Source organism: Dermacentor variabilis, chromosome 1, assembly GCF_050947875.1.
Source record: "Dermacentor variabilis isolate Ectoservices chromosome 1, ASM5094787v1, whole genome shotgun sequence".
Lineage (NCBI taxonomy): Eukaryota > Metazoa > Arthropoda > Arachnida > Ixodida > Ixodidae > Dermacentor > Dermacentor variabilis.
In genome coordinates this window covers 276026681-276315038 of record NC_134568.1, presented here as the reverse complement: position 1 = coordinate 276315038, position 288358 = coordinate 276026681, and the positions used below count along the sequence as shown (strand labels likewise).

Below are 288358 nucleotides of genomic sequence, written 5' to 3'. Positions count from 1 at the left end.
ACGCAAAGTCAAGTGTCGCTTGCAGAAGCTGCTAGGAAACAAATGAGAAGACTCGTACGCTATTAAACGCCCGAAGGCGCTCACGTAGTTATATAAGAGATAAATCTGCATGCACGACGCGCGGTACATGGGGAACAGTAATTGTACAGGTTGTTTTCGCCCCCTTCCATCTAGCCGCCTATCTGCTAAACGATGCTAGTTTCCAGAACTGTACTAAGGCCACCAATTATAGTATTGAACCAAGCACCATATATACCGCTTATGTTTTAAGATTCCACTCAATCGTTGCAACCTTTTACACGAATGTTGAGCTCATCATACGGATTTTTTTCTCATTCTTTTTTTACACGCTTTTATTCTGCCCTCTTGGCAGCCGGGTAGCTGTGATATTTGTGCTGTATGTTGCTAAATACACCAGCTTTAGCAATAAGCCGTGGTGCTTAGGAGTGTTCTGGAAATGAGCTACGAGTCTTTCGTCAACCACAATCATTTGTTTTAGTTATCAGCCACACGTATGCAAAAGTCGAGGTTTGCGCATTCGATGTTTTCAATTTTTTTTTTTAAACACAACTTGGGCATCTTTGAGTATGCGAAATGTGCACACATAGCTGTGTACGTCGCTGTACCCTTTAATGAAGTAGTGCAATTGAACTATGCCGAAGTGTTCCGTTTTGGCGATCTCACACACTGCTTGCGTTAGTCTATACAGAATGTTTCAATGCAGCTGCTTTTTTTTCCCCTTCATCCGGAAAAAAAGGAAGTAAAGCAAAAAAAGAAAGCAGGGGCGCTATGCTGGAAGGCGTATCTCCGGATCTCTGGAGCTTTGACAACGCTCTTAGATGAACGAATGAACTGATAGTATGAACCCGACTCCCAGCGCGGCTTTAGTTTCATTGGCTAAACACCGATAGCACGTCACCTCGTGGGCGGTCGACAGAATCGAACCCATATCGTTCACGAGTCACCATTGAGAAGGGTGGGGCGGTGGGGTGGGGGTGAATTGCGGTGCGCGCGTAACAGGTAATCTGAACGACACTGGCAGCGCCGAATCCTTCGTGATGTGCTAGTTTACTATATTCATGACTGTTTGCCCCGCCTTCAGTGGGCAGGGAACGTTGTGGTTTAGTGCCGCGCTACCATTTTAAGGGTAGGGCTGGTTTCTTGTTGTCCGCACTATTTTCGCGAACGACAGTTATGCGAACTCAGGAGTGGACCAGTCTTGGGCCTTCCTGCATAGCGCCCCTATAGTTATTTTGGATATACTTATAAAATGCATGTGTCCTTTTATTTCTTTCTTTCTTAAAAGGAGGCAGTAAGTAAATATAGTAAAGTGTCTACAAAATAGTTTCCCTCTTGAAGGAAAATATTTTCTTCCATTTACATTGAAACAGCCTGTATACAAGCGGTACAGTGTCATTTTTTCTATCACTGGTGTTCATTTTATTTTGTCCGCGAGATTGAAAAGCGTGAAATATCACTGTATATATATACACACATATTCATATGCTGTACATAGACTCTTGTCTGGTGTTTACGCCTCTATTGTGTTATTTTCTTTACACATACCACACACGCAGCGATTGTTTCTGCCACTTTTTTTTCTTCTGTATTTCTTTCTCTCTTGAGTCTATACTTGTACAGGCACTGTATGCATTTGCCATGCACTACTTACGTTTCTCAATGTTGCAAAGAGTATATACGTGATCTGCGGTGTGAGTGATGTATGGCTGCTCGATTGTATTTTTTTAATTACCTGCAGCTTACAAAATAAACAGCTTTTCACGAATACGCGGAGATTCGCAAATCTCCAGTCTGGTACATTTTTATCGCGTCGCGCGCCGTCCGTGGCGCCGTATAGGCCGGCCTGCCACAACGGCTTCAAGCCGATAACGACCGGCTGACGGTGCATGCCCGATTCCGGTGCGACGCACTTGAACGACAGTAGAGTTCGGTCCTAATTACCATTTCCATTGTAGGTCAGGAAGGTCATTGCACCGACAGGTCATGCGCTCACCTCCGTAATGGACGAGCGCTGCTTGCTCGGGCGGGCCACGGCGATGCACTGGGTCTTGTCGCCTGAATGGCGACAGGAAACACCATAGTGCCGCGGCAGCAAAAAGCACGATGGGATGGGAAAAGAGAACATGATGAAAGAGGCCGATCCAAAATGATCTCCTCGAAATTAGCATCGCAGTATGGGGAGTGCCGATATTATGTTACTGATACCCTCCAATAAAACTTTCTATAGGATCCGGGAAAAGAAAAGGCGTAACGGGAGAGAGAAAGGCACTGGGCAGCGTGCGCGCGCGGCTGGCCCGTGTGAAAGCGCGAGGCGCACCCGAACTGGGTCCATAAGGAAGCGGCGAAGGGGTTCGCCAGGTCCCCGCGCCCTTTAAACGTTGCGCAAGGACCCGCTATTCAGGTGCATTGTGCGCGCCATCGCTGTGCCCGGCGGGCTTTCGCAAGCGGGCCCCGAGAGAGGAGCCCCGCTGCTGCCTGTACATCACTAATCCTGTCCGGCGTAGCCGGAAATAAGTGGACGGACGAGTTTCGCCCGGAGACAGCGGCGCGCCGGTGCCCGAGGAGCTGGGAACGGGGGTCGCCCCCCGCCTGCCGAGGTCAGCGGCGTCGCCGCCGCGACGGGCCGCGCACGGCACTCTTGACGACGCATGTGCGGCAGGCGTCGCGGCGCTGCGCTTGCGCAACCACTCGCGAGCGCGCCTCGCTGGTTGCGGGAACGCCCGGACGCACCGGCTCCTCGGTGGGCAGACACGATGCTTTCGTTGTGCACTGTCTGTGAAGGAGGAAAGTTTGTCAACAATTAGGAGGTACACTCGTGCGCTCTGCAATCAATCTCTCGGTCAAGTCCAGGCTGCTTACCGAAGTTGTCGGGGGATACACCAGCCCCTCCGCCAATTGTATTAACGATGCTGATTGCGTAGTTAACTGGTCTCGGCTTCGCAAAACCGTTCGTCCGCAAGAACTGTTCCAAGAGCCAGTCAACTCCAGAAGACGAACTAAATGTCGGCGAGAGCTGCAGCAGCGGCAAGGATTGCTTGATTGCGGCTAAAATTTGTTAATGCCGCGCCTGAGATAAATTTTCCATCATTTAGGGGCTCTGCCATTACATAAGTATCAGGGGACGAATTCACTCAGCGTTTCGTTCACAAGTGCTGTTTGCCATCGGCCAACCGCCAATATCCCGATTGGCTGGCGCTTGATCTTAAGAACAGTTCTAAGGCAAGAACATTTTGTGAATATGAGCCCAGGTCAGTAAGAAGGAAGCATAAAAAATAAAGAAATTGTCACTTGATAAATCAATAATAATGTCATAATATTTTCACGAGAAAAAGCCACACACGACCACAAATTATGTTATAAACATAATATAGGACCGCATTACGAGGAATAGCTGCAAATCACGATAAAGGAGAATAGAAAAATGCAATTATACATTTGTACTGGAGACCATGGCGCGCAATTAACGCGTTTGTGAATGAAAATGTGCCATTGTGAGTTGTGATAGTGAGAGACGCCATAATGCTACTAATGCTGGATTTGCTGTCAAACTGGATGTGTTGAGTCGGGAAGCCCGAATTTTGGGCAGTCAAACATTTGATTAAGTAATTCTTGAGAGGGTACGAAATTGACGCGCAAGTTCAGTGCGAACGAAGGTTACGTTTTCCGGAATTAAAGGGGAGACAAGCATAAAGTTCTCATGATGTAATCGGCTTTCTTCGAGGTATCTAGCGCAATTTCTATAGTATACCATATGTTCGGAGGCAAATCGGACTGCTAGAAATCAGGATGGCGAGATAACGGTATTTGTCAACATATGTTAAATCCGCCTAGTTGTAGTGATAGGTAGAGTTAGTGCACCTGCGAGACATAACTTGGCATTTCGTAACATTTTTTCTCCACCACACTGCGCGAGCACCAATTAAAAAGCGGACACTCTTCAGTATTTCATGGTCGTCATTGTAAGAAATTCTTTGTTAGAGGATGCCGCTGGGGAGGTCAGTGACAGACAAGCGGATGGTAATATCCCGGATGACAGGTCATCTATGAAAATTAGGACTAGAGGGCCGAGCATCCGCCCCTGAGTGACGACGGACGTAACCTTAGTTATAACGGAATAATTATCCCCGCTATCAGTTAAGTGGGTCAGCTCGTCAAACTCATTTTAAATTTATTTGAAGAGCCGCTGGAAATCTAACAGATATTTTCGAGTTTTCTGCTTTCAGGTCGTTTTTTTATTCGTTTTTTTCTCTCGCTATTATTTATTCTTCGTCTTCGCTGTCACGTATACCCTCATGCCCATCACTCACTGATCATCCGTTCCCGATGTCCATCTTCATTGTTCACACAAGTCCTTCTCAAATGACATGTAGCGGCTGGCTAACAGACATTTATACTTACAGATTTTTCACCTCCCTGCTAAGGGATATCACCATCTCCATGTGTTATCAAATCGGGTTCAAACCCGAACATGTCTGAACAGACAGACAGACAATGAACTTTTATTCAGGTCCTGAGGGACTAGCCGGTGGAGACCCGTTGGGGCCCCCGGCTCGCCGCTGGCTGCTCCCATGTCGGAATGGGGAGGCCAAGCCTCTCCGCTCTTTCACGGGCCCTCTGGACGGCCATGGACTGGAGCTTAAGTTGCGTGCTAGATATGGCCTCGTCCCAGTCCCGTTCGCTGGTGAGGGACGTATCCCGTAAGGCAGGACACTGTCAGAGCATATGAGGTAGAGTGCTAACCTCCCCACAATCCGGTCACTGTCGGTCAATTTCTGGATAAATCCTGCTTAAGAAACTTCGCGAGGGATATGACCTCGTCTGAAGCATCCTAAGCGTGATCGATTGTGATCTGCATAGATTTGGATGCGGAGGCGGGAAGCGCCTGCGTTCCTCTTTATAATGGGAGACGATCTCGTGAAATTTTAATAACGGGTCGCTGTGGCCGAGCTCCTCCGGATCCAATGTAGCCCCATCGCCGTCGCGGCGCGTTAATTCTCGCGCACGGCGGTGAGCAATTTCATTGGGGTTCGGGTGGCCCGGCAGCACGTTGTCGCCCATGTCAGCTGGGAACCATATAATATAATGCACGGGGTCACAATTAGTTCTGGACTTGTTTTTCAGAATCACCTCCACCTGTTTCGCAACCATTCCCGTAGCGAATGCCCTGACGGCCGCGCGTGAGTCAGTGTAGATATACGGCCTTTTTGAAACCTGCATCGCCAGCGCCACCGCCACCTGTTCTGCCACGTCGGCCGTCACAGCGCCTACCGAGGCCGCAGATAGGAGCTCGCCCTTTTCGCTTACCGCCGTGACCGTGAATTTACCGGAGCGCCCATATTGAGCTGCGTCCACGAAGGCTTCCATGCCGACCGTTTTCTTCAATATCGCCCTGGCACGAGCTGCTCGCCTGCCCGCATTATGTTGCGGGTGAACGTTTCTAGGGAAGGGACTGACGACGTAGGTCCCTCTGGAGTTCTCGTTCAGCTGAACCGCCTCGCTGTGACTGAAACGCGGCTGCAAGCCCGCAGCCTCCAAGAGGCGCCTACCGGCGCTGGAGCCCGAAAGCCTCGTGATCTGCGCCGCTCGTTGCGCCTCTATGAGTTCGAGGGCCGTGTTATGAACGCCGAGCTGCATTAGCCTGTCCGTGCTCGCCGTGATCGGAATACCCAGTACCTTCTTGACGCTTTTCCGCATCAACGTGTCAAGCTTGTCCCTTTCAGTCTTTGTCCACTGCAGGGCCGAGACCACATAGTTGATGTGGCTCATAAGAAAAGCGTGATGCACCCTAAGTAGGTTGTCCTCGCCTAGGCCCCCCTTCTTATTGGAGACTCTCATGATTAATCTGAGAATTTTCTCGGTTTTGGCGGTCAGATGCGCAATGGTTTTGGCATTACAGCCCCTGGCATCGAGCAACAATCCTAGAACTCTAATCGAATTCACCCTGGGGATCTTCTGGCCGTCCCGCGTGTATACATCTATGGGGATTTGCTCGAGCGGCACGAGCCCCCGAACCCCCTGCCTTGCCGGTCTGTATAACATGAGCTCTGACTTGGTCGGGGAGAGTTGGAGACCCGTGCCCTCCAGGAAGGACTCGGTCACGTCCAAGGCCTCCTGGAGTGCCTGTTCCACGGCCGCCTCCGAGCCTCCCGGACACCAGATCGTAATGTCATCGGCGTACAGCGCATGTCCCACGTTTGGCACGGCGGCCAGCCGCTTCGAGAGTCCGTGCATTGCAATGTTAAATAGGAGGGGGGAGATCACCGCCCCTTGTGGCGTGCCTCTGTTTCCTAGCGGGAATGGTTCTGATTTGGTCTGCCCCACCTTGACGACCGCCGTCCTGCCCCTCAGGAAGGACTCCACAAACGCGAAAAATCTACCTCCTAAGTTCAATGCCGAAATCTCATTTAATATGAAGTTGTGCGACACGGTGTCGAAGGCTTTGGACAAGTCTAGTGTAAGAATGCCCCTGACGTCTCTAGTCCTGTTGTCAATAACCTGTCTTTTTAGTAGTAGCATGACGTCCTGCGTGGAAAGAGATGGAGCTGACACGGATTTATTCACTAGAATGTAGTTAAGGGTCCGTAGAACCTTGAGCGAAAGGACATGAAAACAAGGACGTTCATGTAATTCTGCGTCAGACGTGTGCTAGTTTACCGTTTCCTGTTTGGGGTTTGTTTAAGCTGACGATGCATACGCCTGTAGTATAACAAGAATACAGAGCAATGTACAGACGGCCATAAAGGGTTACGGGACACAGGATTTCCGAAAGAAACTGAATTCCCTCGAATCCTGGACACATAGGATCGAATTAAAAGTTATGTAGAAGTTTTTGTGATGTATGCGGTAATTTACTAAATTAGGAACGCCATGCCTTAACAGAGCATAACATCATATTCGTTGTGGGAGGTGTGTCTCGTGAACTCTTCTGGGGGACTGTATAAGACGAGGGATGCTTCTAGACCGTTTAGCGAGGCTCCAGTGATACTCTGGGCGCTTCAACACTCTGGAGGCTGAGTATACCTGTGCACTAGCTGACCACGAATTGACTGTCGTCATAGGAGGCGAGGTCTGTATACGTGAAATTTCATGATAAAACTTGTAGTGTTTCCGGAGCAAGTTACAAACAAGAGAAAAATTCACCGGAAGATGGAGCCTGGAAATGAACAACAGGGGCGAAACAAAAGATTTTGCTGGAGCCACCGTTTCGACAAGGAGACCTACGTGTCTTTGTCGGGCCAACAACTGCTTTCCTTGCTAGCGTTTATATAGCCCCTCTACTCCATTCCCACGGGCGGAAAAGAATAAGGGGACGCGTAGAGAAGGGTGGGAAGATCGAAGCGTAAACAAACAAACAAACAAATAATGTTTTGGTCATTTAGTCGGGAACCGGGGGCGGGGAGGGGGGGGGGGCGTCAGGTATGCTGCTGGTTCTTGCAAAAAGTAGGAGTGAAAAAAATACTAATTGGGCTGGGGAATTTGGTTAGCTCTGTCCTGACCTGACGAACGATCGCAAAAGCGCTGGTATTTATATTCTTGCGAGAGCTCCCTCTGAAACATCGAAGACCCTCGGTTGCAGCGTGTTGAATTTGTGGATAATTTCTTTCTCTTCCTGAGAGAACAAATGTTTTACTGCAGACTAGCTATAACTATAAACGTTGTCAAGAAAAGCAGTCGTTGCCTTGACGAAGACAAGTCTCCTTGTCGAAACGTTGGCTGCAGCGTCGCTCCCTTGTTCGACCACTGTTGATCGTTTTGGAGTAAGTTATACAGTAACTGCGGTTAGGAAGGCAGATAGGGGGCACGTGCTACGCTGCTGCGGTTGCGCTGCAGTCGAAATGGATGCTCGATGCCCGTCGTATGGATGGTGTGACCTTTTCCCGACAGGCGCATCGTGTTTCTGCACAGTCAAGGTAAGAAGACGCGCGCAGTGTTGCGCGGTCCGCGTGATCTGGTGCCATGACCTTCCCCTTTAGTAAACACATGTATGTAAGGCCGGTAATCAGAAAATTGTAATGGTAGGTAAGCGCATTCTGTAACTGAAAGGAATAGGATAGCAGCGCCAAGAAATATTTACCTTATTCCAATGCATTTCTGAATTCGCACGCGGGATAGAGAGAGAGAATAATCAAAAAAAAAAATAAGGAAAGTTGTAGGCAAGTCAACCAGACGAACGTCCGGTGTATATTCTTGTCACTAGAATGCCGAATAGATTCGAGAGCCCCCGTTGAAACATTTACGTTTGTTGCAGTCACTGAGTGCTAAGGGAATAAAAGGAGGAAAATACGGAGAGAGTGAACACTGCGCTGACAGAAGGATGCATAACTATTTTGAGTGACGCCTGCCTGAGTGACGGTCACTCAGGTAGGTGCACATGAAAAGCTGCAGTAGCGCGCGCATTAGTGCGTATTTTTTCTTTTTTTTTTGCGCCAGCGATTGGATGTGGACAAGGTTCCGAATCTTCGCCTCTTGAAACGTTTTGGAGTCCAGCAGGTTTAAGGCTGTCTGTAGAGAGAAGCGTTGGGCGTCATGGGACAGATGCACAGCAAGGTGCTTGATGGTCTCCTGGGGACGTGTTTCGTAGCGGATTATTTTCATATTCAATTGGTTCGTACCATAGGCGCCGACTACGGGGGCCACTCCGGGGCTCGAGCCCCCTCTGGACTTTTCCGGGGGCGGGGGGGGGGGGCTGAGCCCCCTCCAGCGATGCCGAAGCCTAACCCCCTCCCCTATACCTAACGTGTCATTGCCACAGTTCTGTCAACACATCATGTGAGGTTTCCTTTTTACTTGCCTCGACCTTTTCACTTAAAAGTTTATTGTGGCTAATAATACCTTAACGCATCGTTGTTGGCGCGGACGTACACGGATTTTAATTCATACTTTGCTTTATTTCTGCAAATCTTGAAAATACGAGAACAAGCGCATTAGTACTAGCGGCGGCTGCCTCGTCCTTATTTTCTCACTTCAACAGTGTTTTAAATTTCCACTGTAAACACCATGCACATATACAATATATTTAAATATGTACACAGGAAAACGTATATTTTTGAAGAGAAGGAGGTAGCGAATTAACAATTATTTCTAAAGGTATGGATAGGTTATGCCTAAAGAATGAATATGTTGCTGCATGTTCACCTCGCTTCAAAATGCTTTGCGTGCTTTTTTTACTCTGAAAAAAAAAAACCCTGTAGACTTTAGTGACCCCTTCGGTAGAATGTTTTATCAACGGCGTGTGAAATGCACAGGAATGATATGTGTCCCAGTCTCGCTTCTCCTTCCAGTAAGCAAAGCTAACGAATCATTACAAAAAAACACTTCTAACAATTTACAACGTTTATTAGGGATGGAAACATCGTCACTTGCATGCAGAGCTCAAATATATACAGGGTGTTCCAAGTAACTATCATGCACCAAGATTAAAAAAAACCAATGCGTTACTCGAAGAAAACCAAGTCCATGTTGTTTCCAGTACACTGGAGTAGCTGCCAGTAATTTTTTCGTTGCTGAAGTTTAATTAGGTAAATGTAATTAATTATCTAAGTCGAGACGTACTATCATAATTATCAAAGTGCCAATGAGGCATTTGTAGGCATAGCCAAGGGACATCTAACTGCGATATATCCAGCGACATACTGATTGCGTACTATTTTTTTTTTGCTGATAAACCCTACGAAACATGGCGAATACCACGTGACTGCGCTACAACCCGCATCAAAAGCAGCGCCCTCGAACAAGCGCTTTCTGAGTTAGGTAGAACGAAATGAAGGAAATAACGAAAAAAATCACCGCCCAAGCACTCCGTACAGATGGTTAACCAGCGAAGCTGAAACGTGCGGCCCCGGTGTTTATCACTGGGTTATTCCCGACGGTTCATTAAGCGACGGCTTGGTAGGCGGCCGGATCCTCAGTAGGCAGTTGCTGCTTGCGATCGGCTGCACGAGCCTGTTCTTGTGCCTGGCTGCAGCATCGGGACGGCGTAGATGAGTTATAGTTCTGGTATAGTTATCTGGTTCTGCTCTTGGCGTTGCTGATCGATAGCTGCCTGCTCCTCAGTGAAGTAATGGACGCAGGAACAGGAATGAACGTGCGTTTATTGAGTTAGTCGTTTAAGTAGCCAAACTCTGGCGTGACGTCATGTCACTCAGGCATTGACGCATGCGCTCTTGGCGTGCGTGAATCGCTGACATCACATCAATTCCTTCCCCTTAGGGGGAGCTCTAGAAACGGCCTGGCGCCTTGCGACGCCGGTTTGATCGGCGAATTGGAACTGCCAGGGGTCCAGCATTGGCAGTACCCGTGTCGTGCTCTGCCGGAACTACAGTGTTGGCAGCTCCCGTTTCGTGCTCTTCGTTAGCCGAGGAATTGGGGCTGGTAACCGAAAAGCCCGCCAGAGGGTCTGCATCTTCGTTTGGTGGGGCTAACCCTCCGTTTCTTTCAGTGCCTTCCTCGTCCAACGATGTTGGTTGTTGAGCCTCCGCGCGGTGTCGTCGCTGATCTTCATGACGCTCACATAGTTCCTCATCCTCCGTCTTGACCGTGCTCAGGCGTGCGCCCCAGGTATTCTGTATCACTCTCCGGGTCTCCAGCTGGCACCTGCCCTACAATCCTTGCACCCTGCAGCAGAAAAAGGTCGTGACACCACATTATCCAACAAAGTACATGGTTCGAAACCAAGAAGCAAGAAACCAGGTGTCTTTCCGTTTTGGAGTGGGGTGCGCCGATAACGCAGTAGCCATCGGGCCAGGCGCCTTTCAAGGGTACCATGCACGTTTATGCGCAGACCTTTAACAGTGCGTACTGCCCTTTCTGCCAGCCCGTTGGATTGCGGATGATATGGAGGAGATAGTAGGTGTACTATGCCATTCTCTTCCACGAATTGGCGGAACTGTCTACTTGTAAACTGGGCCCCGTTGTCGGAGACAACTGTTTGTGGCAATCCAAATCTGCTGAAAATGCCCCGCAACGCTTCAACAGTGTTATCTGCGCTGGTTACTTTAAGCGGAACAACATCGATCCATTTGGTATGCGAATCCACTACGATCATCAACATTCGTCCTTCGACTGGTCCTGCGAAATCAACGTGGATTCTAGACCATCGCTCAAATGTGTCCGGCCACGGAACCGGCTCTTGCGCGCGTGGCATGCTGCAGTTTTGCTGGCACACTGCACATGCGTGTACAATATTCTGGATATCCTTGTCAATTCCGGGATACCAGAAAAGTACTCGTGCCAGATTTTTCATCGCCGACATGCCTTGATGGGTATCGTGCAGCAGCTGCAGCACTGATTCCCGACCTGATGCGGGTATCACGGCGCGATGGCCCTAATAAACAATACCATGGCTGCATGTCAGCTCGTCTTTCTTTTGGAACATAGGTCGTAATGCTTCTTGCGTTGCCGGCAATTTCCTTGGCCAGCCTTCCCGAACGTAACGCATAACTGCGATGAGCGTGCCATCACGTGCCGTCATTTCGGCCGAATTGTGCGACGACACCACCCCTGTGGTCAGTTGGTCTGTTCCCTTACAGAAATTTTTGTATAATGTCTACAGACAGTCTATAGACCGTCTATAGACTTTCTACAAAAATTTTTGTAAGGGTTAGCAGCACGTACTCCCGTTAATCTTTCAACATTGACTTCACTGTCTTGTCATCACGTGGCGCTTGCACGGGAAGATGGCTCAATGCGTCGGCCACAATTATGTCCTTTCCCGGTTTGTACTCAATGGAATACTTGTAACCACCGAGTAAAAGTGCCCAACGCTGTATCCTTGCTGCTGCCAAGGGTGGTATTGGTTTATAGGGACTAAAAAGACGCATCAGCGACTTATGATCTGTGACCAATGTAAATTGGTTTCCCAGCAAATATTCGCGAAACTTCGTCACGCCGAATACCACCGCTAAGGCTTCGCGCTCAATCTGAGCATAATTTTGCTCGGCTGAAGAGAGTGTGCGAGATCGAAACCCGATTGGTTGGTTTACGCCGTCCACTCTGTGGTACAAGACGGCCCCGATACCGCATGAGGATGCGTCCGTTTCCAAGATGAGTGGTTTTGTTGGGTCATAGTGGGCCAAAATCTGCACCTCCCTTATCAACCGCTTCACTGCCTCGTATGCATTTTCTTGCTTAGCTTCCCATTGCCAAGGCCTGCTCTTTCTTAACTCTTATAACGGCGCAAGCACTGTAGCCAAGTTCCCCAATAATGCGTTGTAATACTTAACGAGACCTAGTAGCGCGCGAAGTTCCGTTACACACGTAGGTTGAGGCATTCGTGAGAGCGCGTCGATGTACTCCGTCTTCGGTCTCAGGCCTTTTGCGCTAATGCGGGGACCAACGAATTCCACTTCCGACTGACGGAATCTGCATTTGAGCGGGTGAAGTTTAACACCGGCTTCCCTCAACCGCTGGAATACCTTGCGCAACGTGTCACAATTTCCTCTTTTCTCGGCGACCACCACATCGTCTAAGTACACTTGTACACCCAGTAGAACTTGCAACAGTGCTTCCGTTCGCTTCTGAAAAACCGCCGGTGCTGACGCCACCCCAAACGGTAGCCGGTTGAAGCTACACAACCCTTTTGGCGTGTTTACCACCAGCAGCTTCTTTGTCGCGTCATCTATTGGTAGCTGGTTGTACGCATCCTTCATATCTATTGTACTGAATATTTCCCCTCCGCTGAGCTTCGCAAATATGTTCCTTATCTTTGGCGGCGGATATTGTTCCGTGTGGCATGCTGTGTTGACTGTCGTTCTAAAATCGCCACACAAGCGGATGGAGCCGTCCTTCTTGACGACGGGAACGAGTGGCGCCGCCCACTCGGCGCTGGCGACATGCGTCAGTATGTCCGTGTCAGCCAACCTTTGGATTTCTGCATTTACAGGCTCTTGTAGCGCGTACGGTATAGAACGGGCCTTACAGAATCGCGGTACGGTCCCTTCGCGTAACTGTAGATGAACCGAAGGCCCCTTGATTAATCCTAGCCCTGGCGAAAACAGATCGGCATATTCCGCCCTTAGCGTAGCAGCAATGGCAATTTGGTCAGCAGCTGGTGGCTTACCGTCGTTGACGTCCACGTTGAGCACTGAGCCTCCAGTCAACTGGAATGCTTGAATTATGTCTCGCCCACACAGGTTTGGGCCTGAACAGCCGAGCACCACTAGCGTCGCGTTGGCGGTTTTCCCATCGTAGGTGACAGGAACTGTCAGCTGTCCTTTCACCGGTAGTCTCCCTAGGAAGCAACTGAGTTGAAGCGACGACTTGTCGAGCCTGGGCCAGCGGTGGTGATGCTGGGCATGAGTTGGCCATGTCACTATTGACACTGGTGACCCTGTGTCCACTTGTATCTTCACAGGCAACCCTTTCCACCGTAACGTTCGCCATATCGACCGAACCAGTCCTCTCGACGACTCACGGAGGTGTAACAGGAAATGTCCGTAGTCCTCGCTGTCCGAGGAAGGTTCCTCACATGTGAGCTGCGTTTTCTTGGCGTGGAATTGCACTTTGAAGCCAGGTGTCCCCTCTTCCGACAAGAGAAACACTCAACGCGGCCGAACCTGCATTTGGCGGTCTTGTGGGTGTCGCTTCCGCAGCAAAGGCAGCCGGTCTGTACTTCATTGTTCGATTTTGCCATCCTGTCTGGCTGTGGTCTTCTGAAGAACTTCTGCCGCTCTTGCTTCGTTCGCAAAGCGTGGACGCCCTCTCCGATTTGTCCATCTCCCATCTGTTGTACGTTGCGTGCCGCCATCTCAGCGGCTAGCGCCACATCCTCTGTTTCCTGCAGCGTGAGCGTGTGCCTTGCTAGCAGATTACGACGCACTCCAGCATCCCGTAGACCGCAGACAAGCCTGTCGCGCAGCATTCTCTCTAGCGCCTGGCCGAAATTGCAGCTATTAGCCATTTTCCGTAGCTCGACAATGAAGTCGCTTATCGACTCGTCAGCCTGCTGATTCCCTGTGAAAAACTGATAAGACTCCGCTATCTCGTTGCCTTTCGGTGCAAAGTATTCGGCCAGTCTTTGAACTGCTGCTTCGTACGTCAGATCCTGAATCTTGCCAGGCGCACAATGGCCTGCCAGGAGATCTACCGCCTTAGTACTAAGGGTGGCAACAAGGCCCGACGCTTCTTCGGATCGACAATCTCGTGGACTTCGAAAAAAGCTTCTAATCGCACCTGATATGCGTCCTACTTGTCGTCCCCTTCGTCAAAAATAGGCGGCCTGGCTTGCGTCGCCATGCTTTACCCTAGCCGTGGGGGTTAATCCTCGTCGCCACTGAAGTAATGGACGCAGGAACAGGAATGAACGTACGTTTATTGAGTTAGTCGTTTAAGTAGCCAAACTCTGGCGTGACGTCATGTCACTCAGGCATTGACGCATGCGCTCTTGGCGTGCGTGAATTGCTGACATCACATCACTCAGGAGTACGTATGACGCGTCGCCGACCCGTGTCGGAGCCGGAGAGAAACTCTCGGCTGCCACGGAGAGCAACGACGCCACTCTGGCGCAATCAATTGCGTGTCTCTCTTTCGCTTTTTTTTTTTCGTGCATCCTAATGGGGTTGCACCGGAAGAGTTTTCGGCGTACAGGCGACAGACGGACGGATAGACGAATCGGCTAGCCATGTAGAGCTTAGCTGTAAAACATCGTGATCGAGCCTCGTGACATCGTGAACATATCTGCCGCGCCTCGTCCGAAGTAACACGTCGCGTTGGCTGTTAGTTGGAAGCAAGCTGTAGTATCTGTTGTCTTAGCGTAGATAAAGTGCGCGGATGGTTCTTTTCTTTTTTTTTTTTTGCCACAAAACCTATCACCAGAAAGCGAATTCACAACGTCAGTGCAAATGTTCAAAGGTGCGTTTTGTTTCGACCCAGTCGCCATATCTTTCTTTAAACTTACGCCGGTGCTATGATCGGTCCCGTCTTCGATCACACACTGACCGGACAGCATTGGATGGACGAAATACTTCGAGTGGTGGATGAGTTTCTTAGCGAAGTCCCACTATCACGCCTTCCACTTCCGTGGCATCAGCAAGGTGGGGCACCAGCACACAGCAGCACCTGAGCACGAAACTGGCACGATGCGACTTTTCATGCGCAACAGGTCGGAAGGCATGAGCCTGTAATTTGGCTGGCCAGGTACCCTGACCTCTCTCCATTCGATTTCTTTCTTTGATGTTATGTGAAAGATCAAGGAACAGGTCGTGAACGCTCCGAGCACACACGTGCGCGCCCTCCTCGGGCTAGACCTCAAGAGCGCCTTCGACACTGTGAAGCACATGGCCATACTGGACAAGATCAGCCGACTTGATCTCGGGGCGAGGTTCCACCGATATGTCAGCAGCTTCCTGAATGGGCGCGAGGCGACAGTCAAGATCGACGGGGCCCCACCACGAACGGTCCGCATGGGTGGTGCGGGAACGCCGCAGGGCTCCGTACTCTCCTCCATGCTTTTCAACCTCGTCATGATCGGCCTGCCGGAGCGTCTTGACGCGATAGAGGGCATCAATCATACGATATACGGAGATGACGTGACGGTGTGGACCACGGAGAACACGAGCGTCGGCGAAATGGAAGACCGACTGCAGCGGGCTGTCCGGGAGGTGGAGCGGCACCTCGAAGACACGGGACTCGTCTGCTCACCCGACAAGTCGGAGATCCTGCTCCACAGGCCGCGCAAGAAAGGGCCCCTTCCGCAGGCCGTGCTGGACGCTCGTCGTTTGGGCGTCCGCGTCACGACGAGAGAGGGGACCCGAATACCGACGGTGTCCAAGTTGCGAGTGCTCGGCCTGTGGCTGGAAGAGAACGGTGCCAACCGCGAGCTGGTTGCCCGACTGCAGAAGAAAGTGGCCGCCGCCACACACCTCGTGCGGCGGGTCGCGAACAAGAGGAAAGGAATGAAGGAACACAACGTTACGAGGCTGATACAGGCGTACGCGCTGATCTACATATCGTACGTCGCCGCATACGCCGACTGGAACAGGAGCGAAACCGACAAGCTGAACGTGGCGATCCACAGGGCGTTCAAGACCGCCCTGGGATCGCCCCAGTACACGCCAACCCACAGGCTCCTCGAGTTGGGCGTACACAACACGCTCGAGGAGATCGCCGAGGCGCAGAGAATCGCGCAGCTGGAGAGGCTGTCGAGCACTGTAACGGGAAGACGAATACTAGACTTGCTCGGGATTCGATATCACGAGGCGCGTGGACTGAAAGAATCACTGCTACCGGAAGTTAGGGACGCCATACAGACGGAAAACATGCCGAAGAATATGCACCCGCTGCATGACGTGCAAAGACGTATACGCAGGGCGGTAGCAATCCTCGAGAAGCATGGAAGACAAGAAGGCGTTCTCTTCGTCGATGCAGCCAGGTACCCGCGGCCAGTCGGTGACTCTGATGGCGACGAGGAACGTCGACCACCACCGCCGCAACAAGGGAATGTGCGAGACGAACCGCAGTTACCAGCACCACCACCACAACTGCTACTACGACAAAAACAGCAGCAGCAACAACGGCAACATCGACACGGCCGGCCGACGGCGGCGACGCCCGCCTTCTCCATGGCAGTCGTAGATACAAAGGGAACGATCCGAGTCACGGCATCAGCGAGGCTGCCGTCGGCCGAAGCAGCGGAAGAGATGGCCATAGCCCTCGCGGTACTCCACGGAGGTGCGGAGGATAACCTGATCATCAGCGACTCCAAATCAGCGATTCGGAATTACACCAAAGGTTGGGTGTCCGCGAATGTGGCACGCATGCTCAACGCCCGGGCCGGAGACTTCCGATCCGGCACGATTACAAACAAGTCCCTCAAGTGGTTCCCCGCGCACGTCGGGGAGCTTGGCAGTACCAACAACAGCCACGACAATAATGACACCAACAATGCTAACGGCCGAAGACGCAACGACACTCCACCCAACCACAACGAGCGCGCCCACCTCGTCGCGAGGCAGCTTACCCGCCGCGACGCGGTCACCCAGAGGGCAGCCGCTGCCGTTGTTGTGCGGGACCCCAGTGGAGGAGTGACGGCGACGGCGGCTGCCACCCCGTCTGGCGCGGCCGCTGTTGTTACCAATACAACACAAATCGCGGCGGACGGAGCTGGGGATCACGAGGACGCCGACTGCGCTGTCAAGGAGTTTCCGGCAACGCACCGGGAGGTGCTTGGTCACTATAGGAAAGAACGTAGAAAATATCCACAACCCCACGGGCGCCTAGACAGGTCCCAGGCGGTCGACCTGAGACGGTTGCAGACGGGCACTTTCACCAACCCCTACCACCTGCACCGCCTGTGGCCCGCGCTGCACCCGTCGCCCTGCTGCCCGTGGTGCGAGCACGAACGGGCCGATATGGCCCATGTGCTTTGGGAATGCCGATGCCACGTGGAACAAGGACAAAGAGGAAGGGTGAATACAACAGCAGAACCCTCTGAAGCGGGGCGCCTCGCTGAGAGATGGCAAGCCGCCCTCCTCAGCGAGGCACCCGAAGACCAGGAGTGGGCCGTCCAGCGGGCCAGGGCCGTTGCCGAGGATCTCGAAAGATTTTCCTCGGGCGATGGAACCCTGGCAGCCTAGCCCCGGGCACCAACATCAACAACCGTTGGACAAATAAAGTTTATTCCTATCCTATCCTATGTGAAAGATCGTGCTCACATGATCGTGACGTACGTCAGATTAGTTCAAGGCAAGGATAACGGATGTCTGCCGTTGGATTCCAACGTCGGTCATCAAGAAAGCCACTGAAGACGTGATAAAGTGAACTCAGTACTGCGTAGCTGTAAAATGAGACCTATCCTAACATGTCCTCTAGGCAGCAGCTGGTGTTCAACAGCACTTACGTATTTATAGATAATAAGGGCACCCTGAAGTCTGATGTATTTTTGTTTGATTTTGTGCAGGTGTTCCTATTGCCAATTCGGCTCATTAAGAAATGCTTTAGTTACTTTCTTGAACGCGTCGATTTTGCCTTTTCCGTACACGTGGGTCGCTCCCCTAGTGTGTTTATTTCGCTTTCATTTTTTCCCACGACCCTGTTTTTGAAACACGTATACTCTCATGAAAAATAAAACCATAACTTTAATTTGGCCTTGGTCCGAAGCAAATTTCTGGCGCGAAATATAACTGCTCGCGCACTCTGTCGATGCGGTGTGAGAAAATCCAGGATTTTGAAACATGCTATGCCTGCTTCATTGCTTTTCGCGTTTCCCGCTTGGTCAGAGTGGCGCTTCGACCGCGTTATCCATAGGCTTTTGTTGTCAATGGCATCAGTCGGCTTTGAGAGACGGATAACAAGTGTGACGTAGAGAGGAAGGAATAGCTGCAAAGCCGCGAAACCTGCTGGCGGTGCTCCTTCCGTGCCATTATTAAAGTGATGTGCTGTCTCTTCGGGTTTGCGACAGGCAGTGCAGTTGCTTTCAATAAGCGTATTTTAGGGTGCTGCTTTATGATGCGGGTGAGAGCGTAGCCACGTGGTATTTTTCATATTTCGTGACGTTTGTTTGCCAGTGGGAAAAAAATGCGTGCGATTAGTACGTCGCTGAAAACACAGCAGTTAGATGTCATTCGGGAGTGCCTGGGAGTGGGGGGGGGGGGGGGGATACAAATGCCTCATCGGCACTTTGATAGGTAGGACAATACGCATTGAATTAGATAAATAATTTCAGTTGTCGAATTAAACTTGAAGAACGAAATAATCACTGGCGGCTACTCCACTGTACTGGAAACAATGTGCACTAGGTTTTCTTCGAGTACGCAACTGCTCTTAATTTTTGTCTTGGTGCATGATAGTTGGGGCGCCCTGTATAATTCCCTCAGTAACCGAAATGAGGCCTAGCCGGATTCACTCGAAATCCGAATAAACATCAGTCATGCGCAGGAGCGCTTGTACTCGGACTCAGGAAAAAAAAATACAGAAGACACAGTGAGGCTATAGTTTCGCCGGAAACGCGAAGCAGTATTAGTAATAGCGAAGTATGCGACAGTTACACGAAGGAAGGTTACACCACCGAGAGACGCCAGATTCTTGGTGTTGGAGAGAGGACTCAGGCTGTGAAGTTGAAGTCTCCTACTATAAGGTCTTGTAAATTCTCATATAAGGCCGTCACTTCACTGAACAATTACACGAAGTTTCTTACAGTGCAAGATATATATATATACACACACCTGGTTGCCCCTCACCCCCCCCCCCCCTGAAAAAGTGAAAACTTTCAGCCTATGGTTCCCACGAAACCGCGACCTGCTAGCGCCGCTATCGGCAACTCTGTGGGACGAATGATATGAAATGAATAAAATCAGAGGAAAATAATTCTTCCAAAATACGCCCCTCGGCATCCACAACTAGGCTTTCGGAACGAAATGTTTTTACTTCTAGCTTTCGTTTGGTTCCACTGAAAGACGTTCCGTTCCGGTTCTGCTCCTGGAAAAAAAATCGTAATGGTTCATAACGGTTTTGGTTCTCAAGCCAAACTTTTTTTGAAGCAATGTAACGATATAAACATAGTATTTATTTTTCTCAGTAAGTTAATTACGAATTCTGAGATCAATCCTCAGAGCCTTGGCTCAAGGCACTGAGTATGATCTCTGAAGCACCACGTCATCGAGTGTACTCGCCGAAATGCGAGACCGCTGTTCCGATAAAACGAACTTAAACGAACATAAACGAACGATAAAACTTCGGTAACAAAGCGTTGTACCCGTAGAAAACGAAACGATAAGCTCGTAAGTGCGCAAGCCCTGAGCTGTGCTACGATGCCGATCTGCTAGTGCACCGAGTGACAGGGTCAGATTAGTGGAGCGCTCGACCGGCCATCGCTCGCACTATCCCTCGGATATACGCGCTAATTTTGACGTTGCCCGGAGTCGGTTGTGTCAGACTGCCAACTTTCCCCTTGAACCGAAAACCGACCGAAAATATTTCGGTTTCACCGCGAAACAAAGTTTCGGTTATCTTTTCGTTCCGGGCAAAAATATCGGTTTTCTTTTCGTTTTGGTTTTCATTCCGTTTAGACGCACTGCCCACAACAGTACTGGTCCAGCGGTCATTGCGATACCGAAGGAATGAAGAAACCTTTGTCTTATCATGGTTACGTATTTGTACATCGCCCAGAACAGCCACGAATCCAAACTTAAGAGAGTTGCAAAGCAGAAATGGAGATAGAAAAGAGAGAAGGTAGGAAAACATGGAATTGCACTCGATACAATAAAATTGGCCGTTATGATGCGCTGGAAAAGCTTCCGACATATTATAACCAATGTCCCATCACTTCAAGTGTACCAGATACTTGGAAGAATCGAAACATAATGTTAATCTGTAAAGAAAGGAGGCGCCAAATAAATCAGGAATTATATGCTCATTAAGAAGCTTTAGGTATTGTATAAACTATTCACCAAGATCATTTCGAATAGAATCACGGCAACACTTCGATCATCGTAGAACAGGCCAGCTTTAGAAACGGATATACAACAATGGATCACATCCATGGCATCAATCAGGTAATTGAGAAACCTGCGGAATGTAACGAACATCTACATAGGGCCTATACATTATGAAAATGAGTTCGATCCAATAGAGATAACATCAGTCATGGAGGCATTGAGTAGTCAAGGAGCAGGTGAAGCTCACGTGAATATTTTAGCAAATATCTACCGAGATTCCACAGCTACCGTAATTTTTCCCAAGATAAGCAAGGAAATACATATTAAGAAGGATATCACAAGAAGCCAATGGAAATGAAAAAAATGGACGAAAAAACTTGCCGCAGGTGGTGAACGATCCCAGGTCTTCGTATTACGCGTGCGATGCTCTTACGAATTGAGCCACCGCAGCGCCGTTTCCCTATCCGCTTTCTGGGGTATTTCTGTTTTTACTACTACAACTAACCCTGGGAGTGTTAGCCAGCGCTACCACTCACAAACCTAGGCGGCGGATGTGGAACATCAACCCTCACAGGGTTAGTTCTAGTAGTAAAAACAGACAGAGAGAGAAGTCATAAGCGAAAGGCAGGGAGATTAACCAGGCTGAGCCCGGTAGGCTACCCTGCACTCGGGAAGGGGGAAAGGGGATTGAAAGAGGAGAAGAAGGAAAGAAGCTTACAGTTGGCACTGTTACACACCCAACCGTTCATCGCTGAGTCAGTCATGCACAGGTGGTCATACAGGCTGGTGCATTTCAAGAAGCGCGCCAACGCCTTCTCGCGTTCTCCAGGGTAGCGTACCCCACCTCTGCCGACAGTTTTTGCGACGCCTTGTTCTTCAAACTCGACCGGCGTTACTATTGGGTAGCGTGGTGTTGTCGGCGGGCTGCAGGCGTCCGGTAGACCATGGCGACCAGGCAAGGACGAGACGATTTCTAATGCGTAACTTGCACTGTTTATTCAATGATTGATAAAGGATGTAAAAGAAGAGAATGAAGTGTAAAGTACATTGCGGAGCTCCTTTAAATAGGCTAACTAAAATTGTGGGCGGGATCTCGCTCACGTCAACGGCACGTGACAGGCACTGAGTCTGGTTCGTGGATGGGCGTCTCCCACTTTCGGTTAGCCGGCACGGGCCCGCCTCCGCCGTTGGCACCCAGCAGGTGACGTTGTAAGTCCTCGTCGTGGCTTTGCAGCTGCTCCCACTTTCGTTGAGCCTTTCTTCTAGGCGACGTCGGTTCGCGGAAAGTGTTGACAGTTCGTGGAAAGGGTGTCTGGTTGTGGATGGGCGATTGATCCATTCTCCCACGTGACGTTGTAAGCCCTCGTCGTGGCTTTGCAGCTGCTCTCACTTTCGGTGAGCCTGTAGGTCCGGGAGGGGCGGCTTGATCCTTTCTTCTAGGCGACGTTGGTTCGCGGAAGTTCTCCTGTAGAACTTGACAGTTCGTGGAAAGAGTCCTTCTAAAGTCGCACACACACAAAGGGGCCTGTAAGCACTGCGGGGCGCCAGCCAGACCGGCAACCCCTCGAGACAACCACAACGAATTGGGAATTCACCCTTCGTTTCGATGAGGCATGGTGGTCGAGCCTCCTTTTTGCCCGAGGTGCTACACGCCGACCGTAACACCTTGCACATAGCAGACGCACGAGTCCACGGGCCCAAGGTCTCCTTCGCACAGGGCACGCTTGATCGTTTCTTCGTCACCACATGTGCTGCAATAGAGACTGTCACCCATTCCAGTTAGGAATGAGGAGGCGTTTGTGAGAAAACTTCTACTCGCAGGCGGCACAGTAACGTTTCTTCCCGTCGGTTATAACCAAGTAAAAGTAATCACATGCGTAATCTCATAAGTAATCTCATATGCACGTCCATGGCATATAGGCGCCGGTTGGTGAGCTCCGGTGTGTTACTTTTCCTTAGAGTAATAATATGGGCACGACTGCTTAGGTGCCGTGCTGCACCCGTTCTCGACAATGATATCGAGGTGCTTTCACATTCATCATAAGCCTCACGGGCAGCTTTGACGGCAGTAATGTTGCAGTGCCCAGGTAGCCACTGAAATACAATGTCGTGGCCTCTGTCCGTCGCTTGATGGTAGCGTAATCGTATCTCTGCTACCAATTGTTCATGTGGGCAGCGGCGCAGAGCTGATAACAGTGATTACAGGGCTGCCTTTGAGTCATAGAATATAGCCCAGTGATTTGGTGACTGTTGCTTATAGCCCAGTGATTTGGTGACAAAAAACACTGCGCTACGGAGGGCGTAAAGTTCGAACCCTTTCGATGTTGTGACGTGGCTGATCTTGAACTTCTTGCAGATTGTCATCGACGGATGGACAACTGCACCAATAGAGCCGGTTAGACTCGTAGAGCCATCTGTATAAATGTGAACTCGATTGGAGTATGAATCCTGCAGTAGATGTAGAACGGGTTGATTCAGGGCACAAGTTGACAATCGGACTTCTTTCCAACATCTGGAATGGAAAGCCACACTCGTAGCTGCCGGAGACACCACAAAGGACAAAGTGATCTTGCTGCAGACGTGAAATCGCATGGAAGAGAGGATCAGTACGAGGCTACGATGCCCGAAAAAGTTGCCTCTGGTGTACTTTCCGAGAGAGAAGCAAGGCGTTGAGACTGAAGTTGGGAAAGGTGACGAAGGTTATTTCTAAGGGTGTATGTGGCGATATAGGTACTGATGGGATGTTCCCTGGCGATGGCAATTGTTGCGGCTGTTGAAGCGCATTGCGGTACACTCAGAGTGGTTCTAAGCGCTTGAGCTTGCATGATCTCAAGCACTCTTGAGATTTGTTTTCCGAGTGCTTGACAGCACTGGAGTGCCGTAACGCAAGAAACCCATGAAGAGCGCTTTGTACAGTTGAAGCATAGAACGCACCGACGGTCCCCATGCTTTCCCAAAGATATATGGATTTGAAAAGGTGACTTATAGAGTGGAGTTTCTTCCATAGGTAGGATACATGGGGGCTCCAGGAGAGATCGCGGTCGACTATGATTCCTAAAAATCGTTGTACAAGATAGGCTGGCCAATAATAGACACCGGGTATCCATTCATCGATTTTCGCGTGTAGACAACTAATGCGCATTCTTCTGTTGAAACTCCGAGGCCTTGTCTCTGAAGATAAGTACACGTCATTGTTGCAGCCTTTTGTAACCTTGCGCGAACCTGCGGGCGAGTTACTCCTGAATCCCGGATACAGATGTCATCTGCGTAAATTAACATACTGACCGACTGTGGCAGCAATTTCTCCAGCCCAGTCAGAGCCAGGTTGAACAAAACCGGGCTCAAAACGCTACCTTGTGGAACTTCGCGGCTGGCGTTGTGGTCGGTAGTTTGACCATCCTCGTCGAATACAAAGCTCCTTTGGGTCAGGTAGCTGCGAATCCACCGAAAAGTGCGGCCGCCGACTGAAGCAGCCACGAGCGTGTCAAGAATGGCTTAGTGGGAAACATTATCGTAAGCATCCCTCACATCTAAAAATAGCGCTAGAGAGAGACGTTTGGATGATTTTTATTGTTGAATCGAAGACACAAGATCAATGACGTTGTCGGCAGACGAACGGCCACGTCGAAAACCTGTCGCCGCGTTTGGATGAAGATTGTGATGTTCAAGAAACCACTCGAGGCGCGTGAGGATCATCCTTTCCATCAACTTGCTAACACAGCTGGCCAGAGCAATAGGTCGATATGATGTCAGTTCAAGCGGAGACTTTCCTTGCTTTAAGATTGGGACAAGACGGCTACGTTTCCACTCAGTGGGAACAACACCGCCACTCCATGAGACGTTGGTGACGCAGCACGATCTCTCGTGCTTCATGGTCAAGGTGGCGGAGAGCAGCATGCGTGATGTAGTCGTGTCCGGGCGAAGAGGAACGCCTCCAAATGTCTAGAGCAGCCTCCAGTGGTTCCAGGCAGAAAGGTTCGTCCATTACCGAATCTTGCATAAAGGGAACTTCGTACAATTCAAAATCCTTCAGTAGCACTCTTTCACCTGCAATTGCTTTACGTGGGTACAACGAGTCACAGAATGATTGCCGTCGTTCGTTGTCTAATTTGTCCATGCGACGGCATAGTTTCTTCTGCGTGCGCCTGGCCTCCCTAAGATCTAGAAACGACTTTGTGCGTCCATATCTCTTCTCGGCGCGCCGCCGTACTGCCACGATGCCTTTCTAATCCAATGTCAAAGTCCGTGCGAGTAGCTTACCAAGAGAAGCAGCGCGTTGCGGCATGCATCGCATCCTTAATCACAAGCTCTATGCTACGTGCAAGGCCGCCCGTGCATTCGGCGTTCACAGAGGCTTGAAGTGCGGGCCAATGAATTGTTTGAGATACAATAGGGGAAGACATACTGCTAAGACCTTTGATGGCAACGTAAGTAGGAATATGGTCACTTCCACGTGTGTTTAAGTCAGTAAACAAGTAGACGCTCGAAGTAAGGCATCGTGACACCAAAGTCAGATCTAGGCAGCTACTGTACGACGACCCTTTTAAGAATGTTGGGCTGCCGTCGTTCAAAAGGCAGAGGCCATGGCCCGAAGCAAAAGATACGAGAGTCCTGCCTCTTAAATTGGTTCTTGTACTTCCCCAAAGTTGGTGATGATCATTAAAATCTCCTGTGATTATCCAAGGACTGTAGGTCGTCGTGAAAACATTTTCAAGCCTTTTGCAGTCTAAACGACTTGATGGGGAAATGCAAAACGAGAGCATCCAGTTCTTGTAAAGCGCATCGAGCAGTCGAAGTTTGTGCATTTCCCGAAAGTGTGCGAATCGCAGCCATTAGCGACTTCAGCAATATAATCATTTGCACATCCTGTTCAGGCAACTTGTCGAAAGCAAGAAATACGTTCGATGAAGGCTATGTACGCCGCTCAAGCTCAGCAGCTAGGCGTGCATTTGGCAGTGCAGGCCAGGCAACGTCATAAGCACTTTTCTGGGCTTCTTTGTCATTCATAACGTTGCGTCCGGTCTCGCGCAAGGACTGCTCTTCCACAGTTCGAGGTGATGACGCCGCTGGACTATGTCGGGGGGGGGGGGGGGGCTTTCGCGTTTTTTGGGGAACACGAGAGTTGCAATGTGGGCTTGTTGGTAATGCATCTTCAAGGGGTGCAGGCAAGTGCAGCAATCTGGACTTCTGAACGTGCGAAAGGAAATATTAACCGTGAGAAAAAAAGACCAACAAACAGCGATACCTTTTATCCACCGGTTGTCGCACAACCTAAAGAAAATTGCCCGCCGAGGTAACACTGGTGTGGTTTCTTTCTGCACCTAACGAATTAATCAGCTTGTGCAGGAAAACCAGACCAGAAAAGAAAGAAAGTGCTCCTAGCTGCCAAGTTAAACACAGGAAGAAGTTTAGAGATTGTGAGACATCAATTATATATCGTATACCCTTATCGTGTGGAAAGTGTTACGTCGGACAGTAGGGCAGATGCAATAATGATGGACTGCGCGAACACAAAAATAAAGTCGACAAAGTTGCATCAGATGGGTTTCTCTCCCTTCATTGTAAGCAACATAAGTGCTCCCCTCTCTTCGAATCAACAACCATTACTGGTAGAAATAAGTGCGAACTGACTAGGCTTATAATAGAAGCCGAGCGGATTGATGCCCTAGGAGATTCCTATATCAGCAAACCGTCATTGGCTCTCTCTGAAAAAGAACTGAAATTTCTGCGCATGGCTTAACATATCACTTATGAAACTGTTTCGCTCTGAATGTTTATCTATTCACGTGGCTGTGACTCATGTTGGCTGAGTGTATAAGTACGACCTGATTTTCGATAATAAACATTGTTGGAAGTTAGCGCTGTGTGTGTCCCTGTGTGTCTTCTTTTGTCCCGCCTTTTAATCGCGCTACCGTACAACCCATTGGGGAACCTCGGCGGTGGCGGCAGGAGCATCGTTTTTTCACAGAACCGGCTCCTTCCCGGTGCGCAGAACATCTCCTTGCCATCTCCTTAAGTATACTCCACTTCTTCTTGATTCGGGAAGCAATTTCTAAACGTGGCTTCATGCGATCCTTTGCAGTTTCTGCACTCAAATGCAGTTGCTTGGGCAGGATTCCGTGGTGTGGGACTTAGCGCAGTGTGCTCATACTGCCGCGTTATTACAAACACCTCTGACATGACCCAACCGAAGGCACTTGTAGCACCTCAGATGTTTCGGAATGAACGGTTTTACGGGGTAGCGAAAATGGCCCACTTTGTCATTAGATGGTATGGTGTCGCCCTTGAAGACTATCTTGACACACCGTGAATTGCCAATCCGAATTACCACCGTGATACGCACTCCGGGACGCGTTGGATGGCATTACCACTGATGGACACACATACAGAACGCACTACAGGCAGACATGTTTTTTTTTTCTACTAGGTCCAAAATCGCCCCCCCCCCCCCCCCCAAGTGTATCGAGGCCAGTCACATCCATGACTTCGTTGGATAGAGGGCGCTAACTGCTGCTGTATATAACCTGTATATAACACGGGATTGCAATATCTACGTCATAGATGACGCCTGTTGCTGTATCCTTGTCGACTGGAATGTGGGAGCGCACTCTGATCCCGTTCAAAACGGTTACAGTACGCAAGATGTCAAAAGCGGTTGAACGCACGACATACACGGCAAGGATGTTCTTGCAAATGTTCTTATGTCGGTTAACTCATTTGGCAATAATCTTTCATAGAAGGTGGAGGCAGCTTGCCCATTCAGATGCCGTAGATTGTCCGAGGGAACCACCGGCATGAAGAGTATGGCGGGGGCTCGAGGATGGCTCGTGTTCTGTACTGTAGACGTACTTGAAGGCGAAGGTGTCCTGAGGCTCCTACGCTTCGCCTTGCGGCTTCGCACGGATTCGAAGCCGTCTTCGGAGCCTTCTCCGCTGGCCGAGCAGAGTTCCATGCTGTCGCTCACGGTATCGTTCAGTTCACTGTTACGCTTCCGCGATGGCACCGCGGAACGCGAAGCCAGGTCCGGAGAAAGCCGGGCAGTATCCACTTCCATCACAGCCGGCGGGGGACCGATGTCCCGCAGATAAACGTCCGAAAAATCGAAAATCAGCAGGAGACGGGAAAGCACCGGTCAACTAGAGACACACATCGTCGTCTTCCCGACATAAATACCCCAGAAAGTGGATGTGAAAAGAGCGTCGCGGTAGATGTAGATGTAGATCCTTGTGATCTACTGACACGTACCCAATCTGGGGGTTTGGCCCAGAATCCGATTCTTGGCCGCAGTAGCTCGATTGATAAGAGCATCGCACGCGTAATGCGAAGACATGGGATGGTTCCCCACCTGCGGCAAGTTGTTTTTACAGCGAAGCTGTATATGGCTAGGGTTCCGTGCGTTTTTGTTCTCCGTGAACAAAAGCTATCATCATCAATGGCATATACCCCCGTAAGCAAGCAAAAAATGCAATGGCTCATAGCGCCGTAAGGCAGAGGCTACAAGCACTCAGCAAAGTGAAGCGAACAGTACTTAAATTCTTTCTAACCACGCATATAACATACAGAACAGCATGTCGAAAATTATCATCAATGGTTCATACCCCCGTAAGCAAGGAAAAAATGCAATGACTCATAGTCCGGTAAGGTTATCATGGCTACTAACTTTGCGTGAATTAGCTGCGATGACACTACCCCTTTTTGTTGTGGGTGATTTCAATGTGTATGTGTCGATATCGAAAAGGGAGCTGTTTACGCGTTCCGTGTTGCAGACATATCCTTTGCGATGCCGCACCAATCCGGCGTGGCACCACCCAACGTGGTACGTGCATCAATTTGACAATATTGTTACGTAGGAAGACGCAGACGAAAAGCTATGTACAAGTATATTTACAAGAAAATTGTTGTGGGTGATTTCAATGTGGATGTGTCGATATCGAAAAGGGAGCGGTTTACGCGTTCCGTGTTGCAGACATATCCTTTGCGATGCCGCACCAATCCGGCGTGGCACCACCCAACGTGGTACGTGCATCAATTTGACAATATTGTTACGTAGGAAGACGCAGACGAAAAGCTATGTACAAGTATATTTACAAGAAAATACGCTGCGCTTGGCCAAGAGGCAACAGCCCGCGTTAGCTTCTAATCGTCGTCGTCGTCGTCTTCTTACTGCTCGGCTCTTCGTCATTGGAAATACAATCCCGTAGCACTACCCCCGGCGGCAAAAGCGCCGACCTGGAGCGACTAAAGGCCGGAGTCTGAAGCAGTGTAGTAGGTATTGAGCCTACTGACGTGCACGACATCACTAGATGCCAGAGTAGATGACGAGATTGCGTTCACAGGAGCAATTTCGTACGTCACAGGCGTCACCTGGCGCAGCGCGCGGTAGGGCCCTGTGTATCGCGAAAGGAGCTTTTCTGAAAGTCCGACGTGACGAGAGGGCGACCACAGGAGCACGAGTGCACCAGGCGAAAACTGTACGTCACGGTGGCGGGCGTTGTACTGACGCTGCTGCGTGGTTTGCGAGTCCGTTAGTCGAGCACGGGCAAGCTGGCGTGCATGGTCGGCGAGGGCGATGGCGTCTCCGCAAACAAGGAGCTTGCAGAGAAGAAAACATTCGTACGTGATACACAGGAGAGTGCGTGTGCGTGGCACAACGACAAGAAATATTTTACTAGATTTTACGGAACAATATGAGTAGCTAACCTAGATTACAAAAGGAAGGCGATCGGTCAGCGTTGATGTCGATTTCATTTCACCATGCCCACTGAGGTGGGAGCGTTGAAGCTATGGCTATATAGCTTCGGGAGGTTGTGACGTCTCAGATCACTGCGCCACGCTGATACGGACGGGCAGATGAACAGAAGAACCAGCAAAACGGGCCGGGAAAGGATATCATGACGAGGCGGGATCCAGGCATAGAAGGGGCTGCGGTAGGCCATTATAACTCGCAAACGCTCCGCCAAGTAGAAATGCCCGGATTACAAAAGGAAGACGAACGGTCAGCGTTGATTACGACATCATTTCACCATGTCCACTCAGGAGGTTTAAGATTTAAGAACATAGAACGAATCGATGAAGTCTGCTATTTTTCTTCCGAGCAAAATGACTGGCTAAAATCAGATGTACTGCGTACCCATGTGGCATTAACTGCTCCAGGAATGTTTGAAAACTATGATATTTTTGTTAAAAAACAGCACAAAAGAAAACCCCAGTGGGTTTAAGATTAAGCGAGACAAGTGACAGTAGTGTGACCAGATGAATTCGGGTGCACCTAGTCGGATAGCTTCCTGAAAACGAGTCCCAATAAGTGGCACGGGTTGTTCTAATATAGCCGAAAGCAAGCGGAGTATTCTGAAAAAGAACTATATCGTAAATATGTTGTTCCTATAAAAAATGCACTTTGTAATAGGTTACGTTTCCCACACTTCATGGAAACTAGCTGAAATTGGCTAAAACATAGAAGGCAAAGGGTGAAAGGCCGGTTGTTGACATTGATTGCAACGTTACCTTTCGCTAACCAAGTGGTGTAACGACTTTTGGGCTGCACTTGGTTGCACGTATACGCCTCGTTTCCGATGGCTGCTCTATGCAGCTATACGCCGCACGGAAATTTGGCCACGCGGAATGGCTCGTACACGCTGCACGAATATTTTTTTTTTTCGGGTTCGGTTTGTATTCAGAGCTTCTGCTCTAGAGAAAAAAAACCATGACAGTTCGAACCATTTCTGAGCTTTGGGAGCCGGTTCACACGGATGCAAGCAGGTGCGAAAAAAAAAAAAAAGATGAAGGAAAGAAAAACATTCGCATGCCTCCGGTTTCTGGGAAAATGCGATGTATAGTCAACCGCAAAAGTTTACAGGACGCAGAATCTGCCAAGAAGCTGAATTCTCGCGAAGCGTGGTCACACAGCCTGGAATTAAATGTTCCAGCATGTAGTAGCCTTCGCCACCTACACAGTGATTCATTAAATACGAAGTGCCATGCCTTAACAGTGCAGGAATTCACATTTGAAGGGGAAACCGCATCCCGTAAACTTTTGTTGTTGACTGTACATACACTAGTTCGCTTGGGCCTTGTAGGAGTACTGCGAACTGTTTTCTTTTGCCCGGGCATTAACTTGAAGCACACATACAAACATACAAACTGGGCTATAGCGGCGTCCTGCGCGGCTATCAACCGTGTTAACCCACTCTCGACCTAAAAAAAAGGAAACTAAAAATAAAGAAATATATCCGCTCTTGCATTCTTAGCCGCTCGCTTGTTGTGAATACAGTAGGAAGTAAGACATTTCATCTAGCGCTAAACTACCCCCATGTACTATGTGTTCACATTTGCAAAAATGGAAGAAGGCACCTGGTTTTAAGGGAACATGTAATATTTTGCAAAAGTCAGTGGTCGCAATCAGCACAACTGCACGAACAGCCACTGTATCTTGTTGAATCCACGAATCTACAGGGTGTCTCAGCTAACGTTAGCGAAAACAAAGTACAATATACGGTTATGTGACTTAGGTGTTCGGTCATCAGTCCTCTTCCGTCACCGGGATAACTTTAGTGTACTAATTACCTGGCTAATAAGAGCAGATTCATTAAACAAGTTTTTGATTTTTGAACAACGAGCGCGACTTCCGATGGAAAAGCTCATTTTTTTGCCGCATGGCTACGCGCCGACGCGTCGCGACACCAGCGATGCAGAACGCGATTTGAAACTATCTCCGCTCACTGCCCGACTCGGAAACCTCCTGGAAGTGGTAAGCTGTCGGTCGACGAGGTGGAAGGTTTAGCTTGTTGGTGGTTCACGACTATAGGCACAGTGCGAGGAAGACAAGACGGACAGTAGCAGACAGCACACAACGCCGACTTTCAGCAGGCTAATAAATAACGCAGTGAAAGCTCCACTCGCTACGGTAGCTTAGTGGCTTATGCTGCTGAGCACGAGGTCGTGGGTTCGATCCCGGCCGCAGCGGCCGCATTCCGATGGGGAGAAATGCGAAAACGCACGTTCACCGTGCGCCTCTCCCAGCGATCTCATTTGACCCAGTCTTACGCTAGGTGACCGATCTTATGCCCTGAAAGTTTCCTCATTTCACCCCACAGGCTAATTATATGCCGCTATCGACTGTGCTTCCCTTCTCTTGGCACCCATTCTGTATCTCTGATAGACCACCATTTATATGGCTTAATTAGCATCACATGGCCTGCCCAACTCCATCTCTTCCTCTTGTCAACTAGACTATATCCCCTAACTCCGTTCGCTCTCAAATCCACATAACTGTCTCTTAAAGTTCTCTTAAAGTTCCGCCTATCCTTTTTCGTTCCCTAGCTTATTCCGCGGTCCTTAGCTTCTTGTCAAGCTTTTAGTTAACCTCCAAGTTTCCGTATCATATGCTGGCAACAATAGAATACAATGATTGTACACTCTTCTTCTAAAGGATAGCGGTAAACTGCCAGTCATTGCAGGGTAATGCCTGCCGTATACTCTCGAACTTATTTTTTTCTTTCTTTTGTAAATTCCCTTCTCATAATTAATGTCCCTTACGAGCAATTGGCCTAGAGAAACATATTGTTGCACCGATTCTAGAGGCTGACTGCCAATCAAGAAAACTCATTCTCCTTCTAGACTATTCAACATTACCTTAGTCTACCGCATAATAATATTCAGACCTACTCTTACACTTCGCCAACTAAAGTCCTCAATCAATCATTTGTTGCAAGTCACAACAAGTGTTACGGAATAAGACAAAGTCATCTGCAAACCGCAGTTGCTCAAATGTTCAATGTCAATCCTCACTCCTATTTCTTCCCAGTCTAACAGCTTGAATACTTCTTCTAAGAATGCAGTGAATAGCATTGAATGCAAATTTGGGATTATTTTACATTGCGACAGTAATTATACGGACACTCAAGGCGAATTTCCGCCGTTGACGTCTCCGTGACGTCCTGCTTAAAGTGCAAGTGTGATAACATCGCAGCCGCGCCGTATGCTGCAGGTGGCTTGATTCGGAGACGTCTTCCCAGCCCTGCCTCAACAATTCGGCCTTTGCCGGGCTGTCTGGCTGACATGACACCCGCGCACTGGGCTTGCCATCCCGGTCGGTCCCACTGGGCTCCTGCCTGCCGGTTTGCTTCATCCCTGCCATGGTGACACCTTCACCTTCTCCTCTTCTATCTCTTACAACCCCCCCCCCCCCCTCCCGTTGGTGCTGAGCCGTGCTTCCTCCAGGGCTGCAGAAAATAGTGCCAACCTTTCCATTTCCTCAAACATAACCACTTCTCTCTCTCGCGTGCGCGCTCAAGGCAGGAAGGTGGGGAGGGCGCACGCCGTCTTTTCATGCAGGTAAAGGGGGGGAGCAGGCAGATTTCTGCGCCCTAGGAGGGGGGGGGGGGAGAAGGGGGCAGGTTAGTGCGCATCTCCTCTTAGCCGAACGCGTTCTATATTAGAGACAATATGCGGTGGGTTTGAAGTCAAGGCGACCTGAGATAGCTTATGGCTTCGTGTGCGCTGTGTTCTCGTGCGCATGGTTCGCATAAGAGCGAGAAGGAGCATTAAGGTGAATTCGCTCGCCGCTGCTGCCGCTCTTCATTATGCCAGCGTTCTGACAGCGAGTTTCCGCGATCATCGAGCGAGACGTGTTCGTGTTTGCCTATGCGCGCGTTTTAGTTAATAAGTTTAGTTAATAAGTTAATAAATTAATAATTTAGTTAATAAGCGAATGTTTATAGCAGCTTATGCAGCTGATAAAATCACCAACTTTACTTTGTATAGCTGCCTTATAATTTGCTATCACAATCAATGGTACTGACTTAGTGTGAAACTGCGACTTCTATTTAAAACGCTTCGACTACGAGGCATCCAAATCATGTCTCATTATCCGCGGACTGTATTGGAGACAAATAGAACATCCGCCGGACGTCCAAGCATGTCCGAGGGATATGACATATGAACCTTTTTTTGGCCCACATATGAATTGCCCTCCTAGATGCTTTGTATTTCGCTTTCCTCGTGACATGAATAATGTTTTATGATATGTTCAAAATATCATCCTAAGCTGTCATACCTGCAGCTCATACGTACAACGTAATAAGCGAATTTTCTGACGCAGTTTGCTTTGAAGACGTGAGCTAGATCAATATGCCGACTGTTCTTAACGGAAGGGCTAGAAGAATGAGTTCACTGCACTTCTGCGGCGGGAATGTGCGCTCATATGGGTAATTCCACACCAAACGTGCTCGACCCACTCCTATTACTTTAAAAAAAATTGTGGGCATTTATGAGGTCTAACGAAATACAGTTCCAAAATATTTTGTGCGAAAAACTATTTTGTCTGCCTGAGCGCCATATCAATTCCACCCTTATATGTAAAACATGATGTACAAGAAAAATATCACGAAAAAATGAATCGTACTTTAGAAAAAGCGGAATTTCATCGTAATACTCTTAAGCGACTGTGATTTTCTATGCTAGCTCCTTTATATGCCCCAACTTTAACATATATACAATGCAGTCAAAAAGGCCAATTTAGGCATTTCTGAGTTCTTTTAAAAACTTTTGAATTAACCGCATTTGTTTTGGCAACTATTCCTGACAGTATTGTGCACAAATAATTGGCTGAAATATTTTGGCTTTTTGACGTTTTCAGCTGTGAAGTCCGCATTGAGGTGGCCCACCTAAATATGTGAAAGGCTGCGTACTTCACAGAAGGACAATTAACAATTTGTTTCATAAAGTTTATTCGTAATAATTATTTTTTAGGCGAGAAAACATTTTTTTAAATTTAATCACTACTTCATACGGCGCCGTTGACTTCAAGTGCATCTTCGCTGCAGTACACGCCTCGGGGCGACTGGAAACTTCAGTACTAACCACCGTTTTTGTCAGGAGGGCAGTGTACATGTACTTGATACTTCCCATGTCTCCGATTATTTAGCCACCTTCAACTCCCGTGTCGATGAATAGCAGTTCAGTCAGTCAGCACATGAGAGATCATCGTTTCATAAACAAACAGCAAACAAAATAAATTGCAGGAGCTGAAATTTATTATCAAGGAGAAGCCACTGTCATTGTGGAAAAAGAGGCACGCCGTAGTGGAGGACTCCGGAAATTTCGACCACCTGGGGTTCTTTCACGTGCACCTAAATCTAAGCACACTGGTGTTTTCGCATTTCGCCCCCAACGAAATGCGGCCGCTGTGGCCGGGATTTGAACCCGCGACCTCGTGATCAGCAGCCCAACACCATAACCACTGAGCAACCACTGCGGGTAAACGTCATTGTGGATATTGCAGAAAACCACCAGTTGAATGAACTGGTGGTTCCTGAACATACAGGAATGTTCGAACCGGGACTGAACCGAAAACCGGAAGAAACCGTAATTTTTGCTCGAACTGGAACTGAACTAGAACGTTATGATTTTTTTTTTCACTTCGGGGCAAAACCGAAAAGAAGTACTAACGGTTTTCGGTTCAGGTTGGCAAACCTTTCTGCAACTTTTCATGCATACAGTGCCTGTACTTTTGGTGTGTAAATCCAAACCACACGTTTCCCTGATTTTACAAGTAGCAGCACCATTACTGCTACTTATATATGTATATATATATATATATATATATATATATATATATATATATATATATATATATATATATATATATATATATTTGCGGATTGTCGTGGCATTAAGAGATGCTGAAAAATGCCTCAGTGAGAGTTATCGTTTTCATTGAAAGACCTCATTGTCAATCACACATAATCAGCCATTAAAATCCAGGGCTTCAAAAATGTTTTGAAACGTGTCACTGAAATTACATAAAAAAGTACCTAAGGTTCCCATTAAACTGCCATCTCACTTCTCACTAAACTGCCAAGTGAATGGTTTCAGGAAGTAGCAGATTACTTGTACAAAAGCTAAATTTTAGACGTTTTCGTTTCAGAGTAATAAAAAATGCATAATCGAAATTAACTTCCATTCGCAAGAATTTACACAAAACAGTAATGTTCTGGAAGTCCTCATTCAGCTTGTGTCGGCCAGAAGCACTTTGGAACTGCGAGTAAATAACGCAATCATTAGCGTAAAATATAATTTTCCCTGAAACATATGTTACTATGTTATTAATGAATATGAGAAGTAATATCAGCCCTAGCACCGATGCTTTGGGATGCCAGAGTCTATACTGAAAGACGTTTTGAAGAGCGGCCTTTGTAAACAACATATTGCTGTCAATTTCCTAGGCTGACAATTATGTGTTTCCGTGTCCTTCATTTAATTTATAAAGTAACTTTTTGTACGGTGCTTTGTCAAACGCTTTGTTAAAATCTATAAAAATTGCGTAAGTTTGGTTACCCTATGCTACAGCAAAATCATGAACGGTTTCAATTAGCCGAGTAGACGCAGAATAACCTTTCCGAGATCGGCCCGCATATGGAGAGTGCTTACCACCAGCTTCACCTCCACCGCGGGTCGACCCAGCTTAACACGATCCTCGGGATCGGTCCACGTATGGGGAGTGCTTAACGCCTGCTTGACCTCCGCCGCGGGTCGGTCCGGTGCCCTATCTCGGGGATCGGCCCACGTATGAGAAGTGATTAACACCTGCTCCGCCGCTGGTCGGCCCAGCATTGCACTATCTTGTAGTTCGGCCCGCGTATGGGGAGTGCTTAACATCTGCTTCACCTCCACCGCGGGTCGGCCCAGCATTGCACAACCTTCTAGATCGGCCCACGTATGGGGAGTGCTTAACACCTGCTTCACCTCCGCCGGCGGTCAGTATGGTATTGCTCTATCTTTGGGATCAGCCCACGTATGGGGAGTGCTTAACACCTGCTTCGCCTCCGCAGCAAGTCGGTCCAATAGTGCACTACCTTCGGGATCGGCCCACGTATGCGAAGTGCTTAACACCTGCTTCGCCCCGCCGCGGGTCGGCCCAGCATTGCACTATCTTAGGGATCAGCCCACGTATAAGGAGTGCTTAACGGCTGCTTCACCGCCGCCGCGGGTCGGCCCAGCATTGCCCTATTTTAGGGATCGGCCCACGTATGAGGTGTGCTTAACACCTGCTTCACCTCCGTCGCTGGTCGGCCCAGCAATGCACTATCCTAGGGATCGGCCCTCGTATCGGGAGTGTTTAATGCCTGCTTCGCCTCCGCCGCTGGTCGGCCCAGCATTGCACAATCTTGGGGATCGGCCCACGTATGGGGAGTACTTAACGCCTGCTTCAGCCCCGCCGAGGGTCGGCTCAGCATTGCACTAGCTTCGGTATCGGCCCACGTATGAAGATTGCTTAAAGGGACACTAAAGCGAAATAATAAATCAGTTTAGACTAATGAAGCATTGTTTGAGAACCCTGCAGGCAGTCATTTAAAGAATAGTTTCATTATTAGATGAGAAAAAGACGGTCCAAGTTTCAGTATTTGAATTTCGCGCCGAAACCCCAGCGCCGGTACGCCAGAGTGACGTCAGGGACACAAAAGTATGTTTTCGCATTTGGGCCGCGTAGGCTGAATAAAGGTTCCCAAAATTTGCCACGTTCAATATTTCGTTCCTTTAGAACACATTGTAGTCAATCTGTACCGCAATATATAATTAGCAGGCTCTAGAAGATGCCATCAAAATCCAAGACGTCACAGCCTCCAGGTGCGGGAACACAAGTAGGCGTCGCCACCGGTATTTCGTTCTTGCGCTTTTTCTGGCTTACGAAACGTCTTACGTTGTAAGAGTGGTGTTTTTGGTGTTGTAGAACGGTAATTTACTGATGCAGAAGAAATCATTTTTCACTTTAGTGTACCTTTACCACTTGCTTCACCTCCGCCGCGGGTCGGCGCAGCATTGCACTATCTTCGTGATCAGCCCACGCATGGGGAGTGCTTAACGCCTGCTTCACCTCCGCCGCGGGTCGGCCCAGCATAGCAGGAGCTTCGAGGTCGGTTTAATGCACGCTTCACTTCCGCCGCAAGTCGGCTCACTTTGCACTATCTTCGGGATCGGCCCACGTAGAGGAGTGCTTAACACCTGCTTCACCTCCGCCACGTGTCGGCCCATCATAGCACAATCTTCGAAATCGGCCCACGTATGGGGAGTGCTTAACGCCTGCTTCACCTCCGCCGCGGGTCGGCTCAGCATTGCTCTACCTTTGGGATCGGCCCACATATGGGGAGTGCCTAACGCCTGCTTCACCTCCGCCGCGAGTCGGCCCAATGTTGTACTATCTTGGCGATCGGCCTACATATGGGGAGTGCTTAACGCCTGCTTCATCTCCGCCGCGGGTCGGTCCGGTATCGCTCTATCTTTGGGATCGGCCCACCTAGGGGAGTGATTGACACCTGCTTCACCTACGCCGCGGGTCGGCCCAGCATAGCATGATCTTCGGGATCGGTCCACATCTGGGGAGTGCTTAACGCCTGCTTCACCTCCGCCGCGGGTTGGCCTAGCATTGCACTATCTTCGTGATCAGGCCACGCATGGGGAGTGCTTAACGCCTGCTTCACGTCCACCGCGGGTCCGCCCAGCATTGCCATATCTTCGGGATCGGCCCACATATTGCAATGCTTAACACCTGCTTCAGCTCCGCCACGGGTCGGCCCATCATAGCAAAATCTTCGGGATCGGTCCACGTATGGGGAGTGCTTAACGCCTGTGTCACCACCGCGGGTCTGCCCAGCATTGCACTATCTGCGTAATCGGCCCACGTATTGGGAGTGCGTAACACCTGCTTCACCTCCGCCGCAGGTCGGCCCAGCATTGCGCCATCTTGGGGATCGGCCCACGCATGGGAAGTACTTAACGCCTGCTTCACCTCCACCGCGGGTCGGCCCAGCATAGCACTGTCTTCAGGATCGCCCGACGTATGGGGAGTGCTTAACACCTGCTTCACCTCCGCCGCGGGTATCAGCAGCATTGCACTATCTTAGGTATCGGCCCACACATAGGGAGTGCTTAACACCTGCTTCACCTCCACCGCGGGTCGGCCCAGCATTGCGATATAATCGAGATCGGCCCACGTATGGGCAGTGCTTAACACCTGCTTCGCCTCTGCCGCGGGTCGCCCCCGCACTGCACTATCTTTGAGATCGGCGCAGATATGGGGAGTGTTTAACGCCTGCTTTACTTCCGCCGCTGGTCGGCCCAGCATTGCACTATGTTGAGGATCACCCACATATGGGGAGTACTTAACGCCTCCTTTCCCTACGCCGCAGGTCGGCCCAGCATAGCACGATCTTCGTGATCGGTCCACGTATCAGCATCATCATCATCAGCCTGGTTGCGCCCACTGCAGGGCAAAGGCCTCTTCCATACTTCTCCAACTGCCCCGGTCATGTACTAATTGTGGCCATGTTGTCCCTGCAAACTTCTTGATCTCATCCGCTCACCTAACTTTCTGCAGCCCCCTGCTACGCTTTCCTTCCCTTGGAATGCAGTCCATAACCCTTAGTGACCATCGGTTATCTTCCCTCCTCATTACATGTCCTGCCCATGCCCATTTGTTTTTCATGATTTCAACTAAGATATCATTCATCACGTTTGTTCCCTCACCCAATCTGCTCTTTTCTTATCCCTTAACGTTACACCTATCATTCTTTGCATAGCTCGTTGCGTCGTTCTCAATTTCAGTAGAACCCTTTTCGTAAGCCTCCAGGTTTCTGCCCCGTACGTGAGTACTAGTAAGACACAGCTGTTATATACTTTTCTCTTGAGGGATAATGGCAACCTGCTGTTCATGATGTGAGAATGCCGGCCAAACGCACCCCAGCCCATTCTTATTCTTCCGATTATTTCAGTCTCGTGATCCGGATCCGCAGTCACTACCTGCCCTAAGTAGATGTATTCCCTTACCACTTCTAGGGCCTCGCTACCTATAGTAAACTGCTGTCCTCTTCCGAGACTGTTAAACATTACTTTAGTTTTCTGCAGATTAGTTTTTAGACCCACCCTTCGGCTTTGCCTCTCCAGGTCAGTGAGCATGCATTGCAGTTGGTCCCCTGAGTTACTAAGCAAGGCTATATTATCAGCGAATCGCAAGTTACTAAGGTATTCTCCATTAACTCTTATCCCCAATTCTTCCCAATCCAGGTCTCTGAATACCTCCTGCAAACACGCTGTGAATAGCATTGGAGAGATCGTATCTCCCTGCCTGACGCCTTTCTTCATTGGGAGCTTGTTGCTTTCTTTATGGAGGACTACGGTGGCTGTGGAGCCGCTATAGGTATATCTTCCAGTATTTTTACATACGGCTCGTCTACACCCCGATTCCGCAATGCCTCCATGACTGCTGAGGTTTCGACTGAATCAAACGCTTTCTCGTAATCAATTAAAGCTGTATATAAGGATTGGTTATATTCCGCACATTTCTCTATCACCTGATTGATAGCGTGAATATGGTATATTGTTGAGTAGCCTTTACGGAATCCTGCCTGGTCCTTTGGTTGACGGAAGTCTAAGGTGTTCCTGATTCTATTTGCGTTTACCTTAGTAAATACTTTGTAGGCAACGGACAGTAAGCTGATCAGTCTATAATTTTTCAAGTCTCTGGCGTCCCCTTTCTTATGGATTAGGATTATGTTAGCGTTTTTCCAAGATTCCGGTACGCTCGAAGTCATGAGGCATTGCGTATACAGAGTGGCCAGTTTTTCTAGAACAATCTGCCCGTCATCCTTCAACAAATCTGCTGTTACCTGATCCTCCCCAGCTGCCTTCCACCTTTGCATAGCTCCCAAGGCTTTCTTTACTTCTTCCGGCGTTATTTGTGGGATTTCAAATTCCTCTAGACTATTCTCTCTCACGTTATCGTCGTGGGTGCTACTGGTACTGTATAAATCTCTATAGAACTCTTCAGCCACTTCAACCATCTCATCCATATTAGTAACGATATTGCCGGCTTTGTCTCTTAACGCACACATCTGATTCTTGCCTATTCCTAGTTTCTTCTTCACTGCTTTTAGGCTTCCTCCATTCCTGAGAGCGCGTTCAATTCTATCCATATTATACTTCCTTATGTCAGCTGTCTTACGCTTGTTGATTAACTTGGAAAGTTCTGCCAGTTCTATTCTAGCTGTAGGGTTAGAGGCTTTCATACATTGGCGTTTCTTGATCAGATCTTTCGTCTCCTGCGATAGCTTACTGGTTTCCCGTCTAACGGCGTTACCACCGACTTCTATTGCGCACTCCTTAATGATGCCCATGAGATAGTCGTTCATTGCTTCAACACTAAGGTCCTCTTCCTGAGTTAACGCCGAATACCTGTTCTGTAGCTTGATCCGGAATTCCTCTAGTTTCCCTCTTACCGCTAACTCATTGATTGGCTTCTTGTGTACCAGTTTCTTCCGTTCCCTCCTCAAGTCTAGGCTAATTCGAGTTCTTACCATCCTATGGTCACTGCAGCGTACCTTGCCGAGCACGTCTACATCTTGTATGATGCCAGGGTTCGCGCAGAGTATGAAGTCGATTTCATTTCTAGTCTCGCCATTCGGGCTCCTCCACGTCCACTTTCAGCTATCCCGCTTGCGGAAGAAGGTATTCATTATCCGCATATTATTCTGCTCTGTAAAGTCTACTAATAACTCTCCCCTGCTATTCCTAGTGCCTACGCCATACTGCCCCACTGCCTTGTCTCCAGCCTGCTTCTTGCCTACCTTGGCATTGAAGTCGCCCATCAGTACAGTGTATTTTGTTTTGACCTTACCCATCGCCGATTCCACGTCTTCATAGAACCTTCAGACTTCCTGGTCATCATGACCGGATGTAGGGGCGTACACCTGTACGACCTTCAATTTGTACCTCTTATTAACGTTCACAACAAGACCTGCCACCCTTTCGTTAATGCTATAGAATTCCTGTACGTTACCAACTATATTCTTATTAATCAGGAATCCGACTCCTAGTTCTCGCCTCTCCGCTAAGCCCCGGTAGCACAGGACGTGCCCGCTTTTTAGCACTGTATATGCTTCATTTGTCCTCCTAACTTCACTGAGCCCTATATCCCATTTACTGCCCTATAATTCCTCCAATAGCACTGCTAGACTCGCCTCACTAGATAACGTTCTAGCGTTAAACGTTGCCAGGTTCAGATTCCAATGGCGGCCTGTCCAGATCCAGGGATTCTTAGCACCCTCTGCTGCGTCGCAGGTCTGACCGCCGCCGTGGTCAGTTGCTTCGCAGCTGCTGGGGACTGAGGGCCGGGGTTTGATTGTTGTGTTCATATGGGAGCTTGTGGCCAAGTACTGCACCAGGGTGGCCAATCCTGCTCTGGTGAGGGAGTGCGTTACCGGTTCTGGTCACCGGGATCAGGCCGCACTCCAGGCCTGTTTGTGCAATTTTATCAACACGCGGACTTTTTTTTTTTTTAGTCCGGTGGAAAATTGCGCGGCACCGGGACCGTCCACGTATGGGGAGTGCTTAACGCCTGCTTCACCTCCGCCGCGTGTCGGCCCAGCAATGCGCTAACTTCTGGATCGGCTCACGTATGAGGAGTGCGTAACACCTGCTTCATCTCCGCCGCTGGTCGGCCCAGCATTGCACATCTGGGTATCGTCCCACATATGGGGAGTGCTTAACGCCTGCTTCACCTTCGCCGCGGGTCGGTCCGGTATTTGTCTATTTTTGGGATCGGCCCACGTAGGGGAGTGCTTAACACCTGCTTCGCCTCCGCCGCGGTTCGATCTGGCATTACTCCAGCTTCGGGATCGGGCCACGTCTGGGGAGTACTTAACGCCTGCTTCACCTCCGCCGCGGGTCGGCTCGGTTTTACACTATTAGGGATCGGGCCACGTATGAGTCCCAAGCAGGCGTTAAGCATGCTTGAGAGCACTGCAATACGATAGCGTACGAGCGCAGTCAAGTGGTTTTATATCATATTTTGCGGGCTTTCCTTAAACGCCGAAAAAAAAAAAAATCACCACGCAGCATGTACGTCGCCACACACACAAAAAAAAAAATTGGATCGGTCGTTTCTGAATCCCTTCTACAACGTAAAGAAACGTACTTTGGCCCAAGTGAATATTAAAAATTTTGCATAATTGATCTTCGTAAACTATTCAAGCGGAATGCAAAAGTAAGGAGCGTCGCATGACGGCAAACCACATGGCGTGGTTTTTGCATTCAACTGAGGTTAATCACTCTTTTTAAATCCGTGGTACAAGTTACGGGAAACAGCCTGTATAGTCGCATCCTATTGGCTTTCTTATCATAATTCCTAATACCCCTCTTTCTCTTCCCTCTGCAGAGAATAGTAGGAGGCTAGAGGACCTCTCTGTGTTTCAACAAATTCTCCCTCTCACTGAAACCTTGCTTCACATAGATTCGAAGCATTAGTGTTGGATCTGCTTAATTCTTTAAAGTAGTAATTACGTGTGGCCTGAAGAACAACACGCATAAGTTTTCATGCAGCTTAGCAGCAGGGTCGAGCTTTTTAAAAAAATGATAATTTGTGCTGTTTTCCTTTATTATTTGGTTATGCAAATCAATTTGAACCAGTTTGGACCATTATTTTTACGCTCTTGAGCTGAACCGGAACTGAACCGTTTTTTGCAGAACCGGAAAGAAAAAACATTTCAGTTAGACATTCCGGTTCAGGATGCTCCTGTCTTTTCATTGGATGACCCCCGACAACTCCACCGTTATATACGGTAGTCACTTACTACAGTAGGGATGAAAGCGGTGCTGACATCCCTGTTAAATAATCTGCGATCATCACAGACTGCATAGAATGCATCACAGAATCTGTGTCAGCATTCTAAGCTGGATTTCTAAAGATTTTCAACACAGTTTTTTGGAATTCAAAAACTACGCTACCTAGTTTAGTCCGAATAAAAGAATTGGAAGAATTATCTAAACCTCTGCTACCACAAGCACGACTACAACCTCTTTGCGAAATTGAATGTTTTACCACTTCGCATAGTGAAAGCGCTTGTGGTGGCGTTGGCAGCACTGCTAAATGTTTAGCACGAGAGCAATTAAGCCTTCTACTCTAAGGCATTACAGGGATCACATGACGACCCTGCATACCAACTCTTCAAGCGGTTGAAAGAAAAAGTGAAAGGAATACAGTCTTGAGTGCACCAAGAAATGTTGTATAAAAGAAAAAGAAAAATCAAACTAGCACCCCGCTTTCAGAGAGCTGTATCCCCCAATCACAGGTACACGACAATTCCACCACTTCTATCCATCATTACTACCGTGATCTTCGCAAGCATGACTTCCTGTTCATCGACACAGGAGTGTGATGTGAATAAGTAAATGGAGGCACGCACGGCAGTCTCAAGCACTTTGGCAATAGCCTTCCAGAGAAAATCCCGGTCAGCACAAACTTTTCCCCGCCACCCCAAGGCATGTATTTCAGTGAAGATGCACCGCTGGTCAACGGCGCTGTATGCAGTAGGGTCGAAGGTTCGAAAAAAATCAAAATATTTCTTACCTAAACAAAATTAATGCAATTAAACATCCCGCAACAAATTTTTAGCGGCCTTCTATGAAATACACCTTTCATATTTTTAAGTGGACCACCTCAATGCACAATTTACAGTTGAAAACATGATGAAAATGCAATTTTTGCAACCTTGGGATCACTTTTCTTCAATATTTCGAGGTTGCGGCATGTCAAAATATTTTAGCCAATTATCTGGACACAAGAACGCCAGGAATAGTAAACAAGACAACTGCAGAAAACCCAGTTTTTATAGAAAATCTCGTCTCAAATTGGCCTTCTTGCTCGCATTATAAATATATCAGAAATAATATCGGGGCCTGCAGAGTTGATCCTTTGTAAGGTACTTGAGATGAAATTTTGCTTTCTATGAATTAGGACAAATTTTTTTTATGATTTTTTTCGTTTACATTATGTTTTGCTTTTAAGAGAATTCAAATGGCATTCAGCAGCCAAAAAAATTCTTTTACACAAAATATCTTGGAAATTCATTTTTTTCAGACCTAATAAATGCCCACAATTTTTAAAAGAGGAATCAGAGAGGGTTGAGTTTACGGCTGGTGCATTTGGCATGGAAGACACATGTGTGCAGCCGATGTATCGGATCCTGCTGTCTCGGCGTTTTGCCCATGTTAAAATGTGCACAGCTGCTGTGAAGTTAATATTCATTATAGTGATAAAACATTGTGCAAAAGGCCCTTGACATGTCCATGCACTTAACGCAACATGTCCCCATGATGTTCCTCACACACATGCAAGGGATGTCTGCAGTGCGCGGAAAGCGTGATCAAATGATCATGAAAGGGGTGACTGCTGGACAAATTTGGCACATTTCAGGAATACCCAGATCCTCACAGTGGATGCCAAAAGGATATCCACTGGGTTGGTGCTTGACATTCGAGTCTACACACTTCAAATAAAGACAGGACGGGAATGTTTCAGCATGCAAACATTACTTTTTATTTGACGCCGGTGCCGTGCTTTTACACAACATTAGTGAGGCGCAGAGAGGCAATAAATGGCATCCAAAAATATGGCTACTCACATTGGCTCAAAACTAAGACCAGATATTCATCAAAGGCAGCTAACTTTCCTTCAGGAACAATAACTAAAAATATCACAATCTATACACAAAAATATATTTATGCTATGTTTAAGTAAACATCACTAAACAACATAGCGCTGTCATAAATCACAATGATTAAAAGATCTTAAACTAAAGTAAAAATAAATGTCATTTAAGAATGGGCAGTTGTGGTTGTAAAGCTTGTAAATATATTGTAGCACTGGCATGCCTGAGCAGACAAAAGCACTTTTATATATTTTCTAAATATTTCTCATGTCTCTGTTAAATTATGTTAGCCTGAGAACCAGTTTCCAGCAAAATAGAGCTATGAGAATAAGCTGTACGACTCCAACAGTGGACACATTCTATATGCACACCCGCTATGAATAAAAAACAAGATCAACAATACTCACCGCGCCTATTCATGAACACGTTTGTTCTGAGCAAGTCTAACATTTCAGCATGTGAAAGGCATGGCATACGTCTGAATATATGCAGTACACATGCGGTCCATCAAAACGAGACTTAGCTGACATGCAGACAGAGAGAGACGTCTTACAAGAAACTTGAAACAGTGAGACACTACTAGTGTGAATGCAGTACAATGGAAAAAAAATATATGTTGGGCCACTGTCCTCAGCACATATATACTATATATATATACAACTGGTCGTATATCTATTACCCATGACTAGAGGGAGGATTGCTTACACAGAGTTAAACTGCAGTCATGTGGAGTATACATAACTTGAATAGGCCCTGATCGCATAAATCTTGGGGAGATGCCGGCTTCAATAGCATCACAAGTGTATCGATTGCAAACATCAGATACACTGCTTCAGATTCATTGCCAAGAAAATATGTACAACTGTGAACAAAAGTTTACAAACCATGACGTATTGTGAAAATTCCTTCGCAGTTTAAGAGTGACGCCTTGAATTAATAAGTGCTGTTGTATTCAATTGCATTTGGGATCACAAGTATTTACAGTTGAGTTCTGGGCTATGTGCATAATTTGCGTAATGTGCATAACTTGCGTAAGCATTTTTTAAAAATCCCATGGTCTGCCAACTTTTTTCTGTTCAAACATTCTACAAGAACAATGAACTCAGCATTTCACATATAATTTAGAACCAGAACCAGGAGCTGATATTTACTATGCAAGCTCAACTTTCTAAAATGAACAGACCAACCAATTCAGCACTTTTAAACAAACATCAGAAGGAAGATGTAAAACTGAACCGTAACTGAAAAAATGATCTACAGTGAAATAACCCTTTCATTATGGGAAATCACAATTTGCACAGCCACGGGACTTCAAAGAATATACAGACAGCTGGTAGACTTTAGCTAAAATTTAACTATATAAAGGTAACTGCTTAATATTTGACTAAACAAAATATTGTAGCTTCTTTATTGAAAAAAAAATCAAACATTGTTAAAATTTGAATTAACTCCTGGGGTTTTACATGCCAAAATCACAATCTAATTATGAGGCACACCATAGTGGGGGACTTCGTATTAATTTTGACCACTTGGGGTTCTTTAACACACACCTAAATCTAAATACACAAGTGTTTCTGCATTTCACCCCCATCAGAATGCGGCCGTCGCAGCCGGGATTGAACCGGCGACCTTGAGCACAGCAGCCCAATGCCATAGCAACTGCACTACCATGGCGGGTATGAAACATTGTTACTGTACTCTCCATTTACAGCTTCAATAGCTCAGATCACAAATGCTATCTGGCTTTTAGAGCATTTTTCTTTAACGCAAGCATAAAATGTGTGCAATACAACTTTTATGCAGCACTTCTTAAGTTAAACAATTCTCACACACTACAAAACATGTGGAATAAGTTAAAATGATGGAAGATATATGTCGCTTACTACAACTTCTACTTACCTGTAGTGATGCTGGCACAAAATGTATGGTGAACATGAGCAGAGAGGTTGATATGCACAGTAAAAAATATAAATCCATAGCACAGGTTAAAAGGTGAATGTTTCCCTAACAGCACACCAAGTACAACTTGCCTGAGAGAGTTACTATGCAAAACAGCATGTAGTGATTGACCAAAAAAAAAAGGACATAAGAAAATTGCAAGTCCATTGTGTCAAAACTAGTTCCTCTATTATGTCACTACTTGAGGGCACATAGTATAAAATTCATTTTTATGCATTGTGCCCTACCTTTGACACATGTACAATAATGTGTATGGTTTATAAAAACACACACATATCAATAAAGTAATATATTCAACAAGTTTTACAGTAAAATATGTTCCTTTGAACCACAGTTGGGCATGTTGTTCCTTTATAGTTAAATATTTCAGAAGGCTCATCTGCAGCTGCACCTTTTGGACTTGAGCCCACATTAACCTTACAGATCGCTGCTCTATAATACTAATTGTACTTAATCCCCTGAAACTTCACTTAACAGGCTTCACAAATCTGCAAACTTCAACTGTCTAAACATACAAGGTATGCAGTAAGAAAATTTATTTCAGTGAAAGTAAGCTACATCATTAAACACAACATCAACCATGTCACTTAACCTTATAAATGTGAACAGAACAGAATCCTTTTGAGGTAACACAATTATGGATTCAGTTAATCTTTTTAGAATAAAGTAACTATGCATTACGAGATGCATCCTGTATCTAGCATTTCTACACCTACACCTGGGTGCAAGCATTTTACATAGCCAATGAGAATATACGAAACCTTGTGAAATATAAGGTGAAGCAAATGATATGTGCCAAAGAAACTTTTCTGTGAATTGCAAATGCTTGTTTAAATGAGGTTTCAGTGCAAGGAAAAAGGACGAAAAATAAAATAGAATAGCTATGGCTAATTTAACTGTAGAAAAAGAATAAAGTAAACACGGCAGTGTTCACAAGTCTGTTTCATTCAAACTGTTTAAGGATCATTGTGATGGAAGCTAATATCGCTATAAGTCACACACAGTGGCATAAAATGATCCTGTCATTCTCAGCCTAAAGTGACAATGCTGACTCCAGCAAGGACTACTGTATGATCTGATGCTGAATGAGCTTGATACTGATACTATCAAGTTGGCATATTAACAAATAAGACTGAATCAGCCAAGACAGATTTACCTTGTACATATCTTGAAACATTGCCCATAAATTACTTTCTAAATGTGCAACAACATACAAGAACATGAAATCCAGACAAACACATACACAAATACATATACACATGTCCAAAGGAAGTTCCACATGTAAAGTGTCCACAGACATTAAAATGGCCATCCTTGTACAGGGTTTAATACCATGAAACAAACAGCGATTGTGCACACGGTAACTGTGATGCAAAGTAGGTGAACACGAACAAATTAATTTGCACAAGCCAGTTCACACATTCAGTGTTGTACAATACAATACATTAAAAACATTACAGTTATCTGGAAGGTGTACAACAATGCTAGCCTTTAGACTAGACTGAATGCAACATGTGCCTCTTCAGCTGTTCCTGTTCAAAGAAGCAGCTGATGAGAATGCAAACAAGAGAATGACAGCAACCCTTTAACTTTTTCCTGAGTGACCTAATATCACCGGGGCTCTGTAACAACATCAGCGGACACTTGAAATGTCTTACCACAAGGAATGGAAGCTGACCTGACAGCCCAACGCTGGATATCACCATCCGGTGTTTCAGGCAATTGAGATGACAGGGTGAATACTTCACCCTCGGCATCAGCACTGGACACTGTTGTTGCAGCAGCAGCAGGTGGAGCTATTAAGCGTTTGGCAAGAGGTGGCAAGGCCCTGACATGTGGCCGAGCTTCCCGTGGGCTCTCCTTGTACAAATCTGAGTGGTGCTCTATGAGCAACTCTCCAGGTGTGGATGCTGGCAACACAGCATTTTCAGAAAAGAGCAAGTTGCTAAGGCTTCCTCCACAGGCAGAAGTGCCCAGGCTTAAGGCTGCATTGGCTGCCACGGGAACCTGGACTGCATCATCAGTGTCCAAGGATGACTGGGAGACCGAGCGGCTGGCTGAGGTGACGCCAGCCAGGCTGATGGAATCGAGTTTAGGTCGGAGATCAGGGGCCCTTGCAGGTGATGTCATCCCTATGTGCATGAGAGAGCAGGACTTTGACACTGTGGTCACTTGAAGTAGCATTATCAAAATGAAGGCAGAGGGACAAAGCACACACAATGTTTAACTTCTTCCTTGTCTAGTACAACCAAACAACACTTTTAATAAAACACGGCACAAAGACTACAGGGCTATGGCCCATGGATGCTTTTGAAGGTCAAACCAAAATGGAGGGAAAAATAATTAAAACAAGAGAGTTAGTACATCAATAAACTTCCCTTTGTAGCTAATATTTGATTGCACCTTAGTACTATACTGCTTGGGGGTGTGTTAGTAGCACTGATCATTTTGAAGAAGAAACCTAACTTTGTACACAAGTACTACAATGCTGAAAAATATTTGGTTTCTGCAAAAAACAAGCAGTAAATAACGAATTCTATCTTTCTTGCTTATTCCAGAAGACTATAAATAGTTTATGGTAAACAATTCGTCATTCTAAAAATAGCTGTACCATGCCTCATGCATAAGGCTTTTTTAGCTGCTCCTATAACAAAGCTTTTCTTTTTCTTTGTGCTTGAACATTCTACAACCTTATGGCTGTCACTAAATGCCAGCTGATGCACATTTATTTTGAATGAGAAACATTTCACCCATTTTAGCAAATCAAAAATGAAACCAAAGCAAGTGCTTCAGAACCACAAGTGCATCCAGCTGCTGTACCTTAGCCTTAAGCGGTGCAATAAGCATCTAAAGCATACCTTTGCTTCAAACCTAGGCTTAGATGTATTTAAATAAAACAAAAACAGACCGCCCTTTTATCCACCGTTGAATCCTTCTGCAATTTCTGAATACTGAAACTTACAATAAGACTGTGACCAGCATTACTGCATGTGCCAAAATGCATACAAAGGATTATCCTACGATAACAAAGGTAATACGGTCAAGTCCACATATAACAACCCTGTCTAGAGCGAACTTTCGGTTACTACAAACAGTTGCCAAGTTCTCAGAATGTTTTGCAAGGAGTTGATGAGAGAGCCATCCACTTATAAGTGACCTTGTGCCCTGCACAGACTTGCTACAACAAACGCAATAAATCCCAGCACGGCAGCGTCTAGATGAGCCAGGGTAAGGGAGAAGACTGTGTGGCATCCCCCCAAGCACATGCCACGCCACATAGCCAATCAGTGCAGTGCAGTGCCTCAAGTTTATCTATGTTCACTTATGTTCTTATTTTTTTTTTCTTTTAGGCTCGTGGATGTCCTGCCATTGAAGTGGCATTACACAAGCAATCACAGCTGTGTGATACATTGCCTTTTCTTCCCTTGCATACTGTTGGTGCTCCAAGAAAATAAAAATGTGTTTCTGGGGTTTTACGTACAAAACCATCATCTGATTATGAGCCACGCCATAGTGGGGGACTGTGGATTAATTTTGACAACCTTAACATGCACCTAAATCTAAGTACACAAGTGTTTTGCATTTTTCCCACATTGAAACACAGCTGCTGCAGCCTGGATCAAACCCACGACCTCTAGCTCAGCAGCGCAATGCCGCAGCCACTGGACTACAGTGGTGGGTGCATTGATGCTCCCCAACAACATGTGGAGCAATTTTTTTTTTTTCTGCAGGGGTTTCAAACTCACTTGAGGTTGCCATTACCGCCAGCAGTGCAGCACTTGCATTCTTCATTCGCACATGGTTTGCAATGTCAGAAGGAGCCTCAACATCAATGACGTGAAAAATTATTGACATCAGTAGTAAAAATGCAGCTTTTCAACAGCTTGCCAATTGTACTAAGAATGAAGATTTGTGCAAATGGAGTGCCGATGTCTGCAATCTCAAGCATTCTCAAGGAGAAAGAGAAGATGAGGACTGCAATAAATGAAGACATCGAGTGCAAAGCTCAGAATCGGCGACATCAGGCCACATAAAAATATGGTGAAGACGCCCTCTCCACACACTTCAGAGTGCCAGGACGTTGAATATTCCCACCAGTGACGCTGTAATGCTTGCTAAATCCAAGGACATTGCTTCTTTTCAGGGTTTTCAGGAGGATGACTGGATTCATCACTTTAAGGAGTGTCATGGCATTGTTTACAAGTCTGAAAGTGCAGACAGCGTGCTTCTGCAGATGAGGAAAAAGCATAGCAGTGGAATAAAAAAAAACGTGTAAGCAGTTCACCATTACGAGAAAAAAAATGTCTACAAAGTGAATAAAACTGCTTGGAATCTGCAGGTCCTTTTCAGAATTTAATGGTAAATACCAAAAACTTAAATCACTATATATAAGGTTAGTATCATTCTAGTTTCCTCTGACTTGTTCTATATACTCTTCTTATTAATGAATTATTTAGTACTCAAGCAGTGGCCTCAACCACTATTTGAAGCCGGTCTTTTCCAAACATTAGAAGTTTACAAAAAAATTCTACTGTTTGAATGCTCTCATATCACCATGCAATGTGGGAAACAAATCTCTTTTGGAATGGAACGAACCTTTCCAGGAATAAGGACAAGTAGTCATAACAACAGCGTAAACTAACACTATAACTCTAAAACTAACTCTAGTGAAAAGAAAACTGCCCGTTTCCATAGCCATAAACACACAGTATGGCACATCAGATCCTGAAAGAAACGAGAGCCACACCAACAAGTGCAGAATATACACAACTTACAGTTCTCACATCTTTTAATCACCCATACAAATGTATAAAATGTGCATAAGTGCTTTATGTAAAAAAATGCGAGGCAAGAAGCTTTTGTAGCTTGCAACCACTGCAGTGAAAAAGGCACTGAAAACAATAAAAGTCAAATGACAGTTACAGCTTTCAAGCTTGGAGAACAAAAAGAAATGGTGCAGTTTCAGCAGTGCAGATTAAACTAGACAAAAACAATGAAACAATGCCACTGAAAAATGGCATAAGCTGCAAATTTGTTTGCAAAAAAAAAAAGGAAAGCACTAGATGGTTTCACTAAAATATAGAAAAAAATTAAGGGAGGCAAAGGTCTGACAAATGTAGTTTCTGCTCAATGACGGGAAGTGTGACAACTCATCTAGTCCTAGCGCACAATAAATGAGGCAAACAGAGCCATCAATGTGAATACTAACTAAGCTTTACGGTTATATTAGCAATAATGAAGTCTCTATGCTGAAAGGTTTTCTGTAGTCGCCACCTCTTTTCATATGCTTCAATAATAGCAATTTTCCAGCTTACACAGCCTGCAGGAAAGCTATTGTTTCTTAAATACTAGTCTCGTACAAGTGGTAACAGCATACAGTTTTAAATGTGCACTTCGTATTTTGGCACCATATGGACTTCACTGCTTGTGATATTTAGCTGCAGCAGTTTGCCAAACACTAGAAACAGTTCTCTGCTGTTGTGATTCTTAAAAACTAGAGAGTCACAGTTCACAAACACCAGAGACTTATCTGCTCTATCACGCAGAAGAATTGCTGCACCAACTGTTTCCCAGAGCTCAACTGCATTTTACCATGTACTGCAGTCAGCTTTGCATCCAGTGTATGCCACTTAGGAATTGAGGAGCAGTGTGCTTATGTGTGCCTTTGGCAATTTATTCAACTACTATAGAGAAAGAGAGAGAGAGCCTTGGCAGTTGACACAAACATGGAGTGGCAACATGCATCTTTTCTGTACATTTAGCTTTTCCACGTGTAGCTTGTTTGCACCTTAGTTTCATGATTACAGAAACTGCCAATTTCTTGAGCTACACTGTTGGGATCGAGGAGGAAGTACATAAAGTGCTGCTGCAGAATTGTCTAACAAACAGTCACTATAAAACCTCCGAGTGCCAAGACAAAGCACCAGTGAATGTATTGTAGTCTTACAACTTCTTTAATGAATCACACTCTAGTGTTGTCAGCCCCAAGACAAAGCAGTGTCGATCATGCAGTCCGATTTTGTGGCTATACCAGTAGAACCAATTCATAGGCATCTTTCCTTCATTTGCTGCATGTTATAGCACATCTAGAGATGAGCACCAAAGCAAACTTTTTATAAATGGATGACACTGTAAAATGCTAATACTAGTCAGTCAAGCTTTCTTTTTCCCTTGAAAACAGAATGCGGGAAACTAGGTGCCTCACATCTGATAAAATTATCACCCTTGTAATATTGTCTAGTGAGATACAGAGAGAGTTCATGTTGCTTGACAGGGACTCTGAAAGTAACAGTAGTGAAAATGAAAGAAAAGTTTTACTTAATTCTGTTTTCTATTTTCAAGAGTGTCTTCAGAGACTGATTAATCTATAGTCCGTATAAGTCCATCAAGTTTGCTGTTTACAGGAAATACAATATTAATTTTGTTTGTTCAAATTACAAGACATTTGTAGTATGCCACTTGTTAGTAAAATTGTTGCTAATCAAGTTCACCTTTCACCTCGTATGTTCACACTAGCCAAGTAGCTTAAATTGGTGTATTTCTCACACGAAAAGCTTTTAATTCCAATTTCAACAGTTGACTATGGCCAATGGTAATTATAACAATTAACAAGGTTTTAAATGTCTTGGAATGAAACCTTATGAGAAATTCTGCAGTCACACTGAAGCAGTGTCCCCCCCAACTCAAGCAATTTACTGAGATCAACGAACCTTGATCAAGTTTATGTTGTGTATCCTCCCCCTCCTCCCCACACTTATTATGAACTATTTCTTATATTTCACCTAAAGCTGAAACGCTGCATCACAAACCATGACCCACTTGTCATCATGCAATTATGCTTAATACAGCAGTCGTCCATATTGATTTTAGTGAACAGACAGTTGAATGACTAAAGATTACATCAAAATATACATTAATAGGCTAGACAAGCACAACAGTATTATGAAAAAGAATCGGAGTGCTGAAGCAGATCTGCTGATTTTTGGAACATTATTGTGTGAGCGTATGATAAAGAAATAAATAAATACAAAAAAAAATCAACTTCATGGGAGGATTGTGCAGAGCAGTCCATGAGGCTAAGGAAATTGCATTCTCTAAGTTGGGTTTTGAGAATGGAACTAAAGCAATAGCTGGAACTCGTGATTACATGGGGAAGAGGTTTCTGGGAAACAAAGGGCCAGGAGGTGTGGGGAGAAAGCACAAGAAGCCAGTACCTGCAGAGCAGCCAAGGCAGGTGCAGTGTAGTAGGACATGCACGCTCACAGCCTCACAGCGTCTGTGCGGTGACCCCAAGAACCACTACCTTGCTGATTGGCGAGCCCCACAATCGGAGCGGCATGGCTGCCATGCTCTGACACTTCCATCAGCTTGCCACCCCGGTTCTTGCGAGCCACCTAAAGAATTTTAAAGGTCTTATCACAATGGGACAAGACCTCTATGCATTCTGTTAAACATGCAACATTCTTCATTGGAGAGCTAAACACACTGTAATTTTGTGCATAAACCCACTGCAAAAAATATTTTAACCTGAGGGTAAGACTAACGTGAATTTTGCTGTCAGCTGTGGCTTCATGGCAATGCATACTGAATTTCTGTGCAGCTGCCTCTGAAGGCAAAACTCGCATAGAGGTGTGCACATCAACAGACCTAAGCCTACAATCAATTCGCTTGGCAGAAAAGTGGGACTCTCTGATAACTAGAAATCGTATGATGAAACAAACTTTTCTGAGGTTAATGATGCTAGCATCAATTGAGCATGTGAAAAAGTGTTGAACCTGTTACTTTCTAGCTCTGTCAAACAAAACAGTGCCATGTACTAACAGATCTTGACACATAAGGCATTACTAATACCGATCTTGCTGTTCCACTTAATGATTACTTTGTTAATATAGACAGTACTACACCACATAACCAGCATGCTCAAGACATGATTTGTTTCAGTCCCCCCCCTCTCTCAAATGACTACATTTGTCTTCTCAGAAATTACAACAAAAACAATAGACATTCTAAAGCTTATGCAGTCGAATAAGGCCATGGGTTACAATGGTATAGCTGTAAGCTTACTAAAAAAAGAAATTGCAGTTTTGCCTGAAAGGCACAGCATGGATTGCGATATCATATTATTAGATGACGTGTGGTGTTTAATTGCGCAAGGGCCATGCAAATTATTAGACAGCTATACAAAGTAGGGCTAGTGGTTTTATCAGCTGCATAAACTGCTGTATACATTCGCTTATTAACTAAATTAACAAGCAAGTTCTCACACATGCAAAGGCAACTATGAAGACATTTCATTCAATGACTGCAGACACTCGCTGTCAGAACGATGGTGTAATGAAGAGCGGCAGCAGTGCTGGGCGAATTCCCCTTCATGCCGCCTTTCACTTCACGGTGAACGAGGCATGAACACGAAGCCATAAGTTATCTCGCGTTGCCTAGCCTTCGAACCCATCACGGATTACCTCCAAGATAGAGCATGCCTGGCCGTGCTCAACTACCACAGCCAGAGTAGAAGAGGAGATGCCCCCCCCCGTCTTCTTTTCCTCCTAGTGCATGCACATCTCCCCATTCCCCTTTGCATGCATGAAAAGACAGCACGCACCCTCCCCACCTTCCTTCCTCATACATGTGAGAAGACTCAGCCGCATCAAGCCAACATCCTTCTCGGCTCACCCTCGCAAGCTTTCCCTTGCACCTACAGCATACGGTGTGCGGCCACGATGTTATCGCACTTGGACTTTATACGGAACATCATGGCAACACCGATTGCGGAAACTCAGCTGAAGTGTCCATAAAATTTCTATTGCAATAAAATAATATCAATATCTCTAGTCCAGCACTTACAAACTTGTTTAATGAATCTTTTCTTTGGGGAACCTATCCTGATCAGCTCAAGATTGAAAGAGTGGTAGCAATACACAAAGCAGATAACCCAAATGACCTGGCAAACTGTTGTCCGATAAACATTTTATTATGTACTAATACACTCTTCAAAAAACTTATTGCAAAGCACATGAGAAACTACCTTGAAAAATACAATGCATATTCAAATACACTTCATACTAGGCATATTCTTATATATTAGAAATGCATTTGACTTGATAGATCATAGTATATAATTGCATACGGTAAACTAGACCATTATGGATTTAAAAGACAAGCACATGAATTTTTGTGCAGTTATTTATAAAATTGTGAACAATATGTGGTAGTTGGAGACCAATAATTGTCACTAAAGAAAGTGAGAATGGGTGCTCTACAATGGTTGGTAATGGGCCCCCAATATTCTTCTCACTTTTAATCAATGATTCTCCTAGGTCACTCAGATGTTCTCATCCTATCTTATATGCAGATGATACAGCTCTAATGATTCCAAGACAGTCACTACAAGAAACAGAAGACATTGCTCAAACCGAGCTGTGGAATACTCCAGCACGTTTTGAGACCAATAAACTTGTTTCAAACTCCAAAAAGGCAAAGTTTATAGCACTTGCCTCTAGCCAAAATACTGGTCCTGACACATGCACCGTATATCTCAGAGACACAAATCCAACAAATTAGCAGTGATAAATATTCAGGAATAACTCTCGACTTGTCACTACACTGGGCACTATGTATTAAACAAGCAACTAAACAATTTCTTTTTCATTGTTATGCCTTACTGAGGGTACGCAGACATTTCCAAGCTTAAACACTGTTTTTGTTTGTACTTCAGCATATTTCATTGCCATTTAGCATATATTGAATCATGGTGTTTGACTTATATCTTGTAATAGATACCTTTGCTTAAAATTCATAAACATGCTGTAAGAATAATTGCATCAGTGACTAAGGATGCACTTTTTGTACAGCATCTTGCATACTTGCATAGTTAAACATGATGCCATTTATCCAAGTTCAGGACTACAACACAGCTGTTTTTATCCACAAAACACAATCCATAAACATGCTAGATCTTTCATCAATATTCCTTGCAACTACACAGGATATTAGGCAGGCTGAACATAACAAATTCAACTAGCCAAAACTTGCATTGTATATGCTCAATGTTCCCTATCATTTCTTGGCACAAGAATTTGCAACTAACTACTCTGCGTCATTAAAAAAGAAGCATCTGTATATTGAGCCATCACTGAAACATCACTTTTAAAACATGCCTGTAGTATTCTTGGTTTGGATTGCATTTTGTACTGACTCATGTCATGGATCCAAAACTAGCCATGTAGGCTAAGGATCCAGTTGAACTGTCAACCTTATTGTATTACATTGTGCCAGAATAAAGTGGTTTCTTCTTAGTATTGCTGTGAAGCCACACCACACTTCAAAACTGATTGGCAGTGAGAAGCAGCAACAAGTGAATACATACATAACTATTCTTGGAGGTCTGCTTTGAGCTGACAAGTGTGGCCGGTTGCTTTTATAAAGATTTGAACAATGTTGCATTCAGTTATTTTTGTGGGGTATACACACAGAATTTTTTACTCTGACAGTAGAAATACCTGGATCATTGGGGATGCAGGTATTATATGCATAAGTGGATTATATGCACAAAAATATGGTATTTCAAAACAACAGCCACAAAACTAAATACATGCACCTTGTCAGTTTTAACCAAAATATGCAAGCATCGAGCCAGAAGCACACCTTGCTATCTAGTGATAATTACCTGTACAAGTGGCGAGGTTACATGCACATTCTGTGGCACTTCAACTGCTAGTAAAATGTTACAGCAAATCCAGTGCAGCAAATTTCAGCCATGTGCTGGCAAACTTAGTGTGTGCACATCACTGTGTCAGCTGCACATATGACTACATATATCCTACATACATACTACACTGGGTACTCTTGATTATGTTTGCACATTTTCGTTAAAACTGACAAGCCAGCACAGTATACAAGGACTATTTCAGATGTCCAACTTCAATATTCAGGTAAGTAGGGTAAAAGAAGTACAATAAAGCTAGCATCACAGGCATGATGCGTATTACTTTTGGTATGATACCTCTAGAGATATTGTCTAGCGACACTGTCACTGATAGCAGTACTACTTAATATAGGTCTACAAGAAACTACAAACAAAGAATGTTCATAATAGTAGTAATGATAAAACATCACGTCTTACCTTTAAAGTGGCCCTACAAGTTCTCACTAGCTTTTTATTTCCTTAAACTGCGCAACAATATCAGCACACAGGAATCAGTCAACACACACACACACACACACACACACACACACACACACACACACACACACACACCCAAGTGAAGAAGGGAAACCGAGGAACTCGATCTTTGTTAATCATGATTATATAAAGCCAACAGACAATGAAGCGAAGGAAAGCACCAGGGAAATGAGCTGTGCTTGAAATTGAAATGAAGAAAATAATAAAGAAAAAGAACATAAAAGTGGACAAAAATACAACTTGTCGCCGGTGGGAGCTGAACCCACAACCACCGCATTATGCTTGTTGCACTACCAGTTGTGCTACGGTGACGGCTATCGATCTGTCCACTTCATTGTCTCATCTGTTGGCTTTATATACACATATATAACCATATCATAAGAAGCCAACCAACAAAGACACCGAGGACAACACAGGGGAAATTACTTTTACTGACTAATTCAAATAAATAAATGATAAATTAGTGGAATTGAAAGTGGATGAAAAAACAACTTGTAGCAGCTGGGAAATGCTCCCACGTCTTTGCATTACGCGTGCAATGCTCTACCAATTGAGCTACCACGGTGCCATCTTCCCATCCACTTTCTGGGGTATTTATGTGTTACTACTAGAGCTAACCCTGGGAGTGTTAGCCAGCGCCACCACTCACAAGCCTTGGCGGTGGATGTGGAACATCCTTTCTGCCGCAGGTGTCACGAGTACGTGATCTTTTTGGGTGAAGGCAACTGGTCAATAATCCCACACGTGCTACCTGAAGGCATCAATGTTGCCAAATTCAAGACCCTAATTATGCAATGAACCAGAAGAAAGGGGGTTAACCAAGGGGCTCGATTTTTAATAATCACATCATAAGAAGCCAACAAACAAAGATACCAAGGACACAGGGGAATTTACTTGTACTGACTAAATGAAATAAAGAAATTATATATTAATGGAATTGAAAGTGGAGGAAAAAAGCAACTTGCTGCAGGTGGGGAACGATCCCATGTCTTTGCATTACACACGCGATGCTCTACCAATTGAGCTACCATGGTGCCGTCTTCCCATCCGCTTTCTGGGGTATTTATATATTACTACTAGAACTAACCCTGGGAGTGTTAGCCAGCGCCACCACTCACACACCTTGGCTCCATGCTGTGTTGTGTTTTCATGGTCCCGGCCTAAAGCCAATTGACTTCCGTGTATTATGTTCCCATTTTATACATCACCAATCTGTAATGTTCCTGCATATTGCGTTGCGTTTGAAAGCAGCATTCACACAAATGTAGCTCTGCAAAGGCAAATTCGCTCTCGTACGTTGGTAATTATACATGTGCAGTTAAGTCTGTCAAGCTCCGCCCGTGGCCCCACCATGAAATGCCGGAAGTCTGCGATCGTCAGTCTAGAATTAGAGTTTCTATAATTTCGCTGCAGTCATCCTCACCGCACTACAGCTATGTCATGCGGTAAAGCATATTAAGAGTTGAAAGGGGTTACTGTGACTGAACTAGGGTGACTAAAACTGGGAGGTGTGAAGAGCATGGAGCATCTCCCTTGCCAAGAAATGTCGCCTTGCACAATCCCTCTGCTAGGTCAAGATAGGGTGCTCCGACCTGGGGCTCCGAGGACTGGTCAGCAGTCAAGATAAGCAACAGGCATATGAGTATTTGAGTAAAAAAGACAAGCAAGAGATTGATAGAACCAGAGTCATGACATTCATAGCTTACCATTCCACATACTTTTGCAAAACTCCCTCATGTTAGCATGCCTAGGTATTGAGGACACACACACATGAGAAAAAAAAAAAAAACGGTCACCATGGTGTTTTGTGTTTCAGTGTAATTCAGGGTACAAATCGTGTACAGAAAAAGTGTCCTTTTTCCATGTGCCAGCATGCAAAGAGCAACTTACGAGTTGTGAGTGAGTTATCCTAAGGACTGACAGAGCTCTACAGGAGAATTTCGCTGTGCGTGCACATTAAAGGAGGTTCTACAGCAAAATGAGGCTCAAGAGGAAGGTCTAGTGCTACAGTTCTTATGGAGGCAACAGAAGTGGCCGTGGAACATATGCTAACTACACAGAGCAATGCAGCAGCGATGGCCCCTTTGTGTACTATTATATGGCAGGCAATGTGACAAGAAAGCGGGTTCTGCCAACAAACTGAATTATGCTGGGATGCCTGCAATGTGTCAAGGGACAGACAGCGCCACAGTGGAAGTGCTGACTCTGACATATCCATGGAATGGGATCTTCTACAGCCATCAGCGTCACTGTACAAATTGATTCATGCTGTTGAGAGCAAACTGCGTATGCTTAGCACAATGTGCATGCATTCAAAGATTGTGAGCAGCCTAAGTACTGCAGGCAGCAGTGTGCCACAGATTAGCTGGCAAGTACTGCGCAGGTCTAACCTGATTAGTTAAGATTTTTTTTCTTCTTTTATTGCAAGGATTCATTCCCTTTTAAAGCGGCTCAAGCAAGCAGCAATTGGAAAAAAAATATCAAAAGCGTGAAGCCTTGCATAAATTAAGGCAACATTCAACAAATACTCGTAAATAATTAAACTGTTGCTCATAAAAATATGTGTTATAAAGACATGAACCAAAGTTCAGTCTCGACTTCTCTGCAATGCTGAGAATGTATACGTACTGCCTTCACGATTGCATGACCTTAAGCTTAAAGGTGTAATGAGAAAAAGAGCATACATCAATGGACACGAACATTCACACTAATTAGATAAATGTGACTGCCCAAATAAGAGCCACAACAATTTCTCACACATCAACGCACGCCAATTTCAGAGCAATGAAACAACGAAATATTGGTAAATGATACCACCCTACCACTGGAACAGCCTCGGGCTACTTTCCCTAACTATGTAAATAAATCATATAAAGATTTATATAGATCATTTTGCAATTGCAACAACTGCAATAAAGAATGCGGCCCCTTCAAAGTATGCTTTATTGAAGAATGGTTGCATTATGACTGGATTATTTTGCTGGTGCGATGTTCATGCTGATGTCGCACTCGAAGGTTGTCCAGTGCTATAGGCATACATCGTGAAAGGGCAATATCATTGTTGAATGTTAAAGTAACTTACACCTGCGAAAAGCAAGCAACACGGTGTGCGAGTGCAATGCCACAGACATGCGAGCAGCTACTACGTCCTGGTACCCCCAGCAACAGTGCGACTACAACGGGAATGCGCAACCTGGCAAGCTTAACTGGAGCGGCCAGTTTTCACATCTCCAAGTTCTAGCCACTCTAACGATACACGGTTCATGTCCCTTAATTATACAAGCATGCATGCGCTGTTTCCTATCAAAGCTGTTTCTGATCACAGTATGAGCAACGGGACGTATAGTAACTGTACTGGCAGGGCCGTTATGCTTTTCTTTTTTTCCACAGTACTTTGAAAAAACGGCATTCTACTGTGTGTGTGTGTGTGAACGAGAAGGAAACTGAGGCGCTCAATTTTTATTAGTCATGTCATAAGAAGGCAACAAATACTGACACCATGAACAGCATAGGGGGAACTACATGCAGGTATTATTTGAATTAAAGAAATGATACATAAATGAAAAATGAAAGCGGATGAAAATACAACTGGCCACAAGTGGGATACAAACCCACGTCTTTGCATTACGAGTGCAATGCTCTTACCAAATGAGCTACCCTGGTGCCATTTTCCCATCCACTTGCTGGGGTACTTAAGGTGTGCATATGTGTGTGTCAATAGGAAAAGGAGAAACAGCATGAGTGAAAATTGGGTTTTGTCACAGATGTAATTGTGCTGCACCATTCCTTTAGAACAATGCATTTCCTTGGTTCCTCATTTTAAGTGAACTCCCCAGTGCAGTCAGCCCTCAAAGCAGCTAGTGCCCCTTTGGAGCTTAAAAAGGCGGGAAGCAGAATGTGCTAGTGGCCAGCCCCCAAGTGACACTCACTTGTTTTCTTTTTAGACGAGGGGGGGGGGCAGAGTGAGGGAGAGAGAGAAGAAATGCAGCAGTGAGTCTGCAGATGAGATTTTTTTTTTTGGTCAGAAGACTTTTCAGAGCAGCGAAATTGCACGATTCTGGAAACTGTACATTTTTCTCTAGCCTCACCTTAAGCCTTGACTTGTGTATCTCTCGGAGGACGTAGCGCTGACGTGATGGACTGTTAGATTGCTGCACATCTCGAGAGTGCAATGAGCCACCACGGGTACTTTTTTCATGACCATTGGGAACGTCGATCCTGTTTTTGTGCAGATAACGACAAAATGCAAAAAACAGGAAGCAGTTTGAATATGCAAGCATTTAATGGTAATTTAAGTATATGTAGCATCATTCCATGCCAACTATCCCAACTGTGGCGTTTGACTAATATCCATTTATCTCAAAACATTGCAAAAAAGTTTCACATGCATAAGCATTACTCGCACAGTATTTTCTCAAAATATTATGAGCCGGAAACATTTTTGCACCTGTGAGGCCCATTTGAATTTCACGAAATGGTGGAAAACCAGGTGCAAAACAAATATTTGCCAAAAATAGACTGGCATGGCATTGTCTGAACATTCTGCTTTCATTATAAAACAGTTTTGCAAAATGCTTTTATGTTTTTCCATCCTTTGCATCTAGGTGAAAATGTGCAAATTGTAGCACTTTTGAGAAATTTTTCACAAAAAACGGTCATAGAAGGAAACATGGAATTATTTTTATAGAACTATTCCTAACACATCTTATATTCTAAAATGTTATTTTTGCCAATGTGCTGTGCACAGGCTCTAAAACAACAGCCTGACTTTAGCAAAAATGCTATGTTGGCCTATGTTTAGATGTTGGTAACACACATAGACCCTGTAATGAGTGGAAAACAAAGAATAATGAACACAACTTGTCACACAGAGGACAGCATATGCTATAGCAAGAAATTGTATCCAAGGTGACAGTTCATTTAAAAATAAAAGTATAAGTCAAGCTACAAAGCATTTGTTTTTATTTTCAAGTGGGTAATTAGGAAGATGCACGCATTCTCACTTGTATAACATGCAGAAATACAACACACTTCTTGTAATGCTAAATTTTTTCATAGAACTCCTGCGAACATATGTGTTGCAAGTTCTTGTGATTATATATATGTATATATATATATATATATATATATATATATATATATATATATACACACAAACACACACGACATACGAGCCGAAAAGCAGACTATATGTATATACATATATATACATATTGCATTAAGAGAAAGAGCCTGGAAATGCACCTGACATTTATTTTTATAATTGACAAGAAAACACCTGATTATCAATCACATATGGTGAACCATTGGGTACCACAAAATTACTTGAATTTGAATTGATTCCATGAAGTTATATAAAATCAAAGCATGATTCAGGAACTAAAGGCAATTTGTGCCTGGCAGAAGCCCCTGAACCTGCACAGTAGCAGCAGTACAGCGCATACAAAAAATACACATCTGACACAAACAATCTTAATAATTGAAGAAAGAATAGTACTTGGTGTATAAGCGTTAAAAAAAGAAAAGAAATTTTGGGGTTTTACGGGCCGAAACCACGATTTGATTATGAGGCTAAGCATAGTGGGGTACTACGCGTTAATTTTGACCACCTGGGGTTCTTCAACGTGCACCTAATGCATGCCACAAGGGCATTTTTTTTGCATCTCGCCCCCATCAAAATGTGGCCGCCGCAGCTGGGATTTAATCCTTCAATCGCGTGCTTAGCAGCGCAATGTCATAGCTGCTAAGCCATCACGGCGAGTTGTTTAAGTCTACAGCACAAATTTATTGCTAGTTAAGGCAATAGTATTCTCAAGGTTATGCACAACAAAGTACAGTCAGCATAAAAGACTTGAAATGTTCACAAGAAAAAACAGCAGATGTGACCTTACAGAATTATTACCCAATTTCCAAAGAAGCTGTTTCTTTCCAGCAGTTGCAATAAGAGTTTCAGTTTCCTGTAATTATATTGCATACTTTAAAGGGACACTAAACTGAAAAGTGATTTATTGTGCATCAGTAAATTACCGTTCTACAACACCAAAAACACCACTCTTACAACGATAAGACGTTTGGTAAGCCAGAAAAAGCGCAAGAACGAAATACGGGTGGCGACGCCTACTTAAGTGCCCGCACCTTGGGGCTGTAACATCTTGGATTTTGATGGCATCTTCTAGGGCCTACTAATTATGTATAGCAGTACAGATTGACTTCATTGTGTTCTAAAGGAACCAAATATTAAACATGGCAAGTTTCGGGAACCTTTATTCAGCCAACGCGGCCCAAATGCGAAAACATACTTTGGAATCTCTGACGTCACGCTTACGTACCGGCGCTGGGGTTTTGGCGCGAAATTCAAATACTGATACCTGGACCTTCATTTTCTCATCTAATAATCAAACTATTTTTTTAAATGACTGCCTGCAGGGTTCTCAAACAATGCTTCATTAGTCTAAACTGATTTATTGTTTTGCTTTAATGCCCCTTTAAATGTTGCCTGTATATGGCTGATCCATTTCAAACCTTGCCCAGATGTAATGCTTTTGAGCACTTGTTATTAGAAATTAAAAAAAAAACGGTAACTCATCAACACAGATTTTACATTGCCAGAGTATTAGCCATAGTGTCCTACCCCTTTTGATAGATTTGATCTCGTTCCATTCACAATGTTCCCAGGGCAGCAAGTATAAATTCTGCTTTGTTCGTAAAGTATTCATAAAGCTCTGGATCACTTGCATGGGTAATTTACTGCAAATGTCGTCAATTTGGCCTTTCACTTTGAACTTCCCCTTCACATTACCCATAATGTGCCACTTATTTTTGGGAAATAACAAGATGCGTAGTTTAGTTCACTAAGGACATCAGAGAAACCAACTGCGAATGTATTATGACGTATCAAAATATAAAAAAATAAAATAAAGTTTAGTAATTATTTGCGACACTTCTAACTGAAACAGGCGCATAAAAATCTTCTCACACATTGCACTTAACATGAATGCCCCACCTCCGTTTACACGAAATATAAACCTGTTGTAACCTACAGTTATGTCTGGACATTAAAAAGAACCGCTGATAATGGCCATATCACACATTCTAAAGCTTCATTAGAAAATTTATATTACAAAAGTAATGTTTGATCTAACCGCATTTAACTTTGCACAGAGATTTTTAAGAGCGTTCCGGACAACCATTTTCACCAAATTTATTCTACGTGTCATTTGTAACTCTGCCAAGGCAATGGGCTAAATTGTGCTTTGCTCATTAGACACACTGATCCCTAAAGCATTTGCATATGTAATTTATTGGCAAAGCCCCAATTACCCACCCACTTTGACCATTGCCTACACACCACCCATTTACCTAGTCCTTGCTGTCAGCAAGCATAAAGGAGCTGCCTTATTCAATTCACTGAGGACACCAGGCGAACCCAATATTCACTTGAATGAACAAGGGTTCAGTAATTATTTGTAACACTTCTAAATAGGTCCAGAAACATTAAACCTTTGCAACACACTGCACCAATGATGTGCACATTCCTTCCAAGTACAAAGTTTCTGAAACACACAGTTCTCTCGGGAATTTGGGAAATGCAGCTGATAACAGCAGCATGACACCTTGGGACAGTTGCTTAGGAAGATTTTTTTTCTTTCAAAAGCTGTGTTTGATCAACACGCATATAACACCACCCACAAGCTTGGCATAGTGTTACCATTACATTTGCAAAATCTGACATCGGTTGTAATTATGCCAAGGGCAGTGGTCTAAGTTTTATGCCGCTCGTAATATGCACTAATAACACTCGGGACCACTTGCACACGTAATATATTGCAAAAGGCGCATTTAACAGACTTATTTAGAATGTTGCCTACATATTAAAAATACTGCGCCCTTATTTTCCACAAATATGAACAAGGTGCATTGTTTAGTTACCCCTGAAAAAACAAACTACGGACCTCATATGATGTACGAAAATAGCAAAAAATGGGGTTTCAGTAATTATTTGAAACGCTACTTGTATTTAAGAGAAGGAACGTCAAAGTTTTGCAGTACCATTTCACTTCAAATTCTCCCAATTTTCACAAAATTTGAAGTTCGTATCTTGGGCAGTTATCTTAGGAGTCTGGGAAACATTTTGAATAATGGCAGTATGACACCCTGGAAAGCTTGAATAAGTAACTTTTTACAAGAGCTGTAATGAACCCACACAAATTAAACATTTATTGTTCGTCATTCAGAACATGCTTTCTACTTCAACAAAATATAAACACAATTCCTGGCATAGTTTACTGACAAAACCGGGAAAAGCAACTAAATGACTTGTATAACGTATAACAATAGGGAGAAAGCGGGTATTCAGCAATTATTTTTAAAGCACATAAGTAGCCTACACAGTTCAAAATTTTGGTATACATCACTCAACAAGTTGGAACCTGTTCCACAAAATATCAAATCTCTGCTGCTCTTGTTCCTGCCAAGGAACATGTGCTAGTGTAACTCTTATATAGAAACAGCCTAAAAATTAAATGGACAGATGTCAGAAGTGACACATGCCGCTAAAGAAAAAGAAAAAATAAGAAAAATCAAGTCGGCATTGTAATGGTATTTTAATGGCTCTGTACATTTGACAAGGTCACTTTCACCAATATATGTAGGATAACTCGTGATTACACAATGAAATTCGACAGTCAGACCTGTAAGAGGTTTTATTTGTTTTTTGATGGTGATAATAGACAAACTTATAATGCTATGTAGACTATCTCTGGACAGAGATTCAATACTTCCGGTACTTGATAATCCAATGATTTCACACTGTAAGGCATGCAATCGTACTACGTGGCTGATTATAATACTTTATTTAGACTCGTCTCACTGTTAAGTTACATACAGCAAGCCAAGTTGGTATGTACAAATATGTTTACGCAGCCTGAAGGAACTGTGCATGATGCAAGAAGCACAAGCTGAAATTTGTTATTGCAGGAACTGTCCAGTGCCAGCCTTCTCCACAATGCAAGTGTGTATGGCACACCCTACTTGTTGTCTGTTACAGCTCATTGTGGCTAGGCACGAAAGACGATCCTCAGTGCCCAAGCAGGGGATATGTAATAAAAAAAAGTATTACTTACGTGGCCATTGCGTTCGGAAACAAAATTTGGCTTCAGTGGTTGTTCTGATGGATTTTCCAGTGTGCAGCCGAAAGTTCCTACTTTAAAGAGTGTGTGTATGTGTGTGTGTGGGGGGGGGGGGGGTGCAAATGGAATACTTTGCAATCCTTCATTTTTGACAGTGGGGGGCAAGTAGTGCCCCCCCCCCCCACTGTTAATGTACATATGCCTATGCTCGATGGTCAGTTGTTTTATAATTAGTTGCCCATAAGGATCGTCTGAACTTTACATTATTTATTGCAGTCACTTTTCGGCATATGCATAAATATACGGCATTAGATAATGAACATTGTAGATTTTTGAACGAATGGAAGCAAGTGACGCCGTAACATATCATATGGAGGTGAAAAAAAAATGACCTACACAGCTCAGCTCAACAGGCCACATGCCATAGAAAGCCCGACATCTTTCTGCAATATTCAAAGAGCCATGACTAGATAAGCTTCAGGAGTCTGACTTTGAATGCAGTTAATACAAAGTTAACTTAGGATAACTTCCACTAAATATCTCCACAAAAGTTCAGCAATTGGTGAATTAAAAGAGATTATAATTTAGAAAACTGGAGAACTGAACAAAGATGCAGCCACTGAAGTGCCTTGGTCTGGCACAAAATTGGGCCAGTATAGCGTGCAACTATTCCAACCTGCTTTTATTCTAAATCTGCCATCAGTCCTCCATGAGAGGTGAAACTAAATCAGGCCCTGTCGATATAGACTACTTGCAGCAAGCACCTAGTTCTATTCTTTCAGCATTCTTTAGGCTCTTGAAGCAATGGCTGTCACGATGGGGAATATCCATTTTCTCCTATTTGGTAATCATGCTTGATCAGCTTCTCTCTATAACCAAGCTGGCCTAAGTCATGCAGCTTGAACTGATGCTGCAGCATTCATGTGCTTTCCACAGTACCATATTTTTCCATGTATAACCCGCCAACATGATTAACCACACCTAATTACAACAGCCCGCAAAGAAAAAGAAAATGTGCACATATATAACCAGTGCAAATAAATGTGTACAACAAAATTAAAATCTTTGCAAGAACAGTTTCGATTCACGGATGCATGACTGGCCCACGTCATACCTTCGGCCAGCAGCTCTCTCCCTGCTCTCCCTCAGTGATGCTGATAAAGCTGGATGCACATGGCGGACGTGATCACGGACGAATCAGCCACATAACATAGGACGTGAATCGGATCACTTCACAGCTAGCATACACATGACAGAGGATCACAGCATGGGCGGAGCCACCCTCGCATGAGCAACGGCGATGGAACAAATGTGACCAAACTGAAAATCCCAATGGTGATTTGACGCTTTGTAATATTGCGAAGCGCTTTGCATGGAACGAGGGAGCACCACGGGAACAGAGTTTGCCAGTGCTGCATGCACTATTCGCTAATTACTAATTGCAAAATGACCCGTAAAAAGGAGGAGAATGGGTGACCATGAAGGAGGGGAGAAGGGAGCTTCAAAACACCGGTATGGGGAAAGGGTGGGGTTCCCTAGGAGATAACGAAACTTTGAATGGCCGAGAACCTTGGTGGAGAATCCCTCCAATCGTATAACTTAATGCATTGTCACGTGTGCAGCAGGCTTTTGTCTTCACGTGCTACAGGAGTGCAATGTACTGTCGAACTTTTCTGAATTTTTTGGGTGGGTTATATGCGTGAAAATACAGTATTTCTAGTAAATAATAAGGACACTCACAGACTAAGAGATGAGTCTGCTAGTGAAGCTTATTGAAGTCTGATGAAATCTTGTCTGGTCGGAAAGAATCATGGTGAAAAACAGAGCCGACGCCAACCAAGGGTATAAAAATTATTCGAAAATTTTACATTTCGGCTCCCATGTGGGGCTGAAACAGAATTTGGAAATATATATTTTATTTACATTGGTCAGCGTTTGTTTTGTTTTTCTTTATAGTGAGCTTGTGAAGAATGTCGGTCTGACTGATTGTGTGCGCTTATACGAGTGAAAACTCTAAACCATGTGAAGGTTTTCTCATGTTATGCTGTACATACACTGTGGAAGTGCTAATGGATAAAAGCAAGCTGCTGAGAGAAAAAATGAAGTTGCACACAATATTAGTGAGACATAATATCACAACAATGCACACTCCTGAGCACATGCAGATTTTTTAGTCAATGTTAAAGCGGTGTAGTTGTCGAAGCGGAAAATTAGACAGCCTGACAGACGCTTTTATGTCTTCGCTACAGCTGTCATTAAAAAAATTATGTAACAGCAGAGTTAACTAAAGTGCACATCTTGCATTACTTGATTTGGGAACTGTGAGAAGCTGAGAAGGTTAATTTCAAAGATATTTCCTGTCAAAGTTCTTAACTTTTGAGATTCCCCAATGTGCTGCACATTGCCAAATCTGACCAGAAGGAACAGTGCAATCTTCAGTCTATACGGTGCATGGTGTTGCTCGTAGAAGATTTCTGATGTCAATGTTTAACAATGTGTCGAAATGTTGATCAAATTGATAGATTTTCTATGGCCTGGTAAGGAAAGAGTTAAGACTGCCAATCTCCACAAAATGGCTATGAAGAAAGCTACTATCTCTATTAAAATAACCCAAACCGGCCCCGAATTATTGTTTGGTCAAATAAATAAATAAATAAATAACTAAATAAATAAATAAATAAACAAACTGAAAAATAAAATGAAGGACTACTATAGGGGACACATATCAAAGCACGATCTCTCTCAATTACCCATGAAAAGTTTTCACATTCGTGGAATCAAGCTTAATTTTTTGGCAATTTCTTAGTTTGAGTACCATGTCTTGTTTCTTTTTTGTGAAATTCAAATGGCGCAAAGGCAGACAAAAATTTTACTTGCAAGAAATATTTTGGGAACGCATTTTTCGAACTGTAGTATAATAAAGCACAATCTTTAGGAAAGAAATTGGAGAAAGTCTAGTTCATAGCTGGTGCATTTGGCATGAAATGACTGACCCTCTATATTTGCAGGATAAACTCCCATACTTCACATAACTTTTGAGCCTTTCAGAGAGGCCAATACCCAGATAGCCACAAACATCCAATAGATGTATGTACCGGGCTGATCCAAACATAAAAAAAAAGATGGGATGTCCTATGGACATCCTTTACATTCACATGCATCTAAGGGACGTACAATGGCATCAAAGTTTTGGGTGTCGAATGAATATCCATTTAGTTCGTTCATCAGACGTACAGCAGACAAAATTTGGATGTCCATGGAACATCCATAAAGTTTGTACTTTAGACGTGCATTGCAGGCCCCCCAAAGCTTTCGCATTGTCTATGCAGGCTTCTATGATTTTGACGTGGGCGATGCTGCGCAGTTGGAGCCTGCAGTTTGGTGCGACAATTCCGCGGTATCATCAGTCATCATGTAATGGACGTCCATAGATGTCCCCCCCCCCCCCTCTTTTTCGCATTTAACAACTTCTTTATTTTCAACTTTGGGAAAGTAATTGAAGAAACAAGGTACAGTATGTTTGGGAATGAACTGATATATATATATATATAGTAGAAAAAACAGCATGAAAATTATATTAAGGCACTCTACTTTTGATGAGTACCACGAAACTTTTTAAAACTGTGACAAACTTCCAGTGTGGAAGTGATTGCGTGGCCTTCGACACTTGAAACTCCGCCTCGGAGGCCATGAGTGTCAAAAGCATGCTCGAAAGTAAGGAGCCGGAAGCACGTCACAAATATTGCAGTAAATGAAAAATGGTGTTTAAGGACGTCAGAAAAGTTAAATGATTTAAAGAGATTTTACGCAGCATTATTGTCCAATTATCAATTATTCTCACATTCGCGTGCCTGTCATACGTCACGATAAGTGCACGCATCAAGCAAGCGTATGCGGGCATGTGCCAGCTTGTTGTGCTTCGGTAGAGTTTCGGTGCTGGCGCTGGGCCATATTCTAGTGCTCCCTGAAGGGTTGCATAAGATAGAAAGATAGCGTCAGCCTTTCCGTTTTGACAATGAACCACTCTTAGGTTGTGGTGCCCCCCCCACCACTGATGCTGTGACACTTAATTTCTTATTCTCGCCACGTCTGCAGTGGTGTCCGGTCGTCAGTAGGCACATGCTTTTCAAGGTATGTCGGCAGTTTGTTTTTGCTTTCTTCTCTTTTATGCCATTAATGATAGTTTAGCATGGGCCGAAGAGCTGATACACAACACAAATGCACAACAGTTACGGCAGTACCCTTCAAGGGATGGCGTTGTTTCTTGTCGGAATGGTATTAAACTGAGCCAATTTTTGCATGGCTAAGACAAGTTTGCAACAGCTGAACTGCAACCCGAAACAAACGGCGATAGACAAGCAATGTTCTTGTCTTTCTCCCTTTGTTACGTGTTTCAGTTCAGCTTCTCATGCTCGTCTTGCTCTTTCTTGTAGTACTGTGCTTCTTGCGGTCTGCAGGTTTGGTACACAACGGCACAATGGTTTCAGTGGTTCTGGCACATGTTTTCAATAGTGGTGCTCGATGTTGTGAGGTAGTCACCATTCAAGCATTGTTTTTGTTCTGTCTGCTGGTAGAGGCCTTTTGTAGTAAGGGCTGTCTGTAGAGCTAAGTGACCTTTTGCTTACTTTGTTGCACCTCTGTATGTTTACATAACTCCTGTGTATAGCGTGCAGTATTATGTGCTCGTACCATTTGTAGGCCCAAGGCATGAACTTTCATGTGTTCTTGAACAGTCAATATTTTTGCACATTATATAAAGCTTCGCTGTGCTCTACTGCTTGCAAGGACAAATTTAATGAAGTGGTACTATTCAACCAGATGCCTCATATCTGCTTCCATGATAAAGGAGATGCTATAGCTGTAGATTTCTATTCTGGGGTTTTAACCTAATGACTGAATTTAGAGAAGCTGAAAACCGGTTACATTAAGCGTCTTAAGCTACTTTGCATGTCTTACCCTCTCAATTAAGAAATGTGCCTTAACTAAAAGCCCATGCTTGATTTAGTCAAGATAAAGCCTGATGAGAACGCGCCCAAGGAAAGGCAATGAGTGTCTTGGACACTTTCACGCATGTCGTTACAGTGACAGAGTCAAGCATGGGCTTCAAGTAAGGTGAATATCTGATTGCAGGGTAAGTAATAAGCGATGTGTTTGCATAGTTGTAAAGATTCTGTCCTTTTTCATGTTTAGGATGCTCAAGGCAGCTAGAAAGAGAGTGGTCTTCCAAGTACGATTTGCCCTCCAGCCTCGCACAGCATCGTAACGTGTGCCTTTAGGAGTGCTGACAAATTTTCTTCCTCTTTTGAAACTGGTAGTGGTCTAACTTCTAATCACGGTAATAACTACAAGGCTTTTTTAAAAACCTATCTTCAGCGTAGAAAAATAATGTTCCCTTTGGAATGGCAACCTTAAGGTGAGCACTCACTGCAATATTGACACGTGTACTTACCTTTATCGGGCGACCACGTTTCGCCGCCTAACAAATGTAATCGCACAGCGCGGGACGCGCCTGCATGCATCCGAAGTTTCTGGAAAGTTATCGATGCTTCTACCCGGCTGTCTGTTGTCGCCGAACCTTGTGTTATCTGATTTCATCACGTGACGCGAATGGTGTAGAACTTTGTGGAAGGCACGCGGGTCCGAACGATTAGTCTGGAACATTCGACGACTGCTGTATAAAAGCCGACGCGCTTGACCCACTGATCAGATTTTCGACGTTGTGCTTTAAGTGTAGCCTGTTTTGTGGGCACAGGTTCGCCCAATAAAAGCTAGTTTTGCCTTTCACAGTATTGCTACTGTGTTCTTTGACGTCACGACCACATGACAATATGTTTCCTTGGTAGTAGTGCTGCGGGGGCCAATGCAATTAACCACTGTTGCTATGTTGAGGCCAGTGTATGAACACCAACCAGATAACGCTACGGAGATGCAGATGTAGCAGCTCATCTCCAGCATCGGCTGAATCAATGCTTTGGCCTTTCGTGGCACCTCATTGCATTATAAGTAATGCTGCATGTTTTCAAAAATGTGACAAATGCAGAATCCTGTTACCTGATGTCAGGCTGAGTGTACGGAAAGCATTGAGGCGGTTTAAAAGGAAAGGACTGATCTGATACTGCTACAAGTGGCTCAGCACTTTCAGCTGCATGGTGTGGCCTGGTGCCACTACACTTGGTTGACTAGTGCATGCCAAGTGTGCTGTGGTACCAGGTAACCACTAAGTGCAATTACATTGACATTCCTTAGGATCCATGAATCTACACCACTTGTATGGAAATATGATATAGTTATTCTACTCGAATAATTTATAGAGCATACCATTTTTGTACTTGGACTGCATGCTTACTTATTTGAGGAAAATGAGGCAAAAATTAAGATACTTCCTCATTATAACAGTCATTTCTAAGAGAGAACAGTATGTTAAAACAATTTTTTTATGCTGCAGCTGTGTTCCAAATATTCCTCCTTTATGGAGAAGCTAATTTGGCCCCCTTTTGCTGCAGGGGGTTGCCTGCTTCTCTTACATAATTTATCATTGTGCTAACATATTGATGGTTTTCAGATTCATTTTCCTATAATATATATTGCTGTTTTGGGCCTTCAGCTGTTGCTCACCTTTATGTTTCACTACGTTGTTTCTATACTTTCTTCTTTCTTTTGCTGAATACAAGGTTAGACAAATAGTGATTTGATGTTTCCATATGTGAATTCTGCTTTTGTTTTTGTTCATGAGAATTAAGTCTCATAATGTGCCCTCTGTGTTTTATTTTACTGGAGAGAATGCAGCTAATGCTGCGCTGTTGCTCACCTAATAAATCATTTTTCATGAAAGAAGTGTTTCTTTTCAAGCATCGCTTTTACTGTCTTATTTTATTTATCCTTTACTATGTTTATGCTTAGCTGTTATGCAAAAGTGATATTTCTGTATTGGTTCGTGTGTTTTAAGTGCTCATTGTGCCTTTCAGAAACCAAGAGATCGCATTATGTTGTATTTTTAGTGTTCACTTTATTTTCATGAGACAGCTGCAGTCTGCCATTGTATTTCACTACAAATATTGTGTACATCATTATGTACTTGTCAAACGGTTGATACCAATAAGAGGTTTCATAATATAAAGGCTGGTGGTGACAACTTGAGTTTCTATTCGTTTAGTAATAGTGGCACTTTGATTTGTTGTCCCAAACAATCCAGGACTGTCCGAGAAGTTGTGTACGCCAATAATCATTGGCTGTAATAGCATCTCAAGCAGTCTGGGGCGGTTTGGGACAAACTGAGAAGGCCCAGTGCATGCATACATGACGAATAAAAGAAACAGCCAAAAATAGTACAATGGATGTCCTATGGATGTAAGTGTGGTTAATATGGATATCCATTAGATATAGTAAATATCTATTGGATGTTGTGGATATCTACTACATGTAATATGTAAATATATTTACCAGATGTTGTGGATGTGTATTAGATGTTGCATATATCCAGCCCTGACATCCCCACAACGTATGACTTACATGTTCTGGATGCATTTGCGACGATCCATCGTACATCCATATAACGTTTTCTGAATAGATCTGCATATCTAATGGAAGTACTGAATGTCCAAGGTGTACCATATTATGCACATCTAATGGATGTATCTAGCTATCTGGGATACTGTTACCAGTCATCACTTTAAACCTCTTGTGTATTTTTTGCGCACGTATGTGTGTACACTTGCTCAGCCCTTTCTAGGTGCATAAATTGCCATGTCCTCTTACCTTTTTATTTTCTCGCTACCAAGCGCCATGACTTGCTTCTGCAAACTGGATATAATACACTATCTTTTCTGCATTGAACACCTCAGTTTTTGGGCTTTCCCCAAAGCCAAGTTTTACAGGACACCCACATAATCTAAGTGGGCCGCAGCCCTTACGGTAAGAAGTAAACAGCAGCTTACACACTATATCTCAAGAAAATAGAAACCAATAAACAGGAACAATGAAAATCTTAAACCTTGCAATGAAAAGCAGCAAGGTCCTGAAACGCTTTAAGTTATTATTCCAAAATGTGTGACACATGCAAAATAATTGAGATATCAAAGGCACTGTTTATATAAGAAATTATGCCCCTCATAAATAATAATAATTTAAACATCACGTAAACAGTAATCACTACAACATGACCACGTACTTGACACTTGTTCTGCCAGCAATGTCAACAGCATCACTTTTTTGAGCTGCTGAAGCTTTCTGCTGCACGGGTGAAACCTGGTTAACCTGTAAAACCAACATTAAGTAGTCATGCAGGTAATCACCGAAATAATTCTTTGCCTATAAAACACACAAGAACTATACACAAAATCTAAATGGAATGCTTGTGCAGCAAATGTTTACACCCCATGAGAATGGAAGGGATGGTTAACCATTGACGTGCAAGCATTATAGTTAAAGTGCTCATGTGAGCCATGGGCTATGTGCTAAGGGTTTAGACGAGTGTTTACATATACAGGGTGATCTATTTTGATGAAAACAAACTATCAAAGATCTCCTGTAGAAGATATCGCAATTCTGTAACATTGGCAGATTGCTTGATGGTGGACACTACTTGCAAAACAAATTGCAGAGTTTTGTTAGCTATTTTAAGTTCTTTGTTATTTTGGCTAAAATTGACCTTATCTTGTTTTTATGGCTTATTTTCAAACTTCACCCTATCGAAAATTCTTCTAAAGCTTTTTCAATCAATTTGCTTCATGTTTTATGCATGAAAACGATGCACCACCATAGAGTCAAGTCAATGTCGTCTGCGCTTTCCGAATCATCACTTTTGGTAGAAGAAGCTAGGAGAAGACTATCATCATTGTCTTCGCTGAAGAACAAAACTCTAGTGCATCGCTTGCACTCTCACTTTCACTATCAGAGTCAAGCAGCGGTTTCCTCTTTCACGACTCATGCACAAGCTGTCACTGATAGATGGCATCGTTCCAAACATGCCAAAGGACGTAAAAAGTGTGCAAGTGGTCTTTGAACGCTGACAAACTGCTGCCATCTATATATACAGTAGAAAACAAAGACCGCAATAAATTCACCCCTACAGCACTGACAAAATGGCTGCTATCCATGTTATAGAACATGGAGACTGAATCAACAGGGCATTTGAGACGCTCAAAAAGTGATTGCATTTATGTAGTATAATAAAGAAAGAGTGAAATTACCGTGGATTTCAAACATTGGCACTGTAGCCATCAATAGAGTAGAACAAAAACTAAGTGGACCAGCCGAATTTGTCCAAATCACTTGGAAAACTGGTTTATTGTCATTGATGAGCTGAGCTCGTCCAAAGCAAAATTAACCAGGACCGCAGTGACTAGCTGAGCTTGTCCAAAACACTTAATAGGTTAGGAATACTTTGCTAATTAAGATTGTAATTATTAACTTCAATGCACATGTCCCAAATGGTGAATTAAAGCTGAGCAGTAATATAGTAAAAATCCTTTGCTTAGCACCAGCCTTAATAAATACATCCTCTAACTCTGTAGCAAAATGCATTGATGTTTCATGTAACAGTTACCAGCACTCTATAAAATGGAGTGCCGACATGACTTAACTTGAAAATGATGGTGCTTTAGACAAGCCTGACATTATCAGTCAGCTGAGACTCAAGGAGTTTGCAATTGAAACAAAATATATTTTGGTGCATACCATTATTTCCCACTTGAGAAACATATCCCCTTCAGGTGCCCATTAATTCTGTCTATAGATTATTTAGCTTCACCACATTTCTTTTATTTTCAGTATCATTGAAGACATACTGCCACATAATTGATTAAGAATTTGAAATTCTTGTGTGATTTTTGTCATTTGTCAAGTTTACAGAAACTGGATTCTATGTGAGAAATTTCTACATGGACATCAAATATGAGAACAATTATTTCATGTCCAGCATACTGGGAAAGCACACAGCTGCTTGAAAAACATTTGATGTAAAACATTGTGAAAAACAATGAAAGAAGTGAACCAGCTACATGACATACTGACACTGAGAGCAAACACCAAGCCATCTACTTTCCAACTCATTTTACTAAAACACTTACAGCACACGTCCAGTCAGAAATGTTTCGAGATACATCTCAGAAGTTTTAAATATAATTGTTTCCTTAAGAGACTGTGTGGTGCAACGCGAAGTGGGACAAAGGACACAGAAAAACGAGGACAAGCGCTTTTCTGTGCCTCTTGTCATGCTTTGCGCTGCGCCACAGTCTTGTGGAAAACCAACTAGCCCAAACCATCACCCTTCTAAGTTCCATAAGAGCTTTTGCTTTTGATGCACTATTTTGTTGTACACACTTCTGAAACAGCACCTGAAGGTGTGGGATATGCTACAGTTTAGGCAACCATAAAAATTTGTTTTACTGATGCTTGACCTTAATAATTTTGTGCTGCCCTCAATTTCAATGGACTAAGATTTATTTGTACTACTACCATAATGAAAAGTGACGATGTAGATGTGAAGTTTGATCTGTAATTACAAATGATATCACTCGAAGCGAACCACATAAACAGGACACTGCTGTGGTTCTTTGTTAACCCAGATTGTGCACATGAAATCTGCTTCCTGTACTTTACGCTACATAATAAGCTTACCTTGTGCTTGCACCACTTCAAGAAGAAGTTCCTTTTTTCTGCTTGCGCGCCTCCATGGAATGATGCATTACGCTTGAGAACAATATAATCATAGGTTGATAGCCCTTTGAATGCTGCAACAAGCCACGAAAAATAAGTTCAAGTGCATTCCATAAAGCCTTCTTCCAACAATGCTCATTGATAAGATTTGAATTATATGTATACACATGCAAAAACAAAGAAACAATAAGAAACAAATGAAAACACCTACCTACAGTACTTATTTCAGTCCCATAAGCATAAAGGATTACCTTATTTAGTGGTAATTACTATACGTAATTTGAGAGGATTGTTACGATCGACCTGTCAGGTATGAGAAGCATTTTAACGGGCTTCCACATCAACATAATTGCCCTCTTCTCCGAAACGACGTCACCCTTTTGCCTGAGCTGACACAAAAGATCAACGAAGGGAAAGACAGGCCACAAGGTCAAGACGACGCCACCCCATTCGCCACAAGCTGACACAAAAGGATAGAAGAAGAAACCGAAGGTCAAGACAATGTCACCATTACCCCCGACACCAAGGATGGGCAAAGGGAAAGACAGACCACAAGGTCAAGATGTCACCCCGTTCTTCACGAGCTGACACAAAAAGATAGAAGAAGAAAGGTAAACTGAAGGTCAAGACGACGTCACCCTTTTCCCCGAGCTGGCACCAAGTATGGGCAAAGGGAAAGACAGGTTCCGGAAGAAGACAGCGACTACCACAGGACTACCAGAAGTTATTTGAGGCCGTGCTGGCCCTTGTGTTAATAAGAACCGCTCGAGACTCAGATGATAGTCACATCCATGTACCAATGAAGTGAATACGATCTTTTCAACTTTTTTTCATCATCACGATGCCCAGCTTCATCGTCGTTTCCTGATTCTTGTGGTGAAGACCCACCTTACCCGGTCGAAATTACATCAAGATCTCAAAACATTTCACTTAGAAGAAAAACATTCAGAATTAACACACAGAGTGAAGTCCACTTTGAGTAGTACTGCTCACAATGATGGGCTAATCTACTACTACAGCGTAGACAGTTTTTAATGGATTAAAATTAGACGTGTCAAAGTGGAAAAAAGTGTATGTGTGGGAAGCCAGTCTCGCACATGTCCACACATACACACAACCACACACACACGTCCACACACACACAAACACAACCTAGGCGCGCACGCACGTTCCTAGGTTTCTCTGCCAGCAACAAGTTATGTTTTCGTCCACTTTCATTTCCCTTTTATTTATTATTTTCTCCATTTAAATTTCAACCAAAGCTAATTTCCTCTATGCCTTTCTTGGCTTCATTGTCTGTTGGCTTTATATGGTCATGATTAGCAAAATCAAGCCCTGCGGTTCCCCTTCTCATTTATTCACAGTGAGGGTCTTAAACCTGGCAGCCTTGGTGTCAGGTAGCATACGTACGAGGGTTTATTAGTCACATGTCTGCTCGCCTTCTCCTTAAGTTCATGTGTTACGTGATGCCATTGGGCAAAAAACAATGCTCCACATTTGCCCACCATGGCTCTGAGTGACAATGGCTAATACTCCTAGGGCTAGCTCTAGTAAACATAAATACCCAAGTTAGTGGATGGATTGACAGCAGTTGCTGTAGCACAATTGGTAGTGCAATGCACACGTAATGTAGAGGTTGTGGGTTCAGCTCCCACTGGCAACAAGTCATCTTTTCATCCACTTTCATTTCCTTTTTCTTTATTATTTTCTACATTTCAATTTCAACAACAGCTAATTTCCCTTATGCTTTCCTGGGCTTCATTGTCTGTTGGCTTTACATGGTCATGATTAGCAAAATCGAGCCCCTCAGTTCCCCTTCTTCTCGTATGCATATATAGTGCGACTAACGGTGGCCTGCTCCTAACCACCCTCAGGGACCTTAAAGAGATGCAACGTAATGCCCTCCCCACAATGCATTTCTCTTGCATTTACCACTAAATCGCCACTGATTTTTTTTGTTTACTTATATGCAATTAGGCTACAATCTTAATACAAGACTAACGTGGGGATCAATTACAGTGAATGAACAGGAAAAATCTACAACCTGAAAAATCTCTATGCAGATAAATGCAAACACAGAAATAATATCAATTTTGTTGATCTGCAATCAGATACAAAAGAGAGAAAGAAATGAAGACAAAGATAACAAGGCAGAAAAGACCTGACATTATAGTTGTAGTTCTCACAAGGGTGCTGCAATCATGTGTAAGTGGCATCATGTAGTGTCTGGCTGGTTCTGGCTCCCATGCTGTAATGTGTGGCTGACATCAGCAGCGTTTGACTGTGTAAAAACGGCTGTCACTCATTTCTGCATCTTTTGCATACTTTTTTGCTTCACTGCAGGTTGTGTTACCAAAAGCAAAAGGGGTTTCCAACTGTGCTCATGCAGCTCAATGTTTTGGTGTTGGCATGGTCTATGAGACTGTGTTGGTGACACTAACACAGTACTCATCTCGGCCACCAGCTACTGCCTCATGTAATCAGATTTCTGTTACTGCTTCTGCTGGAGCTTATGGAACATAAAACTTCTTAAAGGTATCTACAAACAGCTAAAGACTGCTAAGAAATTCTTGGTCTACATAAGAATAATAAATGATGCCGACGAAGTGCTGCTTTCAAGCTTTAATTATGAGTGCTCATTGAAAAGAAGTTATTTGGGACACCTTCATGACAACACAATCCTGCAAGCCTTCAGAATACTAGCTGCTGTGTAAACCAGTGCAGTTGAAACAATGCTTCCTATTTAATGGGTGTCTGAATATAACGCACTTATATATCACTGCCAAAGACACATGATCATTCATGTGGGCATATTGCAGCTCGTAACTTGTGAAAACAGTCTATGAAGTCAACCTGTATGCAGTGACATATGGTTATAACTAGGAGTGTGTGAATACTCGAAATTTTGAGAATTAAACATCTTTGCTACTAGATTCAATTTGGTTTTGAGAATTCACAATTATAATTCAAATAGAAATGAATATTCTAAAAATTCTAAGGAACAACAGCACTTAATAGCATCTACAGAGAGTAGGATAGATGCATATGGAGACTGATTTAACTGTTTCTGCTGCAGGAGAACCGCAGCAGTTGTACAGAGGCACCAGTTAATGAGCAAATACGTGTTGAGCAGCTAACTATTGCACAATATTTCCTCGTCATACAATAAGGGCACTTCGCCTTTAGTCTGCCTAAGAATTAGCTGTTTCAATCCAGGCAGAGCAATTTTGTTAAGCCAATCTCACCTTGTTTCATTATCCATTCTTTTAAACCAATGTGTGGTGCTGCAGTGCTTAACTCCTTCAATGAACACAACACTATATGCGCATTGTTTCCTTACAGTCACTATTATGGTGCATCAGGTGTAATCACCTTTCATTTCTCAAATAACCAAACACCCTGTTTTGAACAGCATTGCATGTAGTACAGGAAGCATAAGTGAATATATTAGCAAATATCTATAAAGATTCCACAGCTACCTTAATTCTTCGCAGGAAAAGCAGAAAAATACCAATCAGGAAAGGAATCGGGCAAGAAGACACAATCTCTCCAATGCTATTCACTGCATGCTCAGAAAAAGCCTTCAACCTGCTAGAATGGGACAGATTATCAACAGTGAATATCTGAGCAACCTGCAGTTTGCACATGACATTTATTCTGTTCAGCAACACTGCATATGACTTGAAACAAATGATTCAGTACCTTAGCTGACAAAGTGTAAGAGTAGAATTACAAGATTGATATGCAGAAGACCAAGGTAATGTTGAACAGCCTGGCACTATAATTCGTGATTGACAGTCGGCTTTTAGATTAGGTGCAAGAGTATGTTTATATAGACTATATACACACAGGGGATCCTGAACACGAGAAGAAATTTACAGAAGAATAAAAATGGGCCGGAGCGCATATAAAGATTCTATAAAGATTACAAAGTCATGACAAGCAGCTTACCACTATCATTGAAAAGAACAGTGTATAATCATTGCATTCTATCAATGCTAACACATGAGACAGAAACATGGAGGTTAATTAAAAGCTTCATAAGAAATTAAGGACCACGCAATGAGCTATGGAATGAAAAAGGATAGGCAGAACTTTAAGAGATAAGAAGACAGCAAAGTGGATTGGAGAGGAAATGGGGGTAGCCAATATTCTATTTGACATTAAGAGGAAGAAATGGAGTTGGGTAGGCCATGTGATGGATAGGGCAGATAACTTGTGGTCTAATGGAGTTACAGCAAGGGTGCAAAGAGGAGGGAAGTGCGGTCAAGAACGGCGGAGAACTAGGTGCCATGATGAAATTAGGAAACTTGCACAAGACAGGGGCAATTAGAAATCGCTGGTAGAGGCCTTCATCCTGTAGTGGCCATAAGTAGGCTTATGATAATTTTGTTAACACAAATATAAACAGACTGCAGTGTATTTCTTGCTTAATTCACAGCATAAAAAAGAAAATCTTGCTTTTCCCTCTATGGGACTGATACACAGGATGCTTACACAAATGCCTTGACACAGATACACAAAGGTTTCAACTACATAGTGCAAAAAGTAGAAATGTGTGCAGGCAACTCAATGCATCAGTACTGATAAGAAGCACTGCAATGTGGGTGTAGGAAGACAAAGAAAAGCATACTGTACTGTGATGTGCAGGCAAGAAAAGCTGACAATACACTGGCTCTCTGATTATTCTTCAAACCCATCACTCCGAGACACAGCATCTGGCAGAAAACTTTAGAAAACTTCCCCAAACTACCCACTCTTTTTAGACAATTTTCATAACATGAAATGAGTGATAATTTCACTAATTATGCTCAAAATTGCATTTGTACATGTTGTGTAACTGAGAGAGTACTGTTCTTTGCTAACACTGAATGGACAGACTGACTTTTCAGACACTTTTGCAGTCCCCGACAGGTCCAAAAAATCAGTCGGCTGATGTATATACCAAGTGATTATTTAAGTGCTGTGTCACGGGAAGGCTCTCTTTCCCTCAGCAATACTGTATCACTGCGATGCCTCAATTGGCACAAGGGCTCTGTAACTGCCTCGCCTTTCCCTATTTTCTTTGTCTCCCTCCCCTTCCCCAGAGTGCTGAGCCACGCTCCCTAATGGGTTGCAGAAAATAGCAGCTCTCCCTCTTCACAATCCCTCTCTGTCTCTCTCTCTAACCACTTCTTGTACATGGAGACATGCCAGAAGTATTTTACAGTTGATCTACCTGGCCTACTGTTGCTGCAAGTAATTGAAGATTACTGTCAACTGGGGTGTAAATGTGACACCTAGCTGCGTCACCCCTACTGTCAGATCAAGTTACTTTCATGCATACGGGCTACTTTCGTGTAACGAGGGTCTGGAATCTGGCAACATTGATGCCTTCAGGTAGCATGTGTGGGTTTATTGACCAGTTGCCTTCACCCCCCCTCCCCGCCAAAACATATGTACTCGTGATGCCTGCGGCCGAAAGGATGTTCCACATCCGTCACCAAGGTTTGCGAGTGGTGGCACTGGTTAACACTCTTAGGGTTAGCTTTAGTAGTAAAACATAAATACCCCAGAAAGTGGACGGGAAAATGGCACTGCAGTAGCTCAATTGGTTAGAGCATTGCACACGTAATTTGAAGACGTGGAATCGTTCCCCACCTGTGGCAAGTTGTTTTTTCATCCACTTCCATTTCCATTAATTTATTATTTCTTTAATTCAATTAATAAATACAAGTAGCTCAATTAGTAAGTACAAGTAACGTTGGCTTCTTATGATATTTCATGTATACAGTACCTTGTTTCCATTAATATGTACTTTTTGTTGGGCCATGGTCAACAATAATCGCAAGCGCACTGCATTTATTGTGTGCATGTCAGTATATGTCACACTGCTGTATACGCGATACAGACAGTGTACACTGTGTGAAGAAAATATTCATGTGGCACCCTGTTTGCACAACATGTCATGTACCACCACCATACCTATACCCACAGTGCATAATCAAGTGGTAGGCAGGTAGAAGTAGGTAGTGAACCTGACTGGTGGGTGGCAACACTACCGCCACATGCTGAGAAAGGTACCTTGGCTTCTTACCTAAGTATGTAGTTTAAAGGCAAGAAATTGTCTGATAATCCAGCTGGCCAGCCATAAATGAAATAACATGTGTAAAATTTGAAGGCGAAGACTATATTCTTTATATTTTAGATTCCTCTAGAAGCCGTGTTAAGTTGCTCCTGCACAACAAAATTTACATACAATTTGTACTAGGCAGAAACTCTCAATAGCAGCAATGAAGGCAAATACTTACCAAGAAACAAATGAAAACCGAGTAAGTGGCTTAGAAGGGCAATAGCAAGGAGTGAGAGTGCTGCACATATTTCCACCATAAGGAGCCAGATGGTCTTGTCCACTGGCACAAACACATAAAATAAACCTGTAAAAGCAAGCATAACTTGTCTTTACTGCACATACAGGATCTTGTAAAATTCACCTCACTCTATGGACTCCGCATGTAAAAAGTACATGATTAAATCTATGTGCACAGGTAGGCCAAACCGCCCCCTATTTTAACCTCATATGGCTTCACTTTGCTTTTCACCATTCTTCATTCCCTATCTAACATTCAAATTTCCCATTATCATCTTATATGCCTTGCTCTCCAATCATAAGGAGTACCATTACTCGAATTCCTGATGCTATCCAGTCTTCAGCTGTGTGAAAGCTTTGCCTACAGCCTGTGTTAGTTTACCTGGGGCATCGCTGTAATCTCATTAGGAGAGTTATTCCTTCATATATGTTTCCTGTAATGAGCACAGTAATCCGTGTACGAAAAAGAAAAAAAAAAGTGATATTTTAGTGGCACAAACAGCACCAACCATGAATAGGCTGCAACATCAAAACATTATGTGCCTGAGTCGGTCTGTTAACTCACACTGAGTCAGCTATGACACAGTACTCACCAATGCATATCATCATCTCCTAGACCGCACATATGCTTGCCTGTGCGGGCTAGCTCGCTTATACATGCCTTGCGCCTGCGGCGCCTCGCGAGCAAAAGCTTGCGCTTACTCCTGGCTAGACGCCTTGATAGGCATCACTCCATGCTGAGTTACTGATAGCACTCCAAAATGCGCAATCTGGATTCGGCTACTATCCGTTGGTCAGGCTGGTGCAGGACAAAGCTGGTGCAGGGCACACGAACGCGAGTGTGCGCTCCAGCCCTGTCATGCACATAGCAAACATTCTGTGTTCCACTATACACATGACAGTTGCATATAGTTGCGTCTGCTTTGTAACGTAGATACCGCATCTGCAACGGGGTGCTGCAACGAGCCCCCTCGCTGGCGAAATACTCCGACAACCACATGCTCTGATCGGTCTCTGTAGGTGACAGGCATATAGTGACACAATATAAATCAGTGGCCCAAGCACTCATCTCAAGTCGAGAAAGTGCCATAAAGAAAAAAAAAAGAACAATGACAAAGAAAAAGGAAAATGCCCAAGTTTTGGCAGGGGCCTTGCCCCTTTGCTATTCCTCCTGTGTAGCTTACAGCATGCTAGTGGAGATGAAAGGGGAGATAAAGAAGTGCATAGGTGCAATAACTACGTTCCACTTATACTAGAAGGATTCAAGCAATTTTTGCGACAGGCAATTTGTGAAATGACATCCTTTAATAGTGATGCCATTCTATGACTAGTTAAAGAAGTGATTCAGGCCCCCTTTAAGAAACCCACCAATAACACAAAGCGGCTGAGAGGGTCTTGGGTTAAACCAGACTGTTGTTTAAAAACATATTAAGCTTCTTAAATTAGTACTTTTATATACTGGTAAACATGGTGGCTAGTACTCCTAGCACATCACATTCTAGCAACATTTAGTGGCAGCCCTGTAATTTAGATGCCATTTCTACAGTATCATGAGCATTAGTTACCAAACTACAACCACTGAACTAGGAACAAGTAAAAAGCATTTGTCAAATTTCAGACAGCAAACATGAAGGTGTTGGAAGAACACTTTTGTGTGAAGTTTTACTGCAAGCCTTGAAACTTTCACAGAGGGTTTCCCCGTTGCTTGACTATGCACAGAGATGTCTGCATGAGCCAAATGTAGTGTTGTAAGCTGTTAGAAATTTTAAGGAATGCAGGACTACAATGTACTGGCTCATGCCTCACCTTTGGCATGCCATTTTTCAAACAGGGTTTTTCCAGTCCCCTAGACTTAAGATAACTCGAAAGGACGTACTTCCCAAAGCATACATCCAGGAAAATGAATAAAAGAACTATAAATTGTGAGCATAAGTTTTAAGAAGCTTCAGAAGAGCGGAAAGAAGGCTGGGAGCAGTACACTGGTAGAGGAGGCTCTTTAAAAAAAGATAAATGTATCCACAACTTTGTAAAATTAATCACCGTATTTATTGGCAATATGAACGCGCTCACATATTAAGTGCACCACCAACTTTGCACTTTAAAATTTGAATTTTTTCCCCTCCATAATAACCACACCCCCAACTTCAGCCCTACGGAGGCCCATGAAATAACGGACGTCCATATTTGCTGCAACGCTAAGTTAGCTAAGACGTTTTTTTAATCATTAACATCTTAATTTCCAATTTTCTGTCTTTTAAAAGAGATCCCATAAAATTTACACCACATATTAAACACATTGCCCAACTTCAGTTTTACAGAAAAAAAGTGGGCTCATTACGCAAGTAAGGACGGTACAAATTTCTACAGTATATTGGGCTTTTTTAATGTCCTAGTATATTGGGCATAAGGTCAGGTCCTGTGAGAGAATCAGTGGTGCCTATTATGTGCAGACATACTAATTCCCCCACCTTAGAAATGACATCAAGCCTGCTAAAACATGCAATAACCATGTCACAAGGGAGTACATGGTGGTTCATGGAAACTATCCTTTGACTATTCGAAAAGTTTTTGAGGAAGGGGGAACCCATGTGGACTGTGATGAAATGCTGAGAAATTTGGAAACAATGAGCCAGTTAGACATCATCTGGGTTTCATGTGCCTCATCTGTTTAGTGACAACCAGAAAGAGCCCCATGTCAAAGACGGTCACAGGCTGCTTTTCACTCAAAATGGTAACAAAAGCTTTCTGAAAGAAATTACACTCGAACCTCGTTATAATGAAGCTGAAAGGGAAGCCGAAATTACTTCATTATATCTGTTATTGTCATACATACCTAATAGGGTGCCCAATTGTAAACATGTAAATAAGAAGACAGCTTTGCGGCCTGCAGAACTGCTACACGGCCACGCATGCGATGAAATTTTAATACTACAAAAGAATCTTTGGCGTGTGCAACACGTGACTTGATGCGAAGGTCTTTACATAGCTCCTTCTGTTCCATTGTGATGCTCTTTCACACCCCCTTTCCCCCTGGTTCATCGCGGTTGAGCAGCACATGGCACACAACAGAACACTGCGTGATCAAGGAGGCAAGCAAACTTCGCTGCGCCAGCCTGGCTTAGTTGGCTCGTGGCCTCCGGATTGCATTGATGCCAATGCGATCTCGGAGGCCACGCCCAGCTGGCAGCCCGCGCGACGCAGGGAGAGGGAGAAGTGAAAGCATGGCCTGGGCGTGAACTCTGGGAGTGCGCTGGGGAGGTCTCTGAGGCCAGGCCCAGTTATGAATGTCTGTGCGGCGCACCATAGAGAAAGGGAGAAGTGAATGCACTAATTATTTTGCACCCCCGCATGTAGCCACGCAGGCCTGCGTGTGACCCCTGAGGGTGCGCCAGGGAGATCTCGGAGGCCATGCCCAGCTACGCCTGCCTGCGTGGCACACAGTATAAGTGAATGCACTAATCTTTCCCACCACCGCACATCTTCTGCATTGCCGCATGTCTCGTGCAGCCAGGCAAATGCAAGAGAGAGAGGTCAGTGGAGAAGTGCGATAATGAGCTCCTGCTTGTGCTTAGGTCCACAGCTACGTGCGGAGGTGAGAAAGACCAATGCTGCTCGATGACATATTCGAAACATAAATGCGGGAGTTTTGAACTGCCGCAGCGAACGAGTGCTGAACATTGTGTAAAGCAATGTATACAGCGCGAAATGGTTGGGTATTTTTGGTTTTCAAGATGAACCTAGTTTGTTATATCCATTGGCCAGACAATCTCACTTCATTAAAACGAGGTTTAGAATACATGGATCTCTAGAGAGATTTCAGGGAATTTCATTTACTTCGTTATATACATTATTTCATTATATCACATTTTGTTATAAAGTCGAGAGTATGACGGAAGCCCGTCTGGTAGGGATGATGCATACTTCAAAGGAAGAGGTCCGTAAATATACTTTTTAAACCATTTTGGTTGGTGTCCGGACCTCTTCCCTTGAAGTACATTTTGTTATAACAAGGTTGAAGTTTACAGTGGGTTTACAACTAAAAATGTTGCAGTAGATAGAGAAAGAACCTCCACATTAAAAAAGAAAGAAAGAAGAAGAATAAGAAGGAAAGAGAAAAGTATGGATCACGGGGTGGCATATTGAAGTGACAGAAGCAGTGTCTGTCTTGAATATGTGCCAAGGGATCAGACAGTAAAGAGTGTGTTGTAGGAGGAAGTTGTGCATTTAAATAAATGCTGTGTGCTTCAATGGGCCTGAACTGTGAAGACTGAACCTAGATGTTGCAGTTACCTCTCAAAACATCATCCCAACCATTGTTGCCTACTGATTGTGCTCACTGAATATAGCTCGCCTGACTTTTCCTAGTTTCCCAGACTTCAAAAGACTTTGAAAGGACATCCATTTCAAAGCACATGAAATATTCAGAAGAGAAGTACAAGCTATTAAATCGTTTCCAACCACCAAATTTGCTGACTGAAGTCATAATTGTCACTGTATATCGACAAGGAAATTCAACTGCCTCTGCAATTGGCTCAGGTGATGACTATTCAGGCTAGCAGTTTGTTTTCTTATTCTTGCACTAGGTGATTTATTTTAGTTATAGCCATCAAGCACATTTTTCTTTTCTCAAAGTCTTTTAGGAATCTTTCAGGAACCCAGTAGAGTCAATGTACAAGGCAGTCTGAAATTTCGGACACTGAAACGCTTCACCATCCGATTTTTCAAGCTTTTTGCCATGACTACAGGTCCAAAACAACATTAATTGAAGCCACCATTATGATTATTTCGCAGCCTCAAATCGGCACTCTAGCTGCTGATCTGCTGGCAGTCGTAGTAGTTATGTGCCGTCTTCAAGCCTAGCTGCTTCGACATTCACTATCAAGCTTCCTGCTGTTCGGTGCCGTGTTTCTCACTTAAAAAATCTGCGCTGTTGACAATTGCGCTGACTCTGCTATAGCCATCCCTGCCATTGGTGTTGAAGCGTGCAAATCAATCAAGGGTCTAAAGCGTTGCATAATACTGGTCACAAAAGTCAGCTTCGATGCCATACAGCGGAGTTACGCAGTCAAGCATAGCATCTCCTGTCGTCTCCTGTCACAGTACAAGCACAGAGGCACCTAATAATTGTACTGGCAGGCTTTTAAAGCTATTTTGTATTTGAATGCGGCAATTCCAGTCCTTGAGGGCAGTTAAAGGCATCCATTCATTTTTGCGGACTGCCCAATTTTTCAGACATTTTCCGGTTCCTAGGGAGTCCAAAAAATGGAATGTTGACTGTATAGTAATGAGCTCCAACTGTCATGTACATAAAGAAACTGCACATCACTCATGCTTTGCACTGATTGCCACTACTAAAATGAAACTAAGGAAACAGTCCTGTAGAAAATGATAAACCTGACGTCTATTTCACTCCAACTAACAAAAATGTGAAGCACTATCTATTCTCTTCATTCAAGATGAAAATATACTGTTCACACTAACCCTACCACAGTGATCGACATCACTTTAGCAAACAGGGTGCACAGAGCATTACTACTCTTTTCTATGAAAACCACATGTTAGTGCACATTTCTGTGCTTAAATGGCATTCACACTCACCACTGGAAAAATATGTGCCACGTACTTAGATAAATTGCTGTCAAATGTAATCATATTTATGACTTCTACAGAAATATAAAACACTTTTTAAAGATTGCTGAATGCATTTCCGGAGCTGCTGCTAGGTTTACAGGCACAAGAATGCTGTGTCATAATATTTTATTCACCAGACATACCACTTTCAACTAAGACGCACCATGATACCTACAACATGACGATGTATTGCAATTACCTCATATTCTTGCCACAACTGAAGGGAGGCAGCACTGTACTGCTGGCTCAAATATGCAGTGCATAAGGCCCATAGCACTTCATATGAGACAAAGGACTAGAAAGTAACGATGAACACATGCTTCCCTTGTCCCGTGCTCAGTGGTATAAGATGAAATGAATCGTAACCACCAACTCATTTAAACTTTCGCATTACTCAGTTTGTGAAGATTAATTTCCTTGCAGACTGCCTTTCTTGAGAATCAAGGTTGCTATGGTATCATTAAAAAAGAAGCTATGCAGTAGCACATGCAATCCATTTTCGCTATCAAAAACTGTAAACTATGTCAGTAGTGGAAGTTAGTTAATTCAGGTCTAATGGAGCAAAAGTGACTAAGGCCATGCTGCACCGGCCACAAGATATTAAGGAATCAAACGTTATGCAGCGAAAGCTGCATTACTTTATAGCCTGTGTAAAAAACCAGTTCCTTCTAAAAAGTTCAACAAGTCAGTGAAAGGCACTAATGGATCACCTCCCAGTATTGAGCAGGGGTGTAAAGGTATGTGTAAGCTGTAGAGATTCTGTAGAAGCTTCTTTCTCTGTGTTTCAGTAGGTGGACATGTCATAATAATGTGCATTACTGTAAGTGGTTCATGGCAATTCTTGCAAGGTGGTGGGTTTTCGTTTTGAAGTAGAAAATTGTGTGTCAGACATGTATGCCCAATTCAAAGTCGACATAGGATCACATCATAGAAGCGTTGCTGGTGACTGCACGACTTCCACTCACCAAGCAGGGGTTTTGTTGCGTGTATCTGGTTATTCATGCAAGAGTCCCATTCTAGTTGCCACTTTGATGCCAGGGCCTTATGAATCGCTCGGATACTGTCTTTGCATAGAAGTGCTGTGTGCGTTATGGTTTTGTGCGCGGCCATGAATGCGAACCTATCTGCTGCTTCATTCCCTGGTATCCCAACATGGCTTGGGACCCAGCAGAATTGTATGGTTCCTCTGTATTTATTACAGGCCACCATGTTTAGGACATCACCAAGCAGAGGTTCGCACGCGGAGTTTAAGTTTAGAGCGCTGAGTGCACTTAACGAGTCAGTATAAATGATAGCATTCTTCTGCTTGTCGGTGGTAATTTTTTTTACTGCCATCTATAACGCATAAACTCAGTAGTGGAAGGAATAGGACTCACTGCCCTGAGTACTGCAAAAAATAATATGTTTGTGGTGCACTCTCAAGATATATACCAGAATTCTGCGCCAGGAACCATAAAAGATGAGATTTCATGGTTTTAACAATGTTGCTGCTGTGGTTTATACACAAGTAAAATTGCAAATAAGTATTCTAATTTCCATTACAACTCTCTGTTAATATGTTTTTTCTGCCAAACAAAACTAAAAGCACTCCAAAAGTGTAATGTACAAGTTTAGCCTTTATCGTGCTTGCCAAACACTTTTTCTAGATAGGGTACAAAACATAATTTGCACAAATAGTGCTTAAAGATAAGGCATGTTAGGCCTAACCTGCTTGTAAGAACTATATTGCTAAAATTACACTGCAATAGAAGAACAAAAATGGAATGGCCATTTTTGAAAATTTTACCTATTTGCAACTAAAAATTATTTTTTTCATACAACAAGAAAACCACACCCATATGAAGACAACAGATACTGAAGCCAAGAATACCTATTGGCTTCATATGGTTGCAGCTAACAAAAATTGAGCCCCTCAGTTCTCTTCGTTCAGAAGAAAACCAGTTACTTGAAAAGTATACACACTTAAAAAAACGACAGATACTCACAAGACTGACAAATGCCTCTAGGCTTCCTTACTTGTTCTAGCACACACTGTCACAAGTTGCCCAAGTGCACTAGATATGTGCAAGATACTCACAACACTGATGATTGCCTCTAGGCTACCTTACTTTCTTGTTGTAGCACACATTATCACAAGTTGCCCAAGTGTACTAGATAAGTGCAAGATACTTACAAGACTGACAAATGCCTCTAGGCTACCTTATTTTCTTGTTCTAGCACACATTATCACAAGTTGCTTACTTGCCCACTAGATATATGCATTCACTTTTCTTATTCGTTATAAATTCTGAGCTTTCCAAGCCTGTCACCTATGCAGATTCAGCCAATATCTTGAGCATCCAAGTGACCTTCGCCAATGAATGCATGGTTGTTTGTACTGGCTGCTCCTGCATTTCATCCAGGAAACAAGCCTTTACATCTTTATTTGAATTATGCTGCAAAGTGCATTTGTGGGGAAAAAAGAAAAAAACAAAAGCTTGCATAATAAGACTGCATTTGGTAGTTTCTTCTCACGTGTCATTTTTTTTTTACTGTCCTTTTGTACTATATTCTGCCCTGCAAATTAGGACACCAACGTAATTAAGCTATTCCTTGGCTTGTGTTCTAAGCTCATATACTTTCCGAATGTCCTTGCTTCATTAACCCTTTACCTCCTGTTGACGGGCATAGTCGTCCTGAAATCTTGTACCAATGTAACCAATGACGACTATAGACATAAACAAAAATTTGTCACACAGTGAACCTATGACAACCATACTTGTCCCATTACATCTAGTTGTGATTCCTGACACTAGATGACCACGCTTGTCTATGTTGTGCCATTTGTGCCTTGCCTTTCATTATACTGCCTCTTACATACCCGCATAAAGTATAGCTACCTTGTTGAAACAATGCAACGAGAGCGCACATAAAGGAAATTATTTTGAGGACTCATCATTAGATGACAGCTCTGTAGACTTTTGCATTGAAACGGAAAGTGATGTGTTCTCATCTGAGGACTCTGATGACGACGATTTTGTGGATGGACCACAGGACCTTGCAGCTGCCCGTGAGTCTACCATACGAAGATGGCCTACTTTAGGAGCTGCAGAAAAGTAGCCACTATTGATGTGTATGTCTTTACACCCTTCAGGCTGCTTTTTCTTCGTACACTCTTTTTTCATAGTGTATCGAGCCCCAAAATGCTTTTTTACAAGACACTACAGTCATGCAGTAAAGCCTTCTTCAAATTATCTTTTTTACACAATTTGTGAAATGAAGGATGCCCATTGAATTGAAATAGTGCCATTTTATTCAGGAAGAAAAGCTCTACAAAGTCAGCCGAAAAAAAAATTCCGGTAAATTAGGTAAAATTCTCCCCCTTTTTTTTTGCAGTAGGGAGAGTTAATGACACCACAATAAGCCAGCTATTTTCTGCAGTGGCAGGTTTGGGCATGTTTATTTCCCATTGCACGACAAAGGCCTCTGTAAGTACCCTGGGCAACACCCTGGTAACGGTTGATGTTTCTAGAGATCCCCTAAATGTACTGCGATTCTATGAGAAGTAACCTAAAGAGGTTTACCTCAAAGTTGACAATGCAGAAATCACCGAAAGAAATGTTGAAATCATGCACTTGGCGGCAGTCAAACATTCTTATGCCATTGTCATGTTGCCGGAGCCTTTCCAGGAAGTTTTACTCGTTTCCACTCTTTAATTTTTGCAAGTTAGTCGCTAACGAGACATATTTCTGTCAGACGTCTCCATTCATGGCTTTACTTTATTTATCTGTGGCCAAATTGTTACCAATCACATAGGTGAAGTGTTCACTCTTCACTTACCTGCAGGGTGGTTAAATAGGCTACTTTTAGCAAAGTATGCCACAATAAGCCCAGCAGACACCAGGAAAGTCAGAAGGCAGGCCATCAGAGCGCTGGCTACGCATATGGCAAAGTACCTGAAGAAAAGAAATATAAGTCAATGTGCACACACTCACACACATCCAGAAAGTAGTCTAGCATCCACTTAAAGCAATATCCACAAAACCCAGAACTTTCATTTATACAACTACATATCATCATAACCAAGTCAACTAGATACACCTTATAGTATTAGAGGGTGGGACCCAAAAGTGACGAGAATTTTTTTTTTACAGAGGTGGAAGGGGAGTTAACACCCACGAGTGATGCAAGAGGACATACTACACTATCGTTTCCATAATTTGGCCAAGAAGTGTCCTTGTGTGAAATATTGTCTGCTCAGTGCATTGCTTCCTTTTTTAGCCTCTGGCCCCATCCGTGCTGGTTTTGCAATGGCAGACGTCAAACAACATGTGTGCATCATGTTCTATTCCACCTTGGGAATTTTTTTTTTATATCAGTAAGATTCTTCATTTTGAACTTTTATTACAATGTCAAAGAGTGAACCAGCATTTTTACATTGAAGTGGCCAAGGAAGCGGTTGCATGATCAAAATGCCTAGTTTTGTGGAGCACAGGCAAGTGGCTTGTGCACTGTGACAACACTCCCTCCCACATAGCATTGAACATGCAGCATTTCCCCACAAAAATGAGATGACAAGGCTACCTCATTCTTCTGATACCACTTGTATCTTGCCCCTTGCTATCTCCAAAAGTGAAACGATACCTTCAAGGAAAGCGTTTTCAAGATATGCAGGAGGCAAAGAAAAAAACGACAAAAGTATTGAAGGGCATCAGTTTGCAAGAGTTGCTGAACAGTTTTGAGCAATAGATAAAGTGGTCAGACAAGTTTGTTGGCTTTTAGGTTGAGTACTATAAAAGTGTTTAAAGTTTGCGAGTGTTTGAACAAATGCCCATGTGCGAAATTATATATATATATATATATATATATATATATAAGAGATTTTCATTACTTTCGGGTCCCTCTTCTCGTGTGCTCATGTGTGTGCGTGCACGCATGCCCACACTACACACACAGTATACTCCTGTTAAGATGAATCAGGTCATGAATGATGAATTTTTTTGGTTGGTTTCCCTAGAGAAAATGTACAAAAAATCTGCTTATCATGAACCGCTAAATCGTAGGGGTGTGTGAATATTCAAAACTTACGAATAACGAATGTAATACTCCCCTTTTTCAATTCGCTCCTCGAATCGAATAGTCGTTATTTGAAAAGCCGAATATTTTTCAAATAGTTCTAGAATATTTCACATCGTCAACTGTGCATGATCAAACATGAAATTGAAGCAAAAATACAATAACATTCATCCCCCGCACAGTGGAGATACTGTACCAGAACACACTGTTGCTCAGGGAGCTGGAATTTATAGGTAAAACCATGATGAATCAAAAATAAAATTTAGACATGGCAATAGACAGTGGGCATTGTTTGGATACTATATACAGATGCAGCACATGTATCCTACTGTCATATTAAATTTTTATTTATTTATATTTATTTATTATATTATATTTATTATATTATATTTATTTATAAATATTTATTTATTAAATATTTGTCGTATTAAATATTTGATACAATAATGGCACTATCTGCTGTGTTCATACGAATAGAGAAAAAGGGCATTTCTTTTTTTCACTTGCTCTGTCATCACTGCAGATGACTTTCATTTCTGGTTTGGATGTGAAGGCATACACAAATGTTATTTGGGCCAGAAGGCTTCATTTCTGAACTTGATGTGGTAATGCACCACCACGTATCAGAAAAGCGCCGAGTTTGCAAACAAAGATTTAGTTATTCTTACGGCTCCATTTGTGCTTTTAAAATTTTGTGCAGTGTAATTACCTGCAGTTAATGACAGGGGATTTCTAGTGTCATCAATACCATGACGAGAAAATTGTTTAATACTGCTGGTAAGAAGGCTGTATATTATTCGCAAACTATTTGAAAAAAATGTTCTATAGGTGATTCGATTAGCTTCTGGTACAAATCGATTCATATTCAATTCAGCCTCAAAAACTACTATTCGCACACCCCTACTAAAATCAGGTAAGTAGAATTTCAGCAGCTCTCAATGATGGCCTGCTACTCCGTTCTGCAAAAGGCTCAGATCAAACTTAAAGGAGGCAAATCCGTTAGTGACACGAGATGCAAATGGTGTTTTGTGTACATAAACCCAAACATAAGCCCATGCCCACTTCAAATCAAGAAAAAGAAATGGGCATGGGCAGGACATGTAATGAGGAGGGAAGACAACTGACGGTCATTAAGGGTTATGGACTGGATTCCAAGGGAAGGGAAGCATAGCAGGGAGCAGCAGAAAGTTAGGTGGGCGGATGAGATTAAGAAGTTTGCAGGGACAACATGGCCACAATTAGTACATGACCGGGGTAGTTGGAGAAGTATGGGAGAGGCCTTTGCCCTGCAGTGGGCGTAACCAGGCTGATGATGATGACGATGACAGCTATGTCAGCATAGAAACATAGAAACCTGCAGGCCTGATGCTATAGAAACAATTATTCCAAGACATCCTTGAGGTGCCTCAACAGGCTGATAATTATGGCGAGGACATTACCCAAAAATCATAAGAACCAATGTTGGTCACACATAATGCAGCTGATCATCATCATCATCATTATCATCCTGCTTTATGTCCACTGCAGGACGAAGGCCTCTCCCTGTGATCTCCAATTACCCCTGTCCTGCGCCAACCGATTGTAACTAGTGCACGCGAATTTCCTAATTTCATCGCTCCACCTAGTCTTCTGCCGTCCTCGACTGCGTTTACCTTCTCTTGGTACTCATTCTGTAACCCTAATGGTCCAACGGTTATCTAACCTGCACATTACATGACCTGCCCAGTGCCATTTTTTTCTCTTAATGTCAATTAGAATATCAGCTATACCTGTTTGCTCTCTGATCCAAGCCGCTCTCTTTCTGTCTCTCAAGGTTATGCCTAGCACTCTTCATTCCATCACTCTTTGCACGGTCCTTAACTTGTTCTCAAGTTTCTTTGTTAGTCTCCAAGTCTCTGCCCCATATGTCAGCACCGGTAAAATGCACTGATTGTACACCTTCCTTTTCAATGATAATGGTGAGCTTCTGGTCAGGAGCTGAGAATGTGTGCCGTGTGCGATCCAACCCGTTTTTATTCTTCTATGAATTTCCTTCTCATGATCAGGGTTCCCTGTGATTAATTGACCTAGTTAAACATACTCCTTCACAGACTCTAGAGGCTGACTGGTGATCCTGAACTCTTGTTCCTTTGCCCGGCTATTCATCATTACCTTTGTTCTTCTGCATATTAATCTTCAACCCCACTCTTACACTCCTTCTGTTAAGGTCCTCAATCATTTGTTGTAACTGGTCTGCATTGTTGCTGAATAGAACAATGTCATCGGCAAACCGAAGGTTGCCGAGATATTCGCCGTCAATCCTTACTCCTAAGCCTTCCCAGTTTAATAGCTTGAATAGTTCTTCCAAGCACATAGTGAATAGCGTAGGAGAGATTGCGTCTCCCTGCATGACCCCTTTCTTTATAGGTATCTTCCTGCTTTTCTTGTGTAGAATTAAGGTAGCTGCAGAACCTCTGTAGATACTTCCCAAGGTATTTACGTAAGCATTCTGTACTCCTTGATTACGTAATGCCTCTATGACTGCTGGTATAACAACTGAATCAAATGCCTTTTCGTAATCTATGAAAGCCATATAGAGAGGCCTATTGCACTTTGCGAATTTCTCGATAACCTGATTAATGACATGGATGTGATCCATTGTAGAGTATCCCTTCCTGATGCAGCTGATACATGTCCCTAATTCTTTGGTGCATAGTTTTTCAGCATTACGTCACTGAAGAACTTATGAGCAAGCTAGGTTAAATGGCAGCTTTTGTGAGAGCAAACAGGTTTGCACAGCACTGACAAGCATCAATTATTCAATTGCTTAAAGGGGCCCTGAACCACCCCTTGGGATTAGTGAAAAAACACAGTCCCAAGATAGAAAATGCTGTTATGAACATCTCAGCCAAATTTTGCAGTAGTGCACAGTGCATGGATCTCGCAAGCGGAGTGCAAGGTCACCATTCTCTCAAATGCTCTCTTTTCAACAGAAGCCTGCTCCTCACTCTTTCCTGGATGCTTTATTTTGTAATTTAGCAGATTCCCATATGTGGCTGCTATTGGCCAATAATTGACATTCATCAAGAAGTTTGTTTGGGTCAGTGCACTTCTTCTTACTGTTACTGCGTACATTTATTGACACAATTTAATGAACAGGCTGAAGTAAGCGAAGATTTGCTTTCAAATTTCAATAATTAGGCACTTCCAGAAGAAGCCAGCTATTGTCTGTTCATGCTTGGCTGCAGCCGCCCGCATAGGAATTAAACTTTGGCCACCATGCTTATTGGTGTCCTAGCTCTTGGAGCTTGCTCATTTCAACTACTACTCAACTAGCCTTGAACCACACGAGACTCATGTAGGTAAGATCACACATACGCTTGCCAGCGTGCGCTCACTCCTGGCCACTCCTGGTTAGACGCATTGGCAGACTTTGCTTTGTAATAAGCTATTGTCAGCACTTCAAGATGCACAAGCTGGATGTGGCTACTATCTGTTTGTCAAGCTAGTGCAGGACAAAACCGGTCCACACCACGTAGCACAGCCAGACAGGAGCATATGGGCGCAGGCACCCACTCTAGCCCTGTCGTGCACAAAGTGAATGTTGCAGTTGCATGTAGCTGCGGTCTGCTACATAGCGTAGATACCGCGATGAGTCCACTGGCTGAGAGCACTGCGGCTCTCCGAGGACAACCGCGTTTGGCTCATCGTAGGTGCCAAAATCGGAAATAGTGGCCTCTACGTGAACATCCAAAATCGAATTTGAACTGCACGCCACGGTGACATTCAGTAGGTGGACCTTTGTGGGCACACCCCCTTCTGCTGTAGCTTTCGCAGTGCGAATCATAGGAGAAGGAGTGCAAGCACCGCAAACAGTATATTTGAATGCCAATAATTCCCCTTCTGCTGAACGCATTCAAGAACTTTTCGTGGCAAAGCATTTCTGAAATGGTCTAATTTAATTTCAAATGCATTTATCGACGTTGATAAAAAGTGGTTCAGGGTTCTTAAGTAAGAGTGCATACAAAAGCACTTTGTATCATGCAAATCCTATATATGTCTCTTTTTACATCTGCTTTTTGTTTTTTTTTTAAGCTGTTTCATTTATTATTTTCTGTTGTGCATATTTCGGTACACCAGGAAGAGCAGCTTTTAAGATTTTGTATCACTTCTGTTGACACCAGCTACTGATAAGATAAACAAATTTTCAGTCCTTTCAAGTTTGACTAAACAAATCTGCTTTAGATGTATTAAGCCTTTTGGTGGTGGGTGCTTTACTGCGATAGAAATAAAACAGGTGCTTGAGGCAAATTCACGCCGTTGCCGTTGGTGCCGCTGCCATGCTGTCACGGTATCAACGCGCATGTGCGGCCCGCTTGTGAAGGGTAGTAGATCTCCAGATAAGCGAGACACACAGTGCGTTTGGCTGCAAAAATGAGGAAGCCAAGTGGAAACACCCTTATTCTCCACTCAATCAACTTTGCAGCGGAGTCAGGGAAGTGTTCTGTCTCAAACTGCTGGCATGAGTGCCGTGGGCATAAACACTAGCATTCTTGCTAAGCAGCTGCGTGCATGCATACATGACACTGAGGTGCGCAATATGGTCCAAGCGGGCCAGATAGTATGCTTCAAGCTACAAATGCTGGCTGATTTCCTTCAACCTCATCTCGTGCACCATTAAAGTGCGACGCCTCCAACGTCGGCGGTGGCACTCCTCATCATGCAAGCATTGCGAGACATCTAATAGCCGCGCATGCAGTGTCACGCGAATATGTAACCCCGCGTGCTCTCCGAACACCAAGCTAGGAGCTATAATGCAATCCTAAACCTTGCTAACACTGTGAATGCTTCACCCTTTGGACAAAACTGCCCAAGCGTTTCCAAAGTGTAACAAATTCAATTGCTATTGTCAGTGATATGTTGCTGAACATATAACTTTTTTTTATCTGAAAATTCAAACAAAAATTAAGACAATAATTTTTATTAGGATAACTTGTGTTCCTCAGGCAGCGTGGCCACTTTTGTCATCGGTTTCTTCCAATTCACGATTCATCAACAGTTCAGAAACCTCTGTGAAAGTACAGATGTCACACTGCTTCGCCAGGGCTGCTCTGCCAAAGCAGAGCAACAGAGCACTGCGACATTTGCTCCACCTGCAGTCAGAAATTTAACTTGCAAGTTTGTTTGTGTATTGTTTGTGCGTTCTACTATATATGGCACACCAGCTACCCTATGTTATTTTTTTCATGAGTTATGGTAATTCTTGCATTTTTTGCTTTTGGAAAGGCAGGGGTTGCTGTGAAAAAACAAAAAGGAGTTATACTCAAGAGTGGCAGAGGCTGTATGAGGGTGTGTCCGCATTATTTGGGAGTGGCAGTGAAAGGGTTATAGTGTGTGCGTGCGTGCATGTGTGTGTGTGTGTGCACGTGCATGTATGCATGCATGTGTTGAAAATCATGCAAAACCATTATTGTTTCCACAGCATGCCCTCCTATTCAGAACGTGAAAAAAAAAAAGAATGCTACAATGCACTAGATCCTTCACACAAAAAGTGCACCATGCATAAGAATAGTGAACTAAAAGGTGTGGGCAATTTTATGAAGCATGTATTTCTACAATTTACCCACTTGTAGTTTCTTGATCCAACACAGTTGTTCAGCCATTTGCAATGATGATCAAATCTCTTGATGCACTTGTTGCAACTGCTACAGTGCTTTGATCGGTTTTCCCTGATATAAGGAGGAGTGAAGAAGGTAGTTATAAGGAAAATGTGACTGGCAACTAACTCTACAGTATCAAAAAAAAAAAAAAAAGAAATTGGAATGAAAGACATAGTACAGGGATATCAGTGGTTATGAAATTCATTGTAATCGTTGCTACAGTGGCAATGCCGGCACAATGGTCCCGTAATAAATTGGAATATTTTTCCACACATCTCCAGGTTGCAGTACATGAGCACTTCACAGGACAAAAGCAAACACTGTTGCGCAAGCACTTCCAGAGCTGTTTGAAAATATCTTTGCTCTGCAGCTGGAGAATTCGCCGCCCACGGGGACATGTGTTAGCCCTTCGGGACAATTCAATCTTTTTTTGTTTTAGAATTTTTTTTTGTCTCATTATATATAATAGGTAAGCTGCAAACCACAGCTTGGCCAAGGCGTCCCTGGCATTGCTAAAACCTTTGATTCCCAGCCCGCTCCCCTACTTCTGATGTGGCTGACCCGACAGCTGTGCCCATGTGATCCTTTGCGCAATGTCACGCCAACTACAGCACCAGTTTTCCAAGCTGTGGCTCGCACTCTCAATACAAAGTCAGAATTTCCTTGTTATTACATGTATGCATGACTAAAGTTTTTCATCAGTTTTACAGTATCGAAAAAAAGAAATGTGAATTATGTGAATTACCTATAAAGGATCACATTATATATAATCTTGCCACTATAATTTTTCATATAGTCACTAATCCCTCTATAGTTCATTATTGGTCAGATTGGCCTAATCAATGAAAATAAGAAAAAAAATTGCTTTAGAATATAACATTTAATGTCTATAACTTACAGCAATTAGGCGCGACAGAATGTTGTGTTTGTCTGTTTATAGCTATAGAACTCACTCGATGTACATACAAAATGTGTCGCCTTTCATTTTTCAAGAGTTATTATAATATACAAAACATAGGTAATGCATTTTCATAAAACATTTATCTGTGACTTTTTGTTTCATTACACTTACTGGTTACTTACTTTATGACTACTATGAATGTTTTAAGATGGCAATTGCTTGAATGGCACTAATATACCTGTACCAGTTTAATGCTATTAATAAGAGGTACCACTTCGTTATCCCGTGGGACCTCATTCTGTACACTACTCTTCGATTCCATGTAATATGTATAAAAGACCAACAAAACGTTACTGCTACTGAAGGAAAGGGATACCATTCTAGGGGTGTGGTGCTCCAGTATGAAAAAAAATTTTTGGGCCCCAGGGCAGGCACACTTAAATGCTACGAGTATCTTATCTTGATGGCACTTTTAATAAAGTGTAAATTAATGAAAAATACAGCATGATGAAATGAACAACAAGCATATGAACATCTTAAATAGCTAAAAGTTGACAGGTTCTATGCTACATAATATACAATTAAGAGGCATCTTCAGTCTTGAAGACTGAGGTGTGCATTGCACAGATTTGAACACAGCCGTATCACATCATTTTAAAGACACACAAGAGTTTAGCTGAAAACTGCAAATCATAACAGCCACCAAACTTAACAATACACCATTTCCAAAATCACTCCCAATCTCCAAGTAAAAGAAAAATGATGTGTTCATAACAGTAACAATAAGCAACTTGAGAGCATTACTAGCAAAACTAAAGAACACAGTATAGAAATTTGAGACGCATAACAAGTTGGGGCACACTTTATTTTACCTACATGAACAAGCTTGCACGTGACTCATAACAGAAGTTAGGGCCATGATATTGTAGCGATGCTTTTTCATGATGCTAATGCCCTTCGCTGCGTTTCATGTTCGTGAGTGATCAAACAACACTTTACCCCAAGCAGAGCACTGAACGCGGTCACTCAGCAACGTGAAAATCACCGAAAGGCATTAGCATACAAAAAAAAAAGGCATCGCTATAGAATAGCGGCCCAGGTCTGTTGGACTCACTAGCTCAGCTCACATGGCTGAAACATTTTGTTGCTATTCTATAGAATAGCAACAAAATGCTTAAGCTTTATGTTTCTATGGTGATCAAGGAGGGTCAGTGACTGAAAATACATGTGGTGCCACATGTTTTTACTCTCAATCACTTCATTAGTACATCCAGAAAGTGGTAATCAATATGCAAAACTAATTATCCCGATGCCGAAGCAACAAATAAAGGTACCATCTAGTGTGTAGGTATTGCAGCTATAGTAAAGGTACAGTGCAGTGGCACTAAGACAGTAAGAGTTTGAAACCACAACACCATGCAGAATAGAGAGTGCCAGTTGAACGCATAGCAGTGGCATCATGCCAAGCTGCACATTGCACTGAAACCATATTTCCAGCCTGCTCTTGCTCTCTATTGCAGCTGTGTGTCAAAACCTCATTATGTATGAGTCTTTCCAGTTACAAGTAGTTTAGACACAGCCATATGAACCACCTGCTAGCTACTGGAGCAAGAAAATAAAGTGTGATGCATTTAGAAGTAATGTTGATGCATCTAGCTATCTTTACTTTTTTTTTTTCCACAAAGGCAAATAATGATAAAGCTGGCAGAAAACATGTTTGCTGCTAAAAAGTAAGAACGAGGTTGAATTTGAACAGAAATGCGTAAATAAGTCACTGTCACTATCAAACAATGCAAATAATGACATTCTGGAAGCCATCATGACCAACATTTAAGCTATTCATAATTTAATGCTACTGTGCTTGCAATAAATTAAAAGAAGCAAGTTAAACATTTAGCGCCGTTTACTCAAGCAAAAGTAAAGTGGCAGCAAGTTCATCTTTCATGAAAGTTTGATAGTGATCACCACATATGAAAATGAGGAGCTAATACTTACACTTTTACTTCACAGATGTAGCAGAACTGATTCTCAATCACGTGAGCATGCTTGCTTCGATCAAACTGAGGAAGTGGACCTTTAATATTTTTAGCCCGCACATTGGCATCTGCTGGGTCGATGGTAACACTCAAAATGTGGGACACTACATGAATAATGCCAACAGCTGCATTCACCTGGCAAAGATGTCAAGGAATACCAATAAAAAACAATGTTTCAGTACATTGATTGCGAGAAATTAATCATAGTTAAGGAAGGACATTAATAAACCAGCATACTATTCAATTAACATGCAGCTCCACATGCATTAGTAACGAGTACATAAATTGCACATTCAATTACGAATGTAGTCATTTTCATGTAAACATGTTCTATGCATTTAAAGGCCCTTCTAAATGCACCAGGACAATTAACTTTTAAAGGATACAAGTGACAGACCAATCTGCCAGCCTCCGGTTGGACAGCTGGGCACGAGAACAGCAAAATACATGACCAAGAAGTATGCGAGAAAAAACCAGGCCACAAGCTGCAGCGGGTGCAGAGGCAGACTCCATCCATTTTGACGGCTCCATTCACCGCCTTTCGTAGCCTTCACACCACAGTCAACAAGTACCTGAAAACGTTGGCACAAGCGCAATTAGTGAATCATGCGGCTCCTCTGCGCCGTCCCGCAAAATCAGCCGAGGGACGGGCCTCGCATGTTTGTAAAAGACGCTCACACAGAAACCGATCGTACGTGCTTCGCAGCGGACACCAGGCGCCAAGAGTAAACACAAATACATTGGGAAATACGTTTTTGAAACGTGAAAAACCATTCACACACTGTCGCTTATAAACACTAGGCTCTTAAGAGCGTAAACAATTGCTCTCACTAGTAAAATCAGTTTCTTGGCGTGATTAAAGGTATCCGGCTTGACCTCGTAACGCTATTAGCTACCAAAATGAGCGAGCTGGTGTAGAAACTACAAACCTGGCATACTCCCAAGAGGTGAGCACAGCGGGTCTGCAGGATGTCTCTCTTCATAGCAGCCCTCAAAGCGCTTCAAGGCTACAGCCAAGCGCTCGGCAGAGGTGTTTGACGCACGTCTATGCGCAGCAAAACTTGCACAACATAGCTATGAAACAAATCATAACTAAATATTAGCCACCAGGTTTAAGTCAACAGGCTACCGCTTTAGGCGTAAACGAAGAACCTGCCGAGGCACCTTAGCATATTGATGAGATCAAAGAGGAGAGCTTTGTGCGCGGTGCTCTTCAGAGTTGAGTTGCCGGGCAAAAAACGACTCAAACAGAAAGTCCAAGCCTAGAGCCAACATTTGCACTCGTAGGTAGCTCCCACCAGCATCAGTCGCATCTTCCCTATTTTGCCACTGTATCTTTAGATGTGATCACGCACGGATACATGACCGCGCATGGCTGTGACCCTGGTTGCCTTGGTTGCAGGCAGGAAAGGGAGGGGGAGACCGGGAAGGCCCGGGAAATGCTTCGGGAGAAGTCGCTAGGGGCGACACCGGCGCTGCAGGCGCTGCAGCTTTCCTTTTTCTGATTTCTCGAAATTTGCTCGCGCGACGCGGGAAAATCCCCCGCCGTGCGCGCGAAAATGAAAATGGCTGCGAATTACGCCTTGGGTGCACTGTGCCTCGGGGAAACAAACTGCTGTGCTTCGGTGCAACCAGATTCAGTACTTTCGAATTGTATTGCTACGTTTCAGTGTAAATTACGTGAAAAAAAATAATTATAACAGCATCTATAACACAGCTGGAACATTTCCACTAATTTATCATTTCTTTAATTCAATTAGTAAGTTCAAGTAATTTCCCCTATGGTTCCCTTGGTGTCATTGTTTTTTGGCTTCTTATGATTATTAAAAATCGGGTCCCTCGGTTAACCCCCTTTCTTCTCGAGCATAACGATAGAAATTTCAAAGTATACACACTTCTATAGAATTAAAAGAAGAACAACATTGACAAATAATCGCTTTAGGAAAGTGATTTAACATATCACTTTGTTGCATAAAATTGAAGTACCATATGTAGTACGCGAACCGCGAACACGCCTGACCACGGTGTTCACCCGATGATACAGAATTCGCGCATTTATAGCGGTACCAAAATCCGCGCAGCTGACGTGCATAAATCAACGAAAATCCGAGGAATTGGCCTAATTCAATGCATAGATGGTAATGTATTAAAAAAAAAGAATACGCAGATACAACGCATATGCTGGAATCTATGTGAAGCGAAACTTTAGTCAAGTGGTGCATGTTAAATCCTATACAACCAACGGCAATGCGTACAATTGTGCTTAACATATGAAGCGTGCAATGTTTATGTTTATCCACCCCAAAGTCCACAACTTTAATGGTATGAAATTTTATGTTTATGCACTGCACCGCTCACAAGCAACGCACCGAAATGCAAACACCGAATCGAAATCGAGCGAATGCACAGTGTGAGATGTCTGTGCAACGATGTCACGAACAACGTTATGGTTATATATAGTAACGTAGGTGACGAGTACAAAGGCGATGTATTATGCTCATGATTATGCTTTTCGAGCAAAGAATGGTGATGGCAGGTGTATGCACAGACAAGTACGACATATATCTACTATACTTAGGGATTGGGTACCTCTTGTGTCACAGTGGCACATGCCCATTCAGGACGATTGGCCAAGAATGGGTACAAAAGTGGCAAATACTGAATGTCTAAATCAAATAAAATCAAGTAAATCAAAGAATCCGTTGAATACAATGCTCTATTCCATTAGGAGATCGGTGTGCTTTAGAAATACCTCTAAGCCGACATGCTATATGTTCAGTTTTTAGGAATTTATTATTCTTATTCTTATTTATTGTGCAGAACAGAGGTGCGCTTACTGGCACTTAGCAGAGTGTGGGTGTAGGCCAGTTGGTGATTCATGATTTTGGGAAGTTAACGCAAGCGAAACACAACACTTGAAGAAAGGGAAAACACGAAGAGGTACTGACGATTGATGATTTAATGAAACGAACGCCAAGCTTATATAAATGAGACACACGTGTGCACACGAAAAGCAACGTAAAAATCGATAAAAACCAATAAAAAACACAGAACGACTTTAACAGGGGTGCGATACGAATACTAAGAAAACGCTGACAGACTCTGAGACACCGAACACGTGTGTACCACATAGAAAGAAACAAAATTTCTGAGACACCGCAACTGACGGCGAGCTAACGCAATCACTATTCTTAAAGCGTCCCATTGCCACTGCCTCTACAATCGTTCTTTCCAGCTAACCATTTTTTCTGCCGATAATCTCAGTCTTGGCTATTGATTGCCATAGTTACTTGGGTTGCTCTCCTTTGCTTCCAAAGACTGACATTATCGACAGAAAGAATGGCCAGCTGGAAAAAGATTGTGGAGGCAGTGGCTATGCGACGCTTTAAGGATGGTGGTGGTGGTGGATGGTGATTGCGTTAGCTCGCCGTTGGTTGCGGTTTCTCAGAAAGAATTTTTGTTTCTTTCCATGTGATACACGCGTGTTCGGTGCCTCAGTAGCCTGTCAGCGTTTTTTTTTTTTTTGGTATTTGTATCGCACCTCTGTTTAAGCTCGCTCTGTGTTTCTTCTTATTGGTTTTTACGTTGCTTCTCGGGAGCACACGTGTGTCTGATCTGTATAAGCTTGGTGTTCATTAAATCATCAGTTGTCAGTACCGCTTCGTGTTGTCCCTTTCTTCAAATCTCGTGTTTTGCTTACGGTAACTTCAACAAAGAATTACTGGCACTATTTTGTCCGTCAGCATACCAAGGTTATGTGAGCCCGTCTACTAAAGCTTGCATTCAGCGCACATATAAGCTTCGTAATATATCCACCGAGATACCGACCGACCCTAGCAGCACCCATGCCAAACCCGGGAAGGTAGGCAAAGAAAGCTCCGCTTAAAAAAAAAAAAAAAAAAAAAAAGACATACAGACTTTTGTCACTGTAAAGCCATTGGATGCAATAGCAACCCCTCATTTTCATCACACATTCATTTATGAGAATAGATTCCACCCCTCCTCCTTCCTCAGGAGCGGCCGTAGCGTCAGCTTTTGCGAGACGGCGCGCGGTCACGTCGCCCTGTAGGGTACCCCGATGTACTCGACCGCGGGCGAGGAGGAGAGGCACCACTACCGCACTGGCGAACGCTCCTCTTCTGTGGCTCTATCCTCTGCCACTCCTGCCTCTTCGAGCATGGCTAGGGCATTCTAGTCTGGCGCACAGAAACTCTGCAAAGTACGGAGTAACGTTGTATCGGACATGTAGCCGCCGTCAGACTTAATACGATTACCACAGAAAACACATTTTTAGCGGTTTAACAAGGACAAACACTGTTTGTAAGGATAAAAAATTTAAGTATTTTGCGCCTGAGAATTTCCTTATTTCATCGCTCTACCTAGTTCTCTGCTGTCCTCGACTGCGCTTCCCTTCTCTTGGCACCCATTCTTTTACTCTAACGGTTCACCGGTCCATATCCTACGCATTACATGGCCTGCCCAGCTCTATTTTTTTCTCTCTCTTAATGTCAGTTAGAATATTGGCTATTCCCGTTTGCTCTCTCATCCACACCGCTATCTTCCTGTCTCTTAACGTTACACCTAACAATTTTCGTTGCATTGCTCTTTGCGCGGTTCTTAACTTGCTCTCGAGCTTCTTTGTCAACCTCCCAGTTCCTGCCCCAAATGTTAGTACCGGTAGAATGCATTGATTGTACACCTTGATAGTGGTAAGCTTCCAGTTAGGATCTGACAGTGTCTGCCGTATGCAATCTAACCCATTTTTATTCTTCTGTAAATTTCCTTCTCATGATCAGGGTCCCCTGTTAGTAATTGACGTAGGTAAACATACTCCTTTACAGACTCTAGAGGCTGACTGGCGATCCTGAACTCTTGTTCCCTTGCAGCCTGTTGATCATATTCTTTGTCTTCTGCACATTAATCTTCAACCCTACTGTTACGCTCCCTCTGTTAAGGTCCTCACTCATTTGTTGCAACTCGTGCCCAGGAACTCGTGAACAGGACAATATGACATCTGCAAACAGAAGGTTGCCGAGATACTCGCCATTGATACTCACTGCTAAGCCTTCCCAGTTTATTAGCTTGAATACTTCTTCCAAGCATACAGTGAATAGCATTATAGAGATTGCGTCTCCTTGCCTAACTCATTTCTTTATAGTTATCTTTCTATTTTTCCTGTGGAGAATCAAGGCAGCTGTGGAATCTGTAGATATACGCTACCGTCCATCCAGCCGTCTTATATTATTCTCCACCACAGATTTATTCACCTTTTCGCATAACTATCTTCAAAGCCCGGGGTGTTGGGCAGAGTATTTATACGGCCGCCTTTACCTACGGATGGATACTACGGCATGCTAATAAAAAAATGTCACAGTTCCCATCTATTGCGATAGCAATTTATTAGACAATACGAAGTAAGGATAGTAGTTTTATCAGCGGTATAAACTTGTAAAGATTCGCTTTCTAATTTGACAAGCATTGGGTCAAGCGCGCACAGGCAAACATGAGCACATCTCACTCGATGTCCGCGAACACTCGCTGTCAAAGCGCTGGCGTGAAGAGGGGCAGCAGCAGCGTGCTGCCTCTCGCTTCAACGCGAACTAAGCGGCGAGAACATGGAGCACACGAAGCCGTCAGCCCTTGGCGTGCCCACATATTGTACCCACCGCAGGTCGCTTTCAAGATAGGGCCCGCCGCCGGAGTAAAACGCTCCCCTGCTTGCTGCCTTGCGCGCGATGGAAGACGGCGCACTTTCGCGCGCACTTCTTCCCCGCCTTTCCGCCCTTGCTTTCGCGAATCCAGCCACCATCCTTCTCGGCACGCTTTCACTCGCATCCACAGCATACGGCGAGTGGCCGCGATGTATAAAGACTTTGATTTTATACGGAGCATAATGGATAACGTCGGCGGCGGAAATGCGCCCGAAGTGTCCATATAATTGCTATCACAAAAAAGATACTCGATGGTTCCTGCGCTATTTCGGTACGCTGCATGAACAGCTGTCACGGCTGTTCATGCGGGCGAGTACATCGGGGTACCCTACAGGACGACATGATCGCGCGCCGTCTCACAAAAGCTGACGCAACGGCCGCTCCTTTCTGCATGTGGAAGGAGGAGGGGTGGAATCTGTTCTTATAAATGAACGTGGGATGAAAATGAGGGGCTATTGCATCCAATGGATTTACGGTGACAAAGGTCTGTACGATTTTTTTTTTTTTTTTTTGAGCGAAGCTTTCTTTGCCTACCTTCCCGGGTTTGGCATGGGTGCTGCTAGGGTCGGTCGGTATCTCGGCGGATATATATGTTCATACAGCGCGGGCAGTTCGTGCAGCAAATGACGGTTCTCCTGTAACTCCACGTTCTTAGCCATCCTGAATTGACTTGTACAACTGTTACAGCGATGCGAATGTTGCGCCAATCTGCACATTTCGCTAAACAACCCCAGCAATTCCGGACATCGCCTTTAGTTCATAGCTTTTACACCAGGTGGCGTACGGACCTTCAAGATTCAAGATTCGGTGGGAAACCGGCAATCGACCATTGATTACTGTCTTATGACAGAACGAATTCATGATAAGTTGAGAGAAATGGTCATCGATGAGGAAGGGTTTAGCAGCATAGGGAGTGACCATAAACGCATCATTTTGAAAATGGGATATGTAGTTGGGAAAGAGAGCAAGGAAAGCACAATGGCCAGTCCAAATTTGAACGCTGAACAAATAGCAAATATAGTCACTAGAGTCGAGGAAGAAATTGGCAAATGGAAGTAAAGAGTGGGAATATGGTGAGCTTCTAAGTGTAATAACGACAGAAATACGGAAAGAGAAACAACATGTTCGTTGGAAAGGAAAAAAACCGAAAAGCTGGTGGAACAAGGAGGTACGAGAAGCGATCGCCGAACGACAGAAAGCATCTCGAGAGCACAGGCAGGCAAAGACGCAGTTGCCGCAGGATGAAGTAACCAGTAAATGGGAAACATACTGGGAGAAAAAGTCTATAGTTCAAATAATGGTGCAAGCAAAATTAAAAGGTGAAAGTGAACGTTGGTTGTCAGAAATACGTGAGAAAAAGAAGGCCGCACCTAGAATATTTTGGAACCACATAAAATTATTCGGCAGGAAGTCAACAACATATCCTAGACGAAGATGAAAACAGACTGGAAGGAGAAGCTGCAATAAATTACATCCGAAAAGTAACAGCCGAATCTTTCCAAGGCAATGACGAGGATGTATTTGGAGAAAAAAAGAGCATGAAAGAGACCCAACTGGAAAAGGAGCTGGTGCTGACAAATTTCAACTGAAAGAAAACGGAATAGAAAATTCCTAAGCGCACAGCCACAGGGCTAGACGAGGTTTCCGTTAGGCTGATTAATGAACTAGGACCAAAAAGTAAGGAAGCTCTGGTGAAAGCAGTGGAAAAAACTTTAAAAGATAGGCGAATACCAGACAGTTGGCGACAAAGTAGAATGAATTTAATTTATAAAGGTAAGGGAGAGAAAGACAGAATTCACTCGTATAGACCGTTGACCATTACATCGGTAATATACAGGCTTTAGCAATGCAGGCAATCAAATTAAAGCTTCAAGCATGGGCAGAGAATAATGGCATTTTTGGAGAGCTTCAGAATGGATTCAGAATAGGTAGGCGTTTGGATGATTACTTGTTTGTTCTTACTCAGTGTATCGAAATATCAAAAGTAGAAAGCAGACCGTAGTATGTGGCCTTTTTAGACATTACAGGAGCCTATATGACAACGTAGACCGCAACATTTTGTGGGATATTCTGGAATGAAAAGGCTTAGGCGACGATCGTCTACAGCTTTTGAGAGATATTTACCTAGAAAATACCGTTTGCGTTGAATAAGAAGCGATGAGGAGCGAGGAGAAAGCTCATATCATTCATTCATTCATATCATTCATTCATTGATACTGTCAATCCTCATCGGGCTATTACTGGAATGGAGAATAAAAACAACGAAAAGATACATAGAATGCAACCGAGCTACAAGCTTTGGCTCACAAAGCTTGTCTTAAAATCGAAAAGTATGAACTACAACATACAAGGGAAAGTAATAAAGAACCGTTCACAATTTGGCACCGCAACGTCATAGACACAATAGGAGTCATACATGTAAAAGTAAATGTATACATATTGGGTAATTCACTATGCGTTATTACAAAAAATGGTGCTTTTAAGACTTTCCAAAAAGTAGTTAAGGACATCGAGGTTACAAGAGTGTCGGGTAACAAATTCCAGTCTCTTATCGCCCTAGGAAAGAAACTGAACTTGAAAAAATCATTGCGGGCGAGTGGAGGAGGAATGTGCATACTATGACGATGCCTCGTTGACGCGTTCATAGGAAGCTCAAAATAATCATCTGGTTTAATGTCTACTTGATTGTGAATAACTTCGAAGAGGAATTTTAATCTGTCGTATTTAGTTCTGAGCTCAAGTGGTGCTAGATCAGCTAATTGACATAACTCTGTTGGAGAATGGATGCGACGATATTTATTAAATATAAACCTGGCGGCTAGCCTCTGTATTCGGTCAAGTTTAGAACAGTTAGTTAAGGTGTGTGGGTCCCAAACTATTTTAGAATATTCAATAATTGGTCTAACTAGAGTTTTGTAAGCAAGACATTTAATTTCAGGGGTTGCCCGATTGAGGTTCCGCCTCAAAGACCATAGGGCTCTAAGCGATTTGATGCACACATTTTCTGTGTGTGTATTCCAGCGTAAATCTGGTGTAAACGTTAAACCGAAGTATTTGTGTTTTTCAACGTTCTCGAGTTTGTTGTCATCAATGTAGTACGAGTAACTAAGGGTACACTTTTTACGTGAAATAGACATAGACACTGATTTTTGAGGGTTTATGACCATTTGCCGATCGTCGCACCATTTTTTAATTTTTTGTAGATTTGAGTTAAGTTCTTCTTGGTCTTGTCTCGATTGAATTTTGTTGTAAATGACGCAGTCGTCCGCAAACAAGCGCAACGGTACAGTGATGTCATTAGGCATATCATTAATAAATACGAGAAATAAGAGTGGTCCTAGTACCGTGCCCTGAGGTACACCAGACTCTACACTCTAAGAAAAAAGAGAGTAAAAAGTGAGTCACGGCAACTTGACTCTCTTTTTTCTTACGAAGACCCATTTTCGCGCGGGTAGAGTCACAAAACAAGAGTCAACATTTGTGTGTGGGTCGTTTGACTCTTAATAGGACGCGAAGAGTCGTCGTGCAAGATTCGTCGTCGCGACTCCTCTGATATTCGAGATGAGTCTGGCGAGAGAAAGATTAAAATGCAGGAGAATAAATACCGGATAACGTCTTATGTTTTAGGCAGGCCCTCGGTTTCCTGTCCTGGTTGTAATGCGGTGTATCATTCTTTCGTCAAGCTTGTCATGTTCTGCAATTACATCGAACTCTAAATATCGATTTTCCTTGAACATGTTTGTTAATATCTCGCACGCTGGCATCCTATGCTAAGGAATACCCAGATTTGTCAAACTGGATTCTGACCATAAGTAAATCTAAAAAATATAGCATTGGCTACTACAGAGAGCACAGCAACGAGATAACAAGTTCAGTATAGGCGCACTCAACACTGTCGATTGTAAATGTAATGGCACTACGTAAAGTTAAATTTTGAGGATTTAGGTTCCAAAATCAAGATCTTGTTATGAGGCGCACGGTAATGGAAAACTGCAGATTTATTTTCAGCAGCTCGGGTTATTTAACGCGCACGGAATGCACAATATACGCGCGTTTTCGCATTCTGCCCCCATTGGAACGCGACTGCTGCGGGTGTGATTGTTCCCGTCACCTCGAGCTCAGCAGCGCAACACCAAAGCCACTGGGCTACCGGAGTGCGTTGTGTTCCGCGACCAGAAACAAACATTAACGTACGCAGCACTGCTTTTGAACCCCCTAGAAATTTAAAAAGAAAAATGTAGCAGTTTCCCCCCAATGCTGCATGAACCACTGCACGAACAACTGCACGAACCAAGGTTCGTAGTTTCATCGCCTGAATAAACTGCAGTAAACAATCGCTTAATCCGTAAATTAGCAAGCACGGGGTCACACGCGCACGTGCAAACATGAACAGATTTCACTCAATGACCGCGAACACTCGCTGTCACAGCCTCGGCGGGATGAAGGGCGCGAACAGAGCGGACAGAACACTGCTGCTCCCTCATCCTTCGAAGCGCCTCCGAAACTTGAAATGGCGCAATAAAAGCGCCCTTCCCCTCTCCCCCCCCCTCCCCTCGCCGCTTCGCACCTATCGCAAATTATCTCCAAGACAGAGCGAGAGTGGCGCCAGACCGGGCTAGAGCAACGGCCAGAGGAGAAGCGTGCTAAATAAGCGCCTCCTTTCCCCGGCTTGCGCGCTTTTTATCACGTGACCACCTATAGATACTTGGGGCACCCATCCAGACACTATACATCTCGGCTCGCCCTCGTACACTTCTTTTAACGCGCACAGCTAACGGCGCAGGATAGGATCTTATCGCACTTGACTTTATGCGTAAGGTCACGGCAACACCGACAGATATATTTCGACGGTTGTGTCCATATAATTGCTATCGCAAAATTCGCAATAAATAGAAAATTTCACTAAGGACCAACCCCGCTGCTTCTCCATGTCGTGATATAGCGGTGAACGATAGTTCTAGAAAATGTGTTGCTAAATATCCGCCAAATGACTACGCTCGCATTTGGTGATCGCGGCACACAGTCGCAAGAACTTGTGGAGGAAATACCGGAGTTCTGGCAGCTTCAGGTGCACTAGATCATTCAGTAACATGGGTGGCTTTGTAGTTCTACTTTACATCAGAGCAAACTGCACTCGACAGAAATCAAGGGCAGCCGCACCGTTATAGCTAAGCAAATTAAGGACAATTACGCCGCGTCTTCACACTTCGAGCACGCTCCGACAGCCCAGCGATAGATATTTCAAACACAACCACACTCGGACGAGCAAATTTTGCTTCTGCCAAGTGAACGTAGCGGGTATTTCAAGACGCGTGTTAAATTCATGGCTGTTTCATTCGTGAACATTACTTAAGTAACGTAAAATTTATCAGTGAGCAAAACAGTTTTTATTTCAACGCAAGGAAACAAAACCGAAACTAGCGCAACTGTTTTGCCCAGTTGTGCAGACGCAAAATGATCCAAAGCTGAAGCCGTCAATAGCATGACGCCATTTTTAAGTTGCGCCGCATCACGCGCGAGTACGTTGTCGTTGAGTAGTTCTGAAATCGCTACGTTAGGGGCGACTGCAACCAGGCGTTGCGGCAAGTTACGGTGGGAGCTTCTGTCCGTGCTGTGTGATTGCGACGAGGGGGACCGCCGCCAGCAGCAGCGTGTCGCCGATTTCGTCTTTGCCGACATCGCGCAAGTGCAGCTCGCCGGACCGTCACAAGCGCCCGAAGTGCTGCGGTTTGCACAGCATCTTTTATTGTGATATGGGAGATCGCAACGGACAGAGACGACCAGATGCATACGAACGACTACCAGCGGGGAGTGACCTGTGCCATATTTCTCTTAACGTCTCAGGTAAGCATATCAGCTTTTGTTCCGAGTTTACAAACGGCGCGTACTCGGCCCTTCCGGTATGGCTACATTTTGCGCCACGTTTCTCTTGGCAGTTCACAGACGTTTCTTAGGCATGCGTGCGCGTATGTATGCGAAAATACTAGTGACCGACGGAAAGCCTCAGGAGAGCATCTGAAATTATTGCAAAGCTGTACTGCCAGGAGAAACACCGTTCTTAAGGACCCTAGTGACGAGTGGCCTGTCGCATCGAAAAATACGTAGAATATCAAGTACTGCGTAACTTGAAGTGTAGATACAATACTAGCGCCAGTGTGACTTTCGCATGGCGAAGACAGGTAGTCGAAAAGGCAGCTTGTGTATTCTGAAGATTTACTAGCGCTTTAGGCATATTACCGCGAATAATAAAAGCGCTACAACGCTGTACGGCAGTGTCAGGCGATGTGGCAGCACAGAAATTTTAAGAGCGGTAAAGCGGCTGCATGCACAAGCGAACAGACACAGCGCTTTAAAAGCGCTGAAAGAGAACAAATTTTTTGTGCATTTGGCTGTAAGTAGAAAACACATTAGCTCACAATCTAAGCCTATATATAATGTATTATTTTTACTTAATCTTTATTTTCACGGTTGTAAATATTTGAAAGCATGAATATGCTGCAACATTTATATAGTAAATCCTACTAGGCTTACAAAACCTGGCTGTGTTATGTGGTGAAATTGTAATATTGCTACTGGATTTTCTATTTTGAGTCCGGTGTTTTATGAAAAAGAGGGTCTTTTTATTTGTAGTCTTATGTTAGTGCAGATATTTGGCGAGCAGAAATGAGTTGATTGCAAAGTTGTATCTCCCGGTGAGCTGCATATGAACCCAAATGTATCCTGTCTTGGCTATTGCAATGTGCATATAACAATTTTAGGTATATACAGCCGTAGTTGGCTTAGGCGCTGTAGCGTATTTTGTAAAATTAGAAGGCTATGATTATTTTACTGTTTTCATGCAGAAATACCTTTTTTTCTTGTACCAAGAAACGCTCACAGCATTGAATGAGATAAGGTGTGGTGTATTTTTCTACTAATTTAATAAAGGAAATTTCGTCTGCGGTGTATCAGAGATTAGTTTACTTTCTTTTACTAAACAATGCGTTGTCTCTTCTGCTACTGCTGTTGTTCTGTGTATTTTTGTAATTTTGAAATTTACTTTACTTTAGGTATTCAAGAAATGGCAACATCTAGAAGAAGACGCCATCTTATCCAGCACGTTATGGGTGAGACAGATCGTAGCAGGCACTTTTGCATATCTCATTAGCATATGATGCCATTTGTTGTAATTTTTGTGTCCACTTTCCTGTCTTGATGCATTTTACTATTATTGTGCAAAGGGTAACAGTTTTACATTTAGACAGAGTAATCGCCCAAAGGGGAGACATGGCTGGAGGTGACAACACACACAAACCTCCTTTGTCCGTATCTCTACGTTGCGCAGTTACTCTGTTGTTATCTACCAACAAGCCCAAGTTCCTCATCAGCTACATTTACTAATGATCCGTTATTACAGTTTCATTGACATCACATTGAAAGTACAGAGGTACACAGGAAGACAGAGACGTGAACTGATGAAGAGCCGTTGAACAAGAATCTCTGGAGCCAATATTTCGACAGAGAAGGAGATTTTTCTTCTCAAAACGTTGGCTCCAATGAATTTTCTTGTTCTATCACTATTTAAAAGAAAGCATCATTGCTCTTGCTGAAGTATTATGCATTATGGCATAAAAATTAGCAGGGTGAAATATCAGGAATGTCAGAATTCTTGTATATTCCAGTGCTGGAGCGAAAGCCAGGAAAACAAGATGTAGAGAACCACATTGTCATTTTTCACTGCCCAGTTTGGCCAGCTTCATTCCGAGCTTGCACTTTGTTGCATTAACGACCACTGGAATTCGTTAATTGAATTACCTTGGTGATTTTCTTATATTAAAAGATTTTGAACTTGTATTAATGCAGCTTAACATAATGCATGTAAAAGAATTTACAATGACATTTTAAGGTGGCAGGCTTACAGTTGACTAGCAGGTCACTTGATGGTATGAGCTCAGGTTTAAACCGAGCTTCCATGCACTAACCAGTTACACATTTTTTGTTTCATTGTTTGGATTTTCATAAACATAAGTACTGTTTCTTTTTTGTCGGGCTTCTAGTTGTGTCGTAGGACCTAACTGTTTATCTTTATTTGTATTGGTAGCCATGTTACACAGACAGCTCAATTTTTATTGTAAATCGTGACATGGTAGGACTAAGAACATTTGTGCAAATTTGTTGCAGGTGCACTCTGGCGGCTCCTACCCCTGCGTCCTGCCACCACCCTGTCCTGACTACGTCCACTAGGTAGTTGGGAGCCTTTGGCGGCTTCTGTTACTGCATCCTGCCGCCACCATGTCCCGACTATGTCCACTAGGGAGTTGGCAGCCTTAGTGATGATGCCAGCAGGCTGACAGCCGACAGAAAAATTCAGGTAAATACCTGTAATTAAGCAGCGTCTTTTTGAGTGAAATGGCTTGTAGTCACTCAGCAATAACAGAAGTAACTTCGAAGCAGTTTAGACTTCCTGCTATCCGTGCAGGGATGCTCAAGTCCATGCATTTTGTCTTAGCCGCCAAGAGGCTATGTGTATTAGGCGAAATGCGATGCAAATTTTGAAACTACAAGAGACCACTTGTACAATTTTTTTCTTGCTTAACACAAAAACTACTTTGATAAAGCTTTACCAATTTAAAAACAATACAATGTACTCTCATAAATGGTATTTGGCATAAATTTACTAGGGCTGCCTCAATGGTAAGTAGGCCGATAAACGTACGCCAAAACTGACTTCTTTTCCAAGTTCATCCTCCTCTCTCTGCACTGCTGCATAATGTATCTTTCTGATACCATTCTTGCACACAGGACAAGTCCTAAACACATAGATTGCATAAATTTGCAGCTTTTGCTGTAGGTCACTTCTGTGAAAATAAAGTTAATAAGCCATTTTGTCCATTTTTAATCAGCCATAATAAACTGAGCCGTGGCTAATAAGCAGTTAAGTTTTTGGTGTAAGGCCTCTCTTCATTGTCGTTAAAGATTCGGCCCTCTTAATGAAGGAACCATATTTTTGGCTATGCCATTTTATGATGCATTCTTTGGTGCGTTACACAAAATTTGACATAATGTTTATGCCAGTAAATATTTTTTTTTGCTTTAAGTATTGCGTGAAATTGAGATTTGTTCTATATTGAAGGGCCCTCAGTGTTCAAAATAAAATTCCAAGTGGTCGTGTGCCAGGTTGGAACAGCTGGCATGGAATAGCCTACCTACACAAATAGGGAGGGTCATGTACACTTTATGTTAATATACTATTATTGATCCACAAAAGACAAAATGAAGGATTCCGTCCTATAAGCAGCTCTTTGCATTCATTTCCACTTTTGCACATTTATATACCTTGAGTCTGGTGACTTGTGTCTGTTTTCATCATCTGCTATGTGCAGAGGGTAAACTTCAGATTTGCCCTATGGTACAGAATATTTTGGTGCTAAATATATGGATCTGTGTTTTTCAGGTTGCCTCGAAATTTTACCCAAGCCATGCCGCACACTCGGGCCAGGCCTCGTGCAAACGACGTATAACCAGGTTCAACGCATCAGGGTCGAGGGAGTCCGGAGATAAGGCAACCTGCTGTGCAACCAGCGTGCAACCTTTGGTGACCCCTCTACATGTGCTACCTATTTGACAGCTGTGCCTCACTTTCATCTATCCAAACAGCATCACCGACTGTGATCACTTATCGAACCATGGATGAGTGTTGGGGTGGAGTGATTTGAACAGACATTCTATTTGTCTCTTCAAATTCTTTGCAAATATTTCTGTAATTATAATTCATATGTGTCTTTAGTATCTAGTTTTTAATAGTTCCTTTCTCTTAGAATTCTCACCATCAGCTCCTGCTATTCTAATGTATACCTGCCTTTAAGCCCCGTTTCTCGTAGTTCTTTTGTACTTGTGGATGTAATTGATAGGTTCTTAATTCTTGTTGTACAGAAGGCTAAAATGCGAACTTACTGCATTTTTTCTTCCTTTGATAATCTACAGCACTGCAATGTGTTCAAGAAATGTAACATAACACAGGCTCTGGTGCAGGATAAATTTGAGAGCAATATAGAGTACTTATTTCAAGCACCCGTTATTTTTGAAAAACTCAAGGATATAGGAGCACAAGAAAGAATATATTGAACTAGAGAAACATAAATTCCCCTCATGAGTCTGGTAATAATGTGACTTCCTTTCACTGCAAAGATACTGGTACTCGCATACAAGGTTTGAAACATGAAAGCTATGATACCCTTGGCATTTCTCAGTGCTTATTTGCCACACTGACGAATGTCAAAGGCAGCTGCATAGGTTTCATGCACACATTGGTTGTATTACACCTTTTGAGTATTGCATTTCTCAAACACACGGGTTTGCAACAGTGCTTTAAATAGCAGATGTATTTCCTAATTTTCAGAATTTGTTAGTGCAAGAGTAACGCTACAGATCATGTAAAAATAATTTTACAGACTATATGTCCATGGATGCATGCTTCTTCTGATGACGTAGCAGTGCCATGTGGTCGGGGAATGAATGTCTATTTCAGATTTAAATATTGGCTTCCAGGCCTGGGTTAGTCTCCTACACTTAGTATTCTAGGTCAGAGCCCAGTTAATATAGGAAAGTGAATTAAACTAGGAATTATAAACATCAAAAGATCTTGTTCGGGACACTAATGTAACAATCAGCAAGGTTCTTCGTGCATTCATTTCCAGATTTGCGAGATTATATTTTGACTGGTTTCATTAATGCGAGAACAAATATTTCTTTATTCTCATACTAGAATTGGCTGCCCCCATTCGCACACAACCCTTTACAGGCTAAAAATTAAGTGTTATAATAGGCTGTTTTTTCGTTATGCGCCCTCAGTGTTAAGGGATGCAAACGGTGGCATACAACAGAATGCAGAAAAATGTCTAAGGAATGCAAGCAGGGCATGGGGCTATTTAGGCAGATGCGTGCGTGTGCTATTTATAAAACTCCCTATGGTATGCCTCAAGGTATTTTGTAACCCTTTGGTAGAAACACTGACACCCATTTAAGGGGAAATGCTCCTCGAAACAACTTTTTAAATTATTTGTGCTAGAAATTTGAATGTACGGCCGTTCATAGGGAGTTTTATGTAGACTTGAATTGTCATTGGTTTTTGTGTAGCTGGTGTTCTTTAGTTATGTCCTACATAGTGGCAATATATTTTTATGGGCACTTGTTTATAAAAGTTTCACAAATAGTTTCATGCTGTATCTTATTTAGCTAGTTGTATACCGCAAAGTGGTGATACCTATCCAAACAGCTTGTACAATTTCTGGAACTATGCAAAAAATATTAGGCCACTTTAAATAATTTTTGCAGATTGCAATTTCAATTAGATATTGGTGTTCTGCTTATCTTGAAGAGTATGTACGCCAAATTTAATTTGTATAGGACATTTATAAGTGCACAAGCTCATTCTCATGCTATTGTGAGAAAAAATTATTGAAGTATTCTCAATAATTTTTTTTTTCAGAGTACATGAGAGGTATGCAAGATTAGTATGCAGGCCTGCCTGCCTACTAATCTTGCATACTTCTAGTAACTTTACGTGCTGTTTGAATAGATATCGGCACCTTGCAGACTTCAGGGAGTTGAGTTAACTGCAGCACACTGCTTTTTGTGAAAATTTAATACACAAGAAAGTGCCCGCAAATATGACTATATTTTGCCGTTGTGTAGGACATAACTCAAGAAGCAGCTAAACAAAAGCTAATGGAATATATGAAATCTGCATGAAGCACTCTACAATTGGGTCTCTTTTCAAACCTCTAGTACAAATAATAAAAATATTTCGAGTAATATTCGATCAGCAAAACGTTCCCGTTGCTACAGTGACCTACAACATAGCGATGCAAAGCTTAAGGCAAGTCCTCTTGTCGAAGTGATTCTGGGCTGTCTTCCCAAGGGCTTCTGTTAAAGACGGTGAATTTTCCTGCATTTACCAGAAGTGCAATACTAAAATGTTTGTGAATGTGCGATTGGTATTGGCACACTAACAGAAAAAAAGAAAGCTCTGTGAAATGTAGACTTGAGACGTGACCTTGTTGGACATTTATATTTTGACTCCATGTATTTATGTTATGTTTTGTACTGAGTGTTTCAGCGGTGACTGCCACTAATTATTGAACATAGCTGCTTCATGAAAGTGCGACAATTTTCACTACCAGATATTTATAGCAGTGGCAGGCATTAAAATTACAGTACTCCATAACGTCTACTTTGTAAGAACTCGGACTAGCACCAGTTCTGAGATACATATACCCAAAAAGTAATGATCAAATAGATTTCTCTTCCACACAGAATTGTCACACAAGGCTTACAGAAGGCTTTTTGGCAAAGTAATATCTGAAAGAGCAAAGCATTTTCCACCAAGTATGGTGACAAATATTTCAGAGCTGCCAGTCTGAGGACTCCTACAAGCTAACAATACCTTCAGCACTGACTAGCTTCAATAATGGGATGTCAGCGTTTTGCTGAAGTTAATGAAACTTCAAATATTGTGATCTTGTTTAAGAAGACATTTGAAATTAACATGCAGTTCTAATCCCTGTCGCTTTTGTAAATATTTGCCAATTATTTTTTCAGGCTACAATTTTTGATAATAATGGTATTCATTGCAGAAAGAGCTATTACATGGCATTTAATAAAAAAGGTACTGGTCGTTGTAGATTTTCGGTCTTCAGCATTTGTTCTGTTCCATAGCTGTTTCTTGAAATCTGAAATGATGTACTCATCTCTTTGTTAGCAATAAACAGGGAAATCTGTCAGTATGCTTTGTTTAAAATGGAGCTGATCAACCCAATAGTTAGGCTATTCGCTAATTATAAATTACAACGATAATAGTACAGGTCCATAAAAACAGACTGATGCTGAATAACAGCTGTGCCCAGCTACATCCACGCAGCTGTGCCACACAATTTGCATGTGTTCAGAAGAGCCAAATTGCCCAGAGAGAAAGCAGCAGTAACTCATTTTCCGTCATCTTGTACAAGCAGATTATGCGCTAAATGTAATTTATGCTCAGTAAATACATAAGTCAGTCATGTGAGGTGTCTCACTTTAGGTTGCAAGTTGGAACTTCTTGCAATCTTGCTTGTTTTTATTTTGTTTCCTTTGTGAGCATGAGTGACTTAGTTGCCTTGGCACATATTGTCAAAAGTGTTTCTTCATCAATGGGAATCACAAAATTTCAATTACACATAATATTCCCAGTTACTGATATGGTAGACTTCGAGCTTAATTCTCTTATTTTTCATACGTTTATCTACTACGTAGTTTTATCATTCATTGAAACAAAACCATGCAATGCACAGTGGCAACCCAAATTATAAATATCTGTTGCTTTCTACCTTGCTCTACAACATTATGAAGATACAAAGCAAAACTGTAAGTTTGCAATTGCCCCCCATAACCAGAGTTTCGCTTAGAATTTGAAAAACAAAATTGACATCCTGCTATGGTGTGAGAGTTGCTTTGGGCACCAAGTGAACTGCGTAGCACCTGTGCTAGAGTGCACAACAAAGCAGAAAATCGCACCAGATTGGAATGGCAGTGGTAAGTTAATTTCACGCACCATTAATGTGGCTTATCATCTGCTCCTGTTTTGTTTTGTGGGAACGCATACATTGGGAAGACAATTTTTTGCACCAATCTTACCTTAGCGGGACACCAGAGAAAGGTAGAAATCAAGAACAGGTATTCACACTTTGTTGCCCACAGTGTATTATCTGGATGTGTTTCACTCTACAAAAGACTACTGTGGTAGATAATCATAAAGACAAAAGAATTAAAAGAGGTATGTGTCAGTCATCCTTCGATGACCTCCAGTGTTTATAGAAACACTTCTTTCTGTATATGTGCCAAGCCGTAGGGAGGCTTTACGTTACTCAGTCATGCTTTCCAAGTTAAAAATCTGAATAAGGACAATCACAAGAACATTGTATGAGTGATTTGTAAATGTGGCACCTAATGTAACTTATTTACGTGCGTGCTGAGGGTAGATTATAGCCAGTGCATAATCTGCTCTTACAGGATAGCTTGTCATGAGTAAAAGAAGCCTTCCTCACATCTTCCTCTTTGTTTCTTTTGGACATTGGTGCACCATGTGTATGGTTACAGCTGCATGCATGCAGCTGGGTATAGTTTGTTTATGTGTTCTGCTTCCTCCCTTGTCCTCATTATTCATGTGCAATCTTTGCCGTAACAAAATACAGCTACCTGTGCTACATATTTTGTCAGCGTGTTTGCAATATGGCAGGTTTTGTATTAGTGGTTATTGCAATCTCTGAAATTGTCTGTGTCAGCTATTATACTTCGTCTTGCAAAAGTATGTTTGTCAACATAAATAAACAATTAGTATAAATTTTGCTGTATTTATTTTTGTAATATCTGTTGTGAAGCTTTTATACACTGTTGCACGTTGTATGACAGAATAAAATTGATGCACAACTTTTTAATGTGGTATTTTTCAGATCAATTTTCAACTGCCACTAACATGCACAAGTTGTGGGGGAAAAGTGCCAACAAGAGTACCATAAGGTAAGACAGCTGTTCTTACTGTTAGATTGGATTATCAATTGCCGACCAGTTGTTTTCAGCAAGCATAGTATAACGCATAGATTATGTAATCTAAGTTGGAATATTGTTTTTCTTGCACTTGATTATCTGGGTCTCCTTTGTACATAAGTGCGGCCTTTTTTATTTGTTATGTGTAGCTTACTTGCTTAATATGCTAAATCGTAAGTTCTAAATAAAAACACGTCTCGAAGAACAGTGAAATAGGTTTAACTTATAAATGTTTTGACATTAGAGACTTGTGCAGTGCTTAATTGAACTTCTACATGAGTTACCTAATATTTTGGGGTCTCATTATGGTTCTGAGTTGCATTGCAGTGTCATGCATATGCACCTGCAGGCTACATATTGGATGTTTATTTAAGGCTGTTTTGCTTGGTTGGCTATTGATTCCAGTTTAATAGTAATGAGAACTGTCTTGCTTTCATGGTGATTCTGTGCTGACTAATACATTTGAATTTTCCAGAAGACAACAAAGGGTGATGAAATGCTAACTTATTGTTGCTAACCTGCCACGTCCTTTTTGGCAAGTTTGCTATGGGTTCTTTTATGTTGTCTTTTCACAGTAGTCATCTTGAGAACTAGCCGTAGTCGTGTGTACTTACAGCAAAAGTTGGTGACCCATTTTGAAAAGTGGCTCGACACTGCCATCCGAGAGTCAAACGACTTACATGGATTAGTTATTTTACTCTATTTGCAAGAGTCCTGCACCACACACTAAGGGTAACTTGACACACACTGCTGGAGTCGTCAGACTCATCACGACTAGTTGCCCGAATCCTTGAGCAGTGGTCATGTGACCCTTTATCTTGACTCGTCTGACTCATGCAGAATAGTTAACGGGACTCCCTCAGCAGTAGTCGTGTAACCCTTTTGAGAAGGTTAGGAGACTACTACAAGAGAGTGTGCATGACTATTGTGTGTGGAGTCACGTAACCACCTTGTATCGAGCACAGATAGTCTCGGGACTCTCTGCCGAAAGAGAGTTCGGGTGTCTCCCACAAAGTGTGTCGTATACGTGGCGAGTCCAGACTCTTCGAAAAGAGTAAGCGGTACTCTTTTTTTTCTTAGTGTGTACAAGTGAGGGTACAAACTGGCAGTTTCCAATTTGAACATACTGTTCTCTGCAATGAAGGTAAGACGCGAACCATTTCGTGATTACGGGATTCTTAAATATGGCGTCTATTTTATGTAACAACTTGGGATGAGAAACTTTATCAAACGCCTTTGCAAAGTCTAGGTACACTATGTCGGTTTGGTCACGTGAATTAATGGTTTGGGAGAGGTCATGTACAATTTCTATAAGTTGAGTTGTCGTGGAGAGTTTTCTTCTGAACCCATGTTGACGGCTGTATAATACCTTATGGTAATCCAGATGTTTAATTAAATGTTTTGATACAATGTGCTCCAGTAATTTTGAACATGCGCTGGTAAGGGAAATTGGGCGGTAGTTGTTGACGTCTGCTGTTGCGCCGCCTTTGTGTATGGGTACGATTTTGGCACGCTTCCAACGACTGGGGAAACAGCCGGTAGTAATAGATGAGCGAAATATAATGGCGAGATATTTTGAAACCCACGCTGCATACCTGTATAAAAATTCGTTGGGTATTTCATCTGGTCCAGGCGATTTCTTTATATTAATGTTGAGGAGCAAGTTAAGAATTCCTTCTTCACTAATTACTATATCCTCTATTGGGACCCTATCTGAGGTGTCTACAAAGTGCGGAACCATACCGTTATCTCGCGTAACAAGGGACTGAGGCAGGGGTGCCCTTTACCCCCCTGCTGTTTATGATGTACATGGTGAGGATGGAGAGGGCGCTAGAAGGAATTAATATCGGGCTTAATCTCTCATACAAACAGGCGGGTACAGTAGTAGAGCAATAGCTCCCAGGTTTATTTTATGCAGACGACATTGTGCTGCTAGCTAACAAGCAAAGTGATTTGCAACGTCTGGCTAATATCTTTGGACAGGAAGGCAACAATTTAGGTTTCAAATTTAGTGTTAGAAAATCAGGTGTTATGGTATTCAATGAAAACAGTGAGCAGACAGTGGCGATACAGGGCCAGGAAATAGCTCGGGTAACAGAATATAAATACCTTGGTATATGGATAAACGAAGGCAGTAGATATATGGAAACACAGGAAAAAACAATAAAAGTGAAGGGGAAGAGAAATGCAGCCATAATGAAGCACAAAGCGGATACAATAGGTACGAGGTGCTCCGAGGTATGTAAATGAAGCTGTGCAGGGTGATATAGGCTGGATTAGTTTTGAAGTGAGGGAAGCTCGCAGTAAAATTGAGTATGAAGAACAGCTGAGGAATATAGAAGAGAGTAAATGGGCTAGGAGAGTGTTCAGGTATCTGTACAGGAAAAACATTGATTCACAGGGGAGGAAAAGAACTAGGAAGCTTACCAGCAAGTATGCGGCCTGTAGGGTGGGCAACACAGCAACAAAGAAGGTCAAGCGGAAAGTCAGAGAAGCTGAAATAATCTCATGGGTGGCGGCAATGGAAAAGAAACCGGCCATGAGTAACTAGTTAAGAGGAAAAAAGCGAAATCAGGAAAGGAACCATTTATGATAACTCAAAGGGAAGCTCATTACTTCTCGAAGCGAGATCGGGATGCCTTAGAACACGCACCTATAAAGCGAGATATAAGAAGGAAGAAGAAGCATGAGCTTGCTGAGATAAAGCTAGGGAAACTATGGAGCATGTTTTATTAGAATGTGAAGACGTCTACCCAGTGGTCCATTTAGGCATCACTGGCCTCCTTGAAGCCCTTGGGTTCAGCGGGAGCAGTGGTAAAGTAAACATGTCCGGCAATAGGCATTAGTAAGAGACGTTTGGAGGATTGATGGAAGTAGGGAAACGACAAAAGACGGAGACGTACAAAAGCACAGTTCGTAATAGGGCATCAGAAAATTTGGGTGTGGTAGTTCATAGTGTCATTTTTTTTCTTTTTTTATTGTTGAACCTAGGTAGGACATTAGGCAGTATAATAGCAAGAGCTTGGTGGCGCAACCCACCGCCCCGTTCCAAAGGGGACGCTCATAACCATCCATCCATACTACAAAATTGGCACGATGACACACGCAGTCGAAAACAAAATACAAGTAATAAATAAAAAAAATCAGCCATGCCCGTACTGGGAATCGCTTATCTGATAACCGCCGCTCGAGGAGCGGCCGGCTGATCGACTGTGAATCAGCAGTTTTGTTGCAATTGATAGGCGTACAATTAGCTCACTAGGGCTTCGAGAACACGGGCGCAGAATCTCAAAAAAGCAGCTTCGTTGTTCTTTGAGTGTAGCCTATTTTTGTGGGCACAAGTTCGCCCAATCCGCATTTTTCATGTTCCTGTGCTGCCCTCTGACGCTCGCCGCTGGAAACGTGTTGGAAGGGTGTCGGGGATTTCACCGGTTGATTTGTGTACCTGCGCCCGTGTTGAGTGTGCGTCGGTTGCGCATGTCGTGGATCGCGATTAATTATTAATGGTTTCTCCGGGGCCGCATGTCGTTCACTATCGAGTATATAGTGGGTGAACAGGCCCGAGTGCACTGTTGTGGTAACAGCGCGGCCGATAAAGGCACGCTGAGTTCCGTCTGCCGATGCGGCAGCCTTCGCTATCGCTGATGTCTGCGATTGCACATAGCTTTTTGTATTACTTTTACACATTCATTTCACATATTCAAGAAACCTTCGAGCGCAGCCTTCCACGTGGGATTTGCCAAAGCGGTGCATTTGCTTACCTCTACAGCCTCAGATCGCTGTTAGCTGCGGTTATTGTAGTAACAGTGCATCACTGATGTGAAATAATCTCAAAACATAGCTAAACATACAGACGAGTCAGTATGAGCGGCCGAGTCCCTTAAACAACTGCAACTGTGATCCAGACACATATATATTACGGGCTGTTACTACTGATTCCCACTTTTGTTTAACTTCATCATACTTACAGTTTGCGCGTGCTATAAAGTATTATTAGAAACAACTGTGCTCGGCATAAGTCCCCACTTAAAGGCCATGTAGTTCTCTCGCGAAAACGTGGATGCCATCGCTGACACTGAGCGAGTTTATGATGCTGTACCGAATGCACTGTCTCTACTTTCCTGTTTCCCGCAGAGGTAAACAGTGCTTCCTTGGAATTAAGAAATGTCAGCATAACACACACAGACCCACCATCTACGGGAATGCGACCGGCAGCGTTCGGGAACGGTGACCAAAGTACACGATGTTGGCACAGCGCTGTGTCGCCGCTTGCCACTTCTTGTGTACGTGCCGTGCGAAGTGAACAGTTATCAAATCGCTATAGGGCCACAACCTAACTATAAGAGCGGTTTCCTTCGTCCTGACTGCTTATTTTTTAAGTCGAGCTCCATCGGGAGCGGGTGCACGAACTTGGTGGGGTCAGGCCTAACCCAAACTTCGCTAAACAGGATCAACATTGACTCAAACTCCACGTGCATGGCTTGAGAGGACTGAAGCTCGTGCATTTCAACTTCGAAGGCATGTGGACGCATTTTGAGCGCGAATAATTATATTTACAAGTGAATGAGCTGCAGCTATCGCGTTGTCGGTTCGACTGCTGATCACGTATAGGACGGCACGCTGATTTTGCTGGTGCCGTCGACACGAAAGCCCGTCGCGCTATATGAGAAGTCGCGCCCGTCGGTTGCTTCGTTGTCGGCCTATTACGATCAAATGGTCTCAGTGACACAGTGCTGAATAGTCGGCCAATCGTCGGCGTCAGCGTCTTGTCGGTCTCGTATCGACCCAGTGTTACCATGCCTTGAAACAGTACATGAAGTCAGCCACGCGCTGCCACCACCAGCAACAGTACACGGGCCGACGCTGCAAGAAGACTGCGCCGGCAACTTGTTTTTTTAAGTGTCGCCCAAGAGTAACGCAGGGGTTTATCGATAAATTTGACAGCCGTCAATGAAAGGCGGCAACTACGTGGTTCACGGTGCAGTCCAGACCAAGCCCTGGCCCTTTTCTGTTTCAAAGTGGAGTTGCAGTCTTACGCGCGTTTTCGGTACCGTACCGACGTCGAGCTACCAGTAGAGCTTCAACGCGGTACATTGCACGAGCGTTTACAACAGCGCGCGTCCAAGTGCTTTATTTTTTTTCTGGAGTACTTTCCCCTGATATCTGGCCGCGCGAGCGTCCCTTCCAAAACGTTTCGCGACTAATCCGCTAGGACAGGGCGCATGCGCCGTCGCGCCGTGAAAAAGGATTGGTTGGTTTTTTTTTTTGCCAACTTTAAATAAAAAATGACGACCTAAATCGAGAATTCGAAACGAACAGCCACTATATTTTAAGTTTTCCTTTAAATGCAACAAACCTCGTCAAACTTTGTGCAGTGGTTGCCGAGAAAAACGAATTCTTCGTCATTCACCATTTTGCTGCTGTTTTCTGCACAGTCACTACTACGTGACAATATTGAGCGCGGGAACTCGAGCTGGAATCCCTCAACCACCGTCAACTTAAGAGGAAACTAACTCGGGCCCAACTCCGACGCGGCCTATTCAAATACATAGAAAAACGTTTCTGCGTTTTACGAGATAGCCCCCGGACCAATTTTAATGAAATTTGTTGCATTTGAGAGAGAAAGGTAAATTTTAGAGACTGTTGGAAGCGGAATTTATTTAGGGCCTCAATTTTGTTAATTTCCAAGAATTGGAAAGTTCGCAATAAATAGAAGCACGAAGTTTACAAATTAATAGCTCTGCATCAAGAGATATCGTGCTTATATAAGCGGGATCCATTAGATCATTTAAAGTGGACGAATTCGATATGTCAATTTATATTTTACGTGAATTTATTGCGTTCAAATGTTCATGGGTTCTGAAAAAGCTGCATTTCCTAATTTAATTTTTTGAGATTCATGTGAATGCATCAATTTTGTCGGCTTTACATTTAATTCTTTCGAATTTTATTCTTTATTGGTGAGCATGATAGTTTCTTTTTCTGAAAATTTGCGATTCCTTACCAATTTTTAATAAAAAATGACGACCCACATCGAGAATTCCAAACTAACAGCCACTACATCACTACCTTTGAAGTTTTCTTTTAAATGCAACAAACCTCGTCAAATTTTGTGCAGTGGTTGCCCAGAAAACGAATTGTCCTTTTACATGCGTTTAGATAGAAGCACCCGAGCTAAAGCTTCCTCTGAAGCAGTTTTCTCGCTACTCGCTCCCCACTCCACAATATACTCGCGGACGGAAAAAAGCATGCCTCAGATTTAACGACGCGTGTCCCGCAACCTTCAAAGGGGCACTAGAGAAACTTAATTAAAAGATAAATATTAACTTTCTGACTAAATAAGCCCTTGTATTAGGACCGAAGCTTCAGAAAAAGAATAGAGAACGCTAAAACAAAAGGTGCGTGGTAAAGTCAGCTTGAAATTACCCCGCCACCTTCTTCATGGGTTCTGATTTTTTTTTCAGCCAGATGTACTGATCTGTTAATCGGTACAGAAGGATTACATGGCCTTGAAAAGTAACCGCATAAGAAAGATAGAAAAAAACTAGGAACTTCTTTTGTAGGAAAACGACCAAAACGCGCGAAAACACAAGAAATCCGTGACTACGTGCTCGCGTGACTAGTTGTAGCGCGAAATTAAAAGCCAGGTTAACTTGTGTTAAATTTCTGCGCTAATAACTAACCTTTCACAACCAAAGGCATTTTTGAAGATATACACTTCATGAGTAAACTTATTGTTTCTGTTTAGTGTCCCTGTACTTTCCCGACACGAATGCCCTATTTGCTTTCCGCGAGAGTCAATGCAATAATTTAACATAAAACAACCACGTCGAGTATAATAATAATAAGCCACATCGACAAGCAAACGTTCCCCGAGAGCAGCTATGCTCCGAGTGATCGCGACACTTCTATAAGGCATATTTATTGAGCCGTTATTGTGACTTCGGGGTGGAGGGCGAAACACGGACTCTTTCCGCAGACGAAGAAGAAACGAAAACTTCATACACTATTTGCAGATAGTGGATGATCACGTTCATGTAGCTGTAAGAGTGCAAAAGACCGACTGGGCGGCTGGAAGCGACTCTCCTCACAATGGGCCGGTTCTCCCTTAAGTCCCTTTGGCCACCCCCCGTCGGCTGGAAACAGTTTGGCAGGTGCTGACGTCACTCGCGTCGAATTCTTGATTCGTCGCGGAGATGGCTGGGTGCTTCTTGAAGTCACCCTCGTCGAATTCTTGATTCGTCGCGGAGATGGCTGGGTGCTTCTTGAAGTCACCCTCGTCGAATTCTTGATTCGTCGCGGAGAAGTGGGAGCTCGCGTCGTCTCGCTGATATGCACGTGGTGCACGTAGTATGGGAGCTCCCGTCGCCTCGATAATAGGCACGCGGCACAACACCGTATAGAAGCGAAAAACAACCGAAAGAAAAGCGAGTGAAAGCAGCACCACCAAGGTATCACACGCACTGAACGTTTGGCGTTTCGCGGAACCTCGCGTGCTTCTGGAAGCCAACCCAGCAACGGCACTTCCATGTCGTGTTCTGGCTATTGAATCGTCGCTGCGTCAGAGGACGGTTCAGATGGCTGAATAGTTGAGCTTCAGCTTCCTATCAAATTAAGCGAATAGAAGAAGTAGAAGTAGAAGCAGGAGGCCTCCTTTGTTTAGACCTTTCGACGGACTAGGAAAGGGATTCGGTTTGTAGCTGGTTTGTATACTTGAGGAACGTCAGACGTGCCCTCTCCGCGACTTACTTCTCGGATTGCCAACCTTAGAGGCATTAAGTTTGCCGAATCACTCACTGCAGCCAAGCTTATCTGATCAAGCTTTAGGCTCTCTGGTAGGTGCGATATGGTTTTCAAAGCTTGACGCCTTCTCGGGGTTCCATAAAATCCGGCTAAATAAAGACTTTGAAGAGCTTACCATATTCTTGACTACGTTTGGGAGGTATGAGATACTCTTTCCACCGGGCGCAGTTCCACATGCTATAACCGTTCCACGGCGAGTGCCGATTCCGCTCGTGGAAAGGCACGAAATCGAGAGACAATTGAATGAAGCGCATGAGAATATTTGGAAAATATTTAAGCGGCCGGGCGGGCCCCCCCCCCCCCCAAATTAAGCGGCATAACCCCCCTCCCCGCCCACGCCACCATTGCACACATTCCTAAAGCGCCGCCAAATCAATGTTGAGACTTGACAGTGGGGCAAAAAGCGACCTAGGCCATCCCTAGCAAGCTTCTTAGTTCGGCGACATCTTTCGGTGCGTTTTGATTCTTAATAGCGCCGACTTTCGCTGGATCCCGCTCAATGCCGTCCTCATTCAGAATATGTCTTAAAAACTGATCGTGCTATTCCAGTACGTTTCCAGAGTGCCCAGTCCGTTCCCGGCAAAGCACTAGTCACAGCCGACACTCTATCGCGGTCCCCTGTGACCTGCAGAAGAAGGCTTCAGTGTGGTGCACATCAGCGCCTACTAGAAGGCCTGTTTGCTTGGTTTCGAAACGGGGGACACTTTTTTTTTTGTCTAGAGTGCGAGAATGTCAAATTAATGACCCCATTTGTAAACATTTCGACATTCGACAGTCATTTCGTCAAAGAGCGGAACATTCTTTATGAAAGTACCTGCTTTCACAGACGCCACAGGGCTGGCGACAACCTACAGGCTGCCGCCAGCCCCCTGTAGTATTTCGGCTGCCTTATCAAGGTGGACGGGCAATCCTGGAAAAGTAGACGGTAAAACTGATACTTCTGCCCCCGAATCAACCTTAGCAAGGATAGGCACCTGCACATAGCGCGCTTTGCCGGCCCCGTCAATCGCACCGATGAAATTTTCTCCGGTATCGTGTTGGAAAATCGAGACGCGTACCTTTCTTCGTGCTGGGACTTCTTGCTTGAGGCAAGTTTTCGCAAAATGTCCTTTGTTGCCACAGTTCGAAGCTGTGGCCGGGCACGCCGACCTCAGGTGGGCGTTGCCGGCGCAGTAGGGGAACCTCTGTTGTGCTGTGGGCGTTTCTGGTGACTTACAGCGTCCACGCTGGCTTCCTAGTCCTGAAGTTCTGGCGAGCTCCCGATGTGGACACACGGGAGCTGCTGCACGAGGCGAGCCTTGGCCAGCGCCGTAGCCAATGTCAGCTGCGGATCCATCTGCAGGGTGTCGGAGAGTTGCGCGTCACGAATGCTGACGACCTGTCCAGGATGAGTCGTTACTCCAAATCCCCGAAGCTGCAGCGGTCTGTCAGCACGTGAAGTGTAGTTGTGAACTGATCCACCGATTCTTCTGGCCGTTGCTGGCGTCTGTGAACGCAGACACTTTCATAAACAATGTTCTGCTCTTTGACGAAATGACTGTCGAACTTCCGCTTGACGACATCAAAACTCTTTTCTTCTTTGTCGGTCAGTAAAGACTTCACAGGCTTGGCGTACCATAGCGTACAGTAGTGTTCGTACCTGGTACTCTCCCGACCTGTGGCGAATTGGTAGTCATCGAAGTGGTCGATCCACGCCGGTAAAGTAAGACTAGCCACAGAGTGGCTTGTCTTATTTAACTGGCTCACAAGAGGCGAGGAGCACGCTCAAGTGGAGAGGGATTCGATGGGGCCGAGCACTGAAAATCGATAACCGGGTGAAGAGAATGGTGCCGGCGTGTGCGATTGGTCCGCTTTCCCTTACTTAGCTTGCGGTGGCTGGTCGAAAATCGTGGCGGCATGCAATGGAAGCTTGAGAATGACGCTAAAACGGATCCACAGGAAAGAAGAGTTGGCAGAACGAGGTCGTAAACGTGCCGAAAGTGCTCGAAAACTTTATACGGCCACGCAAGAAGTTTTATTATAGGCAAATAAACCCATACTCTCTGACAGGTGCGAGTAGCCAGTGCCTGAGCGATCGACGGCAGCCATCTTAAAAGATGGCTGCTTAAAAGATCGCAACGGGGCAGCCTGCAGCTATTTCAAAGAAAATTCAGTTTTGTTCGACATATTAATGCATCTTTAACGCGTACTTTGATGCGGTGGGTTTTTGCGGTATTGTGCCGTCTGTTGTAATCGCACCGCTGGCGCGAGTTGTTGGGAACTCCGCGCTGACGCCCGTTGTTGCACCTGGGTCGCAAGCCCCAAGGGTAGCGTTGGCCTGGCGGCCTGGGGCACAACTGGAAGCATCCGAAGGTCCCGGCAAAGCATGACTCGACTGGTAACAACAAAACAACTTGTTTATTCTAACATCGCAAAGAGTTGGCGGTCAGGTTGACCGAAGTAGAGAGACGGGAGTGCACTTTACTCAACAGAAGAAATCGGAGCCCTCCTTTGGCGTCCGGGGGCAGCTGCTTTTATACTCTCGCAGTTGAGGGCAAGAAGGAACCCCTCTATAGACGAGCACGTGACTGTGCCGCTCGGGCACAATGGGATAAGGTGGCGCAGCCGTCGTGCCGGCGCCGTTCGGGCACAATGGGGAGGAGAAGGTGGCTCATACTGTCGTGTCGGCGCCGGTCGGGCACAATGGGGAGGAGAAGGTGGCTCATACTGTCGTGTCGGCGCCTGTCAGACCCCCTCGCTTCACAGTTGTTGGGAGCTCCTCTCCCCGGCTGCCGCGCTTCGACAAGCGTGGGCACCAATATGCACATACACTCACACACGCACATGAAGACACGTGGCATCGGAACATGCCTGGACGCGCTTGGCGGGGAGGCGTAGCGGCGGCGCCGAACGGGCCAAAATGTCTGCCGCTTTGTTGCAGCCGCGCCGGCTAAACCGCGCGTCGTAGGCGAAACGTAACAGACCGCCCCGCCGGGGGAACGAGATCCCGATGCTCAGGGGACAGCATCCGCTGTCCGGAGGGATGTCGCTCGATGATGCTCATAACCGAAGTCGGGCGTCCCTCGACGTTTCTTGAGCGCAGCGCACAGAGAAGGCCTCGTTCTCTCGTTCAGGTTCGCACAGGACACTGCAAAGTGACTTCGGGAGAGTTCACATTTTTGTTCTCGTTCCCGGCAAGCGTTAGAACTACGCTGAAACTCAACCGCTCAGTCAGCAAGCACGGCACAACCCTCACTAAGCCCTGCCAGGCTCTTTCCCCTTCTATACCACTGCCTAGTTCCTTACAGTAGTCTAGCAGCACTCAGAACGCGTCCACAAATTGGAAAATTGCACTAGAAAGCATGTCATCACTTTGAAACACTAAACAAAAGCAATATGTTAAAAATCCTGCCTCAGGAAGAAAAACATCAGTAACAAACAATTTTGAGGCTGATTCCTACGTTAGGGGCTTCGACTTAAGCCATCGGCGTTACCGTTGAGACTCCCCTTTTTGTAACGCACCTCAAAGGAATATTGTTGCAAAGCGAGGCTCCAGCGCAGGAGGCGGCCATTTTTGGGAGAGATGGTCTGCAGCCATTGGAGAGGGCAGTGATCCGTCTCAATGATAAACCTTGAGCCGGCTAGATAGCATGACAATTTCTGAATGGCCCACACGAGACACGCACACTCTTTCTCGGTGGCGCTATACGCCTGCTCACGACTGGTCAGCTTACGACTAGCATACAGGACGGGGTGTTCTACTTCTCCATTTCCCCGTTGGCACAGTACAACGCCCATGCCTCGCTCACTAACATCGCACTGAACAACGAACCCTTTTGTATAGTCTGGCGATCGTAGCACAGGCTGGCTTGTTAGGGCACTCTTTAGGGCGCTAAAAGCTCTTTCCTTTGTCTCGTCCCAGACGACTGTTTGCGGCTCTGTCTTTCTTAGAGCATCCGTCAGGGGAGCCGCGATATCAGAGTACCTGGGGATGTACCTATGATAGTAGCCGGCGACACCTAAGAACGACCGAATATCGGTCTTCGTGCGCGGTTGCGGGAAGTCTCGCACAGCGGCCACCTTTATTTCAGAGGGGCGGCGACGACCCTGACCAATCACGTGACCGAGGTAGACAACCTCGGCCTGTGCTAACTGGCACTTAGGAGCCTTGACTGTCAAGCCCGCTTCGCGCAGGCGGGTTAGCACTGCCCGCAAGTGTGCCATATGCTCAGACCAGGATGCGGAGAATATCGCTACGTCGTCTAGATACGGTAAAGCGAATTCTTGCTGTCCCCGCAACACTTTATCCATGAGGCTTGAAAAACAGTATGGCGCGTTCTTCAAACCAAAACTCAACACTTTAGGACGGAATGTTCCCATTGGGGAAATGAACGCCGCATACCTACTAGCCTCTTCTGTAAGTGGAACCTGCCAATAACCCCTGACAAGATCTAGGGTGGAAATAAACTGAGCGCTACTAACTTTCTCAAGGCGCTCCTCGATGTTAGGGATCGGATAAATTTGATCCTTAGTGATGGAATTAAGCCTGCGGTAGTCGACGCAAGGACGAGGTTCCTTGCCCGGTACCTCAACTAAAATCAAAGGGGAGGTATAATCACTCTCACCTGCCTCAATAACACCGAGCTGTAGCATTTTCTTTACCTCAGCCTCCATAATATCGTTCTGGCGGGGTGACACCCGATACGCCTTGGATCGTACTGGCTCTGGGGAGGTAAGTTCTATATCATGAGTAAGTACAGAAGTCCTACCAGGCCTCTCAGAGAACAGACCTTGAAACTCTTGTAAGAGCTGGTGTAGTTCGGTTTTCTGCTCGGGCGACAGCGGTGATCCACTGACTAAGTCACTAATGACTTGATCGGTGTCTTCCCTGTTCGTCACTGAGCCTAGTCCCGGAAGCTCGACCGGAAGCTCTTCAGGAACGTTTACCATCATGCACACCACTGCTTCCCTTTGTCTATAAGGTTTGAGCAGATTACAGTGGTAAACTTGCTGTGCTTTCCGCTTTCCTGGCAGACTCACCACGTAGTTAACGTCCGACAGTTTCTGAACAATTCGTGCTGGGCCCTCCCACTGCACGTCTAGTTTGTTGTTTAGCGATGTGCGCAATATCATGACCTCATCGCCCACCTCAAAACGACGGGCCCTGGCGGTCCGATCATAATAAACCTTGGCCCTCTGCTGGGCCTTTGCCATTGCTTCACCTGACAACTCCTGTGCCCTTCTTAAGCGTTCGAGGAGCTTAAGCACGTACTCCACCACGACTGGGTCGTCGCCCCTGCCTTCCCATGATTCTCGAAGCATGCGAAGCGGAGATCGCAGCGAGCGACCGTACACCAGTTCAGCTGCCGAAAACCCCGTAGCCGCATGCGGCGCGGTCCGTAATGCAAACATCACCCCAGGCAGACACAGCTCCCAGTCAGTTTGATGTTCAAAACATAATGCTCTCAACACGCGCTTCATGACGGAGTGGAGCTTCTCAACGGAATTCGACTGTGGGTGGTACACTGAGCTGTGTAACAGCTTTACCCCACACCTTTCGAGAAAAGTTGTCGTCAAAGCGCTAGTAAACACTGTGCCCTGATCTGATTGGATTTCCGCAGGAAAACCAACTCCCGCAAATATGGACAGTAGTGCATTGACTATCTCAACTGAGCTGAGTTCTTTAAGCGGCACTGCTTCAGGGAACTTTGTCGCTGGGCAGATCACAGTCAAGATGTGTCTGTACCCCGTGGCTGTTACCGGCAGAGGTCCCACTGTATCAATAACGAGCCGTCTAAAAGGCTCCGTAATGATAGGTACCAATCTCAACGGCGCCCTCGATTTGTCCCCTGGTTTGCCCACCCGCTGATAGGTGTCACATGACCTTACGAAATGGTCTGCGTCCCGAAAACACCCTGGCCAATAGTACTCTTGCAAGAGACGGTCCTTAGTTTTCTTAACTCCTAGGTGTCCGGACCACGAACCCCCGTGCGACAAGCGCAACAGATCCTGACGATAGCATTGAGGCACGATCAGCTGATCGAACTCCACTCCTCGGCGGTCTAGATACTTCCGGTACAGGACTCCACCTCTTTCCACAAAACGCGCATTTTTCCTGGCGATACCTTCCTTGACATTGCAGCGTATGTTTTCTAGGCTGCCATCCTTCTTTTGCTCGGCTATCAAAGCCGACCGGCTGACTTTTAGCAACCTATTAAGTCCATCTGACGTAGGCGCGATGAGCAAATCTGCAGATAGCTCTTCTAACTTTCCCGCATCGGGAATTTCCTCTCCAGTATCTGGTGCCTTTAACGTTACAGACTCAATTTTGTTCAGTTCGGGCGTGCTCTGAATATCGGCTTGCTGCGCCTCTGACCCTTTCTCATTGTTCGATAACGTCGGCCCCGCAACTACCGCCTTTGCAGCGAGCTCCCGAACCTTCGATCTGGTTAAGGCCTGAACGCTAGCCTCACCAAACAAAAGCCCCTTCTCGCGCAGGAGGTGATCGGACCTGTTCGAAAATAGGTACGGGTACTGGGGGGGCAGCATAGATGACACTGCCGCCTCCGTCTCAAGCGCTCCGAAAGGTCCTTCAATAAGCACTTTTGCTACGGGCAGACACACGCTATGAGCTTCCACGGCTTGCTTGATCCATGCGCACTCGCCCGTGAACATATGGGGTTCTACGTAAGACGGGTGAACTACATCCATTGTAGCTGCGGAATCACGAAGCACTCGGCACTCTTTCCCGTTCACGAGGAGGTCTCGCATGTCAGGCTCGAGAAGCTTCATGTTCTCGTCAGTGCTGCATAATGAAAAAAAACACAACTTTTGGTGTTGTTTCCGGACACTGCGCCGAAAAGTGACCCGGCTTCTGGCACGTATAACAAATGCGCGCTTGCCTCGTCTCGAACCGCTTTCTGCGTTCGGCTTCGGCTGCCGCCGTCTCCTTAGGTTCGGTCGCACTGCTTTCACTCGCATCCGCACTACGTGTGTTCCCCTTTGCTCTCATGGGTGTGAACTTCGGCCTCTCAAACTTCGAGCCAAATTCACCCTTTTGACCGTCCTTAGCTCCGCGAGCCCGACGCGTCACAAACTCCTCGGCTAGCTCAGCGGCTTTAGCCACCGTACAGACGTCTGGCCTATCCAAGACCCAGTACCGCACGTTCTCAGGTAACCGACTATAAAACTGTTCCAGCCCGAAGCACTGCAGAACTTTATCGTGGTCACCAAACGCTTTCTCTTCTTTGAGCCAATCCTGCATGTTTGACATTAGCCTGTACGCAAACTCTGTATATGACTCACTTCTGCCTTTCTCATTTTCCCGAAACTTCCGACGGAACGCCTCCGCTGACAGCCGGTACTTTTTTAGCAGACTCGATTTCACTTTGTCGAAATCCTCTGCCTCCTCTCTATCCAAGCGAGCGACTACGTCGGCCGCCTCGCCGGGTAACAAAGTGAGCAAGCGCTGTGGCCACGTTTCCCGAGAGAACCCCTGCTTCTCGCACGTTCGCTCAAAGTTAACCAGGAACAAACCAATGTCCTCTCCAAGCTTAAACGGCCGCATCAGGTCAGTCATTTTGAACAATACGCGTTCTCCTGCACCGTGTGCCTGACTTCCATTACGAGCGCGTTCTATCTCTACCTCGAGACGCTTCATTTCCAAAGCGTGTTGACGCTCTTCTTTTTCTTTCTCTTCTTTACGTTCACGCTCTTCTTTCTCTTTCTGTTCTTTAAGTTCGCGCTCCTGTTTCTCTTTTTGCTCTTTAAGTTCGCGCTCCTGTCTTTTTGACCTCTCCTCAATAGTCTCAAGGCATTCCGACAGCTCGTCATCCTCAGCCTCTAACTCAAGAATAGCCTTTAGCAGTTCTGGTTTTCTGAGTTTGTCTGAGACATCCAGACCCAACTCTCTTGCAAGCTCCAGCAATTTCGGTTTGCGCAACGACTTCAAATCCATGGCTGCTCTGAATGCTGCTTTCTCTACTGCCTATTATTGTCTTGCCGCAATCTAACCCGGCAGCAACGACAACCACAATTACCAGCTCTGTTTCTGACACTAACAAAAGCCTGGCAAAGCTCAGAAGAAGAAAGTCCCGCACTCACCAAACCTCGCAGCCAAGCATTCTGCGCAGTCGTTCCGCTGTAGGCAACCAGTCATCACACAGGGCTCGTTGCACTGCTCCCGGATGGTCGTTGAGCTGCTCAGCATACAGTCAACTGCATCTCTTCGCTGCTGGCCTCCGTTGTCGCGATCTCACCGCTGGCAGACAGTTGTTGGAATCGCACCGCTGGCGCGAGTTGTTGGGAACTCGGCGCTGACGCCCGTTGTTGCACCTGGGTCGCAAGCCCCAAGGGTAGCGTTGGCCTGGCGGCCTGGGGCACAACTGGAAGCATCCGAAGGTCCCGGCAAAGCATGAGTCGACTGGTAACAACAAAACAACTTGTTTATTCTAACATCGCAAAGAGTTGGCGGTCAGGTTGACCGAAGTAGAGAGACGGGAGTGCACTTTACTCAACAGAAGAAATCGGAGCCCTCCTTTGGCGTCCGGGGGCAGCTGCTTTTATACTCTCGCAGTTGAGGGCAAGAAGGAACCCCTCTATAGACGAGCACGTGACTGTGCCGCTCGGGCACAATGGGATAAGGTGGCGCAGCCGTCGTGCCGGCGCCGTTCGGGCACAATGGGGAGGAGAAGGTGGCTCATACTGTCGTGTCGGCGCCTGTCAGACCCCCTCGCTTCACAGTTGTTGGGAGCTCCTCTCCCCGGCTGCCGCGCTTCGACAAGCGTGGGCACCAATATGCACATACACTCACACACGCACATGAAGACACGTGGCATCGGAACATGCCTGGACGCGCTTGGCGGGGAGGCGTAGCGGCGGCGCCGAACGGGCCAAAATGTCTGCCGCTTTGTTGCAGCCGCGCCGGCTAAACCACGCGTCGTAGGCGAAACGTAACACGTCGCGTGACGGGCAGGTGAAATGGCTGCAGCCCAAAACCTTTTGCCCAATAGCCGAGGGCTAATGGCGAAAAGGCGCCGAATCAGAAATAACTCTTTTTCTTTTGTTCGGTCAAATCATGTGCACAGGTCATGCCAGATGGGGAGCTATCGCAGTTTTCGTGACGTCGCGTGACAGCCAGGTGAAGTGGGGGTGGTCCAAAAAAGTTTTTGACCAATCGCGGAGGGCTGATTACAGAATTGGATTTAAAAAAAGTTTGGAATAGTTTTACGTTATAGCGCTTTACACGGAATATCACGGTAATGGAGGAGACGACACCGATCACGTCGGCGGAAATGCGCCTGGAGTGTCCATATAATTGCTATCACCATAATAAAACATTGTGTACGGCTGCCAAAAACTCGAAGCTTGTTTCCCCACAGTACGACGTAGCTTGTGGGGAAACAAACTCTTTGCATATTTTCTCAGTATTTTCAGGCGTTTTGGTACGGCAGCATTTAAAAGCCCGGAATCAGGTTCATCATCATCATCATCATCATCATCATCATCAGCCTGGTTACGCCCACTGCAGGGCAAAGGCCTCTCCCATACTTCTCCAACAACCCCGGTCATGTACTAATTGTGGCCATGCCATCCCTGCAAACTTCTTAATCTCATCCGCCCACCTAACTTTCTGCCGCCCCCTGCTACGCTTCCCTTCCCTTGGGATCCAGTCCGTAACCCTTAATGACCATCGGTTATCTTCCCTCCTCATTACATGTCCTGCCCATGCCCATTTCTTTTTCTTGATTTCAACTAAGATGTCATTAACTCGCGTTTGTTCCCTCACCCAATCTGCTCTTTTCTTATCCCTTAACGTTACACCTATCATTCTTCTTTCCATAGCTCGTTGTGTCGTCCTCAATTTGAGTAGAACCCTTTTAGTAAGCCTCCAGGTTTCTGCCCCGTAGGTGAGTACTGGTAAGACACAGCTGTTATATACTTTTCTCTTGAGGGATAATGGCAACCTGCTGTTCATGATCTGAGAATGCCTGCCAAACGCACCCCAGCCCATTCTTATTCTTCTGATTATTTCCGTCTCATGATCCGGATCCGCCGTCACTACCTGCCCTAAGTAGATGTATTCCTTTACGACTTCCAGTGCCTCGCTGCCTATTGTAAATTGCTGTTCTATTCCGAGACTGTTAAGCATTACTTTAGTTTTCTGCAGATTAATTTTTAGACCCACTCTTCTGCTTTGCCTCTCCAGGTCAGTGAGCATGCATTGCAATTGGTCCCCTGAGTTACTAAGCAAGGCAATATCATCAGCGAATCGCAAGTTACTAAGGTATTCTCCATTAACTTTTATCCCCAATTCTTCCCAATCCAGGCCTCCCAATACCTCCTGTAAACACGCTGTGAATAGCATTGGAGATATCGTATCTCCCTGCCTGACGCCTTTCTTTATTGGGATTTTGTTGCTTGCTTTATGGAGGACTACGGTGGCTGTGGAGCCGCTATAGATATCTTCCAGTATTTTTACATATGGCTCATCTACACCCTGATTGCGTAATGCCTCCATGACTGCTGAGGTTTCGACTGAATCAAACGCTTTCTCGTAATCAATGAAAGCTATATATAAGGGTTGGTAATATTTTGCACATTTCTCTATCACTTGATTGATAGTGTGAATATGGTCTATTGTTGAGTAGCCTTTACGGAATCCTGCCTGGTCCTTTGGTTGACAGAAGTCTAAAGTGTTCCTGATTCTATTTGCACTTACCTTAGTAAATACTTTGTAGGCAACGGACAGTAAGCTGATCGGTCTATAATTTTTCAAGTCTTTGGCGTCCCCTTTCTTATGGATTAGGATTATGTTAGCGTTCTTCCAAGATTCCGGTACGCTCGAGGTCATGAGGCATTGCGTATACAGGGTGGCCAGTTTCTCTAGAACAATCTGTCCACCATCCTTCAACAAATCTGCTGTTACCTGATCCTCCCCAGCTGCCTGTCCTTTGCATATCTCCTAAGGCTTTCTTTACTTCTTCCGGCGTTACCTTCGGGATTTCGAATTCCTCTAGACTATTTTCTCTTCCATTATCGTCGTGGATGCCACTGGTATTGTATAAATCTGTATAGAACTCCTCAGCCACTTGAACTATCTCATCCATGTTAGTAATGATATTGCCGGCTTTGTCTCTTAACGAATACATCTGATTCTTGCCAATTCCTAGTTTCTTCTTCACTGTTTTTAGGCTTCCTCCGTTCCTGAGAGCATGTTCAATTCTATCCATATTATACTTCCTTATGTCAGCTGTCTTACGCTTGTTGATTAACTTCGAAAGTTCTGCAAGTTCTATTCTAGCTGTAGGGTTAGATGCTTTCATACATTGGCGTTTCTTGATCAGATCTTTCGTCTCCTGCGATAGTTTGCTGGTACCCTGCCTAACGGAGTTACCACCGACTTCCATTGCACACTCCTTAATGATGCCCACAAGATTGTCGTTTATTGCTTCAACACTAAGGTCCTCTTCCTGAGTTAAAGCTGAATACCTGTTCTGTAGCTTGATCTGGAATTACTCTATTTTCCCTCTTACCGCTAACTCATTGATCGGCTTCTTATGTACCAGTTTCTTCCGTTCCCTCCTCAAGTCTAGGCTAATTCGAGTTCTTACCATCCTGTGGTCACTGCAGCGCACCTTGCCCAGCACGTCCACATCTTGTATGATGCCAGGGTTAGCGCAGAGTATGAGGTCTATTTCATTTCTAGTCTCGCCGTTCGGGCTCCTCCACGTCCACTTTCGGCTATCCCGCTTGCGGAAGAAGGTATTCATTATCCTCATATTATTCTGTTCCGCAAACTCTACTAATAGCTCTCCCCTGCTATTCCTAGTGCCTATGCCATATTCACCCACTGCCTTGTCTCCAGCCTGCTTCTTGCCTACCTTGGCATTAAAGTCGCCCATTAGTATAGTGTATTTGGTTTTCACTCTGCCCATCGCCGATTCCACGTCTTCATAGAAGCTTTCGACTTCCTGGTCATCATGACTGGATGTAGGGGCGTAGACCTGTACAATCTTCATTTTGTACCTGTACCTGTACCATTTTGTACCATATTGTACCATTCAATCCTGCTCACCAGAGCAGGATTGGCCACCCTGGTGCAGTACTTGGCCACAACCTCCTATGAACACAACAATCAAAATGGAATCAGGTTAGTCGTGTCCAAACGGCTGTCCGACCAGTGTTTTGTTGAGGACATTGCAACAGTCATCTTGCGAGAGGAAATATTCCCGACAAGGCGAGGGTCCGAGAAGTATTGTCCAGCGGTGACGTGTTTGCGCAGCTAAGCAATCATGCGGCTAACTGCAGGCTCTATCACAATTGATTCGCTGTAGTCCACCAGTTGTACCTTCACTCTCCCAAAGCTTCCGAACCTAACCTTCGCGTACGAATCATGCGTACGAGATTCGCGTACGCATGATTTTAGTTATACTTCCGAACTGTTAAACTACATTAAACGAGACGAAGCTGCTGATTTTCGCTGTAACACAGAGTCTCGCTTCCTCTTTATTTCGTTCCGTCACGTCGATACATTGTCGAGCATTGTCGATACATTGTGCTATCAAGTAAACACGCGTAAAAAGTGCTCGATTTGGCGATGTCCGTTTGTGTAAAAAAATGTTTCTAATAGTTTTGTACAAAATACGGAATGAAACATTTTACCATGCGTCAAGACTTGAAAAAAAAATGGCGCGCGCAGCTGCGTTTAACGCTTGGACGTCACTCCATAAAGCCATTTGGTCTGCTGCTTCTTGCAGAATCCGGCAATTCATCTTGCCTTATACGTTAGGGCGCAAATATGCATCACAGCTGCACATTCGAGTCGATGTTTAATGCGGTAGACGAGCCCTTCTCGATCAATTAAACAACGGACAAATCTTTTGCCCCTGTAGAGCTGTTTCGCCGTATAGTGAGAAAGAAAAGTGTCCCAGGATAAAAATTTAGCCAGGGGAATAAAATGAAACTGGAGCTGCACATAGAGATAGATCTACAGTATGTGGACTTTGTTCGCGAGTGACTTCGAGCACTCTGCGAACATTATGTTCAAGGCATTCTGTCGAAAGCTGGGAGTTTCCATATCGCTCTACAATTTTCTGATTGACACTTTTCCGATAATAATAATATTATTATTATTAATAATTATAATATTTTATAACTTTATTAATTCAATAAGGCTAATTATCTAGTCAGGCGGAATGAAAAAAATAATAATTTGGGCATCTCTAAGCGATGGCAAACAACATTACCTTGGGTCTGTCCAGCTAAGTGGCATTCGCATATTTTCAAACTCATCCGCTAGTTGTATAGCGGATGAGGTTTCGCTGCGTTGCAATTGGCATTTTAAATATAACCCAATGTATTTTAAACGGGACTACAAAAGTGCCCAAGGAAAAAAAATCCAGCCAGCGAAATTAAACTACACTCGACATATCGCGTCAGACCGTTGTCGGGATTAATTGCCTAGAGTGCAAATCGCGAAAAATGAGGTATTGCTCAGAATTACATTTAAAAAAAAATGTTTCCCATAGCCGACCGCACCACCACAGGGTCGGCTTCGCCGCAATAGTGTATGTCCCGAATGGCAGCTACATCGATACTACAAAGGTGCCGAAGCTGTCCTGAGGAGCGCGGTCAACTCAAGGGGCAGGATGTTACCGAAGGTTGTTATCGTTGTGTCTATTTTCTCCATGTATATGCCAAAGGGTCGCAAATTACATGTTTATAAACGTACTTCCGTATACCTAGGGATACTGTATACCTACGCCGCGGTAGCTTCGTGCGCTTTTCAATGGGGGTGAAATGCAAAAGCGCCCGTGTACCGTGCATTGGGTGCACGTCAAAGAACCCCAGATGGTCAAAATTATACCGGAGTCCCCCATTACGGCGTGCCTCATAATCAAATCGTGCTTTTGGCATGTGAGACCCCCAAACTTAATGTAATGAATTTTTAAATAAAATTAGTGAACCGCTGTTGATGATTTTCGATTCTCGACAGCGGTTCTCATTGCGGCGCCTATGCGCATGCGCCAACGAGCAAGCTCAGGAATGAGCTAGTGAACGTGAAATACCTTTTGCACTGCTAAAGTATCCGGGGATACAATTCTGGACATAGGCGCGAATTCCATCATGTTGTCAAATTCTGTAATGGCGGCATTTTGAGCCAATCACGCCGTAAAAGCCGCCAGTCATAGCTGGCAATATGGTGAATTCGACAATATATGGCATAATAATAATAATCACCTCGAGATTGGTTTACAAATGCCCTGTGCAGATTATGAATCTGTCTGCATCGGAAAACGGGAAACTACCAAAGGCGTCTGAAACAACCCAAAAACGACATTGGCATCAAATGCCACCGTGACGCGCGTTCAGAACACGCGCCGTTCGATAAACTGGGAGGAAGCAAAGGTCATTGGAAAGGGACGTATCAACGAGACTATGTCTGGAATCGCTGGTCATTCAAAACACAGAAAATACGCTAAACAGGAAGCAAGAAACAGGACAACGCCCACATTCGAATCCTGTTGACGCTCACGCAGCGATGGATGGATGGATGGATGGATGTTATGAGCGTCCCCTTTATAACGGGGCGGTGGGTTGAGCCACCAAGCTCTTGCTATTATACTGCCTAAAGTATAAAACGCACGATGAATTACTACAACCAATCTTGCAGTGTGAACAAGAGATTTATACTAGAGCACTGCACGGGCCCGGGCTGACCCGAAAGCCCGATCCGGCCGGGCCGGTCCGTCCGAAGCTTTCTTTAGCGGGCCCGGGCCGGGCTCGAACTTGAAGCCACGGGCACGGACCGAACTCGGGCGCGCTGATTAAAGATTACGGCCTTCGAACATTATGTTCAAGGCATTCTGTGGGAAGCTGAATTAGCAAAGAAAATAGAAAAACAGATGAATTTCTCATTTTTATCTTTTCCTCACAAACGAACATTGCTTCCACGTTAGGAAAAACAAATTATACAAAAACAGCTCTTGAAACCATTTCCCTGTTAAGGCTTTTGCGATTGCACTATTACAACTCTCACCGATACTATTATATCATTTTAGCGCTAACGCAAGGGGTGTCGTTTTGTACTTGCGCGTTTATTTTAAACTGTATGTTCGTGAATTCGCCTGTTTGTCGAACGGGGTATCCCAGCTAACTTCAGCCAGAGTTTAAAAAAATATGAGAATGCCACTTAGCTGGAAAGACCCAAGGTAATGTTGTTTGCCGTCGCTTGGAGATGCTCAAATTATTTTTTTTCATTCCGCCTAATTAGATGATTAGACTTATTGAATTAATAAACTTCTCAAATATTATAGTTAGTTTAAAATGGCAACGAGAAAATTGTAGAGCTACATGAAAAACTCCCGATACAGCTTTCTGTTGCTCAGTACGTGCTACATAAAAATTTGTAGGACGCTTAAGCTTCGCCTTTAAGAGCGGAGCGCGATAGCATTCAAAGATCCCTGACTGCTTCGCACGCTTCGCGGCAACTGCAGCGTATGTAACCGTAATGCTTACTGGGAAACGCTCGCGGCGAACGCTATGCACGAAGGCGGGCTTTGTGGTGGAAACGCAGCCTCTTGCGTGGGCCGCGATGGATGGATGGATGGATGTTATGAGCGTATCCTTGAAACAGGGCAGTGAGTTGCGCCACCAAGCTCTTGCTTGGTGGCACTCCCTATGCTGCTATAGCAGCATAGGGAGTGACCATAAGCGCATTATTTCCCTTCCTCGTCAATGACCATTTCTCTCAACTCATCATTAATTCCTTCTGTCATCAGACAGTAATCAATGGCCGATTGCAGGTGTCCCACTTCCCATGTGATCTGCCCTTCACACTTAGGTCCTGTATTCACGATAACGAGGTTATATTGCTCACAAAGATTGACTTCCCGTTGCTCACATTGACTTCCCGTTGTTGTCGGTATAGAGATCTAGCTCCTGTATGTGTGCATTCATGTCACCTAATAGGATAATTTTGTCATCATTCCCTAAACCCTTAATATCAGCACTTACGCATTCCATTAACTCTTGATTCTTTTCTGTGCAATTATTTCCGCTCCACCAATACGTTACGCCCAGCCAAGTTTTTTTTTCCCGCTCGTTGTACCTGATAACCAAAGATGCTCTTGACATTTTGAATTTACTCTTTTCCATTTGGCTCCCTGATGGATGAGCATTCCGACTCTCCCTCCCTTTCTTTCCGACTTAGTTCTGTTGCACCCTTCCCAAACATAATTCTCAATCACTGGAAGCTCTTCCGAGCCATTAGAGTGCGTTTCTGTAACCGCATACCCCCCTATTTGTTCTCTATTTAACTGCTGCTCAATTTCTGCCCACTTTTCCTATCTTCTGCCGCCCTGCATGTTGACGTAGTCTATTGCATGGCGAGCTCTCTTTCTTGTTTTGCTCTTTTTTCTGTTATTGACGGCGATGCTATTCTGAGGTTCCCCTAGGGGACCTTCTTCATTACTCTGGCCTCCTGAGCGCCCGTGGGCCTCCTAAATAAGCAACAGCGCGACCAGCAAGTGCCAGCCCACTTCTCGTCGAAGCCTGTAATCGAAGTGGATCCCGTCTCATTCAAAACCAGCACATATGCTCACTTCCCTATTTACTTCGATAACCTCGAAACCTTTCTCTCGGCTCATTTTCCATATCGCTTCATTAGCAGCCACTACGGCTATTTGTACGTGACTGTCACGTACAGGCACCTACGGCACCGTGCACACCACGATCTGCACCTGAGGGGACAGCTTGCGCAAGTCGTCCACCCCCTTCGCCAAGCGCTGGGCTACACTCTTTTACAAAGATACACTCTTTGGGGCTTATATATGCCACACAACAATAATCGTCATCTGCCTTGCTTGCGTTTCCTTTCTTGAAAACGCCGCGCCCGCTTCTTTCCTGTCGGCAATGCTATGTCATGCTGATAACGCGCATGCCGTTCTTTACTGGGAGGTACCGAGCTCGCAGCGTTAAAGAAAGGAAATGCGGACAAGACAGATGAAGTTTATTGTTGTGTGGCAAGATACAACCTAAAGGGTGTAATTTTGTTTTAGAGTGTAGTCCTGCCCTTTCTGGTTTAGGACGTCATTTAGCCCACCTGCTACTATGTCAAGGTTGTACACTTGGGCATTTTCATCGAGCTTTGCTTATGCTCGGTCCACGACAGAACCCAGTGGCCGCCCCGGAAATCTTCCTAGCGCCACTCTTTTATCACCATTCACCCTCTCCAGAATTGCTTCTGAGCACCTAGCCAGGTTTGAGTCGCTGGCGATAATCACCATTTCACTCTCTCCTTCCTCTCCATGCTTCCTTTTGTCCTATTCCGCGTTATTCGGACTTGACAAGGGGCATTGATCCCTGCGCTCCTGCTTTTTTCGCGTGGTGGCCTCAAGGTAGGTGCCACTCTTTTCAGCTAACCCCTAACGTTGCTAACGTTAGGGGTTAGCAACGTTAGCTAACGTTGCACGCATTGCACGTATTTTGCTGGCACTCCCTCTCCTGTCACGTTGGGGGACTGCATTCCATTGTCACGACCATTCTAGTTCACAATGGCGGCCCTGTTAAGCTTTTCCTCGGCTGCTTGAAGCGTTCTTGCTCCATATTTAGCTCATTTTTGAGCTCTTCGACCTCTTTGACAAGCTCATCCTGGAAAGCCTCAATTTTCTTCAGCCTAGCATCGAGATCACAGTGTGCGCCGATTTATTCGATTCCCTCTCCATTCTCATTCGTCTCCTCGTCTGCCTTGAGGGACCCCCCACACACCACACGCTTTCCCGGCTTTCTTGCAGGGAAAGCACGGCTTTTACAGCGAAGCTGTATACATCTACCATCCAATGAAATTGTCGTGTCGTTGGCGTGGTAAGCAAAAAACTCCCCACACGTGGGCCTATCCCGAAAATAGTGCAATGCCGGGCGGACCCGCGGCGGAGGTGAAGCAGGCGTTAAACCCACCCCATACATGGGCCGATCCCGAAGATAGTGCAATGCCGGGCCGACCCGCGGCGGAGGTGGAGTTCGCCATTAAGGGGCCCACTTACACAGCTTCGGTGGTCATTCTTCTTCGCAGAGTGGAAGGGCACTGAATTTTTTTCTAATGCAAATACTGTAATACTATAATAATGCAGAGCACTGCCTTCTAGCAACAACCGATACGCGCAGTATCTAAATCCTTAAAATGCGGCAAAGTAATTCTCACCAATGTTTCAAATGCAATCACTGCCGCACAGAGTTAAGGTATGCCACCTTTTTGCACATGTTCAACCACGCGGCCACGCTCTCACTTTCCTACCAAAGCAATATCCTCGATACCAAAGCGCACACAGTAAAACCACTAATAGCTATTAGTCTTGCCACTTCCAAGCTACTGTTTAAAGGCTATAAAGACTTAACGTCCCACCACGTGTTGCACGTGTTGAAGCAGGTGGCGCGAAAGGACGCTCTTACTATCCTGCAAAACCACATATACACGATACACACCCGCGCACACGAATCAATCAAAAACAGAAGCAAGCTCAAAACGTGCACAAAGAAACTTATTATTTCGTCACTGCCATGGAGCCCTGGAAAAACACGTCCATCCGCTACAATATCTCACGCTCCCACGATGCGGCGGAAGCGAGCGCCATCTGGAAGTGTTTCAAGAAGACGGGCGCGCCGTGACTGCCTACCGCCACTCTTTTATCGCCTTTCACACTCTCCAGAATTGCACCGACTCCGAGATATTCATGCGCCGGCGTGCGCAAATGGCGGACGCCGTGGCCAGTCTATGTATGGTAGAAACGCTAGAAAAGGGGGTTGAGTTTTAGAGTAACAGAATTATGCTATGAATTCGACGCTATCTTGTCTGTAGGTTGCGTGCAAGTCGTACTTTGCGATTTTTCTACGTATTTTAGCTTGAAAAATAAAATTAGTTCAGTATCTTCCTTGCGCCACATGGAGGGCCTGGGTATGGATGGTTCGAAAATCTTTTCGCCGAAACGATGCCCGATGCCGACGCCAAACTTTCTGCGAGACGGGGCTCCTAAAGCTACCAGGTGAAAGATGTTTTCCGAGATGTTTTCAAACGCAGATGTTTTCAAGATGTTTTCAAATGCACGCAAAATTGCCGCGCGACTGGCCGCTTGAGGCACTTCGCATGTATTCGCGGGCTTCTTTCACGCTCCGAAAAACTCTTATGTAGCTCGTACTGAACAAACAGAAAGCTGTATCGGGATTTTTCATGTTGCTGTACAATTTTCTCATTGACACTTTTGATCTAATTATAATATTTGAGAAGTTGATTAAATAATTAAGACTAATTATCTTATTAGGCGGAATGAAAAAATAATTTGACAGCAAACAAACCTTGGGTTCTGTGCAGCTACATGGCCTTCGCATATTTTAAAACTCTGGCTAAAGTTAGCTGGGACACTGTATACTCGCACGCTAAATGATCTCATAGGACCGAATCGTACGATCAAGGTACGATGCATGCGCACCTATGGAAAAATAACTGCACAGGCAATGGGCCAGATCACTGATGCTCCCATGCGAGAAACAAAGATTTCTGTCTTTTATTGATTATACACTGCAGCTGATTAGACCCCAAGCAGGTGAGGCTGACACATACTGTACAATCTAATCTGTAAGTAATATATATATATATATATATATATATATATATATATATATATATATTACTTACAGACCGGACCTTGTCATGTGCACGCGGGCACTGGTCAAGCTTATTAATGAACGCCCGGGCCAGGGTGAGGCCCGCGCTTGGTATGACGGGCCCGGGCGGACTTCATCAAGCGTCCTCGGGCCGGGCCCGGGCCCTGTTATCAGGCCCGTGGAGTGCTCTAGCATAGACCTCGAAACGTCAATTTTGGTTTTTTGACACTGGACAGCGACCTGCAGTATGACTGATCGTTGATCGAAATTTAAGAAACCCTACGATATCTCGTCGAATTTTTATGAGATGATCTGCGCTCGTGATGTCGCAAAAATGACGGCCGTGAGTAAAATCGTCACTATTCAGGTTATTGCCCTAGTTGTTTGAGAGGCGATTTCTCGACCTTCCGCATGCCGTTCGGGTGCTGCAAAATATCTTTTGTCGACTTCGCCGGTACTAAAGTTAATTTCAATTTTCAATTTCAATTCCGATGAAACAGCACGCACACTGAAGATAGACTATAAATCAGTTTAACCTGACGCACCATTCTTTCAAAACTTTGTCTTCGTTATTGTCCCGCTAATAGGTTGGTTATTGAAGAAAAAAAATCAAGGCCCAAGTCGAAGTTTGTGAATTTCGCGCTGTAGTTCACCGTCGGTGCATTAGTGTGACGTTGTGACGTTATTTGGCCCATTCTAGCTGGGTGAATTTCTAAGTTCACGTCTTTGGCTCACTACAACCTGGTCCATCTTTACGAATAAATGTATTAACTAGGCCCGAGCAGGCGCCGATAAACTATGTGAGGTCCCACCGTGAGAAGAGCCCTTACCAGGGCTCTTCACGGTATGACAGCGTGACAGCGTGACAGTGTGACAGAGGCGAAAATTAATCTCCTGCCGCCGTGGTGGCATTGGCGGGCGGCAAGCCGCCGCGGGGAGGTTGCTGCCCATATTTTATGGAAGGCTCCACACTGTTTAGGTGCGTAAGAAATCCTTGAACGTCGACCTCCCTTAGAATGCAAAAGTAGTCGTCCACGTAGTTCAGGAAGACTTCAGACTGGGATTGGAAGGAGCTGAGTGCTCTGGATTCAATTGCCTCTGATACAGGGATTGAAACACCCACTGGCATTACGTGCGTCTGTTTGTAGAATGTAGCGTTGTATAGGTGAAATATGCATTCTACCTGAACGCGCTTCTGCCTAAAAAACACGTGCTCCCTTTAGCAGTCAACGGCGATTGGACCTGGGATCACGCTCACTGATGGCCGCTTGCGTGCAACCAGCCGGTAACAAACAAGTCCTAAGTTTCTAGTAGGACTTCCATCATTCAACAGCCAAAGTTCACTACTGGAGGCGAAAGATACCAGAGCTCTGCCTCTCGCGTTGATCTTCGAACTTCAGAGGGTATAATGACCCACGGATCGGGAGCTGAGGAGTGGATGTCTCGTAGTCTTTTGTGACCAAATATCCTTGATGGAGATAAGTAGGCGCCTACAACAGTAAAGGTAAAACTCGCTTTCTTTACTGTTAGGCATATATATTGATTATCGTCATTAGGTGGCACAGGCTAATAAATGTGAGATAACGGCGAATAAACACCAAAACTTTACTGTTTTCACCAACAGTTGACGACATAAACGATTGATATCCGGAAGCTCGATAAGTTCGGCTCGCAAATGACGACAATGGGAAACATATCGGCATACACGAAGCGACGGAAATCGGAAAATGCGCGCTCTGAGTCCGCGGGAACTCCACTGAAAAATAGCTGCTTTTCGGACCTCATCCCTGAAAGACAGTGGCGGGAGAGCTATTCTTTGGCAACCCTTGAGTTGTCAGTCCGGTGCTGGCAACTCAAGGGTTGCCAGCACCGGACTCAGAGCGCCCAGTACTTCAAGCGTACTTCTGGCAGATGCTGTGCGCATGTTACGTAGCAACACGCTAATGACATGCATTAAAGGCCTAAGAAAAGCTATTACTTGCTCAGATGAGCAAGTAATAGTTTTCCGCGGACCCTCGGATGCAGCACCTTGCCGTACAGAGGGCGGCTTCTGCTGCGGCTCTTCTTCCGGTCGTGTACTCGTAACTGGTGGTAATTCCTTTGTAGAGAGAGATCTGACAGTTTTCTCCCTGCCAACATCGGTGTTTGGGGTGCTGGAAACTTCCGCTGACGGTGCTGCTTGACGAGTCGACTTTTCTTAAAAAGTTGATACATTCTATCGTGAGGACCTTCGATGGTGACGTCGTCATCGCCAGATTTCCTCAGCGGCCTCTTTGTGGGTATAGCTGTCTCTCACCATCTGTAGACAGCCTTCGGACACTTCAACGTGTTTGCGCTGCATTTGTCTTCTGAGTAGGGTTCGGCGCATCGAGGGTATCATCATTATCATCATCACCAGCCTGTTTTATGTCCAGTGCAGGACGAAGGCCTCTCCCTGCCATCTCCAACTACCCCTGTCCTATGCGAATCGACTCCAACTAACACCCGCTAATTTCCTAAGTTCATCGCTCCACCTACTCTTCTGCCATCCTCGACTGCGTTTCCCTTCTCTTGGGTGGGATAACTAGTTGAGCACGAATGTTCAACTAGTTATCCCACCCAATGCACAATCCGGAGCGACGTGCAGAACGAGCTAAACGACTACAAAAGCGCTACGACCAAGCCGCTGACGTAACCTACGTGGACGCAGCAGAATACCCCAACTGAAACGCCATGGCGGTCGTCGCAGTCGCGGGTTCGCAGTCCCGCCTCGCCGCGGCCGCATCAATATTCACCACGCAACCCGAAGTAGGAGAAGAAACGGCCATTGCTGTGGCCTACGCGGCTACCAATGCACACTGCATCCTCAGTGATTCAAAAACAGCCATTCGTAACTACACAAGAGGACTGATAGCACCCAAGCACAGAAGATTCTCTCTGGCACTCCTCCCTCAAGGCAACTCCGCGTGCAGATCATCTCCCCTGGTCACTCGGGTCTGGCTGGAAACGAAGCCGCCCACGATGCCGCCCGAGCTCTCGCACACCGGGCGCATCATCCTTCTCCTGCGTCTTCCGATCCCGACCAGCCCTCTGTTCTGCATCGCGGTCACGCGCGAGACCGAATGGTCACGTTGAGAGAAATTCTCCTACACTACCGCAGAGAGCGGTTACGCTACCCCCCAGCACACAAAACACTGAATAAGTCTCAATCTACCACTTGGCGACTCCTTCAGACACGAACTTTTCCGAACCCCGTGCTTTAGAACCGCATGTACCCCGATGCATACTCCCCACTCTGCAAAGCGTGCGAGGCCCGCGCTGACCTCGATCATATTATCTGGCAATGCCCCAAAGCCTCACCAACCAACACCTCCCGCACTAACACACGCATAACTACGGGCGAGCAGTGGGAGACATTACTGCTCAGCTTGGACCCAGAGGAGCAGCTCTGGGCCGTCCGGATGGCCGAAGACGCCGCCAGAAAGCAAGGACTGGCCGCCGTCTGAGGAAAAGAGTGGATTGGGGGTTAGTCTCCCGACCTCCGCCACCCCTGAACCCCATCAAGGACATAACAAAGTTTTATCTCTCTCTCTCTCTCCCTTCTCTTGGTACCCATTCTGTAACTCTAATAGTCCAATGGCTATCTAACCGGCGCATTACATGACCTGCCCAGCTCCATTTTTTTTCTCTTGATGTCAATTAGAATGTCGTCTATACCCGTTTGCTCTCTGATCCAAACCGCTCTTAACGCTCTTAACGTCTCTTAACGTTATGCCTAGCAGTCTTCGTTCCATCGCTCTTTGCACGGTCCTTAACTTGTACTCAAGCTTCTTTGTCAGACTTCAAGTCTCTGCCCCATATGTCAGCACTGGTAAAATGCACTGATTGCACACCTTCCTTTTCAATGATAACGGTAAGCTTCCAGTCAGGAGCTCACGATGTCTGCCGTATGCAATCCAGCCCATTTTTTATTCTTCTGTGGATTTCCTTCTCATGGTACATAACACACTAGGCCAGCTGCTAGAGGCACATTGGGTCAGCCATCGCCAGCGCCTCCTACTCACTCCTACTGGCCGCCATCTTCTCACACGGCTAGGATACTCTGTCCCACCCCTTGAGTCTGAAACCCGTCCAACGATCTTGTCGTCAGCGATACGCCAAGAACTAAGTATTCATCCATTGCCACGTAATATGCACCCCGAGCATGACAAAGGGCGGCGCAAAGCCCGTGTACGATACATTGGCCGCATGCTTGAAAACATCCCGGAAACAGATACTTTATACACGGACACATCACGCACTCAAGGACACATCACGCACTCAAGACACATCACGCACTCATAACTCAGTAGTTTTGGATGGCACCGAATTCCTGAGAGACTCTGCTGCAATGCGCGGAACAAATGCCGCTTACGGAGAAATTCTCGGCGTTGCTCTTGCAATTCGATACGCCATCCGTGTTCCTGAGGAAGTGTATATATTGACGGACTCGCAACAGGCATGCCGGGCGTTCCTATCAGGACATGGCATCCCGAGAGCGGCGCACCAAATTCTCAAACAGATCCCGCAAAATACACCAACCACACCTCCCCGCATCCACTTACTCTGGACCTCTGGTCATACCTCGCTGCCGGGTAACGAACGCGCACATGCGGTTGCCCGAGAAATTTCCCTCCGGGCGACTCGGCGTGGTGAGGCGACTAGTTCAGTGTGGGGGGATCCCTTGCTCCGTTCCAAAGACATACTCCATCATTATACACGCATTCGTCGCACCCACGCCGCACCACCACCGTCCTTCTCGCGCGAGAAAGTAGTGGCATTACGCCAGTTACAAACTGCAACTTTTCCAAATCTTGTCTCTCTCTGAATAAATTCTACCCACACTGCTATGCAGATCGTTGCCCTGGCTGTGGCAGCTCGCCCACAATCTTCCACGTCACGATTGAGTGCACTGCAAACCTCTTTCCCCCCTTTCCAACTCTCCTTTACCCCCTACGCAACAAAGAGCTGTGGGACGATGCCTTCCGCGACGGACCTCCCGAGGTCCTCCGAGCTGTGATACAACGGGCTCGAAACATCGCCGGTATCATCTTAGGGACCCTGGACTGAGGGTTCCTCCCACACTGCTCTCGCCATTCAAATATTATTAATAAAGATGTTTTACACACTCTCTCTCTTCTCATGGTCAGGGTTCCCCTTGATTAGCTGGCCTTGGTAAACGTACTCCTTCACAGACTATAAAGGCTGACTTGCGATCTTGAACTCTTGTTCCCTTGCCTAGCTATTTACCATTATCTTTGTCTTCTGCACATTAATCTTCAGCGCCACTCTTACATTCTCCCTGTTAAGGTCCTCAATCATTTGTTGTAACTGGTCTGCATTGTTGCTGAATAGAACAATGTCATTGGCAAACCGAAGGTTGCCGAGATATTCGTCGTCGATCCTTACTTCTAAGCCTTCCCAGTTTAATAGCTTGAATACTTCTTCCAAGCACGCAGGGAGTAGCATTGGAGAGATTGTGTCTTCCTGTCTGACCCCTTCCTTTATAGGTATCTTCCTGCTTTTCTTGTGTAGAATTAAGGTAGCTGTAGAACATCTGTAGATGTTTTCCAAGGTATTTACGTAAGCGTTTTGTACTCCTTGATTACAAAATGCCTATATGACTGCTGGTATCTCTACAGAATCAAATGCCTTTTCGTAATCTATGAAAGTCATATAGAGAGGCTTATTGTACTCTGCGGATTTCTCGATAACCTGATTAATGACATGGATGTGGTCCATTGTAGAGTATCCCTTCCTGAATCCAGCCTGTTCGCTATGTTGACTAAAGTCCAGTGTTGCCCTTATTCTACTGGAGATTATTTTGATAAATATTTTATATAATACTGGGAGTAAGCTAACTGGCCGATCATTTTTCAATTCTTTAACTTCTCCCTTTTCGTGGATTAGTATAATGTTTGCATTCTTCCAGTTTTCTGAGACCCCTTGCAGTCGATAGACACTTCCTATGAAGAGCTGCCAGTTTTCCAAACATTACGTCTCCTCCATTTTGGATTAAATCGACTGTTATTCCATCTTCTCCTGCCACTCTTCGTCATTTCATGTCTTGCAAGGCCCTTGTGACATCATCGCTAGTTATAAGAAGAGTTTCTGTATCCTGTTCATTACTGTTTCTGATGGAGGTATCCTGACTCCTCTGGCTATTGTACAGGTCAGTATAGAATTCTTCCGTTCTTTTACTATATCTTCGAGATTGTTGGTGATATTATCCTGCTTATCTTGCAGTGCATACATCTTGGTTTGGCCTATGCCAAGTTTCCTTCTCACTGATTTCAGGCTGCGTCCATATTTAACGGCTTCTTCAGTCTTTCTCATGTTATAGTTTCGAATATCACTTAATTTCGCTTTGTTTATCAGTTTTGACAGCTCGGCGAATTCTGTCTTACCTCTTGAGTTGGACACTTTCATTTGTCGTTTCTTTATAAGGTCCTTTATTACTTGGGAGAGCTTGCCTACTGGTTGCCTTGGTACCTTGCTTCCCACTTCAATTGCTGCATCTGAAGCCAGCCTGATTACGGTTTCATTCATTAGCTCTATGTCATCATCATCTCTCTTTTCAAAGGCTGCATATTTGTTTGCAAGTACCCGCCTGAATTTGTCTGCTTTTACCCTTACTGCCTCTAGGTAGACCTGTTTCTTCTTGACCAATTGTGCTCTTTCTCTTCAAGTTGAGGTGAATCCATGCCCTCACTAACCTATGATCACTACACTTTACCCTACCTATCACTTCAACATCCTACACTATGCTGAGATCAGCAGAAAGTGTGAAGTCAATTTCATTTCTTGTTTCCCCATTAGGACTTTTCCAGGTCCACTTTCTTTTGCTAGGCTTCCTGAAAAAGGTGTTCATTATTCGAAGCTTATTCCTTTCTGCGAATTCTACCAGCGTCTCTCCTCTAGCGTTCCTGGAATCGACGCCGTATTTGCCAATGGCTTGTTCACCAGCCTGCTTTTTCCCCACTTTTCAATTGAAGTCACCCATTACTACAGTATACTGAGTTTGCACTTTTTTCATCGCTAATTGAACATCACCATAAAACTGATCTACTTCATCATCGTGACTGGATGTTGGAGCATAGGATTGTACTACCTTTAATTTATGCCGCTTATTAAGTTTAATTACGACTTTAGCTACCCTCTCATTAATGCTGTACAATTCGTCAATGTTGCCCGCTATGTCCTTATGGATTAGGAATCCTACTCCGTATTGCTTCTTATCTAGGAGACCTCAATAGCTGAGGACATGTCTGTTATTCAGCAATGTATAAGCCTCACCAGTTCTTCTAATCGCACAAAGGCCGATGATATCCCAAACAATGTCTCATAGTTCCTCAAAAAGTCCCGCTAAGCTAGCCTAACTCGAGAAGTTTCGAGTGTTAAACGTTGCAAGGGTCAGTTTCCATTGGCGGCCTGTCCGGACGCACAGACTCTTAGCACCCTGTGCTGCGTTACAGATCTGACCGCCGCCTTGGTCAGGTGCTCCTCAGCTGCTGGAGACTGAGGGCTATTAGGTAATTGAGTGAGTCATTTGGGAGAGAGTTGCCTTCAGAGCGGGGTTCAGCGCACTGCAGAATTTCTGCAAAACACACTTCACACGGCCAATCTTCTGACAGCTGAAGCATTGCATTGGTCTTAGAATAAATGGTCTAACGTGGTGGCGAAAGTGGTCAACCTTCACATAGGAAGGAAGAAATTCACCCATCAACGTTATCCTAACACAGCGTGTGTTACCGAGACGACCAACATGCACAATGACGTTGTGTTCACTTGCTGGTTTTATGAGAAGTGGGAGGTCTGCGTTAGATATATCATTGTCAATGTCATAGATGACTCCTGTTATTGTGGCACCAATCGCTGGCCCGATGGATCGGACCTTGATGTTACCCAGCTGCGTTACATGTAGTAGTGTGTTCAGCGCGCTAAGGTTCATCACATCGATTGCCAGGATGTTTCTCCTAGTATTTATCCTGACATCCTTGATCTCGTTCGGCACGGTGTTTTATATATACACGGAGAGTGCTTGCCTTTTGAGGACGCGTAGGTTGTCAGTAGCATATTGTGGCAGAAACAGGATGGACTGAGGCCATCGCTGACGCGCAGTTTTCCATGTGGTAGAACTTTTGTCTTTGGACTTCTGTGGTCACCCGCTTTCAGGTTCGCGCGCGATTACAGCGGGCAGCAACTTTGACATCAGCATACCTTAAAACACAAGGCTTGACTGTATCGACCGAGAAATGCGCATTGATTGCATTCACACGTAAACCTATGACGCCATACCCAGACCCCATTAATGGACACACTATCACCTATAGAAAGACCCATCGATTCTTGGGTGTAATAATCGACCGAAATATCTCCTGGAGCCCTCATTGCACGTACCTGAAGAAAAAAAACTGTTGTCGATTGCCCAGGTACTGAGATCTATGTGCGGGAAAACATGGGGCACATCTGTACGCCTCATGTTTCAGTTGTACAGAGCTCCATTCCTAGGATATCTACGCTACAGCCTTCCAGTGTTGTCCAGTACGTCTAAGCCAAATATTCGCCCATTGGAGAGCTTACAGGGCCAAGCATTGCGAACGTGTTTAGGACTTCCTCGCTGTGCGTCAACAGCTGCAACAATCGTGCTCTACAAAGATCATCCCATCCAAACATACGCTGCTGTGGGCCGTCTCAGGACGCATACCCGTCATCTTTCCCGCGTCCCTGATCATCACTTGGCGTTCTTGCGATCGCAGAAACCTCATGGAACGTCTTCCATTCTCTTCCATTACAATCACGGATCAGGAGCAAGGCCTTCATTGCCCTTGTGGTGTCCTCAACAGCCTCAGGTGCGCCTAAGTATTCCGGGTGTAGAGAAGAAGGCCAGCCACCCAAAAATAGCTCTGAAAGAGATGACGCTGCTATTAATCAATGAGACATACGGGGACCTAATACCGATCGCTCGGTGTCATCTATCAGCTCTTCATGTGCCGGTGTCCTTCCGGCTACGAAAATCACAAGGAAATTCAAACTGTCACACATGACAACATCAACGGCGGTAGAGCTTGCTGCCCTGTGTGCTGCTGTCAAATACCTCCTGGAAGAGACACCTCAGAAATGGGTCATCTTTTGAGACTTTAAGGCAACACTTCAGAGTCTACATTTTGCCCTATATCATAGGACTCATAAGCAGCTGACATAGGAAATAAGAGAAGACTACCATCAAGCTACCGCTAAAGGGCATGAAATTATATTCAAGCGGCTACCTGGACATACCGGTATTGGTGGTAATGACCTCGCCGACGAAGCTGCCCGGTCTGCCCATCGGGAAGCCGACCTATTGCAATCCCCTTATCAAGAAACGCCGCCTCAAGAAAACTTCATATCGTGCCTAAAGCTATGACACACAAATACTGGTCTTCTCCCAACCTCTCGAAGTGTCATCTCCATAGGCCTGATCCATCCTTAAAAGCAACAGGTGCAATGAAAAGGTTCCCGCTCTAAGGCGACAGTATTGTGCCGCCTCTGGCTCCGGGTGGCATTTACGAAGGCCTACTCGTTCCGTATTGCAATGGGGGATACGCCCATGTGCGACTCTTGTTGAACTATAAAATCAATTGAACACATCCTGTGTCTCTGTCCCCAGTACGACGTTGAACGTGAAGCTATCCGGACAGAATTGAACCAGCTGCACTCTAAACCATTTTCGGAACTGAACATCCTTGAACCATGGTGGTACGCGTTGATGGCACAGAAAGCCACGAAAGAGTTGTTGAAGTACCTCAAGTTGACAGGTCTTGGCAACCGCGTGGAGACTCGGTGCGAACCTTCAGTGCGCGAAACTGTGCTCTCTCTGTTTCCTCTCTCTCTTTTCGTCCCTATAACCCTTCCCCCAGTGCAGGGTAACAAACCGGACGTGCGTCTGGTTAACGTCCCTGCCTTTCCTCTGTTCTATTTCTCTCTCTTTCTCTAAATGGCAAAGTTTTATGCGGCTGCTCTACTCATTCGCCGAACGTGCCCGCGAGCGCTTCGAATGGCTCTATAACCAAGCCATGTTCTTCATTAATAATTATATTATATTCTATTATTATTATCTATTATTTATTATACGCTATTATATTCTATTGTGACGCAGGCATGTCCTCGACGACTGCTTATGGCTATCAACTCCGGAGGCTCCGCAGGTGCCTCAGGGGTGTCAGTATGCGCTGGAAAACTCAGTCCCATATGGCGGCGGAGCTAGGCGTCATTCATCTCGCCTGTGCAAACCTCGCTTCTGCTGCACCTACCGACACGTTTTCTGAACAACCCACATCTACCTTGATAACCAAGAAGCGGTACGGGTCTGCTACGACAGCTCACCCATTAGTGACGCTGTACAAGAAACACATGAAACAGTCCACAAGATCGAGAGTTTTGGCTCTCATGAACTAATCATTTGGGTCCTTGGTCACAGGGGCATTCCTGGGAACGTGTGTATTGACAGGCTGGTCCAGGAGCAGTTGCACAAGCCCTCAACCACTCAAACAGACATCTCGGCCATACTGAATGACTACGAGTGCCGTTGCCCGCTCAGAACGGCGACAAGCACTCCGATTGAAACTACGCGAAAACCCTACATCCCTGCCTGTGAAGTTTCCTCGCGCAGCGGCCACCCGTCCGCGTCGTCTCCCCACAGACACAGCGGTGACTCCAGAGCTGGGCTGGGCAATACCTAATATACATTAATTGAATGACTGATTGATTGACTGAATAGTTTATTTATTTATCACAATAAATGTGCTTGGAGGCGAAGGAAAAACCATTCAAGGATGGCTTGAGGGATGTTGTGCCTGGCCATCCCTGAGAACAAAAGATGCTTCACCGGCAGACATGCGGCTGTCACGGGTGCTGATCACGCCTCATCGTTCACTCAAGGCCGCTCAATCAGCGTCACCTGAGCCTTACGGACAGACAGTCAGGTTACAGGTCTTCGGCTTTTCGAGCACTCATAAATGACAGCAAGCTTCAAGACAACAACGTCGCCCCTCGTGACCATCACGAAGAGGCCACTGATTGATGACAGGGTCATTGGCGAAAACTTCAGGGGAAAGTCGTGGACGGCCGGTTCGTATTGTGCAACGTTGGAGACACATGAGACGTTGGGGCACGGGAGGTGATGAACGATTCGGCGTTTGTAATTGGCGAGTGAATTTCCTCGACGAGGGAAACAGGGAAGCATGCCAGAAAGGGCACAGGAAACGGAGGGCCCCTTAAGCCAAGTGTGTGCGGAGGTGGCAAGTTCGGCCAGCCTGCCAGAAAGGACAAAGGAAACGGTGGGACCGTTAGGCCAAGTGTGTGTGGAGGTGGCAAGTTCGGCCAGCCTGCAAGAAAGGGCAAAGGAAACGGTGGTACCGTTAGGCCAAGTGTGTGCGGATGCGGCAAGTTCGACCAGCCTGCCAGAAATGGCAAAGGAAACGGAGGGCCCGTTAGTCCAAGTGTGTGCGGAGGTGGCAAGTTTGGCCAGCCTTCCAGAAAAAGCACAAGAAACGGAGGGCCCGTTAGGCCAAGTTTGTATGGAGGCGGCAAGTTCGGCCAGCCTGCCAGGAAAAGTCACCCACGGCTGTTCGAATAGGCCAGAACAGATGGTGAAGAAAAGGCATAGGCCCAAAAGGAGAGAGGTGGACGCGGTCGAGGCGTCTAGAATAAAACGTGTGAAGCGACAGGGCTACAGAGGCAAATGTGCGAAGGTCAGGATCTAGGCGGAGACTGAAAAAGCGGAGAACGGCAAATTTCAAGCTTAGACGTTTGCGGAGATCGTGGATCGGGGTGCTGCAGATCGCAAAAAAGGAGAGTTTCGCGAAGATTCAGACGTAGTAATCGTCACCTAACCGCATTTCGGACTTCTAGTTGTAAGCAGAGAGACAAAGGGAAGCATCCTGTTGGTTGCTACAAGAGCCGGCCACTCGCGGGAGCAAGGAAAGGCAACTGCCTAGCACATAAACTGACAATGGGCGCGCAGTCTGTGATTGTACCCTTCTCCCAATACTTGGAGGCTGCTGTCCTAAAGTTGCAGCTATGACGTGCGTCAAGCAGATTAGCGGCTTTTGCCTTCTTCGAGACCTCCACCTTGCGAAAACCTCGGAATGCACGACCCTCTCGAGCTCCTCTGAAAGGGTTCGTTTGAGGCCCGAAAAAGAAATCAGGAAGGAGCGTTGCAAAGGGTTTTGTTCTTTATGTATTCATACTGTAGGAGATTAGTTGGGGGCTGAATATTTGAGAAGCGTAAGGAATACCGCAAAGTTTTCTTAGGTTGTTAGCATTTTCAGCTCAGGTTAGATCAAGGATTAACGTTCAAGTGAAAAGTTTACGTGACGACACGTGTACCATTGTAAAGCAAACAGGGTCAGTGTTGCATACAACTTGGAAGATCACGAGCAAGTTGCGCAAGTGGATAAGTGAAGCTTTTGTGGAAGTTCATAACGAGTCGTCTTTTATTTGACAGGATTGCTTTTTTAGGCACGTTTTGTAGATTAAGTTCATGAGCTTTCATTTCTTCGACGATATTAAATTTTTTGAACGTTTAAGTCTTCGCAGCTTTTGTTCGACAGAGGGCATCATTGGTCTCTTCTGCTCGTGGTATGGCAGATTTTTTTTTTTGTTCGTTTGCTTGCTTCCATGAAGACGTGACAGCTGAATCCTCTAGAAAGGAAAGCGTCAGTGTTTTCGTTTTCTTTAGTCACAAGGAGATGTAGGCTGAAGATAAAAAGCCTTAGTGTAATTTTGATTGCGACTTGCTTTGGAAAGTTTGCACGATTTCGTTTTGGAAATTTTTTATTATTTTTCAGATTTGGTGACTTATTCTAATCACGCGGCGTCGTAATATGTAAAGGTTTGTCGTATAAATGCGGCCACCTGCTCGGATTTTATTTATTTATTTATTTATTATTTATTTACCCTAAAGGCCCAGCTTGGGCATTACATAGGGGGGGGGGAGGACAATTGATATACAATATACAATGATATACAATATACATTGTAAGTAGAATATCCTTATATGAAGTAGTACATGCTATACAACTTTTACATCACTTTTAATTCGACATCATACGCCAGTAATTCTTACATTATACAAACAATAATCTGACATCTGAAGAAATGCAGGAAGAAATGTTAATGTTACTAATTCACGAATGTTTCATTAAGTGCTTGTTTGAATATAATATGGTCAGTTATTTCAGCTATATTACTTGGGAGATGATTCTATACCGAAATGGCTAAGTGCAGACACGAAAACTGCAATAGTTTAGTACGTGCAAATGGTTGTTCGACCTTAAATTCGTGATCAATTCGTGAGAATTTTCTTTTGGCTGGTAAGATGTGTGCCTGAGAGAATATATTTGGGTTATGAAAAAGCCGATGGAAGAAAGTTAGCCGAGATATCTTTCTTCTAGTCTGCAATGGGATGAGTCCTAGGTCATGTTTTATTTTGGTGATATGGTTTTATTTTGAGATTGAGCGTAGCTTCACAGTGGCACAATATATAAGAGCGATTGAAGAAAGGTGGAATAAGTCAGACCTTCTGAGCCAATTTAGGAACGTGGTAAGAGTTGTAGATGGTTTCCCTTTTGTTTATTTTGCAAATTGGCATCATGTAGTGATTATATAGCTATCTTGTGCTAAGCGTTACGGATATTAATTAATCAAGGCCAGTTCTCCCTTCGCCTTCCTGACCTGAGGAAGCTTTAATTCATGATTGCTTAGCTTGATTACGTAAACCCGTTTGTGTCTATTCGCAACGACACATAATTGGAAGTTTCTTGGTACTTGTCCGGATCAACGTGAACCTTGTGTTTTAGGTTTTTCCTTTAGGTAGGGGGTTGCCAGATTATTTGAATTTGTACAGTCTTGCGATGAGAGTGGCTTGCGTGTGGCGCTTGCGCCATTGTGTGTGGCTGACTAAGGTCGCTCCTTGGAGCTTGTCATCTTGCATTTATGCAGTCCAATCAGAGCCCACCTATCAAGACGCCTTTGGCCAGAAGACCTTCATTCTCGGAAGCTGCGGTCCCATGGCTTTGAGCAATGCGGGCATCAAGCCGGCCGAGCTGCATCGAACAACTCGGCCTCCCGATGCACCATCTGGCGGCGGGGATGCTGTTGTGCTTATGACACCATATAACAGTACGGTCGTAATTCAGGCGATATTCCGGCGAGTTCCGACGAGGATTAGCAGTTCCGACGAAGTAATTAGTTTTTCGAAAGACAACACTTATGAGAACTACTGTGCCTTTCCGCTTAACATTAGGGATATATTTCACTCTTTGCGAGATAAAGAGCTGTTTGAATGCGTGGAGGTCGCCAGTGACAATCACAGTATGGTGAGATTTCATAATGAAACCGGTCTAATCACTAATCAGTTCTTAGAACTTTTAATGTTTTATTTATTTTCTATGTTCGCCGCTTGGGGTGATTCAACGTTCATACAGAAAGAAGGCGTTTGCATAGGGTCTTGCCTCGCCCCAACTTTAAGTGACCTTATTCTTGCACATTATGACAGGATTTTGTGCTCTCGCTTGGAAACAACAGCGGTTTCAATGGTATTCAGATACGTGGACGACTATTTGGCGATTTTAAAACGTGACAGTGATCATCAACCACTTCGACAATCTGCTCTGTTTTTCGGGAATGCCTAAAACCTCTCACCTTAACATGTGAAGAGTCTGTTCACGGACGCATTAGGTTCTTAGACCTCACCTTGGCTCTTTCTTCTTGGCTCATAAGAGACAAGAGGAAAGAAGCTCCTTGTTCCGTACGCATCTGCACAGTCGAAATTAGTTAAGAGGGGCATCATCAATCTATGTTTTAAAAATGCACTTCTGAAACCTTGCCAGCATATTGTGCAAAAAAGTTTCGATAACCAGATTTCGTGACTCTGCGCAGCTGGCTACCCTTTGCAGCTGCTGATTGCGGTGGCTGACAGCATGTTAAGAAAAAGCAGAATCAATAGTCCTGGTGCCGCCTTGCCGCCATGCAGAAGTAAAAACGTGGTCGCAGCGCCGTATATATATAAAGTCGGCAACAATTTCAAGAAAATTGTAGGAGGAGTTGAAGTTGACGTTGTTTTTTCTGCCCCACTTAAACTTTCTTGCCTGTGCGCCAAGGTTAATAATCCCAAGAAGATCTGCAATGCTTGTGTTACAAATCATCGCGACCCGTTTGTTCTCCCATGTGTGGATGCTGTAGTTTACTGCATTACATTGTTATGCGGGAAAGAATATTTGGGACAAACTGACAGATGTCTTAACGATCGCTCACAGAAGCACTCAATGTTCATCTTGGTCATATTGCTGCACATTGCATGAGTTGTGGCTGCAAACCTTATTTCAAAAAGACTAGAGTGAGGGGCAGGCATTCTAATCAACTGACATGGGAAATTGTAGAGGCGTTTGAAATGAACCGAAACAAAGATAGCGTGAGCTGCCCATCTGCCGCGTTGTCAGCGAAGAAGATACTGTTCTTGACACCGTAGTGGTGACTTGTTACGCTGTTAGGCGACCTGTGATGTTGTGGTAACCTTACACTCCCTTTCCGTCTCTTATTGTGCGGTGCTATATATACTGTGACCAAGTGCAGTAAAGCATCAGTTGTTAGTAGCGCTGTGTCCTGTGTGCCTTCTCTCGTGTGGCGCGTTTCTTTGCGCTAAATACTATTAACATGCAATACCAACTAGAGCACCAGTCTGTTTTGTTGATCTGCGACCTTGTTTCCAAATGAGTGCACATTTAAATGAAAGCACCGTAGAAAAATATTTTGCTTGTTGTCAAATTCTCTGACTAATTCACTGACTGTAATGCATCCTTAGGGTGCCATTTCAAGCCGTGTAATACGTTACACAAGTAGATACGCTGACAAAAAAGAAAACACCAACCGCGCAGGGCAGACAAATCGTCCTCGTACCTGATGACTGCAGCTGGTTCCCCGTTCTTTCTTCACGTCAGCACCTTCCCTTTCGAGTACCACGCATAATCATACCCAGCCCTTGTAGCCCATGCTCTTGCTGTCGTAAGGAGAATCCTTGCAGGCCTAGTCATGCTCTCTGTTTATAGAGGCCCTCGCTAGACTGCCGAAGTTCCCTCCTCTTCTCTAGCCAGATGTGAGGTAGGTCCTGGTGCGCTAAGCGAACGATCACACCCCGTATCCTGCCTGACTTGGATGTCATCCCGTGGAAGGCGGAAATGGCTGCACGAACAAGTTGACCGACACCCAACTTTGTATCGACGTCATTGACTTTAGCTTATAGAAGGTCTTCCCCTTCCTCGGGAATCCTTAGGTATTCCGTGGATTTCAATATTCAAGCGCCTGTTATCAAATTTATCAGAAAGCAATTGAGCTAGCCTTTCCACTTCTCCGACTTTTTTCCGTTAAAGGGAGGAGAGAGGTTATTCTTGTTCATGTCTACTATCATCAGTTTGATGTCGGCTTCTCCCAACAGATATACAGGCGCGGCCACTGCTAGTGTGAACACGGAGCCCATGGAATTCTTTCGGCCTTTAATGAAAGCCCACGAAATATGAAATTAAACCACGTGACTGCGATGGTGCGCTATCGTATTGCAACGGTCTCAGCCGTGCTTCGAGCCTATCGACGACGGCGCTTCCTTTCTGTGTGCCACCGCCGAAGATGCTGACGCACTGTGAAGCCGATGCATAGAGCCGCTCACTTCGCCACGGTCCGCGCGCACGGTTCTTTCGCACGAAATAGCGCATGAGCGCAGTAACGTGGTTTTATTTCATATTTCCGCGGGCTTTCTTTATACGCCGAAAAAAGAAATCACCACGCAGCATGTGCATTGCCGCAATAAATTGGATAGGTCGTTTCTGTACCACCTCAACAACGCAACGAAACGCACTTGGCCCTAAAGTGAATATAAAAATTTTTGTATAGTTCATCTTAGTCAATTGAAGTAATTAAGCGGAATACAAAAGAATGGAAATCCTTAGCACAAGAGAGAGAGAAAAGGATGTATAGAGAGGCAGGGAGGTTAACCAGAGGTAGTTCCAGTTGGCTACACTGCACGGGGGGAAGGAGCAGGGGGATAAAAAGAAAAAAGAGTGCAAGGGGGGAGATAGAGATAGAAAGAGAGAAAGAGAGACGAGCACAAATAAACCGCCTACACTATAGAGCAGTAGGGGGCGGCGTTCTTAAAGTCCGTCGTGGAGGCCCGTAGACCGCAGGAACCTCAGTAACGCGACTAGGGCCGTCAGCGCGGATCTTCTTTCGGAGCACTGACCTAAAGCTTTTAGTTCTGATAGTGGACGATTGTCCAACTGGTACAGTCCTCGGCACATCACCTGTCTCTGGGCACTATATCGCGGGCAGACACAGGTGACGTGTGCGAGCATCTCATCACTGTTGCATGTGTCGCACGTGGGGCTGTTGGCACAAGTTACGTGAAACACCCTGTATATGGATAGAGTGATACGATAATAAAACATGCCGAGTAGTTTCTGCACTATTTTCGGACGCTGCAGGCAAATATAGTCATCGGCAGATTTTCCCCAATAACACCGCGTTCAGAGAATCAGACACCGTTATAAGGGTTCGAACAGTAGTGCTGCAGTACTTTGAACTATCATAACTTCTCTCTTTTTGATTTCGTTGTTTGCTGTTCAATATACATAGCTCTATAGCAAGGTTCCGCTCCATCTCCCCTATCCGCTATGTTGTTCCCATCTCGGTCTAACACCCTTTCCTCTGCCTTTGTCCATACGTCCGCAAACGTAATATTTGCTGGTTAGCTTCATGCACATTGCACATTATCTCCATTGTGTGTCAACTTTTTTCAAAAGTTGCTGTGGTGGTTCGTGGGCACAGGGACCCAGGTACAGGAAGCAAAGTCATAGACTGGACAAACATTTATCCACGACAGACGGCAACAATTACACTTACGATGAGTTAACAAGACACTGAACTATTTCTACATGGTCCACGCAGTCCACGACTCACGCGAGTTGTCACAGCGCGCGTCTCGCTGACGCTACGATGAGTATCTTCGTAAGGTCACTCACAAGAATTGACGATGTCGGAGACGTCAGCGCTTGTAGACTTGATGCTCCGTTTGTACGATTTCGTCGCACAAACGGCCAGCAAACGTGCAGATGATGAACTACTCGCGCGACAGCACGGTAAGCCCACGCGGTCAGCAACGCCGCACCGTGGCCACGACCCCAGCAGGCGGTTGTGCCGGACCCTTTTCACGTGGCTCGCCCGAACTTGTCGCTCTCGACCAAGGCCATCTGGTACCGCTGGGCTCGAACGCTGGTTCACCGTAGGAACAGCACCGACCTGTTCAGCCTGGTCTGAATCACAGCTCTGGCCGGAACACAGGCTCACCGTAGGACACGCCAGTTTCGTCTCGGCTGGTCTGGTAGCACCGGCTTGGTCCGTGTCGTGTCTCAGGTTGTTGTTGTTATTGTTGTTGTAGCCTGTGGCACGTGTGGCTCCTACCCACGATGGGGGATTGGCCAAGAAATGGGTGGATTATTCCAAAATAATATAGAGCATAAATTTCCTAATATCTATGGGAATAGCATTGAATAGGGTTGAATTACCGGTTAAAATAAAATCAGGAAGGTGCTGTTGAATGAGTACTAATTAATTTAAAAGTAATAAAAAAATAGAATTTAGCAGGGCATTCGTTTAGATTCTGTAAGGAATATTTGGACAGCGAAGCATGCATCCCTGTGGCTGAATCCCAAAATGGACGCCCCGAACGAAAGAATTGCAGGTTCTGTCAAGTCCAGGCCAATTCTTCGAAAAGGTATCTCCAGCAATCTTTTCCTTAACGCAGCAAAACGGCGACAAGATAGAAGAAAGTGCTGTATCGTCTCCTCCTCCTCACAAAAAGAACAAAGGGGAGAGGGAACCAAACCCGACCTGTGTAAATAGAAATTTAGGGAGGGAATGCGGCAGCGTAATTTGGTGAGGCAGACCTCAAGCATCTTTGTGTAACAAGATTCGCTATGCCAGGGAAATGCCAGGTGTTTATACTCTGGAGAAGCTGCCAAATGTGGGTTTGATAAGGCTGATCTAATTGATCTCATCCGAAATCTTGCCGCCGTGATCTGTGCTGTCACTGGTAGAATAGGAAGAACAGGGCCCGCTAGTGATGCATGTGCCAGTGAATCGGCAGTTTCATTAAAAAACAAACCTTTATGACCAGGCACCCAAATCAAATGAATACATTTCACATGGGCAGGAACTAGTAAGTGGAAGAGTTTTAGCATGGGTGACTCATTAGTAGCGGTAAGGCAAGAGCATACAGAAAGGGAGTCAGTAAGAATAGCAGCCGTTGTAATTATTTGGTCTAATTTACGTAAAGCTAGAATTACTGCTAACAACTCGGCCAGAAAAATAGGCACAAAATCAGGCAATCTTAAAGAAAAAGAGCAGTCGAGCGCAGGACAAAAGATTCCAATGCCAGCTTTTTCCTCGCACTGTGAGGCATCTGTCGCAATGATAATGTTTGTTTCTAGGGTGCTTAGGTGGTCTTGCAACATGGCGTTTAAGATGCCGTAAGGGAGTAGTTTCGCGTGGTTCGGGAAAATGTCGTCGAACCTGATCTCTGGGTAATTTGAATGCGTATTATTAGGAAGCACATCACGAATTTGCACATTTAGTGGTTCAAGTAATGTTTGCACAAATATAATCTGTGGTCTATGAAACCTGGGCCAATGAACAGAAAAAAATAATTCTGGATCAGAGATGAAAATAATTTGAGGACGGTTTAATGATGATTCATATAGCCTTAAGAAGGTCTGAACGGTCAGAAGGTGAAATCGGCATAATATGGGTGGGATTCTTGCTTCCATGTATAATACGGCATTTGCAACGTATTTTGGAAGGCCTAAGCACAGACGTAGGGCCTCTCGTTCTAACAAAACTAGCGGCCGAAGCTTGTATGATGGAACACCTGAGAATAAAACACATCCAAATTCTAACACCGGACGAACGTACATTTTATATACCATCAAGAGGGATTTTCTGCGAATACCTGTTCTTCGATTGCTTAACTTGCGCAAAATGCCCATTGTACGAGCTCCTTTTGTCGCAATATATTCAATATGTGGCCGCCAGTTAAGATTACCGTTGTAAATAACTCCAAGGTACTTTAACCCTTTGCGACACGGCGTGTACAATTGTACACGCGATTTTCACGAGCTTTTTTGCGAGCTTCTATCGTCGTCATCAACACTTGGGCCATTGGAGCCGCATTCGAATTTACCGCTCTACCGGACGGTGCTGCCATCTCGTGATTGCCGCGCCAAATGCATTACCAAAACAAGAAAACAAGATGGACGCCTCGACGTTCTACGGCGCGTCAAGTAGGTGCTCTTGGCTTTATCTTTTCTGCCTATTTAAAACGTTGATTAAGCTGGAACTAAAGCTGTGGACCTGATAACTAAGTGCTATAGATAAGAATAATACGGAATTATTTTTTATTGTACTACTGGTTAGGAAACGGTGGTCATGTTTACGATGGCGTGTCTATTTGTACACAACGTGTCACAAATGCACCGTTTAGGCGGCCGCCGGTTCATCCTGCTGTAACTGCGGCGAATGTCGCTTTTCTGCTTTACTGAGCCTTTTTTTCCTTTTATAGGCATCCAGACTCATGCGAGAACAAGACGCAAGCCTCCGAACTCGTCAGTAGACCAGCTTTTTGACGCCATCATGAATGGAGATGTGTCAGACGCCGATCTTTCTGACGATGAAGTCGCCGATGTACAGGCAGCTCAAGCGGTAAGTGGCAAATAGCGAAATTTCTTGTTAGCAGTTGCATCATTTTGCCTTTACGTTTGCAGGTAACTGCATCGAATGAGGAGCATGACCCTAAAATGCATCCTGCAGACGACGAGGGTGATCTCAGTGACAGTGATGAGATGCCTGCGAAAAAAGTGAAGCATGTCAAGTGGCTCTCCAAACCTTTCGATCCAGTGGACACGCGCTGCACCTACCACCCGCTTGGCGGATCAACGCCAGAAGAACCGTTAAAGTATTTCATGAAGTATTTCACCGATGAAGTGTTCGAGGACTTCACGAAGTACACAAATATTTATGCCTTGCAGAACACAGGAAACGAACTTTCGTGCTCCGTGCAAGAGATGAAAGTGTTTTTTGGAATTCTCATTTACATGGGTGTCCTGAAATTCCCACGTGTCCGCATGTATTGGCAAAGCGGTACCCGAATTTCTGCAATTGCAGATGCAATGGCGGTAAACAGATTTTTTAAATTGCGAAGCGCATTGCACATAACTGACCAGAATGAGCCAAGGGATGCATCCAGTGTGGACAAGTTCTGGAAGGTGAGGCCGCTCCTCGATGTCATTAGGTCCCGGTGCCTTCAGCTTGAAGAGCTTGAACATAACTGCATTGATGAGCAGATGGTGGCATTTACAGGAAGGGTCCCAGCAAAACAGGTGGTGAAAAGTAAGCCAAACCCTGTTGGTGTGAAGATCTTTGTGCGATGCAGCACCGATGGTCTGGCGCATGATTTTGAACTCTATCAGGGCAAAGGCACAGGAGTAGACCGGGAGTTCTCCTACCTTGGTCTAGGGGGCTGTGTGGTAATGAGACTTGTGGAGTCATTCCCACAGCACCGCAACCTGAAATTGTTCTTTGACAATTACTTCACGTCCGTGCTGCTTCTGAGGGAGCTAAAAGGTATTGGAATCCTTGCCACGGGTACGATCAGGTGCAACAGGCTGCTGGGTTGTAAGCTGAAGGGCGAAAAAGAAATGCGAAAGGAGGAGCGTGGGAGCACCGATGTCAAGGTGACAGAGGAAGGAGACGTTGCCCTTGTGCGATGGAAGGACAACAATCTGGTCACGGTGGCCTCAACACAGGTTTCCACTGGTGAAGCTAGGGCTGTAGCTCCTCGAAAAAGGAGCGCATCGAGGTAGAATGCCCACAGGCTATACTAGAGTATAATCGCCACATGGGTGGGGTTGATAAGTTGGATTTTATCATGTCGCTCTATCACATCAGAGCAAAGACAAAAAAATGGCCTGTAAGGGTAATTTCACACCTCACCTCATTTGCGCTTGCAAACTCATGGTTGCAGTATTTAAGAGATGCTTCTGCTGAAGGCCTTGTCCGAAAGAACACGATGGACATGCTACAGTTTCAAACCGATACTGCCATGAGCCTGCTTGTTTCCGAGAAACCTTTGGAGAAGAAGCGAGGGCGACCAAGTGCGGAAAGCTTACAGAGGGTATCAAAAGCACCTCATAATAGTGGACCCCTCCTTACAAACACTGTTCGTTTGGATGGTAAAGCGCACTGGCCTCAGCACGTGGATGCACGATTCCCACAGCGTTGCCGGAAGCCTGGATGCAATTCCAAATCACGAGTTCGGTGCAGGAAGTGCGAAGTGTTCTTGTGCCTGTCCGCCACTAATGACTGTTTTTATGAATATCACACCAAGTAAGCAAGAAGGCTGATCAGCTGATGACCAAAGAGGAATTTTTTATCGCTCTACCTGCAATATTTTCATGCAATAAAGCCTTCGGTTGACTTTTGCTGACTTAGTTGTATTGAGTCACAGTGTGTACATATGAGGACGCGACCTAATTTATTAATACCTAAGGTACCGGCTTGTTTATGGTTTTTTACTGAAATATTGTTCATCAAGAGTGCACACAGGCAGTTTCAAAATTTTCTGATGACTATATCCTAATGCGTGTCGCAAAGGGTTAATGACTCTACTTGTGGGATGTCTTCGAGATGGTAGTGCAGCGATATGTATACTGGGTCTTTAACAGGAAAAAGAAGTATAGCACACTTATTAGCATTCAGGTTTAAGTGTAAGCTATCCAGCCAGTGTTCCAGTTCCCTTAGATACGACTGCAATGTTTCGTAAAGAGAGTATATGTCACTAGCCATACCAAAAAAGGCAATGTCATCAGCATAAACGTAGGTACTGACTCCTGGGTGAACGGGGATTCTGCTCAGTAAAATATTAAATAATACTGGTGAGAGTACCGATCCCTGAGGCACACCTCTTGTTTGCTTATGTTTTCTAGAAGAATAGCCGCTTCGAAAACAGGTTGAACCCGTACACGCCTGGAAGCGTAAGCTCAGCCGTTTTCGTTCCGGAAGCCTCGGTATCCCAAGCACGTTCGTCTCGAGCTCGCGCCTTCGCTTTGTCGTGGCTTCCGTTGGCTTCTTCCAGGTTGCCATACTAGGTTCTTACTGCAGTTGCCTAAATTTTTCCATGTTTTTCCAACGCACTCTCATGAGTATCCGAAAGACGGGTTTGTCGTCAAATTCAGGCAACTGCCGAGCTCTACCGCACCGTTTACGAGCATATATTTATTGGAAATTTCTACCGAAGAGCTGAGAGCGGCTAATGGCAGTCGGCATGCTTTCTAAAATGAAACATCATCTGCTGTTACATCATGATCACCGTCTGATCGGTGCAAAGTCAAATCAAAAAGCGCGTTTTGCAAGTCCACGATCAGCGGCGCACATTGCTCCACCTCGCGCTTTAACATCCACCTATATTTAAGTAAACTTTGCGCATTGGTGTGAACTCCTAATGGTGTGTCATGATCGTGATAATGAAAATGTGAGCGCCTCATTTGAAACGGAGTGGTGGTAAATGTTATCCAAGTTTGTTCATTCAACTTTCCGGTGTTTCTTCATAGCTTGATACTAGCTTGATACACTACGCTACATTTACTGTGAATTACTGACGTATAAAAACGAAACGTGCATAGCGTGATGCATTGCTTTTAAAGAATCTTACGCCCGTAGAGCGCGCGACCTATTCATTGCGCATTATGCCGATTATGCACTGAAGCTTAGTATGGGACAACTACGAACATGTGCAAACGAGTACGCAGTAAACTAAACGCTGACGCGCTTTATATTCGAACCATAAAAAGAGAGAGAGAGAGAGAGAGAAGTCATAAGGGAAAAGCAGGGAGGTTAAGCATTGCAAGATGAGCCCGGTAGGCTACCCTGCACTGGGGAAAGGAGGAGGGGAGTGAAGGAGAAGGAAGAGAGAAGTTCAGACTTTGCACAGTTACATAGACAAGCGTTCATCGCTGATTTATTCACAGGCGGTCATACAGGCTTGTGCATTTCAAAAAACGCAGTAGCGCCTTTGTAGCCTTCCACATAGCAGACGCACGAGGCCACGGGCCCAAGATCTCCTCCGTAAAAGGCCTGTCATCTAAGTGCCCCAAAGCTGTCCGAAGGGCACTCCTCCCATCTTCGTATGTGGGGCAGTCACAGAAGGAATGTTTGGTGGTTTCCTTAACGTCACATGTGCCGCAATAATCACTGTCCGCCATTTCAATAAGGAAGCAGTGCATCGTACCGAGTGTAAAGGCGGCATGAAAAAATCGCTGGTTGCGCAGCGTACCTGCGTTAATCTGATGCAAGTCCGGCGGGCCCCAAAGACTGTTGCGGAATGGCAATATAATGAACTTGGTTAAAACACGTTGGCGGGCTAGTTGGTTTGAATTCATAATAGAATGTGTAAGCGCGAATGAATCATGGCGCAGAAAGAAACACACATAGACACAGCGCTGTGTGTCAGTCCTACGAGCGCTGTATTTGTGTGTCTGTTTCTTTCTACGTTCTCGTTCAGTTGCGCCTACACATCCTATCATGGAAATATAATACCCGTTTATATTGTTAAAAATATTTACCTGATAATAGAAGAAATTTCAAATAAGCTGCTGGCGCGAGCGGAGAAATTCACAAGTAAATACCTGTAAACTTGCAGCATCTCTGTCACGGAGCCATCGTGAGTAATTAATTGATGTATGGAAGTGTCTTAAGAAGAATCTTTAGCTCGGGGCCTCCTGTCTAAATACATTGGATAGGAGAAATTGTTTTTCTCGGCAACAACTACACCAAAACTGATGAGGTTTGTTGCATTTAAAAGGAAAAGTTAAAATCTACTGATGGTTCATGGCGAATTCTTTATTTAGGTTGTCCATTTTTAAATAAAAGTCTACAAAACCGCAAATTTCCAGAAAGCGGAAGTATGAAGTCTAAACTGCGCAACTCAACAATGAAAGATGATATCACAATTCTGTAAATTGCACCTAATAGCACAACTAAAGCGGACAAAATCGATATATTATACATGGCTTTCAAATAGACCCTTAATCTGTGAGTAGTACTTTTGCAAAACCCTTGTAAACAATGTAACATATTCACGTAAGATATTAATTGACATATCAAAATTTTCCGCTTCGGATGCTCTAATGGATGGAACTTACAGTACTGCGACGATATCTATTTTAGGTGCAGAGCTAGGTGTTTGTAAACTTCGTACTTCTATTTTTTTAAAACATAACTGAAAAATTCAGGCATTAAATTAAAATTCCGCTTCTAGCAGTCAGTAGAATTTAACTTTCTCTCTCAAATGTAACAAATTTCATTAAAATCGGCCTAGTGGTTATCTCAGAAAAGCGTTTCTGCGTTTTACATGTGTTTGAATACGTGACATCGGAGTTGGGGTCGAGCTGTAGCTTCCCCTTAAGATACAAATGGCAAGTATCGTATCGCATACAATTGATCTGCCAGCATCTCGTATCTGTATCATGATACATTTGGACTATACATTTGCTCAGCGCTGCTCCAGAGTGGCACCACCGCATCGGCCTCGCATCGTCAGATGACAGTCGATGTACCCACTGCCTCGACCGCGCCCCAGCAGACCTACAGCAGATCATGTGAACCTGCCCTGGTCTCAATCGGCAGCGCCAATAAGCCCTCCAAATGATGCCACCGAGGAATAGGCCACGGGACTTGCACGCTTGGCTCCATCCTGCTGCTCAACCGGACGTGCAGATCTAGTTTTCTGGAATCTCTTGTTTTACATCCGTGAGAGCAACCTCGGACACTTTATTTGACTTTACCCTATGCCTCTTCCACCTTGCCCTTTCGTCCCTATGACTTCGGTCAAGGGGTAATCGTATCCTTAATAGAAAGATAAACGTCTTAGCACCACCACCGCCCCAACACCTTTTCCAAAATAAATAAATAAATAAATAAATAAATAAATAAATAAATAAATAAAAAACGCAGGATCCGTAGGATCCGTGGTACTTACGCCAAAACGAGTATACCATGGCTACAAGATTCTTGAGAAGTTCTAAAACATTTTTACCCTCAGATATTTAGAATAAGTGGACGCAAGCAGATTTCCTATACTGAAAGCCTACGTATAAAAAAAACAGCGTCGGCAGCACTGTGCATGCGCAGAACCTGCACTGTAATTGGGCACATTGTGCACCCGCGAACCGCTGCTTACTACTGGGCGTGAGCAGGGGTTTGCGTGCGCGCGGGTGACTTGGTGGCTGACGGATGAAAAGTTCAGAGAGGAGACAGGGCGAAAGGGAAGGGACACCAGAGGTTCGCTCGTAACATGTGTGGGTTGTAGGGAGTTTCGGAACAGAGTTAGACGCCTCACTTGCATTAAACGCGCTAGCACTCTGCGAGACGCTATACTGAGCGCATCCCTCGAAGACCTTAATGAGAACGCAAACTTAAGGGAAACGCTAGCCGACAGGGCGACATTTGGTGCCTAGTGTCAAATCGAATACTTTAACGCAATTACTCTTGTTGCAAAGGGGTCTCCCGTGCGCCTACATTTCTGGTCTGCCTGTGTACCACCCATCGTTAAAGCAACAAGAGGAAGCAGGCGCCACCACTGGGAAGTCGGAACTCCCGGGTGTCATCAGAAGTGCGGGCTACTGCGATTTAACTCTCTTTATGTAGCCTTGATCCTGCATCCCAGTAAAAAATAAAACACAGAGTTTACTGCTGCTATGAATAAAAGTATGTAAAAATTATTGCACCCCACAACAACATCTGCAAACTTCATTGATACCTGTGGCGCTGAACTCATTCACTCGACAGCAGCAGGCTCTCACAGCAGACACCGTTCTTAAGAGCAACTTCATGATGCACACAACGCTGTCATCAGCTACAGTATTGAATGTTATGACCTCCGAAATACATGCACAGGCACCGCCACTCTCAGTGTCTATGTGGTGCCCAGAACCTTGCACAGATTCCCAAGCTACAATTAAAAACATTTCCATTCTCCAATGCTTCCCTGTAACTCCCGATTCATTCGGCATAGTTACTTCACTAAATCGTAGGGGTGGGCGAATAGTAGTTTTCTGATACCAAGTACGCATCGAATAGCGCCATAAGCGAATCGAATCGAATGTGAATCGAGGAATCACAGAGGCAGTAATCTCGTGCGGAAAGCCCGCCTTTATTAGCCACTGCACTAGCTCTTGCCTTGCAAGCTGGTTGTCAGCCTGCGCTCACACGCCTTGCTGAGGGCAGCTCGCAAAGCGCAGGCAACTCGCAGGGAGTGCCCCGAATCGTAGCTTAGCATCCTCTTTTGTTTAACTTTGTTGGTATGCTCAGCATACATGTTTTTCATTGGGGCTGAAGAACCCAAACTCGGGTAAAGGGTGTTGCTGCGGACTTTGCGACCTTTAAGTACCGGACCCTGGATAGGGAATTTTCGCCCTCTGATTTTGTACTCTCAGTGCTTGGGCTTCGTGTGTGCATCGTGTGTGCATCGTGCATCGTGTGTGCTGCACAATACGGAACAGAGGGGAAAAGGCTTTACATACGTGTTGCCGTTCGCATTATCAACGTGCAATGTACACACGATCCCGTGCACACTACGCAAGTTTCGGGTTCCATTTAGCACTATACGTCGTAGCTGTCAGCATATACCGAGACCAAATAAGTGCAGTGCTTTCAGATGTAATCTTACCAGGATTGATTGATTCTGCGCGCTTTGATTGTTGGAATAATGCTAACTCACCAGAAACTCACCACGTTGTTATTAACACACTGCGAGCCACATATACACATAACGGTATACCTTCACAGCGTATATAGCTATAACTCATGGCCCTGCTGATAAAGGAACTCTTTCAGTATGAATCTCAGAGCTTCTGCATGTTGATATTGCAGCGGTGTTTGCACAACATAAAACAATTTTTTATCTATGTTTCAGACGGTTTAGGTTTTAAAAAAGAAGTGTATACCTATGCTCTGGAACGTTTAAAGATTGCACTAAAGGAAAAGAAAGAAAGAAAGAAAGAAAGAAAGAAAGAAAGAAAGAAAGAAGGAAAGCGTATGTATATTCGACAGCTTTCTTTATTATTAGAACGCCCTGACGGTGGCAACTAGAAGAGAGCGACGAGCTTTATGAAGTTCGTAGAAACATGGCAGAACGCCAATAACATCTCGCTTTGAACACCAACCCATATAGTTGGGTGTTTATAATCTGATGGTCTGTATAGAGTGCTTTGTATGCGATGTGGTCAGCTTGCACTGCCGCGCGGACAACGCGGCGAGAGCACGCGCATACGCAGGGGTGTTCGCAGATCGCCTCGTATACATACGTTAAAGTGGGGCAAAAAAAATAAAAGAAAAAAGGGAGCCGCTCCCGTGCCACTAAGTATAACGGGATCGCCTCGCTCGCTGCAGTTGGTGACCACGTTCGAATTTAATAATGACTAATTTAATTTAATTGTAACATGTAACAAATATATTTTCGCTAGCAATTCGGATATGATGAAGCGAATTTATTATTTCAAATTTCGGCCATACGTGTTTCGGCAATATATATGTCAGTCTGATTCGGTGGTGGGGTCCCATGAGGCCAAAAATCACAATCCAGAGACCTCGTGGGATGACTATCCCTTGTTTGCAAGTAGCGGAGTAGTTCGCGGCGCAACCGCCGGAAAAAAGCCGGTGATTTGCTAGCGTTCCGAAAAGGCACGCAGAATGAAGGCTCCCATGCGAGTATGGCGGAATTCGATCACTTTCCGCCTAAGAAGTCACCATCATTCTCAGGCTGTGCAAATTACGCGCACGCCAAATGAATGGCGCAACGGGCTTTCGGTCTCTCACACGACAGCCAGGTAGGACTCGTCGCCTTGTGAACATCCCGTCCGAAAAAGACGGACTTCAAATGCGTAAGTTTTGTTGCGATAGCGATTATAGGGACACTCGAGGCGGAATTACACCGTCGCTGTCGTCTATTCACGGGCGCGACGGCGCGCGCCCCACCAGAGGTCATGTGATCTGCTGCGGGTGCCAGGGCGAAGAGCGAGCATGCGAGGGCGAGCCGGGAAGGCTGGCGGCTTCATGCGCGCTGTTGGAGGTCACGTGACCTGCCTAGCTTAGGAGGCGTGGCACAGCTGCGATGAAGCGGCCGCAAGGAACGTTCACTTTGGGACAAGCACGCGCGCTCCCCGTTGCCGGCTCTCGTCATCACGCCAGCGTTGTGACCGCGATTGCTCGTGGTCATCGATTGAACTCTCTGCTCATGTGTCTTTATGCATGCGAAACAACGTTTGTTTAGTTAGTAAGTAAATGACCGCACAGGATGGACTGAGGCCTTAGTGAGAAAAAGGGCAAGTACCTACACATTATTGACCTTGCAGGCCAGCTTCGACAGTTCCACAGGGTGATTAGAGCACCGCGTTTGTCGCAAGCGATGTACAGCCGGTATTACTCCACTTTGCACTGCCGATACAACTACAAGCTTTACTTCGTGTAATAGTGTTACAATGCGAAACAAGCAAAACTAGATTTAGCTCAAAGCTTCGGCCACATGTAGTGACGCTGTAAACGGGGATACCGAAAATAAAAGCTGTATAAAATCGGTCCGGACTACTTGACGTTCTAATACAAGTGCAGAATCCCCCCCCCCCCCCGTAGCTTCTTATGCAGAGCCAGAGATAGTGTCACTATATTTTTCCCAGGTAAAGGTTGTTTAAGCTACAAATATGTCCGGCATTTCGAGGTGAGATCGCAAGGAGCCAGGCGAACATGCGTCAGATCTCTTGCTATTGTTGTTGCGAGTTTCGTTTCACATCGAACGCTTACACAGACGCAATCTTCGAGAGAACCTTCTAGGAGTGGGACAACGGGGCTGCCCTATAGACACCTCATAATAGCATAACGAATAGTTATTAAAGGGACTGACAACCAATTTTTAAGGGCCTAGTTCTTTACGGCTAAACGCAAAGCTCACCATCGCTAGTGTTTACAGCTGCAGCGGTTACTGCCAAAAGCGCGTGGATATATTCCAAGCAGAATTTTTCGATCTGAGCAGCCTCTAAGAAAGTAAGAGTCCGTCCTTTGGCAACACTGATAAGTGAGAGCGATACCGATAGTAAAGTGTACCGATAGCCCGCCTCGCAAATTGTGAAAGCCGCCCATCGTTGTGCTTTCAAAAGAGTGAGTGCAACTGAGGTTAACCACCTACATTTTGACCTTTACAACCACATCTGAAAATAAAAAGCTGGTACAATAAATTTAAGTTATTATACAGACTTTTCTTACATTTGTACCGCGTTTACCCCCAAGTACACGCATACGTCATGGATGGCTAGCCCACGTCGTCGTTATTCTGTTGATAGACGAGCCGAGCCAACACATCAGAAAGTAAGGCGAAGGCAGCGCCACTTTTCTACTAACTACAAACGAAGGCCTGTCTGCACATTGTAAGTTGTAAAAGGTTATAACCGCAAAAAGTGTATTGCATTTCAATACAAATAAAAAGACCAGGAACCGCATGCACTGAACGGTCACGTGATAGACCTTTTATGCAACTTATTTTTTTGCCGCGTGGGGCGCCAAAGGTCATTTGTTGCGACTTTTAGTGAATTAAAAATATAAACCTACGTTTAATGAGAAAAACATGGCTAGTTTCAGCCAATACTATAGGCAATCTTGTATCAGCAGGGTTATCTCGACTCATGTTCAGAGCGGTTGCCTGTGCCTTTAAAAGGTAATCGAGCCGGCGACGCGCCTACATCAAAAAATCTTGAATTTATTTAACGTCGTTCCTGCAAGAAGTTTTTGTTTCTGATAGCAAGTTGTACTGAATGTTACGCTAGCTCGTGAGGCCTCTTGTGTGACGTGTGCCTCTGAGATGTGAAATAACGCGAAAATTCAAGTCGTCATAGCAAGTTATGCACATTGCTTGTATTATTAGTTCGTCACGTGTGAAGAGATGTACGGGTAATGTGTCTAATCACGCAAAAAGAAAAATAGTAGGCAACCCTAATCTCTGACTTAGGTTTCTCTTAGTGGCACTCGCACCTCGTCGTCGGTGTTCTTTAGTTTAAGCGAGCGAACGTCTTTCCCCTGGCATGACATGCGGGTGAGGAGCGAGGGAGGGCGAAGAGGAAGCGCAGCGCGCGCCACCTGGCGCGGCGTAGCCCCCTAGGGAGCGGCGCACGAAGCACACTTTGCGCCCCTCTCCGATGCTGACGTCAGAGCGCGTAACAAGCGCGCGCGGAGCTGTTGCGAGCAAGCGAGCGAGCAGATGAGCGCCGGAACAGAAGCGAGAGAGGAGGAAGTGACGTCACATCCGCTCTGCTAGGCCGATGTTCAGTCTATGCCAGGCAACTGTTTTCCATTAATTAGCCGGTAAATATCGTGACACCTTCTTGTATGTGACGTCATTAGTGATGTTATTACTTCCGCTTTGTACTTCAGGGTTTCCAGGAATTTCGCCAAAGTCGTGCTCCCGTGGCGGGTCTCTTAAAGTCTACGATTATGTGCTTTGGTGTGCAGGTAATCAGTGATTTCTAATTAATTCTAATTATTCCAGGCACTTCAGTAACTCGTAACTAAACTTATGCTCTGATATGTTTATGATGAAACTCATGATTTGTAAACTGAACTATTTTTTCTATTTTTTTTTCTGATTCATTTTGAATTACGTCCCCGGTTGTCTCAGGAGGTGAAGCGGAAGTGCTGCGCAAGAAACAAGAGAGTCACTCGATGCTTCCGCCACTAAAAAGAAAAAAGAAAGGTGGGGGGTCAAAAAGAGACGTGAATGCGTGCACAGAAATCCTGTAGGCAACATCTGTCATTCGCAAAGTGCGTGCATGAAAGACGCCACAACTTCGCACCGCAGTAAACTCAAGAGGCCTCTTTAAGGCGTGTTTGCATCAGCGCCTTGCTAGCGCTAGTTGAAGTCCCTTGATGTGCGTGTTCGTCAACGTGCACTTCAAGCGACGATTCACGAGGGAGCGCACGTACCTCGGCGGCATCATATGCAATAGACTTGAGCTTGTGCTGGCAAGTCCTTTCAGTCGGATTTTTATGACAGAAGCCTTTAGTTTTAGTTTTCTCGCGAAAGCCAGTAGAAATACTATTATTAGGCATCTATGGGACAGCCCCGCTGTTCCCTTTCACGAAGGTTCTCTCCAAGATTTCCACGTTGATGTTTGCTTGTCTGCGGTTCAGTTTAATCGCCCCGTCATGGCTTAGTCCTAAAACGGCAACTATTTCCAATTTTTTTCTTTCCTTCGTATTCACAAACCGCATATTGCTTTTTTCAATGCCACCACTGCGCCGTGCCACCGTTAATGTCAGCCCCTGTGACGCAGTCTGCAGCATTCTGTCATTGCCGGAAATGATGCGAAAATAATATTCCAGCAAAACCTATCTCACAATGAATGCCGACGTTAATGCGATTAGCACTGAAGCAATGTAGCGACACACCGTATTGCCATCGCCGAAACTCGTCACGTTTGCAGCCGGGCTCCTCTCTCGCGCTTTGCTCTGGACACGCTCTGCTCCACACTCTAAAAAATGAAGCAGACCCAATGAGTTGGAATCCATATGCAGCAGAACTTTGTGTGAGTACATAAAGAATCGAAACACTAGTACACTAGTACACGAGCACACACACACACACACACACACACACACACACACACACACACACACACACACACACACACACACACACACACACACACACACACACACACACACTAATTATGCTGAGCCTTTTGTTAAGCGGAGTTGCCGACTACTAGCAAGAACGATGGAGGTCTTGAACGCATTATGTGGTTTCAGATGCAGCATGTGCATACGTACGTAGCGCGATTCGAATCCATTCAATCTGCAAGACACGTTTACTTCCTCGTTACCGTGCAGCCGCGGATACGCGGTGAGCTTTCCGGTTCTTTTATTTTTTTCCCGCACGACCGGCATCTCCGCGGAAGCGAGCGCCATCTGATGGTTTTTGCAAGAAACCCAGCGGCGCAGGTACTCCGCTGCGATTGGTTGGCCTAGTTGGCAAGGGAACAGCCAGGCCGCAACCACGGTCACGAAATTCGGGCTAAGTTTGTAAAGCTTCGCCAAGGTAAATATACCTGGTAGCGAAGCTTCCATAGGAGCCCATACGTTCAAAACATGGCGGTCCATCGGCGGTTCATGGGGCTTAGCGCCATCTGTATGTGGTGGGAACACTTCCGGCGGAAGAAAAAATAATGTGACGCCATGTCCGTTAAAAGCAGAAGTGACGTAATTTTGTTGTCGAAGGCGCGAAATTTGTTTTGTTGTCCTGCATTTGGAGCTATATATTCAAATGCCCCGCCACTCGACTTGATGGGCGTTTCGAGCTTTCAGCGCGGAAAGCCATGCAGGAAAAGCCAGCCGTAATGTTGCCGGATTCGCATCCCTGCACAGAACATACTTTCTTTGGAGGCCGACGAAAGCTTTAGGTGTAGAGTGCTGATCCTTTCGTCGGATGCAAAGCCCGTCGGCCAGCGCAGTCGCACGAAAACAACTACACAATTACCTGACGGTCGTACCTCACTACTTTTGACTAAACAAATTAAGAAGCGATGAAGCTACCCGCGTCACCAACTTCAGACAAACTTCGACAAGCAAGAAAGCACAAACTGTGAGGGGGGCGTATTTCAACAGGTGAACTTTACGAGTGCGCTTTTCGGCCCATTTCAAGACGTGCATTGCATTGCGAGTGATAGTGGCGTCAACGCCCCCTGTAGCGATGGGCGCTGAAAAGAAATGCATTTATTATTAATAATAAAATTAAATAAACTTTATTTTCTTAACTCGTCACGAATATATAAAATTGACTAGGTATATTATTTTCGTTGAATGAATCTAACTGTGTCTCGCTTGAATTAAAAAACGCGTTTTTCTTTCCCAATGTTTGTTCCCTACAAACATAGTCGCGCTTCAATCGCTGCTGCCATAACCCTCCATGCTGATGTCGGTGACAATCTGTACTGAACCGCTTTTCGCCCGAAGCTTCGGGACCTATTTGAATCGACCTTGGCTTCGCTTTTAAAAGCTGTACACCCTTAAGGGTGTTGGTTTGTTCCCTGGGTTACACCCCTACCTAAGGCGTCAAAAAATTTTAGAGCGCACGACAACTAGCTTTAACAAGATGCGCGTTGAGAAAAGGCATGGTTGGAAACTGAGCAACAATTCTGACAACCTCCTGCGCACGGAAATATCTGACAAGAGAATTTGACAAGCGTATAGCCCTGAAGGTTTATTTGAGAGGAAGCTTTAGCTCGGACCCAACCCCGATGCCGCCTATTCAAATACATTTAAGCGAAGAAGCGCTTTTCTGAGAAACACACTTGGCCGATTTTAATAAAGTTTGCCGAATTTGAGATAGAAAGTTAAATTCTAGTGTGTTTGGAGCAGAATTTTGATTTAGGGCCTAGATATTTTAAAAGGAATTCTGAAGAATTGGTAAGTTAAAAAAAAGAATAGATGCACGAAGTTTACACATTCGTAGCTCTGCGCATGGAACAGATAGCGCAGTTTCGTAAACTGCATCCATTAGAGCGACATGTCAATTTATACTTTACGCGAATTGGTTATGTTTGCAAGAGTTTTGCTAAAATTCTACTCACAAATTAATACTCTACTTGAGAGCCATGCATGATATATCAATTGAATGTGCTTTAGATGTACTATTAGGTGCAATTTACAGTATTGCGATATCCCGACTTACAGAGTTGTAAACAGTTTCGTTTTCAGGAAATCTGCGATGTTTGCCCATTTTTTATTAAAAAAATTGACGTCCTAAAAGATAGCATACAGAAGTCACCATATATCAACGTTTTTTTTAATGCAACAAACCTAATCAAATTTGGTGCAGTGGTTCCCGGGGAGAACGATTTCTCCTTTCCCATGTATTTAGATCAGAGGTCCCGAGTTAGAGCTTCCTCTTAAGACACATTACGTGTCGTTTGTCATAGTTATCATAACTTTTACTTGCCAGAAAAAGTCTTCAAAGAAGATAACTTCAATGGTACCCACCAGCGTTTCTCTCTTGCCTCTTAAACCTGAGGGCGTTAGCCATGAGACAGCCAAGCAGCCTTTATACACCAGGAAACGTGTTAAAATGTTCGGTGCGCCGACGCCGTCGCTAAATGCGCGCGTTTGTTTGAACATATGTGGCGCGGGTTCGGTTACGCCCAGCAAAGGAGATATTTTAAAGGATTTAAATTTAGTTTTAGTTTTAAAGGAGCTCTGTATCGAACAACTTTTAGAGATGTGGCTGATAAAGTCTGCTCCTGCCTTTTTTGCATGACGTGCTTCCATTAGTTCACTTGAAGTGAGAACATGCCACGGTTTTTAGACCTAAGCATTTCTTTTACCAAAGGACGCGCACTGGCAGCATTTTCCTCGGGAGTTGTTGCCATATGACTCTTCTCACTCGAAGGTGAGAAAACAAACGGGGCATCGCTATGCTTTGATTGCGTCGACTCTCCGAAAGTCATGTATTCACGGGATGCAGGTTGCATTTGATAATCAAGTGTGCCGTCTCAAGACGGCAGGGTTCTCTGACTCTCTCGTAACGTCAGTGGTGAAGGCCTTTCTACAGGTCAAAGGATCAAGGTGCACAGCAAAGGTGAGGACGACCACTTCGACCTTTAAGACTTGTAGTGATGCCATATGTTCACAAGGCTACCCCCAACCTAAAAGCGGCAGACAGGTACGGCGTCCTCTTTGTATTCTCGGCCCTTGTAAAGCTGGCACATCTCTGCCCACGCACCTCCAAGAAGCCAAATAGATAGGCAAGGTTGCGGAATAAAGGTTGCCAAACCGTATGCCGAATGTTCTATAGGAGTGGTATAACAGATCCCCCTGACATTCGACAAGTCCTACATAGGGCAGACATACCACTGCCTGAATGGAAGAGTCAGAGAACACGAGCAAAAAAGCCGAGGAAAGCCGACCTGGCGCACTTGCCCGCGCATTGCAACGGCCGCGCGGGTGAACCGCGTTTCCAGGAGACGAAGATAGCAAGGAACACTCTGCCCTTGAGCTGGAAGCATATCGTATAAAAACGGGCGCAGACTGCATCAGCGACACCTCCATTAAGTTGTTCGATATAGAGATTAGCTTCTTCAACAAGTGGTTGTCCCGTTAGGCTGTCTGATATGCGACCTCATCGTTGCGTGCTGCGCATGTGTAATCTTTGTCAATACATTTCTGCATATTTGTCCTGAATAGTTGCAAATTACCCCTCTGTCGCTTTTCATATTTCTTTCTTTGTCCTCGTATTTCTTTAGCGGTAAACATGTTATGCAGTGAAATGAGTTCATTGAACAACGGCACGTACCCAATGTCGCATACTCAGTGACTCAAGTTGGTCCAACGATTGGTTTCGAACACGGTTCCCTCAGTACAGCAGTCATCATGCTCTACCCATTCGACCTTGAACTATACCTAACAGTGGCGTAGCTAGGGGGCGGCACACCGAACGAGCGCCTTCCTCCCGCCACAAAAATTTACGTTTATATGGGGCCCGCCCAGCGCCCCCATCAGCCTCTCCGCTTCCGATCAAGCACGTACCTCTCCCCCCGAAATAAATTTCTGGCTACGCCACTGCTACCCAGTGACCCAAGTTTGCGAGAAAACGGTTAGACACAGAAACACTGCAACATCATGGAAAGTCCGTGAAATATCCTAAGAATGCTAATCGCATTAAAATGGCAATGGAGGAAAAGGTGTTTTTAGCCTTGTGAGCTTTAACGAAAACCTTTTCACTTTAGGGTTTCATAGATGAATATAGACTTCGGCTATGCATGATCCTATAACATTGGTTCGTGCCTCGCACACAGACAGCACAGTATAAAGTTTCAGATGCATATATATACTTTTTGGAAGCTTTTTTCTTTCGCGTGTGGCGACGTTGCACGAGGATAACTTTCAATGCATCAACAGACTCCCACCACAGAACTTACCGGCCATTTCCAAACAGACAAGTGTGCATCGACTTGTATATCCAGTTTCGGCAACTATGCGCTAGGAGCGATACGCTTGAAGATTACATTTAAGCAAATATTTAAAGAAAAAAAATTTACATGCTATGGGCAGTGGTGAGAAATAAAAAGGGGGAAGAAACTCTAGCGGCATAAGCGCCATGTTGAGTGGCTCCTTAGACAATGTGAACACTTCTGCCTAACTGCACTCAAGTACCGCCAGATTATTGATCTTGGCACAATCACTTTCGGTCATTGCACGTTGCCGTAACGTGTGTTTATTCAGAATGCGTATAAATGACATCTCTTCCGATCCGAACCGTCAAAAAGAAAGGCGAAATGAGGTGCAACGCCTCGCTCTTTGATTAGGTTCAGGCCAGAGAGCTATACTAGCTGGGTCTGAACTGCTTGATACAGATCAATTGAGTTCACCAGATAAGTCGACACCACTTGCGGTTGCAGTTCAAAGGTAGCTGGCGAGGTCACGAAGCACCATCCGCAGTACTCTACCATATTGCTCTGCTATTCCTCGTGCAACCGCTCTCGGATGCAGACAAATTTAGGCCAGTTGTGAATGAGCTCAGGCATATTTCCTCTTCACAGTCGTAAATAGACAGTGGAAATGTCAAGGTATGCCAGAAACCTAAATAGTACATGTTTTGTGGTCGCCTGGCTGGCCGTCACGGACGTGCCAGTTGCATTTCATGCGAATGGTCACTGCATTACGAATTTGCTTCGAAAAACCCGCTACTACTAGAAAAAACCTGCATTACTGGAAATGTTAATGCAACACCAGCAAGCACAGTATAGGTGACCCCCTGCATGCGTCCATGTTCAGCGTTGGGCGAAGTGCGCTGCAGTGATGTCCGAACAATTAATGAGCAAAGTCACCCACTCACCACGTTTTGAATCCAAGGCGCGCCAATGGAGGAGCGCTGTCAGCAAGTTTTCGACACCTTCGACGAAAGCTTTCGGAACACTTGTCTCTTCGAAAAAAAAAGCCGTATGTTTATCCGTTTATTTAAACCAACTGCAGGCCCCTTATGCAAGGGATACATCAGTCACACAGTTGTACAAGCACCTCTTCGCGCGCGCTCTTTGAAGCACCAGCCGCAAGAGCTAGTGTTCACGTGCGTCCGGCAATGTGTCCCTGCAACCTTGCTTTTCGACCTCCACAACAGACGCGGCGACAGACTGCGGACCGTCAGGACACAGCCTCAAGCTACTTACTCGCTCGCTCCGCATCATTCAGAACAGCGGTTCGGCCTACCAAAAAAAAAAAAGCAAAATAATAAAAACAGGAATAGACAACGACTACTTTCGGCAATTTTGAAGGTTTTGCTTAACGTCACATTTTCGATGCCCTTCACGAATCTTTATCCAGGGAAAGTATAGCGCATGACACAAGACGACAGCGCTGTCGCTGTAGCGACGAATTCGGCAATCTGTTAAGGACTGACAGCGCAGAAATAATTTCACTGATGCAGTGAAAATGTTCGCACTGAAATACCTGAACCTTATTCAGTGCGACATGCGCTGGGGCGACTGTACCGTGTTTTCGCGCACACCTCAAGCAAATGGTCGACAGGATTATGCCCGTTCGAGGAAGCATCTGGCCTTTGACAGACGAGAGACTTCTGTGCAGTAAACACACCGTCTTCGAAAGTCACTCATAGTAAACGGATGGAGATTTTGAACCCTGCTTTCCGTTTACCAGAAGTGATTTACCATTGGCATCAGAAAAATATATATAGCCCTACCCATCTCTGGACAAGCCGACCCAGCTGTACCTGATGAAAATTCCCTTCGTTATCCCAGTGCGTTTAAGCGCTTCGAATTGAAGACCAAGACGTAAACGCAACTCACGATTTCTGAAATCGGTGTATGCAGATACATCTACATTAGTTGAGTTCCTGCTTACAACTCGAAGATTTAGGCGGGGATATAAAATCAGATCAGCGCGGTGCTGCCAGAGCGGGCATAAAAAAAGAAAGGAAATGCCCGGGGTCGCTTCATTGGCTGCCTTGTCGAATGGGTCGCGTGTCGCAAACGCGCAGCTGTTCTGACAGGGCAGCGCTGGGGAACCGAACCATAATCCTGACTCCCATGCCCAGTTTTATTGTGCCACGACACCACAGTATACACCTAAGTTGACACGTATGACTAGTGAGGTATGAAAAGCAAAGTTCATGTTTTGCATTTCAAAACTGTGTCAGCACAACGAAACACAGCTGCCACCCTAATTTGAACACATAGTGGCGTCAACAAGAAAACAAAATGTTGCATAGCAGCCACTGCACCAGCAGCATCAATTAGTCCAGCAGAAGTCCTCAGTGTGCTGTCAATCATGCTTCGGTTTGCTACATCTGTTGCTACAAGAACAGGCATCGTAATTTACGGATGCGGGCATAGTCTGTAGAATACACACATATGCTACAAAATATACCACGCTCGTTTTGTTAGGAACACGATCTGCAGAAGGCAGTTTATTTTTCCTCACAAGTGGTCTGTCTACGGTGCAAGGAAACCGAGTTTTGCATTGGCATCCGAGCAGACAGAAGTGCTATCCATAGAAGATGTCCATTCTGCAAGCTGGGAGCGACTTGCATAGAGCCCCGACTAACCTCGACAACAATCACTGGTTTAATTCAACCCAAACACTGGGATTCATGCAGTCTTTTATTCTGCCTTTGCAACGACTACGACAACTTTTCTCCAGACAGAGCTTTTTACGAGACAGCCAGCCACTAGAGCAGCGGGCCACAGTAGCTGCACGAGCCACAATTCTTCCTGCACCTCTCAGCGAGAACCGTAGCCCACAAGGCCAGGGATTGCAATTTCATGTCTGTACAACTCAGCATGGGAACCATAAATGAGAAATATATCTTTAACCAAGACAGTAGCACAGACTGCTGAAATGAGGGAATACTTTGCAGCCACTCAATAATGTGCTTGGAGTTATGAATTTCATGAACAAGTACAGCAGTAGTTATTTTTAATGATGAATATAGACAGTCATGATGACATGGTGAACTCTACAAGTAATAGGCATTGGACAATATATACACATCTGTTGCATGCGCAACAACTGCCCCTCAGTCTGTCCACTCTTTCCTACTGAGCTTTGCAGGAACCAAGCGCGAATGATCATGGAAAAATATCTTCACAAATGCTCTATCGCAGGGGAGGCCATCACCCTAGTGACTAACAGTTTTCCTTCAATGAGTCAGTTGCTGGCAAACTCAACTGGTAGCGCGTCAGCAAACAGCATCATAACTCGTGCTGATATTCTTCAAGGCTGTTTCAAAACAAAACTATAAGCACTAACTGCTCCGGACACAGTACAGCACAAGAAATGAACACACAAAATAATTGCAACGCTTGAAACTATTGCTCAAAAGTCCAATGGCCCTGTTTGAGCTTTTGCAAGGGTTACAACAAAGTTGGCTAAGCTTGTCTGTACTTAATTTGTTTATAACATCAGTGGCGAAAGCTGTATGTCTGCTTTATGGGTAAAACACATTTTTACGGCCAATTTTGTAAACAATACTTAAGGCATGAGTATATGTATGCATTCTAAAAAATTTGTACACTACTGAGTTTATTATTTTTTGTCCCTAAGTTACTGAACATACATGTGAAAGACAAACGAAAAATGTTGGGTTAAAAGTTGTGTGTTTTACTAGCACGTGCATCCAATTGCGCTAAAGAATGAGTGGGCCTTTGTACACAGGCTTCTTGAATGCAAGTAAGACACTCGACACAATTGGCTCTGGGCACCAGCGGGCGAGAAACCTGCGCACACACTTGCGTAGAAGAGTCCCATCAGCAGCGGTCCTCTTGCCCGTTTGGTTTCGTCTAAGACTTGCACTATTCGCAGCAGAAGCAACAACATGACTAGGAATGCTTGAGAGTTAATTGTGAAGACATTTGTACCATGGATGCGGACCCCAGGGTCAGTCCCCTGGGCAGGCGCTGGCAATGCCTTCGTCACGTTTACTTTGTTCTTCTTCCCTCCGGCGTGTTTGTACAAAGAGGGGGGCGGGCCGCGGCGGCCCGAGGGGGGGGCAGGCACTGAAGCGTATCACATGGCCCATTGAAAGACAGATAGCGCGGGGCGCGGGGTCAAACGCCCCCGGGCCGCTGGCAGTCCGGGCTATGCCAGCGCGCAGTCCGGTTGCAGGGGGTCACCGAGTTGGAGCGCACGACGACGCGCCGCAGCCGGCCGCCGCCGCACGGCGGGCTCCCATCGCGCACCGTCCGGTTGGGCGGCGCGCGCACGCACGCGCCGTACAGCTCCTGCTCCTGGTCGGCGTCGCGAAGCCGCACGCTGCCGGCCAGCGGGTGCTCCTCGGGAAGCGCCACCGTCGGCGGCAGCTCGAGCGCCAGGTCGGCGCGCACCGACGCCGCGCGCACTTGGGCGTCGCGCGCCGCGGCCAGGGCGGCCCGCTGGCGCTCCGCCGCGCTCGCCGACGAGTACAGCGCCTGCACAAGACGCCGCCTGAGGTCAGCACGCGGCCTCGGAGTCCTCATGGACCGCGCGGCGATTCCGAAGACCAGACCAAGCTCGCGAGCCTTGGTCTCCAAATTAAGAGCGATAACCCCCAAATGTGGAGACTAGCTACGGGCTTTTTGAAATCTAATAGTAGACGTGGCTTCCTTAACTAATACGAGGACATCGGTGGCCGTATAGAAATCCGCAAGCACTGGTGCCCGACTGGACGGGGCTCTCTGGCATAAGGCTGCCTTTTTCGAAATAAATATTGCAACAACAGACGCAAGTAGAGAGAGAGAGAGAAGAGTAATAATAATGTAGGCTAAACGGAATAACACGCGAACTCATGGTCGGAGTGTACACCAGTTGCAGAACATATGTTGTTCGCTGTTGAAAGCTGTCATTTCAAGGACCAAAAGGTGGCTTCCGCGCATGCCCAGTGCCACTGACGGTACTTTTCTGGCCCATTAAAAGCTCCCTCGAGCTGGCGCAAGCCGTTCGCACCCACTTTTTCCAAAACTATGTAATGGGCACAATACGGACGGCCGTCAATATAAAGATCGCGTACCGACTGCACGGGCGGAAGGAGCACGTGCTGGTAGGGCTGCGGGTCGTGGGGCGCCGGCCGACTGCGCCGCTCACTCCACGACCGGGCGCCCATCCTGTAGTGGCTCACGATGCAGGCGACCAGCCCCAGGCTGAACACCGAGTTGAACAGGCCGCTCACCACCTGGCCCCAGGACGCTGCACGAAAGACGACCAGCGTGAGGACACGGCAGCACAAGCATAAACGAGGACACGAGGACAACGGTGCTGTCGTTGGCATATTCAACACGGCGTGAACCCAGCCTAAAGACTTAAAGCGCCTCTCAACATATATATATGCGCACTTAAGGAAGTCACGAAAGTTACAAATGCAAAGTGCATCGCGCCACTGACGCAAATTCAGTTGAGCTTTTTCGTTTGCAATCCTTTCTTTAGTCCTCCTCGACGACGAAGACTTTAAAAATATGCAAAGGCCACGTAGCTGGACAGAACCAAGGTAATGTTTCCCGTCGCTTGAAGATATTCAGATTGTTTGCATTCCGCCTAATTAAATAATTAGTATTAATTGATTAATAAACTCATGTCATAATGAGATGAAAAGTGTCAATGAGAAAATTGTAGAGCGTCATGAAAAAGTACCGATACAGCTTTCGGTTGCTCAATACGTGCTGCATAAAAAAGTGTTTTTCCGAGCGTGAAAGAAACCCGCGAATACACGCAAAGTGCCTCGATCGGCCAGTCGCGCATAGTCACTCATGACCGTGACCAGTGGTTCTTCCCCTTTTATTTCTCATTTCCTCCATCAATTGGAATATGAGCTTATCGCAAATATACCGCAATTATAATTTTTACATTTCAATTTTAATCAGTTACTTTTATGCCTTCCCTGGCCTCACTGCGCGTTAGTCTCGTATGGCTATACATCAGCGTGAAACGTTATTTTCCTGCGGGTTGGACAGCAGCAGCGTTTAAAGAGCTCTTAGTTTCTGCGCCATATAAGACCGCTGCTCACGCTTGAAGCTCACTAAACCATCTCGCTTTAGTCTATGTTTAACGTAACGTCATTCAACGTTATTCTCTAACCATTCACGTTTTATCTAAGCTATTGGAAGACTCGCCCTCTATAGCATTTATTAAATTGTGGGGTTTAGGAAATTAATCATACTCTTGGCCGTAAACTCGGCGGGGGGCCTCAGCCCACTAACTCGCCGGACGCGAAACGTTCTGATTCGAAATACAGTTTTCTCACTCACTCGCTCACTCACTCACTGTGGTTGTACGTGCCAAAACCACGATGCGATTCTGAGGCACGCCGTAGCGGGGAACGCCGGATTGATTTTGACCACCTGGGGCTCTTTAACGCGCACCCAGTGCACGGTAAAACTGAGGTTTTAACGCCTATAAACTGCATAGTGGGTTATGATAGAGACCAGATTTTTACGCACTAAAAGAACCCTGTTTTAGGCGCCTATGACAGACCCTACAGCTGACAATGAAGGCGTACAACTCCCGCTGTGGATCTGAGAATAAATTATGATTTTCTAAGCAACACAGCCCACTTTACCTATGTTCTGTGAAATTTTTATTCACTTGATAAAACGGAATGAGGCGACTTGCGTAGGTTACAAGATTTATTTGAACTGTAGTGCGACTAGAAATAACGAGAAAAGTTGTGAGAGCAGTGGCAAACAAGCACCACTCAAGATTTTCGGATTTTATGTTGCACCTTTTTCACTGAGTATTGAATATTAATCAAAAAAAGAATGCTCAACATCAACCGAAGATAGCGGCGCATATTTGTACTTCAGATCCCATGCCCCCTGGGCTTGCGAAAGGTTCGCCGGTCAAAACCTTTGACAGTTCTTTCATTACCAAACACCCAGGATTTTTGCTCGAGACAGATGGAACTTTCAACCTATCGGCAACAGGTTCATTGGGGATGGTTGCGAACCTTTCGTGAACATCCAAAATGAGCCCCGCATTCCTGGTCAGAGTTTCGCCCGAGTATTCAAGTTTCTCGATGACGTCGGCTTAAGAACGTGGAGCGAGCACACAAGTACGACTTGAGCCCTTCTCACAACGATGATGTCGCCTGCTCCAAAACTCAACAGCCTTTAAACTGGCAAAGTGTTTGTGGTAAAAATCGGCTCCTTTCAGCCAAGTTCCCCTACGTGTTACAACATTATAAAATTATATTATATATATATATATATATATATATATATATATATATATATATATATATATATATATATATAAAAGGCTACAACAAAACGGAAAAATTGGCATTTTTAGACCAGCATAACAGTGCACTAAAATGTTTCTAGATCCATAGTTTATGCTTATATGATAAGTAGGCCCGATAACGACGTAAGGAAAAACAGACATTTTGCCCAAAGTTCAGGTCTAGTTATGAGACGTCGTATAGGGATTGCCGTAACGAGCACCAAAAGCAAGATTACAACAGTGTTTTCTTTTTTTTTTTTGCATTCCGACCCGTTTTTGCGTTTTACATGTGTTTGAATAGGCCGCGTCGGAGTTGAGCCCGAGCTAAAGCATCGTCTTAAATGTAAAGACCGAGCCTCATATGCGCTACAAATTGTAATACGTGTGCTTATCTGACGTAGTCATGGACTAAGAGACTATTATAAAAAGGAGCCATTCCTATGCGTTCCCAGAACACATCATCATAAAACCTATTTTTCCTATTTCCTCATGCCATTTTTATTTAGAGCTCACTACCAGAGATCATGATCTTTTGCGTGCATGAATGTGATGCAAAAATATCTGCAGAAAATTGTCAATGTGTGGTCATTTTGTATGTAGGCTATATATATATATATATATATACTTCTGATGATATTGTACGAAGTAAGATATTTTCCCTCCAAAAATTGTTTTCCGTCTTAATCGATCTCAATAAAGTTTAGCCAAGTGTTTGTTCAATTGAATGTTCCTCTTCTCTCTTCGTTTGCGTTCACTCCTACAAGGGCGTAAGAGGCCCTGCTGTATGTATAAATAAAATAAATAAAGTTCACTTCGATCCGACAGATTGTGTGCAACGCGACGACGCCCACAATTTTTATGTACTGTACACAAGATGCACGTTTTGAGATGGCTAAGCGAGATATGAAGCCTCGATCAAGCGGGAGCACGCCTCTAAGCATGTCACGCCATACAACATCACGTATACATCGTCAATTGAATCGCATGTCCAGAATCACCAGTTCTGTTCAGCGGAAAAGGGAATGACACGCAGAGCGATGCCCCCAAAGCTCAGGCAATAGATTTTCATCATAGCCTGAATTTGAGAATGGATTTTGCAAGGCAAGTTAAAGTTTATTTCATTCTTTGTCATTCTTATGCGTCGCGCCGAGTGGCTGATGCCAGTGATAACGGCTGCGCGGTGGCGTCCGACTTAATGACGCGAAGAGCGAAAAGAATGGAAAATGAAACGGGATCGTTAGACAAAGTCTCTGATAACTTCGTCGCCAGCACCGACCGAGTGAACACGCAAGGAGCACGGGGGCGAAATGCGAAAACACCCGTGTACTTAGATTTAGGTGCACGCTAAAGAACCCCAGGTGGTCCAAATTATTCCGGAGTCCCGCACTACGGCGTGCCTCATAATCAGATCGTGATTTAGGCGCGTAAAATCCACACTATTATAATTTATTATGCAAGGAGCGCCTGCAAGGTCGCGCAGATGCGTGAACCTCCCCTCGTTTCGGGTGGGGCCCAGCACGGAACCTGAATTTTTGTACATCAGGTGTTTCTCAGACCGTAATCAGACAGACAGCAGCAGCGAGAGTGTCATGCATGTGCATGTTATGCTTTCCTATCCCGCGATAAATGACATGTCGCAGGACCGGGCGCACAAACAACGCTGCTCGACTCATCGGAAATACACCAGTGCTATGTAATTTCGAGTCCGTTCATTAACGCCCGAGACAAACTGTACAGCCCACTCCCATATTCGGCACCATACGCTAGCCCTTCTGGGAGCACTAACGAATGGATCTTCTCCTTAATGTTACGCAAAACATCGCGCAACTTAGGGGGGGGGGGGGATTATACGTCGGGCCCCGTATCGCTTATATACGCGGAGCGAGGCACATGCATATGGGAGCCGGACAGCGAGATATAATTGTACACGCCGCGCACCTTGAAGGCCTCACATGACCTTTATTCTGAGCGAGACCCTCTCGTTTCTTCGCGCACTCCGCGCGAGTCTGCACATCATTATCAGCGTCGCACTTCGTCAGCTGCCTCCAACAGCAGCTACCCGTGCAGAAAGCGATCTTGAGGGAGCGTTTTTTCCACGGCTACAGTTTCACGGGGGAGACGCAAGCTCCGCTGCGAAAAAAGTCGATCCCGCTCCTACAGGCAGTTTTACTGAAGGATATCCTCGTTTTCAGGACGCAAGCAGGGCGTGCGTTTGTTGGCCACACCACACCGCGACGAGCGCGCGACCCTCTACCGAGACCTGCGTTGGCAACAGACCATCTGTGTGCGCGCAGCTGTCCTGGAGACCGCGCACGTTGCCACGATTAGGAGCCTTTGGCAAAACGTGACACTGAAGCTCAACGTGTGCTCCTCTCACGGTCACATGCTGCCATAGAAGGATACCAACTTTTCCTTTTTTTCTAGATTATACAGATTTTTTATAAAAACGCCATGGCTGTAGCGAACACGACGTTTTTGCAGAGGAATTCGTCGGCGAGGGGGAAATAACTTGTTATTAACGTGAGTTTCAGAAGACTAATTAACAAATATTCTTTAATCAACTTTTTTATTGGTGCATCGGGGGCAGTCGCTTAAATGGAAAACTTGGAGACAGGCATATCTTAACGCACTCTCGTTTCGGAAAAATCTTGAAGATCGCATCTAATTCGAGATATTCATTATCAAATCTCAACGCTCAATCCAATCCCAACCGAGCCTGCCCCGCTGCTACGGCAGACGCCCTATGGCGAAGTGTGCGACGAAGTTTGAATGATGGAATGTCTCGGCAAATACTAATACGGCACGTCGCGGCAGATACTTGCCAGGCAAAACATGCCGTATCAGTATCTGCCGTGACAATTCGCGGCGTTCAGTCTCAAACTTCGACGCCATTTTCATCGCGCGGCGTTTAGGTCTGACACGACAGCGTGGTCGGTTTCGATTTTGCCTGAGTGCCCGAGTTCAACGGTGAAATTCGATTCGCTACGCCCATAGCCTTGTTCTAAAAAACCTGTATAGTCTAAAAAAGAAAAAAAGAAAGAAAGAAGAAGAAGACGAACAAAAGAAAACGATATTGTAAACTGACGCGCTTAGTGTTGCCACCATTCTAGTGTTACCAGCATCAAATATGGGTGAAAATCCACTAACATCAGCTATGTACAGGATACAAAAAAATACAAGTAATAGCGCGAATGTGGCAAGACGTCGGGTGCAGGGAGCCCTACTGTCCTCCCAGGAGGATGGCGCTGTAAAGGCTATAGTCAGAATGCGGGATAGTCCACGATGAGAACAAAAGTCTGCGGAGCTCTTCATATCATACATATATATATATATATATATATATATATATATATATATATATATATATATATATATATATATATATATATATATATATATATATATGCTCCTACCATTATATATGCTCTTCGTGCCATAAGAGTTTCCTACAATTACTAGAGGAAACTCTGGCGCTGTGATTGTTCAGCCACCATGGCAATGATTGGTAGCACATGGATTTATCTAATCTTCGTGCTTGGAGCGTAAGACGCTCTTGTGGCTGCGTTTATCACGCTTTATCGGGGCCTAAATTGGCTTAAATTCGAAAGCAAGTTATACTTCTGTAAGTGCAGAAGGTAATAAGACTCTGCAAGCACGCATAATCGCTGCTAATTGCAGTGGTTCCGCTTGTCCATGCGTCGGTGACGTAATGGTTTCAATAACGGGATTCGGCGCTAGAGGTCCTATGTTCCTGCTGTCGGATAATTTTAATAATGTTTAATTATTTATGACGCAGTACTCTGTTGAAAAAATGATCACCTTGCAAAGTTACGAAGCCATTTAAAACTAGAAGGGCCAAGTTTAGGCGAATACAGGTACTGCCCATCATTCCCATGCTGGCTGAACCGCCCCGCTTGCAGCTACCGTAAACACTAGCGCCACAGTTCCCTCTAGTAATTGTATGAAACTCTATGCTTCCTATAACCAGCGTTCCCTTGAGCGAGTGGCCGTGCGCTCTATAAAGAAAAAAAAAGGAAAGAAAAGGAAAACTAGCAGTTAGCGATACATGCCTAAACGCATTGTTTACCCAAGCCTTCGGCCCGAACACACAAGTGTGTGTTAAAAAAAAGGAAAGGGAAAGTAATTGTAAGAAAGCAAGAAAAAACGAAGAAAGAAGTGCCGGTGAACATATATTCTAGCCATTTATTGAGCTTAGCTGCTCTGTCGCCGATCATCGCGTCCTACGGTACAGACACCTTACACAGCCACAACAGCTTCGCGGGTGTGCAGCCATTCTTTGGCCACCAGCTCAAAGGGATCGCTTTGATTGGTTGAAATAATGCCGGCCCTGAACGAAGCACATGAACTCTATTCCCCATGGGATGGAGAACGCGGCATACTGTCGTAGGGATTAACGCTCGTTCACACTGGGACATTTAGAGTTTAGAGCGGCGTCGAGTCCAATTCGGATGTGGCGAATTCCGTCGAAACGACCCTTTGCGCGCCTGTCGGCTCCAGACCGGTTACTGCCGTCGCTGCCGCCAAAATTTCACGCCGAGGACCTATCAGAACCCGAGCCAGCAAGTGAGCCAACCCTTGCGGCAATCTCCGAATGGAGCCGACCACGTTCGGCATCTCGCAGTCGTCTCAAGTGTCTGTGTCGACTGCAGCAACAGCGGATATGTTAATAGATTTTGTGAGAAATTACCCGGCTCTGCACGTATAGCACCACACCTAGCACAAGTATAATGTTGTGAATGACGAACTGATGCGAAAAATAAAAGCGCGCAAACTCGATGCGAGCAGGGAAAAGACGAAAGAGAGAGAAAGGTAGAGAGAGAGAGAGAGAGAGAGAGAAAGAGAGAGAGAGGGAAAACACCGATCGGACGTGTCAATGCGTGCTCGGCAGAACGCACATGAAGGCGACCACGTGGCGCATCGCATTCTAGAGTATCGCATCCATGCATACGACGGCAATGCGCTAGGAAGTTGAATCGCACTAATGCCCCATGAGAGGGTAGATTGTAAGTCGACTCATGCAGTGCATGCAAACACTGGCGTATCGCATCGAGGGGGGACGAAAAGTGAGACTGCCGCCGGCGTGTGCTCTCCTCTAGATAAGGGCGAGACGCACTCACAGAAAACAAGTTCCGGCTTGTTTTGGACGAAGGGGTAAGCGCCACAATTAAACACTGTCATGCGCTAGGAAATGCAATACGCTACTGTCGCATTCATATAAACGCGGCTCCTGTTTTCGCAGTATTTGGAAAGCTGGCAGCAACTCCGGCAGTATGACGGCCAAGCGATGCGAACCACGTGGCGTGTCGGTGGCAGATTTCGTGCCACACTACAAACGCCAAATATCCCGGAATGAACGAGCCAAAATTTACACGGTCGGGCTTCGCCGTTCGCAATTTCGGCCGCCCAGTTACCACGCGCTCCGACTGCACTGAACTGCCAATATACTGTCCTCCAACGTCACGTTCTTGTATTAAAGGGGCGCTGAACCACCTTTTACCGAAGTCGAGAAATGCATTTGAAGTTAAATTAGACTATTTCAGAAATACTTTACCGCAAGAAGTACTTCAATGCGTTCAGCAGAAGCGGAGTTATTGTCAATCAAACCGCGTTAGCGCTGCTTCCGTTCCTTCTACAATGACTTGCACTGCGAAGGCTACGGCAGAGCGGGGCATGCCCACAACGCTCCGCATAGCGAACATCACCGTGGTGCGCAGTTTATATTTGATTTTGCATTTTCACGAAGACGCCACTATTTCCGATTTTAGCGTCTACGACGCCCCAAACGCGGCTGCCCTCGGCTCTCCGCAGTGCGCTACCCAGGGGACGCACCGCGGCACCCCGCAGCGGCCGCGGTAGCCACGCTACGCAGCAGACCGCAGTTACACGCAACGGCAGCGCATAACCGCAGCGTTTACTTTGTTCACGACAGGGCTTGAACAGCTTGAGTGCCTGCTCGCGCCCATATGCTCCAGCCTGGCCGTGCTGCATGGTTCGTGTCGGGCTTTTCCTGCACCAGCTTGACCGACGGATAGTAGCCACATCAAACTTGTACATCTTGAAGCGTTATCAATAGTCAATACGAACCGTAGGCTTCTAACCAGGAGCGGCCACGACTGAGCGCGCGCTGGCAAGCGTACTTGCGATCTGACCTTAAGTTTCGCGTGGTTATAGGCTAGTTGGGTGTTCAAAACTAGTCAAAATTAGTGAGACCCGACGGATATAACACCGATAAGCGGGGTGGTCAAAGTTTAATTCCTATGCGGGCGGTCGCGGCCGAGCGTGAGTAAACAATAGTCGGCTTCTTCCAGAAGTGCGTAATTATTGTCGAAATTTGAAAGCAGATTTTCGCTTACTTCACCCCGTTTATTAAACTGTGTCAATATATACAGTAACAGTTGGAAGAAGCTCACTGGTTCTACACCCTTCTTGATTAATGTGAGCTATCGGCCAATAGCGGCCGCGTATAGGCATCTGCAATTTTACGAAATACAGCGTCCAGAGAAGAGGGTTTGAGATAAAGGTGACTTCGCGCTCCGCTTGAGAACTCCACGCGAAGCGCACGACTGCAAAACTTGGCTGAGATGTTGACAGCAGCATACGCTATCCGCAGACTTTTTTTTTTTTTTTGGTAAGCCCGAGCGGTGGTTGAGGAACCATTTAAAAGTTGCAGAATCTCCCTATTATACGTGAATGAAGCGAAATATCTTAGTCAACATAGGCCTCGCATTAAACGATACATTCTCTTATGACACTGTCATGGATTTTCATGAGCGTGTTCTGCTTGCCATCATGCCTCGTTAAGGAAATACTGACTCCAGCACATAATCTTGACTGACGGTACCTCGGGCAAATTCGACGATGCCCGGCTGCTTATGCGTTGACACCTACAATTAACTCTCAGACCCGAATGAACGTGGCATCACGGGATCGTTCCCTACACTAATATCTCGCGCTGTTTTAACCAGCCACGAAAAGCCCCTTCTGCTGAAGTTACGCATCGTGTGCGTTAATGCGGCACGTCGACTGCACCAGCATAGACGTGCGCTAGCCCTTCGTGCCCGGCTTGTTGATTTATTCATGGGGTTAAAGGACCCAAAAGTCACACTCGGGCTATTCATTACACCTCAGTGTAGAACTCCGGTTTAGCCTTGGACCATCTGGAGTTTCTTTAGCATGCCCCCAAGTAAGTGCGGTCACCGTGGCAGGGAATTGAGCCCGCGACCTCGTGCTCGGCAGCAGACCGCCCTATCCACTTAGCCACCGCGGCGGGCCTGCCTTGCTTGCAGATATACTTGCTTTCACAACGCTCGACTTTCAACAGTGATTGCTCTGTGCTGCTGAGCAAGTTCCAGCAACTTAGTCTTTCCAAAAGGTCGAGCTTAAAGTTGGTGCGAGGCTCATACAGATGAATTAAAATTGTTTAGTACGAGACTCTATTTTCGTCTGTAGTGTTCGTACTCTGTCTCTGACGTGAGGCGCCTTTCCTCATTTCGCTCGATTTCTCTCTTCGTGCAGGTGGGCGTGGTGTCGTTTTCAGCAAGCAATTTTTTTTGTCTAGGACAAGGTTGTCTTAGCTGGCTTTACAAGGGTTCGGCATATCGGGGTATCTTGTAACCATTTCCAGAAAAAAAAGGTCCTTTCGCGCCTCCAAGCGCCGTAGCAAATGGTATCAAAATTTAGGCCTCAACGAGATACAAAACGGGAATTAATCGTAGAGTAAGTAAAGTTAACGGTACAGGCATAATTGGTGTTAATATAGTTGAAAATTAACCCCACCGCACTACACCCTGTAAAGCGTGCACCGCCGTCTATATAGGCACGTTAAGGCAAAGCCACCGTACGGCACACTATTGGGAAATGGAGCGAGTTAGCCTAGGCTAAGCAGGGCTCGCTCGAGTCAATGGTGTCTGGAAGGCGGCTTCGGCTTTGCCAACAAGAAGCGAGAATTTGTCGCTAAGTAAAATTAACGGTACGGCAGTAATTAGCGCCAATATAGTCGAAAATCAACCACGTTGCACCTACCGACTACACGGGATCGGCCCACCATGTTTCTTGGCCAAGAAAGAACGTGTCAACCAAATATCGACGCTAAAGAAGTCAAAATCGACGTAAGTGCGCATAAAATACGATGCGAATAAGATATCAAATGAGTATAATGAACAATAAAAATACAGAATAGAGATATATAAGCAACATTTAATGATCGGCTCACTTGAACGTCGATCTTTAGCGTCGACATTTGGTTGATCCTTTTTTTTTCCTCTTTTGGGTGATGTTTGATGGTTCCGTGAATTAATGCCCAACCATTTAACACTGCTGCTGCGTCGCTTATTTAAGACCACATTTTCTACTAATCTTGCACTGCCAAAGTATTGTTTATTCGCACTCTACTGCTCGTATACACAGCCTTTTACAGCGAAGCTGTTTACATGACTGACCTGTATGAATGAGCCGTATGCGCGGTCGCGTAGGGGGCTGCGTATCTGGGCTGGTTAACGTCCGTAAAGTGAACAAAAAAGATGGCGGCGCTTCGCGGTCTCGTAGGGGGATTATCTGGGCTGGCTAACGCCTGTAAAGCGAACAAAAAAGATAACGAACGACAGTACGGCGGAGAAGAAAAAATGGACACGCGATTTCATCGCGCGCCGCACCTGCGCAGTGGGGGAGTGAACTCGCGCCAGCCGCTGTTGCTGCCGGCTGCGTCTGCTGTCGTCTGCACTCAATACAACGGCGCGGCAGTTGTGGCAGGATAACACGAGGATGTGCGCCGCGGTAGCCGCCGCGCTGTGTAAGAACCGGATTATGCATTGCAGAGGTAGATCACTGCAACAGTTGCAACTCCAACAAAAATGGGAAAAGTGGGAAGACCCCGCATTGTGCCCACGGCCGAAGCACAAGCCGAGTACGAAGAGAGGCGTCGACGGCAGAGACGCGACTATAACCAACGACAACGCGCCCCTGAGAAAGCGGACCTCCGGAGACGTCAGCGAGAGCAGATGCGAATCTAATCGTCGGCGTCGAGCGCAAGCTACCGATGAAGCTCACGCAGTGGAGGCCACTCGTAAGCGTCAACCTACATCCGTTCTAATATGCGTCCAAGCGGCAGAAACGTGAGTTGCCACCTTTCACCGGGGCGCATTCCAAATTCAAGACAATGTTTCTGGACGCGGAGTTTGGCCGCAGTTGCTCGGTTTGCGATCGACAGCTTCGCTGGCTAATCCGCCGCCGTATGAATGGACCGGCCCGCAATCTTTACTGCGCTGCGAAATGCAGAAAAAAACAAGGTCGCTGACTTCATTTTAGAAATATATGTCTCTCGAAGCGACATCGCGCTAACAGGACAGTGAGGCTGCATCCCCCATGAATTTCAGGAGCGAATGCATTGTTATCACAGTAACATGATGAAACGAAACCTTGGGCGCGATCGGAGACCGTTGTTGGGTGCGCGCGTTCAGTTTTACCTCGCGCGATTGGCCTAGGCTGCTCTGACTTCGTCAGCCGGGCGAAATCGGCGCGGCCTAGGCCAGCTGCGCTGGCGAAACTGAATGCGTGCTCCAAATAACGACCTCCGATCGCGTCCCTTGTAACAGAAACCTCGCTTTGGTGGTTATGCGCAAGATCATACGCGAACGCTTGCTTGTTTCAATAAACTGTGGTAACGTTCAAAATAAGTAGGCCCCATTAATTAAGAAGTTCACAGTGGGCCGCGACCTTCAGCTGTTGAGCTAGCGACACGTTCAGCGAAATTAATGACAGCACGCAGCTCAGTGTTATGAAGCGCTGCGTACATGGAACGCCAGTGTTGCTCATCTAATACTCTTCCTTTATTATGCCTAAACGTAACCGGCACGGACGATGAAGTCAGCGTTAATTGAATGATGACGTCAGCCATGCATCTTGACTCTAAGATTATTCGATCGCTCTTTAGCAAAGAAAAAAAAAAAGCTTGGGGAGCTTAACTTCGCGAACACGGCACAGTGGGTTGAAGGACGCCGTAGTGGAGGGCCCCGAATTAATTCTGACCAGCTGGAGTTCTTCAACGTGCACCCAAATCACGGTGCACGAGCGTTTTTGCATTCCACCGTCATCGGAATGCGGTTTCGGCAGCCGGGAATCGAACTAGCAAACTAATGCTTAGCAGCGCAATACCACAGCCACAGAGCCACTGCGGCTGGTTCGCGCAAACAATTCAAGTAACGCAGGTTCCATAACCACTGCGACGTTGTCTACAGTGGCCCCACAACCTCATTCCAAGCTCAGTAGAACTGCTCCAGCAGGCGCTAAGGTTGGCCGCGCAACTACAAGATGATATCTACGCAATTGCACGGCTATGATTACACGTGTCATGGTAAATTATATGGACGTTTAAACTTCCTTCCCGCTGCCTCATTCAAGTTCAGCGGAATCCAAAGTATTAAATGTATAACAGCGCACACAGACAGCGCAAGACCCAATGCCTACGACCATGATGAAAAAAAGAAAGACAAGCTATTTGACAAGCGCTACAACTACGGAACAGTATTCGCAACATATGCACGGCGTAAACCCACGTGTGCACACTATACTAATATACGTATATACGAGGCGAGGGGCAACCCACACTAAACAGTTCCGCCACGGTCCGCCAGGCGGCAACATCGCTCGATCTCGCAGCCATAGTTTAACGAGTCGCCGAAACGAATCAAGCTAGAGCCAGTCGGTGGCGCGAGCAGTATCGCTGGCGCAGTTGCCAGGCGAAAGCAGAGTCTGGATGCGGCCGAGGAACACACCTCGAGACGCGGCGAAGCGTGGCCCAGAAGCTGCGCTGGCACGCCTTCTTCCGTATTCCGTCGCTTCCTCGTTCGGTTCGTGAAACTGTGCCAGGGACAGGCCGCGGCGCGGATCCGCGTCCGTTTGCCGGAGACAAATATCTAAAGCAACGGAACGCCCACGCTGCCGCATCCCTCGAATAGAGAGCGCCTCTTACGTCACGTCGACTTAGTGACAGCCAGTGAGCACGCACGTCCCGGCGCGCAACACGGAAGTGCTCGCTCATATATGTACGCAGACACGCGCGCCGGCTTTGCGCGCGACGCTTTTCCAACCCGCCAGCAGACCTGTCGGCGCAGCGAGAAAGCTGCCTGCGCGTCGACAGGCTTCCTAGCAGCTGCCTGCCTGGCTGGCTGTCTACACGCTGTCTCGTCCGAGCGGCAAGGTCACCGACGTAAGCGAGAATGCACATTAGTAGCTGCCGTCGCGGAAGGCCGCTGGATATCGCCAGGCTTCGCCGAACGCCGCGCGGATCTCGCAATCAGCGTCTCGGAAAGAGCACAAAAGGAAGGCGCACCTGAAATGGGCACCGTAGCCCACCATCGCTGCAGCAAGGGCTAACCCGATGCCGTGCGCCGGCAAATTCAAACCACGTGCGAGGCCAAGACAAAAGTTCCGGCCACGGACGATACCGTGATTTAATGGAAATATCGCTGCCAGCGGAACGAGGAGAGATAGAGAATTGGGGGGGGGGGGGGGGCACTGTCCCAAGCGTTCGAATCTAACGAGTACGATTTATTGCGTATCGCGACAGCCTCCTATACGTGCGCGGCGGAATAGTCCACGACGTCGGAAGACAGGCGGCGGGCAAGCGTCCCGAGCAAGCATCCCGAGTAAAACGCATCGGCCGGCAAAACGCCCGGGGGGAAAGAGCCGATAAGATAAGCCGTCAATACGCTTGTCAACATCCCTTGCCACATGCAAGTCACGCGACGGAGGCCGCTATTTTTTCTATTTTCATTCTCTTCGGCGTCGCCGCCAAGTTAGCGAGGAGAACCCGGCGGGGCTGGGTTTTACTGCCGCGAGACGCACTGGCGGGTAGAGTGAGAGGGGTCAGTAGGGGTGCCCGCCGCCGCCGTCGGGCGCTGTTGACCTGGCCGCGAGGTTGCCCGCACGTCCGTTGCAGGCGGACCAATGTGTGTTCTTGGCGCGTCGCAGGGTAAATATTACCCCGAGGACAAGTCTCCCAAAGCCACCGGTTTGCGCCGCCTGCAAAGAAGCGACTGAGACTGGGGGCGATTTGGTGGTTCCCGCGCGTTTCTCAAGCCACTGTCTGCGCAGTATATCATGCGAGGATCACTAAAGTAAACCGCCGGATACCGGTCCAAGAACGAGCGCATCAACTCGAAAGAGGAGCGAGTGCGAGTGAAATAGTTCAAACAAAGATGCTCCCTTATGGATATCTACGCCCGTGGTTTGCTGAACGTGGCACACTGCATGCGGATGCCAAGCGGCCATTGCGACCAGCACCCGGGGCGAAAAATACGCAATGTGCGAGTAAAAAGCAGAGCTTTCATAGAGTGTTTTATGAAGCTGACGCCAGCCTGTCGAAGTCTGGCTGTCCTGACCATGTTTAGGTGAAGTCGCTTCAGGCAGGCCGTAGCGTTGAGCTGAGGCAGGAGAGCATACGCCACCGCTGACCTGATCTTTACATGCACCTCGCCAATAGGGAAGGCCTAGTGGGTCAACCTCCACTGCAGAAGGGTTGACTGAGCCAAAACAGCTAGCGTTTATATGAGCGCAACAGGGAAATTTCAGACAGACAACCTAACTCGAATCGCTTCTGTCGGGTTTATGCAAACATCTCTGATTTCTTCGGGTAAGAACAGTTCGCAGTGGCTGCCGGGCCGGTCTTGTCATTATAGCATAAAATACGAATCAATGCCACTTGGCCAATCGTTATTGTGAAGCTCGAAAGCTTAATGAACATGAGTCCACAACGACTAAATTTGGTTTCAGAATTCGAAACTCCTGGACCAAGAACGCTGGTTTAAAACAACGTTCCGCCGTGCATTCCACATCAATAAGAGGCGATGCGCAGTTTCACTAATCTGTTCGGCTTGCAAAAGACTCCTTTCTTGCCTAGGGATCGGCTGCTTCTCCTCCATGCACTGTAAATTGCGTAGTACGATATTAACGGCGCTCTAGTATACCGAGGCACGAAAAGCGATCAGCAGTATTATACCAGGTGCTTATTTTTATTCGGGACAATACTTTTAAAAGGAACTATTGTATCTAAGCCCCCGCCATTTTTTTGGAGATAGGCTACGTAGGCGGACATTAGCAGCAAAAACAATATTTTCGATAACTAATAAAAATATGCAAATTAACTTTCCAATTACTAACTTTAGGACACTTGCTGGAAAAGCGAAACTGAAGCCGAAGAGTAATGAAGTCACGTCTACTTAGCAGAAATCCACAGACTAGCACCACTTTCGAGATTATCCGCCCCGAAAATATGCTAAAAAAAATGTCTCGGCGTTTCAGCTAATATTGTCCCTAACTGATAGACGAACGCCTTTTGGAAATTTAACTGGTACGCCCATGTACTCGTAGCACATATTAAGGTCGTACATCTCGAAATTTGGGCTAGTTATAGGATTTCTGCTAAGCAGACAACTTCGCTACTTCAATTTTGCAATTACGAATCTACCATAATGTTAGCAATAACTATTTATTTATTTATTGTTGATAATCACACGACCCTTGTGGCATCAGAGAGGAGTGGGAATACAATATGGGGTCAGGACACTTTTTAAAAGTTGGTACTGTCGGTGATAGCAGTGATGAAGGAGGTGGTTCCATTCTGTGCTGGTGCGCAGGCTGAAGCTGCTCATGTTAGCACTCTGCCTATATACGACAGGTTCTTAGAAACAAAAAAGTATCCCGCATAACAAAAAAAAAACTGGTATACTGACAAACGTAGACAACATGAGCACCCCTTACACATATTGCACCCAGTGCAGATAAGAATTCATTAAAGAGGCACTACATGCAAACATAACGTCAAGCGAAAGTGATACACCAGAGTACGAAAGTGTACAAACTTAACATTTAAATGAAACAGTTGTCGTAAGCGAGAAAATAACATGAATGTAGGGCGGGATCGACAATACCACTGAGCAGCGTCAGCACCGACGGCTTCACGTCTCGCTAATACGACCAATAAAGGGATAAAGGGATAACTACGTTGCATATGACCAGGAAAAATAATGGAGTATAATCGATTTAATTTTCTTACACATTGAATCACTGATGGTTTACTTTCTCAACGTTTTCTCAGCGCTGTTTGCGAATGTATGGGGCCTTCAGTCTGCTAGCGCTGTTACGATTGGTATTTGGCATACCCGGCATCCCTTCTCGACGATTAATGCTTCACCAGCGAGCGTGCAGCTATGAAAGGCCCTTCACGCTGCACCGTCACTTTCTCAGCACCTGGGAGCTGGCGACTAAATCAGCGCAACCAAACCTTACGGGCGAGACGAGCGCCCGCCTGGACTCGACTGGACCCAACCGTGTGACATGCAAACTAAGGGGCTCAACGTCGAGGCGACCGACATTACGAGACTAGGTTCAGTTTCGGAACTCCTGTTACTGCGTGGACCCACCACCAATCCTCGCATTGGCGCTGCCGTCGCACTTTGCTCGGTCAGCACGGCGCGGACGAGGCGGCGAAGCACTGTCCGCGGCTGCTCGCGTGTTTTGGCGGTGTATACACACGCATGTTTTGCTGCATCTCGGTGCTTTTTGTGACACTCTTGTGCGTGTTGTATTCCATACACCGGCCAAGATAACTGAAAATCTAATGGCGTTTCGGCTCCCCATACGGGAGCCTTCTTCACAATAAAATACATAACACAGACACAGCGTACTGAAGTACGTTTCAGTACGTGACGCAAGCAGAGAGCATACACCGTCGGAAGCGTCTCGTCGGTGTATACACGCTGCTTGCGTTCCATACTGAAACGTACTTAAATACGCTTTGTCTGTGTTATGCATTTTATTGTAAACAAGGCTGCCGTATGGGGAGCCGAAACGCCATTAAATTTTCAGTTATCTTGGCCGGTGTATATTTACACGCTTCCATATGTATTTTCCCGGCCAGACGGGCTGCCGTCAGACTTTGCATTTCATCCCTTGACTTTTTGGATAATCGTGTGGTCACACCAATGCCGCCTACGCCGGATTTCCAGCCTCATGAGCCATATAATGCGTTCGCCGTTAATAATTAATTAGGTCTAATCAGTACTTGATTATGGTGTTCATATAGCCGGCAATATCATTACTAATATGGATGAGATAGTTCAAGTGGCTGAGGAGTTCTATAGAGATTTATAGAGTACCAGTGGCACCCGCGACGATATTGGAAGAGAATAGTCTAGAGGAATTCGAAATGCCACAGGTAACGCCGGAAGAAGTAAAGAACGCCTTGGGAGCTATGCAAAGGGGGAAGGCAGCTGGGGAGGAACAGGTAACAGCAGATTTGTTGAAAGATGGTGGGCAGATAATTCTAGAGAAACTGGCCACCCTGTATACGCAATGCCTCGTGACTTCGAGCGTACCGGAATCTTGGAAAAACGCTAACATAATCCTAATCCACAAGAAAGGGGACGCCAAAGACTTGAAAAATTATACACCGATCAGCTTACTGTCCGTTGCCTACAAAGTATTTACTAAGGTAATTGCAAATAGAATCAGGAACACCTTAGACTTCCGTCAACCAAAAGACCAGGCAGGATTCCGTAAAAGCTACTCAACAATAGACCGTATCCTCACTATCAATCAGGTGATAGAAAAATGTGCGGAATATAACGAACCTTTATATATAGCTCTCATTGATTACGAGAAAGCGTTTGATTCAGTGGAAACCTCAGCAGTCATGGAGGCATTGCGGAATCAGGGTGTAGACGAGCCGTATGTAAAATGCTTAAAGATATCTATAGCGGCTCCACAGCCAGCGTAGTCCTCCATAAAGAAAGCAACAAAATCCCAATAAAGAAAGGCGTCAGGCAGGGAGATACGATCTCTCCAATGCTATTCACAGCGTGTTTACAGGAGGTATTCAGAGACCTGGATTGGGAAGAATTGGGGATAAAAGTTAATGGTGAATACCTTAGTAATTTGCGATTCGCTGATGATATTGCCTCGCTTAGTAACTCAGGGGACCAACTGCAATGCATGATCACTGACCTGGAGAGGCAAAGCCGAAGGGTGGGTCTAAAAATTAATCTGCAGAAAACTAAAGTAATGTTTAACAGTCTCGGAAGAGAACAGCAGTTTACGATAGGTAGTGAGGCACTGGAAGTGGTAAGGGAATACATCTACTTAGGACAGGTAGTGACTGCGGATCCGGATCATGAGACTGAAATAATCAGAAGAATAAGAATGGGCTGGGGTGCATTTGGCAGGCATTCTCAGATCATGAACAGCAGGTTGCCATTATCCCTCAAGAGAAAAGTTTATAACAGCTGTGTCTTACCAGTACTCGCGTACGGGGCAGAAACCTGGAGGCTTACGAAAAGGGTTTTACTTAAACTGAGGACGACGCAACGAGCTATGGAAAGAAGAATGATAGGTGTAACGTTAAGGGATAAGAAAAGAGCAGATTGGGTGAGGGAACAAACGCGAGTTAATGATATCTTAGTTGAAATCAAGAAAAAGAAATGGGGGGGGGGGGCATGGGCAGGACACCTGGTGAGGAGGGAAGATAACCGACGGTCATTAAGAGTTACGGAATGAATTCCAAGGGAAGGGAAGCGTAGCAGAGGGCGGCAGAAAGTTAGGTGGGCGGATGAGATTAAGAAGTTTGCAGGGACAACATGGCCACAATTAGCACATGGCCGGGGTAGTTGGAGAAGTATGAGAGAGGCCTTTGCCCTGCAGTGGGCGTAACCAGGCTGATGGTGATGATGATGAATCAGCACTTATCAGCAACAGCTGATTAGTAGAGCGCAGCGGATGGCCAGGGCTGCTGGGGCGCTGGACTAAGGACTCCAACAGCGCACTCCGGGGGAGCGCAGCAGCATTTTCACAGCTAAGTGAAGTTTTTCGATCAATGTGCTAAACGCGAGACTATAAAAACAAAAAAAAACGCATCGGTGAAAACATTTGTTGCGTTCGTAAGTTGCGAAGTCGAGGACCCGATCCCCTTCGCCAACGCAGAGCTGCACCCGCGCTCCCGCCCTCTGGCGGCAAACCAAAGCACGGGAGCACCCGCGATAGACGGCACCTACGGAGAGTTCAACAACGAGGCGACAAAAGCCGCCGCGCTTCGTGGAAGCAATGACTACCGTGAAGACCACTCTACCGGAACCTGACCCTGACAAGCGGACCGTCACGAATGACCCGCTAATTGATAAGAGAAGGCAACGTCGAGGACTTCCGTGGGAACGATTTCGACACAAGTTCTCAGTTTGCCACGTCGTTGCCTCGTCGTTGCACATCTCAACTCGTGTTAAAGAAAGCACGAAGAGCCCCGGAACAGCAAAGATACTGTTTCTTTTTATCAGCTGCCCGCAGAACACGAATATTTGTCTTGCAGGTGTTGTTCAGTACAGGTAGACTATATCTTAGAAAACCGAGAAAGAGAGCTCTGTAGAGTTTAAGCATGGCGTCTACTGACATCCCCCACGTCTTTCCTGTCAAGTATTTAAACAACATGAAGTTGCTGTCAGGCGCCGTTTCATGTAGGCCACGTGCGGGCTCCAACAGAGGTCTCGGTTAATAATTACGCCAAGGAATCTGTGGGTTCGGTCATAGGAAATGGTCCGCCCATTGATTGAGATGAGATAAGGCGTCCTCGGTTTGCGAGTAAATGCTACTAGTGCGCATTTTTCTGGTGATATGCTGAGACCGTTTACACAAGTAGTTCGCTGTCAAAGTGGCCGCTCTTTGAAGTCGCACACGTATCTGAGTGCATGTGACTGCCGAAGTCCAGACAGCTGTTGTCAGCGTATATTGAAATTTTGATGGTAATTGGCAAGTATTCAGCAAGTCCAACAAGAGCGAGGTTGAATGGCGTCGGGCTGAGAGCACCACCTTGAGGAACGCCCCTGCTGGTATAGTGTCGCGTAGTCTGCCTTGGTTTGCCCAGATGCACGTCAACAGAGGCAACTCTTGCGACTGCTCGGGACCATCCAATGCGAACTCACATTACGGTGGAAGCCCTGAGAACGCACATCAGACATCTTGCACGTGCCCCCTATCACCACCTTGCAGCACTACCTTCAGACAGGCACCAATCATCATTCTCTAAAACAATCATCAAGTACAACGACAAACTTCCCTCGGGCTTCACCGCTGCATCCAAACCATCGATACCCCCTTGGTGTCTTATCAGCCCCACAGTCCATCTCAGTGTACCAGGAATCGGGAAGAAGTCTGAACTGTCGTCGCCTGTGCTGAAACAACTGTCTCTGCTTCTTCTGCACGAGAGGTACCTGGACAGTGAACACATTTACACTGATGGTTCCGCAAACATCCAGTGTTCGTCCGGTGCTGTGGTTGTCCCAGCAAAAGCTATTACCAACAGCTTTAGGACTGACCACCCAACAACATCGACATCTGCTGAACTAGCTGCTCTTCACGCTGCACTTCGTTTCGTCAATCGGGAGCCACCTCGACAATGGTCAATCTTCAGCGACTCAAAGGCAGCCCTACAATCTGTACTATCAGCTCTGCGTCGCGGGCCATTCGAACAGCTCGTATTCGACATTAGATGCCTACTCCATACATCACAGGAGAAAGGATACCACGTGACGTTTCAGTGGCTGCCAAGTCACTGCGGCGTCACTGGAAACGAAGACGCCGATAATGCCACTCGGGCAGCTCTTGAAAACGCACAAGAAGAGGCCATACCGCTTTCACGATCCGACGCAGCTAGCAGACTTCGAGTGCTTGCACAGGAGATCACGCTCTCTCTATGGTGCACACCAAACAGCCAGACCAACCGGAGCAACCGTCAATACCACCTGCCCTCTTTGATGCATCTCTATATGCCAACTGGACTCCGCCGAAGAGAGGCGACTCTGCTTTATCGCTTATGGCTAGGGGTGGCTTTCACGAAATCTTACTCCTTCCGCATTGGAATGGCCGACAACGCTCTCTGCAATGCCTGTCTTTGCGAGGAGACGCTGGAACACATTCTGTGCGACTGTCCTGAATATAATGTTCAGCGATAGTCCCTGGCATCTGTTCTAGCGCACCTTGACACTAGACCATTGTCCCTCGACACGATTTTCCCATGCCGCCGACAGAAGACATCGCAGGTGAAGGTGACGAAGGGACTACTTCGGTTTTTGAAAGAGACGGGATTGGACAAGCGTCTGTGACAGTGATATCACGTACCATGCCAGATTGATGGACTCCAACGGACGATGTGTGTGTGCTGTGCTATGTGCTCTCTCTCCCTCTCCCCCTTCCCCATCTTTCATCTCCCCCATCCCTCTCCCATGTGTAGGGTAGCAAACCGGTTAAGCTAAACTGGTTAACCTCCCTGCCTTTCCTTCTCCACTTTTTCCTTCCTTCCTTTCTATCAGGCGTAGGCATAACTTGCACCAAATCGCGAAAGCTTCGATTACATACCTAGAAATAATCGCAGCACCGCCAGCACCATTTTGTGGCACGCTGTATAGAACCAACTTGCGAATATTACGGTTTAACTTTGTAGGTCACCGAAGACGAGACACTAGAACTTGAAATAAATGCGACAGTGTTTCCAGCTTTCATTTCTCGAGGTAAAATAGTTATGCATGCCTGTATTGAAGACATTTCCCTTACTCGAACTTCATTACATATCTCACGAAGAAGGTCGCCCAGTTAAGTGAAAGCTGGACACGATCTTGTGTAGTCGCATGACGTGGCGACAGTTTGCTCCGAATTTACTCATCTAATACACTTTATTTCTGTAATCTCGCTCATCGAGACATTGGATACTCGATTCAGACACTTGCGAGTGAACGTGAGAAAAAAAAGAAGTCAAAAGGACGAAGAATTAGCAAACACATCGGCGCGAACAAAAACTCCAAAACCAACTAATTCGCACCCAAACGTAGAGGGATGGACGGAGAGAAAGAGAGGTCATTAGACCGAAAGTATTCGGCGAAACAAAAACAAGCCGAGCAGGCGACCTTATCAACAGACTCCATTGATTGGCCGATGGGGACGCGCAGCCGTTCCGCGCAGCTCGACGCCGGCCCGGAACGACGCGCGGTAATTAATGTTTCTCCGCGTCTACCCGATCGATCACTCGCATGCCAGACAGGCAGCGGCCGTCTTGTCATTTGCGACGGACGCAGGAAAGACGCGATCGTTGTGACAACAAGGGCGACTGTGCGCGCAATACCGGCGCGCGCATCCCTCTCTCGCGGCGCCGCGGTTCTATGGAGTGCAATGAAACGACCCGTCGTGCGTGCCGCTGCACACGTAGTGCAAGAGATCCGCCCCAGGATTCTTCAAAGGCAGACACGCACCCTGCATTCTTCGTCAGGCTAACTCCTCTCGCCACGTATTCACTGCCATCGCACCTAATCAGACGAGAGGGGGAGGGTCTCGCCAAGAAACTGTTGCAAGACTGCGGAAACGGAGCGCCGCCGCCCTGTCCTAGCGCGAGACAGCTTGCCCCGCTATTCCGATAAGATAGCGCGCCCGCTGTGAACCGTTTATTCCCGCGGTATTCGCGCGCGGTGTGCTCCGAGGGTTACTTTGATGCAAGAAGGTATGTCTCGGAGAAAGGTGTGGGTACGAGCAAAGTGTCCGAGATAGACGGAACTGGGAGAACCGCGGTCAACATCACTGGCATGGGACACGAAGCAGGCGGGCGGCAGATTGCGCCCAAAGGCATACCTGCGGCGGCGACGGCGGCGGCGGCAGGGAGAAGTGTCGCGCTGAGGGCTCTTGCAGGCGGCTCACCCAGGAGCGAGCGAGCGTACAGTCTGCAGGCAGCATGCATTAAAGATGTGTGCCGACGAGTGCAGAAACCAATAACGGACCGGGAGAGAAAGGGGGGAGAGAAGAATCGTCGGATGGAATGGGGGGTGGCATGCAAATACACGCCGCGGGCCAAAGGGGCGCACGCTGGCGCTGCTCCACGAGGGCCGTTGCAACATAAATTAGCTGATGCGGAACCCTTATCGCGGGGCCAAATATGCGCCGACAACAAAAAACATGAGGAGGAAACGCGCGGATAACCTGGCAGCGCGCGGTCTGCCAAGGCGCCGCCCACGGTTTGCGACCAAGGTCAGCGCCGCCGCAGACTGCGTCTCTCACTACTCGCGAACCAGCCGGACACGTTGCGTCACCAATCTCAGGGACACGATAAGCGTGTGCCTCTCTCTTTAGACCAAAGTGGCGCGCAACGAGCAGCAGCGACCACACCACATTTTTTCGTAGTCAGGGCGTCTCGAGGAGATGCTTGCAGACACACGCGGGGCCATAAAACCGCCTTCGCAGCTCCTTGGCACACTGGGAGCCGGGCGAAGGACAGCGCGCGCGTTTTTGTTTCCACGGGAAATGAAAACTCAAGGCTTCAGGCACGGAACAGCGCCAGCATGTGCAGGCCAAACTTAAGCTGGCCATACGGCACGAACGCTCCTGCGCTTAGGATGCGTCGGCACAGCTTCAGTGGCGGCTGCGCACGCTTCCGAATGTACTTGATGAAAGTAATAATGAGGAAACAAAGGGGTCCTGCTGAGAATCAGCATCAATTAAGGAATCCGACAATGATCCAAGAAACATTGTAGGTAAGAAGAGATGTACAAGTAACTGTAGACAAAACTGATACTGAAGACAAGCAAGAAACACTCATATTTCGTTGATGTCGGCCAGAAAATCGCAGTAAGACAACGCGACAGTTACGGCCCTACTCGTTTACTGCAACATAGGACGCCGACAAGGTCTGCAGGGTACGCCCTTCGACCACGAGTTCTGGCGCAGGTGAGCGAAGGCAGCTCTATGCGGTTTCACTGCTTTGATGTGAACGATGTAACTAAGCTGTTGCCAGTTCCGTGGGCCGGCTAGAACCGTCGTTCGCGCCATCGACCGGCGCGCACTGAATGAGCCCTGGATAATTCCCGCTCTTCCTGAGCTCGCTGTAGATTAGAGCCACATAAGGACAAGAGCGGTTGTGGTGCCTGTAGACCGCTCTGCATGTAGGGTTCACTATCGGCCGGCCTCGGGGGCGGCCAGAAATGGCCTTAGCCGAGTGAACCGTGCAGACCGGCGCCGAGAGGCTGGAAGCGCGTCGTCGGCGCCACGGAGATCGCTTGGCAGGCGGCCAATGCTCGCGCAGCAAACAAACGTCATGGCTCAGGAGCGACGCAAAAAAGTGCGTGGTCAGACCAGGAAGCGAAGCTTGTGGCGGCGGCCATATGGGCCGGCGAGCACGTCCGCGCGCACGTGCGGCGCCTGTTTACGCGCGGGACGAGGAAGCCGCCGCCTCAGCGCTTCCGCGTTTCGAAAGGGAGGAAGCTATACACCTGCTGCCACGCCAGCGTCTGTATCCGTTTCCTGCTCGATCAGTCCAAAAGTGTGCGCTGTGCCACGGCCGTTTATTGCGGCACGCGACAACAAAGGGGATTCGGAGGACCGGCGCCGCGCGGCGTGCATTCGCCAGACAAGTCGATCGATCGAATCGTGCGTCAAAAAGGACCGGCCGTCTAGCCGCGCGGGGAAGGGAGGGGGGCACGACATGTCGCGTCCAAGATGGAATCCCCGAGACCGCGCCCGGCTGCTGCCACGCCAGGTCGCGCTTGCAGACTCGGCGCCGGCGAGCGATCGGAACTGTTCCCATGGGCATTCCTATCCGCCCGCCTGGCGCGTCATCGTGGCCGGCTGACCTTGAAAGTCGGCGGCAGTCAACCGGCCCGTACGTCTTGCACAATGGCTTCGAAACGCCGCCACATCTCTCGAACGTCAGCGACGAATGCGAGAAGAGCCGCATTCATAACCGTGTACCAAAGCACGCAGACACGACGGCGGTACGTCGCAGCCCCGTCACGTTTTTACGGCGAGGAAACCAACGAGTGGCGAATCTTCAGTCGTTTGCAACTCTGGAAAGGCAAAAACACCACCTCAGAATCTCGCAGGTTCGGCGTTTGCCACACCGACGAGATGACTATAGATGAGATGATGATAGCACGGAAAGGCGGGACAAAGCGCCGACATCGGCGGGAAGGAAAAAAAGAGGGAGAGAGGACAACTTCATTCGTCATAGGCGGAACTGGCCGTCTTAGGGGGGGGGGGGGAGCGAGGAATATATACGATGACGAACCCGACGGCGAGACACGCACTGGGGCTGTCGCAGCACAAGAGCGTCCGAGCAGCAGCAGCAGCAGCAGCAGGAACCGCAGCGGCGCTCGGTTACGTGCGTCGCGACACGTCGCTTCGCACCGGTCGGACTCGGAGCGACACTGTCGCGCCCTCGACGACGCAGACAGGGCTAGACGGCTGGCCCCTCTCCCTTCGCGTCGCGTAATCGGAGAACGGACCGAAGGACAGCGCCGGCGCGTCCGCCCACGAAGCGTCTCGCACAATGCACCGCCGTGCAACGGAACCAGGCGGAACGCACTACACTTGTTGGTTCACATGGAGCGAGCACTCCTTTGTCCACTTTCCTCCGGTTCTTGCGCCGTCGATCCCATTTCGCCGGTCCTGTGCGATGACAATGGCCTTACAAGTCTGGTTACTGACGACAGACTAGTCGAGCGCAGGCAACAGCCGCCAAGAATACCTCGCTCTCTTGATGCCCTCTTCGCCTTCCACTAATCCCTTCTCCATCTGCAACGTAAAAAAGTTAACCCTCTCGAATTGCCATACCCTCGCAGACACGGGCAAACACCCGATCAGGTTTTAGAGTCGTGTATACCGTTTCTAATGTTCGTTCAGTGCAATAAAGTATAGTGGATATAATGACAGCCTCACAGAGACCACTGTGTTACAGTATAGTGGACCACTGTCGGAATACATACTACACTTTTTTTTTTCTCTGTGTCGTGCGAGGTGAACAATCCTCAATATTCGATAACAGTCTTTCCGAGATATTTGTTCTGTTGAAGATGAAATAGACACTTGTGCTGGGCCCATCGCAGTGTACAGGCACACGGCACCAACTTCGGAGACCATGACGAAATGACAAAATTAAGGTCTCTCATAACTTCGCATAATTCTAGATAAGCGCAAGAACTACACGATCTATTGGACTAAAAAACTAACGACACAGTGCAATTGTACGATAGCAAAAGAATGTTTGATTTTATTTTTTCTGTGGCCTTCTTGACACAAGTGGTAAAAACCGACTACATATTAGGCAGAATGCTTTGATGGACATAAAGGTAAATATATTGCTTTTCGCTGAACGAAATTAACAGCACAAACATTTTTCACTTAAGGGCAATAGTATTGCTCTTGTGCAACAAGTAACGGTGTACGAAACCGAGACCGAGTTGATGCCTATGCGTATCATTCCTACGACGCTGTGTCGGCGATAATGGCCGGCTACAACGATAAAAAAAAAGCGCAAGCGTAGAGAAATTGCGACCAAACGTTACAAAAGCGACCGAAAAAGAGCGATAAAACAGCGGTAAGGATGCGGGACAAACGTCTCCCAGATATAGACGACGGAAATCAGTGTCAGTGTCACTCGCGAGTTCTTCGCTGAAAGAAGATGGCGTCGGTTCGACAGATCTGGACAGAGCTAAGTTCTGGCAAATGAATTTGGAGCACAAATAACCTTAATTTCATTATAAAGCTTCCGCCGCGTTTTGACGGGGGGAAGTGCATAAACGCTTGTGTATCGATTTTTGGGTGCATGCCCACTACGCCGTCCGTCATACAGAGTGTCCCAACTATAATGCACCAAGGTTCAAATATATGCTAATGCCACGTTGCTGGACAGATCCAAGGTAATGATGTTTGCCGTCGCTTCGAGACAGATTATGTTTTGCATACCGCCTAACTACAAAATTAGTCTTAATTAATCCACCAACTTCCCAAATATTATAATTAGATGAAAAGTGTCAATGAGAAAATTGTAGAGCAGCATGAAAAAAATTCGGGTCGAACCATTCATAGGGTGTCGGATTAGCCAGCGGAGCTGTATGCATGGTCTTCCCATTTTTCCCAATTTTGTTGGAGTTGCAACTGTTGCAATAGTCTACCTCTACAATGCACAATCTGGTTCTTACACACCGCGGCGGCTACCGCGGCGCACATCCCCGCGTTTTCCCGCCATAACTGCCGCGCCGTTGCACTGAGGGCAGACGTTCAGCAGAGGGAGCTGTCAGCAATAGCAGCTATCGCGGGTGCACTTCCCCACTCCGCAGGTGCAGCGCGCGGTGAAATCATGCGTCCTTTCTTCTACGTCGTACCATCGTTTGTTCTCTATTCGGCGCTCACGCAGCAGTCTTGTTTTGTTCACTTTACAGACGTTAGCCGGCCCCCCAGACACGCCCCCTACGAGACCAAGCAGCGCCGCCATCTTTTTTGCTCACTTTACGAACGTTAGCCAGCCTAGATCTAATTAGGAGGCGCGCCGTAGTGGGGGTACTCTGTGCTAATTTTCACCATCTGGAGTTCTTTAATCAATGCATGGTACACGGGCGTTTTTGCATTCCGCCCCCATAGGAATGCGGCCGGGTTCGAACCCGCGATACCTCGAGCTCAGCAGTGCAATGTCAAAGCCACTGGGCTACCGCGCGGCAGCTATCCTTTAGTACGCCTACACTGTAATCTGGGGCCAACTTTATATAACAGCGAAGCTTTCTTTACGAAACATACCAGACTTTCCTGACCATGGCTGCTAGGTGCTGCTGCTGTCTTGCCGAATAGGTCACACTTAAAAAAAGAAAAAAGAAAAACGAAAACTGAATTACGTGCCCGATGACGGGATCGAACCTCGGAGCGCAGCAGCCCGACGCTTCAACTATAAGGCCACATGCAATAGCATGTGCCAACGCCAACTCAGACCACAATCTGTCGTGCCTCTGAGATTATGGCGAAACACACATGATCGAACGATCTATGCATGACGTCGTGAAGATGTGGAAGCCGAGCCACGCGGTGTTCAGTTTCTGACCGAAGAAAGAAAACGTGTGGTAAAATCACTGCTGTAGCCTTCTGTCGCTCGAAGAAATATATCTTTTGTTTCTGTTGCACGGAGGAGAAAACACGACACACTCAATATCGCGGAACCTATATACGACAAGGCCGAATGATCCCTTTAATGAACATTTTATCGTTCTCGCACACGGTGACGGCGGGTTAACGCACCGTTGCAACGCCGAGCGCGTTCGCGCGGCTATTTTGCTGATTGATGAATTGTGTACGCTTAATAGCATTAACAGCCAAATATGGCGGCAACCGCGCCGCTTTAAAATCGTTTATAGGCGAAAGAAACACTCGAACGTGAGCGCGAATGCGCGGACAAGCTCTTTTTCTCTGCGGTTCGTACGCCAGAAAATTCAGATACCGGTGCCTCGCCTAGTCGCCGGGCGCCGCAGCGCGCTAACTACCTCATCGCTAACTGTAGCGAGCACAACTCAGTCAGAATGAAGCGCGGGATCAGGCTCATTACGGCTGCATTAGAAGCCAGCGTGGCCTCACTCGAGTAGTCACGGATAAGCCTTAGTCACGAGCGCGCCCCTCTCCCCCTCAAGGAGCTGCGCGCTGCGAGTGGGAGGGACGCGCTTTTAGGGGAAGGAGGAAAAGCGGGGAGGAGGTCACGCAATTCGGTAATCAGGCGCGCGCTTTCGACATCAAAGCACGTAGGCTGCCAAAGACTATCGACGTCAAAACACACTCGTTCTATACGCTTACATTCATGTGACCACTGCCGCTTCACCGGAGTTTCGCTGATCCCCTAGTTAAACAAGCCGCTTACAGAAAGAAGCCTGGAGTCGCAAACGCCATCTCCGCCGGTATTCAAGAGCTGGCTCCATGGCGGCTGCAGTCGCAGACGACGGCAGCTTGATCATGCATTGTACTGTGAACATTCAGTGTGCAACGACGACCGCGTAAAGGGCAGAAATTGGAATAACAAGAAACTGCCTTTCTACAAATACATTTATACCATGTGAGGCGCGATTTATTTTCTGCATTTAACCAACTGCTAGAGAAGTGGGGCAATGACAGTTACGGATAGCACAAGTAAAAGACCATCTTTAATCTTTTTTTTTTTCGCGCTTATCTGAAGTAATGCAGGAAGAAAGATGCGGTCTGCTAGGAAGTAATGAGTTTCCTGGTAAGCTTAATGTGAGCAAGAGAGCACACAAAGACATTAATGACTTTCAGTGCAATCGCAGTCGATGTTCTGACACCACAGCGAAAAACTCACTATACACGTGTACTCACTCCCTACTGATCCCCATTTTGCATTAATACGATATTTGCTCGCTGTTGGGGTCGGAAGGGCAGGCCCGCGCCAACCTCCGATAAAGGCGTGCCGTCTTTTAGGCCTGAAGCCACGGGAGGAAAGCTTCCCATACGGGCACTTGAGCGCATTACCTTCTATCAGGAACTATTCCGCCGGGTGAATTTCCTCCCGTGCGCTTACAAACAGCTGTCTAGGAGGAGGTCAGGAACCGGCGGGCACTTGGGCTGGTTGCGCCGCGCGACCGGCTCCCGCCGTGTCATCGACCAGCGGAGGAGGGCGGAATACAGCTGGCTCATCAAGAGCGCCGGGATAAATCAGAGCATGCGGCGGAAGGCCGCGAGACGGGCAGGACAGGTGGGAGAGCATCGTGCGGCGCAGCTTCGATCTGGCCGTGACCCCGGCTTCCGAAGGCCGTTAGTCATGCGCCACCCGTGCCGCCGGGGCACGTTCACCCCGGTGGCACGCGCGCACAAAAGCCGCCCCCGCCGCACAGCGGGGAGCAGAAAAACGAAACATCAACAACAAAAAATTCCGCCGGAGGGGCACGAGACGGCGGCGCCCTTTGCGCAACGGCGGCGTCTGCGGCTCTGCGCGCCGGTGTCGTCATGGTCGCACTTGTTGCTAGCGCCGCGGGGCGCCCGCACTAAAGTCACGCAAGGTCAGGCGCGCGCCTCTTCGCACCTCGGCAAAAAACCGCGCAGTCTGCGGACCCGCGAGCGGTCGTGCCGGCCCCGCAGTGACCGCAGAACGTCAACGCGTTGGTGCCGCGACACACGCCCGTAATAGCCTTGGCAGATGTGCTCGCGCCGCAGGGGCCGGCCGCGGCGTTTACGTAACGCCCCGAGTTCGATTAACTTCGGCAGTCACACAATTAGGGCTTCCGTGTAATCCACGACAGCTCCACCGAAGCGCGCGCTCCGCTGCAGTAATCCGACACACAATGCCACGAACGCGCCGGCGGCCAGCAGTGTTCAATTGATCCGGGCGCGCGAGCCCTTGCGCAACGCGTTACGAAATTCTTGAGGGAAGGAAGAGCGCACGCATCTCATATTCCGGGATGTGCTTATGAAAGGCCTTCGTACAAATGAACTAGTCCCTCGGAAAATCACATCGACGGCAGAAGGAACATGCAGGCATCAGGGGCCTACAGAATTTGCATCGTGGTTCACCAACTAGCCCTGTCACATACTTCGCTACATATTATTTTGAGTTGTTGCCTTGAAGCATGGCTCGTACCCACGAAGGGGATTGGCCACGATGGATGGATTGAAACGCACACCCGACAACATACCAACATACCATACATATACAACATGGGCGAACATTCAGAACGAAGCATCATCGTGCCCTAAAAACTGAGCGTATTCTCGTTTACGTTCTTTTCGTCCTTGTTTCCGCGCTGTGAATCAGCATCATGGATCACCAACTGGCCTGGTCACATATTTTGCAGACATCAAAGCTGCAACGACGGGCGACGACGCTCCAGACGACTGGATGATCCAACAAGAAAGGAAGGAGTGTTATTTCCTGACGCAGGCTCTCCCATTTTAGCTCTATATGCTAGCTGTGCGCAGTGCTGACCTGATCGCGTCTGCAACATTTTATCCCCGTAGTATGTACAGCTGGCACCAGAAGTCTGCGGGGCGCGGTTTTCGCGCAAATTCGTAATTGCGTCACATTTGGTGCCTGCAGCCAATATAACAGCACATCACCATGCCTGCCGCATATAGGTACTACGGTTGGCTGTAATTCCGAGTTTCGCGCTTCCTGCTCAATCTACGGAAATATGCAGGTTTCTTGAAGATCGCGCGTCATGTAAACTTTTAGCGCAGATAGTACAACCAACCCCGCCCCCGTTCCACACACGCACCACAAAGAGAAATAAAAAAAAATATTAAAAAATGAGAAAAAGCCACACGCAGCATGTATTCCTAAGGGTGGAATCCTAGCCAACTCGCCTTCTGAAACAGATCTCTGCTTGTTCCGCTTAACATGATTATCCTCGCTTGAAAATGATGCGAGTGCAACCAATGACAGCTTATCTCTAAGCAAAGCAAGACAAATGACTACCAGGAAGATCTTGAAATGATCAAGAGTGGTCCAACAAGGGTCGCTAGAGCCAGCGTTTCGACAAGGGGACTTGTGCACCTGAAGTGTCTATGTAGATGAATACTGAAGCATCTCGCTTTGTACTGTGTGGATATCAAAACGCCCTTTTTCTGCGTGCGTGTTTTACATATTTTTTTAAGTGCATCCCACACGAACGGCTGAACAGAATGACAATAAACCTGGCAGTACTTTAGGTGTCGGCCTAACTTGAAGCAGTATCTTTACACCTAGTCTCGATACGTTGAACAGAACAACGGACAGCGTGCAAGGAGCTATGTACGTGCAGCAAGGCAATGCAGAAAGACGGCGGAGGCAGGCAGTCTGTCCACCACTCTTCCATAAAAAGACTGTTCCCACCCCCAGCCTTCCATAAAATGAGGCGATTACAATTTATCCGCTCACAATCGCGGCCACTCATATAGATACGTCCAGTAATTTACAAATTAAAAAAAAGAGAAAAAGCAACAGTAAAACACAGACCGATATCCGACTATACTCGCGGGCAACTTTCTGTGGCTATGAAGGGAAATCTACGGAGGCAAAGCGCGCACAAGTGAGAGCGCTACAAGTCCCGTGTTTTAATCCACGTTAGGTTAGGATGGGGAAGAGAAAACGTAAGCACCTTATTAGCAACAGTTAAATAAGACAGAACACACCACTGAGTGTAAAAGCTCACTTCCTCTGCGGCTTTCTCCTTCCGCGTTTGAGCATACGTACAACCATCACACGTGGAAGCTGCGTCAATTCAGCGTCTGTGCCGAGCAAACAAAAGCACGGTCAATGCTGCCGGACCACTTGACGCGGTAACATGTGCAGCAGCCACGCTTCCGTAGCATTCCCTTCATAGCCACAGAAAGTTGTCCGCGAGTATAGTGTACTTATCTGTGGTTTTACGCCGCAATAACAAAGAGCATGGCTGATAAAGCTTGACAGTCTTAGTGAATTTTAGAATGACATATGATTTTGTTATTTCGTTACAGTCGTTGCAGCTTCTTCCCTGGCAACAAGGGCTCTCAGACATAATAAATAAGTACTGAGGATGACATGCGAAGGTGTAGTTTCCGTAGCTACAACATGAACAGGTCCTTTATACACGTTTTTGTCCTTGTCGCGATTTACTTCTTTAAAGCGAAGCTTTCTTTGCCTCTTCCTTCGACTTTTTCGCTGCTCTCCTGTCTTGCACGCTGCATCGGGGGGTGGCTCAGACCGTGTATATACATGGCAGGAGCGCGGCAGAGAGGAAAGGCGACACGAGAAACCCATTTGAACCTTTCCATGGCATCCCCACAATTGCACTCTAACTCACTGGGCGTCTTCACAGTACCCTGTTGACGACTGTAATTATCCGTGAACACCCGCAAAAAGCATTGCAGAAACTGCAGCGCTTACCTTTGTACTAACCTACAACAGTCCAGATGGGAGTTAGAATGACAGAGATGAGGAAGATAGTAGGTGGGTAGAACCACTGATGATGATAATGACTTATTGACATCCTCTTTGAAACGGGGTGGTGACATATAATCACCTATAGTACCTAATGCGTGGTTTACTGAGGTATGATATACATAGTGACCTCTACTAAAATTGCACCCTCTAGTGGAGATCAGTGGGTAGAACCGACGCAGTCACAAAACGAGTGAATAACGGCCTTGCCACTCTTCGGAGCTAGCATACATGGGGGGGGGGGGGGCGGAGTAGAGGGAAAACGCGACGTAAGAACGCAAGGAAACAATACTATTACACACGACAGCGGTTGCGGACATGCTGGATAAATTTACGGTACGGTACGTTTCTACTATTTCAAAAAAAAAGCAACCCTGTGCAAATTTACCAAGCAGAGAACTGACGCAGCGCGTGTAGACGCTAACCTGCATTAAACCACCGCAGCGTCTAGGAGACCTTACAAAAGCGGCCGCCCATGCAATAAACACTTCTGCACCCGTCGCGGTAGTTTTCTGGCAACGGCGTTGCTTGAGGTCGCGGGTTCGATACCGACCGCGGCAGTCACATTTCGACGGCGGCGAATTGCAAAAACGCTCGTGTACTCAGATTTAGGTGCACGGTACAGAATCCCAGGCTATCAATATTAATCCAGAGTCCCCAAATGACGCGTGCTTTACAATCAGAGTGTGGGATTGGCACGTAGAGCCCCATAGTGTAATTGTCGCGACTTCTGTCCCGATGCGTTGCTCCATGTGAGGCAATGAAAGTGCTAACCTTCTCGCAGGCTCTCAACAGCGGTGCACATCGACGCCTCAAGCAAACACGTCTGTTCTGTGTGCTACGTAGACAAAAACAAGTGGTTCACGCAAGTAACGTTTAACAGCAACTCACGACTCTAGTATTGCACTAAACGCTGATTGACTTAAACATTCACCACAAGAATCGGCGTTAATTATCGTCAATCAAGGCAAGCAGCACAGATCGCTTCGATTCCCGCAGTTCGTGGGATCTGCAATTTTTTGCTTCGTCGTGCTTGGGGTTTCTTCCGTTGGCTTTTCTCAGTGGTTACTACATTTTTATGCCGACTCCTGCGAGGACTGAAGTCTATACTAACAGCATTCTATACAATCAAAAGTGCCGAAAGCGCGCACATATTTAATGCGTGCGAAATCTGCGCGTAGAAAGGAAGGAGAGCAAGAGATCAAAGGCAGAGAGGTTGACCAGATTAAGTGTCCGGTTGGCTACTCTGCACAGGGGGATAGGGTAAGGGGCAGAAAAGATAAGAAAACACCAGAGGATTATAAAATAACAAAAGAAAAGCATCAGTTCGCACGTTCTGTAGTTTTTCAATGAACCCTGTTTCCTCTGAAAAGCACACTAGCGCTTTTAAAGCAGTTCGTGCCGACATCGGGGAAGGGACCAGGGTCCAAGAATTCTGCCTTCGGTAAGGGGACGGCTGTCAATCCTGTCGAGCGTGGTGCTGAGGACTTGTCTTTGTGCACTAAAACGACGACAACCACACAGAAGGTGCGCTATCGTCTCTCTGCACCGGCAAATTTCACAATATGGACTTGTGGCCATTCACATAAGGTAAGAAAGAGTACGCATTGGTAAAAGCTGCTCCAAGCCATAGGCACCCTTTCGGAGATCATTTATGATAACAGAAAACCACGAGGAGATCGCAAAACCACTGCGATCAAATAACGCGTCCTATTTCAGTGGCGACAGTTCCGTGAGACGAAAGCCGTCAGAGGTTTTCGTGCGGCACCAATATTCCGGACGGGGTCTGGAATTGCGCCATAAAGCGCATGCTAACATGGGTGTCTGATTTCACTACCCAGATAGCCGCGCCGGGAGGGGAGATTGCAAGGACAAAGAAAGAGGAAGCGAAGAGTGTGGGCCCGCAATTTACTTTTAATGGTTGCGCGGACTAAATAACACGACGTAGAGCAGCCGCACGCAGCAAAGACCATACGCGATTCCCCCCGCATATACCATGCACAGCACAGCAAGAAGAAGGACAGACAAACGTGGCAATGATCCAGAGAGAGCAAGGGGGGGGGGGGGTTGCAACCCTATCGCGGGACAGTTTTTGGCGCCGACTAACGCGGCATTGACGGAGTTCGCTTTTATGCGCGTTGCTGCAGCGAGTTAAAAAAAAAAAAAATGCAGGGAACGGCTCGCGCACGCAAGGACGCAACCAAATCGGTGCCCGCCGAGCTGCTGCTGGCAGCAACAAGCAGCAGCCAGCGAGATACGTGAGAGACACCGCCGATCAGCGCAACTAAGTTACGTCCGGGCTGGCCACCTTGTTTTCCAAGAAGGTCACAGGAGCGCGCGCGCCGACAAACGCGGGCGCGTCTGCCCTCCTCCCTCAGCAGCGGGATTACGGCCGCGCAGCGCGCAGGTGGAGCTTGCCGCCGCCGCCGCCGCCGCCGCGGTGCTCAGGCTCAGCGAGAGAGGGGGCTGTCGAAGCGCACCTGTGTGCGGTGCACGCTTTCGGGCGTCCCACTGCCGGCAATTAGCTATTCCCGAAATAGAAACAGATCCAATCTCCGGCAGGCCGCGCCGCCAGACGTGAAGAAAGCCACGGTGACCACCCCCTACGTAAATGTCGGCGCTTGTATTTCGCTTTTTTTCTTACCGCGTGCTCGCATCAGTGGGCGGTCACAAAGCAAAACAGCAGGAGAAATCGGATCACCTGAAAGACAAACTACCATCTATGAGAATCTCAATACGAGGGTACACAGCAGTGTTAAAGGATAGCAGACAGCCGACTCTCGGCAGAGGACGAGATTATTTGCTCCGGCAGCTAAGCTTACTGGTGAAACTGGAGAAGAACCTACCTAAGCGAGACGTACTACGCAGATGTTCACGCCCAGTTCGATGTTCGGGGACCGACGGATACCTTACGTGTGGGAATTTTAATGACGACTAGCTGAGCGAAGCTGCCACACGCGCTAAGAGCAATGCGTTCTGCTACCCGACAATCTAACGACATATACGGCGGCCTTAAAATATGAAGCAGCCAACAGGAGTGTTGGCACTAGACATCCACCCTCCTCACTCTCATTCTGCTCTTTCCCCAATTGTGATTTGTGGTGCGAGAAATATTCCAAATCTCTGAAGCTTAGAGAGATGATGGAAGGCAAAGAAAGGAAACAGTATGTATGTATGTATGTATGCATGTATGTATGCATGTATGCATGTATGCATGTATGCATGTATGCATGTATGTATGTTCGTCCGTCCGTCCTCGGGGGTACGTTGCCAAAGTTAAAAGGCGACAACAACAATCAGTATATGCCAAGGTGGAAGGAATAAACAATGTATGATAAGGAGGGGGAAACGCCATCGCTATCGCGAGCATTGCGATAACTACGACTAAGCTCGCTGCAACTGGAGAAACAAATGAATCTCGAGTCAGTGCGCACGTAATGATATGAGGTTCACTTCGTGATTGATTCTGCAACAATCACGAAATTGGATAAAAGCGAGATCACCTCTTGAAATGCTATGAACCTGTTTTCTTCCAGTAATTTTTTTTAGCATCGCTAACTGTTAATCCCGTCTGCGTATTTGCTGTTGCAACGTATAACTTGAACCTTCGAAACCACAAAGTTATGCAACTCGCGCCATTGAACAAAAATAAGCGTTAAGCACAAGCCCTTTCCCAAATTTCAATATAATCTCACAATACCACCATGTGAAGTGGCTGTGCCACTATGCTCTGACATGGAGTGCCCAACGCAAAGAAGCACACTTTAATGCAAATCAACCTGGAGTAGCATGGCATGCGATCAGCCTGGCTAACATCGCCAGCATATCATTAAAGCTTATCTCTGACTCGCGCGCGAGCATCCGTACACGGCAGCGGGCGAAGAAACACTGCTGTGCGAAGAGTGAGCACTCCTGTACGACGATGCATTTGCTCGTAGTCGCTATACCATGACGGTAGCAGACCATCACGTGGGACGTGAGACGTTCAACGACCGACAGCGAGACTGCATCTGCGACAGCAAAGGCCGGATTGCACTAGACGAGCAGAGATAAATATGAATATACCGGGCATTTAAATTACAAGCTGCAGTTGCGGATGTGGATGCGCATTCGCGGCAGGCTGGCGTCCCCGGTAAGTTATGACGAATGGAAAAGCGCAGAGAGACACTGTCTGCGAGTAATGCATGTACATTTGCGATTGGATTGACGAAGAGAGGGCGCATTAATTTATTCAAACGTATAGAGAAAAGTATGAAGATGTCTCCAGCAGCGAGTCAACTATTCACCAAAGATGACTATAGTTGGCAACGCATCCGCGATACTTCGTGTCCGGACGCACCCGAAGTCGGTGCATAATACATTTCCATGGAAAAGGCAATTAGACGAAATTCGTTTTCAACTAAAGCGTCCATGGCAAAATAAACAAAAAGAAACGGTTTTTTTTTTTTTTTTTTTGTAGGTCTGAACCGTTCCCTGGTCTGAACTATTCTGGCATGCAATCACAGCGTCGAACGAAGTTCCAACATATTCATTTTTACAACACACGCAACATCGTCAAGAGACAATAAATAACTTTTAAAAAACGCACAGACGACATGATTCGCGAGTGCGGCAAAAATAGAGCAATCCTGACCGCCAGCCACGCCGCGCGATTTCAAAACGCGACGGCCGCCAGCCGCCGGCAGCACGCATCAACGATGAAATACCATTGCGTCTTTCCACACTGTCGCGACACAGCTGCCTTTGTTGACTGCTTCTTTATCGCGGCTCCCCCCTGCGAACGCCTAATGTCACCGGTTAGGCAACGCCGGCAAGGAGGCACAGGCAGCGCAGCACCACCAGTTTCGAAATCACGCGGTCAGACAGTGACTCGGGTTGTGTGGGTGTTAGCCCCCCCCCCCCCCCCCACCCCCATGTCGCCTCTCGACCCTTCTCCGAAATCGAGCGAACAGCCCTGGCGAAGAGAGATAAAACGAAATGAGCAAGCACTCGGAAACTACAAAACGCCGCGCGAGAAGATTGACGTTTAACGCTATACGAGCTCAGCGCAATCGCCGGGAATTCGGGCTCTCCGCACGGCTGAAGGAGAACGAACTGTAACTAGTTGAATAGTGCTCGCAAAGCAACACTAAGTGCAATCGCTGACGAATCTTAATTTCATTGAGTGGAGCATGGGAAAGGTGCACTGTGTTAAGGCTGTCGATAAGCACATATGGGAATACGTGTATAGTCCCCTCGGTATTTCAACGTGCAGGGGCAAAGGGCTCCTGCACCGCTTTTATTTATTACTTACTTGATTCAAAGCTTTAACCCCCTTTAGCTTCAAGCGTAGGTAAATTTCGTTCTTCCGTCGTTTGCTTTACTGTGTACTATTGCAGCCCTTCCTACTTGGGCCAAATCATTCGATCGCGTTATATTGAAATAAAATAAATAAACAATCGCAGCGCCACTCGGCCGGCAAAAACGACCGAATCGGCCGGCTTCTAACGGGGCCTCCGAGATTGAGCAGCGCATAGGACGGCCTGTTAATGCAAACCGCAACTTGGTCCACTTGTTGAATTAAGCTATCAATGTGAACCTAAACCAGACTTGCACGTTTTCTTTGAGGGCACAGATGAAAGCTTGACGCCCAAAGCTATAGAACTGGAGTAGACATCAGCCTTCGCTGAGAGCCGGCCGCAGCCCACCTTTCCGAAAGTGCGCTTCGTCTTTGTCCGTCCACGTTCAAGGCGGAGAACAAACCGACGCCACCGGGCCTGCGCTATCATAACTGACATTTAAGCCAATATCTGCGTTTCACCTCTTTGCTTTCCCTTTCTCTCATCCATCCATCCACCATCCACCGTCATCCATGGATAGTCGCCTGTTCGATGTACCCGAAACTAGTGAAAACTCGTTTAGAAGCTGCAGAGATGCCATTTTGCTTTGGTATGTGCACTTCAACGAACTCATCAAAAAGACTGATCTAAACCTTCATTCCGTGCGATATGTGGCGGTTTTTAACTAGTTGTGACGATGTATTAGATTTCTTCGCTTTGGGACTCGACGTCTGCATACTATATGTATCTAATCATTGCTTGTGGAATGGACGATAAACTGGAACTTATTGGAATTCAGAGTTTGTACGACAGGAATGCAGAGCCGAAACGCCTAACCTATATAATTTCCTAAGCGATACATTTCAGCCAAATGATTCTCCAACTGAATAATGTATACACAGTGGATTTAGTTCAGCGTGGTGTTCTACTTTGGCAAGGTGTTTATCCTTACCACCATTTCAGGTTTCCTGCAAAGCTTGACCGTTGCTTGAGCAGCCTGTCCCAAAAATGAGCATGAGCTTTTATGGAGCTCTATGTGTTTGATGTCACCGCGCCACTGAAGGAGGCTATCATTACTTTGTCTTTTATGCTTCCCGCAACAATCATTTATACTTTGCAATAAATACCATGAAAAAAAAGGTATCATTGCTCCATTTAAAATCTGTATATACAGGAATGAATTCGTTCCGAAGTGAAGTTTCGAGTTCCTTCGAACGCAGTATGAGTAAAGCGGCGGCTCCTAAGCAAAGCCTGCAGAAAGCAAAGCCTGCTAGCAGAAAGCTAGCAGAATTATGCATGATCCGCGCTACGCAATTATTCAGTGCCCGGCCGATTAAAACCAGCAATCGACGCACTTGGCTGCAGTGTGTGACGAAATTTGCTAATAAGGTGACTTGAAAGGCGTTCGAAGAAACCTTTTCGCAAGTCAATACTCGAGGTACTTAGGTCTCACTCGCATGGTTTGCGTACGACAGATGTCGCCGACACCGTAAGCTTGCTACAAGAGTAGGGTAGGTATTCGGTAGGAGTCCACCTAGTGGACTGTCCATTTCAGCCGCTGCTGATTGGCTGGGACCGCTCGTCTCCTCCTCGCTCGTATAGCTGTATCCAATCCGCAGCGGCCGAAACGGACAGTCCACTTGGTGGACTCTTACAGAATACCCCCCCCCCCCCCCAGATCTATGACCGACTTAGGGTGCCCACATGAGCCGGCCCGGCGGCCTGTCAAGGCAAGATCACTCGCCACTGATAAACTTTTTTTCGCTCGTAATGAATTACTTATCGCATATCTTTTCTTTTACCTGGGGGGGGGGGGGGGCGTAGGGGGGGTCGTTATACGTTCTGCACTCGAGAGCGGCAGTGGGGCAAAACGACATGTGCAACTTCTTGCGTGCCGCAGGTGCAGTTTCGTTCGTTCACTATGTGTAGCGTATGTGACTAACCCCCTCGCTCGTGGTAAAGTTCACCGGAACATACGGCCCAGTTTTTATGCCTGTTGAACGTCGCTTCATTATTGCCGCGACGGAAACTTTGCGTCTGTCCGATACAAAACGAAAAGAAAGGGTACTTTCAATTCATTACGGCTTTGCTTTCATGCCTGACCGTATAAATACACTGCAATGGAATGACCTTTAATTCTCATGATTATCCACGGTGCATTGGGGTGAACCGAGTCGTTTTTCGAGTAGGCTTTTGCACCGCATTTTCTGGATTTCCTCCATTCCGTTTCTTGGCCTGCTCCAACACGACAGAAGGGATCGTGCGCGTACTCAAACTGCAAGGACGACTCGAAAGTGCTGCTAGGCGTGACGCCATCGCGAGAAACCACCTCTGGCGCCGAATGCGGACGGTCGACCGCTGCAGGACCCGACGCGGTGCACCGCCGCCGGTGAGAGTTTTTATAGGCGCGAGACCGCGATGACTTACGCACGCCAAAGCAGGAGTGACTGCCGCCGCGGCGACCCGGCGCTCCGTCTTCGACGCCCCATTGTTGGGCTGCCGAAGTGAGGCCGGCCCCAAACTATATATTCCTATAGATGCACGGAAGAAGATGGAACGCTCGGACGACGACAAGCCTCAGCGGGCCGCGTCGGCCTTAAAGGGAACAATGAGCGTGCCGCCGCATCACTTGCTGCTGGGGTCGCCACAGTCGCGGCGGCGGACGGCCGCAGCTGCAGCGCGCGCTCAGGGTCGATGCACGACGTCGCCGGCCATGCGCGCAGGTGTGACACCCGCGGAGGAGGAAATAACGAGGGGAGGAATCTCCGGTTCGGCGTACGCGCCTCCTTTTGTTGGGAGCGGCGATGATAAACGAGACACACACACGGGCGAACGCCCGCTGGTGCGTATTGACAGACGGCCGTCCCAGCGGCCGAGACAACAAAACGACCAGCGTCACCGGTGAGACGACAGCCGCACCGCCACCTCGGCCGAAAAGCCCGCTCAGCAGAGCTCGGGCAGGCCGTGCGAGCGCGGGTCGCGGCAGCGCGCGACGGTGGACGCCTTGAGAACAAGGTCGCCCTGCTGGGAGAACGCGGCGTTCACTGCATAAATTTGTAGCGACGATATCTCGGTGAGGGCCCTGGTTGGCTTCATCTTCCCTGTAAGCCGAAACAGCGCCAGAGCGCCTTTCCTGCGGTTTGTGTTCTCTGTATCTTCGTCTTACGCTGTATAGACACTTGTTTCTGGCCCGTGCATATACAAGGTGCTTTTTCTTATCTGCACCAAATTGTTTAAAGATTCCCTATGGCAGTTGTAATCTTTGATCTAAATTACTCGATCTAGCGGCCATTACTTCTGCGAGAAATCAAAATGTTCATTTGAATAATTGACGTAATTGCGCTAATGAACTTTTTAGTTAACTACTTTACGCCACAATCTACGAATTACAGCCGCTGAGTTCGCACGGCGCATCCACTTGGAACGAATTCTCTGGATGGCACCAGTTTCGAGATAATTTTCAAAGTGTCCGACGACACGCACTGGGGTTCCAGTTATTTTTATCAGAACCCGCTCTTTTATGTATCGAAGCATAAAAGTAACTGGAACACCATGCATTTCGACGGACACTTTGAAAATTAATATATCAGAACTGGTGCTGTTCAGAGAATTCGCTCCAAGTTGTTACGCCGTGCGAACTCAGCGGCTATAATTCGTAGATCGAAATATGTGGAGTAGAGTAATTTATGAAGAAGTTAATTAGCGTAATTACGTTAATTATTGAATTGAACATTTTGAATTCTCGTAGAACTAATGGCCGCTTCAATGAGTAATTCAGATCAAGGGTTAGAATTGTTTAAAGATTGTCTATGGCAGATAGCACAATTTGGTGCGCGCGCGCGCACACACACACACACACACACACACACACACTGTATAATAGCTAGCTGTACCACTTTTGCACAATCCCTAGATTTTTCACTCCCTTCCCCAGCTTCTCGAGCCCAGCGCGCAGCGGAAGGCCAGGGCAAGCTTTTTTGGCCAGTCAACCCGCTCTTCTCGCGCCGTCTCTGTTCTAGACGGCGTAAGGCGCACTTCACAGAACACCAAGTCGTACGCCACCACTTGCGTACATACCTGGGGCGCAGCCAGGGATGACGGGCACGAATGTCATCTCTATAATAATGGTTCATACTCCCACGTGAGTTATACACGTCAACCCCATCGCACGCGGGAGAATTTGCTGGCTATGTCCCTGGTGCACAAAGTGTATGCATAGACTACTTGACACAGCAGGGGCACCAAGTGATCGTGAGACCTAACTCCGCTAAAGCTCGGGTCACGAAATAAGAAAAACAATAAATGAAAGAGAATTCGCCCTTTCTCTTGTTAACAGTTGCAGGCAGGTCCAAATCCGTCCACGCAGCAGGATGCAATTATGGCTAATTTAGTAATAATATTGTTACACACGAGGTGTTTAACGCAGAACCAGATGAATCTGGTTGATAGGCGCGGTTGTTGAAGAGCGGTCTCGCGGCAGCTTGTCCAACGTCGTTCTCTTCTTTCTTCTCGTTGTCTCCGCGGCAGGCGTGGTTCATGACAGCTTGTGACATTTCCCCGCTGGCAGACGAAGCCCGCCGGGCGAGTCAGTCATCTCGTGCGTTGTAACGCCTCAGACGCGCGACGTGCGTCACTTCAGCCTTGGCCGAGCGTCGTCCACTGCTCGTGAGACGTGCAATGCGGTAGTTCACCTCGCTGAGGCGCTCCAGAATAACGTAAGGGCCGACGTAGTGGGCGAGAAACTTCTGGCACAAGCCACGCTTCCGCAACGGCGTCCAGAGCCACACAAGGTCCCCAGGATCGAAGGAAACGTGGCGGTGACGCCCGTCATAGCGGATCTTGGACCGGTCCTGCGATGCTAGGGTGCGTAGCCTAGCGAGGCGTCGCGCTTCTTCTGCTCGACATAGGATCTCATCAATTGATTCGTTGTCATGAGCGAAGTAGGGAAATATGGTGTCGAGGGTGTAGCGCGGCGGACGAGCATACAGAAGGAAAAATGGTGAGTAACCAGTGGTCTCGTGTCTCGCGGTATTGAAGGCATAGGTAATGAAAGGCAAGATACTGTCCCAATTCTTGTGTGCTGAATCGACGTACATGGATAGCATGTTGGCAAGCGTTCTGTTTGTGCGCTCGACCAGACCATTAGTTTGTGGATGGTAGGGCGTAGAATGGCGGAAGCTACATGAACACAGACGAAGGGTTTCTTCAACCACGTCCGCGGTAAACTGTCGCCCACGATCGCTGATTACTATGCGAGGAGGTCCATGTCGGAGTATAACGTTAGCCAGCAAGAAGATAGAAACTTCTGTAGCTGTGGCCGATGGCAATGCGGCGGTCTCACAATAGCGGGTAAGGTGATCTACGCAAACGATAACCCAACGATTACCCTTGGAGGATCGCGGGAAAGGGCCCAGAAGATCTATACCAACTTGCTCAAAGGGGACGCTAGAAGGGGGAACTGGTTGAAGCAGGCCATGTGGCGCTTGTGGCGGACACTTGTAGCGCTGGCATTGAGAGCAGCTGGCGACGTACCGTTCGATGTCTTTCCGCATCTTAGGCCAGTAAAAACGTTCTTGAGCCCGGTAGAGTGTACGTGTGGAACCAAGATGACCGGAAGTTGGGTCATCGTGCATGGCGCGTAATACTTGGTGGCGAAGGTTCTTGGGGACAACTAAAAGGTAGCGTGCACCGGTGGTCGAGTAGCTCTTCTTATACAGCGCGCCGCCATCACGTAGGCGAAAGCGACTGCCTGCAGGTGACTCCTGTGCTGCCGCGAAGAGCGGTTGTAAGCTCTCGTCCTTGTGCTGCTCGGATATGACGGTACCCATATCCGGAAATTCCGGGGACACAAAAGCGATGTATTCATCAAAATTGTCCGCATCACATTCAGTTGTTTGAAGTGGCATCCGAGAGAGACAATCAGCGTCAGCATGTCGCCGGCCACTTTTGTAGCAAATAACGAAATCGTATTCCTGTAGACGGAGGGCCCAGCGCGCTAGTCGTCCTGAGGGATCCCGCAGATTCACAAGCCAGCATAGCGAATGATGATCTGTTATCACAGTGAAGGGGTGCCCATAGAGATACGAACGAAACCGTTGCACGGCGAAGATGACCGCCAGACACTCTTGTTCGGTGACTGTGTAGTTGCGCTCGGAGCGGCTCAAGGACCGGCTAGCGTAAGAAATCACGTGCTCACTGTCGTCAACACGCTGAACTAGCACAGCGCCGATGCCTACGCCGCTGGCATCGGTGTGAATTTCAGTTGGTGATGAAGGATCAAAGTGCCGAAGAATTGGTTGGGATGTCAACAGGAACTTGAGCTGGCGAAACGATGAGTCGCAATCTGCAGTCCACTCAAAGGGAACGCCTTTTTGGAGAAGGCGTGTAAGGGGATGAGCCATGTCAGCAAACCGGGGAATGAATCGGCGAAAATAGGAGCACAAGCCCAAGAAACTTCTTAACTGCTTGACAGAGTTGGGTACTCTAAATGCTTCTACGGCCGCAGTCTTTTGTGGATCTGGTCGGATGCCTTCTTTAGCGACGAGATGGCCTAGCACAAGAGTTTGTCGTTCCCCAAAACGGCATTTTTTTGAATTGAGCACAAGGCCCGCTTTCTCCAAGCAGTTCAAGACCAAATCCAAACGTTTGTTGTGCTCACTAAACGTTCGCCCGAAGATCACAACGTCGTCTAAGTAGCACATGCAAACTTCCCATTTTAAGCCGCGTAATATCGTGTCCATGAACCTTTCGAACGTTGCAGGTGCGTTACACAACCCGAAAGGCATCACGTTAAACTCGAATAGTCCGTCGGGTGTTACAAATGCTGTCTTTTCTCTGTCGTCCTTGTGTATAGGAATTTGCCAGTAACCTGACCGTAAATCGATTGAGGAAAAGTAAGATGCCGCAAAGAGACAGTCGATGGCGTCGTCAATTCGTGGGAGCGGATATACATCTTTCTTAGTGACGGCGTTTAGGCGACGGTAATCAACACAGAACCGCCACGTACCGTCTTTCTTCTTCACCAATATCACGGGTGCTGCCCAAGGACTAGATGATTCTCGAATGACGCCTTTGCATAGCATTTCTTGGACCTGATCGCTGATTAGCTTGCGTTCTGACGGAGATACACGATAGGGTTTTTGTCGGATTGGCTGGGCGGCTCCTGTGTTGATGCGGTGACGAGTTCTGGACGCAGGAATTGATGGCGGGCCATCGCGCTGCGCAAAGTCGAATACCGAGGTATGTTTCGTAAGCAGGGCCATCAAAAGTCGACGCTCGTGATCGCTGAGTGACTTGTCAATCATGGAAAGTATCTTCGAGCTCCCGGGGCTAGAGACACTGGTTGCTCCTCCATCGGGGAGCTCTGTAAGTACTGCCACCGATACGGGCGAGTCTTCCTGAAACGTGGCAATCTTTAGGCCTTGAGGTAGCACTGCCGCTTCAGTGGAACAGTTTAGCGCCCACAGCCCCGCACATCCATTGGTCACTGAGACTACGCAGTGCGGAACTAACACGTTTTTCTTGAGGCAGTTCCGATGTACAGGTTCCACTGCAGCGTCGAACGAGATAGGAGCCGGAGATGAACAGGCGACGGTAACACGCATCGCGGATAAGGCGGGCACAACTGTATCCTCAGACACGCACAGCATACTCTCCGGGCAAGCTTCACCTTCAAAGAGCACAGGTGAAACACTGGTGTCGACACTGAGTTCTCCCGTCCGGCAGTCAACATTCGCACCACACAATTGCAAAAAGTCAATCCCCAGAATCACGTCATGCGAGGAGCGAGGAAGAACAGTAAACTCTGCATTAAAAACTTTCCCACCCAATGACACATCCACGTTACACACACCAACCGGGTATAATGATTCACCACTGACTCCACGGAAACTTGTGCACTGGTCCCAACGAAACATAACCTTGCGTCCCAGAAGGCCTTTAAACCCCACACTCATGACCGAGACAGTTGCTCCCGTGTCGACTAAAGCCATTGTAGAGACCCCATCAATCAGTACATGAACCTTATTCTTTAGCATGAAAATAGTTGGAGGCAGTTGAGTCGGCAGCACACATTTTCCAGCGACCTCACCTCCATCGGCCGCGCTGGCTAGTTTCCCGGCGGGGGCGACACGAAACGGCGCCGAGGCGATGGTGACGTGAATCGCGGCCGAGGGGATGGTGATCGGGAGGCTCGGAAGGCTGGTGGTGGCGTCAGAGTACGGTCGGAGGCAGGGGAGCGGTAGCGGTTCCGGGTTCTTTCTTCTCCAAGGTAGGTCTCCTGGGCGCTGCATCGGTCCTCTCGAAAGTGGCTTCCTGAAGTGGAGTCTCCTGGCCACTGAGTGCGCAGTGTACGACCGCTAGACCGCATAGTCGGCGCTGACGATCCGTAGTTCGATGCTCGGCGTCGGCTACAGTACCTAGCTATATGGCCAGGCATGCCGCAGCAGTAACACACTGGCGAAGGGCGAACTTCAGAATGCGGGTTGAAGTATTCTGCCGAAGACATCGGTTGAGGGTAACGAGGCTCTTCCCCTTGAAAGTCGTAGGTAGCGGCGAGTCTTCGTGGACGAAAGTTGCGTGGGCGTGGATCAAAACGTTGAGGGGGCGAATCATTGCGTGGTGGTTCGGTCGTCATGTAATGCGGTTCGTCTCTGGAGCCGTAAAGATCCGCGACGTTCACCGAGTGGTTCCAAGTAGCCGAAGGGGGTTCCCAAAGAGTGTCTCGGGAAACGGAGGAGCTGTAACGTGGCGCCGCACAACGTGCCTGTTCGTCATGTCGCTGTAGCTCCTCGCGGACTATCTGGCGGATGGCGGACGATAGGTCTGGGAGCGGAGGACTCGTGTCAACACTTGCTACAGTTGTTACATTGGCCAGCCGTCCAAACTTTGGTGTAATTCGGCGAGTCTTCAGCGCCTCGAACGTACGGCAGTGCCGTATCAGTTCTGATACAGTGTGCAAGTTCTCTTTACCAATGAGGAAGTTGTACACGTCTTCCGCTATTCCTTTTACCACGTGTCCCACTTTATCTTCCTCTGTCATGTGAGGGTTCACGGTTCGGCACAGCTTCAAAATTTCTTCGATATAGGTAGTGCAAGTCTCGCCGGGTACCTGAGCTCTCTGGGCTAATGTGAGTTCCGCACGTTTCCTCTTTGCGTCCGAGTCACCGAAACACTTTTTGATCTCCTCAACGAAGCGTGTCCATGTAGTTAGCATGTCCGCGTGGTTGTCATACCATACCAGCGCCGTGCCGGCCAAGAAGAAAACAACGTTCCTAAGCTGACTGGCAGCATTCCAGTTATTGTATTGGCTTACCCTTTCGTAATGGGTTAGCCACTCATCCACATCTTCCTCTGCCTTCGCCGAGAACATGCGTGGCTCTCGGTAGTGCTGGATAGGGACTGGGCTTGCCGAGGCACTGCTGGTGAGGGTATTTTGCTCTGTAGCCATGATTGAGCGCGACGGCGAAAGTCCGGCGAGGCGACGGCTTCGGCGTAGCTCTAGTGCTGGTGGTTCCGTTGTAGGTCGTGGGAGTTACCCCGCACAGCTCCACCAAATGTTACACACGAGGTGTTTAACGCAGAACCAGATGAATCTGGTTGATAGGCGCGGTTGTTGAAGAGCGGTCTCGCGGCAGCTTGTCCAACGTCGTTCTCTTCTTTCTTCTCGTTGTCTCCGCGGCAGGCGTGGTTCATGACAGCTTGTGACAATATAACGAGACGGAAGGAGATTCTGTTTTGATGTGGGCGAACTCATTATAGCTCTCAGGCGAGCCTTCCTAAATTCTTTGTGACCCTGACCTATAATAGACTGCTGAAGCTGGCACCAGCACAGAAACATGTGTTGCGTTTACAGAAACACAAGGCAAGGTGTAATTAAATCTGGAGACACGATGAGAAGACAAGCAAGACTGTAAGCACGAGAAGCATAAGGGGGCACAACGGGCGAAAGAAACGTATGGAAGATTCAACTGCACGGTCGATACCGGAAAACAAAGAGGCCAGTCTTGTCTGCCAGACTGGAGACCTCGACTTGAAAGGAGGTTGGGACGAATATAGCTCGCTAACCCAAGGTCAACAAGTCGCTTATCTCGGCTCCTCGCTCATGACGCACATTCTGTTCTAAGGACAGATCTCTCCAGGATAAAGGCAACCCGCTCAAGACAAACTGAACATAGAATGTAATCCCCACATAACGATACCAGAAGAAATAAGAAAATAAGATCGTTGAAACCGATTATCTCTGAATTGGGACTACAACCCACACCCCCTATGGCCGGTGGCGGAATTGTCGGCAGTCTGCAGCTACTACCAACTGTAAAAGGCTTGGCAGGACGGAAAACAGTTTTGGGTGCCGAAGTTGTGTGCTCTCCCAGAAGATTTAGCCTGTTGTACTACTGTGGCGTAGGTATTTGATTGATCGTGTTTTTAGTGCTGATTTCTGTTTGAGAAGATGCCGAATAAAGAAAGAGAGAAAGAAAGAAAGAAAGAAAGAAAGAAAAGAAAGGAAGAAAGAAGGATAGATAGAAAGATAGATAGATAGATAGATAGATAGATAGATAGATAGATAGAGATAGATAGATAGATAGATAGATAGATAGATAGATAGATAGATAGATAGATAGATAGATAGATAGATAGATAGATAGATAAAAAGCTCGCTTAGAACCCCGCCTTGACCGTATGTTGTCCAGGCTAAAACTAGGCCTTATAGAAATAATTGTCGGTACACTTCACACATTTAATCAGCGCAGCTGCGAGGCCCTTGTCGCTTCTGTGGCACAGTATACCGTCTCACGCTTTTTCAAAAACGCTCACTGCGGCAGCTCTGGTGTGTCGACATGGTTTCGACAAAGCGCAACAGCTTGAAACATCGCACTGAACCCCATACTCTCGTTGCTTCGTTTCGAACGAAAAATGCTTACACTTGTTGAAATCAACGTTCGGTATTTGCAACAACAATTACGATGAGACAAAAAGCGGCTGCAGCCGTTCGATTCCCCTCAGTGCTCCAGGGAGAAACATTCCGTTCCGCAGTTCTATATGACTTTTTTTCCCACAAGACTGCAACCTCAGCGCTCTCAAATTTTTGCGCTTCACAGCGCTTGACTTAAATTCTCATGTTTTACGTGCCAAAAGCACGTTATGATTATGATGCACACCATAGTGGGGGACTCCGGATTTTTTGACCACCTAGTGTACTTTAACGTGCACCCAGTGCCCCGTGCGGAGCAAGCAATCGTACATCTACAAACAAATAAAAGAACAAGCCTACAAAGCCTACAATTTGTTATTCGAGTTTGTCACAAATCCCAGTATCTGATTTGAGCGCTGCGAGAGTAAGCGATAAGCTTCCGACTCAAACGCTGAGGGAATCGCTCACACTGAGGCTAAAGTTAATACCCACTTTCGAGCACATCACACAACGTGGCACGGGCAATTCACTGATGAGGTAATCTTACAAACCCGCAAACTGGGGAGCATATTGCGGGCGAAGGCATCTGCAAGTGGCAAACAATGCAGCGGCAAGCACACGTGACGCCGCAGTGTGTCGGTGACAGGCGTCAATGCACGCAAGCGAAAATGGGCACGAATACTGGCGCATTCACGTGTGGGAAATCCAGAAAAAATAAATGTCGCGTGAGCGGAGGTGAAATGAGAGAGAACCCGTGCCGGAAAGTGGCGGCATAATTGGATTGCAGACAGAGGTGCATGCAGACTGGCTACACGACAGTCAGGCGAGACTCCGATTGGAATCCAGGCACACCCTGTAGTCATCGATTCTTGGCTCCACCCTGCCCTTCCACACGGCACTGCAGGCAGACGTCAAAAAACCGTCCGACAAAACAGAGCGGCCGAAAAAAAAAAAACAGTCTATGCACTAGTGCAGCCAAGGATGTCCATGATTACGGATGACTGCGCGAAAACAGATCATTGATGACCATATCCTGACCCCGTAATTTGTTCTATGCAAGCAGTGGGCCCTTTGTGCACAGCCTGGTGGCCTTAACTAGCGTACTTTGTTACAGTTCGACCCGTCCACCTTAAAACGTGCTTGCCTTGCTATGATTGTTCCAGCGTAGCAAGCTAAACGAAGCTTTTGTAGACGACTTTGGCGCAGTCATAAGTACAGACAATGAACCAAGTTTTCAGACACTGCGTCTTGTTAAAACTACACGGCCTCAGAACAGACAAGGAAAGCGCCCCTTATAAAAATACTCTATTCAGCACTCCCTCAGAAAAGACCACAAGAAATGGATTAACCACTCATTTTGCATCGCCTTCTTCGAGGTGTTGATATAGTATATATAGTGGTAAATAAATCGTGTGTCCTTATGACAATATTAACTCCTCCCCCCCTCCCTGAACTTCTATTCATCCTGGAGTAATTGTTGGATGACGGCATAACCACTTACTAATTACTAGCTGCAAATAGAAAAATGCGGAATGCAAGAGCTCCTCCCCCTCCCCATTCGTCCCGACAGGTTGTACGACGCGAACTATACAGAGTGACGAAAAGGACGCTAAAAAGGCGTCTATCACTCTAAATGTGGCCCCCACCTTCGTTTACACTTGCGATTGATAAATGGAGACCAGTAATAGGCGTCCTGTACAGCACTGAACGTGATTACATAGAAGCGCCGCTTGTCGTTGCTACGCCCAAATGCGTAATTCGTGCCTACCAATAGCGACCGACCACACTTCATCTTAACAAAAAAAAGAAAGAATTCGAAAGGAGAAACAACGCGAGACACTCAGAAGTACGAACATAAAACACGAATGCCGTAATGGCACTCACAACCTGTCTGCTGTCGTTCCTTTCTTTGGTTATTTGCGCTTCGCCCGCTCTCTTGAGAATTCTATTCTAGGCTTCAACGGTGAACTTCGATCAATCTGACTGACTCAAGATCTATATGCCACATCGTAAGATAATCTTTGAATGCATTTTAGTGGTCCGTATACGAAAGGCTAACGAAGCCACGACGAACAGTAATTTTAGAGCAGGGCAGGTTACCGCCGTTGTAACCAATGCATCTTGATTGCCATGTAAGAGAGAAAAAAAAAGTTTTCACGGTGTGGACACATTGACAGAGAAAAGATGACTCCTATACTAGAATGCACCATAAGTATGGCCAGCAACATGGGGAGCGCGGACGCCTGCGTATTTTGCTTACAGTCCACATGCAAGAGAGAGAAAGAAAGTTTAACGACAAAGGCGGAAAGGTCTACCGGAAAAGCTTCTCTCTAGCGTACTTCATACAACTGGGGTAGAGGGTTAGGGGGACATAGAGAAAGGAAGATGGAAAAATTAGGTGACGACGTAATGCCATACAGTGAATGCTAGTAATGAGTTCAATGTACGGTATACACATGCAAGTTCGCCATAGCAATACCGTACACGATGCCGTGAATTCTGACACAAACTACTTGTTTCTTATTGACGCTTCATAAAAAATGTAATAAAAAAACGCATATTGCTGTGCCACAATCGTTCTTTTCTTAAATTAGGTTCCTTATGCCTAACTTCGCCCACCGGTCCGCGATGCACACACAGGCGCCGCTGCAAGTGTGGGAATCAGGGGCTAATAACTGTCTAGCGATGTCGGGTTGGCACATCACAAAGTGTGGTTGCTGATAAAATTTTATCTCGATCCTGGCCAGCCAATGACAGGCATCAAGAAATGAAAGTTTCTTAGCCGCATGTTTGCGGCACAAAACTCGAGATCTTCCGTGTAGGCCTCAAGGTTTCGGTTACATGTAAGCAAGCTGGCCGATTGTGTAAGTGGGCTCAATGGCATGAACGCGTTTCGAAGCGGATAATTGCGAAAAATTTTGAAGATTCCTGGCTTAAACAGCGCATTCAGTTCTCTTACACATAAAGCTGTTCTACAAAATCACGAAAATGGCAGGGCAACCATAACAAGTCAGCTAGTTAATTTAACGTGAATTTAAGCAATCTACCTCGAATCCATCTAAAGATTGAGATGCAATGAAGCCTACACATTTCCAGCCGCGAAGAAACCTTCGCGGACATGGCCGCAGGAGACATCAAAGCGACGATGCGTCTGACCGAACATATGAAATCCGAGCTTAACTACTGCGTGTGCAGTGGTGGCTACCAGGAAAAGCCTGCAACGAAATCCTGCGATGAAGCCCGGGTCTCGCAGGGCACGGTGCGCAGGAAAAGCCAGCGCTGCACGGGTAAAGAAGGCTGCAGCGCTTACGTCACGGTGAAAAGAAATCTGTTCGCAATAGGGAACCGACGCTCATCGCAGTCCAGCTGATAGCGCATACTGGGAGACAGCAGAGCAGAGACTATATACGCAAAATCGTTACGTTATTTGCAACGCGAGAAAACTATGCCACATTACTAGTCATAGGCATGCGACCGTCGCGAACGCGCACACGCGATCGTCAGCAAATAAATGGCCCATCATTGTTGAAATCACATCTCGTCCCTTACCAGCAGAAAAAACTGCAGACGAACATCGTTAAGACGTATTGTCTCACTACTTTCTTAAAGAATCACGTAAACAGACGGGCAATATTAAGTACCTGGGTTTAACCTCGCAGGGCCGATCATTTCCTTACAACGCAGTCGGCCAGAAACTTCCCGTATAGCGAATACTCATGTGCGCTTTGCTCACTTCCTTATATATGACACAAATACAGAAAAGAGTGGGCAACTCAGGACAGGTAAATGACGAGGTTAATTACAGGCGATTAAACGATCTTTGCTACGATTTACTTCTGAACAGCGGTCTCCTGCAGCAGCTGCTAAAGCGTCGATTTAGCTAACCTATTCTCTTGGCTGACAATAAAATAATGGCCACTGAACATTTTTCAGATTAGGCGCCGTAAAATGTGCGAACACGAAACGCTTTCTGAAGTCTCTTATTGTCTCTACCATGGGCGTTTTATTCGCCACGAGAAGTCTCTTGACAGTCGAGCTAGAAAAAATGTATAATAAATAAATAAAAGGAGGGGGAGGAGACGCGAACAAGAAATCTCCCGTGTTTAATTCCGCCTGCGCATCATTTTGCGAAAAATAAATAAAGGAACGTACTTGGATCTCCATCAAGAACATAGTACTTATACACGCATCCAACACAACGGTGATACACAGGATGTTTCAGCAAACACTTTCATAATGTTTAAGAGTTGCCTGTCGCAGATATCACAATTCTAGTTCATGAGCAGGTCTGCTCGAAGCGGCGGATAATACTCGCACAAAAAATTGAGATGCAAAGTCTGCTACTTAATAAAAATTCTCTAATTAAGTTTCTTAACTAATAACATTATGGTCCCATATTGCAATTTACAAATTCTAGCCGTGAAGTTCGCAAGGCGGATCCACTTGGAACGAAGTTTAAAAATGCCAACAGTTTTGAGACATAAATCCCCGAACTTTGCGGAGAAATGCATTGGAATTCCAGTTAATTTGTTATCAAAACGTCGTTTCATGCACTGAAGCACACAAATAACTGGAACGCCAATGCATTTCTCCGCAAAGTTCGGGAATTTATATCTCGAAACTGGTGTCGTCCTGAGAATTCGTTCCAAGTGGATCCGCCTTGCGAAGTCCACTGTTAGAATTTGTAAATTGCAATATGGGTCATAAGATGATTAGCTAAAAGTTAATTAGTGAATTCTTGTTAATTAGTCGATTTTGCATTTCAATTTTTGTGCAAGTAGTGTCCGCCGCTTCGAGCTATCTAATTGAGCTATCTGCCACAAGCAGCCATTAAAAATTTTTGAAAGTGTTCGCTGAAACACCCTGCAAAGCCAGGTTCACTGTCAAGGAATGGGAAAATCTTGCCTCCGTGACGCCGGCGAACTTCTAAGAAGTGAGAGTCAAGTTGGATCCTACCTACGCTAAAAGTAAGTAGTAGTACTAGAGGGGCAGACTTAACGGAATAGCCAGCCTAGGCAGACACGCTAAAAGCTCCCAGGCGATATCACTGCATTATGCGCAGACGGCTTCAAGGTTCCATTAAAGAAGCAGATTAAAGTGAAGAGTTAGCAGCAGCGCAGAACACGTTCAACTTTCCATGCTTCTACATATAAAAAAAATCATAATAAATAAATAACAAGACACACAACGGTGCAAGGCCTCAACAGTAGCACGTTCTCAGAAGACAAGGCGAACCTCAAGATGAGCATACTGTTGAGCGTTGAGAAAGCGAGCTGACGCGCCGCAGCGTGAAATAATTCTTATGCAAGACCGGCCGCAGACGTCTCGAGACGGGCAAGATTCGCCTAGACAAAGAAAGCGCGTTACGTCACAGAGCCATCTCAGCGCTAGCGACGGAGCGCCCTCCAGCGAAACCGACACAACAGACCGCGTCGCCGGCTGCAAATAGAGCGGGCGGGATGATGCGAAACCCATTTTTGTCTCTGCGGCGGCTCATGCAGCGCAAGACTACGCAACTGTTCTCTCCGATAGTGCGTCGCTTGCGAAGCGCATCATTATCATTGGCTCTTGGAATCCGATATCGTCGAACAAAGAGCCGAGAAGGAGCCAAGACACAGCTGCTCTTGAAGAGGAGCTAACTGCTCCCTGCTGACACGCTCAATGGTAGCACGCACACTGCGTTAAATGGCTCCGACATTAGGCGGCGGGAACAATACCTCGCGTGCTGGTGTGACTGAATCATGTCCTGGCGTTTTGCTCGCAGGCTCCACATCTGGTTTCTCAACACTGGCACGGTGGGTGCAATATGGCACGGCGGGTGCTAATGTTTACGTGGAATAGCGTGTTGCTAACTGAATTACTGTTTCTACCTGCGTCTATGAATGACTTACCGGGTAAGTTATTTGCCGGGCGACGCCGATATTATTTGCCTTTCCTTATCGCGTGTAGAAATTAGCAGCTGGCGCCACTAACAGGCGTCAACACAAAGTCTTCATTGTCCAGATCAGTTGTGCGGCAATTAGTCAGCCGGAGGGAGATTCACGAAAGAAACCAGTTGGCATACATAGGCCTCATTGCGGCACATAGCCACAGTCAGCTGAAGCTGCCTTCGCATTCAAGTGGATGGATGTCGGCTTTAGCTTTCATACTTATATTCCCGTAAGTGAATAAAGCGGCTCGACTACACTACTCGTACCGTGCTTAACACTCTTCAGAAGCTCTGTGCAGAACTTGGAACTTGAACGACATGGCATGCCCCATTCACGCGTGCCAGAAATAATCGCGTTGCTACACCCCCCTCACCCTTTCCTCCTTTTTTTAATATTTTCCCTTTATTCGCTAGACGCCTGCATAAGCCAGACGGGGTTAATTGTTGCCGCTGATAATTTCCTTTCCAACGAAACCTGCTGATAAAGATAACATATGTACTCCATTCAGAACAATAGGGATTTGATAAAACGCCAACACGAAGCACTAAGGGCCCAAGTTATATTCAGAGAGGCCATGAATGTGTACGCACGGACAGCTGCTTCCTTAAGAGCTGCTTCATTGCGAAAAATGCTGATGTCGTTTAGGGCACGGTGCAAACATTACTAACAAGATCAATTCGTGAACTCGCGGTACCTTTTATAATGTTTCTACATAATAGACGTACGCGTACAACATACTCGACCTTCAGTATCAATGATGTTACGATAGGGCAGACGTGGACGACAATGTTTGAAAAAGTATCCTAATAACTCTCTCTCTCTCTCTCTCTCTCTCTCTCTCTCTTTCTCTCTGTCTGTCTGTGTCTGCATGTCTCTATCAAGGCAACATGACATAAGATGCGGGACTAAATGTTTGCCTGAGGGGCTCCCTCGGCAACGTCGTATCCTTTACAAGAGCGCCTATAACGTCAGTACACGCTGGAGCTTTTGCGTTTGGGCCTCGTGGACAAGCGCAGCCACCGTTAAACAACCGCGACTTCGGGCTCAACAAAAGGAGGGGTAGGCGAGCGACAGGCGCTGGCAGTTTGCACGACATGCAGCTCGCAGGAACGTGTAAATGTTTACCTGCGGTTACCTGTCAGCACCACACTATCAGCAACGACTGTAGGCAAACATGCACAGGCGCACGCAAAATAAACAGCCCCCCTCAGAATTTTTCAAACCGCAACTGAGCATCACCTGACGGAAAGTTGCAGCGTTAATTCTTATTCAAGTCGTACTATACGCCTTAAGAACATTCTGAAGTAGAAAGTTGCGAAAATTCAGGCGAAAACGGGAAAGGAGGGAGCTGTTATTTGTTGCCCCATACGACCGTACCCGTACTTCAATGGCACAGACACAGCTGTCAATATGTTGTTCTTTTTGTTTATGCAGATTTTTGTTGTTGTTGTTGTTGTAAGTCGATGGATCGTGTGTCATTCAACATACTTTTACTCAGGTTTTGACCCTGTCATATGCACTGTCAGGATTGGGGGCTCAATCCCATCGCTCGTAACCCGTTGTCAAGATTGGAGTCCGGCATGAATTAGAAAGTAGCTGGCCCATGCCATCGTCCAACTTATCCACGCTGAGGACGTTGATGAAGGGAAGGACTGTTTCTCATCGAGAACGAGGAATATGGGTTTATTTACAGTATTTACATGCAGTTCATCAGTCCAGCATGATTGCGAGAGAAAGTACGTCAGTCTAACATGACTGCTTGAGAGAGTGTACTGAGCATCTGCACAACAGCGGCTTATAAACACTCGGTCCTCCCCCGATACCCAGGTGACGGACACGTTCGTCCAGTCATCGTAAACAAGCCGCCTCTCCGCGGGACGACTTACACACACACACACACACACACACACACACACACACACACACACACACACACACACACACACACACACACACACACACACACACACACACACACACACACACAGGTTCATGGTCCGGAACAGACGTCACACGGACTTCGTAGAACTCTGGGCTTACTGCAAGAACGGTGCGTGGGAAGGGGTCTCCGTCGACGTTCCCGCGGCGCGTCCCCGCTCGCGGCAGACCAGGGCGGCGGTGGCGAGTGCAGGCACAAAGCCTGCTTCGTCGAACTCGGCTCCAGCGACGGAGAGTTGAGGACGCGCGTATTGTTCTCGACACACAGTCGACTTAGTCACGCCATGGCTAGAGGTTTGCGGCGACGCTCCAGGAAAAGTTGGCGCCCGCGGTCGCAACTAGTTGGCAAAACTTGCACATCAGCGGGCCGTTCTTAACAGCACTAATAAACGCTTGCAACCTGTAAACTAGAACAAGGGCGGTCCAAGGCTATAAATAACAATAGCAATGTACCTAGACGAGAAACGCACTTCTGATACTTTCAGCCAATCTCATGCGCTAAATGCTTGCTTTCTCTTGCCTTCTCTGCCTACACCCCCCGTTTCTGTCTGTCCGTCAGTCGGTTTCTCGACGAGTAAAGCGAGCGGAACCCGGAGTAATATCAAAATGGTTAGAACTAGGCCGATACCGGAGATGAGGTAAAAACCGCACCGATCACAGAGACAGTCCAACAGTAAATATGGTCGATCCCGGAGAGTTTGTAATCAAAGGTGGGTCGACCCTTACACCACAGTGCACGACATGTGTCCTCGTATAAGGTTTATTGTTATTTTTAAAGCAAGCCGATCCAGCAGACAGTACAACCCTGATTGTCCTGATAACACTATCGCTTTAGACTCGCTCAGGTGTAGCATGTGGACCTAGGTTCCCCGCCGCTTCCTTCGGGTTTGGAGTCGGTGTCTCGCCGAGTGAACGTAGACACAGAACTGGCGTGGAGAGGGAAGCACGAAAACATTTACAAGACAAAGACCTCGTCGGATAGACTCAGTGGAAGGTCTCCGCGGTGGCGTCGTGGGGCCCTTTCCGCGCATTTCGGAGGCTCCGGCAGTGACGTCGGTGCTCACTTCACCCAATGATAGTGTTCCCTTCTGTGCTCTGAGACCCGCCGCGGTGGCTTAGCAGCTATGGTGGTTTTTTTTTTTCTATCTCCCCCCCCCCCCTTTTCTTTTACTATTGATCCCTCGCACATTCCCGTACAGCGCTGTTAGGTGCCCTCGCACGAGAGGCTGTTACGGCGCTGTACTCTTCCCTTTAAGAACCACTGACATACGCTGCTGACCTCGAGCTCACGGGTTCGATCGCGGTCGCATTTCGATGGGGGCGAAATGCTAAAACGCTCGTGCACTTGGCTTAAGGTGGACGTTAAGGAACCTGGTCGAAATTATTCAGGGTCCCCTGCTAAAGCATGCCTCATAATTATATCGCGGTTTCGGCACACAGAACTCCCGAATGTAATTTTTTCTTAAAGGTGTTTCGAGAACAGCAATCAGCAGACTTCATGACTGCCCCTTTATTACAGGAAAACTTCTTTGATCGTAGAAAACCGTCAGCACTACAAACGGCTTTGAAGGTTGTTTAACTAGCATTCCTAAGAGACAATAACCTGGTGTGTATTATTCACAAAAGATAGGCATTAGTCCAATTATTTTTATTTGTTTCCTTTTTAGTTCTTTTCTTTAGTACTTCTTTATATTCTAGTTCTTTTCAATTAGGATTGTTCTTTCTTTTGAATCCTTGCAAATGCGTTTTTGTCTACGTGTGCTTGTTAGGTTTTGATGATCTCTTTGATGCTTTTTTGTGTGGTGTCGCAAAGCAATGTGACACCTGCTACTGCAAGTGTTACTAGCAAGCTGTTGGCAATACTTGCGGCATCCCGATGTTGCTGGCAGTATAATTTTGTTGCGATGTTGTGGCGCCTGTGAGTAATATGCAAAATGAAAGACAGGGGGCAACGTTGAAGCTCCCGAATTGGCTTTCCGTGACGTCATGTACATAACGCCTGCTCAAACGAGTGAATAGTCCATCGATAAACATTTCTGCCGCAAGGCTTGGCCTATTAAACGCAGAAATAAAGACGTATTAAAAAAAAAACAAAGGTTACATTGGATTCTGTAAGAACTAGAGACTAAAACTAGCAAGTCTGCTTAACTTTTTTTCTGCAAAGAAACGACCCATACAAGCAAAAATACTTTAAAATCAATGATGTCACACGACGCGCTGGCCTTGCAGTTTATCCGCTAAATGCGGAAAAATAAACATTGAACTACCTTTTCCCTATTAATAAACAACATTCTATCAGCGAAATAGAAGAAAATAGAGCTATGAATGAACATCCCGTGAGTTGAACTAGAGGTACCACGGCTGAATAAAACAAACAAACAAACAAACAAAAATGATTTTTTTAATGTTTTTTGGCTATAAAAAGCGGGAAAAAAACAGGCAAAATTTATCTAACGCAATGAGACGCATCGTGGTGAATAATGTGAAACTGGCATTGGTGTCACTTTGGGAGCATAAATATTCATGCCACACATAATTTCATCCAGCTTGTGTAATATTTTTGATGTTAGGTTGTGTGCAGTATATTCAATGTGGCATTCCTTTGAGCAGCAACTTAGACATGCATCGCACTTTGCAGAACATAGAATCTGGTGTTTTTGGATAAACGCGGCTGGAAGGTAAGTTGAGATAGTGGTTACATTTACCGGGATTCAAATGGTGATCTACTCGTCGATATCTTGCCTAGTCTATGGCCGTTTGGGCAGGCGCGCAGAACAGCATGAGCCTTTGACATCACCGCGTGGGAAAGCGCACCTGAGCCGAGAGATCGGCAAATCTGTTGCAGCATTCTTCAATAGCTTTGCTGTGTCTCCGTATATTTGCATCAAAGGAAGTGCACCGTCAAAACCTGAGTTCACACTGCGGGTGCACGAAAAGTGGGCGCAAACGGCAAGAAAACACCCCCGATAGCTTTTCACACCATAAAAACATGCTGCATTAATAGAGCACTATTGTTAGGGTTTCATCACGCTTTCTATCGAATAAATAGAACTCCCCTGTTCCTCTTTACTCTTAATTGCACTGGAAGCGTGAATGCTGTCATCTCCCGATGACGTACTGTGGCTGCACAAGCCGAATCGACGGACTCGTAAAGCAAGATATATGAAGGTGATGCTTCAGACCAGCTGTTTGATTTATTTGACATGTCAGGTTTAACACCGTAAATTGTGAAGTCGCAAGCAGATGACAGAACGGAATCAACTTATAGATTGCCCTTTGCGGCCAATTATTACGTATAAGGACGCCCTGGTGTTCGGTCTCGCTCTCCCCAAGGTGAACGAGCAATGAGAAATTGGCAATGACGTCTTAGAGAAGCGAATACCGGACTCCATAAGCCGACCGCTTTTAACTTTAATTGATGAACAAGCATTACGTCGCAGGCAAGAACTAAATGGCTGTTGAGCGGGAGACTGCCTTCGCCGACCCAAGTGGCAGACTCCAGGTTTGGTCTGGGCGTGATTGGCAACATACCTCTACAACTGGCAAATTTGCCTTTACACCCAGTTTCTTAAATATATGACCACAGACGACAACAGTGACCACAACATGGAAATTTCATAGCGACCAACTTTGTCTTAGTCGATCCTGTCCGCTTCATGTATATGCCGCCAATGCCTTCCCCCTCTCACGCAGGGGCGGGCTCTAATGATGGGCCTGCCAACCCGCAACCTGCCCACCCATCGCCCCTCTCCCATCACCGAGGAGTCTACACACACTGTCCTTCCTCCTCAGCAATCTCTGGCGCGTTCACCGAAGCAATGCACAAGTGAAGCTTTCGGGACGTGCCTATTGTATACACTTCGGAAGCTTCACGGCGTACAGTGCCAAGCAATGTCAGGATAATCAGGACGCATGCTGGTCGGTGCTTTTTGTGCCACCCGGTGGGCGCTTGGGGACATTGAGCTGATGCATTGCGGTATACGGTGAAGGCGAGCGCCTTTAGGGCGCATTGTGTCTGCACTTCCAACTCGCCTCCTCAACACCTCCAACTCATCTCCGTTTGGGCAGCAGCCTAATAATTGGTCTGAATATCCACGCGTTAGTTACACCATCATTGTTGACCAAGTGTTGACCATTTGTTCGTCTGCGTTCCGAAAGTGCGCAGTTCGATTTGAACTCTCTAACGGTGCATTTGTTACCATCCAGATCTGAAATATTTCGTGTACTTCGATAACATGTGAAGCACAAAATATGATATCCCATACTACCATCCTGGTTCCCCAACAAGAATGGAGAATTATAACGCGCCTCTTAACAAAAAATATCGGCGGAAGTCAACCGTTCCACCGACAACTCGTCTACTGGGATAGCAGTTATTCCTTCACCCAATCTCCCCCTCCACCCACCTCCCCTAACACCGCCTATGCTCACCAAGGGCCGAATTCAGGCCGTCGGCCTTGCCAATCGCCTGTCAATGTCACTTTTCGCGTCCGTGGCGTTTTGATGCTGTTGACTCCCTCTCACTATCTCTACCTCTTTCATTCCCTGCCCCCTTGTGCAGCGCGGTTGAAGTGTCCTCTAATGAGAGACAGTTACTGCACTGCACTTTATCCCATTTTCATCTCCTTCTTTTAAGATCTAATTCACAAAGCTTTTCATTGGTAAGTGCCCTCTGCCAATGGCCAGTCGGCTTCGCTAATGATAGGTCCAGCATCCAGGATTGGTTCATATTTTCTCTTACGAACAATTCTAGTTTAAGACGTTTTTGTGAATACGGGCTCACGGGCCGAATTATTAATTTTTTCTTCGTATTTGTCATTCCCATTTGCCAGCACCCTTAGCTAATAACATGTCCAGCATTACAAATGACGGACATCTTCTCTGAAGGATGTTTCTAGCGTAAGATCCTTTCTTTTCTCTTATTAACATGGGGCCCTGGCCCTTTCAAGGGCATCACAGTCCTTGCCTCTGGCCGCGCCGAGCGACAATGCCCGAGACGGAGTCGTATAAGAAATGAAGCGAATGAAGCGATACTGATAATTGTTCACTGTCTGTGATGTGTGTCGAGTTGTGCAAGTGCCGTATCCACAAAATGTTCCGTTAGTAAGTCCTCTTAGCCGTTGGCCAGCCGCCTCCGCTAATAATTTGTCCAGCACCAGGATTATCTGGAATTTCATAGGAACAATTCTAGAGTAAGATATTTTCGTGAATAGGGGCGCATATATGCCCGAATTTCTTTAATGCGGCAACGTGAAGTTCACGATACCAGCGCTATATGTTCGAGAACGAGATTCCTCACGGTTTGACAATGAGAAATTGACAAAGGGTAGAGTGCTTCCGCTCGGCGGGTGTCGCCCGCAGCGTGAAGTTTACTGCGAAAGACGCAATGCGGCAGGTTCGTATTGACACTTGATAACAACGACAATGGTCATACCTAAGTTCCTTTCACCGGTCAGTACACCCAACAAAATAGAACTGCTTGTTTCCTCTCTCTCTCTCTCTCTCTTTTGTTTACAGCGCGTGGCCACCGTCGTACAGTAATACGAAGAAATGGCGTGAAGAAGAAGAAGGCGTGAATACAGGTAGCCAAATGTATCACAGGTTCATTGTAAAAAAAGAAAAGAAGAAATATCGGGAAATCAGATGGAGCGTCTCGCGTATGTTGCCTGAATTTAAATCGCACTCCCAAGCGCTCCTAGCTGTGACTGCTTCTCGAGATCAGGCACTAGCATATCATAGGTAAACCAAGTGCACGAATGATCCCATAGTTGTTTCAGCGCATTCAAATAACGGGTTACACGGAGGGTGCATTTAATGGCGCGTGTGCATCAGATAGAACACACAAATGCGTACCGCATTACAAGGCTTATCGCGGTAGTTGTAGAACAGTGAGCGCTCATTGAAAAAAATCTGCGCAGAATAATAAATAACGTATAAAGAAAAACTAACCACCTTGAATATGCAACAGTCATTCGTCAAGATGGATCAAAAAGTACCAGTGTCCTGTAGCGGTGAAAGGGAACTGACGGCTAACGAAGACTTTCCGCGACAACTGATGTCATGTCTTTCGGTGTAGCGCCTTTTATTTTTTTCTTGCCCTTCGTCAGCGCGTATTCTGACGAATTCTAAGGATGTGCCCAACAAGCCCAAATCTCAAAACACATTGGGTGCAAAGCGCCATTAAAACATGCACCCTGCGAAAGGCTATTCACAGCCCGCATAGTCGCCCGAATATTTTTTGCAGATGGTAACGGTGCTGCGTTCAAGACTGAAGAGAGCTCGGTGCTTAAAATGCAACAAGTGAACAGCTGCCCACTACTGTCGTCACACGGAGGCCTCTCGAGTTAAGTGCGGAATTGGATAACAGACGCTCGAGCTGCCGACACGTGCTGGCAAGAGACTCGCCACGAAAGTGCGCAGCTCCTAAACTGAGCGCAGAATAAGCTGAGAGGGGGCGCACAGGAGAGGGGAGCGGAAGCCCTTACGTGTTCCGCGCGTGGCAACGCACCCCTCCCCCTCATCCCCGAAATGTTATCGGGCGACGAACGCGCTTGTAGCTTCATATTTGCAAGTACTAGTCACAACGACACATCCCCGGCCGCTGTCACTTCGGGCGCTCAGCAGATTTCGTGCAGCACAGCGAAGGCTACGAGCCGCTTCAGGGAATTCGCGGCGGCAACCCGAAGATGGGCGCGTCCATTGTCCGCCCCGCGACGGCAGCGGCCCAAAAGTGGCGTACGAGAGAACACCCATGAGAAACTTTGCGTTCCATTCATCTTTATGTGATACACGTACACCCGGTGCTCATTCCCCATTCGCTAACGGGACGCCCAGGTTGGGATCCAGTGCACGGAGTTCTGCTAGCCGCGTTTTAGTCACTAATGAGAAACGCGAAGAAGTCTGCCGACGTGCTTTCCGAGCAGCGCGTGCTTTTGGCGGAAGTACCTGGATGAGTTTGCACACACAGAAAAGAGACAGCCTGCTGCCCTATAACCAGAGCCGAGACTTCTCCATTAAGCTTAAACCTCTTGCTAAGGGATCCTCACGCATTCAGAGAAACCCGACCACTCCAGTAGCGACACTGCGTACTGCTTCGCCACTCGCAAGGCAGGAGTAATAGCGCAAGAAAGGCCAAAGTATTGTCGCTATAGGCTTAAGTGGACAGTGTATAATCGCTCCCACGCTTTCCTTATTAGAAAAAGGAGGGCAAGAACAGTAACTGATTAGTTGTGTTTAATGTCCCAAACAGACGCCGGTAGTGTACTTTGCGATTCATTCTGACCACCTGTGGTGCTTGAACACGCGCGTTTTTTTGCACCCCGCTTCTAATGAAACGCAATCGCCACGGCAGGGAATCGAAGCCGCGACCTTTGCGCTCAGCAGCGGATCTAAGCGGAGTGAATTCCATATCCAGTAACTCCCAGTGTGGTAAGCTCAGTTGTGATATGATGCTGCTAAATACTCGTTGATGCGTGGTTAAATTACTGGGCCCGTATTCATAAAAACCTATTACGGTAAAACTGTTCGTAAGAGAAAATTCTGCAGCCTATCTTAATGCTGGTCATATTATTAGCGAACGCTACCGGCCAATGGCAAAGAGCACTTACGAACGAGAAGTTTTGTGCATTCGGCCCCCTAGGTCCGTATGCAAAAGAAGAAAGCTCCTAGGTTATGACTATCCGTAACAGCGAGTTCCAGCCAATCCTAATGCTAGACATTATTAGCGAAGTAGGCCGGTCAATGGCAAATGACATCTACGAACGAAAAGTTTACTTACTACCGACCCCGGGCCCGCATTCACAAAAACGTACTTACGCTATAACTATTCGTAAGAGATGTGAGCCAATCGTGATGTTCGACATATTAATGGCGAAGGCAGCCGGCCAACGGCAAACTGCACTTGCGAAAAAGAAACTCACGAGTCTTGAGTCACCCTGAAATTTCAACGGACAGAGCATCCCTGCCTTTTGAGCGCGGAAATATCAAAATGCACGGTGCCGCTGAATAGAGTTAGCACGCTCCCCATAAATCGCCTTTTCGTTTACGGTGGGAAGCCACATTCAAAAGAAAATTTTCTTGCACAAGACTGATTTTTATTTTCAAACATTTTCCGTATGCCCAAATTCCCGAACATGTTGCAAAATAAATTATCTTCCGATCCTCATTAGTTTGCGAATTACAGCGAGTTTTCCACCCCCTACTCTCGTATTGCGAAAATGACACCACATTGCATTGGTTTCGAAAATCAGTACTATTCTTTGTATATAAATATTATCCAAAATACTTTTCACATCTTACGTTGTGTGCAATATTACCGGGCATTTTTGTACTTAGTTGTGCATGTGTTATTGTTTAGAAATCAATACAATCGGCCACAAGGGCTATATCACCTCTATGTGTTGTTTTTGACATTTTTTTCACATGGTTTGAAACATTTGTTGACGTTTTTTTCAAATCAAGATTTTACTCCACCTCATGCTACGCAAGCTTTTCATAACTTTTTTTGAATGAGTAGATTAAAATGGAGTTTTGCACACTCTTTCCTCACAGAGATGTGTGCAACGAACTAGGACAAGAGAAACTGATGCAATATTTTTGAATTTAGAGCTCATTTTGCAAATAAACTTGGTCCAAATGGCCATTTTCTTCACATTGCTTAGTTTTTCAAACATTACTTGCTTTAACATTTATCACATTACATTTATCCTAGTTAATTGCATAGGTCCGACATTTAGCTACATAAATGCCAAAGTTTTATTCAATTCAGCAATGCAAAAGCAACTTAGCACTTTTAACAGATTTTATGACAGATTACCAGCCAAAAAAATTAATCATATTTTGTTTCACTTCAACTAATTGGGTAAGTTAAATAAGTCATGCCTATTTAGGGAAAAAAACAAAGCTATTTCAATCGTGGTTTCTGACTTAAACATTTTGTGTGTGTGTGTGTGTGTGTGTGTGTGTGTGTGTGTGTGTGTGTGTGTGTGTGTGTGTGTGTGTGTGTGTGTGTGTGTGTGTGTGTGTGTGTGTGTGTGTGTGTGTGTGTGAGGGAAAGAAGGTATATTTTGCACTTCCCACATAGGGGGAGGGGGCACCGCAGTCGAACTCGGCGAACCAATTTACAATACAGCGAGTAACAGGACGCTGAGACAAAAGTGGCAGACAGGGTTGATCGATTACCTTTCGACATAAACACTTTTGCGGTATGGTGTCAGCTCTGTCGCTATTCTGTGACAATCATGTCACAACGACGTCCGTCCACTTGCTGCGCACTACTGCGGAGGTAGAACTGACGTGATTGGTTGATTGATTGAGTATAACGTACCATAGCAACACGGGCCCTATGAAGATGCCATATATAGTGGGAAGTTAATTTCGACTGCCTCAATATCTCCAACTTACACATTTAACGCGCACCTAACAAAACAAGAACAGCGCAGACGTACATACACTTCAAGGTCGCCCGGCACCGCATTTCGGCCAAATTCTCTATCTAACGGTGAGACGAAAATAATAAGACCAGCACACATCATATGTACTGTCCTGCGCTCGTGTGTTCACGACCACGCGAACAGAGTACACTGAACAACGACCAATCCACTGAAGACCTGATCGCCACTGCCGCTTCGCACTGCCGAGACCACAGCACTGTGAGCACGCGACCTTGAAATGCCACGGTTTGCAGCAAAATCCTTCCGGTATAGCTTCCACGGAGACCTACCTCACGCGGTTGAGGCCAACGTTACGAATTCGTGAGACAAAGATTCGAAAGGCAAATCCTAAAAAATTAGGTCAGCAAAACCGACCAAACAAACGGCAAAGGACAAGCAAAGAGCGCATGTGCTGGTTGTGCAGTACAGCAGGTCTGAACGTTGAGGTGTCGTTCTAACTGTCCTCTTCGTATGTCGCTACAATTCGCTCCTTTCACGTTCTAGATGCCCTCTATATTTATTAATACACACCTTGAAGTTGAAGGCATGGGACTGGCCAGGTATTGCGGTCGGCTCAGTCAAATTACCGCGATAACAGGAGTGGAAAGTTATTGGCAGCGTAGCTTCAAACTCCGCTCAGTGGACATGGCGGCCCCTCTGAGTGCCCGACTGAATTATGGCAGTGCTTTAACGTACTGCTTAATATAACTTGTCTGTGTAAACCCTCCATGGTTACCAGACCACCGTCTATTTCTTGCTGTGAACGGCAACTACAACATTCTTTAGTACTATTCAGTGCTTCCTTCCTTTCCCTCTCCCCATCCCCCTCCCCAAGACTAGGAGTAGCTAGCGTCACTTCATGGTGCCAAAGTCTGCTAACAATCCCTATAACTAATTAGGAGAACAGAAATGAAGTAGACGCAATTACCTCAGCAGACGTGAACGTTCTCTTTACTACTACTACAACTACTACTACTAATAGTAATAATAATAATAATAATAATAATAATAATAATAATAATAATAATAATAATAATAATAATAACATACGAAATAACGGAGAACAAACAACGAACAGGGATGCTCGGCGAAATGACCATGTCATTACATTTTGGGATACCAAAGTGGCATTCGAAGAACACGCACAGTAGGACGCACACTGATATCTAACACGATTCAGATACGCCAGGCTGTCTTCAGTTTGACAGTTTGCACATTTTACATACAGGCACTGGACAAGGCCAGCTAGCTGTGCAATGGTGCGCTTAGAAGACCATGGTCAGAGGTAGGTTGGAAAGGTAGAGCTCTAAGATTCTATGCAAGGCACACTGAATAAATGCTAGATAGCGTGGGGAGCAAAAATACACACTTATTGTTGATCGAACTTTAACTGGACGACATTTAGTGTATATAAGTTGCCAGCTTTTACATCTTTCCGTTATTGCAGTATAGCAGTAAGAAACATTAGATACCCAACGGCACACATCATCGTTACTTGCTAACTAGTCTTACACTCATTCCTAAACTACATGCGTATAAATGGAAAGTGCTGGTGGTGGAAAGTGCCGTCGAATCCCCAAGCGTTAGTAAAGGCGCGTGTTTTATACAGCAAGGCTAACGCGCTCAACATTTTACAGCATTATAACCAATCGATTCATTTGATGGATGAAGAAATGGCATCACACTGATGAGCGAGCATTCCTAGATACCTGTACATTCGCTCATTTAAGAGATGCTACTCAGTACATACATAACCGGCTCGAGTGTTCTTTATTGATCCAACATATCACAGACACACGCGCCCTCTTTTAGGGAGAAAATGATAAACGTGTCATTTTGAATATGAGCAAAAGCCGCGCAGTGGTCACCGGCAGTGTTTACGGAAGCGAGACGGCGGCGGAGACATTTTGTTGACCGCCTGCCGGCTAGCAACTTCCTCTAAAACTGGAATCGATGACACAACGTCAAGGAAGGAGGGAGAGAGAGAACACAGGGAATGTGAAGGCCGACCCGTCGCACGCTCGATCTAGGCACATGCCGCAAAAGGAAAAGGCGCAAACAAAAAAAAACGCAAAAAAAGATAAAAAGAAAAACGGAAATGCGACGCCTCGCGGCGGAGGAGAGACGACGCCGAGATGCTGAGCGAGCCTGCTGCCTGCAGCCGCGGCAGAGCGCTCGAAAAAGCTACGCGCGAAGAAGCAACAGCAGCAGACGACGGCGACGACTCGTCGGCGTAGCGGCGGCGGCGGCGGCGCAGCAGCAGCGCTTTCACTCGGGCTGCGAAGGAGGAAGCCGAATCCAGTTTTCTCCGGACGAGTCCAGGAAAAGGAGGGGAGGGGCTACACGCCAGCCCAGAGAGGCGTAGAAAATGTTTCCACGGGCGGATGCGGCAGCAAGAAAGAAGGGCAAAGCAAACGAAAAGAAAATAATAATATTAAGTAGGCTACCCGACCCGCGTTCAGGCGCACGTTGGGACGAAACACAGTGTGTGACAGTGTGTTGTACCGCGTATATATACTGTGCCACCCGAATAAGGCCGCCGCTGGCATCAGCGACCCGACGCAGGCAACAGGGCAATTTCAGTTGGCAACAGCGAACGCCGCCTATACTCTATCGTTCTCCCTTTCTTTTTGTATGTGTTTCTCATCAAATTAGTTCTCATACTCGTCAGGACGGGTGAAAACGCAAATTATTATTAGCCCCACGTAAACAAATTCCGTATGTCGCCTTTTCGCAAGGATATTCTGCGCCGTACAGCTCATCCCGTTGAAACACGGGTTGTAGACATTAGTAGCCAATTCCTGCAAAACGGCTTGACTGAGGTCGAAAGTGTCAAACATCGGCGCTTTACAGATTGAGCGGAATAAGAGAACGACATGCGCCTGGTGTGCATTTATGTACATGCAGTGGTACAACTTGATATATAGGTTTTTTTTGACGCTCGGGAGGCTCCGACGTATCGTTTCATCTGACGTATGTACGTAAGCTTTGCGCGCTTGAGATATGCCTGCATATAACTAAATCTATTTACACAAGATGCACAATTCACTTGGCTCGCACGCATGCAAACTATACCGAACGCTCGTGAACGGGACCTGGTGCTTAAGTTAGTTGCCCATGAGCAGGCACACAGCTCTTTCGTACACGTCTCTGCACACATTTATGTGGTTATAATGATTTCAATGAAATCATAAGGTAAAAGTAATTTATCGTTAGGGGTTACATGAAAACCGAAAATATGTTGAAGGGCGAGAGGCAGCTACGATGACCGCTAACTTTAGAGGTCTTCAAAAACTTGGTGGCATCAATAGTTGCCGTGGAGAGTTTCACACTCAAGAAGATGAGGCACATGTGATCGCAAGAGGCAAGGGCAAAGACGCGGAGCCTGTTTCCCCCCTCCTTTTTTTTCCCTTCTCTCCTCGTAAGTCAGTGCACAGCCTGCACAGCCTCCCAGAAAAGAGCGAACCGCTGTGCGACACAAAAGGCCTATCCGAACGTGCATCGTCGCCGGCACCCGGCGCTCGGGGAGAGGCCCCATTTGGGCTGCGGGACCGCTTTTGCGAAGCGGATGCCGGCGCACGGGGGCCGGCGAGCTGCCCGGAGCGCTCAGGCGCCTAGGCCTCGACCCTGCGAACCCCAGGCTGCTGCCCAATGCAGCACGCGAAGGCGCCGACTCAATCGGCCGACTGTGCAGGCGTCCCAGAGCGCTTCGATCGGGCTCGAAAGAGGGCTCGAGCCGACGGAGCTCTTGGGGAGACCGCGGGAGCGTGCAGATCGCAGCTGCAGAAGCGCTAGCAAGGCCAAAAGGATCGCGACTCGTCCCTGTGCGGGTGGCCAAGTCGCAAGCCTTTGGGCGCTTTACCCAGATGGGCTGGCGCGGTGCAAAACGCACGCCCCCAATGCGGCCAACCGTTAAAAGCAGTGTAGTACTCACAGCTCGCCAGCATGTCAGCCGCAACGCAGAGGGGCCGGCGGCGCCGGCCGTTGTGGGCATTATCCGGGTGGGCCTAGAGCAGAGCGGCCAGGCTAAGCCGAGCTCGGCGCTCGGCAGGCCATCCAGCAGGGCTAACACTCGACACGCAAATGCAGCAGCAGCAGCGCAGCCGCCAAGCCGCTGCCCGCTGCTGCCAGGGCGGCGCGTGACGCCCTCTGAACGCCGGCGACGTCATAGCCCACGTGACCCGGCGCCGACGTCACAGACGGGCGCGCAGACGCAAGGTCGCCAGACGAACGCAATTTCGCTGGCCCAATGTTTACCGCTGCCGCTACAGCCTCCTCCTCGCTCCGCTTACGTGGGGCCCGCTGGCGGCCCACGCTTTCCCCCTGCCACCCTCCCCCCGATAACTGGCGCTTCTCGGAAAGAGCTTTGCTTTTTCGGCCGCCGCCGCCGCCGCCTCCTGGCCATCCTGGCCCCGCGTGAAGCAATGCTGGCGCGGACGTCGTCTACGGCGGTCGGCTTCGCCACCGCTCTGGCCCCGAGCCGCACGAGGACACGCGGCGGCGCCGGTCGTGACCGCTGCAGCGGCTCTAGCGCAGCAGAGTGCGAATCGGCACGTCGCACTATCCGAGATGACGACAAAGGCGCAGAGTGAAAGAGAGCGCGAGAACCCGGATCGCCAGGAGTTGCGGCCGCATTCACGAAACTTTTCGCTCATAAGCGCTCTCTGCCATTGGATGGCCACCTTCACTAATGACGTGTCCGGCATCAGGATTGGTTGAAATTTGTCCCTACATAGAATTCTACCGCTAGAGCTTTTTGTGAACACGTCTGGGCAGCGCCTACTCTTACGAAGCGCTGCAGCGTTGGATAGGAGCCCAATCATAAAGAAGCGAAACGCACGTATCGCAATGCCTGCTAAAACAGACCCTTAAAAACAAAGTTAAATACTGCATTCATTCACGGTGTCGTTGTTGGGCGAGGGGGTATTCCGTAAGTGTCCACCAGGTGGACTGTCCATTTCGGCAGCTGCTGATTGGCTGGAGTAGTAAGAGTGAGAAACGACTGCCTGGGGCACATGTGCCTACTCGTTCGTACCCCAGCGTCAATCAGCACTTCACCAGCAGACGAAATGGTCAGTCCCCTATGTGGGCCCTTACAGAATACCCCCTTGGGACGCTATATTATAGGGATGCCTTCTGCTCGGTTCTATGCCAGTCTTACCATCCACCGCTCCCGGCTGGTTGACCCCGTAGATAACGCGTACGGAACATTGCTCTAACCACTGGCGAAGAGCGTAAAGCCCGAAAAGGCATTAGCATAGGAAAAAGCATACGGAATAGCAGCCCTGCAACATCTGTGGTAAGCAGTTGCAGCTGGATCCCCTTTACAACCACTTGATGCATTTTGCGTTCTAGGGGCTGTATTCACAAGGCCTTTCGTTCCTAAGATTTCTCTTTCATTGTTCGACTCCTTCAAATTAACCTGTGCTCGTATTCACAAAACTTCTCTTGCATAAGAGCGTTTCCTGATTGACCGCCATCCGGGCGCCTGCTACTCATAATAGCGATCGGCGTGATAACGAGACGATCGCCACATACGAAAGAGTATTCACAAAAATGTTCCTCGCTGCACCTGTTCGCGAGTGGTGCTCCCCACCTATGGTAATGTTGGACATATTATTAGCGGAGGCGGGCAGCCAATGGCAACTGTCATTCACAAATTAAAAAACTTTGTGAATTAGACCCGAGAAGTTTCGTGAACTTGGGCGCTGTGGTCAAATTCGCAAAGCTTTTCGTTCGTGAATGCCATTTGCCATTGACCAGCCGCCTTCGCTAATAGTATGTCCAGCGTCAGTATTGGTTGTAATTTACTATTACGAACAATGCTAGCGTAAGAGCTTTGTGTAAATACGGAAGTTCGCTGTTACGGCTGACCGGTGCCTGATATTGCCAACCGCTTTTGTGCACGAACAGTCCTTGGCCCGTATCTACAAAAGTTATCTTACGTATCTGTGGGTTGCGCTTGACCATGCCGCGGCGATCGTGTCGTTATCACGTCAATAGCTATCATGACTGGTGGGTGGCCAAGAGTCGGCCAATCACGAAAAGCTCTTCTGTAAGAAAAGCTGAAGTTTTGTGAGTGGGAGCATGGTAGTTTATGCACTGCAACGGCACCTGGCGGGAAATCATACGAATAAGTTCAGCACACGAGAAGCTTCATCTTCTTATTTTCTTTCTTTTTTTCCCCCAATATTTGCAGCGCCATTAAGGAAGTACAGCAGAGAACGAAAATAAAATATACAAAATTAAAGGTGAGAAAGAACAGCACCAATAATACTAATAACAAAACAAAACAATTCATGTCAATGCGACAGGTACACGTATATGTACAGTGCTAAGCGATTGAAACGCGATACTCAGGCAGCATGGCGGCCGACACTTTTTGCGCCACCGTTGGACGCTGGAGACGTTGAGCTGATGCACTTTTCTGCCATGTGAAAACGAGAGTCATTTCAACGCATCGTGACGCAATGGGGCCCCTTCAGCGATCCCCCAGCGCTCACCGGTGGTGCAAGAATCACCGGCCGCCATGCTATCCGAGTATTCCGTTTCAATCGCTGAGCTTTGTACATTATAGATCCATAAAAGAACTGCCCAATTGCGTCTCAGACGCACAAGAAATAACATCCTGGGGTAGTTTGTTCCACATATTAGTTGTATTAGGGAAAAATGACATTTTAAGAACCTAAGTGTGGCATTTTCTTTCGCAAATTTTCCAGATATGATCATTTCTCCTGGAAACAAGAGATCTTAACCTTGAAGTATTCATTCCTGAGGAGACGTTGATTTCTAACGCGCCTTGGCGTATTTATCGCCTAGGAGGACTTTGCAAGAGTGCTGGCTCCAACTCATCATCGCATAGAGGCCTGTATCTTCAATATTGTAACCCCTTCACCTCCTCCCCCTTTTTTGTTTCTTTCGTTTAATTGAAGTCGGAAACCGCCAGTATAGTGCCAGCCGCCCATTTCAATCGCTTGTACTTCGCATAATTTATGGCTCTCTAGCAAATAACGTTCTGCGCAATGCTTCCAGTGTAATGCTGCATCTTTCATTCTTGCGCAAACGTGTACACCTCCGCGGGAATATGCAAAAGTGGAATAATAATAGTGCAGAAGAAAATAATGCTGTTACGTGCATGGTGGGTAATTGTCTGTCGAACATTGGGCTTTGATACATTGTGAGCAGCCGACCGCCGTGTTTCACAACTCGTTGGCCAGACCCTCTGCATTAGATCTACGATGTTTCGGTGGGCTGGAATGTGGGTCCGACCAACAGTCAGGCACTGGGACAGTGCGCTAAGTCAGTTTTGCTTCGATTATCGATCTTTTCTTTCTTTTCGTTCTGATTTCTTTTTTCTGTCTGGCGCCAGTTCCTTCACGCTTGCCCCAGCACAGCGCGTCGGCCAGCCCCCGAGGTGTCTCGAGACGCTTCAGAATCAATCGATACGCGGTGCACTCTCTGGCGCGAACAGACTGACAGAAGACCGGAGGCCAAACGGAGATCAATTCTGCGAGACGGACCGCGACTCCGAATGCAGCCCATGGCGATTCCTTGCCCAGCCCGCCTATAGGGTTGCACCGCATGCTCGGCAAACGGTTGAAAGGACACGGATGCACGGCGACATGTTAATTAATGAATCTCTCGACCAGCGCTTCCTATAGCCGATTTTTGCTTTCTTCTTTACTGGCAAGTAAGCTAGGAAACTTCCAGTAGCGTATCGCATTTGATCGAGTGAATTTCGTTGGCGTATTTCGCAGCTCCGAAATCTGGGATTCTTAAATCTAGCCAAACGCGAAACCAATTTCTTGAATATGACACTCAAAGATCTAAAAAAAAGAAGAAAAAAGAAAGAGAGAGAGAAAGAATGAATGAATGAAAGGATAGAGAGAGGGAGGAGAGAAAAGAGGAAAAAAGTAAAACAGCAGCTACTCTGGTCGAAGCTGTGAAAAGCTTATTTCCGTGCACGTAATGCGAATATATGCCTCGCCATTCTTCCATAGCCGCATAATTATCGCAAATAAACGCGTTCTGTCTTTATAAGCTAAATGTCAATCAATTAAAATGAAGTAATTGATCGGCAGACTGAAATACTGTCGTGCGCGTCAACTATGTGTGCGTTTGTGTGCTTGCGTGAGACGTGGCATCATTCAGTTGGGGAAAAAATACTGTATTTAAGTTTTGCTTCAAACGTTATGTAATTAATTATTTCGATACAGTAAGTTAATGAAATTCTCTGATTACCTCGGCAGTTACTCAAATACACACTCAATCAAACTTGCTCAAATATTGTGTACAATACTGCAATTGCGTACAGTTGCAAAATTTACCTGAATTTTTTTTACGGCGGAGCTGTATATGGCTAAGGCATTTCGTCGTCGGCGAACAACCCGCGAAGTAGCTCGCTGGTGCCCCTCACATGCTCTGGCGGTGTCCCTTGTTACCGGGGCCCAATCAAGTCACCGAGGAGGAGTGGAGCTCTGCCATCAAGAGTTCCGATCTCCCACAACTCCGGGCTGTCCAGAGAGCCCACGATGCGGCGCTGAGGCTAGGCCTCCCCGTCCCCGCGTGGGAGCGGCCCGCGGTGCTGCTGTGTAAGGGCGGCACTTCTCAGGACCTCAATAAAGTTCTCTCTCTCTGTCTGTCTGTCTGTCTGTCTGTCTGTCTGTCTGTCTGTCTGTCTGTCTGTCTGTCTGTCTGTCTGTCTGTCTGTCTGTCTGTCTGTCTGTCTGTCTGTCTGTCTGTCTGTCTGTCTGTCTGTCTGTCTGTCTGTCTGTCTGTCTGTCTGTCTGTCTGTCTGTCTGTCTGTCTGTCTGTCTGTCTGTCTGTCTGTCTGTCTGTCTGTCTGTCTGTCTGTCTGTCTGTCTGTCTGTCTGTCTGTCTGTCTGTCTGTCTGTCTGTCTGTCTGTCTGTCTGTCTGTCTGTCTGTCTGTCTGTCTGTCTGTCTGTCTGTCTGTCTGTCTGTCTGTCTGTCTGTCTGTCTGTCTGTCTGTCTGTCTGTCTGTCTGTCTGTCTGTCTGTCTGTCTGTCTGTCTGTCTGTCTGTCTGTCTGTCTGTCTGTCTGTCTGTCTGTCTGTCTGTCTGTCTGTCTGTCTGTCTGTCTGTCTGTCTGTCTGTCTGTCTGTCTGTCTGTCTGTCTGTCTGTCTGTCTGTCTGTCTGTCTGTCTGTCTGTCTGTCTGTCTGTCTGTCTGTCTGTCTGTCTGTCTGTCTGTCTGTCTGTCTGTCTGTCTGTCTGTCTGTCTGTCTGTCTGTCTGTCTGTCTGTCTGTCTGTCTGTCTGTCTGTCTGTCTGTCTGTCTGTCTGTCTGTCTGTCTGTCTGTCTGTCTGTCTGTCTGTCTGTCTGTCTGTCTGTCTGTCTGTCTGTCTGTCTGTCTGTCTGTCTGTCTGTCTGTCTGTCTGTCTGTCTGTCTGTCTGTCTGTCTGTCTGTCTGTCTGTCTGTCTGTCTGTCTGTCTGTCTGTCTGTCTGTCTGTCTGTCTGTCTGTCTGTCTGTCTGTCTGTCTGTCTGTCTGTCTGTCTGTCTGTCTGTCTGTCTGTCTGTCTGTCTGTCTGTCTGTCTGTCTGTCTGTCTGTCTGTCTGTCTGTCTGTCTGTCTGTCTGTCTGTCTGTCTGTCTGTCTGTCTGTCTGTCTGTCTGTCTGTCTGTCTGTCTGTCTGTCTGTCTGTCTGTCTGTCTGTCTGTCTGTCTGTCTGTCTGTCTGTCTGTCTGTCTGTCTGTCTGTCTGTCTGTCTGTCTGTCTGTCTGTCTGTCTGTCTGTCTGTCTGTCTGTCTGTCTGTCTGTCGCCGCCGTAATGAGAAGGCCGCGTTAAATTTTTTTAGTTTTTTTTTGTTTACGGTGATATGAACCATTGCTTAAGGGGGTATGAGCCATTCATTTTCTTACCTGACGGACGCATTCATAATAACAGAGGTGATACGAGAATATGTGTGCGTACCTATCGTCAGGATGACCACCGATCGGGACAGTAAATATGTTCGTACCTTTGTTTCTAATCCTATGTCCCCTCTGTGTCGTGTGCAAAACAGCATCGCCGGTCATCCACCTTCGCAGAGTCGAATGACTCGTGAATTTTATCTTCTTCTTCTCCTTCTCCTTTTTTTATTGTCGCGGAGCTCAAATACCGTATTCACTAAACGCTCTTACGTTAGAATTCTTCGTAAGAACAAATCACAAACAATCCCGATTCTGGACATATTTTTAGTGAAAGCGGTCAGCCAGGGACGAATAACAATTACAAACGAAAAGTTTTGTTAATTAACGCCCAATTTCGGACGCAGGACTTTTTCTCCAAACACGCACTTCACGCAAGGCCGCCGCGTGATAGCAGCACTTCAGCTCTTCTAAAGGGGCACCGACGAGACATTGATCGAGACAATGCGAGTTATTCAGCATTTAGCATTAGCTAAAGACGCACGTATACGTTTTATTCGAGAAAGCGGGATCAATCTGTACCAGCAGTTCGTACGCTATCAGCGGTTCGTAAGAAGAAGTGCCGGCCAATCGTGATGGCGAACACATTATTGATATCAACTAAGCTGGCCGGCCAATCACATCAAGTTCATACGAACAAGGAACATCGTGAAATCGACTACCGGCACTTTGACCAAAGCAGGAATGGAAGGCAAGAGCAAGTAAGGTTCTTTATAGCATGGCGTGAAGCACAAGAAAATTACGTTGCGCTTAATTGCTGACAGCCGTCTAGTCAGATCGAGCCCCGTTTGAATACCCTTTAGTCCCTATTATTATTATTATTATTATTATTATTATTATTATTATTATTATTATTATTATTATTATTATTATTATTATTTCGGAGAGACAGAAGCATGCCAATCAGACAGAAAGGGGGGCAAAAAGGCAAAGGCTGGCAACTGCCACCGGAAAAGGCAACACGGCTGCCTGCTCTTCAGGAACAAGGGGATAGAGACACAGAAAGGGGAAGATAGAAGCAATGGACTGATGGAGAGCATAAATATAAACCACGTCACAGACTAACCTAAACATGGCACTGGGAAGAAGAACAAAACAAAGTCTCTCATTAGCGGCTATGGCGTTTCGCTGCAAAGCATAAAGTCGCGGGTGCGAATTCAGACGCGGCGGGAGCATTTCGATGGAGGCGAAATGGGAAAAAAAAAGAAAATAAATAACAACAAGAGAAAAACTCTTGTGTGCTTAGGTGCACGTTAAAGAACACCTGGTGGTCCAAATTAAGCCGGAGTCCCCCAGTACGGCGTGCCTCATATCAGATCGTGGTTTTATTGGCACGTAAAACCCCAGATTTTTTTTTTTACAATTTAAGTAGGTTTATAGGTAGCCCAAAATCAAGGGACGCACACACGCGTGCGCGAAAGAAATAGCTTGAGGTCTCGTCGCTCACGGCAGATACCGCATAAGTATAGAAACAAAAGAAACAAAAAGCTAAAACGTCACAAACAGTCAATTCCGTTGGTTCTAGAACAGAGAGGAGAACACAGTGAACGTTGCGCGTCGGCCCGCACGACTATATACTAGAAAGGATGCAGGCATTCGTCAGGGGTGGTACCCGGAAAAGGAAGACGACAACAGAGAGGGAGATATGTACAAGCTTTAATGATATGCGGGAGATGTTAGCATGACTGATCGCCTGACATGCGACTCCACGTGCTGGGTGATGATTATTATATACATAGTGATAGACACATAAACATCACCTACAGTCATGCACACGTACATGTACATTATTCAGATATTTACAAACATTCCTTAAGGCTTGTGGCCCGCAAGAACATCAGCAGCGCTTTCGTGTCGTGCAATGCGCAGGTGGTGCTTTGCCACGAGCCGAGAATGTGCCACAGTTCCAAGCTCGAGTCCCGTTGCAGGTGTAGTGCCGCCTTTAAAGGCAATGGTTTCTCAGGAGTTACATGCGATGTGCAAGAAAAGCAGGACACTCCAATACCAAATATTCAAAAGTCCCACAGGACGGATACGATAGACTGTCCTCACGTCCTTGTTTATAGAAACGCTCGGATGCCAGTACGCAACAATCTCGTAGCTTGAGTAGGCGTGCCGTATAGCTCAACGAGGTAAGCCTCGGTCACGAACACGGGAAGGAAACGATCCAGCGGTAACACGTCGGTCGAGGTGCTGCCCGTGCAAATAGCGGTGAGTCAAAGAAGTGCCATCAACAAATCACCGAGCCTCCGAGCCGTGACAGCTATTGTGATCAGAAGTATAGAGGCCGGTCGATAAAGCATCTTAATTTCCTGTGATACCTGCGTGCGAAGATGACCACTGACCAGTGAAGGATCCCTCCCGAGATATATTCTTGCTGCGAATGGCGTTAACGCAACGCAAAATTACGCTATCAGCGTTACTTCCGCGTAGTATGCTGATGTTAGCACGAAAGTCAGTAAGAATAATTTCTTCTTTTGGTTCGGTTAGCTCCTACTTTACGCACTTGAGTGCAATGTCAATGGCTGCCAGCTCCATAGTTTTTGATTAGGTTGCATGCGGTACGGGAAAAACCCGTCGGATTTAGGTCGAAGGGCAAATGAAAGCTTCAATGGCGTCTTGGTCGTCACTCTGCGCAGATACATGTGTGTGGACACTGGAAGATAGCCACGAAATCTTTAAAACAAATCTTACTGAGCCAGTTGGAATAGCACGAGAAGAGGGAGCTGCATTTCTGAAACGGAGAGCCAAATCGAGAATGCCTATGTGCTGGAATCTCTCAGACGCGCAAGTGAAGTTCCGACTTCAGAACCGTTAACGATGGCATTAATCAATGCTGCCATTTTGTTCCTCGCTAAAGAAAGGCGTGGCCCTCAGCTGAAGCAGAAGAGGTGCTTGGCCATCCGATTCTAAGTGTGGATGCTCGATATGATATAAAGAAAGGAAAAGATGGAAGGAAAGACTGGGAGGCCAGCCATACACACGTCCGATTTGCTAGCCTACACAGGTTGAAGGGGGCCAAGGGATGAAAAGAGAGAAAGGAGAGGGAGGGAGGGAAGTACTAGCAATGCGAACGCGCGCGGTTGTCCATCACGCCTGCGATCGGTCACTGCCGGCCAGTCGCTTTCAGAAACCGCAGCAATGCCCGCGTCGCTTCGTCAGCCTGAAACGCGTGGAGACATGGTGCAAGGATCTGTGTCTATGAGAATGGTCTGTTATCTACCCGGTTTAACGCACTTGGAAGAACGTTGCGTTCGGTGTCCCATAACAATCAGAAAAACACAACATATGTTCGATCGTCTCTTCACAGTTACATGAGTCACGGGTAGGTGTGTCTGACATAATAATGAATGAGTAAGCTTTCGTAAAAGCCACCCCTAACCAGAGGCGGCGCAGCAAAGTTGCAACACGGTGGTAGAAGTGCTATGGAATCTGGAGCTACAACGAAGGATCAAGCCTATGGAGACGACAGTTTGCGCCAATCGGAGTGTTCCACGAAGTTTGCGTCTTGGTGTGAACAAGCAAACGAAGACCTCTCGCACCGCCTGTTCTTGACAAGGGTATGGAAAATGTCGAGGTTCCTTCATGGACTGACCGCGCGGCAACATCAGCAAGGTCGATAGCGACGATGCCACATATCCCCGGCAGCCATTGGAATATGATGTCATGTTCCTTCGTGAAGGTTTGGTGGATAACTTGATGGAGAAGCTGGAGAGCCTCAAATACTGGTTGGTCATGGGTCTTGCATCCTAAGGACGCAAGACTCCAACGCAGACTCCAAGGCAGATGAAAGGCTGCCTTGGAGTCACAAAAACTACCCACTTGCGAGGTTGTGCTTGCCCGATGTTGTTAACGGCAGCACGCAGGATGGAAAATTACGTCGAGGTCGTCGCTTTGTACTTCATTCTGACTGGCAAGACCGGGATGACAACAGCGCCTGTGGAGCTGGCAGCGGAGACGGATCATTCGGCATAAATGTACGTTCTTTGTCCATATGCCTCGTTCAATAATAACAATGCGAACTCTCGTAGAGCCACTGCTGAATGACGGGTCTTCGTAATTCCCGGAATCGCGAGGCGTAGTTGTGGCTGTCATAGGTACTACAGGGGTGACAGTGGTCTTTCTGCGGGTGTAAAGCCCGACGCAAGGCAGCCTTGATGAGTCGCAACAAGTTTGAATATGTGGCTTGAAGTCTGTGCGCCGGCAAGGCAGCAATATAGGGACTGGAGACTCGACAGAGATGTCGAATGTGCGCTCTGAGGTTGTCAACTGTGACGTAGGTTGGAATCAGATTGTCTCTAGCGATCATAATTGTTGCATGAGCCAAGGTGCATCGCGTTGGTGCAAGATACGCGCGCGGTGCTTGGCCGTGCAAACTTCGAGGGTGCAGACATTTATTTTGAATGTATTCGCCAAAACCGGCAAGCTGTACCGTAAAAGCCTAGAAACAGTGCTCTGTACAGCTGCAGGATGGACAGTTCCGATGTGCCCCAGGTTTTCCGCGGAGAAACATAACTATATATAAGTGAATAATCGAAATTATTCTCCTCTTTAGGTAGATACAGTGAAAGGTCTGGAAAGGCTCTGTCGATAATCACACATAAGAAGCAATGAGACTTCTGGTTTGAGACAGCCAGGCCCTTGATAGAAACAAGGTAAGGTTCGATGGGCTTGCACATGAATGCAATTAACGCGCATTTTTGGGCGAAGCATTAAGTCCTTGTTTGCGGAAATATTAAAAAGTTAAGCTAGCTGCCCGCTGGATCCTTGCGCGCACTTGAAGACGGATTACCGCAAAAAACCAATGACAAATATCGTCAGCGTATATTGACAAGTGAACAGTCTTGGGTAAATGTTCAGCAAAGCCGACCTGAGTAATGTTAAATAGAGGATAGCTCAATGGCCCGCACTGTGGGACATCACCTTATGTTTAATAGTTGGCAGTACGTTAATCTTTGGTCCGCATAAAGATGGACCTGCCCGTGAAATAGTCACGCATCTCCTGAAACATTCGACCAATGATTTCGACAGCCGCCAACGACTCGAGGTTCGCTTCATGTGTGATATTATCGTATGCCTCTTTCACACCAAGAAATAGCGCCACTGATATGCTCTCGAGGCATTTTTGTTGCTGGACAAACGTTGTGAGGTCAACAGCATTATCTATTGAGGACCTGCTCGCCAAAAGCCCGCCATGGAGTCTGACTGCAGGTTGTGGCGTTCAGGGGCCGTATAACGTAAAACTTTTCCACTACGTTTTTATTCCAATCTCCTGACGTCAAGTTTGCGTAACCGCCGACGTAAGCATAAGGCGGTCACCCGCGGGGTTTTCTGAACAAACCAATCAAATTCTCGCCTCGTTCATAGGAGGTCACTTTTGTTTGCTTGAGAAAAGAGTAACATTGCCCGCCCTGAGCGGCTTGTCTTATCTAATTGGTTCACAAGAGGCGAGGAGCATGCTCAAGTGGAGAGGGATTCGATGGGACCGAGTCACTGCACTGAATATCGATAACCGGATGAAGACGGTGGTGCCGGCGTCTGCGATTGGTCCGCTTTCTCTTACTTAGCTTGCGGTGGCTCGTCGACAATCGCGGCGGCATTCAATGGAAACTTAAGAATGACGCTAAAACGGATCTTCAGCAGAGTTGGCAGAATGAAGTCGTAAACGTGCCGAAAGTTCTCGAAAATGTTACACGGCCACGCAAAAGTTTCATTACACGCAAATAAACCCATGCTTTCCGACAGGGGCGAGTAGCCACTGCCGGAGCGATCGGCGGCAGCCATCTTTTATTCCTTTCGGAACGGGGCAGCTTGCGGCTATTCAGAAGAAAATTCAGTTTTGTTCGGCATATTAATGGATGGATCTTTAACGCGTACGCATCACTTTGACGCGGTAAGTTTTTGCGGTTTTGTGACGTCGCGTGAGAGGCAGGTGAAGTGGGTGCAGCCCGAAAACTTTTGACCAATAGCCGAGGGCTAATGGCAAAAAGGCGTCGAATGAGAAATAACAATTTTTGTTTTGTTCGGTCAAATTATGCATAATCAGTGTGTACACGTCATATCAGATGGGGAGCTCTCGCGGTTTTCGTGACGTCGCGTAGACAGGTGAAATGGGAGCGGTCCAAAAAAGTTTTTGACCAATCGCGGTGGGCTGATTGCAGAATTGGAATACAAAAGTTTTGAATAGTTTCACGTTATAGCGCCCCAGGATACCGTTCTAGGTGGGTATGGTTCATCCTTTCCATTATTTTCCTTACGAAAATTGTCAGGGCAATAGGGCGTAATGATGCCAGATCTAATGGCGACTTACCTGGTTCATGTAATGGTATATGCCAATTTATCTTCCCTTGCTGTGTAACAAGGCCGTCATGCCATGAGCGGTTATAGTAAATCAACAGCTCTCCCCTGATCTTTTGTGCAAGATCTTTGTGCTCTTGTCCGTCGGGCCCTGGTCAAGATGAACGTTTAAAAGCAGCCAAAAATGCTTCAAGTTTTTCCACAGTAAATGGAATGTCCACTTCTTACAAGCGAGAACGTAGCCGTGGCCAGATGAGTAGGGCGCCCGGCTTGGCTGCGGGAGGTGCGTAGTTCGATCCCCATAGCCGGACACCATCGGCTTAAAAGACGGGTACAAGCAGCCCCCTGGCCAAGTGTCCGGCGTTCCAAGGGGGCATTGCTCGATATGGAGGATCGCACAGACCCCTTATGCTTACTGTGCAAGAACAAAGACACAACAACACGCAGCCCTCAAAAGGATTGCTGTCGGCCCATTCCGGCAATTTAACATAAGGTGGGTGCCCTTCCCAAGCGCTGAGCTGCTCAGCATCTGGCCATGGGCATGCCTGTACCTACTGATACCCTGCGGAAGAACTACTCTCCTGCCCGCAGCAGTGGCGGATGGTCAGTCGTTTCAGCATTGCTGTGGTGGAACAAGAGACGTCCAAATACCCTTTTCAAATGTCTATTGGGCCCCCTTTCGAGATGAGAACCCTTACAAACAACCTAGCGCTGCGCCGGGGGACATCTCTACCCATTACAAAAACCAGTAGGCTCCCAGCGACACTGGGATTCGATCCGATTACCTCCCGCATACGACGCGGACGCTCAATCATTTCGCCACCATTGCGGTTAAAAAGATTCCTACCTTTCCGCCGCCGGCAATTTTCCTTCAGGTGGGTGTCCTTCACAAGCGCCGAGCTCCCTTGTACTGGCCGAGCACCAGGCTGGGAGCGTGCTTGTACTTATTATAACAATCTGCATTGATAGCGCAATTCCACCACTGTGCTGGAACACCCTCCCTACTCGCTGGATTTAGTCCCCAGCCACTTCTTTTGTTCCCCAAATGAACACTTGTGATCTGGGGGTGGCACGTTGTTGTTGTTGTAACGACAATTCAAAGGAAATGGTATCGCTGCAGAAGTGCTTAACAGAAATGAACTTCCAAAGGCGCTTCCAACAATGAAATAAAAGGTGAAACCACGATATTGTGTCTTATAACAAGTGTTTTGGAGGCGACTACATATGAAAAGTTGTGAAATTATTTTTTAAATGCACTGTGCGAGCTTTTGGGACATACCTCGTATAAAGAGAGATGATTAATACACCTGCAGGGCTGTCATCTGGTCGCGGCCAGCCCCACCATTGCAGTCAAGGTGACTACATACTTGAGATCTCACAAGAGAAGAGAACGGATCTTGAGATCCGCTCTCTTCTCTTGTGTGTGTCTGTTTATTTGGCGTCTTCATATATTATAGTGGATTGGGAAGCAATTACGACTTGCGTCGTCCATATTTTAGGGCGCGTCGCCAAGAGACACGATCATCCATAATTACGCCTAAGTAACGGTGTTCTCGCCACCGCTGTACAAGTCTCACGGAAGTGCTATTGGTTCACGGCTCGACGCGCGCGTTGCCTAGAATAACATGCGATTGCAGCCGACCTAGAAAATGAAATCGGCAGGTCAACTTCAACCAAGTACTTTGACGTTCTTTCAAGTAGAAACTTGAACGTTTTTACCACGAAGAATTCTGTACCTACAGGAGACCAGGCGTCACACGGCAGGAGTAACTCGTTGGTTCACCGACGGAGGGTCTGAACGTGTTTAGGTTCGAGACTGCCCCGACATCGGCGAAGCGCGGACAATAAAAGCAGCTGTCGCTCACAAGGTACACGTTTTGCATGGCGCCACAGTGCACAACACATTCTTAAACCAGCAACGAGGTGGTTGAAAGGAAGCGAAGTACAGTGAAGCATCGGCTTGGGAAACCAGCCATAGACTCCTATTCATCGAAGTATATAGGAGGATATTTCATTTCATTTCATTTATTTTTCCCTTGAAGGCCCGGAGGCATTGCAACATGTACAAACCAGTCTATAGCATCTAGTGATGGTTGTCAGGCTTACGACGTTGTTAGACGAAGTCGTCTCGGAGTTGATGCCACCGCTTGCAGCCTGAACGAGAAAATACGGGTAACATTTTTCACCTGGTCGAGCTTCTCGTTTCCTTCCTGTAATTTGATGTGGTTATCACCACAGCTGGCATCATCAACTGTTCGCTATAGTATATGATGAGCTGCGCAGATCTCCCCTAATTTTTGCATCCAAAATCAATCCATGACCTTATTCCTTTAACAGTATAAATATTTGAAGGTGTCGAATTCACGAATCTTTTCGTTCGTGAGAGCTGTCGTCACTATTAATATATACCCATTGTTACGTTTGGCTGACACCTGATCGTATATGAACAGTTCTAGCGCAAGAAGTGTTTGGTGCATACGGTCCCGGAGCCGAATTCAGAAAGCTTTTCTTTAGGAAGTGCTGTTTGCTATTGGCCGGCCGCCTTCGCAAATAATAAATTATGTCCAACATGTCGGTTTGCTAGCATGGGCTTTTACGGAGAGTTCTAGCATAAGAACATTTCTTTTTGTTTTCTTTTTTTTGTGAATCCTCATCCCGGGGCCGCATTACCAACACTTTTCGTTCGTAAGTGCTCTTTTCCCTTGGCTGAAATTTTCTTTCACCAACAACTCTAGCATAAGATCTCATCGTGAATGTGGGTCCCATTTATTTATCGGTTTTTATTTATTTATTTATTTACTTACTTACTTATTTATTTACCCTCAGGGCCTTTCGGCATTAGAGAGGGGAGTGGGTTATACAACAAATAAGAAGGAAATAAATCATGAGCTTACACACCGTAATGACAGTGTGTGTGTGTGTTGTCAGAGTATGCTTTTTTAGCTGTTTTCGATTCTAAAGCATACTTGTAGTAGAAACGCGAGGACGAAGTGAATGAGATCGCTGTCATTCTGCAGCGGAATGAATATGTGAGTTCTCACATCGGCAGTTTTCCACATTGCTCTTTCAGCAAATAGTATCTAAAACAGCACGTCACATAACGTTATTTCTTTGTATAGTATTTTATGGTAGGCTTTAGATGCGCAATTGACAATTGTGTCTTTGGAAGTAGAGAGTGAGAAAGAGAAAAGTGAAGGAAGGTCAACCAGACGTACCCCCTACGGAAAAGAAAGAAAGGAAGGAAGAAAGGAGGGAAAACACTGAGAGTGTCGCTTTGTCCGGAGGTGAACATCGAAACTACAGTGGCTCGCTGAGGTCTATCGACTTCAAGAACTATTTATCATTTTCTGAACTTGCGGGGCATGTGGCCATGGTCCAAGTACGTTTGTCACCGTGAATGATCTTGAATCCAAATAATATAACATGCTGCGGAGTAGATGGAGCTGGTCGTCATAGCAGAGACAGATGAGGCCGATAGACTCCTCACTTCGATAGACTCCTCACCCCAACAACTGTCGTAGGCAGGTGCGTCACTCATCCCAGTGAGGAATGTATAGCTCTTTGTGAATGTGTCAGTAAGCCACAATCGACATAATATTGTTTCATCGTAGTGGGAGAGGCCTCGTCGTAGCTGGAGCTTCATGGACTGGGTCGAGAGTTTGTAGATGACGCTTCGACAAATGGGGAGGGTTGCAGTCAGCTAGAGCGGTGTTACGAGCCAGTGATTCGAGTTTCCTTGCAGCGTACGTTGTAGACAGATATCCTAACTGTCTGTGAAGTGTCGTGTGTAGACTGAGCGGTGCCCTCGCGAGGTCATTGCCAACTATGCCACAATGATGCCGAAGCCACTGAAAAACGACGTTGTGGCCCTTTTCGAGAGTGCGATGGTGAGCCTCCTGGATTTCGGACACTAACTGGTCGAAATTGCCTTGATGTAGGCTTGACAGCAGGCTCTGAATCACAAAATACCGTCAATTTCCTAGGGGGTTCTTCAATGACGTAATCAACTGTGATAAGAAGAGGGCATGCTTAAACGAAGTCGATGTCGTCATATCGGACACTATGAAACTTAACGTTAGTAATTTAACCGGGATGATAACGGCAGCCTAGCAGCTCTCAGATGAAAGGGAGCCGCCGCCAAGCTCCTTTTGCAGCAAAAATAAGCAAAAAGGGGGACACGGCACCACTGAGGCAATGATCATAAAAGTGAACTTCCTTATACAGGCTATCCAAGCAGGGATCGTCGTGGATTCACCACTGGCTCGTCCTGCCAGTTTGTCAGCCCAGTATACACACCTGGTCCTACACCCTGAAAGAAACAGCACGCTCCCGCAAAATCCAGTCCTGGACTGGCATGTGGTCTGGCAACGTGGCACACACCCCGCATTAAATGTTAATAATCTACCACGACTAAAAAAAGCGCCTCCTCCTTGGGACCAGTTTGGGCTCGACACCGCTGAGACAATGGTCATGAAATTGATCTTCCTTAGCATACTAAGACAGCGTGGAACCTCCTAAGATGCCTGATCGAACCGACTAAACCTAAGGGAGAACAACAACGGAACATGACACGGGCACTTCACGGGTTCGTGGGCACAAATGAGGGACTCATCCAAGCACTTCAGGATAAATATTTATGCACGACCCATGATAACAAGCCCGAGCAAGAATATACCGGCACCGAAAATGAGGAACTAGATCGATAGAGGACTTCAAGGGGGCACTTGACCACGTCAAGCATTCGAAATGATTAGATAATCTGCAGGGAACGGACTGTGGCACAAGAACTTTCTACCACATCAGGAACTTCTTAACCGGCCGCAGGGTGATCATCAAAATCGGATACATCAAGTCCGCACCGATAAGCATGGACACAAAGGGGATGCCCCTATTCCTGCTGCCCTTTGACATAGCACTCATGCAGCTCCACGGAAAGCTCATACCAGATACCGTATGTTTAACAAGCACAACCTGGACTACATGCGGAAATATAGGACAAGTGGAAGAAGCTCTCCAAATGGCGACCGAGAGGTGCAAGACCAAGCAGAAGCATGTGGTCTCCGAAGCGTACCCGAGAAATCTGAACTTCTACTGTTCCGGAGGAAAGGAGACACGGCCGCGGTTGACATTCAGGTACACGTCACTGCCATTCCCAAGCGAGACAACATCCGGATTCTCGGAGTCACATTCAGAAACAAAGGGGCCAACGCGGCCGCACTGACCAAGCTTCAAGGCACGTGCGAGCAAATCACCCGTAGGATCTCCAGAGTTGCCTACATGAACCGGGGCTTGCAGGAACACAACATCCTACGGCTTATACAGGCTTTCGTCATATGCAGGATAACTTACGGCACCCCTCACCTTCCCTTACGGAAATGCGATCTACAGAAATTAGATGTCCTTATCCGTAACGTCTACAAGAAGGCACTAAATTTACCACCTAAAACATCCACCTCACGGCTTCTCGAATTAGGTATACACAACACGGCTGAGGAGCTTATCGAGGCTAGTCTCACGAACCAAATTATGCGCCTGACCACTACCAAAACAAGCAGGAAGGTCCAGCATGCTCTATAGATTTATACTACTCCTACAGCGTCAGGCAGGTATGACCTACCCTGTGAATGGCGGGTCTGTTTCCTGACATTTCCCTTACCCCGCAACATGCACCCAGATTCCTACCTAGGAAGAAGAGCAGCCCGGGCTAAAGCCCTGGAGGAACGCTATAGCAACGCAGACGGAGCCTACTTCGTAGACGCCGCGGACTCAGGGGGGGGGGGGGATTTCCATAGTAGAACTCATCCACGAAAACCAGGTAGTTGACGGCCTATCAATACGACGCTCGGATGCATCGATTCTAGAAGAAACCGTGATCGCCCTCGCAACAATGCACTCTGCTGCGGACTATATACTCAGCGACTCTAAGGTAGCAATAGGAACTACATGAGAGGACGAATTACGCCTCTAGATCACACCATCCTACGGCAGGAAAGAACGCGAGTGATGAGAAAACAGCTCATCTGGGTGCCGGGCCATCAGGGGGTCCCGCGAAACGAGTTGGCACATAACTTGGCCCGAGCATTCCATCCCCGGGCTCTGTCTACCGAACCCTCAGACCGTGGCATTCAGTTACCAACACCGATTGCAATATACGTACATACACTGCAACTATATCGCCTGCGCAGACGAACTCTCCCTCATCCCTCTAACAGACTTACTAAAGCAGAAGAGTTCGTCTGCGCAGACTCCAAACGATATCGTACAGCATCCAGGCCGTGCTGGACAAAGTCGATCCGGAACAATTTAACGCTGCGTGTACATTCTGTGGCGGCCGGGCTAACCTTTATCACATGGTTTGGTCTAGCCAAACCAATAGCAGGATCGCGCAAATGACGCAGCCATTGTAGCAAGGGTGAGAGGAGGCTTTGTGCAGCCCGGCTCTCGAGGACCAGCGGAGCCTCGTGGAGCGGGCGCGAGTGGCAGTCCTGTCCAAAGGAGTCCCGGGATGTGGACCCATCCGATCCTCTCCAGCAATGACTACAGTACAACATATAATTTTTGCAATAAATGTTTTATTTATTATTCTTTTTACTGGTTAGTTGCCTACCGCACGCTTTTCGTGGTAGTGACCCATATTTTATTGCTTTGTCTTGCCCCGCTGGTTCTTTAGATTGGTTTCGCGCGAGGCCGATCCGACCACTACAATCATTCTGTTCTAGTACCTGTGTTACATGGCTTCTGCTGGTAACGTTGGGGGATGTTGAATTGAATTCGGGCCCCGGCGATGGTGGTTCTTCAGTGACCCTGGAATCTATTTCTAAAACTCTGACCCGCCTTGAACACTCTCAGTCGTCGGTGCTCACTAAACTAGCCCTGACACCTGCTTCTCAGTCTAATATTGACCCCCTGTTCAGCCGTCTTTCCGCTTGTGTATAAGTGTCAGAAAAAATAACTGAACCTTATCAATCGGCAGGCTCTGATGCGAGTGAGTGGCAGCCCAAACAACACCATCGCTAAGCTTTCGTCGGACGTGAAAATGTCGGTGGCTAAGCGCGATGAAGCAAAGAACCGCATTCGCAGATCAAACATAATCTCTTTTTGAATTCGTGATATTAACGGGGAGACATGGGTGCCATCCTGGTCAAGCTTTATTTCCTTTTGCATAGAAAAGCTTGCTTTTAGAATTAATGATGGCCATATAGAATGGCGTCATCAACTAGGTCGCTTCCAATCTGGCAAGAATCGCCTCGTTATCGTTAAACACACATGATTCAAATATAAGCCTGCTATCTTGAAACAGGCGTCTATACTGAAAGGCACATCCTTTTCTAGCGAGGATTTCTCGGTGCATGCGAGGCTAGCCCGAAAAACATCGTATACCTATGCTCAGAAAACAAATTCTCCCTTTAAAATAAGGTTAGACATGCTATTCATTGACAAGAATCAGGATCCAAATTCACAAAGCGTTTCTTTCGTAAAGCTCCTTGCCATAGGCCAGCCGTCTTTGCTAATAATATGATTTGCATCCAGATTGACTGAAATATTATCTTACGGACATTTGTAGCATAAGAAGGCTTTGGGAATTTGGGCCCAGTTTATGTACAATGATAACTTTTACTGGGTCGCTGAAACTTCTGAATAGCGATTATTGCGCCGTCATCTGGCCCACTGTGAACCTTCTCCTCTTCCATCCCCCTTTCGGCCCTGTCAATTTTTAAAGACTGTTCCTTCTTATCCCCCTTTGAAGTTTTTGATGACAAACGTGCGAAGTCACCTTCCTAAAAAGGAAACTGTGCAAGCTTTTTTGGATGACAATGACACTTACGTAGACATTTACACGGAATCATGGCTTACCTCTGATGTGGGAGATAATGAGCTCCTAAACAACGACGCACCTTTTCGATTTATGTGCTTGACAGAGTAGGATGTCGAGGAGAAGGTGTTTTAGTGCTTAAATCTAATCGATCTTCGGTGTCTCTCAATATCAATTGAAATAACGAATTTATGCCCATTAACGTGTCGCTTCCTTCAAGTGCTTGTTACCGTACACCATAGTGCGACAGTTCGTTCACTGATAAACTGTATCCACTCTTCCTTGACCTAAATTCCAGTTTTCCTCGAGCTGACTATACTATTTGCTGAGATGTTAATTTCCCTTATATTAACCGGAACAACTTAACTGCGCACTCCAATCACTCAAGGGACTCCCTTGACTTGAGTCTGATGTTTAACTTTGTCCAGTCCGTAGAAATGGCACCTCGTGGCCAGAATACACTTGATCTTGCGATTTTATCTAATCCCAAACTGATTAAGTCTCTGGAATGTATTGATGGTCTAAGAGACCATAAGATGCTATTATTCGACCTGTCTGTCGCTGTACCCTTCCACCAACCATCAACAAAGTACATTTGGGATTATAATATGGCCAATTTCACCAAAATAAATGAAGAACTGCAGCAATACCTGGTAAATTTAGGTGATCCTCTGCCTTGAGAACAGTTGACCAGAACATACAGATTTGCAAACACAAGATTGTTTCCTTAAATCATACGTTCCGCTTGTTCGCATTCGTGGCGATTCGAATAGTCTTTGGTTCTCAAATGTTCTAACGAAAACTATCAAAGAAGAAAAAGCGGTTATTTCGAGAAGCAAACCTACCAAATACTCCTTGGAAGTTGGAAAAGTACTTCACATTCCTACGCGAGCACAGTAGCGCACTAACAAGTTCTAAAAAAAAGTTTTTTTTTACCATGACATGCAAATAATTATGCAAAGCAACCCTAAGAAATTCGGAAATTTTCCATCTCCAAAGTACCATGCATCCCACAGCATATGCTTGCTTAAAGAAGACGGCTCACAAGTTCCTGACGATCAGCGCCCCGGGGTCATGAATACATTTATTTCTTCCGTTTTCAAGCATGAACGCACTAGTAATATTCCTGTTCTGCCGGATTCTAGTTTCTCCCAAGTTCCCCCCATTATAATTTCAGTAGAAGGAATTTCGAAGTTAATAGATAAGCTCAATATTTCAAGTGCTCCGGAACCGGATAATATACCTGCCACAATTATCGAAGCTACAAAGCTAATTTCTAGCGAAATACTAAAAATTATTTTTGCGCGACCTCTCGCTAGCAGTGCCGTTCCTAACGACTTCCGCATTATCGATCAACGAATAACCTTGTCTCTCCTTCGACCTCTTAGTTTTATCGTGAATCTAGAGCTTTCTTTTCAATTGCAGGCAATTCACTACAGCGTGCAGTCATGCAACCAATACGACCCACGTAATAACCGGTGTCCCGCAAGTGTCAGTTTTCGGCCCTAGCACTCTTTTTTATCATCTTCTTTAAACATCTTCCAGCCAGCTTTTCTTCTTGCATCCGCCTTTCCGCAGATGACTGCGTTGTCATCGGTCCATTACTACGCCAAATGATCAATCTTTATTGCAAAACGACTATCGCAATAACTGTGTGACGCTCTCGCTGGCAGAGGGAACTCAATACTTTAAAATGCAAGTTTACTCAGATATCTCTGAAGCGCTTTAACCTCAGCTTTAAGTATTGCCTAAACTCAATCAAAATTAAACACGTAGATTCGTATCGGTATTTGGGTGCCAAAATAACAAGCTCACCTAACTGGAGTGGCCATGTGTTACAAATAGCCGCTAACTCAGCAAAAACGCTTGGCTTTATGAGAAGATTCCTTTCAATATGTACACCACCTGTTCCCAAACTTGCGTCTGTTAACAAACCTTCGTGCGCACTAAGCTCGAGTACGCGTCTGTCATCTGGTGCCCCCATCAAACTTATCTAATTAATGCCCTGGAATCTATACAGAACCGTGCGGTTCGTTTCATTTCCTCTAATTACGATTGTTGCACCAGTATGTCGGAAGTAACCCTTGGTCTTACCATTCTGCTCTTGCGCCGAAGCATCAGCCAGCTATGCCTTTTCCACAATCTTGATTACAGCTTCCCTCATCGACGAGGAACACTGCCGTTGCCCCCGCCTTTTCAACTGTCTCAGTGTACAACGCTTGCATGGATCTACTAAGGCTTTTAATCAATCGTTCCTACCTTTTGTGATTGAATAATGGAATTGTTTGCCGGATAGGATTGCCAACTAATGTGATCCTTAATTTTTTTGAGACATACGCTAAAGCAACACATGTACTAGCACTTGTATCTTTCTTTCTTTCCATTGATTATTGCTGTTTGGTCAAACTTATTTGTATTTTTACTGTTCAGTTTTTCATTTCATTTTTATCTACTCACTATGTCGGAGCTTGTTTATATAATGTATTTGTTCGTTCAGTGCTTGTTAGTTGAATGAATTACTGTGTCAGAGTTTTTTTTTTTTAATGTATCATTTTGTAACAACTCACATACCTGATATACGTTAATGTTTTCGAACGGATCCTCAGCGCAGAAAAGTTGGCAAAGTGATGCTTTGTACGTACCTAAAGAGCTCGACAACGTTATGCTGCCACGCAAAGATGTTTATTATACGCAACTAAATCCATTCTACCTGGCAGCTCCAAGTAGCCAGTGCCAGAGCAATCGGCAGGCAGCCATCTCTTATTCATTTCGGAACGGGGCAGTCTCCGTCTATGTACCGAAAAAAATTTCAGTTTTGTTCGGCATGTTAATGCATCTTCAGTGCGTGCATGTCGCTTTGACTTGAGGAGTTTTCATGGTTTTGTGACGTTGCGTGACAGACAGGCAAACTGGGCCCAGCCCGAAAAATTTTCACCAACAGCGGAGGGCTAATAACGGAAAGTCATGCTAGTCATGGGCATTATCAGTGTCACGTCAGATTAGATGAGGAGTTTTCGCGGCTTTCCTGACGTCACGTGACAGACAAGCGAAGTGGTGGTGGCTCGAAAATTTTTCGACCAATCGTGGAGGGCTGATTTCAGAAATGGAATAAAAATGTTTGGAATAGCTTTACGTTATATATAACGCCCGTAGACGACGTCAGTTTACCAACTATTCTTCACTGCGGATCTGTTTTGCGGTGGTGTTTTTAGTGCCTAGTCACAGTCACCGCGATAATCTAGGAGCAACCGAAAGCTAATCAAGGGGAAGCGGACGAACGGAGACGCCAGCACCACTAACCTAACCCCCTGCCGCTCCTGTGTGGCGCCGGCGTAACGTCAGCGCCGCTCGGACCACTCTCCTTTCCCGTTTACCTGCTTTCACTGCGCTGCTTGGGCCTCACCGAAACCCTTTCCACCTCTGCGCGCTCCTCGCTTGTCGTCAGCCAGTTAAATAAGGAAAACCTGCAATGGTAGGCAATGATATTCGCTGTGAGAGAGAGAGAAATATAGCAAAGAGAGGAGAGGCAGGAAGTTCAACCAGACGAGCGTCCGGTCTGCCACTCTACACTGTGGAAACGGAAAGGGGGAACAGAATGAGGAAAGCGGGATAGAGGGAACATTGTGTGCGCACGCAGCAAAGCGCCTTGAAATCACTCAAGTCCAAGCTGTAAAACAATACAAAAAGGAAGTCCTGTAAGCGAGGAGAAGGTTTGATTGGGTTGTCAAAAAAAAAAAAAGAAATAAGGTATGGCGGGTCGCTGCCTCTGCACTGCGCCTGCGGTTACCTAAGTTTGGCCTCAGGAGATTGCAATGAAATCAAACCAGGATGGAATAGTTTTATATTACAGCGGCCCAGAGTTTATGCTTCCCGCTGACAGGATTGAAAAATGTGCACAATCATTTCCACATTTTGTAAACAATGTTTGTACTCTTAGTTTGTGTGGTTTATGGTTCTCCTGTTCACAGATTCAATCACATCAGCTTTTCACATTTTGTAAACACTGTTTGTACTCTTAGTTCGTGTGGTTTATGGTCCTCCCGTTCACAGTTTCAATCACATCAGCTTTTCACTTTTTGTATTATGCGATCCCTTTCCATAACAGATATTAACCAGTGTATAAATTGTTTTACCGGCGATGGGGAACGTAGCCTCGAATCAGCGCACCGCGCCGCTCTCCTGCTCGCACTGGTATGTGCGGATTCCGTTTTCCTCCAGCGACATCTTGGAAAGATAGCAGCTTAATTGCGAATTAGTGTGATTCTAACGTGTTCTGTCTGGGATTTCTGCGATGTCAGATGACTCGAGGTCGAGGGGCTACCGCTCTGCTGTATTCGGCTGCAAGAATAACTTTAGGAAGCAAGCGTAAAGTGCATCTTCAGCCGCGGCGACTTCGTGGGCACCGCCGCTGCGACAGCAGAGAAGCGTCCGCTTTGTATGGCCAGCGTAAACAGAAAGAACTTCATGCCATCGCGTGCATGTTCGGAAGGTTTTGTTCCGAGTGAGCGCTCGGCGACGAACTCGGAACTGGGG

The 288358-nt window shown here is 46.2% G+C and overlaps 2 protein-coding genes across 5 annotated transcripts; both read right to left on the bottom strand.

Moving 5' to 3' along the window:
* Positions 1-48123: 48123 nt before the first annotated feature.
* LOC142565054 (palmitoyltransferase ZDHHC11-like) lies at positions 48124-170156 on the bottom strand. 3 transcript variants are annotated; one of them, XM_075676231.1, is made up of 12 exons: positions 104570-105075; positions 104335-104479; positions 103792-103977; positions 103365-103540; positions 100436-100537; positions 93594-93709; positions 84085-84210; positions 77756-77868; positions 75306-75391; positions 62099-62228; positions 54132-54222; positions 48124-48960 (listed from the first exon to the last, which is right to left on the bottom strand). In XM_075676231.1, the coding sequence occupies exons 2-12, from the start codon at positions 104386-104388 to the stop codon at positions 48440-48442; spliced, it is 1701 nt and encodes a 566-aa protein (XP_075532346.1). In that variant the 5' UTR covers positions 104389-104479; positions 104570-105075; the 3' UTR covers positions 48124-48439. The 3 variants fall into 3 exon arrangements, with proteins under 3 accessions (XP_075532346.1, XP_075532347.1, XP_075532348.1); XM_075676232.1 differs by lacking the exons at positions 104335-104479; positions 104570-105075 and adding an exon at positions 169185-170156; XM_075676233.1 differs by having other exon boundaries at positions 48874-48960; positions 54043-54222; positions 104335-104884.
* Positions 170157-191221: 21065 nt separating this feature from the next.
* LOC142565013 (uncharacterized) lies at positions 191222-263923 on the bottom strand. Of its 2 annotated transcripts, none has more exons than XM_075676230.1 (3): positions 263722-263923; positions 193307-193482; positions 191222-192728 (listed from the first exon to the last, which is right to left on the bottom strand). In XM_075676230.1, the coding sequence occupies exons 1-3, from the start codon at positions 263732-263734 to the stop codon at positions 192369-192371; spliced, it is 549 nt and encodes a 182-aa protein (XP_075532345.1). In that variant the 5' UTR covers positions 263735-263923; the 3' UTR covers positions 191222-192368. The 2 variants fall into 2 exon arrangements, with proteins under 2 accessions (XP_075532345.1, XP_075532344.1); XM_075676229.1 differs by lacking the exon at positions 263722-263923 and adding an exon at positions 216184-216304.
* Between the last annotated feature and the right edge of the window lie 24435 nt (positions 263924-288358).

Coding starts and splice junctions, on each gene's coding strand:
- LOC142565054 (XM_075676231.1), bottom strand. CDS start 104,388: ATGAAGAGAGACATCCTGCAGACCCGCTGTGCTCACCTCTTGGGAGTA. Junction 75,392..77,755: donor TGAAGTGGTGCAAGCACAAG/GTAAGCTTATTA, acceptor TTGGTTTTACAG/GTTAACCAGGTTTCACCCGT. Junction 54,223..62,098: donor TACACAAGTCAAGGCTTAAG/GTGAGGCTAGAG, acceptor AAAATTCTTTAG/GTGGCTCGCAAGAACCGGGG.
- LOC142565013 (XM_075676229.1), bottom strand. CDS start 216,289: ATGCATGCTGCCTGCAGACTGTACGCTCGCTCGCTCCTGGGTGAGCCG. Junction 193,483..216,183: donor CGCCGCCGTCGCCGCCGCAG/GTATGCCTTTGG, acceptor TCTTTCGTGCAG/CGTCCTGGGGCCAGGTGGTG. Junction 192,729..193,306: donor TCCTTCCGCCCGTGCAGTCG/GTACGCGATCTT, acceptor CGTCTTGTGCAG/GCGCTGTACTCGTCGGCGAG.